General features: G+C 36.7%; 29 protein-coding genes across 45 annotated transcripts; 12 read left to right on the top strand and 17 right to left on the bottom strand.

The window, feature by feature from the left end:
* Window positions 1-5,215: 5,215 nt before the first annotated feature.
* Window positions 5,216-12,202, bottom strand: LOC122398438 (tudor domain-containing protein 7-like). Its single transcript, XM_043398285.1, has 17 exons — window positions 12,032-12,202; window positions 10,545-10,692; window positions 10,020-10,228; window positions 9,836-9,945; window positions 9,647-9,758; window positions 9,180-9,521; window positions 8,874-9,041; window positions 8,138-8,488; window positions 7,665-7,832; window positions 7,339-7,590; window positions 7,011-7,253; window positions 6,589-6,939; window positions 6,290-6,507; window positions 5,996-6,209; window positions 5,789-5,907; window positions 5,556-5,707; window positions 5,216-5,471 (listed from the first exon to the last, which is right to left on the bottom strand). Exons 2-17 carry the CDS (start codon window positions 10,624-10,626, stop codon window positions 5,248-5,250), a joined length of 3,315 nt encoding a protein of 1,104 aa, XP_043254220.1. The 5' UTR covers window positions 10,627-10,692; window positions 12,032-12,202; the 3' UTR covers window positions 5,216-5,247.
* A 3,861-nt stretch (window positions 12,203-16,063) lies between these two features.
* Window positions 16,064-19,951, bottom strand: LOC122401037 (polyadenylate-binding protein 1). Its single transcript, XM_043402922.1, has 4 exons — window positions 19,426-19,951; window positions 18,399-18,709; window positions 17,368-18,313; window positions 16,064-16,746 (listed from the first exon to the last, which is right to left on the bottom strand). The coding sequence occupies exons 1-4, from the start codon at window positions 19,616-19,618 to the stop codon at window positions 16,304-16,306; spliced, it is 1,893 nt and encodes a 630-aa protein (XP_043258857.1). The 5' UTR covers window positions 19,619-19,951; the 3' UTR covers window positions 16,064-16,303.
* A 550-nt stretch (window positions 19,952-20,501) lies between these two features.
* LOC122404423 (cytochrome b-c1 complex subunit 7-like) lies at window positions 20,502-21,402 on the top strand. Its single transcript, XM_043408363.1, has 4 exons — window positions 20,502-20,648; window positions 20,740-20,790; window positions 20,962-21,128; window positions 21,206-21,402. Exons 1-4 carry the CDS (start codon window positions 20,624-20,626, stop codon window positions 21,281-21,283), a joined length of 321 nt encoding a protein of 106 aa, XP_043264298.1. The 5' UTR covers window positions 20,502-20,623; the 3' UTR covers window positions 21,284-21,402.
* Window positions 21,403-22,183: 781 nt separating this feature from the next.
* LOC122404424 (sodium-dependent phosphate transporter 2) lies at window positions 22,184-26,055 on the top strand. 2 transcript variants are annotated; one of them, XM_043408366.1, is made up of 7 exons: window positions 22,184-22,248; window positions 22,642-23,187; window positions 23,308-24,102; window positions 24,177-24,383; window positions 24,458-24,668; window positions 25,012-25,658; window positions 25,723-26,055. In XM_043408366.1, the coding sequence occupies exons 3-7, from the start codon at window positions 23,899-23,901 to the stop codon at window positions 25,951-25,953; spliced, it is 1,500 nt and encodes a 499-aa protein (XP_043264301.1). In that variant the 5' UTR covers window positions 22,184-22,248; window positions 22,642-23,187; window positions 23,308-23,898; the 3' UTR covers window positions 25,954-26,055. The 2 variants fall into 2 exon arrangements, with proteins under 2 accessions (XP_043264301.1, XP_043264300.1); XM_043408365.1 differs by lacking the exon at window positions 22,184-22,248 and having other exon boundaries at window positions 22,322-22,766.
* A 234-nt stretch (window positions 26,056-26,289) lies between these two features.
* LOC122400282 (EF-hand domain-containing protein 1-like) lies at window positions 26,290-29,033 on the top strand. The gene is given in 5 exon segments (XM_043401656.1): window positions 26,290-26,377; window positions 26,380-26,542; window positions 26,615-26,937; window positions 27,121-27,569; window positions 28,098-29,033. Coding segments are annotated over 5 exon segments (1,959 nt in total).
* On the bottom strand, window positions 28,896-34,919 carry LOC122404435 (YTH domain-containing family protein 3-like). Of its 3 annotated transcripts, none has more exons than XM_043408394.1 (5): window positions 34,586-34,919; window positions 34,457-34,484; window positions 31,495-33,347; window positions 31,346-31,412; window positions 28,896-28,990 (listed from the first exon to the last, which is right to left on the bottom strand). In XM_043408394.1, exons 1-4 carry the CDS (start codon window positions 34,619-34,621, stop codon window positions 31,365-31,367), a joined length of 1,965 nt encoding a protein of 654 aa, XP_043264329.1. In that variant the 5' UTR covers window positions 34,622-34,919; the 3' UTR covers window positions 28,896-28,990; window positions 31,346-31,364. The 3 variants fall into 3 exon arrangements, with proteins under 3 accessions (XP_043264329.1, XP_043264330.1, XP_043264328.1); XM_043408395.1 differs by lacking the exon at window positions 28,896-28,990 and having other exon boundaries at window positions 30,735-31,412; window positions 31,495-32,276; window positions 32,394-33,347; XM_043408393.1 differs by lacking the exon at window positions 28,896-28,990 and having other exon boundaries at window positions 30,737-31,412.
* Window positions 34,920-36,266: 1,347 nt separating this feature from the next.
* On the bottom strand, window positions 36,267-40,762 carry LOC122399319 (regulator of nonsense transcripts 3A). Its single transcript, XM_043399929.1, has 6 exons — window positions 40,420-40,762; window positions 39,556-39,970; window positions 39,308-39,459; window positions 37,483-38,155; window positions 37,080-37,375; window positions 36,267-37,000 (listed from the first exon to the last, which is right to left on the bottom strand). The coding sequence occupies exons 1-6, from the start codon at window positions 40,540-40,542 to the stop codon at window positions 36,788-36,790; spliced, it is 1,872 nt and encodes a 623-aa protein (XP_043255864.1). The 5' UTR covers window positions 40,543-40,762; the 3' UTR covers window positions 36,267-36,787.
* Window positions 40,763-41,029: 267 nt separating this feature from the next.
* Window positions 41,030-42,873, top strand: LOC122404270 (NFU1 iron-sulfur cluster scaffold homolog, mitochondrial-like). The gene is made up of 4 exons (XM_043408210.1): window positions 41,030-41,417; window positions 41,505-41,932; window positions 42,114-42,217; window positions 42,595-42,873. The coding sequence occupies exons 1-4, from the start codon at window positions 41,338-41,340 to the stop codon at window positions 42,817-42,819; spliced, it is 837 nt and encodes a 278-aa protein (XP_043264145.1). The 5' UTR covers window positions 41,030-41,337; the 3' UTR covers window positions 42,820-42,873.
* Window positions 42,874-42,890: 17 nt separating this feature from the next.
* Window positions 42,891-44,863, bottom strand: LOC122404262 (guanine nucleotide-binding protein subunit beta-like protein). Its single transcript, XM_043408202.1, has 5 exons — window positions 44,654-44,863; window positions 44,118-44,326; window positions 43,628-43,834; window positions 43,343-43,453; window positions 42,891-43,257 (listed from the first exon to the last, which is right to left on the bottom strand). The coding sequence occupies exons 1-5, from the start codon at window positions 44,760-44,762 to the stop codon at window positions 42,940-42,942; spliced, it is 954 nt and encodes a 317-aa protein (XP_043264137.1). The 5' UTR covers window positions 44,763-44,863; the 3' UTR covers window positions 42,891-42,939.
* Window positions 44,864-51,490: 6,627 nt separating this feature from the next.
* On the bottom strand, window positions 51,491-55,166 carry LOC122399737 (TATA box-binding protein-like 1). The gene is made up of 5 exons (XM_043400653.1): window positions 54,985-55,166; window positions 53,730-54,023; window positions 52,707-52,957; window positions 52,465-52,559; window positions 51,491-52,351 (listed from the first exon to the last, which is right to left on the bottom strand). The coding sequence occupies exons 2-5, from the start codon at window positions 54,012-54,014 to the stop codon at window positions 52,116-52,118; spliced, it is 867 nt and encodes a 288-aa protein (XP_043256588.1). The 5' UTR covers window positions 54,015-54,023; window positions 54,985-55,166; the 3' UTR covers window positions 51,491-52,115.
* A 1,007-nt stretch (window positions 55,167-56,173) lies between these two features.
* Window positions 56,174-58,476, top strand: LOC122399967 (protein phosphatase 1 regulatory subunit 7). Of its 3 annotated transcripts, XM_043401098.1 has the most exons (6): window positions 56,181-56,542; window positions 56,621-56,721; window positions 56,810-57,006; window positions 57,136-57,347; window positions 57,438-57,607; window positions 57,679-58,475. In XM_043401098.1, the coding sequence occupies exons 1-6, from the start codon at window positions 56,530-56,532 to the stop codon at window positions 57,850-57,852; spliced, it is 867 nt and encodes a 288-aa protein (XP_043257033.1). In that variant the 5' UTR covers window positions 56,181-56,529; the 3' UTR covers window positions 57,853-58,475. The 3 variants fall into 3 exon arrangements, with proteins under 3 accessions (XP_043257038.1, XP_043257033.1, XP_043257025.1); XM_043401090.1 differs by having other exon boundaries at window positions 56,183-56,542; window positions 57,136-57,607; XM_043401103.1 differs by lacking the exon at window positions 56,621-56,721 and having other exon boundaries at window positions 56,174-56,542; window positions 57,136-57,607; window positions 57,679-58,476.
* Window positions 58,477-59,259: 783 nt separating this feature from the next.
* On the top strand, window positions 59,260-64,710 carry LOC122404440 (serine/threonine-protein phosphatase 2A catalytic subunit alpha isoform). 2 transcript variants are annotated; one of them, XM_043408402.1, is made up of 7 exons: window positions 59,260-59,549; window positions 61,229-61,438; window positions 61,580-61,843; window positions 61,924-62,096; window positions 62,234-62,341; window positions 62,431-62,533; window positions 64,546-64,710. In XM_043408402.1, the coding sequence occupies exons 1-6, from the start codon at window positions 59,448-59,450 to the stop codon at window positions 62,501-62,503; spliced, it is 930 nt and encodes a 309-aa protein (XP_043264337.1). In that variant the 5' UTR covers window positions 59,260-59,447; the 3' UTR covers window positions 62,504-62,533; window positions 64,546-64,710. The 2 variants fall into 2 exon arrangements, with proteins under 2 accessions (XP_043264337.1, XP_043264336.1); XM_043408401.1 differs by lacking the exon at window positions 64,546-64,710 and adding an exon at window positions 62,688-64,539.
* A 138-nt stretch (window positions 64,711-64,848) lies between these two features.
* Window positions 64,849-68,346, bottom strand: LOC122404439 (graves disease carrier protein homolog). The gene is made up of 7 exons (XM_043408399.1): window positions 67,826-68,346; window positions 67,608-67,700; window positions 67,398-67,531; window positions 66,861-67,046; window positions 66,442-66,598; window positions 66,055-66,196; window positions 64,849-65,961 (listed from the first exon to the last, which is right to left on the bottom strand). The coding sequence occupies exons 1-7, from the start codon at window positions 67,887-67,889 to the stop codon at window positions 65,787-65,789; spliced, it is 951 nt and encodes a 316-aa protein (XP_043264334.1). The 5' UTR covers window positions 67,890-68,346; the 3' UTR covers window positions 64,849-65,786.
* Window positions 68,347-68,710: 364 nt separating this feature from the next.
* Window positions 68,711-70,613, bottom strand: LOC122404441 (39S ribosomal protein L15, mitochondrial). 3 transcript variants are annotated; one of them, XM_043408404.1, is made up of 6 exons: window positions 70,440-70,613; window positions 70,185-70,339; window positions 69,849-70,003; window positions 69,577-69,742; window positions 69,139-69,298; window positions 68,711-69,060 (listed from the first exon to the last, which is right to left on the bottom strand). In XM_043408404.1, the coding sequence occupies exons 2-6, from the start codon at window positions 70,284-70,286 to the stop codon at window positions 68,759-68,761; spliced, it is 885 nt and encodes a 294-aa protein (XP_043264339.1). In that variant the 5' UTR covers window positions 70,287-70,339; window positions 70,440-70,613; the 3' UTR covers window positions 68,711-68,758. The 3 variants fall into 3 exon arrangements, with proteins under 3 accessions (XP_043264339.1, XP_043264338.1, XP_043264340.1); XM_043408403.1 differs by having other exon boundaries at window positions 70,185-70,347; XM_043408405.1 differs by having other exon boundaries at window positions 70,185-70,353; window positions 70,434-70,613.
* Window positions 70,614-72,345: 1,732 nt separating this feature from the next.
* On the bottom strand, window positions 72,346-75,216 carry LOC122401280 (NAD-dependent protein deacetylase sirtuin-7). 2 transcript variants are annotated; one of them, XM_043403333.1, is made up of 4 exons: window positions 75,118-75,216; window positions 74,871-74,968; window positions 74,475-74,690; window positions 72,346-74,384 (listed from the first exon to the last, which is right to left on the bottom strand). In XM_043403333.1, exons 1-4 carry the CDS (start codon window positions 75,214-75,216, stop codon window positions 73,217-73,219), a joined length of 1,581 nt encoding a protein of 526 aa, XP_043259268.1. In that variant the 3' UTR covers window positions 72,346-73,216. The 2 variants fall into 2 exon arrangements, with proteins under 2 accessions (XP_043259268.1, XP_043259276.1); XM_043403341.1 differs by having other exon boundaries at window positions 74,475-74,749; window positions 75,118-75,141.
* Window positions 75,217-75,935: 719 nt separating this feature from the next.
* Window positions 75,936-77,503, top strand: LOC122401289 (methyltransferase-like protein 23). Its single transcript, XM_043403356.1, has 3 exons — window positions 75,936-76,072; window positions 76,150-76,474; window positions 76,773-77,503. Exons 2-3 carry the CDS (start codon window positions 76,310-76,312, stop codon window positions 77,355-77,357), a joined length of 750 nt encoding a protein of 249 aa, XP_043259291.1. The 5' UTR covers window positions 75,936-76,072; window positions 76,150-76,309; the 3' UTR covers window positions 77,358-77,503.
* A 31-nt stretch (window positions 77,504-77,534) lies between these two features.
* LOC122401298 (acyl-CoA-binding domain-containing protein 6-like) lies at window positions 77,535-78,601 on the top strand. Its single transcript, XM_043403366.1, has one exon. It carries the CDS (start codon window positions 77,675-77,677, stop codon window positions 78,365-78,367), a length of 693 nt encoding a protein of 230 aa, XP_043259301.1. The 5' UTR covers window positions 77,535-77,674; the 3' UTR covers window positions 78,368-78,601.
* Window positions 78,602-79,857: 1,256 nt separating this feature from the next.
* LOC122401008 (rho GTPase-activating protein 44-like) lies at window positions 79,858-85,428 on the bottom strand. Its single transcript, XM_043402862.1, has 9 exons — window positions 84,716-85,428; window positions 84,179-84,332; window positions 83,716-84,001; window positions 83,408-83,632; window positions 83,033-83,330; window positions 82,714-82,953; window positions 81,808-82,595; window positions 81,561-81,736; window positions 79,858-81,301 (listed from the first exon to the last, which is right to left on the bottom strand). Exons 1-9 carry the CDS (start codon window positions 84,766-84,768, stop codon window positions 80,876-80,878), a joined length of 2,646 nt encoding a protein of 881 aa, XP_043258797.1. The 5' UTR covers window positions 84,769-85,428; the 3' UTR covers window positions 79,858-80,875.
* A 200-nt stretch (window positions 85,429-85,628) lies between these two features.
* Window positions 85,629-89,284, top strand: LOC122401017 (UNC93-like protein MFSD11). 2 transcript variants are annotated; one of them, XM_043402882.1, is made up of 3 exons: window positions 85,629-85,866; window positions 86,970-87,814; window positions 87,900-88,051. In XM_043402882.1, exons 1-3 carry the CDS (start codon window positions 85,774-85,776, stop codon window positions 87,913-87,915), a joined length of 954 nt encoding a protein of 317 aa, XP_043258817.1. In that variant the 5' UTR covers window positions 85,629-85,773; the 3' UTR covers window positions 87,916-88,051. The 2 variants fall into 2 exon arrangements, with proteins under 2 accessions (XP_043258817.1, XP_043258808.1); XM_043402873.1 differs by having other exon boundaries at window positions 86,970-89,284.
* A 278-nt stretch (window positions 89,285-89,562) lies between these two features.
* LOC122400166 (dynein axonemal heavy chain 3) lies at window positions 89,563-104,497 on the bottom strand. Its single transcript, XM_043401483.1, has 11 exons — window positions 104,174-104,497; window positions 103,823-104,092; window positions 102,887-103,249; window positions 102,612-102,822; window positions 102,270-102,497; window positions 98,377-102,201; window positions 97,981-98,286; window positions 92,871-97,910; window positions 91,258-91,415; window positions 89,965-90,733; window positions 89,563-89,859 (listed from the first exon to the last, which is right to left on the bottom strand). Exons 1-11 carry the CDS (start codon window positions 104,473-104,475, stop codon window positions 89,563-89,565), a joined length of 11,769 nt encoding a protein of 3,922 aa, XP_043257418.1. The 5' UTR covers window positions 104,476-104,497.
* A 5,135-nt stretch (window positions 104,498-109,632) lies between these two features.
* LOC122398249 (trafficking kinesin-binding protein milt) lies at window positions 109,633-134,488 on the top strand. Of its 2 annotated transcripts, XM_043397962.1 has the most exons (13): window positions 109,633-109,830; window positions 111,053-111,275; window positions 113,655-113,759; window positions 114,064-114,168; window positions 128,642-128,718; window positions 128,809-129,184; window positions 129,290-129,525; window positions 129,661-129,851; window positions 130,070-130,312; window positions 130,406-130,743; window positions 130,855-131,202; window positions 131,308-131,510; window positions 131,578-134,488. In XM_043397962.1, exons 1-13 carry the CDS (start codon window positions 109,633-109,635, stop codon window positions 132,037-132,039), a joined length of 3,105 nt encoding a protein of 1,034 aa, XP_043253897.1. In that variant the 3' UTR covers window positions 132,040-134,488. The 2 variants fall into 2 exon arrangements, with proteins under 2 accessions (XP_043253897.1, XP_043253905.1); XM_043397970.1 differs by lacking the exons at window positions 109,633-109,830; window positions 111,053-111,275; window positions 113,655-113,759; window positions 114,064-114,168 and adding exons at window positions 116,423-116,749; window positions 118,726-119,175; window positions 119,234-119,655.
* Window positions 134,489-134,811: 323 nt separating this feature from the next.
* Window positions 134,812-136,470, bottom strand: LOC122398266 (guanine nucleotide-binding protein subunit beta-like protein 1). 2 transcript variants are annotated; one of them, XM_043397982.1, is made up of 5 exons: window positions 136,368-136,470; window positions 136,046-136,289; window positions 135,735-135,913; window positions 135,257-135,575; window positions 134,812-135,131 (listed from the first exon to the last, which is right to left on the bottom strand). In XM_043397982.1, exons 2-5 carry the CDS (start codon window positions 136,187-136,189, stop codon window positions 134,829-134,831), a joined length of 945 nt encoding a protein of 314 aa, XP_043253917.1. In that variant the 5' UTR covers window positions 136,190-136,289; window positions 136,368-136,470; the 3' UTR covers window positions 134,812-134,828. The 2 variants fall into 2 exon arrangements, with proteins under 2 accessions (XP_043253917.1, XP_043253925.1); XM_043397990.1 differs by having other exon boundaries at window positions 136,046-136,202; window positions 136,368-136,462.
* A 20,218-nt stretch (window positions 136,471-156,688) lies between these two features.
* Window positions 156,689-182,544, bottom strand: LOC122400294 (ras-interacting protein RIP3). The gene is made up of 2 exons (XM_043401682.1): window positions 182,298-182,544; window positions 156,689-159,186 (listed from the first exon to the last, which is right to left on the bottom strand). Exons 1-2 carry the CDS (start codon window positions 182,542-182,544, stop codon window positions 156,689-156,691), a joined length of 2,745 nt encoding a protein of 914 aa, XP_043257617.1.
* A 7,723-nt stretch (window positions 182,545-190,267) lies between these two features.
* Window positions 190,268-193,026, bottom strand: LOC122400513 (beta carbonic anhydrase 1). Its single transcript, XM_043402035.1, has 5 exons — window positions 192,887-193,026; window positions 192,186-192,270; window positions 191,301-191,488; window positions 191,031-191,222; window positions 190,268-190,901 (listed from the first exon to the last, which is right to left on the bottom strand). The coding sequence occupies exons 1-5, from the start codon at window positions 192,977-192,979 to the stop codon at window positions 190,692-190,694; spliced, it is 768 nt and encodes a 255-aa protein (XP_043257970.1). The 5' UTR covers window positions 192,980-193,026; the 3' UTR covers window positions 190,268-190,691.
* A 213-nt stretch (window positions 193,027-193,239) lies between these two features.
* On the bottom strand, window positions 193,240-195,719 carry LOC122398993 (ras-related GTP-binding protein A). The gene is made up of 7 exons (XM_043399285.1): window positions 195,439-195,719; window positions 195,265-195,354; window positions 195,026-195,125; window positions 194,568-194,952; window positions 194,280-194,495; window positions 194,089-194,204; window positions 193,240-194,022 (listed from the first exon to the last, which is right to left on the bottom strand). Exons 2-7 carry the CDS (start codon window positions 195,274-195,276, stop codon window positions 193,931-193,933), a joined length of 921 nt encoding a protein of 306 aa, XP_043255220.1. The 5' UTR covers window positions 195,277-195,354; window positions 195,439-195,719; the 3' UTR covers window positions 193,240-193,930.
* A 1,289-nt stretch (window positions 195,720-197,008) lies between these two features.
* Window positions 197,009-202,534, top strand: LOC122399667 (serine/threonine-protein kinase Pak). 4 transcript variants are annotated; one of them, XM_043400509.1, is made up of 10 exons: window positions 197,009-197,413; window positions 197,604-198,346; window positions 198,983-199,178; window positions 200,317-200,485; window positions 200,581-200,707; window positions 200,785-200,902; window positions 200,990-201,273; window positions 201,356-201,851; window positions 201,928-202,146; window positions 202,270-202,534. In XM_043400509.1, exons 2-10 carry the CDS (start codon window positions 198,291-198,293, stop codon window positions 202,351-202,353), a joined length of 1,749 nt encoding a protein of 582 aa, XP_043256444.1. In that variant the 5' UTR covers window positions 197,009-197,413; window positions 197,604-198,290; the 3' UTR covers window positions 202,354-202,534. The 4 variants fall into 4 exon arrangements, with proteins under 4 accessions (XP_043256444.1, XP_043256456.1, XP_043256462.1 ...); XM_043400521.1 differs by having other exon boundaries at window positions 200,794-200,902; XM_043400527.1 differs by having other exon boundaries at window positions 200,797-200,902.
* Window positions 202,535-204,017: 1,483 nt separating this feature from the next.
* LOC122399680 (methionine-R-sulfoxide reductase B1) lies at window positions 204,018-210,723 on the bottom strand. Of its 2 annotated transcripts, none has more exons than XM_043400551.1 (4): window positions 210,566-210,723; window positions 209,021-209,120; window positions 208,201-208,373; window positions 204,018-206,313 (listed from the first exon to the last, which is right to left on the bottom strand). In XM_043400551.1, exons 1-4 carry the CDS (start codon window positions 210,642-210,644, stop codon window positions 206,159-206,161), a joined length of 507 nt encoding a protein of 168 aa, XP_043256486.1. In that variant the 5' UTR covers window positions 210,645-210,723; the 3' UTR covers window positions 204,018-206,158. The 2 variants fall into 2 exon arrangements, with proteins under 2 accessions (XP_043256486.1, XP_043256476.1); XM_043400541.1 differs by having other exon boundaries at window positions 204,018-206,349; window positions 210,566-210,719.
* A 257-nt stretch (window positions 210,724-210,980) lies between these two features.
* On the top strand, window positions 210,981-214,494 carry LOC122399797 (F-box-like/WD repeat-containing protein TBL1X). The gene is made up of 6 exons (XM_043400765.1): window positions 210,981-211,146; window positions 211,454-211,741; window positions 212,134-212,480; window positions 212,990-213,334; window positions 213,412-213,780; window positions 213,860-214,494. The coding sequence occupies exons 1-6, from the start codon at window positions 211,089-211,091 to the stop codon at window positions 213,989-213,991; spliced, it is 1,539 nt and encodes a 512-aa protein (XP_043256700.1). The 5' UTR covers window positions 210,981-211,088; the 3' UTR covers window positions 213,992-214,494.
* Window positions 214,495-216,310: 1,816 nt separating this feature from the next.
* On the bottom strand, window positions 216,311-243,479 carry LOC122401412 (diuretic hormone 44). Its single transcript, XM_043403520.1, has 4 exons — window positions 243,408-243,479; window positions 220,525-220,692; window positions 217,049-217,441; window positions 216,311-216,441 (listed from the first exon to the last, which is right to left on the bottom strand). Exons 2-4 carry the CDS (start codon window positions 220,672-220,674, stop codon window positions 216,412-216,414), a joined length of 573 nt encoding a protein of 190 aa, XP_043259455.1. The 5' UTR covers window positions 220,675-220,692; window positions 243,408-243,479; the 3' UTR covers window positions 216,311-216,411.
* Between the last annotated feature and the right edge of the window lie 41,728 nt (window positions 243,480-285,207).

A 285,207-nucleotide genomic window follows, 5' to 3' on the forward strand; every position in this document is an offset into this window, starting at 1 on the left:
AATCGAAAAAGGGACAATCGTCTTCCCCCCCGGAAAGTTGTGAAATCTTTAAAAAATATATGGATTAATAATTTTATATTAGATTCGATAAAAATATTAATAAATAAATGTTAAATTATGTAAGAGTGAAGGTTCAAATATACAGGGTGTTCGGCCAACCCTAGGAAAAATTTTAATGGGGGATTCTAGAGGCCAAAATAGGACGAAAATCAAGAATATCGATTTGTTGATCGAGGCTTCGTTAAAAAGTCATTAAAAAATTTCAAATCGTTTAAAAAAAATTATTTTCGGTTGCAGGGGTCAATTACAATCACTTTTGGTGAATAGACATACCCCCAAATTCCTACGCGTTTTCGAGAAAAAAATTCGAGTAGGTGCCTTGATTTTTTGGCGAAAATAAAAAATTTCAAATCGTTCTAAAAAAATTATTTTTAGCTAGGGGAGTTAGTTACAATCATTTTTAGTGAATACACATACCCTCGAATTCCTACGCGTTTTCGAGAAAAAAATTCGAGTAGGTGCCTTGATTTTTTGGCGAAAATAAAAAATTTCAAATCGTTCTAAAAAAATTATTTTTAGCTAGGGGAGTTAGTTACAATCATTTTTAGTGAATACACATACCCTCGAATTCCTACGCGTTTTCGAGAAAAAAATTCGAGTAGATGCCTTGATTTTTTGACGAAAATAAAAAATTTCAAATCGTTCTAAAAAAATTATTTCCGATTGCGGGGATCAATTATAATCATTTTTGGTGAATGGACATACCCCCGAATTCCTAACCATTTTCGAGAAAAAAATTCCTAACCGAAAATATAATTTCGGACTAGAAATATTCCCTAAAATCTCATGCGTATCTTTAAAACGTCATTACTTCCGAACGGATTGGACGATTTTAAAGTTTAAAAATGCAAACAACGCGTATTTTGATGAAGAATATGTAGAAATTTTGAAAAATTCCGATAAGTTGTTCCTTGACCCCGCAAAATGAGGAAAACCCCATAACAATGGTTCAATTTTCAAACAGCGATAACTCCTACATCAGTGAACATATTACAATGAAACTTTTTTCTGAGGTAGAGCTAATGGATACCTACAAAAAAGTACTAAACAACTTTTCCGTAGGACGTCGAACAAATTTATTAAAAATTAAAAACGAAGTTTTAAGAAAAATCAACATGTCTAAATTTTTTGGCTAAAATAAGAAATTTCCAATCGTTCTGAAAAAAATATTTTCTGTTGCGGGAGTCAATTACAATCATTTTTTATGGAGACACATACCCCCGAAATTCTACGCACTTTCGAGAAAAAAATTCTTTACCGAAAATATACTGTGTGGTCGGAAATGTTTCTATAACTTTTTAACGATGCCTCAATCAAGAAATCGATATTCTTGATTTTCGTCTTATTTTGGCCTCTAGAATCTCCCATTAAAATTTTTCCAGAGGTGACCGAACACCCTGTATATTTTCACGTATTTTGCTCTGCTAATTCCGTTTGTTGAATCAAATAATACAGCCTGAGATCGATATAGTTAGTCGAGCGTGTGGGTCGATTACCTGAAGTTTATTATAATGTCAATTATAAAACATATATACGCAAGTAACCATATTCAACAAAAGAAGCTTCAAGGAATATACTCATAATTTTCCAGATTTTTAATCGTCAGCGTTTCGACTTGAAATATTCAAAATCAGAATCTGAAAAAAAGAAAATTGAACACCGTTAATAATTTCGAAAACAAAAATTATTTTATCATCACTTGTACGACCTGTTTTTATTCAAATATAGGCAAAAGTCGTAATGTTCAACGTCGTTAAAACAAATTCAAACCACCAACGAAACAATAACCTAAACCCCTCCGGTTCCTCTAATTTTACGCAGTCTATGGCGTATTTCACGAAAATCCCTGACATCGAGCGCAACCGGTGGTCGATTCGTCACGGAACGGCCCTTCGACAATTTTCGTCTTCCATCGGAATTCAATCACCATCCGTCGGGTTCCTTTTTGTTCTATCGCTTACGAAAATTTGAATCGTTCGCAACAGTCAACTGCCTCCCCCTTCTCTTTCACTGTATACAATACTGTTCTGTTTACGTTTATCTCTTTTACAGACATGATCACTTATGCACAAACATTCGTCGATCGCAACGAGGAAACCGCGGTGACATGCTCTCCGCGTAAAAAAAGTATCGTTCGCGCGTGAAAACGAATCGTAGTCCCCCTCGATATTCGCAAAAAAATGCGTGTCCAACGACACATTGTCGACACGTACTCCCAGAGACTCTTATTTTTATGTAACCTGAACGCGAACGTGCTCACGATCACCGAGAAATGCATCTTTGATTTTCGGTTTAAATTCGCGATCAACGGTTCTCGATAGTTTCCGGAGGATTTGAAAATGTCCGTTACGAAACGTTCGCGGATACCGGGCACGAGCAACCGAGAGGAAAGATAAACACTGAATTACTCGACGATCCAAGGAAAGAATAGATTTACGCGTCGAGCGAAGTCACCGCGTTTCGTTTTTGCCTTACCTGTCGACTTCCGTCTACAGTTGGCAAGGATGAGCGAGCAACTCCGCGCGATTTGTTCGTTCCAGCATCAAGACCGCCTGCGGCGAACGAATATGGCGAGTGTTCCCGAAAATCGCGAGGGGGCATCAAACGCCAACGGTATAAAAAAAAAGAAATACAAACCGCGCGCCTTCTCTCGAGCGTGATCGGTTACCGTGTCGGTACCTGATCTTCGTACGAGTGAGTGTGATGTACTTGTCGCCGCGCGATGGCTCTCTTGACGTCAGACACCTTGGCTCCATCCCCTCTTTAACGCAACGGAAAAAGAAGGGATGATCGAGGAAACACGGAAAGCGATCGCGGACGCGTTACACGCCCGATATCGATACGCGATTGTTTTTGTGCGAACAATGGCAGCCGCGATCAAAGGGGATCCCCCTAAGTCCGTGATTTTGTCATTTCTGCGATCGATGTGTACAAACGAGACGTAACGTGTTTGCTGTGCCAATGTCCCTTTTAAAATACTTAACCTTCATCCGATACGCTTCTTGATATCATTGGTAATTTCGACGATGTATTCGAGGATCGATTATGTCGGAACAATATATCGAGATCGAATACAATCATTTCACCGATGAATATTTCTAATCTTATATTAATAAGTATTCATATATACACACATATTTGATATAGAATATTGTATACATGTGTACGTCACGTTACAGTTAAGATGTATTAATATAGCAATACATATATTGTATATTAATTATGATGTACAAAATTACTACGATACTCCATTTCTCTCTTATATTAATAAATATTCATATATACACACATATTTGATATAGAATATTGAATACATGTGTACGTCACGTTACAGTTAAGATGTATTAATATAGCAATACATATATTGCATATTAATTATGATTTACGTACAACATTACTACGATACTCCATTTTGTTATAACTTCGACAGGTACATTATTATCGAAAACATTTCGAATGATAGATATTTGAATTAATAAAACTATTAAGTACGTATTGTGCCCCATTTAAAATTTTCTATTGTCTTCCTTTTTATCAAGCTTACACCATATTGTTCTTTGCAACAGTTCAAATTGATTACCCTGTACTATTTAAGTTGATACATGCCAAAATATTATTTTATTTCTCAATTAATACAAATGTTATTGCAAACACAAGTACATAATATATCAACTTTCATGTTATATATAAAGTATTTCGAATTGTAATCCAAAATTGTATCGTCGTAATTATGTTTCAATAAACGTTTTTCTTTTTGACGATATCGATTGAATTAAATATAACCTATAAGGAATTAAAACTAACCAAATTTTTAATATATTCTGATACAAGTTTTAAAAATATACTTTTGATAAATGTAGATTAGATCAGTCCAGATCTTTAGAAGGGGAACATTCAATTTGTAAAATAATGGATATAACATATTTATGTAAACATTAGTATTTATTGGCACCTTTTATCAAGTTATCATTATCAAAAATAATATTTTACTGCAACATAACATTAAGTTACAATATTATCTTACCAATTTAACAAAATGGAAATACACCTCATCAGAAATTATAGTTCGTTAATGCATGCAATGTTACTTTACTGAAATATCGCATACATACGTGTTCAATCTAATGTAAATATTGAAAAAATAAAGTCACCTTCCTCGAATAAAAATGAACTTGTAGTACGAGAATTATAATGATTTTCGCACTACTTTAAAAATAAACTGTAAATTTTTAAAACGTACAACATACTGGATATAATGTCGCTAATTAAATATGATAAATTACTTCATCGATATGATAATAATAATAACGGTATAAATAGAGGATAAATTGCAATAAGAAGGAGATTCATATGAACTAACAAAACACTGTTTATCACATACAGAACGGATAGTTCTATGATCATTGGAATCTAGGATACGTACTACTTCTTAATATGATAACTTAGGAGAAGTATAGGTAGAAAACAAATAATAGTCGATAAACGTACATCGGATTAAACTAAAAATGGAATGCTCTCAATTTTCATCAAATCGTCTCCGTGATTTTCCATATACCACAGCCAGATCGTGTACAACCATACTGTTGTCTAATGGGTGACAAAATAATGTTATTAAATAACTAAATTCATACGAAAAAATAAAATACGTTAACAAAAATATATGAAAACCATAGATGCAGATACTCTATACCGCATAAGAAATTACTCTAAAAAATATATATGCTTATTAGATATATTTATGTATTTCTTAGAGTATGGATGAATAAATTATTATTCGAAGAAAAATAAAAAAGGAAGAAAACGATATCTAAAGGGCGTTGTAAATCTAGAAATTAAACAAATGTAAACAAGCACTCACGCACACTCACACATTCATGCACTTATTATGTGTATATGTACATCTTTACAGCTTTCCTCTAATCTTGTTTCGATTTCCAGTCATTGAAATGTGTGTTTTGCGAATACTAATGAGTAGAAAGGGTACTTTTTATATACAAGCTATTCTGATTAAGCATGGATCGCTAAAACCGTACAAAGTCCTTTTAGCACACGTATAAGAAAGAATTAAAGATAGCACGCGCGCCTCGTATCAACAATCAGAAATTCATTAAGCTGACTCTCGTGTTGCTCGTTATTTTTTCAAACACCGCGTATCCAAATATGCATTAGTATGTATATGCGGATAATTTAGTCAACGAATGTAGCTCGACCTTCTTCCACTAAAAGTCGATCGATATAAATGTCTTCGGTTGTATTTACATCTATCAACTTTAAGCCCAATATAGTATCAGCGGGAGAAAGTCCGTCAGAATTTGATTCAACGACTATCGATACAAAATTTTTCTCCACGACCAATTCTTGAAACCTTAAACTATCTTCGACGGACCAGTCAACGTGAGTTGGTTGAATGCCTGTTCAAATTGTTAATAAAACGTACAAAGTATTTGTCACGAGTTCAAGTTGAATTTAAATTAAAGAAGAAATCAATTACATACCAGCTAGCCTTGCTTTAATAGCTTGATACGGTAGTTCTAGGAACTGACTTTTCAAAGGTTGTAATTTACTTAACGGTAGTACCGACACGTCTCCAAAATCGCAAAAGTAAACGCTGACCGTGTCTTCTTTGATTATGCTTGAAATGCACACCCTTAAAAGTGATTAAAAATAGGTAAGAATTATCCATAATGTTCAATATATTAATAAGTTCATAAATTGTTTTTATGTATACCTGTACCAATGACCATCAATGTGTTTAGCCGCGTAAAGCGTTCCTTCTCTTACTGATTCTAAAGTTGGAGTAACACCTTTATACGATTGGCAAGCCTCTTGCAACTGAATCATCATTACCTAAACAACGAATAAATAAAAAATGAAATGTTTAACCACTGATAATTTTTTCTAACGTGGTACGTATCAAACTTGAAATAATAATTACCTCTAAAGAGCGCTTATCGTCGAATGGTTGAACGGTAAAGTTTCCGGGATGCGCCGCCATTGTCACATGCACGTCAAAATATTCGCCGATACCCGAGATTTTCGGTGGTTTTAAAGATTTTACAACTTCGCCTGCTTCAATTCCTGTGAATTTAAAATTCACGCGTTCTATGCGTTTCCTTGGTTTTATATTATTATTTCCATCACCCTGCGATCTGAAAATAATATGATTATTAATTAATTAAATATTATTAACACTGGTGTTTATATTCTGTTTATCTGTACATTTACATACTTCATAAGTTCGTCTTCAAGAGCCAAAGTATTATTGATAGAAACGAGCATATTACTTGGTTGAATTCGCTTAAACAATTCAACGACCTGTAAACCATTTTTAGAGGATACAAGTTTCATAAGAAGTGGCTCACCCTTCGGAGCGATTTCTGCAAGTTTGGTAACCATCTTTTCATTGAACATTGATTTATCAATGTTATGAAGAAGTACCTTTAATGCCTATTACACAAAAACCACACGTATTAATTTAAAATAAATTATACAAGAATTCCAAATGTCGTGAAATAGCTCTCCATTTACCTGAGCTGGATATTTTGCCAATACTTCGGATAACCTTTCCAAAGAAAGAAGATTACTCGTCGCCGTGATAACAGTCTTACCAAAATCAATTAAAAATGCCTTTAACTGATTGAAAGAGTTGCTAATTATTTTTCCTCTGTACCAGTTATTATTTACCGACACAAAGTACGTTTTATTAAAGTCAATTGTAGTCACGGTACAATTTTCCAGCTCCTCCGCGTTTAATCCAGTACATATTAGTCTATTCAATAGACAGACTAAGATCTTCATACTCCTGGATTGTACTTGCACAAAAATATCACCATTTTGATTTACGTGAGAAATAAATACTTCATATACATGTTGCTCCTCCTATAAACGACAAAAATTCCTTTTTATTAAATTCCTTCTTTGCATAGATCAACCGTTAAGCAAATACTTACACCGTCCAACTTAGGGGCAGTCACCGTATGCAAAATTTGTTTAGACAATTCTAAATTTACATTAATATCTTCTGGTCCGTGAGTATCATAAAATGTAACTGTCAAAAATGGTCCACTCTCATCTTTATCGCGATTGATTATTTCAACGAATAATGCACGATCGAGTAGAACCTTTTCAATTTGGCTCAGAATGCTGTCGCATTCGCTGAACTCTTCCAATCCGGATAGACACAATCTTAATGCCTGATATATTATTTAATAAAATATTTAGAATTTTCTACAATACACAAAAAGTTGATTCTTGATAAAAAAAATAACCTCATTATACCTGAGCAGGAAGCACACAGAACTTTCTGTCTAATACGTGTAATTTACTGTAATGGATACTATCTTCATCGCCATGGTCGATGAACAAAACTGTAGCAAGTCCGGTCACAGAATCATACTCCAGACAGCGAACTCTGTGCCACGAGTCGTCCTCAGAAACAGCATAGTAACTGCCAATTTCGATTGGTTTAACAGACTTGTGTATTCCATTATAGTGTTGAGCCATTTCAGTTGTCATTGCGTCAAATTGATCCTGCACATGAACCATAAAATAAATTTAAAGAGAAGGGAAAAAAGCATAAACATCATAGAAGGTATTTCACATACGCTGTACGAATCTCCTACAAGTCTTCCCCACACTTCGACAGTGCTTATAACACATGTAACAGACACAAGCAAGAAATCTTCCTCTGGTAATTGCAATTGTCCAGGTACAGATGGGCCAATTGGATGCAATTGTATTTTATCTGTTTTTAACGGACTGATATTTCGTATCTGAAAGAAAAATTTCTGGAGTGTGCTGAAATTGATAGTCTGAACCAGAGCTTTTTAAACTGTAGCTTGCGACTTGGACTAGGATCCAATCCTAGGGTCACAGAAAATTTTCTTTTGCAAGAGGAGGTTATGGATGAAAAAGTTGAAAAATCAGTAGCTCGAAAAAATTCCTCTTAAAAAACTATCTTTTGCTTTTATTAATAAGTAGTATACATATGCTTGTGTCGAGGCGTGTATAAAAATAGAAGTGTAATTCTCTGTATATTCATAATGTAATGTAAAATTTATGGAATGTATTGCTTTACCTTCTCTGGGGATGATACATATCGACGCAGAATTACTGAATTATCAGCACCTTTTTCTAAAACTATTGCTGGATACTCTTCGACAATTTTTTCCCAATCTCCTGGTAAAATTTCTTTGTATTGCTGTTTATAATATATAGGTACCTGATGCATGAAGATACCGTTAGGATGAGCGTCTACTATAAACAATATTCGAGATTTAATTACATCTCTGTTTTTAGTTTCGTTAAGTTTAAAGAATGATCCATATTTTTCAGTAAGATCAAGCAAGGCAAATGTTGCTGCAAGTTTCTGCGCTTCATCTTCAGAACGTGCTTCTTTCGGATAGCTTGAATATCCATGTGGACCAATCTAAAAGTACATTTTCATATCTACATCCGTTGTTAAATATTATCAATTTATACTGAAATACTGTATACAAAATTGCAGAAAAACGACAGAGCAAATGTTCATAATGGATCCAACAAATAAAAAGAACCGAGAAGTAGAGCGGAATATAACGGGAACGGTAAATATACTGAAATACAGAAAATACACAGTAACTGAAAAGTAGAATAGTTAAAACAGGGACTTGTCATCTGTTAGTGCGAGTGTAAACATTTGGTCCGCACCAAACAATATGGAGACAACATACAATTAAATCATTTTCAAGTAACGACCATATTCACCAATATTTCAATAAATATAATATTATCTATAAAATTCCAATACCAAATAGTATAATGTTATCGCTAACCTTAACTTGTGCGAACACAACTGGCTCTTTCATATTTATTATCGTTGTAGGACAAATTTGATACACTGGTGTTGGAAGATTTAATATACTAGATTTCCTTCTCAACTCCTCCCTTGGATCAAGAGATGGTAATTTTGGCACAATCTTGCTGGCATTATTTAATGGAATCTGAAACAAAATCATTTCTGTATATATACTATGTTCAACGAGTCGAGTCAGTGTAGATGAACAGAATTTTTAGTCAGGAATTGGACTGTATTAAAAGATGAGAGAAAATCTAACATAGATAAATTATATAATATTTACCAAATGATTCCTTGGAGGCTGTTGAAAATGTAATTGATTATCATCTGCTAAAACTTGTCCGGGCGAAAGGGGTGATAACACTTTTACATGTTGCGAAGGTGGCGAAATACTGGAGGGTAAATTAAGCAATGGAGGTATGTTAGAATTAACTTTGAGTCTTTCGCTAATATTTGAAGATTTTCCTTTAGGAAGAATTTCCATATTGTTGTTAACAGTCTTTGGTTTATGACTTATCACAGGCATCACCGCCTTTCCATTGTTCTTTACGTAAGAATCATCTCTAGGCTTATTAAAACTTTGGTTCGGTGGTAAAACGGAAGTTCTTTGTCTATCGTTCAGTCTCTGAAATAAATAATTTATACATATATCAGGAAAGCAATAGATTTCACTCAAGCAGCCTGAATTTCACGGTATACACGCATATATATATAACACAATTAAAATATATAAAATTTATGTCAACTTACTTTACTTGGGGAGCTTGGCGGTACTCCAAAATCAGATTGTATAAATCTTGGTTTATCGCTGTTCTGATAAATAGTAATTTTTGTTCCCATCGAGGGGACCGATGAATTTTGTCTAAATAAATACAAATTAATCTTTTATCACTTTTGTTATTTTATTTATAGTATTCTTATTTTGTAACTTGCATTTACCTTCCAATTACTTGCGAACACGAATTGTCGTTACCACTTCTTGCATTGCGTGGAGGATTTCTTCTAACCGCCATAGGTTGGCGATATGGAGTTGGCCTTCGAGCATTAACCTACAGTAATGTTTAAACGATTTAATTCCAAACAAATATAAAAAAAGAAGTAACAAAGTTGGACGATTATTTACCAATTTTTTCGATTTCTTAGAACCTGTTTTTTGTCGTGCAATTAATTTAGAAATATGTGCGGATTCTTCTGTGGCTATAGCTTCTACGTAACAATCTGCTCCTTTATTGGTAATTTTAATACCGGGAACAGTGTGCAAAAAAGCAACCAGACTTTGATGTCCAAACTTTCGAAACGGTATATTTTCATCGATAAGCAATTTATAATCTCCTGCAAAATAGTTAATGTAAATGTAAAAATAGTCATGCCGGAAGAATAAATAAATTTTCTATATTAGTTATATGTACAACAAAAACTATTAATTAAAATGATATTTGAAAAGAAGTTTTCTTTATGGTAAATTTATTATAACCATGATAGTTTGTTGGAAATTTAAAAAAATGTAATTTTTATTATTAGTATTTTAGTATTATATAAATACGGTATGAAATTAAAGTAAAATCTATATCAAAATAGAGATATTATAAATACTTTTTCAAATTATTTCATTTCAATGTATTAATTTATTATCAATTTAACTACTTACTACTTAAGTGGTCTATCTTGACACCGCCCTTTGAAGAAATGAGACATGCTCGTAAATTTTTTATTACTTCGTCTCTGTCCATCACCACTCTTTAGTGTGTTCGAAGAAAAGAATGTATGTATAAGTTGTAAATACAATAATTAAAAATCTGAAAATATTTATAACAAAAATAATTACAATTATAAGTAATAAATTTATATAATTCTTTCTATACAATAGACGCGTAAAACAGCATTTTACAAAACATTTTTCAAAACATACTCACGACTCTTAAACACGGTTGTATTATAATATCGAAGGTTATATTTTCACAAGAAAAAAAGGTCAAAATTTGGTTCCTTATAGCGCGTTAGAAAAATAATTGTTTTTTATAAATAAAAATATATTTAATTTCACGTATTACATCGAGCGACTTCGTGTGAAGTTTTGACAAAAGAGTATGATTCTTTGAAACATCGCTTCTGTATCTTACATTAGTATTCTAGCAATACCGGATGTGATCAAAAAAATAGAACGTGTATCAATAAACTAGTATTTGTCAACCGATTAATACATGTATATATATATTAACAACAATATAAGAAACGATAGTATCAGATTCGTATCCGAGAAAAATAGTAATTGGAACAATGCCGGCAAATGGCGATGAGATCGGTACTATAGGAATTGATAAAAAAAAATAAATGTCAAATAGTATTTCAATACGAAATTCCTTATCAAATGTCCTACAACATAAAAGCAACAGAATTTTTTATTTCGTTAAACTTTATGGAAAGAATATTTCAAGACTTCTATATTCACATTAGTTTTATAATCATTCAATACGTATAATTTAATATCTAGATTGTCATTTGCATGACAATTGCTAATGAACGCAATTCGGCAATATGAATGTTGCACATCGAAGGAACAAAGAGGAAATATTTCTTATAAAACACTAAACGTATTTAAACTTGAACATCCTTGTAATTTAAAATAGCATACACTTGTAAATATATTATTCATTGCTGCATTAATACCAGTTACAAGATGAAACGCGACGATTTAAACTACATATAATTGCTTGGTAGCGACATCGTTCAATTGCGTATTTTCATAGGAAAGGAAAAAATACCGAATTTAACAAATGATGCGAATATTATGAATTTTATTCCGCTAAAAGGGATACGCTGTTACTTTGACGTCATAAAAATTAATAAAACCAATTACAGTTCCCAATGACATGCAACGAGTACACAAACTCGAATTAAAAAAACCACTGGCAACAGCTGCATACCGAATTACGAGAAAGTAATGTACATTCTGCAGCAGATGATATCACGTATAGACGAACGAACAAATTCGAATTTATATTAAATATCTTTCGACGAGAGCCACAGAATAATTTTAAGGACGACGAAATTCTTCACAAAAAATTTAGGCCACAGTTATACGTGAACATATATACATATATATATATATATATATGTACGTTGAACCGAACATACCTTCTTTGTTAATAGTCGCGCACGTTAAATAAGTCACGATACTTTTGTTGTAACTTGATCACACTTTGCCACTTCATGCGAAATCTGACTCTTATTTGATAACAACTCGACTGATTCTAACATTCCCTCCAGTTTATCGTTCTCGAAGCCCTACTTCTCACTCCATAACACCTCTGCAGACCAACTGACGAACCTATCATCACTCGGACCGAACCCGAAGTAATATGGAATACCTCGCTCGTCCAATTAGATTCGTTCACCCTACTTTACTCTGCCATTGCAACGGACCAATCACCAGTCAGGGCTGAAAGCGCGGTATATTCAACGAACGTCAAGCATTTTACTAACAAGATCAGTTTGGTTCAAATATTTAAATTTGATAATTATGAAATTAGCGTCGATTGCTTGAATATTAAAACGCTTGTAATTCTAATTGAAAATATATGATACTAGACTAGTAATTAATTAAATTATAATTATTTTCGAAGCTATTATTAAAATTTATTAAGTAAAAATACTGATCACGTTCTTAATCTAATTGTTATTCAATAAACAATTATACACAAAAAAAATAATAAAATTAACAATAAGAACTAATAGAAATGTAATAATAGAAGTAAATAGTTGTTAATATATTTATATAATTTATCAAAATTGTATGTCTAAAATCGCGAAAATTGTTAATAATATTAATTATATTACATGTAATGCGAAATTTCCTATTAACCTATTAAACAAAAGATTATATCGTTGATAGATTTGTATTTACGCTTTATAAAGAACTACAGCTTGTACCGGTTTCTAGAATAAGCCTGTAAACGTATAAAGAACAATAATCGTAAAAGCAATAAATCGAGGCTTTCTTCTAAACTCTAACCTGGGATTTCATGTTTTCCCTGACACGTGTCGACCAGATGTGGACTTTTACAATGCACTTTAAAGCGAAGAAAAGAGCGTGCCGCTTGGAAAGGGTCCGCAAATCGCGACAAGACCGAGCAAGCTTAAAGCAAAACAGACACCGTCTGGTTTTTGTAACGTTGACCTGAAAACGGAGAAAGGATACTTTCCCCGTTGTCTGTTCGGAACGGCAAGTTATAAAAGTCAATCGACGTGTGGATTTGAAGGAGTTTCGATACTAGCGATATTTATTATTATAACATGTCGGTGCAAAATTGTTTAAAAAAATTTTTAATTTGAAAATCAGAAAAAATTTGGAATATAGTTCTATGTGTCTAGTACTATTACTTTTAAATTAAACGAATTAAAATTATTCGAAGTCAACGTTGCATCGTCTCGTCGTATTTAGGGCGAGGTAGCTATCTATAGCTTCTGCTGTACAGCCATCTTTAAATAGCAGTGCAAAATTTAAAAATCTGAGAACAGTTTAGAATGTAATCCTGTTTGTCATTTTTAATTAGTTAAATTAAGCTAAAATTAAGTCTTCGAAGATGATAATAATAACATGTATCGACAGATGAAAAATTATTTTGTAAAATGAAATGTATTGTCAGAAGTGTACGTGTTTGGACCGTGGGACCGTTGGCGCCGATAATGCTAGAGACTAAGCTAGAGTAGATATCGAGTGAGGTGTTTAGGTTTAAGCCGAGATACGTTCGTTGGGCTGCGACTCGAACGTGCCTTTTGTTTAGATCATTATGCAGATAGGAATAAGGAAGGTTCGTCGACTTTGATTGCAGGAACTGCACTCTGTATATTCTTTATGTTAAATAGTATAGTTTATATAGTTGCTCTGATCATCCTCGACAATCCTTACGGTATGAACAGCAAAAAATATTTAGTTCAGATCGTAATTATTCGTGGTTATAAAGTCTACCTGCAAAGGATAAGACGCGCCATATTTTGAAATTAATTTTACCGAATAGAAGCATAAACATCTTTAGAAAAGGCAATTATGGTCGAACAGATGCGGACTTTCGTCGACGCGGCCCTTAGAGGGGTAATAAACCTAAAAATGTAACAAAGGACGCTGTCTCTGAAATACAAAGGATGAAATTTTACTGCGGCCATGGGTACCAGCTTTTTCGACCATGTGAATGCCAGAATGTACCACCGAACTAGTTTCAACGAATTGAAGGCGAAATGAATGTAATAATTTTAAAAAATCTTGATTCAAAACTCGTTATATGTATGTATTCATTAATATCTGTATTTTAACGGTAATTATACTAATTCAATGTAAATTGAAAACTGGTCGTTTGCATTTTAAAACTTTAAAATCCTTCAATCCGTTCAGGAGTTATGATTTTTTATGTATACGCATGAAATTTCGGGGAAACATTTTTGGCCACACGTTATACCTTCGGTAAAGAATTTTTTTTCTCGAAAACGCGTAGGAATTTGGGGATATGTCTATTCACCAAAAATGATTGTAATTGATCCCCGCAACTGAAAATATTTTTTTTAATACGATTTGAAATTTTTTATTTTCGCCAAAAAATTAAGGCATCTACTCGAATTTTTTTCTCGAAAACGCGTGGGAATTCGGGGGTATGTCTATTCGCCAATAATGATTGTAATTGATCCCTACAACCGAAAATATTTTTTCCAGAACGATTTGAAATTTTTTATTTTCGCCAAAAAATTAGACATGTTGATTTTTCTTAAAACTTCGTTTTTAATTTTTAATAAATTTGTTTGACGTCCTACGGAAAAGTTGTTTAGTACTTTTTTGTAGGTACCCATGAGCTCTACTTCAGAAAAAAGTTTCATTGAAATATGTTCACTATTGTAGGAGTTATCGCTGTTTGAAAATTGAACCATTGTTATGGGGTTTCCCTCATTTTACGGGATCAAGGAACAACTTTTCGGAATTTTTCAAAATTTGTACATATTCTTCATCAAAATACGCGTTATTTGCATTTTGAAACATTAAAATCGTCCAATCCGTTCGGAAGTTATGACGTTTTAAAGATACGCATGAGATTTTAGGGAATATTTCTACCTGAAATTATATTTTCGGTAAGGAATTTTTTTCTCGGAAATGGTTAGGAATTCGGGGGTATGTCTATTCACCAAAAATGATTGTAACTAATTCCCCTAGCTAAAAATAATTTTTTTAGAACGACTTGAAATTTTTTATTTTCACCGAAAAATTTATACACTAACCCTGTTGATGTTTCTTAAAACTTCGTTTTTAATTTTTAATAAATTTGTTTGACGTCCTACGGAAAAGTTGTTTAGTACTTTTTTGTAGGTACCCATGAGCTCTACTTCAGAAAAAAGTTTCATTGTAATATGTTCACTAATGTAGGAGTTATCGCTGTTTGAAAATTGAACCATTGTTATGGGGTTTTTCTCATTTTGCGGGGTCAAGGAACAACTTATCGGAATTTTTCAAAATTTCTACATATTCTTCATCAAAATACGCGTTGTTTGCATTTTTAAACTTTAAAATCGTCCAATCCGTTCGGAAGTTATGACGTTTTAAAGATACGCATGAGATTTTAGGGAATATTCCTAGCCTGAAATTATATTTTCGGTAAGGAATTTTTTTCTCGGAAATGGTTAGGAATTCGTGGGTATGTCTATTCACCAAAAATGATTGCAATTGACTCCCGCAGTCAAAAATAATTTTTTTTAAACGATTTGAAATTTTTTATTTTCGCCAAAAAATTATGGCATCTACTCGAATTTTTTTCTCGAAAACGCGCAGGAATTCGGGGGTATGTCTATTCACCAATAATGATTGTAATTGACCCCCGCAAGCGAAAATAATTTTTTTAACACGAATTCCATTCAGCAATTATTCAATTAAAATTTATCCGTTTAACGTGAAATGTATAATGATTTTATTACTCAGATTGTGATTTTCATTGAACAAACAACGAATCAAACATTGTTTATTTTTCTATCAATTACTTAAAATTTATATCGAGACAAGAATTTTGTCAAATTCAATATAAGACACTTCCAGTAATTTATTTTACATATTTTAATTTCAGTCCAAAAATCCACAATATTAACATTCAGATTTCCGAATGTAACGATTAAGGTAGGAATAAAATCATTCAATACTTTTAAAGGAAAATTTATTATCATAAAACTTGATGAAAAACCCTTTCATGATCAATTATTAGTTTTCGAACAACAGTTGTTTCTGTCATTCTTGCACGTAGTAATCGCTTAAGCCATTGTAAAGCTTCAGAAGAAATTTCTTTAAATCAAGGATAATCGCAGAATGAAGAAGACAAAAAAATTAACATCATTAAGAACAATTAAGGAAGAATAAAATAATAGCCTAATATAAGATGTTTACTCTTTTTTAGAAGCCACAGCCTGTTTGGCCTGATGAGCCTGCAATACAGCTACGGCCTCCTCAACCTTGGCTTTCAGCGATTCGTTATGCTCCAACATGTGCAGGAGCTCCGAGTTGTCGATCTCCAACAACATTCCAGTTATTTTTCCAGTAAGTGCCGGATACATACACTGAATCAGTGGGAACAGACGCTCTCCCAACATTTGTTTCTGCTCTTGAGGCGGAGCAGCTGCCAGCATCGAGGCAGTTAATGGTTCCTGGCCTTGAATATGAACAGCTTGCTGAACAGGAGTAGGAGCAGGGATTGCCATTGCTTGTGGTGGATTACGCATGTTCGAAGTGTATTTGTAATTTGACGGACGGCTTTGAGCTGAAACTCCCACTGCTGGACCAGCCATGGAACGACTTTGCATATTTGCACCGCCCACCGCTTGTTGACCTGCAAATACAAATATAATTAACAAAAATTATTATCATTATCTTCAAACGGTTACATAACAATAAAAGTGATTGCAGTCGATGCTCGTGTTAAGAAATATCTTAATCGCTTTAGTCAAATCTAGTATTTTGCAGTTTAAATAAAACAGATGTTCTCTTCTTTCCCGAGGTGGACTGTTAGATGCGTAAGCTCAAGATTAAATTAAAACAATATTTATACAACTTTAAAACTACGTATAAGGTTCTGTAAGTATAGTTTTAATTTGATCTTAAGTTTACGTACGCATTTAATAGAGAGGTCGGCCTCACCATTTGGTTTTCGATTAACCTTGAAACGTTTTTAGTTTTTGGACATCAAGAACTTACTCTTGCGATCAACTTCTCGTCGTATAAAACATTTATACGAACAATAACATAAATATACAGTGGTTCCGCGTTAAATGTGCGTTACTCGAGACCAAAGAATCGCTTGAATTTTCACATTTAAGGCGGAAAAACTGTACGTTTTCAAACGTACTAAAGCAAGCTAGAATTAAAGAATGAAAAATGTCCCGCGTCAACGATAAGAAGAAGTTTGATTCAACCAAAGCGATCAAGGTATCGACGATTAAGTTATCATTACCAGTGATAGGTCTCGCGGATAAGGTATTTCGCATAGCACTAGCTTGAGCAGTAGGAGCACGTGGAGCTGCTCTAAATGGACCCTGCATCGTAGCGAAACCAGAACTTCCAGTTTGCGCATTGGGTCGTACTTGATTCGGTTGCGCCGGCCAGCGTGGTGTTGCACGTATCTGTGTCATCTGAGCAGGTCCGTAAAATCTTTGCGGCTGCGGTATAGTGGGAACGAAATAATTTCCAGCAGCACCAGGCTGGAAGATTTGGCCCATTTGTTGCATTCGCATGTTCGCCAAACGTTGCATGTATTGAGAAGCAAGATGCGCTTTACGATCTTCTTTACGCTGAGCTAGGGCGACATATAACGGTTTGGTAGCTATTATACGACCGTTCATCTCCGTAACAGCTTTGGTAGCTTCCTCGGGTGCCGAGAAACAGACGAATCCAAAACCTTTGCTACGCCCTTCCTCCATCATAACTTTAGCCGAGGTAATTGTCCCGAATTGTGAAAATTCTTTGCGCAATCGCTCGTCGTCTATGCTATCATCCAAGTTCTTTACATAAAGATTTACACCCTGATAACGATTTAATCGCTCTATCTTTAATTGCTCGAACTTTCTCTTCAATTCTTGTTGACGCTCCGCTTTCTTCTGCGCCCGTCCGACGTACATACACTTTCCTTCGGCAACCTCTTTTCCATTTAATTCGAACACTGCTTGTTCAGCAGCATCAGGATCTTCAAAAGCTACGAAACCAAAACCTCGTGATTTTCCGTCATCTTTAATCATTACTTTATGACTGGTGATGGTCCCATATTTTTCAAACATTTCTTTAAGTTTATCATCCGTCATATCTTCCCCAAAGTTCTTTACGTAAACATTGGTGAAAAGCTTGGCTTTTTCTCCCAATTCCTTTTCACGTTCTTTTCGAGGTATGAATTTACCAACGTATACCTTAAATATCAAATACATCTATATGAATATCATCGTAACGATAAAAAGAGAATTTTATATTTTTTACAACGATAAATAACATTACCTTTTTTCCATTTAGCAACATGCCATTGACTTTATCAATAGATTTATTTGCTGCTTCTTCGGTTTCAAAATGAACAAAACCATAACCTTTGGAAACACCAGATTCGTCTTGAGCCACTTTGCAACTAAGGATATTACCAAAAGCAGAGAATGTGTCGTACATTGCTTTATTGTCTATGTTTTTATCTAAATTTTTTATGAATACATTTCCAACGCCAGATTTTCGAAGAGAAGGATCACGTTGAGACCACATTATACGAATAGGCCGCCCCCTTATCATGTCAAAGTTCATGGTGTCCAGTGCACGTTCGGCTAAAATAAACCACAATACAAATTAGATTTAATTTTATAATTATCTTAATTAAATATTACTTTAAAATACGCCACCTGTAATTTATTCTATTATTGCGTTCCAAGTTGTACTAAAAGTTCCGCTACCCAGGCAAAATTTTAAATTTACACAAAGTAAAAGTGGAATAATTACCATAATTATTTTACATTTTTAAGATGCCCCTAATTTAAATATATCCTTCATAATCAATAATCTCAAGTTCATGGTATTAATACATACTTTAATCGACTGTAAATATCTTTGAAATATGCAAATAGAATAACAATAAGTTTTAGTTTCTCTCGCCTTTATTATCATTGCACCGGGCATTGTACATAATACGCGATAAACACGATTCATATTGAAAATCTATAAAATAATTGTTCAATTGTTTTCTATATATTATCGATACGCATCTGATATTACACGACACGATTTATCTTAAACGTCGATTATCAAATACAACCGGCACTGTCCAGATAACGAAATAAGAAACGATGGAAAAATACAAGGTATGACTCAACCAACCGTCACCACGATATTCTACTTTGTTCAAAGTAAAATTCAATATGGTGGCATCGTGCAATACGAAACACGTGTCACGCGCAGACAAACGATATGGCTAAGGATAAGATTTTCGAATAGTCCGCGGTATGTAGGTCAGAGAAATATTGAAATAAATAAGCGATATACTCACCATCAGCCGGTTGCTGAAAGTTGACATAAGCATAACCGAGCGAACGTCGTGTAATCATATCACGGCAGACGCGTATCGAGAGTACGGGCCCAGCCGATGAAAACTTCTCGAACAGCATCGCCTCGGTGATTTCAGAATGCAGGTCCCCCACGTAAAGCGAGACCATATGATAATTCGGAGCTCCCGGATTCATTTTTTTTAGTATTTCCACGTCGTGCAGCTTTCTATAGATCAAAATTCTCTGGTTTTTGGTTTCTCCCGTTTCTTCAATATGGCTTGCACTCTTCCGACCACGTTGCTTCTTCGTAACGCGATGATTACTATTTTTTTCCACACTTTACTTATGTTTCACGGTTTTCAGCTACGGTTTTACGATTTTTTTGTTTGTATTTTTTGGAATTTTTATATTTTTTTTGTTTTTTTTTATAGAAGAGTTATTTCACGAATGGAGGTGGGTTGTGTGACCTATTTTGTGGAAAAAGGAGACACAACCACACGTGAACACAACTCTACTCTTAATGAGGAAGAGGCATTGAAAGTAGTTCCCTCTGTGCTTATATACCAACCACTGAACGCATCCAACGCCAGAAAAATAGTTCCTATTGTAAAGCACAACGCCATCTATAAATGGATCTAGGGTATTCTTAACAGTCCTATGATGAAATATAATTCTTTATGTTCGTACATGTTATATCGTTACTCAAATTGTACTTTTAAAATTAATATAATCTATTTTTTTACATTGAACGTTGATGAATTTTAAATCATCGTAACAAATGTTGCCTTTAGTTTCTTAGGAATATTTCGTAATATTGCAACATGACGAACGTTCTGCGTTGCAGTTTAAATGTACACCGCATCAACTTGCGAATGCATCAAATAATAATAAATGTATCTTTACACATATAATACAGGTTTAAGTTACAGACCATAGCTAAGTAATCATGATATTAACATTTTTGTATATTCGCGAATTACAAATATAGTTCTTTACATATAAACTGATTCGTTTTACCATACAAAAATTATTATCTATAAAATGTATGTCTAGGGAATTCAACGAATTCGTATATGGACTCTAGCGGCTATATCTCAACTAACCAAGGTTAGAAAAAGTTACTATGATCGTACTGGTATAACGTGTAAGACTAAGTTTTATATAAATCCGTGTTAAATAAAGAAAAAGTGTAATATAGAAATGGCATTATTACGACGTTTAATTTGTAAGTAAATGATTAATAAATTTTTATTCGATTGTATATTCTAATGTATAATAGACTTTATTCTTATGTAATGGTATTATCTACTTTGCAGCAAGGGAGATGCAGGAAATGGCCTATAATTTGTCTGGATTTAATAAGTATGGTAAAGAAAGTTGACATGCCATGATATAAGCACTGTTAAAAATTAATAGAAATTAATTAAAAATTATATAATTATCAAAAGTTTTTTTTTTTAATTTGTAATGTAATACAGCTTTTGAAATTTGTAAGCTAGCATAGAATTATTAAAATCTTCAATTTTATGTGAATTTAGGTTTATTTAGAGATGATTTATTGCATGAAACGCCAGTGGTAATAGAAGCATTAAGACGTCTACCTGAACATTTAGTAGACGAACGTAATTTCCGTTTAATCAGATCCATGCAGTTGTGTTGTCAAAAGGTAGTTTTACCGCGAGAACAATGGACTAAATTGGACGAGGTAATTCAATAAAATTTACTAACAATACTCATTTAATATATTTATAATTTAAACATGGAATTTCTATTATTAAATAGGATATAATGTACCTTCAGCCATATATACAAGAAGTATTAAGGGAAAAGGAAGAGCAAGAAAGATGGAATGCGGAATAAAGTACAACTGTTTGGTAGTGAATTTATCTTATTTATAGTTTATAATCTAAAAATATTGATTTATATATATATACGTATACATAGATAAAGATGAAAATAAATTATACTTCTCGCTCGTACAAACTTTGTTGCTATCAAATGTATTACATGTAACTGTTGTAGTCAAATGTTTTACCTTAAAGTAAAAGATTCCTGTATGTTTAAATTACATTAATCGAGTTAAATATAAAATGATTCTATATATTTGATTATTACTTGCTAGCAATGTACAGTTATCTCGGAATGTAGTGATTATTTTTTAAAAAAATTCTAAACCGATGTTAATTTGTTTTAAGGGGGCTATATTTCGATCGATATAACTTTGTTTCAAGCGATGTTGCTTCTAAGATTCGAAAGTGACTTTCATCTTTTTTAAATGGAAGGATACATTTTTCATTGCCTTTTACAAATGATGATCATGCATTCTTAAAACACTAAACTGCAACAGAGTATTCCAGAAAATACTTATTAAAATTCGACCTTGAACAACTAAATTTATAAGCGTTGATATTATCTGTATAGTGACTAAAAACAGATGACAAAAGCTATATCGTTTCGTTGAGAAAAAAAACGAGCATCAAATTTGAAAAACAATTGCATATGAAACAAAATAATAAAACTATCTTCCTTGAAACGAACTAATTTTGATCCGAGGACACCCTATATATGCTTTCTTTATAATTTCGATTATACTATATATTTAATTTATTTATATAAATTATTATATAACAAACAGATCTGATTGTTTAATCATATAAATACGTACGAATTAATTGCTAAAAACTTTAGTTTCGTAAATTAAGTTATTGTAATCATTTAAGAGTATAATAAATGAGTGTTGCAGTTGAAGGCTTAAAACTGATGAAGATTCGTCTGGATGACCTTTTTGTTTAACGATATATGTAAGAGGAGGCATATGATTATTGGTAATTATGTTCGCATCAATTCGTAGCTCATTTAACACCCTTTATGCAATGACTTATTCATCAATCCCCCCACAAAGATCCGGCGCACAGTTGATGCGTAATACATTCTGCATAAACGCAATGACATTTAAAGGGAAATCCGCGTAGATACCGAAACGCTAGGGTAGCCGATCGATTGTTTATCGATTTGTAAATAAAACACGTCAGATTTATGCCGCAGTAAACCATTTTTGTATTATACGTATAAGATAGTTTCGCGGGCAAATGGCGGATCAATATCTCACCCCCACGCGGATCTGAGCGGCATCCCCCGGTTACAAAGATTTACGCAAATTAATTTCAGTTTCGTGAGTGAAAAACTAAATCACCATCTTTACCGTTATTTTCTCTCAGTGATCGTTGGATTGTTTTCTTGTATCATCGAGTCATCCAATGCGTATCTTACGTACAATTCTCAAAAGAAGAATCTTAATGCGTGACCTACACGGAAGATCGTGCGAAGAATGATGCAAAAAGTGGTAATGGGAGATTCGAATTAACAAAAATTTTTCTATAGAAATTTGATCGAATATGCTTGAAAGCTTTCTCCATTCTAGTAATATATTATTGCTTTGTATATAGTTCGCAATAGTGGTTCAGAATCGTTCCTAGTAAATTGTTGTGTCTCATAAGTACTTACAACTTATATCTTCGCAACGGGTTTCATTATTATTTCGTATTGCACAAGTAAAAATGTCTTAATGGTAAATCTGTTCAGGAATGTGAATTTTTACTGTGATTCGAACTGTCTCTGCGTAAAACGTGAAAGGGTAACACCATCCCTTCGGAATCGAGCGTGAGAAAATTGGTAAAATGGTTCGGTCTGATAATTAAATTTCGATCGTGGGTACCTCGTTTCTTAATTTCGATTCTAAAGACAATTATGATGTGCGTGCGAAGGTAATTGTTGAATCAAGTAGTCGCGTTGCTTTCGAGAAATTTTTTACTTTTTTATACGTCGACTACATCTGAAAGACATGTACGCTAAAATGTCAATGCACAAGTTTTGGTTAATTACAGATGCCGGAAAAACAGCGATCAGCGTGTTTCCAAACACGGAAAACGAGAAACAGCGATCAGCGTGTTTCTAAACACGGAAAACGCTGATAATCAGTCATTATAGAATCGAACATCATACTTTACACTTGACAAAAAATAATAAAATATTTAAAGAAAAAGTGTGTACAAAGTGACACTTTCGATGCTGACGAGCATATTGGTAACTGTATGTTGTTGTTAGAAAAAGATATAATGCTAAATATATCAGGTGCTGCGCCAAAATACTACCTCTGCTACATGTACAAAGTTACAAAATTGATTGTACTAGAAGTAAAATAAAGAAATAAATTACATATGTATACAAATTTACACAACACGTATATGAATTGAAACGTAAACAAAGAAATATATTCTGATGTATTGATATTTACATGTAAATGTATAACGGATTAAACCGGAAGTTCTTCCTAGATACATGTCGTCTGATTTAACAATGTATTACTCTTAAACGATATGGCGAGAGGATATTTTATAACATTGGTCATTTGACAAATGCATAAAAACAAAAGATATCTTAACAGCTCAAAAGGAACAAGTATTAACTGAATAAAAATGAGTGTACCGTACGATGAAAACTTGGTATGGATAGTAGTAGTCGGGTTTTTAGTGGCCTTTGTTTTGGCGTTTGGAATCGGAGCTAACGATGTCGCCAATAGTTTTGGAACAAGCGTCGGTGCTGGAGTACTTACAATATTTCAAGCTTGTATTTTAGCAACTATATTTGAAATTGCTGGAGCTGTACTCATTGGCTATAAGGTATCGCAAGAATGAATTTAATTGCATTTTATCTATCAAGATGTTCAAAGTAAATTAATCAATGACCCTTTTAGGTCTCCGACACGATGAGAAAAGGTATATTAGACGTTACGTTGTACGAAGGCTACGAAAAAGAATTAATGGTCGGAGCGTTGTCTAGTTTAGCTGGATCTGGTATCTGGCTTATACTAGCAACAGCGTTACGGTTACCTATTTCTGGAACACATTCCATTGTTGGTGCTACAGTTGGGTTTTCGCTTGTCTGTAAAGGTACTGCAGGGGTTAGTAGAAATCATTATCCTAATAACTTAAAAATAAATAAATACCGTTTCGCGATACAATGATACCGTTATAGGTGAAATGGATAGCTCTTGCAAATATAGCAGCATCTTGGTTCGCCAGTCCTGTACTTAGTGGAATTGTATCAGGTGCTATATTTTGGCTTCTAAGAAAATCTGTACTGCAATCTAGTAAGCCTTTAGAACAAGGTCTTCATATTCTCCCATTAGCGTATGGTCTCACTGTTGCCATTAATATTATATCAGTTGCACACGACGGACCTAAACGTAAATAAATTTCATAATTGTATCTTCTGGAGGAATGCCATCTTTATGGTCGAAAAAGATGCTGGTTACAGAATTACGGTACATATGTATAATAGAAGTACATAAATTTATTTATAAGAAGTACATAATAGAAATTTCTCTAATTCTAATAATGAATATTAGAATTGGAAACCAGCACGTTTAAAGCTTAAAGAGAACTATTTGAAATTAGACAGTATTCTTAAAATGTTATAAAAATATTGATCTTTTTTGCGAAACGATAAAGATGGTGTTCCTTTTAATGTATTTTTTGTATCAATTGCATTATTAAACTTAATGCTATGTATCTTGTATCTGTTTTCAGTTCTGAAGTTGGACAAAGTGCCATGGTGGGGCAGTTTACTAGCTGCGATAGGTTTTGGTTTGTTTTCAGCAACCGTTGTTTATTTATTTGTTGTGCCATGGCAAAGGAAAAGGATATTACTTTCACTTAATAGCAACGAAAAAGCAACAACAAAGTTTGGTACCTGTGATAAAAAAGAAACCACAGCATTATCTGTTATCTCAGAGGCCCCACATAGTAGTAGTAGCAGTAGTAGTAATGGTAATGCAAAAGAAGCGGCGCCAAAATTGCGCGGTAATAGCAGTGCTAGTCCTCTCTTAATAGTGGCAGGTTCGGACACAGAGGGTGTTCCGATTGAAACTGACCGGAAAAACGAAGAACCGCCAGAAATGTCTCAACTGTTCGCTTTCTTGCAAGTACTGACCGCTGCGTTTGGTAGTTTTGCGCATGGTGGTAATGATGTTAGTAACGCAATTGGACCACTTATTGCACTTTGGGCTGTATATGCAGATGGATCGGCCAGACAAGAAACAGAAACTCCATTGCTGATATTATTGTACGGTGGTCTAGGTATATCGACTGGTCTTTGGGTGTGGGGGCGTAGAGTTATACAGACTTTAGGACAAGACTTAGCACGTATTACACCAACAACTGGATTTACTATAGAGGTACACATATTTTACAAATATATAAAATATAAATAATGGAGGGTAATATTCTTGTTGATTGTAGGTAGGAGCAGCAGTGACAGTTTTGTTGGCAAGTAAGGCTGGTTTACCTGTGTCAACAACACATTGTAAAGTGGGATCAGTCGTCTGTGTGGGGTGGGCTTCGCGGGGTGGTGAGGGAGTTTCATGGAAATTATTTCGTAACATTGCGTTCGCATGGTTGATCACTGTACCAGTGGCTGGCTGCTTGTCTGCGGGATGTATGGCTGTTTTCAAAGAAATAATTAGTTTGTGATTTCACTGTCAGGGCAACTAAGAGTTCTAGTAAAAAACCATCCAATGTCGTCAATCGTTGTCAATAATTTATGCAGAAATAAATGATTAAATATTATTTCAATTAGTTCTTCTTTACCTGGTAATGATATAATTATTAAATTCTATTGTTCTTTTATAAATTAATGATAATAACCACTATAAAATTACAAAGTTACTGTTACATCAATACGTATGTACCGGTGTTGTTATAGAAACTGATTCAAACAGATTCTTTGACAGTTAGATGACTTGGGGTATCGTTCTATGAAAATGTCTTCTAAAACTACATAATTGTTCGATACTTTTATAATTTAGTATGGAAAATTTACCACTTATACCAGGCTATACATTTCGCGATCAAAGTGTAAGTTAAAGACTGAAACAAATTTATTATTTAAACGAATACAACTAAAGATTAATTTCTTTTTAAAGATCGACGATTATAGATTATTGCAAAAATTTAATTTCTTGAATGGTTATCGAGTGGTACGTGACAGTAATTTTGGTATTGGAGGGAGGCCAATAGATGCGGCATCTACCGCATACATAAAAGATGTACCTATTGCACAGTAAGTAATAATAATTAATATAATACTCGCATTAAAAGTTTCTAATATGAAAATATTAATGTTTAAAATCAGCTACGATCCATCGTTAACGTACGGCCGTACGAAAAGATACGCACATCGTCAAGTGATCCCACACTATGCGCTATTTGCACAGAAATGCCTTTGCTTCAAAGCATTTTTTCGCCAAGGGGTGTTCAATTCTCCGGACGAACACTTCCGGATACGTCACGTGAATATAATATATTTTTTGGAGAATGACACTGTTAGCGTAATAGAGCCCGCGGTCGACAATGCCGGCTTTCAACAAGGAAAGCTCGTTAAACGTGACAAAATTGTAAAAAATGTAGCGGGTGATACGCTTCGTTGGAAGGATTTTAACGTTGGGATTGACGTATGTACGTTTAATGAATATCTCTTGTAAATAATCTTATTATAAAATTCTTTCACGCGAAATTTGCATGTTACATATTATATAAAATATATATTCATTCGAACAAAGGTACGTTTGATTATTTTTTTTTTTTTAATAATTTTATTTAATTTGCTTTGGTAATATATTACCATTGAATTAATTGCAGGTATTTATGGCGTAGTTTATCATATTATCGATTGCGATCTATTTACCAGAGAGTTTTTAAACAGTCAAGGCATAGATGTCGGGGACAAGGAGGAACCTCCTATAGATCCTTACACGTCGCTTCGTGCGTCCAAGCATAAGGTACCGGCGCGTATCACGCCGATCCCGGACGATGCTAGACGTCGGTTTTTAGAATACGATACGATGATATTATCGTTCACCGCTACTTGGAACGACGATGTTTACCGGATAATGTATTTCTTAACGGACGACACGATATCCGTGCGCGAGATACAAAAGCCTAACAGCGGCAAGGATCCAGCGGCGACGTTATTAAAACGAATGAAAGTACCGAAAGATTGGAAAAATCTACCGTCGTCTTATCCGGCTGTGTACTTGGAATACGGCGATCCAGAAATCGTCGAATACTGTACGCCAAAGGATTTCGTGGTCAGTGATCGGTTTGGTTCTGTTTTTTAAACGCGAACAACAATTATTTTGTTATCCCACGACACTTTGAAAGTGTAAGGTTCATTTTCTAATATGAACAATTGCCCTTGAATTTTCACGAACAAATTTTTTTTAAACTATTTACATGTAAAATTACGTCACGGGTCACGGTTTTCTGAACAGGACGTATAGTACAACTTAATGAAATGATTGACTTGATTCTTACGTCTAAAAACACCTACTACAACGACAAACGTGACGCATAATGATTACACAATGAACGAACAACAATGTATGCTTTAAGTGTGCAACTGTAAAATAACTATACGATAAATAATTTTCTTTTCGAACGTTGAACAATCATCAATAATTTAATGTTTTCGTTTAACTTTTTGTCCGCCTCTTGAGCTTTTCCAAAACCGCCATTGCATTAATCAGATTACATTTTATCTGACTATATCTAGGATTGATCTTTTTTTATCGTTGTTTACGTTCGTACGTGCATTATATTTTTGTCTCTCGTTGCAGATAGGCGGCACGATTTTTATATTCAGTCGAGGTTTTCTTTTGCACGATTGCGATTCTTTCACGAGGAAATATTACTCGGATATGCTGGGGATAACGCAACCGGAAAGAATTCCTCTACCGGCGGAGAAAACGAGACCGACGCCGGAATACGTAGCTCCGGCGCACATAAAATTCGGCACAACCGAGGATACTTACATGAGTTGTCTGTCGTTCGTGCCTAAACCGCCGAGAAAGAACGTCGTGCAGCAGCTGATCAATTTCCCGAAGAAGCTACGTTACTCCATGAGAATGGACGCGGTACATCCCGAGGACAAGAATCGCGATTTCATTTTGGAGTATAGTTTGAGCAATGGCACGATACTGGTGCACGAGCTCGAGAAACGTAATTCGGGACGTCGCGAAGGTTGCTTCCTGAAAGCTACATTGGTCCCGAAACCGAACACCGGAAGAGACAATCCGGATTACTACACGCCTCAAGACTTTTACATAGGCGCGACGATTAATATTTATAATCATTATTTTACGATAGATGGGGCCGATCTTTACGTGTATCGTTACATGGAGGCGAATCCCGAGAAGTTTTCGGGGGAAGTACGGGACAATGTTCGCGATTATTTCGTTAAACGGAATTTACTCGGCGACGATATCGCGGCCGAGGCGAAAAAAAAACAGAACGCGGAAGAGGCGGCAATTTATACGGTCGAGCCAGCCGAAGCAACTATTGAACGCGATCTTGATACGATCAATTGTTTAAATGATCTCAAGGCTCAAGCTGAACGTAAGTATGAAGGAGAACACGGGGAGCTGAGGCCACGTACACCGCCGCCGGAAGAATTGTGTCCAGGTTTAGCGACAGCGAACGATTCTGTGGATCCTCAAAACGTAGAGAAACCCTTGAAAAGAGATACAAAAAAAGAAGTAAGATGGAATGATTAAAAAGAGTACGAACAAAGGTCTGTGATTTACGATTGATAATCACGATTAACACAATTGTCCTACGCCTTTCTCAAACAAGTTGTTTCGGTACATTTTTGCGCAAGGTCCATAAAGCTTACATGGGAGTTATGTTGAACGCAATCACCATTCGATTATCAATCGAAATTGAATCTGATATTAAAAATTCTCCAAAAAAAATTCATTTCCTAACAAGTGTGTAATTTTTTTTTTAATAGTTAAATTTTTAGTTTGATTCAACATTTAGTCAAACATGATTATACAATATAAATATTAAACGGTGTAAATACATTATGAGTATACTAATCGCATGTCTGCATATTATAATACAATGATAATATACAGATATCAGTCTGTATACTAATAGTACGTACTTGTATCAACCATAAAATAAAGTTCAAATAAATCTTTGGAATCCGAACAGTTTAAATAGAAAACTTTAAACTTTGACTGAGGAAATAGTAATTATTTTCTCACCGAATAATCGTTTGTTATGAAATTGTTATTAATAAATTATTCAGGAAAGTTTTCAAACTTTAATCAACTGAAAGACGGAAATTTAATAGAGCTTATATGATCAATTATTTTAATTATTTGGGCACTGCTGGATGCCCAGTTCTTGAACAACTTAATTCATCTTAAACTACAAATACGATGTAGTGATTCAAAAACATTAGTCATAAATTTTTAACGTTGATATATTACTTTAATAAGATGCATTCGTTTTTGCAACATTCACAATACAGAAACGAGGAAAGAGACTTCTTCTACTGCACGTCGCTTAGATACTCTTTCTTGTAATCCATAAATCATGTATGCAGAAATAATTAGCATAATTAGCATGCCTTGATTAAAAAGTTTGCATCACATCACGTTCATTCGTTAATTTTTGTACAATTTTTAATAAACTCAAAGTCTCTCACTATTATTTCACGATTATCTTGTATGAAATCTGAATCAATTTCTAAAATACTGCTAATCCACAGTAAAGTATAATTTCATTTTTATAAAACTTAAGAAACAAAGGTTCATTGTTTTGTTATTTGCATTATAATTTTCTAAAAATTAACCTCTATATGTAACTATCTGTATATATAATAACTACCAGAAAAGTAATCAAATCTATGATAAAATCTATTATTTTGCATATTTTAGTTGACTAAATCCGCGATAGATAAGCAATTTTTTTTTTTTTATTATATTAATATTCAATTTCCTACGTATAATTTGTGAAAAATTGTTTAAATTTAGTGATATTACTGGTAAAGGAATTTTTCAAAGGAGCGTAAAACTTTATACTTATACAGTTTTAGAAAAATTCTATGAAAAAATAGATAAATTTCTATTCGACTCGGATATTCGTAAAATAAAAAATCCGTGACAAAAAGAATATGTATCGAACATTAAAAGAGAAAGAAAATAACAGATAGCTTTAACAATAAGAATCATACCTTATGAAATTTTCATCGAACAGTACAATAATAATCATCACCACAGACGTTACAATAGAGTAACTGTAGTTATTATATTCTTTTTTGTTATATAATATTTTAGATCGTTTTTGCAGTCCATGAATAATATAATAATAGGTAATATGTATATAATATATATATACATATATTATATATAATTTGCAATAGATATAGAATATGCATAAAATAATCGGTTGACAATAATTTCTATTATTATCCAATGATCAAGCATAATTGTTACAAATAAACTTAAAATGTCGTAATAAGCCCTTGCACCTTTTTAACAAAGAAAGGTGAGTCCTTTCAGCCACAGGCACCAGGTTATATGTCCATCAAAGTTTAAATTGGTAATTGATTTAAATGACACTTGCTTAGAATATTGTTCTCGCATAGATTTTTTTCATTATCAACAAAAGTTTAAGCATTTTACAAGGGTTAGTCCACATATTACAGTTTTTCTTCTTCCGTATCTCGTTTTTTTCTTTCATTTTTAATTTGTACGTTTAAGAAACACCTTTCGACGAATAGCACGCAACACCACACTATATGCTTTAACTGTCAGCAAGTTTACTCAAAATCCCGTGAAATTGAATTATGTTCCTCTTCATAGTAGTTATGAGTAGATAATATTTATGATGTCGACGCGACGCTAATTATCATACAAGTTGATTATTTAACAGAAGGAGATAGTCTCAATGATGAGAGTTCTGTCACAGGAATTAGAAGCCCTTTGTGTATCCAAGAAAGCAAAGGTAAGTAGTAAGACGATAATTAGTCGCAGCGTGCTTTCTTTACGATGATTACTATCATGAATAGTATTACATTTTTGTTGTATCCATCGCTACTGCCGTGAACCTCCTCTGCCTTTGCTACGACCACCATCACGATCCTACAGACAAATTACAATAACAAATATAATATTTATGCAAGCAGTGCTTTATTTATTAAAATGTCTTTAAATTATTACTTACTTTGCGTTGGTGATGCAAATGCGGTTGATGAAGATGATGTTCCCTCGGCAAATCTGCGTGTCCTCTATTTCTGTGATTGGAAGAATGATGATGTTGTATAACATTTAACGGAGCTTTACGCTGATCTTCTTCTGCTTGCTTACGTTCATAATGTCCAAAGTCATCAAAGATACTGGTCGAATGCCGATAAGTATGCAATATCTGCAATACTGCTACTCCTTTTGCATGAGGGACTTCTTGCGCATCCCTTGAATTAGTTACTGGTTTATTCTCATTGTTTTCTAATTTAATGTGACGAAGTTGCATATTAGGAACATCCTTTACATAAATCCAACGTACACGGAATTGACCTTTCCATTTATCTTGAGACCAAACGGAGCTATTACTTTGATAATCAACAGAAGACACCATTTGGGCCATGCCACAAAAGTGGCCGGATCCATTCACAGAAAAGAACAAGTATAACGGCGCTGCTTCACGACTAGCTTCTCTATATGCTTGATCCAATCGCTTGTTACCATGTTCGGTACTACACCAAATTTCATACTTGATGGACCTATGAATGTCATCTTCGGAATAAGATTTGATTACAAAAAACCTAGCCCCGGGAGCCGTTTGATCAAATTCTACAGGATTATAATCATTCTTCACTTTCAGCTCGTCCAAAACAGGATGTGATTGAGTTTGTGGAATCTGTTGTTGCTGTTGTAACTGCTGCTGTTGCTGCTGCTGCTGCTGATGATGATGCTGCTGCTGCTGGTGTTGTTGTTGCTGCTGCTGCTGTTGCTGCTGCTGCTGTGGATGTTGATGCTGATGTTGATGCGGATGTTGATGCTGATGCGGGTGTTGATGCTGGTGAGGATTATGATGTTGATGGGGATGGGGATGCTGAAGTTGATGCTGCTGCTGTTGGTGTTGGTGTTGGTGTTGGTGTTGCTGCTGTTGGTGTTGATGCTGCTGTTGCGGAGGCATATGAATTTGCGACTGTGGAGGCGACGGAGGCGTTGTAGGCTGTCTATTCCAACATGGAGGTGGAGGAGGAGGTCTCTGTCTTTGAACCAACGGTGGAGGTGGCGGAACAGGTGGTTGCACCTGTGGCGGCGGCGGTGCTGTCGGAGGTGGCGCAGAAGATTTACCTTCACCCCATGTTCCAATGTCCATATTATGCTTTCCTGGCACAATAGGTGGTGGTGGCATTCCAGCCTTCTTTTTCATTCCTTGGGAAGATGAAAGCGGAGGAACTGGTTTGGCTGGTTGACTCGCAACGCTGGCCCATGTTATTTTCCTAGGTTCCTTTGCTTCTGGTTTTATAGATTGATTAGATGTTGTTTGTTGATCTTGTCGCGGGACTTCCCCGCTTCCTAGAGACAAGCCTTGTACACTCTGTTCGATAGTCTTAATTTCGGTGTTACTAGGTGTTGGATAATTTTCATTTCCACGCGGAGCCTGATAATAATCTTCATAGCGCGTCTTCCTTGGAGTGCCCCAAGCACTAAAATCACCATTTCCATGAAAGTAATTAAACGCAGGCTGACCAAACGTACTAAAACCACCTCCTGCGCTGGCAGAAAACATTCCATCCATGCCATACGCATCGTGACCTATTTGACCTCCGTATCCAGAAAGAAATGCAACGGGATCTGTTCCATTTGACCAAGTACCATCCCCAGCACCGAATGTTTGATAAGGGAATGAAGTACCTGCATAGTAAGGACTATACGGGTCACCAGTACCGATCGGATAGCTTGAGTGGTGTGTATTATTGCCTCCTCTCCATGAATCAAATCCAGTATCTTCTCCGCCAGCATGTTCTGTCTGTGGTTGCTGCTGGTGTTCTTTAGGACCATTGCTCACTATCAGAGATGGAATTTTCTCTTATTAATGTACTAAATGCACTACATAATTTCTTTATAAAATAATCTTTAGTTACTTTCTTCGATAACTTAAATTTAACAGAAGTCTTTAAACAAAACAAAGCATTGTCAAATTACAGTATACGTAAAATATAAACTTAATCTCCATACGGTAATAAAATTATATTTATATAAATTATTTGAATTACATCGCATAATAATAATATAATAGTACAAAAATAAGTAATAAACTGTATCTTATAAAAATAGAGATAATAAATACTTTTCTCAAATCACTAACATAAACAACATGCGTTGATGATTTAATAAAATAATATTTATTGTATTGTTATCTATTAAATATTTAAAAATTTCTACAAATTGTGTGAAATACATGCAAAATAGCTTTCTAAAATAAATCTCTTGGTTCATTTCTACTTTGTGACAGAATTGAAACTTCTAAAGGATTCTTAAACTAACATAAAGTGATATTCTATATTATAGAATATTAATTGTTAATTATATAGATATATTAACTACAGCAACAAATTTAATGTTTTCTTTAACCGATTAAAGCTCATCTATTGTGTAAGTATGTGTACATTCTTATTTTGATAATTCAATGCCTTCTGCAAAATTAGTAATTAATTCTGTTACCAATATATTTGTTTATTAATAAAGATTTCTTGAAACGTATAACAACATTCATAAGATGTAGAAAGAAAACAGTTCTAAATTAATTATACAAAATATACAATAAGTTCATAATTCTATTATAATTTAAAATACCCGAAATGTAATAAAGCATGTCGATAGGTTAATGTACCACGTATATCTATATATATGTATGCATAAAGATATCCATCAAGGATATACATAACAACTATTCGCGTCATTTAAAAAATTGTCCATGTTAACCGATTGCGGTATTGAGACACTTTGACCGAAATTATATATAGCATGCCCAGATTCGAAATAATTCTATCTCAGCCGATAAAAAAATATACGTACACGTATAGCGATTTTTGCAAGGAAAATTTCCCAGTCTTATAAATCATATTATTAGGAAACACGTAAAAAAATGTTGCACAGAGGTACGATGTACTCACCTTGATTGTTGGTTTGTCCTTTCATCCGCTGCATTCCGTTGCATGGAAAAATATACAAAATTTAGAATGGCTGTCTTCAGTGAAAGGTATCTGCAGAATAGCGGTGTGGTAGCAAGTCAACACACTGACCTGATTTGAAACAGCACCTGCCAATCCAGTTGACATAACCTGTCACACACTCTGTCTGCCCTTCACAGACGCCAAATAGACGCCTGTGCCTTAATAAAATAAAGTTTTCAAAGTTCCCAATACCACGGTTACATACAACAGCGTTATACCACTCGAGTACGCGAAACACTTCTCCCGCGGATAAGTCTTTAACTTCAAATCCACAAAACCTGAGACCTCCGCGTATTTTCTCGCAATGTCTTACCGCGAGAGAGTCTCAGGATATCTTTCTCGTTACACTACGAGATTGATAAATTCGCACAAAATTCTCAACTCCGAATAATAACTACGTGACGTGCACTGACCTCTCGTATGTATTAACAGATTGTCTAACCTTCACAGCGATAAGGTCCCTATATGACGAATCCATCAGAAACGTTACTCTTCCCATGATTTACTAAAATCAATGTATAAAGACAAATTACCAAAATTTTATCGTTACGTTCCTTTAGCGGATAACTTCAAAATTATGCCAAACTTCTTTATTGATGGAGAACACTACGATTTTATTACGCGAATAATCTCTAGTTTCTTACTATCTCTCGGACAAAGCTACAGAATCGATGTTGAGTATGGTCGTGTTCAATGGATGTAGTTAGAGGGCCTGCCTCTATGAGGCCCTTTATTTACATCCGTTCGTTTTTATTTTGAATGAATGATAGGTCGTAACTTGTAAGTAAACTAAATAGTTACTTAATTCAAACGGAACGAAGATTGCTTGATGGCCAATATTTAGAATACTAGCCAATTAATGTTTGGTACAATTTTAACGACCTTTCGATTCAAGGTTATCTATTCTGACTTGTCCATGAAAAGAGCATTTGACATGTATCGAATTTATTCAAAGTAGTATCTGAAAAATATTTATGATTAACACTGGTACAACATTTACCTACTACTAAAAAATATACAAATAAAAGAGATTAAACTACGTGAAGCTTCAGAAAATAAAGGGAAATCTCTATACACTTCCGTCCAGTAAAAAGTCTGTAAATAAAATCGCGTGATTTACGATAGAAACTCGTTGGTATCGTAGATCATTGTTATTTTATATTTTTTAAACATATTTTAATTTATATAATTAAGTAACTATTTTACTGTAAAACTATAATGATTGATAAATAGTAACTTAATAAAGTACAATTCATTCAACTGGAACTAATATAGGACTTCGTGTAAACAAATTCACGCGACGTTGAAAGAATCTCATTTGTCTGCTGTTCTAGTCAGGAATCTAAGCATAGATCCTTTATAAACTAACAATATTTGTTAAATATATTAATTAACGGAACCTTCAGACCATACCCGTCATAAAATCTCTTATTCAAATTAAAAATTACGTAGCTTCGTATAATACAACTTTTAAATTTAGCAATATGTAATATTTATTTATGAATGCAATGAATTTGATAAATGTAGAAAAGTGAAGTGAAATTTCGACGAATAGAAGAGAAGGTTGAAAAGATGTGAAAAATGGGCAATATTATAGAAAACGTATGTACCTAACCCCGTAAATACTAATTCGAATAAAAACAGTTTTTCGCTGGATTTATTTTGTCACTTATGTAAATTCCTTTTTAAGAATATTGTGCTTATTGAAATATATTTTTATTACTTACACTGTAAAACTGTAAAATGATACATTGTTATTTATATACATAAATAATATCTCGTGCAATCCATTTCAGGGATGACGAACTGGCGGCTATCAAGCCAGTTGTGGTTGTGGCTCTTTCCCCTACTTTTTTGTTCCGCGCAAGCGCAGAAGAACTGCCCCCCACTACACCAATTCTGTAGAGTTGGGACGAAGGCTCGCCGGGCACCTAATTAGAAACTTTATGGTGGGAAAATCGGTTGATCGTTGGTGGAACTTTTGTGAAAAAGTTCGTCATCCCTGAACCAACAGATTTCCTCACCATGAATAATATAAGCGACAAAAATGACAGAGAAGAGTTCGCTACTTCGCGGCTCGCGATTTTTCTTTTCGATATTAACTTTCTGTATTAAGTAGGACACTGTATTTTATTATGCATTTGTGTACAATAGATACACTGTATGATACTGTATATCGTGAGAAAGACTAGTGTAAAAATCTTGTATGTTAACAGAGGCTTGACAAATGTATCACTAATATTTGATCGCATTTGTAGAAATTAGTATCTGCTATACTAAATCACGACTAACGCTACGTTTAAACGTCATAGAACGTACTTCTGTTCCAGGCTTTCCTGATTTACAAAGGTTTGATGTATTGGGATTTGGTGTTGGACTCTGTGAGAGGGATGCTCGCTCGTCGTTACTAGATTTTTCTCGCTCTAATCTTTGTTTACTGAATTTTCCCATTCCAGGACGATAAATTTCCATGGTAGGTCGATCCTGTTAAGGTTTAATAACATATAGAACTTTAACAGCTTCGTAAATCGAGGAATAAGCTATTATTAATATAAATGTGTACCTTATTTCTAATTCGACGTTCTAATCGCGGATCTTTCTTGTCTTTTTCTTTATCTTCGTTTTCAGCCTTTTGTAGATTATTCTGATCTCCTCCATCTAAAGACTTGTGTCGCCTTAAACAACTTCCATCTCCTGTACCTCCATCACCACCACTTTCGAGCGAACTACGCCTTTTAGTGACCTTCGAATCTTTCTTCTCCTCGGAATCATTGCCTTGATTATTTTCCCTGTTGATATGTTCGTTAGATTTCGACTTTTCGGTACCTTTATTACTTACATTGGATGCCATTAAAATTTCTGTAAATAATTCAACATTAATGTATAAAAATATAATATATTTTGCTTATGAAATTGTGTCGGTAAACAATTATTTTCATTAATATTATTAAGTACAAAGTTCTCACCTAAATGTTTCTGTCTTTTTGTTTGTTCCAAATCTTGTACAGATTCTTCTGCTAACATTATTTTCTCGTTGGTTTCTTCTTTCTCCTTACTTGTACTAATTTCTGTGTTATCATTACTTCTTGTAGATTCCTCTCTTTCTTTAATAGTTTCGTACAAATCAGTTTGCGATTCCTTTCTCTGAGAATCCTCTGCTTCGTTTTTTGATTTTGTACTACTTTCAGTGTCAATATTGAACTCGACATTTTGCTTCTTTGTTTCTGCAAGTCTTTTCTTCTCTTGCCTCATTTTCTCATAACTTTTACCACGTTTCTCCTCAATTTTTCGTTCTCTATAATCTTTAATATCGTCTTTAAAATCACATTTTCTATCATCTTTTACGTCATTTCTTCTATCATCTTTTATACTATCCCTTTCATCGCGTCTTCCATACACTTTTTTATCATCGTGACGCCTCTGATGTTTTATTTCCCTATCTTTATTTCTGTCTTCAAGTCTTTCTCTATATCCTTTCGTTATCGGTTTGGAATCTCGATCTCGGGGTATTTTTTCACGCAACTTATCGTCCTTTTTAATACGATTCTTTATATCTTTCGGCGAAAGTTTATCTTTTTCCTCTTTATTTTCTTTATTATCTTTACACATTTCTTTATCAAGTTCTGGATTTTTTAATACCTATAACAAAACAAAATTTATATTGTAAATAATAAATTATTACTGGTAATAAATTTTAATAGAACCTATTACGGTAAACTGTATAATAAATTACAATAAAGCAACACAGAATTTTCACTTTTTTTTCTAAAAACAATTTCTCTTACAAAATTTCATGTATACAGGCTAGGCAATAATAAATTACTTATATATCTTAATAAATGCATACAAATTTGACACACAATATCAAACAGAAAAAATATATAGCGTTCAACTAAATCGCACAAATCGCATAAATAATAAATTCTTTTTCTCCCATAATGTCTTTTAACATTCGATATATGGTCAACATAAATTTCCCTGCTAATCATTTGCAGTTCCTATTTCATGAATTTTTACGACATGCCGGCAGTCCTTTCTCATAAATGGTTTTAAAAGGATAAAGTTTTTGGTAATCAAATACAGCGCTGCAACTTCTTGATTTCGATACTTCCGTCGATATTTCCATTTTCCAACTTTTGTGCAAAGTACTGAATTGAGATTTTGACAAGGCAGAGAAATAATTTTTATTGTTAGCGTACCGAGGCGTGTACTTGGTATTATTATAAATATAATTGTTTTTAATGTTATTCCAACGATCGTAATTATTTTTTCTGCGATCGGTATCTTTTTCTTTGCAGTTTCCTTCGTAAAAGTAAAATAATTTTTGACGTTTATTACTACAATGCCAATGCTCGTTAATACGAGGCATACTTCTAACACAGTTTATGTACACTGCTGTATTTTCGTTTCTATAAGACTGCACGTTTAATGTATTTTTTTTCATTGTCGTTGTGTTTAAAGTTCCAATACTGGAGACTTCTCCTTTAGATTTGTGAGGTATGTTTGGATTTTCAGTAGGATGATCAAGAAATACATCTGCTGGCTTGATAGTTGAGGAAGTAGAAAGGAAGGAATACTTCTGGTTATCTTCAATGTTACATGCAGACTGTAGCATGAAAAGATTAGTATCATAAAATACAGTAGAGAATAATGCTTAAAATTTAAGTATAAAAGTTTCATTATATACTTCGATTTATACCGCTTTTTATTCTTCACCGTATTTCTTATATTTTTAAGCTACGTTAGAGTGCATTTGTACCAATCGAATACAAATAAAAGATATAGTATCACCTTAGATATAATAGGATCTTCCTTTGTCCTTCTCCTTTCCAAATCCCTTCGTCTTCTCTCCTCGCGTTTCTCGTCTCTAAGACGCTGTTTCTCTTGTTTACGTTGTTTTAAATATTCCAGAAGCGGTGTGGTTGTAACTTTTTTTGGCGTATCTGTATCAATAATGTACAAAATATAAACGTATAGATATCAGATAAAAAATTCTAATACAAAACGTATCATATTTAAATAATTAGAAAATAACTTACTATCAGGTGGTTGATAGGAATACTCTGTTTTTGGCTGTGCTACATTGGACTCTGCCTCTTGATTTTTAAGACTTTCTAAGAAACTTACATAGTAAGGATCTGATTCTATAGTGCCACATTTTAAATCCTTTTTCTTCCCTACTCTTTTTTTTGGTAACCTTTGGAAAGGTGCAAACTCAACTACCGCCGGATATTCTGTGCCTTTAGAGTCAACGAATACATAATTATCAAATTTTTCCCTGAACATAAAGATGTCCTGTTGCTCGACAAAATTAATATAAGCACGAGAGAAGGCAAATTGTCCCATTGACATGTCAGCCTTCACGAAATAAAGATAGTCATTTTCTGGTAAAGGGGAAACTTGCTCTAAAAACTGATCTTGAGTCATAGTTGGAGGGAGTCTCCGTATTACTACCTATAAACACATTTTATTTTTCTTATTATTAATTAATATTATAATATACAATAATTATATTTTATAACTATTACAAAAGCATTCTTATTTTATTATTTTAAATATAATTTAAATACGTTTTATTTTTTATTCAAAAAACAAAACGAATTATTGCGTATGACCCAAGGTCAATACATTTTCCAGCTTTGATAGTAATATTGCTTTTACTATCGTACATCGTGTACGGATTGTTATTTTAAATCTGAGACAGTATTTTACTTAAGATGCATCGCACGAATAGTGTTCTTTTATAAAATTTCTGTTATAAACATTTTACGCCGAAAATAGAACTTGCGTCTTCGTTTTTTCAAGTGTATGGAATCTATGTAGATTGCATGTAGCCAAAAAAATACTTTACAGGAACAGTAAATGGTTCATAATACTTTCAGCGTCACTTTAATCGACAATACCTTTGTCATAGGCCGGCATTTTTCTTTTTTATTATCTTTAGCTTTTCCGACATCTGGAGAACTAGTTTGTGCCTCATTTTGTGCGGCTGTCTCAGATAATTGTGTTTCCTCGGTCATTGTCATCTACATGTATTCAATTTCTTGACAATTAAGACTTATTTCGTGCCGATTCGATTCACTCTGATCGAGAATAATAATCGGGGCATACAATTTTCTTCGTGTCATCAAAATAAACGTTTCCGTTTACAAAGTTTTCGCGGCCATTTTGATTCACTCAATTATAAAAAATACTATCGAATGAAGAGTGGACCGTGTAGCGACACTCTAGGGTATTTCATTCGGCTGGGATATTTTTCCAAAAATTGGTAATACGGTTGCAGTTGTAACATTTAAGCAAGAACGAACAGGTAACCAGAAACGTATATTACCCGGTGTTATCAGGACGAGTACTAGGTGCACTGGGAACATGAACTCGTAGAGTTTGGGAGAGTCGACAAAGACAAACTGACACTCGTTCTCCTTCTCGATTCTCCGAAGCTGCCCGAAGTAAGCGCGAATATACTTCGGGCCGCCTCGAGGGAGTCGGGAAATAAGGCAAAATAAACCTTTTTTTCACACACTCGACCATAATGAAAAAAAAATTATAAAAAAGACACCCTGATCATATTTTAACCATTGATCTTAAAAAAAAATCCTATATTTTCGGCGATACTTTGTATATCGATTCGAATTCTTTTTAAATGTTATTTCCGTTGGGAAGTGTGACAAAAATAACAAAACAACGCATATGATAGATATAAGTAAAACGTTGGGAAACTAAAGTAAACAGATAAATGTCAAATGCAATTATAAAACGCAACATAACCGCAAAGACAAAATAATCATTTTTTATAGTAAAACGTAACTGATGAAAGCACAATGGATAAAATTTTAATAAATTCATTGATAATAAGCCGGCGTCTAGTACGTAAACCATTAACAACGTACCGATATCCAAAGTAAGCTAACAAAATACAATATTGATTTATAAGTATAAATAAAAACATAGTGGTAATTCCACTAATATTTCTAATGTCATGTTACAGAATCCTGATAAATTCTACCTTACATACGTATGCACGCAGTAACACTTGTATGCTAAAATCATGCCTGCTTTCTCCTACAAAACAATTTGGTGTTATCGATACGCAGAAACGTAATATGTTCATTCAAACTCAAGACACACCGAATCCTAATAGTTTAAAGTTTCTGCCTGGAGTTAATTTACTCGAACAAGGTCAAACAAAGGATTTCCCTAATGCCACGGAAGCATATTGTTCACCGCTTGCAAAAATGTTGTTCCGAGTCGAAGGAGTAAAATCTGTATTCTTTGGGTTTGATTTTATTACAATTACAAAAGTGGACGAGGACGTTGAATGGAAATTATTAAAGCCAGAAATATTTGCAGTTATTATGGATTTTTTTGCGAGTGGTTTGCCAGTTTTAAACGAAAATCAACCTGCAGCAGATACTCGTAAAGTTTTTTCACATTTATAGAACTTAATATAACACAAATTTATATATTTATTAATGAATACATAGTGTATGTTGTTAATTAAAAGCTTTTAATATCGTAGCTTGTATTATGATAGCTTCATAGGTATTTTGAAAGGATGAACAATACTGTAACATGTTTAACAATTTTTTATTTGCAGAAGTCAGCGAGGATGATGATGAAATAGTGCAAATGATAAAGGAACTGTTAGATACTCGTATACGACCAACAGTTCAAGAAGATGGAGGTGATATTGTATTCGTGGTATGTACTCGGTACAATTTTTCGTTTTTAAACAATGATTGTACTACAAATAATTAGGTGGGTTAGGTTAGGAGTATGCAAGTAGTCGACTCAAATTCAGGCAATCAACAAATCGGCGAGTTTAAATGCAGTTCAAACAATCCCGAAGCAGATTTAACCACCAGTCATGTATTGTCTGAGAAATCAACGTATTTCTCATGATGTGTTATGTCGCCGATTTCTTGGCCCGAATCCAAATAATCTCGAACTATCCGCATACCATTAGTAATTCTACATACATATGTTATCATAAGTTTGGCTTTTTTCACGAGTTGAAAAATCTATGTTTAAACCAAGGTTCAGGCTAAAATATTCGTTACATTTTCATCCAATTACAGGGTTTTGAAGAGGGCATAGTAAAGTTAAAAATGCAAGGTTCTTGCACAAGCTGTCCAAGCTCTGTGGTTACTTTAAGGAACGGAGTTCAAAATATGATGCAGTTTTATATTCCAGAGGTTCTCGGAGTGATTCAAGTAGAAGATGAAACTGATCATATAGCAAAAAGAGAATTTGAAAAGTTTGAAGAAAAAATTGTGAAGTCTGAACACGACAAGAAAGAATAGATCTTTCAATCGTAGTCTAGTGATTGTATAAAAGTTTCATGTAAATAAATAAATTAAATGTTAAAATTTAAAGGCTTTTTTCGTTTTTTTTTTTTATTGTTTTACTTGCACATAGAGTACTTAACGGCTAGATACTGAAACTTGCCATACACGAATAGTGTCATCAGAATATCCAGCAAATAGTGTTTGTCCATCAGTAGACCATGCTAAAGACAAACAATGAGGTGGTTCTGCTTTACTCGTCGCAGATACAACTTCGGGTTTCAGTTCCTCGACCATCTCTTTCGTTTCAAGGTCCCATATCTTGATCCATGGTCCAAACGCAGCACAGAGCCAATAACGATTAGGACTAAAGCACAAAGCTGTTATTATGTCATTATGGTCTAGAGTGTGAAGATGTTTCCCATCGTTCAAATCCCATAGCATAGCCTTACAATCCTACAAGTTTAAAAAAAGTAAATAAATTATTAAGTGTCTAATAAGTCGTTCTTTTAAATAACAAAATTTTAATGTTAATACATACCTTGCCACCAGAAGCACAGAGCGAACCATCAGGAGACACGGTAACTGTGTTAAGGTATCCTGTGTGTCCACTATGGTTGATCTTTAGTTTGCAATTTGTCAAGTTCCAGACCTAAAAACAATTTTCATAGTAAAACTAAAAGCGACTAATAGTTACAGCAAACTGTTCACGATTTGTTGAATCAGTCCCATATCCGCATACACTCATGGATATCATGTTAAAGAAAAGTATGCATCATAATATATAATCGAGAAAAATAATATATTATATAAAATAATAACATACCTTGACCAATTTGTCCCAACCTGCAGAAACGATAATAGGATTCGAATGATTAGGAGAGAAACGCACGCAGCTGACCCAGTCTGTATGTCCGTCGTCTTGTATGGTATATTTGCACTCTGCCAAAGTATTCCACAACTTGATCGTCTTATCTCGGGAGCCAGATACAATTTGACGATTATCCACAGAAAAAGCAACACTTAAAACATCCTGTTAACATATAGTTTTTCGATCCATTTAATTAATTTGCTCTCATACGAATGCACATACCAGATGTAATAAATACTTACAATACCATAGACTTAATTGCCCACCTCTTCTATTTATTAAAGACAAAAAAAAATATATAAAAAAAAGCTTCAGTATATTCCCCATCGCTCACATAGTTTTTATCTTCTGCCCGTGGCATTTAGATAAAAAAAAATTTAAAAAAAAAAGCTTCCATTCGTCTCGTGAAGAATGACGACCGTAGTTCAGAAGAAAAATGTCACACCTTGGTATGGTCTTCGAATCTTCGTGTGGTACGACCTGCAGCCAAGTCCCAAAGGCGCAAAGTTTTGTCCCACGAACCGGATAAAGCATAGTTTCCATCAGAGGATAAAACTACGTCGCTAATATAATGAGCATGACCGTGTAACCGTTTTTGAGGAATACCATAATAGGCTTCGTCGCGTGTTAACTTCCATACTATTAATGTTTTATCTGTAAATCAAATTTTTGTATTTTGCATACCATACGAACGAAAATGCTATATACACACCTAGAAAATAATCAAATTATGTTTGATATTCCAATAAATAATAAACGAGCACACATCGGAAGAGAATTATTAATAAAATAATATACCCGTACCATTATATTACGAAATGTTATTTTATGTATTAATTATAATAGAACTTGTTGTAAAAATAATTATGAAATAAATCTTAATGTTTGATACAGATAATCAATATCGATGCAACAATATTAAACAAATACGTCTACACGAAGATAAATTCATTACAAGATACAGTATGTTTGTAAACTTACCACGTGAAGAAGACAATATCATATCCGGATATTTTGGATTTGTTGCAATTTGTGTGACCCATCCATTATGTCCACGAAGCGTTCCTCTTAATTGAAGAGTTTCAGTCATTTTGTAAACGTTTTATAATATTTTATGTCGTGGATTGAAACGGATCCCGATGAACAGTCCTCATTCAGCAAAGCGTTCAACGAAAAGAGTGATTGAGTCTCGATAGTTGTCAGGTTTGGCGTGTTTCCGGTCATGCGCACTGGAAAACAAGATGTACGCAGTTAAAATGAATGGTTAGCGGGCCCTTAACGTTCCTAGATATTACGAATAGTACATAAAATTTATACTTTTAATAATACATATCCGACAGTTATTATTATTTTTAATAACATAGACTAACACACGTGTAGTTGATTTCTTTCCTGCATGTTGATTATATAAAATTATTAATAATTGTTCATGTTACAGAATACAGATATCATCCATACGTGATAACTATTCGTAAGATAAAAAAAAAGTTGCTTATTTATTATTTATTATTAATTTGTTCTAATAAATAAAATTTTTATTCTCTATTATATTAAACTGACGTCCTGTTTCTACAGTTATTTTAACATGTTCCCTCCACTATTCATTTTTCAACAATTTAAAGAAAAGTATCTAGAACATTCAAACAAAGTCCAGGTAATACTCTTTTTTTTGGATTTTAATTCTATACTGACACGTTTCCAGTAAGTATAACAGAAAAATACCTCTTGTATTAAATATATTCGTGATCGCAAGTCATATAATAACAAATATGTATATACATGATGCAAAGAACTTGTCCATACTGTAAACTGTACTATAAAATGAAAAGCGCTAGACGCAATCCGATTTCTGATTGGTACGGTATATTTATTGTATTCTATTAATTAGAAGTTATCTATTATTGCTCCTAAGTAGTATGAATAAGCTTTTATACCATCTGGTCTAAATAAAATGATTAAAACCCTTTAGACAACATCAAGAATAATAGTTATTAATTATATTAGTAAAAATAATGATACACAACATTATTATTGCACCTGTGTAAAAGCTGGCATAAATTATAGTACTGGTAGACAATTATAATAAAAAATTACAATTCTTATATTTATCATTAAATTTTCATGAGTATTCCTGATGAAAATTAATTCAAATTTGACCTTACTCCAACTATTTTTAATTATACTTAATTGAACGGTTTTAAAACATAATACGAACAATTATTCAATTGTATTGGGAAAATTTAATTATCTGTTATCAATACTTTCAATCTCGAATCTTTTCGGTAGAGTTGGACAAATTTTATTCATGAATAATGTAAACATAAAAATGTTAGATTCATTCATAAACTAGCTTTTGTGTACAGCTTCGTTCTCGTAGATGTCGGTTTAAAATTCTTTTTAACGAATTATAATTTACGAATAAAGCTACGAATGAAACATAAAAAGTTAGTTTACAAATGAATGTAACATTTTAATTTGTTATTCTTAAATGTTACGCAAGTACGTATACATTAAAATAAATATGAGAAATGATGAACCAAATGATTCCTCTTCCGAATAAAATAAGTTTTTTAATAAACAAAAGGGATTGTATTGTTATTTAACAAACTTTTGATTTTGAACGCTATTTTACAGACATCCTTTCCTAATTAGTCAAGAGAAAACAATTAGTGTAATAAGACATACTTGTTAATTGTTTTTATTCGCGAGTACATATGTAATTCTATTTTAACATAGGAGAATATCAACGAACGATAGTTTTAGCCTTGTTACACTGTATAATTTCAGCATTAATTGCCGATATGTTGTTAATAAAATAATAGTATTTATTTGTTCATGTATTATTATAACTTAGGTTGTACAAGTATAATGCTTACAAATTGAAAAAAAGCACGACCTAATATAGATTGTGAAATAATGAATTCAATTTAAATTCATAAAAAATGAAAAATTCTTTTTATGCATTTAAATTTTTATTATATTTTTAACGGAGTACTAAAAAGAAAGTCTAAACAGATAATTAGAAAAATAATTATATTTTATAATTTTGAATGTTGCAAATTTTAAATATAGAACACGTTATACTAATGGAATTTTGTCTAAAATACTATAAATGTGACTTTATAGTATTTTTCAATTGTAAATTAATTTTTTGTTATTGAGATGCAATGGTTCATAAACAGTAAATTGCTTAATTTTTTTATGACTGTTTTATATTTTGTTACATGAAATATAACCATGTATGAAATAAAGAAAATTGTTTAAAAATTTTATTTTCTCTGATTTACATACAAATTTCCATTTACAGTTCATTTAACAGTCTTATGAATACATATTTACCTAATGAAAAGTTACATATAAATTATTATGAATGCCTTGGGCTCATACCTTACAGACTATTTACTTTTTTTTTTTTTACATATTTTTCAGTTCATCTTAATAACGTCATGCATTAGTATTTTAATTTCTTGGACACGTTGCAGCAGTTTGAAAGTGACCAAATTGCTTTTCCATCTTCATTTATGTTTCTTAAAAATAGCAATTCAATAATATATTATAGTGTAAGATTTTTCTTCGATATAGGGAGCGTGAACATCTCTTGAATGTAAAATTTATAATGTTCCATTAAAGGTACCTAAATACACATTGCTTTTAGAAGAGCCACACTATTAATGCAATTTTCACTATATATTAAGTATATCTTAATATTACTGTACTTTACAATAATACAGTGTATATATTGTTATTATTACTAATAATCTATCAAAATAGTAATGATAAATGAATTACTTATAAATAAAACAATTTAATATGTTTTGAAAAGTATACAAACAAAAATATTCAATAACTATAAGTGAACTTCAGTTTGCCAAGAAATTGTCTTTTACAGAATACACGTGTGTGATTAATGTATTCTTTAAAAATAATTACAAATATGATCCCAATAATTCGGACAAATTATAAATCAAATAAATGAGTACATTATCCTCCACAGACACGATTACGTTGAAACAAATTAAAAAACTAGAGCAACAAGGTTTGTTATAAATATTGATGTAAACAATGCATTATTATTATTTAATTGATATAATACCACATTAGTATACTTTTCTATAGTTCCTTTTCTTTACTACAAACTGATGCAGCTACATGATAATATGTATTATTATATTAATAAGAAACAATTTAACATTGAAAACGCCTTTAGGTGGACAACATCAATGTCAAGAAATTAATACTTTCATCAGCGATTCATATTTTTCTTTGTCAAGTAAATCATAACATATAATTTATCTTTAATTTCAATAAACCGTTTCTGCCTATAAACCTCGGCACTACATTCTAATGTTTGTATCGCATAACGAGCTTTTACGTCGTGTTGCAGATTATTTCTTTTTGTACAGATGTATGAATACGCCTAATTACTTAGTTATATAAAAATGTGGCTACCAATTAAGCGTTATGCCAGGAAATCATACTTTATTCTTGATGCATCGTTCGTTTATAGGTATTGCGACTACAGAATATATAGAAGGATTGACAGAGAATGTTCACCTCTACCAAAGCTTCGATTGAATTTATTTGTTATAGTTGCAGACCGATCTAATTTTAATCCCGAACAAGTCTAAATTACATATTTTCATTAATAACTTTACAAGCACTGTACTAGATAGTGTCATAAAATTTAATCAATCTTGAGCAATGTATTCTTGTTATCTATACTATTTTAAATTGTAACATGCTTTTATGAACTGTCTTTGGTGTATGCAAGTTTTCAGACTAGAAAGTAGTAATGTCGAAAGGCCTGGAATGTGAAATTCTATTTAGATACATGAAATTTAATGAATTTGATAAAAGTGTACATTATTTTGTTAACAATCCCGAAACATGTTTCTTTCTTTACTGTAGTAATAATAATATTTTCATTATAGTAATTCATTCAAAGTAGATAGCACGCGCGCAACAAAAAAGTAATTGATTCTACTGATTGAAAACAATTGCAAGCATGTTTAAAGAAACATTAAGAGTACACATAAAGATCAATAGAAACAGAAACATTTCTAGTATTATTATTTAATGTTTACGTTGCACCCATTACTTCAGGTGTAAGAACTAATATTTAATCAATAAGACAATGGATGCGTTATAGATTAGTGTTAAAAAAAAATCCATCTTATAAACATGATATTACATTAATAAACTATAATGGTAATATTTTATTGTCATGAATTCGAATCAAAACTAATAAATTCATCTCAATCAAACTATTGAAAAAAAAAAGAAATATATTACATAGATGTGATCGACAGTCATACAAACATAATAAACAGTGGCTTATTTGGAACTTAATCTAAATTCTGTATAATCCTACTAAGATCACTGCAGTTCCACGTTGACACTAAGTTGGATTTGAATACAAATTTTTCAAATAGTTCACTCCTAGACTTGAAACATGTTATATTCGAATAAAGTATGCTTTGAACAAATTAAAATGTTAACGATGTGCAGTATTACAATAAAAAAGAAACCATAGTATATACTTGGTACAACAATTTCCTTTTTTGCATTAATAATTGCATCGATGGTAAGTAGTAAAACTGGCAGTCATGAGTAAAGGAAAACGTGTAAAAAAATATATATAGAAATAATCTGTGTTTATTTGAAATATACTAAATAAATTTCATTCGAAGATTTCTATCTGTAAATGATATGATTCCTACTCGTGGTTACATTAGCCTTTATTCCATATAAAAGTTAAATGTTTCTGTACTTCATGCATACAATCGTACATCGATGGTACTTAACAAAATAACTCATTGCATTGAATGTTCAAATATTCGTGACACAGTAACGTGATAAAGAAAAATATCTTGCAGTATTTGAAATCAATAATGTGTATTATGATTATAAATAATTTTTTCATTCTAATATAAAATTTCTCAAACAGAACACTCCAGAAACCTTCGTATTTTCTAATAAAAATTATTTAATTCAATTCTTGTGATTTGTCTAACAAGACAATTCATTCTATGAAATGTCATCATCAATTTTAAAAATATATATCCAAGAATACCTGTAGAATTGAAATAGATATAAAAATATAATAAACGACATCAGAATTTGTAGCAGAAGAGAATCTACCATAGTTTTAAATACAAAGGACAAATATTTTTGTATGTTTTATTCATGCGATCTTATGGAAAAAGTTAAAACCAATAATATTTCAACTTAAATTTTAATACGTATGTAAAATAATTACCAAAAATTACGAAAATTATACCCGGATTAAGGAAATCGAGTAAAATTAAAAGCGATTAGACAATAATTCTGACATTATACCAATTTCTAAAATATCATAATTTTAATTTCTATGATTATACATATTTCATGTATACGATGACTGAATAATATAAAATTAACTACTACAGCGCTTTGTTACTTCATGTCACGTTCTTAATTAAGCTCAAGTCTTTTTAATTTCTGCATTGAATACACAAAGGGCAGTGACTATAGCTTTTTTGTAAAAAAAAACTTGTTTAACATACAAAGAATAAATCATAAGAAATTATTACAAAAATTCAATTAAGCTTAGCGTACGAAAAGTATTTTGTATGGCACGAGGTACAGATTAATCTTTTGTGTATGATATCGAAAAGTATTGCCAATATTCCTTTGCACGCGCATACTTGTGACACGTAAGGAATCATAAATAGTGTATACGAATAATAACAATTATAAAGTACGCACTTTACTTAATAATCATTAAGAAGTATATAACTAATTGCGTACCAGTGCATTCGGTGAACTCGTTTTATTTACATGTATGTCTTACGTAAATCCATACTAATGTACTTAAATAATTAAAAAACAGTCGAAAAATGTTTCTTTCTTTACTTTATGCCGCTTGTATAAAATTTTGTTTCATATATACTCGCAATTTTTATTATCGAACAGAACTTAAAAATAGCCATGTGTCAGTCAAGCTTCTCATGTTTAAGACATATTAGATTTTAATCACTAAATATTTTGGTAATTCAGTAACAGCAGAAAACATATATTATAATATTCATTGTTCCTCAAACTATGATATATAACAGTGACGAAGATGACACGATTCAAATGCACTTATCGTCATGAGGATACTGCAAGTGACAAATAAATAATTAAGATCGTATATGTAGATGAGTAATATAAGAAATGGTAAGTAGTATGTTATTGTAATATTGTATTCGCTATGTTTAGGTTGCAACTCCCAGAAAATTATGCGAAATGCATCGTGTAATTGAAATTTATAATTTGTTTGAAAAAGTTCTTATTTCAAGAACAAAAATATTTGATAACAGAAACAGACATGTATCGTTAAACAAACAAAACATTGCATTTTTAATTTCTTATATCATTTCTTGGAAAATGAAATTTTTTCTCGCTCCAAAGTTATTTGATATTAATTTTTTTAACTGATTCGATCGAAGATAGGCTAGCTGTTATTAAGCATACTAGTTTTTTAAATGTATTCTATGAAGTTGCAAATAATTTTGGAATTAACATGTCGAATCATTTATGACTTTTCTGTATTTATATTGAAACCTAAAGAAAAATCATTGTATATTATTTTCACATTATCGTTGTAATAAAAAAGCTAATTATTATAATGAACAAAATTTTCAGCTTCTTAGATGTCACTTTGATCACTTTGCCTCAAATTTTGAACATCCATCTTTGGCACAATATGTTAATTAAGCAAAAATAGATTACATCTACAAGTAGAAACAAATAGAACAAAGGACAGTAAACTATACACGCTTTTGATTACCGCCACAATACTGGAATACATAATCGATCGATTATATATAACCAAAAACTTAAAAAGCATGTATCATTTCATACCTAAATGTAAAGGAGTATACTTACAAGTAAGCTCTTCTTAGAACTTTTTCTAATCATTTAAATACACTCAATCTTTATGTAAAAAAAAAGTAATTGAGAAAAAACAAGAAATTTTAAATGAACATTGAAAATATTGTGTGCTGAAACAAAACAATTCTGCGTGTAAAATTGTTTTTATGTTTAATATTTATATGTACATAGATGCATGCATGCATAGGCGTGTGTGTGTGTGTAGAGAGAGAAAGGGGGCGGGGGAGGGACGTGTGTGTATGAATGTATCTATGTACATACGTATACTATTAATGAAAGTAAATATGACAATATTATTTGATGATGGAATTCAGTTTGATTCGGTATTAATGTAACCATAATTAAAACACACATGCGTGCATATTTGTCTCTGGCGCTCACATATTGTCTTTTCACTAAGAGAAAACGAATACTTCACTTCACTCTTTACGATAACACTTTTGTACACAGAGCAGTGCATATCTATTTTTCAAAGAACAAGATATAACAGTTTCACAATTAACAAAAGAGTAGCAAAGTAAACAGATCAGTCCCAACTGGCATCACTCTCACCCCCTTCACCTTCGTCTTCTTCATCCGAGAACATGGCTTCATATACATAATCTGGGTCATTTAGGAACTCTTCGTGATTTTTCTTACTTATCTTACTACGCTTTTTTGTTGTTAAGGCAAGTTCATCTTCTGCTGTTCTTTCTTTACGAAACTCGTAGACTAGTGGATAAATGTATTCGATTGCTGCTTGGACAGCAGCAACATTAGGAGCTGCAACATTTATTAAAATTTATTTGATCAATCAGAAAATTAATGTATACCAAGGAAAATATTTGTATATCCTTTCGTAGTTATGAAAATTTGAATAAAGTAATAATACGAACCAGTTACAGTAACGCTGCCTGTAGAAAATATCTTCAATGTGGCTTTTGGTTCTTTTAACTTGTATGTAACACCAGGATGCAATTCTGGTTCATAACTAAGCACAATAAATATTATTAATAATTTTTTCTCAAATATAAGCAAACTATTACAAGAAAACATAACTTAAACTCAATTTCTTACACTTTACATATGTACACATTTAGATGCATATGTTTGTGTGTATGTAACTAAACATACTTACTCTGCATCTTCCTTGTGATACAAAGAAAACGATGTTATCTTGATTGCAAATGGCATGCAACATGTACCTAGTACATTAACCACTCTATAATTGTTAAATCGCACTTTGAATCCAAGTTTCTGAAGCGAACGAGCAAATCGACGAGCTGCAATCTTCGCTTGAACTTCACTAGTTGCACCAGTACATGTTACTTTACCAGAAGACCATATAGAAGCGGTAGTATAAGGTCTCCTCAATTTCATTGTTATCATCTACAACATGTGTATATATATGCGAAAAACATTCATAACTACTAATTAATGTTAGTTACAAAAACCAAATTACTTTACCCAATTTAGAAACAAAATAATATTTTATACACAACTATAATAAATAATTTCTACGTAGAAATAACACTTTTTGTGTTGTAAAAGGTTACTTTTATAAAGGGGAAAAAACCATTGAATTGAAACTGTTATTAATCTTAAAATAGGCTATTTCTTAATATTTTTAATTTGATATTTGTTTTGGAATGAAAATAAAGACGAATATTACTTTAAAAGAGGAAACAGAATAAAATATAACTATATTTATTAAAAAAAATCATTATAATTTCTTATAAAGTATAAAGATAAAAAATTGAACGTGATAAGTATTAACACACTTATTGTCTCTTCTTCATTACTATATAAATATTATACTAACAGTAAAAATATTGGCCACACAAGGTTATTTCCCCAAGCTTTTTATACCATGTTAAATTGCACAATTACAAAATAATGTCAACAAATGAGAAATGAAAAGAGAAAAGAAGATAAACAATATGATAAAAATTAAACAACCGATACTTCTTGTAACTTAAGTACCTTATGAACTTGGGTATCATAATTTTGAATTTTTTATAGAAAAAGTTTGAAATTCCAATTAAAAATACATCGAAAGTAAATTGGTAAAACATATAGATATATTTAAGATTGATACATAGCTAAACGCATTACATAAATATAATTTATTACAAGAAAACAAGATTGCTTTGGAACGTACCCCATTCTCCCTCCTATATTCCACATTAGATCCATTAAGCGCAATTTCTCGTAAATTTAAGTGACACCTAACGCTGAAGCTGCAAACTACGTTATTAATGACAATATCCAGCTCGCGAGGTTCCTGTTCAGGAGGATCGACATAAGGTTGGATTTGCCCATCGTACAGTCTTTCATCTTTTCCTTCATTACATATATCCGTACTGTTTAAATTATTTACATTCTCTACATGATTTATTGTGTTTGTTAAAGGTTTCATGCCATTCTTTTGAATAGCAGTTGCCATAATATATACCTGAAAATAATCATCTTTACATAATAATACATGGAAAAATTAAATTTGCATATTAAACTATTAAATCTATAAGGTGCTAAGAATATATTAGATTCTCTTTAAATTTATAAATTGAAAATAATTCTTGAATAAAGAAATTGTATATTTTACATATGATTTCAGCTTTGTCATTATTTATATAGTTTAAATAACACTAGTTTAGTTTATACAAATATTTCCTTTACTTTGGCCTAAATTTAATTTTTAATTTAACTCGAGCATTATATTGATTTTAATAGAAATACTTTATTAATTTTATAAATCTATTCATCTTCGTGTAAGAAATATATTGTAAATAATATTTTTATTTATTTTTTATTTTATACTTACATCTAGTATTTTTTATAGATGTATGCAAAAGTAAAAAATTCAAAAATTTGTACAGAAAATAATGACTGACCCAATGTAATATTCCCAATGAAAAATTATAATCCATACAATTATCAATTCGAACAAATTGCAAAACTTTACATTCTGCCATATAACAATTAAAAATATATTTTATACGAAACCACACATCGTGAAAACGTTATTAATATCATCTGAACATAAATTTTTTATATCGAATACAATAACTACGGATCAAAGAATATCATTTATTTATAAAAATAAAAAATTTTGTAGGTAAATTACAGCATAATTTCCTTTAAAATTTGCGAGACACTACATTGCAAAAATGCATAAACATTTGTAAGATATCGTGATTTAGAAAAACACATGTATATAGAACGAAGATTGTAGGAAGCACTTTTCGAACACGTTAAAATAAGTTCGAAATGTTCTCTCTAATCAGAGTCTAGATGACAGCAGTAAAACACGAAAAGCACGGTCACTATATTGCACAGCGCTAAATGCCAAGGATATTAAATGAGAAGAATAAAATTTTTATCGATAAGAATAAAAGAAGGGAAACCGTACTTACGTGTGACTATGATGTGTGCTTCGGTTACTTTTTAATTAATGATAACTTCTTTGTTGACAAGTATCAGGAGAACGCAAAGTTAGCTCAATAACCAGTGCCATTGTTTTCAGCCATCTTCACTAGACTGGCTACTAATCCAAGTCACGGACGCGACAATGATACATAAACGGTAATACTCATTGATGAAACATGTACGCGAAATTGTTAAATTTCTTTTTCTTTTAAATTTTTATTTTTATCATATTTCGTACACATTTTCTCCTATTAAGATTATAAATTTCATTATCTCTTTCCGATTATTTCTTTCTTCAGAAATACAGCGACAAATATTGCTAATAATTTTAAATATCGTTTCTTAACATTTTCCCCTAGATTAGATGTTATATTATTTAGAAATTTTTGTATTTATTTTCCTAGCTTTTTCATTAAATGTATCCTAAGATTTTGGTACGAGTAATGTTAAAAATAATTTTCACCGAAATTACTGGACTTTGTACCAGTAACATAGTTAACTCTAGTAAGTTCTAGTGAGAGTCTGATTTTACGCTTGATAGAAAGATATGTAATATTTGTGTGTCTCCGTCTATCCAATGAAAAATCGGACACACAACTTTTTCTGTCTCTCGCTCGATATAGTTCGTAGTAGAATTAGCTATGATATTACCTGTACAAAATTCTTAACGTTTAATGAAATTACTTTGCTACGTTATCGAATACATTTATACCTTACAAATGGATGTACTTACTTCGAAGAAGATTAATTCTAGGGAAAAAACACGTTAGCTGGAGTATAAACTAAGACGTCTATCCGAAAGTGAAGATTAATACCAGAGTTAATGATCTTCTCTTAGAGATTAAGAATTAATGTTCCACGTGTACATAAATATTACAACTCTGTAATCCGTACAATGTAAACATACTCTAAGTCAGTTACTGTGAGTACGTTTATGTGGTTCAAATTTACGAATGTGTGTTATAAATGATCAAGTACCTGACTCATATTTTTACCGAATCCAAAGTTCCTAGATGGCAAAAATTAATATTCCTGACGTACATCGATGTTATAACTTTGGCGTAAATGTTGATCGTGTAAACGTAGCCATAAACTTGTTTGTTTTCTATAGAATACAAACGCAAAGATAATAAAATTTTTGTTGAACTACGAACACGATAATGTTATTATTTCATTGCCACAATACCCTAAAGTTTCTAGATGCAAAAATTTCAGAACTACTTTACGTGGACTACCCTTTATTGTAAAACGTGTGAGATCGAGAATAAACGATGTAAAGTTTTAAGAACTATACATCTTAGTTAACATTTACGGGATATAATAATTTATATATGCGGGACATTGTAACACTTGCTGTAGTATAACGCGGTGCAAAGTTTATGAAATTGGGAACTGTTCAAACTACAAGTGCAGTGGCTTCCATAATTTACATTAGATTTCAAAAAGCTACGAAACTAAAAATTTTCTACGCAGTGATTAGTCGAAACGATTAATTAAATTTTCAGAATTATTGTTAATCGTATTGAATAATAATGGCAAATAATGGTACAGTGAATATTTATTGTAATAATTAATAAAAAGACCGATACGTAGTTATATTCGAGACTGTTTTTGTTGTTTTAGAAAATAGTAAACATGAAAGTTCGGCTGAAATTAAAGAGAAAAATGAGAATGACGAAAACGAAGAACCAGAAAAAATTCTTATCATAGATCCCGATAACGAAGTTCGTCTTCGTTATTAATTCTTTTAATTCTAATTGTTTTTCGTTTGTCGAGCATGCTTGTATATAATTATATTTATTTATATTTTAGGAATTAGATTTCAATCATTCAAGATTAACGAAACTAGAAAATTTAGAACCATTGAGGAAAATACGTAGATTGTGTTTTACGTGGAACTTGATCAAGAAAATTGAAAATCTCAGTACCCTCACGACTTTGGTTGAATTAGAATTAAGGGATAATCAGATTGTTACTATAGAAAATTTAAATACCCTTATAAATTTGGAGTATGTAGTTTAAATAATATAAAAGACTTTTACTTTCTTTTTATAACAATTATTTGTTTCTTAACTAATTGTCGTTGTATCCTATTTTTTATATTACCGAACAATAATATAGAATTATTGCATTTTTAGAATTTTAGATGTATCTTTTAATCGTATTAAAAAGATAGAGGGATTAGAGAATTTATTGAACCTACAGAAGTTATTCGTATCGTCGAATAAAATTCAGTGTATCGAGAATGTGTCGCACCTGAAAAAACTTACAACTCTCGAGTTAGGCGACAATAAAATACGAGAAATTACGAATCTTGACGGTCTTGAAAATCTGACAAGTCTGTTCCTTGGTAAAAATAAAATCGCAAAGATTGAAAATTTAGGATACTTACAAAATCTTCAGTTGTTAAGTTTACAAAGTAATCGCATTATAAAAATAGAAAATCTAGAAGAATTACAAAAACTGGATCAATTGTATCTATCCGAAAATGGGATAACATGTATCGAAGGACTATCAAATTGCCCAAGGCTAACAACATTGGATTTGGCAAATAACAAAATAAAAAAGGTTCAAAATATAGACCATCTTGAAAGTTTAGAGGAATTTTGGGTAAGAACGATGTCTTATTTTGCTGTCAAAACTTTTATCCTATTTTTATTTCAATATAATGTATTTTGCAGATAAATAACAATGAAATCGAAGATTGGGCGACCGTAGAGAATTTAACAACCAATAAGAAATTACAGACTGTTTACTTAGAGCATAATCCTATCGCATCGGATCTAAATTATAGAACAAAGATGAAATTGTTGCTCCCATGGCTTATCCAATTAGACGCGACGCTTTGCAGATGAACAATGAAATACTACAAACTAGATCAGTGTGTAACGATAATTATGTAAACTGTATCTATTTACTTCATTATTTATCTCTTAGTATTGTTTTAAAAGATTATTTTTCAGTAACGAAGGAAACGTTAGAAAATATATTTCAGCCTTGTTAATAAAAGGTTTGAAATAATTAGGTTCTTTTCAACAAAAATTCATTCCTTCCGTTTGCATTTTACATTTTATTAATAGTCTTATTAAAATTATTAAATAAAAAAAAGTATCCATTGAAAATTAAAACAAAAATTAAATTAAAAAAAGTATAATTTAGTGTTTTTACATCGAACGATAGAACAGGAATAATAAAACACTGCAAGGACACTAAAATTAAACTATTTCTGATTTAAATATTTGGGTTTCTATACGCCAAGCTGGTTATGGACTACAGATTGCGCCATGTTACAGCGAGACAGCCCCATCGATGACCCAAATGGTCATACGGGTAATAAAATCCCATGTTGCCCATGGTTGCTATACACGATACGCGTTATGAAATATTTATCATAATCTTTTAAATTTTAGCAACACTGTAAAATTAAGTATTATTATATAAGCAAACTATGAATATCATGACTTCATACGATGTTATATTCTCATTAAATAATTTAAAATCTTTGAATGTAATTTTGTTTCATCGATGTATACACAAAATATATTGAAATAATATAAATACATATTCGTTAAGTACTTTACATTCCGAAGTTATATTATTCGACTACTGCAGTAATATTGTTAAATCAATTTCAATGTTATTTTTTATTGTAGGTTTTATATGATTAACATAAGTATTGTATATATTATAATAAATATCAAAATGAAAGATGATATTTGTTTGAAACATACAAATAAGTATCAATTTAAAATGGAAAAAAAGTAATCATCTGGGATCCATTCTCATATACACATATTTATATTTCATTTTAAGAATAATGGAATAGTTTTAGAAGCAACATATACCGTCAACTATTTAGTTTTTTTTTGAATCTTTTGACACTATAAAAAAGTTTCAACTTTCAACATTCGCGCGCGAATGTCATGGCTATGAAGTTTGAAATTTAATGCGTATAATAACTAGCACGTTAAATTCACGTCTGAATTTTAAGGCCTCTAGCATTCTCCGTTTAAACATTTTTCGTATTTTTTCTTATATTTCATTTCGCATTTACTTACACAATACTTGAAAATTCTCATGTTTTCGAGAAAAATATAATCGTCATTATTGAAACGATGCAGTCAGAATCGCACAGTGGAAAGTGGATACACATTGACGACACACGGGCAACAATAAAGTCAGATCGTCATTGGGCAATGTGCAATAAATGCAAGTGATGATTGGTCAGTATGGTAATCCGAGCATAGGTAGAGAAGTACGCATGAATTGAGTATGACGTCACCGTTAGTACTCGCGATCGGCCATTTTGTGAGTGTGTGCTTGATCGAGATATTTGTATTAAGCTTTTCCAGTAAGACCGAATGATTTAGTTTACGAGACAGGCTCGCTTTAATTTTATTACACGTGCTAAGAGCGCGGAATATTCCTGGACTTTACGTAGATTCGTACGATGGAGGAAAAAGCGTCGTTGAAAGAGCTCGACCAGTGGATAGAACAATTAAATGACTGCCAACAACTAACAGAAAGCCAAGTGAAAACTCTGTGTGAGAAGGTACGCGGCGATCCGCCTTTAATTATTTTCTCGTTAATTTCTGTGCGGCTGCTTACTTAACTTGAACATTTTAAACACATTTCGCGATTACGTCCGATTTGTTGTTTTACAATCATTTAGTGGTACTTGACGATAACGCTGAATATCCCTTGACGTGTCATTATAAATTACATTGTGATAAATTTAAATTTACCGATCATCATCTTTTAACCATTAATTTTATACATTTAACAATTTTATCGGACTTCAGGTTTTAATGAATATTCGCGTTTTGATCATGTTCGGACGCTCGAATAATAGTATTCGCTGATATTGGAAGTCCCACTGCAACTTGTTCGGTGCTTGTAAAATTTACTGGTTCGTCGAATTAACCGACAATTCTACTTATCTTATTTTTCGGATAGGATTTATTTCGGCATAGAAATTATACGTTGATCGTTTTTTCGTTTCAATGTTTTCACGTAAAGACTTGGAACTAAAAATTGTTTCGATATTGTCTATTTCTCGGATAAATGATACTGAAACTTTCAATTTCTGTTACAAAATGCGCAAAACCGACGTTTAAACTGCTATTTCTCTGCTTTTCATCTGCCCGATATAACATTTATGTAACTTCTTAAAATGTATTCATAGTATACATAATATAGTTGTAATGGTACAAGTATATGATTATAAATACAATGTACATAAACTTTATAAACACTGGTGACATTAATCATAAATAACAGGAACCTTTGATTTCTAGAACAGAATTCACCTTTGAACAGTTTTGTCAGTTTACAGTTTTTATATATAATACGGACTAACATTTTGTTCAAAGTTATAATAAATTTATCGTACAGATACGGATCATATAAAAGAAATAGATTGTAAATCTGTATTTTTAATACCTTTGTGTCTGTAAGTTATCTAGATGTATTAAGAAAATATCGGTACAGTACTGATATTTTATATTTCAATATAAGTTTCTGCTTCGATGTGTTTTTTTAATTTTATATCAATCGTTGCTTCAAATTGTTTCTTTTTGAATATATAAAATTAATAATTCAAATTAAATAGAGAAGGATTTGTTTGTAAAATGAGAAGGAACCAATTATTACAATCGATACAGATATAAATATTTAAATTATCTACACATTTGTAAATACTTATTGATCCGAACGATCTATTTAAAATTTAGATATCAAACACAGCATTGATAATTATAAGTTTTATTAATATAATCCTGTATTATGCAGATACTATTACTTAACTTAATTATTTTTGTTAACATTACCAATAGCAACAAATTGATTTATATTTAATTAGAAGTTTGCATTATACATGCGTATAATCTATTTTATTAGAAATTTTTTGTAAAAGTATGTAATAAATCATTGAAATAATGATCACTGATATATTGTGGAATATATTATCTGTAAAAAATAATCAAATACTTTTTAGTATTTTTGAAGGTATTTCTGTGAATAGCATAATGCTCAATATTGAAATATGATTGTATATTAGTTTGTTTATTAAATAAATTCTATTTCCTTGTTTAAATAATATCTATTGGTAAATCTGTCGCAGGGGTTTTTTACATTGTTTTACAAATTTTCATAAATATTCTTGTCGAGTTAAGTTAAAGACATGTTATATTTACAACATCAAATATTATGAGATTGAATGTATTTTTGTAGGCGAAAGAAATCTTAACTAAAGAGTCTAACGTACAAGAAGTAAAATGTCCAGTAACAGTATGTGGAGATGTACATGGACAGTTCCATGATTTGATGGAATTGTTCAGAATAGGTGGCAAATCTCCAGATACAAATTATCTTTTTATGGGTGACTATGTAGATCGTGGTTATTATTCGGTTGAAACTGTTACTTTGCTCGTTGCGCTTAAGGTAAGATTATTACATACAAACGAGTATATCGTATAAAATTATAGTAATGTAAACAAAGATAATTGGTCGAATATAATTACGGATATGGATATTTATTATTGTATTCTAATGTTGGTTAACAAAATAACTTCGTCTATATAGGTCAGATATAGAGAAAGAATAACAATTTTACGAGGTAATCATGAATCCAGACAAATCACACAGGTATATGGATTTTACGATGAATGTTTACGTAAATACGGCAATGCCAATGTGTGGAAATTTTTTACGGACCTTTTTGATTATTTACCATTGACTGCGCTTGTGGACGGTCAAATATTTTGTTTACATGGTGGTTTATCTCCATCGATTGATACATTAGATCATATACGTGGCTTAGATCGTCTTCAAGAAGTACCACATGAGGTTGGTGCTTGTGCTTGCGCTCTTAAGTTTTAAATGTAAAGCTAACAAATATAAAATAACGTGTGGCTGCATTTTTTAAGGGTCCAATGTGTGACCTTTTATGGTCAGACCCGGATGATAGAGGAGGGTGGGGTATTTCTCCTCGTGGGGCCGGATATACTTTTGGACAAGATATTTCTGAAACTTTTAATCATTCTAATGGCCTGACATTAGTATCACGAGCACATCAATTAGTTATGGAGGGCTACAATTGGTATATTTATTAAAATTGTCCATTTATAAATTTCCTTTCTATCAGTATTTAATTATTATCTATTATTGTATTGTGTAGTAATATCCATACGTAGTTGTATATAATTTTATCTGAGAAGCGCGTAATTATTGTTACAGGTGTCATGATCGTAACGTTGTAACTATTTTCTCAGCGCCGAATTATTGCTATCGTTGTGGAAATCAGGCTGCTATCATGGAATTAGACGATGCTTTAAAATATTCATTGTATGTTTTAAACAAATTTATGAAACGTAGCACGTCCGAAATAATTAAATGTTATAATCTTAATTCGTTTCCTATTCTTTATTTTTCAGCCTTCAATTTGATCCAGCTCCGAGGCGTGGAGAGCCACATGTTACTAGGCGGACACCAGACTATTTCTTGTAAAGAGTCAAACCCCCAGATTTAACTATTAAGGTAGGGGTATGGAAATGATTCAGGCTTTATAACAATGCCCCTGAATATAATTTATGGATAGAACATCAATAAAAGTGTGAGGTTCCAGCTATCCTTACACAAAATATTATTGTCTCAAGTATTATATCATCATTCACTTTGTGGTGTTTCGCAGAGAGACGAAACACACATCCGCGTATTTGACGTGTGTCCAACACCATACATCTAGACACAACATTAATTGTATACATAAAAAGAAGAAACAAATAATAATGTACACACGTACCGATTAAAAATTCACGTATAACACTGAGTTCTACAACTTTCATTCTACTGCTTGTATTTTTATTATCAAAAGATAAAGAAACGAACATAATACATGGATTGAACGCAATAAGTAGAGCAAATAAAAGTATGCGCATGGTATTTGTTTTGAAACCTTGAACAAATATTAATTGTTTAAATATTAATGTTGTTAATGTTGTCTAAGGTTTCAACGAGTATACCAAAAACGATCATAGTTTATATTTAAGAGAGTGTCACATATAATTATTAATACGAATGGAGCATGAAATGTTCTCTTCTCAAGGAAATATAAAGAGGGTTGATGCAACAGTAAATTTGACACCTAAAAGTTGGTCAATTGTGTTCATTCTGTATTTATTTTACTTTTGAAATTATTTTATTTCCAACCAACTCGAAAAGATGTAGTTTCTAAATCTTTTATACAAATTTAAGCACACAATCATCTTGTGAATTTTAAAGAAAGAGCAAAACTTTTGCATTGATCCTATCAAAACTTTCTAAGCGATACACCCGCGCACGCGCGCATGCCACACACACACACACACACACACACTCTTTATACTGAATGAGAATTCATGCATTCACGATCATTAAATTGAAAATTGATTGCTCATAATCCTACCGATGACCTTTTTACTAATTAATAGATATAAAATGATGCTTTTGATAAATAAACATGTGTAATGCAAGTCAAAGAAACTTAATGTGTTGTGTCAAATCATTCATATTCGTCAGTACACAAACATATTGTATACATGAACATCGGATGAATTCACAGAATACATATGTTCATAGAAATAAGCAAATAATTTGAGCATATGCATAATGAAAGCAAAACGATACAGTAGAATTAATAAGGTGAAAAAATGAAATGTATAGATGCACACTATAGCAATTTACTAAGACTGTAAATCTAAAAGAAAATAGCACAGAACCATATTGTGGATACAGCAACCCCTTCTGCGTCATGCAGGGCCGAGCATTTTTTTGTTTTTTTTATTTTGTATCACGTATCAAGTACATTCAATGGATTATAAAAACTAAAAATAAAATTTCCTACATAGAATGAAAAGAAGATTGTAGTACTACAATATAGAAGCAGATGAGTTAATTAGAAATAAGCCTTACATGAAAATCAGTAATAGATCGTAGAACTTGTATAGCTAATTTTGTATTCACTCTATTTATTCTCTCTTCTTAAAGTATTTCATACGATGAATAAATTTCAATATCGCAGACAAATTTATTGTTAAATTTGCTACAAAACGTTGTAAGCTAATTATTTTTTATTTATCAAATTTTCATCTGTTTTTCTTGTTCCGATCCAGTTTCAGCAATCGACATCAAATTTTTATGTGCCTGCATATGCAGGTTATTATGAAATTATCATACTCTTTGAATTAAAGTAAATCAAATAAAACATGCTTTTATAACGAGCCGATTGATCACCAATGCACATGCATAAACGTAATTCAGAACTTATATATCAATATGTCTCAACATATTTTATGTTGTGTATATAAATTTCTGGAAATACGATCGATTTATACCTGTATATAATTATTCTACACTATATGCTTATTATATTTTGTACACATAAATTTCAGATAACGCTTTACTATATCTTTTACAACGTTTTTATATTAGCCTAAACGAATGCTTTGGGCAACTGTGAATTATGTGTGTGTATTCGGTTTTTAACTTTCAGTATACTTCATTGTTTTTAGACTTTGGATATCTTCAAAATATTAAGTTACAAACACTAAACAGGATTGCAAGATCTATATTTAAACAGATAATGCTGAAGCAAGGAAAACAGTGCGCCATGAACTGATATTATGTCGCTTCGTTATAAACAAAGCTAGAGAAATAAAGAGATGTTATCATATTTAGAAGGTCTTACATCATTTTTACACTGAATTTCGGTAACGCAAGGGATACAATGAGCAAATAATTATTTACATTTATTCTAACATAAAGACTTTAAAAGTAAGTTCTCATAGAAATAGGTCAATTTTTATGTACAAAAATAAACGTTTATTAAGAAATAATTGACAAAAAAACAAAAATCAAATTGGAAATATCAACGAGAAAAATTATTTATTGCAACCTGTTGGTTATTATGCAAGTATTCCACAGATACAGAAATGAGAAACACTTGAGTTTACAAATTTACATACGCTATAGCTTTTATGATTATTAAAATAATTTCCTCGTCTTTTCTTTGGTATTTTTAATCAATAAGAAAATGTTTAATGGATCAAAAATAGGGTACGATAATTGAGAAAAAATATTTTATTTATAAATTTTCTATAATTCTGAAATTACCGCGTTTTAAATACAATTACTGTTACATGCATTCCTCTGGAATATCCGCACCAAGTATATTGTTTCTTATACAATATGATACAGTTTCTATAATAAATTAATTCCTATCTAGAATTTAAATTGTCGGATCGAATCCTACCACGTTATCAATAGAAATATACAAATTATATTACAGTTATTTGTTTTACCCTCCGTTTTTTAGTACAGTAATGTTTGATTGCATTTTCTACGTATTGTTATTAAAAATTTCTTCAGTTACGTATATGCGAATTATTATTAAACGAACTGCCTATTCACAAAAATAATACAACTTTTTACTCGACGTGAACATTAAACCATATGTCAACATCTGAGCTGTATACATAAAAAAATAAATGTCTGCGTACATTGGATATTTATCATTTAATCGTAATTATTCGTTTTAGTTGAAGTCGTCCCTAATAATTTTAGATCAGATTTAAACATTTGTTACAACTTTACTGCATTATAATATAAAACTAATACAATATCACTAGGATTTAGTAGTAATTGTTAAAAAAATATTGGACATTATTTGTATTTGATTAAACTGTATGCGCTTTGTACTTTTTTGTAGGTGAAATTTGAATATCAAAATTACCTATCGCATTATAAAACAAATTTACACTTTCATTCCTGTATCCAAATTAAGTATTTGTTTCATAATTTCATACATTGTAAAACTAACAGACACCATAGGAATAGCTCGTAAATAATTAATGCTCATTCCACGATACAAACCTTTTATAATACCATTCTCTAGATATATTAGTTTTATAGTTTCTAACATACCAGCGCTAGAAAGAAATTATAATGCAGTAATATTACACGATAAATTATTCGATAGGGGTGAATAATCGTTTACGTTTGAAATTTGTAGACATAGTTACCTATATTTTTGTGTAGTCGGATGCATTATAGCTAATTGCATACGTCTTCTAGTAACATCTAACGGATAAGAAAAACTTTGAGCAATAGCACCTGCAATACCTCCGCACAATAATTTTGCTGGTATACTCAAAACTAAACCACCTATAGGGTATACGTATATATATATTCGTTCAGTATTATATGAAGAATATATTTAATAGAATATAATGTCATTATGTATTATAATCTTTTCTTTTTTAATCGACAACCCAAGAATCATAATTATTTGTATAATTATGTGTTCGTTGAAATATTTACTGTTTTATAAAAGAAAGTTTATATAAATTTATATATTTATTACAATGAATATTAATGTTTTTCTCATGAAAATTTAGTGCTTGTCGTACCTGTATTATTGTCGCATTTTTCACAAAAAATATTTGGTCCATATTTCATGCATAAATATTTAAGCTGCTCGAACGAATAAAACGAAAATCCTGCATATGGAATCATACCAAAAATAGTTGGCCAGAATCCTTTGTAGAATCCTCTTACACCACCTTCCTAGAAGAGTAAAAAACAAACTTTTAAAAGGTCTCTTTGAATTGTCCGTTCCATTGTAAATGTATAATAGTAAAACTAAAAAATATCATCAAGTTATTGATATATTTACAATTTATCAAACTTTCCTTATCTTTGACAGGAGACGTTCAAAGTCTAAATTCTGATTGCATTCTGCACTCTATACTTAAATATTAAATTCTGTATTGAATATGAATTACTTTTTTGAATAATGCTTGTTAAAATGTAGATTAATACAAATTACCTCCTTGAAAATTGTGATGCTGGCATGCATAATTCCTTCATAAATATGTTCCCCGGTAACTTGAAAAGCAAGCCTAGCCCTAATTGTGTCTAATGGATATGTTAATGTAACCGCTGTAACACCAGCCGCAGATCCAGCCAAAAATTTATCTATATGTGTGTACTTCCCAAATAAGCCTCCTAGATACTGATAAAAATTAAACATAACTTAATTCTTCGTTCTTTTTATAACGCAAACGTGTTTCGTTTATCTTGTTTAACCATGATCTCTGTACTCTTATACTTCTATATTTAGTATACGTTTTTTTACATTTTTGTAAATATATATGCGTGCGCGTACGTATAAACATATATATATACACACTCGCACATAAATTCACAAGCGAATCTATATGGTTAAGGCTCACCTTTAAATTATGAGCAAGTCTTTATATTAACAACGGTTACTTCACTCTGTGGAACCACTTTACCCAGAAGAAACTCGGTATTACTTTTTAAAGTATTTTATCGTAGGACGGAAAGAGTAATTGATAATTACCTTCTTGTATAATTCGAATGTAGTAAATTGCGTTGCGGCGTATGGAAAGATTCTAATCATTTGGGCAAAGTTTCCCTTGTAGAGGGCAAGAAATCGTTCGTGATGCACAATCTGTCTTAATCCGGAAAGAACACCTTATATAATGAATTAGTGTCAAGAGTTATATTTCATATAGTTTTCAATAATTATGCGCAATAGTAGCATCCTTACCTAAATGTTTATAGTGTCTGTTGTGCGCTTGTAACAATATTTTTATCCTATCTAACGGGGCCACTGTTGTTTTTGAGCACATTCCAGCTACACCTACAAATTATATACAATATTTTATTGAAATATTTAACAATTATTAAACAGTTTTATAGAACATATTATCTTTCCGAAGCTTATTACGCGGTAATTAAATAAAAAGCAATAATATTTTAACTTACCACCAGCAACTAAACTTTTCAATATGAATCCATAATTCTTCTCGGGCTCGACGCGAAATGCCATGTTTAAATCGTTGTCACAAATCGAAAAGCGTTAAAACTATTTAAGTAGACCGACAGACAAATCTGTCACGGAAGAAGAATGAGTTTAGACTACTTCATCGCGTGACTGCCGGTAGCAAGATAACTGGAAAACCGACTGACTCGCGACCATACGTTTCTATTCGCGTCAGAAATGTCAAATGTTTAGGTTGTGTTCACCTTAAACTTGGACTTTCACGTAAGATTGCGAAATGTTGGCCAAAGAATATTTAAAAAAAAAGTTAAACACAAACGGGTATCGAGTTAGATAATCTTTTTTAAACGGGAACGAAAAAAGGTGCGCGATTCAATTTATTCAATACGCATTCATACTTTTTGTTATGTATATTACGTTTATATAACACGAAAACTATCGCGTTGAATCCGAGATGTTTACGTCTGACAAGAGAAGCACCTAACTTATTGAATTTTAATCTACTTTTCTGGGTTGGTAGGTTATGTAGGTCCGTGTTGCTATGTATTATATATGAAGTACCGTATGAATATTAATTCGTTTCATCGAACTAATCGCGGTACAAATGATTAAGGAAAACAATTCATCGTACATTCGAGGTCACGGGATCAAGTCCCGTTGACCATAAATTTTTTTCATTTACAATTGTATTAGCTATATCGACGTAATGTATATCACAAAGATTACATTTTAATCGTCTTTTTTACATATATTAACTCTTGAACCTACATTTTTGTTCCGGTTTGATAAAATTTACCAGTAGTAGTTAGCGTTAAAGTAATATCTATGTCAATATTCTACTGTTCAATTTTATACATTATTTTCTTTCGGTAAATTATTTATTTGTCTATCGAACAAGCACGATACAAAGAAACATTTCAACTTGTGTAATATTCTTTAAGATAATTATCTTTAGGCTTAAGAATTACTTTGTCCTTAAGACTAACGACCCAACCAGGTTCGAGTCCATAAAATAATTGTCTAGGATCTTTACGTTGGGTAAGCATCGCATAATTTGGATCATCCTCGATCTTCGGAAGTACATAACCATATTTTTGAGATAAAACTAGTCGTTCCCGAGAAACCTCCTCAGGATTTGCTAAATATCCTCTTGTTGCTGCGCTCGAATAATATTCTAAGCAATCTGTTGGAGGTAACATTCTGCGTGGTATCGCCACCCCTGAATAATACAAAATGTTTTAAGTACGACATTCTGATATTATTTAACTTTTGTGCAGCAAAAGAGCAAAAGATTCACCTCTGCGAAAGAATTTATCTACATCGTGTAACGCGAATAAGGAGTGAGTGTCGTAATATGCGGTTGTAATAGTACCACCATTTTTTTCAATTGCTGCTATTACAGGCTCGCTGACCCACTGGACTTCTATATTTACTTTAGCTTTGAACAAATCAGCGCCCTTGAAAATGATATCGAACGAGTTAAATTGCTTCTTATGCAAAAAATATTATACAGTGATGCCGCCGTATACGCATGGACTAATAAAAAAGAATTTTATCATTTTTATAATTCCATCATCCCTGAAAACTTTTCACGATAACGTAGCGTACTAAGTATAAGCGACTGAGAGAGTAAACATTTCACGTAATCGCGATAAGATCTTAATAGGTATTACCCACGGATACGGTCGACATTACTGTATATAATTTTTTCATACTATAAAATAAAATCTGATACCGAATCTGTCAGATGAACACCTGCATGCTTGAATTGTATGTTAAAGTTATACAATCCTGTGTTGATTATAGATATAAGATCAATAGGTTTAGTTGGATCTATCCTATTTGTATCAATATACAATTGTAGCGTGTTTAAAGATAATGGTGGATATTCTCTTCTTAAACTGTAATATGCACAAACATATTTTATTAACACTAATATTAAACATAATAACACCGACATCGTATTATTTCTATAGCAAGTAAACCATTAATTTATATAAAACTTACTGATGCCCTTTATAATATGGCTCGCATCCAAATCTGAGATAAAATGGAGTACTTCCAGTTTCGTATCCAGGTCGCATATAATTTTGCCTCTGACCAGACCCTTTATTTCCAGCTCCGTGTTTATCTCCACCGTGTTGTGCCCGACCGCGATGTTTCTGTTAGAAATGTATGATATTAAAAAGTAATTATTACAAACCAATTGAAATCGATTCAAATAATATCATATTATATAATACAAATATAATTTTATCGATACTTGAATTTACTTTTCATTCGTGCGAATCAATTTGTTGTTCGTTCGATCAAAATACATGCTATTGTTAAAGTAAGACTCACAGGTTTTCTTGAACCAGGATTATCTCGAATGTTACTTAAACACACTCTTGGTAATGTTCGTAACATTGACAATGCCAAATCTCTACCATGCTTTCCAGACATTATTTCCAAAATTCAACCACTTTGTTCAAAACTTTATACGCTTCTTTACAATCCTATTAAACTTAAATTCATTTATTAATTTTTATTTACATCGCATTTCGAGAAATCTAACCTAAAAGATAAAATACTTAACCAAGAATATGATATGCATACCTCAAAGCATAATTTTGAGCAAAGAGTAGATATCATAAAAGACGTAACTTTCTGCTTAGAGAAAGATGTAACGATAGTTTAGCATCTAACTTCAATTATGCCAAATCTGGAAGAGAGAACTTGTCGCCGATAACGTGTGAGTGTACTTCGTTAAGGCTTCGGAGAATATCACTAGTACGCTAAGGATCTATTCTCTTAGTCGTCAGGTATTCGACTCACAGGTACCATAATCGTTGCCGAGCTAAATTACAATTATTTTTGGTGAATATACATAGAAAAAAATTCAAGTAGGTGCTGAAATTCTTCGGCAAAATCGAAAAGTTTCAAATCATTCTGGAAAAATTATTTTCAATTGCGGGGGTCAATTGCAATCATTTTTTGTCAATAGACATACCTCCGAATTCCTACTCATTTTCGAGAAAATAATTCCTTACCGAAAATGTAATGCGTGGCCAAAAATGTTTCCCCGAATCTTCATGCGAATATTTCTGGCTATAAATTATATTTTCGGTAAGGAATTTTTTAAAATTTCTGAAATAAATCGTTTGAAAATAGTTTTCATAGTTTTATTTGATAAACCGTGCAATTTTTACAGGATTTATTCAAAAGCAAGCGTATTGCCGGGCTCTGTGCCAATCAGCAGCAGCGAGTGGCTCCCCCTGGCGCATCCCTCAACCATCAACCAAGATAAACCGAGGAAAGAGACGATAAATTTCAGTTGAAGCTGAGCCGAGTTCAGGACAGCTGTTAAAAGAGACCACTCTGATCTCTTTCAACACGAATAAAACCATATTTTTCGTGTTACGAACTGTTGTATTTGTCTACGTACAATGATTACACGTAATAAATTGTTACACGCTATTTCTTGTCGCATGTCCAAACAGCACGCCGGCCATTGCAAGAGAGAGCGAGTTCCCCCGGCCCAACGCGAGTGTCGCACGTTGTATTAGCGGGCGACGTTTAACTATCTCTAACACGAACAACTCTTACTGAACAAGAAAAATAACTCCGAATAATTACTCGTTCCATTCAGGGTCGAGAATTCTGGTTTGCAAAGATCAGTATAAATTTAATCAGCTGTTTATACTCAATGTAATATGTATACATATGCTCGTTCATAGGAATGATAAAAATAATTTCTTTTTTTTCAATAGTTAACACGTGATCAGGGGGTCTTATATAAAAATGCCTGGGCAGTCGAGATTCGAAATTGTATGTAATCGACACGAGGACGGACTTCAGCTGTTCAAGCCCATGAAAGAAAGGCTCCCATTCACGTTCTTTATCGATTTCCCGAAGTTTCGCGAAGTGCTGACCACGCGTAACATGTGGCTCGTGAGGTAGGATATGTCGGCTTCCCTCCACCATTCCGTTAAACGCTAAGGAAATTCGTCGTTACTAGTGTCGCCGTTGATGCACTCAATTATGACAAATCTGGCGACACTGGTAACATAGGCTACGTTTGTACGGAACAAGTTTGTACGGAAAAATTGACGAATAAGCTGCAAATTATAGCCTACTTACTACTACTACTACTACTACTACTACTATCGTGAGTCAAGAACAAGCGGGCTGCGGGCCTATATTTATTACTTGACTTCAGCTGTTCAAGATCGAGAAGGAAAGGCTCATATTTGCGTTCTTTCTTCGCCCCTCAAAGTTGTCCGAAATGCCACGCTCGCTTTGGACATCTTCGGTGAATCGAGAAAGAAAGTAAACGCGAGTCTTTCTCTCTCGACTCCCCTCGTAGATAAATAGAAAATCGATATCAATTTATATATGAAAGTTTTTTACTTTATTCTATGTTACCAACATATAATAATAATTAATATAACCTCGGTTTGAGATCGGTTATAAACAGTCCATCAATGTTCATATAATTAATTTGGTTGTATGTTTACTTACTTCATGTTTACAAAATTGGAATGATAAATTAATACAGTGAAATAATCTGGGAAGCTTTATGCATGCAATACTTATAAAAACAATTTTAAAAGAAAAAAAAAAAGATGTTATACATTCAACTATACAAATATATACAGTGGTGGATCTAGAGAAACTCAAGGGGGGAGACTAATAAAAAAATCACGAAATAATTAAAAAGAAATTATAAATAGAAATATCAAAATTTCGATGATTGTTCAACATTTGTTAACGAACAAAGAAATTGCTTTAAAATTTAGATAGTACATTTGTTTGTTGATCAATAGAAAGGGGGGAGGCACTAGTCTCTCTAGTTTCCCTCCATTTTATCCGCCACTGCGAATATAAAGCAATTAATAAAACAAATAAAACGTATTAAAAAATTATCACTTTGGTCACTAGGAATTTACCGTGATCTGCACAACACTTATCTGCTTAAATAAAACCTTATAATTAAAAATCACAACATAATTGACTTATACGATAACAATACAATAACTTCGAATTAAGCATACTTCATAGAAAATCAATATTAAAATTTATAAATGAACAATTTTTATATAAAACTTATCGGACATAAATATTCATTGAACGAATCGGTTTACTAGAAAATAAACGTTTTGGAAGTTTCATTGATTATAGACTGTCTATACTTTAAAGCTTAACAACTATTGTCATAATTTAATTTGATTATTAAAATTTTGGATACTGGAATTAAGTCGCTATACATTCGCAAATTGTGTACACATATTTCATCATGATATGGAGGCATTTACGTACAATATTATATACTATATGTTATACATTCACATAATAACAGAGAAAGTCATATACCATATATTAGAGAGTAAATGCTACCGCTTCTTTTTCATGCCTTTACGATACCCTTTGCCAAACCACCCAGGATTTTTAGGAGGTGCGATCGGTGTATCCGTATGAATTACTAATGTCTTTGCGTCTTTCATTTGTTTGCTTTCGGCTCCTATTAAGGAAATGTCCGTTTCTCGTTGGTAATACAGACAAGTGAGGGAACCTTCGTTTTCCATACAAAAAGTACAAGTTGGCTTGGGTTTCTGTATGTCCATGGTCATACTTGGTATTTGTATAAACGGATAATAGAAAAATGGTGTTAATTGGGGGCACATATACATTGGTGGAAATGGCAAACCCATGGACAGAAATGGTAATGCTGTAAAAAATGGCGCTGGATAAGCGGACATTGATTCAGTTATTATTTTGGGCGAGATGCAATCTTCTTCCTCTTCCTCTTTTATTTGGGGAGAAATATCTTTGCAAAAATCACCACTGATTTTACTCAACTCCTTGCAATCGATATTACACGGCTCTTCTAAACACGGTTGACTCATCGTATACTGTTCATTATTTCCGAGCTGTATAGCATGAAAAAATATTGGATCCTTGGCACGATTATACAGTGGTATTTCCAACCCGAGATGAGTCATAACCCTTTTCATGACTTCGTCGCATTTTCCATTTACTTTCAAGACCGCGTTCTCATCTTTCGGAGTCCACTGTAAATTTACAATGTATAGTGACGGACGTTTATGAATCGGCCTATCCATTTGCCACAACCACGGATACTTTTTTAAAACTTTCAAACTAGAACCCAAACATAATATAACGTCTGCCTGTTTTGCTGCTCTCGTAGCGCCATTCCAATTTATCGGCCACGGAAGATTGCCTCTTTCACCAAAATGAACAATTGAATCTTGCAAAACAGAATTACATCTGTGACACAATCTACCAGTACCGTGAGAATATCGTGCAGTTTTCTCCGTAACGTCGAACAATCTCCAATATTCTCTAAATGGTTTACACACTCTACAAACTTCCACGTACATATTCCCATGAACCTCGGATAAAAATGTGCGAGGTATCCCACTGCGTAAATGAAGTCCATCGCAATTCTGGGAAACTACGTGTTTTAAAACTCGTGCCTTGTATAAAGCATACAGAGCCATATGAGTCACTGTTGGTTCCGCTTGACTTAGATCATGATTTCTGGAAATACATAGCGAAGGAATTTAGAAATCTAGCGATAATAATAACGACCGATAAGTTATATACGATTGTAAACAATTTTGACATTACCCGATATCTTTTCCTTGTTGTAAACGAGTCCAAACACCGTTAGTTCCTCTATAATCTGGAATAGAAGCAGCTGTACTAATGCCTGCACCAGTATAAACAGCTAGCGATGTCGCTCTGCTAATCGCAGCTGCTAATCGCATACACTTTTCTTCCAAAATTTCTGGCGCATCTTCGACCTCTTCCAATCTTGCTTTTACTCTGTGTCTTTTCTGTTGTCTGATAAATCAATGAACAAAATTTTTCTCATTACTCAATAAGGAATTTATTGCTAAAACCTATATCCAAAACGTGTAATTATTAACGATAGTAATCGACGGTTTATAGTACGGTAGCAATGCTTCAAATAAATTTGTTTGTTCATAAATGTACAATCAATGGTTTTCAAAATGGCTATACCTTAAATTAACCTCTTTCACTACGTCACTGCAGGAAAGAAGAATCCCCGTTTCCTCTGCGGTTCTGTCGGTTTCAGATTTTTGTAAAATCGCTGCTACCTAGAAAAAAACAATGTAGTGCTTCCATACGAGTTGTTTACAACATATCAATTTCAGGAATAATGCCGGGAAATATGCAAAAATTTTGAATAGCGATTGTTATCGAACGATTCCGATTACTTGGAATATATTAAAAACTACGTACGTACTTTTTTAAATGTTGCTACTCGTTCATCTTTCACTTTAAAAGCTTTAAGGGCAGCAGAACGCCTTCTTGATAGGAACTTCTCGTTACCAGCCTCCTCCATGTTTAATCAAGACAACTACCATACAGTATCGTATAAGTGTCACTAAGCAATATAATTGTTACAATAATATTGCATTTTTATTATATATTCTTTTAAATCAAAGCACTTTGAAAATTTATAGATTGATTACTCGGTATAACTTTTTTCGGACTAAATATAAACTTGAAAAATAGTTCCGAATGCCTATTACTATTTTAAACTACGAGTTTAATGCACAAAATAATAATACGAATGCACTAAAAGAACGTTATACGTTGTTAATTTCTCCATCCTATTCATATTTATTAATGGCAACACGGGTATTATAAAAAGAGTAGATTGGATGTTTAAAACCTTATCGATTTGTATAATATAATCTTAATACTTGATTTATGTTGCTATGTTGTACGGAATGTCGATTTAAAATATTCTTTAATTGCAAAATTATGTTAAAGAATCTTGTCTCTCTACCAAAGATTATTATATCGAAACGTCAAATTTCAAGTAATTCCCATAACAAATAATAAAAAAATAAATAATAATTCAATGCTAAGATAAACTCGTTTGAACGTACGTATATGGTAACAATGATACATTTTCTTAATTAAAGTAGTGTCTGAAAATATTTTAATAAACTATGTATTTGATGAGTTATGTTCATTTCATTTTATACAAAATTAACATCGACGATAAAAGATATTTAATTATTTTTCTCTCGCATTAGATACAAAATATACATTTAAAGCTATGGATAATATTATACGATACATACATATTAAAGAGAGAATTATAAGACTGTAAACAAATAAATCAGAAAGCATTACGTTTGTACGTCTAAATATATCAGTACATACATAGGTATATCTCGAATACATAAGTAAGGAAAATATTTCGTAAGTTGGTTCCCGCTATTTAGAAATTTAAATATTGCCTATATGTTTGCATTATCTACAGTGATGTGTACGACGACAACTCTGGACAAAATAGTGATTATATTTGCCTCTTAGATTTGATTTGTTGACGATGAAAATTTAAGTTCATGGTTTCTATTGCATACTTGATAATTCGGGTCAGAGTGAGAAAAGTATTAGGTCAAATGATTTAAAAATTAGTCATGCCAGGTTTAGAAGAAAGTATTTCACACGATACCAGTCCTCCCACAGAGAGCCTAATGTCCGATGGAATTGTTTCCGAGCAAGTGAAAAAGTTTTTGTTCACCTCTCGTAAAACTCAAGATAACGTGCAGTGCAACGACACGTTAGAAATTTATATCCCAGAGGTAATATAATCTTTATTTGTATTTTATATCATAAACAGAATATATATATATATATACATACATATGTATTTGATAGTGGTTGTTAATCTTACTTGCATATGTGTTACCAGTATTACGTAGTGTTTGGTAATATACATGTTTTGAAAATATTTTTTATATCCGCAATTTATATTTTTTCAAGAAAGGAAACAAAATTGGTATTCCTTGACCGTGACTATTTATTCCGACAGTTTTTTAATTTTCTAACCTACAAGAGAGAGCGTAATTATTTTTGGTGATACATTTGTTTTTATTACAGTTACTTCAGGCTAGTTATAGTTTTTATACGTGGCCATCCGCTCCTGTATTAGCTTGGTTTCTTTGGGAGCACAAGGAAGAACTTATTGGAAAGAGAGTTCTAGAACTTGGCTCAGGTACAGCTCTTCCTGGGATCTTAGCTAGTAAATGTGGTGCTATCGTAACTTTAAGTGATTCCGCTAGTCTTCCTAGAAGTCTCCAACACATAAAAAGAAGTTGCGAATTAAATGGTATTCTCTCTCAAGTTCAAATTGTCGGTATTACGTGGGGATTATTTTTATCTAGTTTATTTACCATCGGACCGTTAGACATAATCCTTGGATCTGATTGTTTTTACGAACCGGCAGTATTTGAGGATATAGTTGTTACAATAGCTTTCTTATTGGAAAGAAATCCAAATGCAAAATTTCTTTGTAGCTATCAGGAACGAAGCGCGGATTGGTCCATAGAACATCTGTTAAATAAATGGAATCTTACTTGTACTCATATATCGCTGGCTGAACTTGGCACAGACTCTGATATAAACATATACGACTTAATGCAAGATCATACTATTCACTTATTAAGTATACAACGTGCGACTTGAGTGGCTTTAAATTGTCATGGCTAGTCGGTATGTTGTCCAAGTACATAATATTCCTTGGACAGTTTGTACCTCTGAGCTTAAAGAATACTTTACAAAGTTGGGTAAAGTGAAAAAAGCACAAGTATTATTTGGTAAAGATGGTGTCAGCACAGGTTGTGGAATCGTAGAATTCTATGATAATGTAGTATTAAAAGCTGCGCTTGATCAAAATCACATATTGGAGGATACCAAACTGATTGTTACAGAACATACAAAACATACAAAACATACTTTAAAGTAAAACAATATTGTGAATAAAGATTGAGGAAACTTTCAAAATGTGTCTTGAAGAAACGTTCAATAAAGCTGCAAGTTATTTACAAACATTGGCATCGGAATTAAATTCCAATGAACTTCTTAGATTCTATGCATTATACAAACAAGCTACCGTTGGATCTTGTAATATCCCAAAGCCTAATTGGTATCAAGTACAAGCTAGGCAAAAATGGGAAGCATGGAAGAATCTTAACGATATGAGTCACAATGTTGCTATGAATAATTATATACAAGAATTAACAAACATAAATCCTAACTGGGAAGAAGATATAAAATCTGAATCGCATAGTTGGGTTGCTATTAGTCGTTTAATAAATATGGAAGAAGAGATAAACGATGTAGATAAAACCTTTTTGGATTGGATAAAAGAAGGGCACGAACAAAAAGTGGAAGAACTGTTGGACAAGGAAACAAGACTTGTAAATGTAACGGACGCAGACGGTTTATTACCGATACATTGGGCTGCAGATCGGGGTTACGTGAAGATCATAGAACTCTTAATTAAAAAAGGGGCAAACGTAAATTCGCAAGATGGAGATGGACAAACACCATTGCATTATGCAGCATCGTGCGGGCATCTCGATGTCGTGAAATATTTGCTTTCCGTTGGCGCTCTATCCATGGACGATAATAATGGTATGAAACCCAAAGATGTTGCGGATGTTAGTACAGTAACATATTTAATCAGCATGTAATAATACTAAATTTATTCGTGTACATTAATAAATTGAATTGATGATTTTTTAAACGAAAATTATGGTATATCTCTTACTAACTTAATTGTTTTTCTAAATTCTTTATTTACAAATAGATTTTCTAACAGTTTTCATTACATTCACAGCCTAAGCACTCCTTAGGTAAATGCGCAACTTGTCACAAAGTTTACTTAAACAATTTTTACATATCAGTGTTGTTACTTATTATAAAACAAAAATACTATTTGTTTAACATACCCAAATAAACACGGCAAATGCTGTACTTCTATTACAAATATTTTCAAGTTAACAAATGCAAAATTCAAAGTATCAATAACAAGAAATATTTACGAATGTATTTCGATCTTTTTTCTTTCTCAAAATAAAACACAGAAAATAATAAATATTTCTTGTATTTGTTATTTGCTTATTACAAGAAATTACTTATAAATATATGATGATTGAAACAAATCATGCAGTAATGAAGGGACATCGTAAGAGGCAATTTTTTTCTGGTGTTTTTAAAATGTTTGGTCAGTTTAGATACTTGGTGATATAAATATTACGTAATAAATTTGTTCGACAAAATGAAACAAATATTTTTTTAAATAAGTGCAAATTAATTTATTGCAATGACATTAGAAGCTATAGATTATTTATGAAATTTAACAAGTAAAATATATAAACAAAAGAGCTTTTTTACTTGTTCGATCAAGTTAATAAAATTCAACAAATAAACAGATTTTTTATTTCTCAATTTGTATCACCAAACAGTCAGCCATAAATATCTATTTCGGTTAAGCGATATTTCCCTTAATGAAATCTAATTTATTTGAATTGTTCATATATATGTATATATACATATATAACAATTTCCTTTTACATATACAAATAGAGAAAAAAAACAAAAGATTTATAACGTAAACAAGGATATAAATTTTTTATCTTTATGTAAAATGTTCATTATGCAAATCTAACATCCTCATATTAACACATTATTTACCATCCTATTTAAATTAATTACAGTCGAAACATTTCATTTTTTACGAATTACTTTTATTAAAAATTTTGTAATAGATGTAATACATGAAATAATTGCAAGATCAATAAATAATATGTATTATTTTCATAAATACTAGAACTTTTTAATTAATGTAATTGTATACGAAATATCAAGTATTTTAAAAAATTTATATAATTTATTTAGATGGCGAACAATGTGTTAGAAAAATATAAAATCGCTATATTTGGTTTACTTTTTTTTATAAAGTAAATGTTTCCTCGATTATGTTAATTATTATTTAAAGCAATAACAAATCTCGTATATTTATTATACATCTTTTTAATGGAGGATATAATTACTTAATAACAAAAGTTAGTTATTATTTATGTCAAAATTTTCTATTAAAATAGAACTTTTTTTTTAAGCCTTTTGTTTCATTGATGTTTAATAATGTGTGAAGTTAAATTTTTCTTATATATGAGCTGCCCATTATATTGTAGAGATATCAAACTAACGATCAACTTTAAAAATATTATAAGCGTAGAATAAATTTTATTCATTTTCATCTTCTACAAAATAATTTGCCTCGGTTATTAAAAAAATATTTCACTATCAACTCAAAGAACTGCAATTAAAGCTGAAATAATTTCGAACATGCTACTTACGATTTTGTTTACCGCACAAACAATATTTGCAATAGTTTCTATCAAAAACTGAGCCTGAACTTTTTGTAGGACCTTAATATTGTTATTTTGCAAAATATATATATACAAAAGTTATTTACCTGTATTTGAATAAATTTGTTGTACTAGTCTCATGCACAAAATTATGTCTCGCAAGCTATGAAATCAATGTAAACCTTTATAATACATCTTTTACACGTTCTTTCGTAAAGAGTCACTTTTGTCGGTAGTTATAATTCAGCAAAAAATTTTAAATAATACGAATACATTAAAATTAGTATATGATCATATCGGAAAATTGTAAACTTAAAACATACGTTTAGTTAGAGATCAAATTTCAAATTACTGTCTTTTTTTTGTATAATATTTCTTTTAATTGCAACAACTTCAGTCATACGTAACAGGTATAAAAATTGATAAGTTGGAAAAAAGTATCAAGAGTTAAACATTAAAATTAGATATAACTCTTAAAAGTTATTTTTTAATATATAATTACAAATCGTTAACGTGAAAACTTCAAGTTTATTTGTTATTTTGATCGTTTGTTTACTAATGTCTCTGAAACGTAAAGGAAAATACTGAATTTAAAACTTCGCGTAGTTATGGTATTAGTTTGAATGCAATCCTCTAAACACTGATACTTCAACGTACATAGAACTGAGAAAATTTATAAAACTTACATTGCTTTGTTAGAAGTTCTTTGCAGTCGTTTCCCGTAATGTCAAATTATGTTGTAAGAAATAGTGTCTTCGTTTAAAAAATAGTCGTGATTCTTTAAGAGTTCACTTATAAATATAATAATCACATTTTATACAGTTGTTCTCAGAGATTGGTGCTTTCGTGTTCCGATTTAAGTCGCGTGGTAGGCGGAGGTGGCGGCGGTGGCTGTGGCCTTGGTGGTCTTTGATGAAACCGTGGCGAGGCCGGGACAGGTTGTTGCGGCGATTTAAGAACTACTACTGTTTCAGTCTGTGTTTGAACATCGATAATATTTCCCTCCGATCTGGTTCGCACGTGCGCTTTCGTTTGTTCCGGAGCGTTTAGTTTCGCCGGCTTTTCTGGCCGCTCGCCGTACAAGGACATAGATGAAGGACGACTACCTACACTGGGGCTTCTCTGCAAGTTCGAAGCTGTGTTGCCATTGTTGTCGCCCGATGTGCAGAACACATTCCCATTTCCACGCACTTGTATTATACTGACCTGTTGTTTGTCCACCGAATATACATGAGCTCTTTCCAAAGTTAAAGGCTACAGGAGGTTGTTAAAAGAAAAAAAAAAGTTAACAATACCGAAAACTACTGTGGATCTTCACATTTCGAACAAAAGACTAATTCTCGTCGCGTTTTATTTTACACTTTATTTGTAGCTTACGTTATTGTATTTCAAAATGTAATATCCAGGCAGTGATATTTGGTGAGTCCACTGGCAGTAACTACATTTATTTTAAAGGATTATCTCACATATAAAACTGAAATTTAATAATGCTCGAAAACATTTCGATACTCACCCCTGCTTCGGTGTCTAAGTTTTCGTTACTGTGACGCGGATGTTGTCTAATGAGACTCGAAGGTCGAATCAGTCCGGCAGGTCGTTCCGGTATGGCTGGTTTGCTGCTTCTGTCGAGCGTGTTTGTGGACGTAGAATTATTGCTATCCGGCTTCCTACGTAACTCGATTGTTTCTTCTAACAAGTTAAAGAAATATATAAAGTCTTAACGCTATAACGATTAAAAAAATAACTGCAACAATGTTTACCAGTATTATGCAGTACGTCGACTATGTTTCTCGGCGCACCCACTGGTCTTCGTCTCTCCAACGTGCAAGGATGTGGTTTTTCTGTAAGCATTGGCTTTGATCTGTGCGTGGAAGCTTCCAAATTTTCAGTGTCCGTAATCAATTTGTTGCCTAGTGTATTTTCTACAGCATTTTTTTCAACGCCGATAGAAGTACTTAATTTTGTTTCTTGATTGCTCTTTTCCAGTTCTGTATCCATACTGTGCAATTCATCTTGCGTTTCGTTAATACGTTCTGTGCAACTAAAGGACGGAGTATCGGTAACTGTATTTACTTCACAGTTCTGCTGTTTAATTTCGACTTCTGCGATTTCGTTTTGCTTCTCGATATTATTTTCTTGTTTAATCGGTAATTCGGTATTTACATCGTGTTTCTGAGCCTTGTACGTTGCACGATTAAGAGTCGCAGATATCAAAGGTCTGGGTGGTTTGTCGGGAGTGGGTGGTGGTTTATCGTCGGGTTTTCTATCGTGTTTGTCCGGTGTAGTACTGTTTGGCGGTGTCGGTGCCGGTTTGTTTTTTCTACGCGCTGCTGGTTTAGGGCTACCTTGCGGAGGGCTTTCACCATGATCGCTAAGACTGCTATTAGAAATGCAACGACGCATACCCGCGGTTTGGTTTTCTAAACCGTTTATAATACCGACTTCTAAATCACGATCAAAATCTATTTCACCAGGAAAAAACCAATTTGCATATGTAATCAACTGATCTACTATAAGACTAGAATTATTAGCTGTACTCATATTCATTCTGAAACAATAATAAACGTTATATAGATAGAATATTGTCCTGTCGATCGTTTTATAGTAAAAAAATTTTTAAACTGTGAATTCATTTCTAATAGTTATTCGGTAAAACATGTTCTTACACCATTGTATTTATATCCTCCTGTGGACTCCATATTAAATTAGGCGCAATGACAATTGCAATATTTTGCGGTGACATTTTATTTATGTCCTGATTTTTAGTAAGTACAGCCAAAAATTTGATTAGGAACCGTAAATTTTCTAAATTTGCAGTAGGTAATTTATGTAACACTTCCCAAAGAGCTCTCAATCTTGTTTCATTGTATGTTATCTTTGCAGCTGCCATCCATTCAGAATACAATCTTTAAAATAATACATAGATATGATTTTATCTTTCTCTATTACGTCGGTGATAATGCAAAATATTAAATTTTTGTTTACTTGTGTGTCAGAAGGGGCTCGGGTAGCTCTCGTAAATAAGACTTCAATGCACCGGCAATTACGTGCGGGTCCTTATATTCCAGAGCAGTTGGTAAAGTAAGGCAACAAGCATCTAGACTTAACTTAATTCGTCGTGATTTTGATGCAGCACCGGCTATTCTAAAAAGACCCTCTTCCTCCATACCTAATCGTAATAAGGCCGATACACATAATTGAATTGGTAGTGCTATTTTTCTATTAGTCACTCGGAGATGCTCTTCAAGCGGATAACCATAAACTGGTTTCATTTCATTGTCATCTGGAATTAGAAAATGAACTTAAGTAGAAACGGTACAAAAAATATTTTTAAATATCAAAAATCTATAAAATGCTCACTTATGTAACTTTCTAATCCAGGAATAAGTTCTTCGAGACAATGTAGAGCGCTTTCGTGATAAGCCCTTTGAAGTTTTACGTATTGAATAATGATGTGTGCCAACTCAGTTTCTCGCGACATCAGTTGAAACATTTCTGCAGCCAACTGATCTCTACATTGTTCAACTTTAGCTTCTGCTTCTTCCAATTCTTCCCTTAAATTATCTACTTTTGACGCACCTGCACCTTTTAAATTAACACGTTACGTAATATTAACAAAATTTTTTAAATACATAATTTATACACATAATATTAAATATTTTCATTACTGGCACTATGTTTGCTAGCTTGTTGGTATCGCGTTCTCACGCTATCCATATCCAAAATCAATTTAGCTAAATTCCTTTTATGTTTCAATATATTTGGTACGTCTGTATCTAAAATATGTTGAAGAGGGCTCGCTACATATTGTTCAACTTTTACTTCGTGTTCGATTGTTTCGTTCGCTAAATGAATTTGTGTACGACCGCATTCCAAAAGAGTAAAACTCATAAGACCATCTTCAGGAGCGTTTTCCAACATTGTTTGCCCTAATATATATTCCGGGCATTTTTTCTAAAAATGAAAGTATGCGTTACAGAAGAAACATAAAGAACGAAAAAAATTTCTACTTAATTTGAAATACTACATAGTATACAAAATTTTTATACAATTAATTTCGTATTAAATACTTGTAAATTATACAAGTTATAACGCAAAGTTACTATAAATATGTTTAATATTATACATTACCAGCCGCTTTTCTTTAAACGCGATATCTTGTGTCACAGCTTGGTTTGGTGGATTAGCGAGTCTTTTGCTTAATCCGATGAGAGCCATCCTAATTTGCTCTACATGTTTATCTGCAGCTTGTAAATCATCTGTGAGCACTTCTGTTTTACCAGCTCTATAAAATAATAATGTTTACTAACGTTCTATTAAATAAATCGAAATTAAAATGAAATTCAAAGCTGCATAAAGTCGATCCATTTTAAGATCGTCTGATTCATAAGTTATTTTGGTGTACCGTGTTAGCTCTTATTAGATATGCATTGTTAAAATTTTACAGCAACATAATAGATGACAATCTTTATTATTTCTTTACTATGTGTTAAGATATGCAGTTGATCGTTTCATTTATTTATTTAGTCTCCACGTTATTTGTAAATTACATTTTTATGGATATTTCGGATTCGAAAAAAAAATACAAGAATACATGACTTAACATAAAGTAAATACAACAAAGACTGCAGCTTTTGTAGATATCCGGACGGTATAACAATTAATTACCTAGAAAATGTTTGATCGGCGAGCTGTTTAACTCTGAAGAACTGTTTCTTCATGATTGATAAGCATCTAACGCTTATTATGTAAATAAAATAATATTTTAATTTAGTAGATAACTCATACAAATACTTGTCACTTGTTTACTCTACTGTTCACATGTATGCATTTTTTAACAGGATCGTGAGACACTAAAAATGCACAGAGTTGACAGAAAAAGAAGAGATTGTTCGTATCGCTTCAAAGACGACAATTCGTCATAATGTTTATACAATGATCTCACACCCTCTATGAATTACTACTATGTCCTGAACTGATCTACCTTTGCGTAATGCCAATGAGTTTCCTCTCTCAAAGAACTTTTCACGATTCAGCACTAAAGTTGTTGAGTTTGTAAACGTGTCAAGCCTCGCAGAAAATTTAATCACGGCATTTTACAGCCTTGTACACCATTGGCCATTTGGCGCGCACAAGAAACTTTGTAAAGGACCTCTACACCTAGCATTCTTTTCCACGATTATAATCTTTCACGAGTACACTATATTTTAATAGCATTCAGGCTTTTATCGAAGCATTTGATAACGGGACAATCAACGAGTTTTTACTGGCCACGGTCGGCCATTTTCGTTCCTCCACAAAATTCATTTTAAAATGAGTAATCGCGTCGAGAGCAGATAACTTAATAATCAACGATAACAGCTGTATCAAAGTATTTGAAAATATCAAATTATTTACATTTTATCAGTCGAATTATTTTCGTGTCATTACGCGCGATATTTCTTAAATAAACCAATGTGTGGAGCTGGCTTTAGCTTGTGAAAGTAGAATGAGTAATTTAATAATCTGGCCAATGGCAGCTTGGTACCGGTCTGCTACCTGACATCTATGCTTTTGATAAGTACTCTGTGTCATCGTTTAAGTTTTCTCTTTATCTTGTTTAGTTACCATCTGTTTATCGAAAACACGATTTCGCACAGTGTATTTAAACGCGGGTGTGAATAACAACTTTCTAACATACTTTTCTTTGTTTTTTTCGTTAAAATATTTTATTTAACGCGATCATCATGACGATAGATAGAAATTTTGTAAATGTGTTGATGTTGAGTTTCGGCTTCATGTTGATATTTACAGCATTTCAGACGATGGGCAATATTGAGGTGAGAGCAAGAGCAAATCTATCATATGTTCTTGACAAAGGATTTACGCGAAGCGTTACACACTGATATCGATAATTTCACAGATAAGCAGAAAACCCGAATAATATTCAATTTCATTTTAACGATATTTTAAAAAGTTATCGTACTTTATTATAAATATTTAGAATATAGAGGTTTAACATTTTTTACCGATTTACGAAGTTTTTTACTTATCTATATAATGCCATTGAAATCATTCATAGTAATACTGTGATACAATGTGAGAATATTCCAATATTCGGCGGTATCATTAAATCATTTTTCAGGGGCTCAAATAAAGTTTAGTTAAACATTAAATTCACTCGACCAAATTGTTTTCATAGTAGATAACTTGGAAGTTCAACTTTTCAGAATTGATTCAATCTCCTATTTAAGGCATTTTTAAGTGCACCAACTTATTAGTAGTATTATTAGTAATACTAATATAATAGTATTACAGAGATAGATTAGATATAAACATGTATGTTTAGTCTATCTAAGCTATTGGTATATTCTTACATTGTATTGTGGCATTATTATTTCATATTTCTATTATAACTTACGAATAAGGCCCTAAATGACATGTTTATATAACACAATGATAAAGTTTGGTCATTCAAATCTGGGACCAAAAGGTACCAAAGTTTATTTTTACCTTTGCGTTGAAAAACACGGTATATAAAAATATTTTAAATTAATATTAACTATGACCAAAGTATGTTGTGATATAAAAAAAGTTAATTGTATACGTTTTGGTAATTTCCCTTGCATCGGTTGAATATAAAAGTGATATACAAATATTTCGACAACAGGTGCTATGAGTTAATAGTCGATCGATAAATGAAAAATATTTATAAGCGATCGGTAGAAATGAAACCATAATCATTTTATCTTCTCTACCGAATGAAAAAATAAATGTTCTAAATTGAGTATAATTTACAGGCGTGTTATTATACCCTTTACAAGCGACGGTTAATTTATATAGGATGTAAATACTAGCATTTTTCAGCGAAAGGTTTAAAAACATAAAGTAACGATAAGTTTTGTCCGAACATCATATTACATCGGATTTATTTTCTGTGCAGAAAACCGTGCTGCAAAGTATTAAGACGGAAGATCCAAATTTCACCGTCGAGGCGTACACTAGCTTAGCAATAGTTTATGCCGTCTTTGCCACTTGTAACTGGTTAGCTCCATCGTACATCTCCGTGACAGGGCCACGTGGTGCTATCATTACCGGCGCTTGCTGTTACGTCTTTTTCATAGGATCTTTCCTCTGGCCACAAAATGTCTTACTCTATAGTGCGTCGTGCATTCTGGGTCTTGGAGCCGCATTTATATGGACAGGACACGGCCAATACTTAACAGAGAATAGCAACTCGGAGACAATGTCCAGAAATGCGGGAATATTTTGGGCGATTTTTCAGACCTCGATGTTCTTCGGCAATCTTTTCATCTACTATATGTTTACGGAACCTACAATCAATGCTGCAACGAGAACAATCGTCTTCGGTGTACTTACTGGGTTGGCAGTTGTAGGCACGTGCGTTCTGGCTGGTTTAAGGAGAGTATCTCAGAGGCTGGTGTTGGGCGAGGCTGAAGGTGTTTCCAGTGCCGATAAAGAACTTCGAATGCCGGAATCTACAAGGGAGAAACCATTTTTAGCTGCTTGGCATGCCCTCACTGACGCATTTGATCTATTCCTTACATCGAAAATGCTTTTATTATCTTTGACATTCGTGTACACTGGTCTTGTATTAACATTTTACTCGGGAGTCTACTCGTCGAGTATTGGGTTCACCAAAGCGATTGGTACATCGAGGAAAGGCTTAGTTGGTCTTTCTGGTATTTTTATTGGAATCGGAGAAGTATTCGGCGGAGCTCTCTTTGGTATATTTGCATCCAAGGTGTCCCATTTTTGTGGCGCATGGTCGGTCGTGATCGTAGGATTTTGCACACATTTATTCGCCTTTATTACTATCTTTATAAATTTACCAAACGATTCACCGTTCCAGGACACCAACAGCGTAGGATTTATCGCTCCTTCGCCGGTTTTAGCGATGGCCGGAAGTCTTGCTTTAGGTTTTGGCGATGCATGCTTCAATACTCAAGTTTACACATTGCTAGGATCGCTGTTTGTAAAAAGGAGCGCTTCGGCTTTCGCGTTGTTCAAATTTTGCCAATCGGTCGCAGCCGCCGTAAGTTTTGCTTACAGCAGCAGCGTGAATCTTTACATGCAACTTCTCATATTGACGATAACGATCTGTGTCGGTACGGTTGCGTTTTGTTATGTCGAATACGTGACTAGAAAAGAAAAAACCGATGTACCGTCGGAAGACGATCCAACGCTCGTTACGGAATAAGCAGAGCAAATTTATGATCAGGATTTAAAGATGATACATGAAACATAAGCATAATTACTCGAGAACTGAGAGATATTAAAAGTAATGCTATTTAAAACGATGAAACTGCAATTACTGTACATATGTGTAATTAAATAACAAAAGAAGCAATCGAAACTGAAACATTACCAAATTAATTATATTCACTAAAGCACATATTTGTTTTTGTATTATAATATCGCAATATTACTGAATATTAAGTATGTTTGGCGTGCAACGATTAGGAACTTAAGACGGGAAATTCGCGTAGTTGTAGAAAAGATATCTTTTTATATCTTTTTTAGGGAAAGTTAACACGTTTCTCTAATTTTTCGAAATATGTCACCAAAACGTGATTGCAAACAAGAGTTGACGTATTATATTATAAGTCTATAAGATTGATATTATAGATAAGTGTATAAAAGACACGAATGCAATGCAATGTTGAACAAAATTGTATTATTTAAGAAAAGTGTTACTTTGAATTAATTTTTTAAGAAAAATTTTAATTCATAATATAGAAAACACGAAGAATACTATACGACCGCATTCTCCTTTGTTTAGACAAGCATCTAGTTGTATGTCTGAAATTGTAAATGTATATTATTGTGTTTTGATACGTGTACGACAAACATAACGAAATACTAATTAAATTAATAAATAATTACATCCGTACAACAACTAGAAACTGATCGAAAAAGAGTAGGGAATACGTTCGACGGATAGAACTTTTTTTTTTCGAACAGCAGACATTAATACTGTCCGGTGAACCAAAGAAGAATGCTCAATTCGGTAGTTTAAGCAAGAACAGTTTGAATCGTTTTTGCGTTCGACGTTCCATAGTATTTTTCTAATCACATTGTATATTTTTAACTAAAATACAGAAATGAACAAATAGTGATGGAATGCTCAAGTGCAATAGAATCCTATGTAAAAAAAAAGAGAACGAAGCTAGAATAATTTTCTACGAAAGAAAATTTTCTACAAATGTTGTTTATATTGTAGATTATACATAGAACGCAAGGCATACGCGCGTAAGAGATTAAATACTATGTATGTATCATTTTATAAAGTATTTCGTATTAGTATCATGTATAAATAAAACTTGAACAAGATGAAATTTCATTACTGTATTTCCCATCACTCTGTCGGGAAAATATTCTTTCTCCGATTAGTAAATAGCTTTGCAGGGAAAACCTGAAGACTATTTTTGATTAAAAGACCATGATCGTAATTTGTAACGTAGCTATAATACCTAGTCGACACAGGAAACCTGTCCTTTGCAGGATTTAATCGTTTAATCGTTTAGCTGGCACAAGGATGCTGTTCCTCTTTTTATCCAATGGGATGGATCGATGTGCGTTGGAAGCAATATGTATAAGACGAAGTTGGATGAATGACCAGTGGTTGCCAAAACACCGCGTCTTGCGCTTGTCTTGTACACGGGACAATAGTACACGAGCTTAACAACGAATGTAGCTTTTATACCAGGTTGCAACCATACTACAGGCAGAATATCGAACATTATTTTAGGTTTCGATTCGTCGAGTCGTTTTAGCTCTTTATTCCATCGCGCGCCTTCTAAAAATAGACCCTGAAATTTAAAAAATAATAGACTTGTCGCAAGCAAATTGTATAACGATCATCACTATATAATTATATTTTATTTTATGAAAAGAGATCGTAACATAGAAGTTACCTTCACATAGACTCCATGGGACGGGGCAGTCTCTATGTTGCTTTCGAACGTAGTTATCTCGAATTCGAAATCTAATTTGTCAATCGGAATCCTTTGTTTCCGCGCGTAGTTTTGCAAAACACCCGTAAGAAAAGACTGGGTGAAAAAGAAGCCGGATATCCAAAAGACAGTCGGTGCATCGTTATCGATCCAATCTTGGAAAAACGCTAATCTGTCCAGTAAATCATTAACGTAGCTTCCTAGCGGTTTCAACGACGGATACGAGTTCTTGTGCCACGCTTCCGGTACTTTCCCGATACCGATGCTCGTGGAGACTTCTTCTAATTCGGAAGACATTAGAACCAAACCCTTGATAGCTTTTTGTACATTTGCCAAAGTGTCTTTGATCACGAGAATGAGCTTATTGTATCGAATGATCTCTTGTCGGAGAACCGTGTTCATGCTGTTCATGTACAGTACCGGGTACTTCTTCGATACTTCCAAAACGTTGAATTCTAATCGCATTTTCGATAGGATATCATTGCATAAACTGAAAACTATTTCGTCGGTGTCTCTTTCGACTCCTACTCCGGTGATGTGCGGTTGGGTCAATAGAGCACCTTCGAGCAAGTACGTTGATTCTTGATTATCTTTCGTTATATCTGCGTTCTCGTGTAAACCATAAACTTCTGGTGGCTGGTCCATCGGCAAGCTGCGAATATAGTCCAAGCATCCTTGATAATCTGTAGTCGGTGGCATACGGTACATACAACTTGGCGAAAAACAGTACCTGTATCAAAGAATATAGGATAATTAAATTTTTTGGAAAGTGTTAGGATCATCTAACGCGCCACTTTCCATTCAAAGTACGATAACTCGGCAACAAAGAATCGTACAACAATTTTTAGGAGGTCATTGTAAAGGGGAGGCTTCTCATTTTAACACATTACCGACCGATAGCCTATTAATCGACTTTTTTACCGGCCAACACTTACCGACCGATAGCGTATTAATCAACTTTTTTACCGACCGATAGCCGATTAATCAACCGCTACCGGTCGGTAAAGTGTTAAGCTCACTGTAAAACGAATCGCGAACAAAATGTATTAAACTCCATAGAATCGTTTGAATTCGGAAAATTTTTGGAGGAAAGGACTTCATCAGAGTATAAAAGCGCCTTTGAAAAATTCAATTCAGGATAAAAAAAGTAGAGGTTTTGTCTTAAAATGAGCAAAGGTACTCCTCTGTACCTTGTTTAATTTTGGTACTTGGTGTATGTAATATCTTATGTACTAAGATAATAATGAAACTTACTCTTGGTTAGTGATAATTTCAGGATTATAATATTGCTGAAGCAACGAATTTAACAAACGTCTGTCTTTATCGTCGGTCACACGACCACCATAATTGCATTCGCCCGTTATATAGAGAAGCGCGTCGAAAGGTACTTCGTCATAATCATTTAAGAAAAGCTAAGAAAAATAAAAAGTGAAATAGAAAATATTCATATCATATGTTATAAATATTAAGTCATAAGTTATCATAAATTTGGTCAACCCTGGGAAAAATTTTAATGCGAGATTCTAGAAGCCAAAATAAGACGAAAATGAAGAATATCAATTTATCGATCGAGGCTTCGTTAAAACGTTATTAAAAAATTAAATTACAAATTTCAAATCGTTTTAAAAAAATTATTTTCGGTTGCAGGGGTCAATTATAATAATTTTTGGTGAATAGACATACCCCCGAAATCCTGCGCGTTTTCGAGAAAAAAATTCATTACCGAAAATATGATGTGAGGCCAGAAATGTGTTCCCGAAATCCCTCTGCGTATTTTTGAAACGTCATAACTTCTGAACGGATTGGACGATTTTAATGTTTCAAACGGCAAACAACGCGTTTTTTAGCGTAGAATATGTAGAGATTCTAACAATATTGAAAAAGTTGTTCCTTGACCGCGTAAAGTGAGAAAAACCCTATAAAAATTCTCCAATTTTCAAACAGCTATAACTCCTACAATAGTGAATATAATTCAATGAAACTTTTTTCTGAAGTAGAGCCCATCGATACCTCCAAAAAAGTATTAGGCAACTTTTCTATAGAGCGTCATACAAAATTATTAAAAATGAAAAACGAAGTTTTAAGAAAAATCGACAGGGTGTAGATGCCTAAATTTTTCGGTGAAAAAAAAAATTTCAAATCGTTCTGGAAAAAATATTTTCGGTTGCGGGGGTCAATTACCATCATTTTTGGTCATTACACATACCTCCAAAATCCTATCCATTTTCGAGAAAAAAATTCGAGAAGTTTTGCAATTTTTCGACAAAATTAAAAAATTTCAAATCGTTCTAAAAAAAATATTTTCATTTGCGGGGGTAAATTACAATCATTTTTGGTGAATAGACATACCCCCGAAATACTGCGCGTTTTCGAGAAAAAAATTCGAGGTGTGAAATTTTTCGACAAAATTAGAAAATTTCAAATCGTTATAAAAAAAATATTTTCAGTTGTGGGGGTAAATTACAATAATTTTTGGTGAATAGACATACCCCCGAAATCCTACGCACTTTCGAGAAAAAAATTCAGAACGGCCGGAACTTTGAATGTTAATAACTTTTTAACGAAGCCTCCATCAACAAATTGGTATTCTTGATTTTCGTTCTATTTTGGTCTTTAGAATCTCCCATTACAATTTTTCCCAGGGGTGGTCGAACACCCTGTATATCAATTTCAGAAAATCACTTTTTGTAATGATCTATAACAGAACTTGATAGATTAATACAGGTTTTCCATTTTAAATTAACTCTCTGGCTGATCACATTCATCTTTTTACACTATAAATTAACCCTTTCACAGATTATATTTAATTCGTAGAACAAAACCTGCATAATTTCTATACAAAGAACAAAACTATTACTCAATGTTACCTGTAATTGTAAAATACTAATGCGTAGGTCTGATTCGTTAAATTCATAAGGTATGTTCCATCCTAATGGTCCAAAATTCCGTCTTTCTTGAACGACCGCGTGAAAGAAGCATAAAGCGAAAAGTAGGTTTCTCCATTCAAATATCTTGTTACAGCTGTTATAAAACTTCTTATCCGATATTGGATCGTTGAGATAGCTTCGCAATAAATTATTTTTCAGCCCCTTTGGTGGCTCGTTGGTCATCTTGACTCCGTTTTGCAGAACAGAGATTGGAAAGTCCTGCGACGGGTAACTGGTCAGCCATAATCGAAATTTAGGATGCGTGGTTTCGGGTATAATTATCTCGTCGCAAATTCTGTCCAGTTCATTCATCCACGAGATTGCCAAATGGCAATTCTGAAGTACCACCCACTCGCCGCTTTGCAATCCTAAATTGATCATGTGCGCCGCTATCGGACCTTGTCCTTGTCCAAGCGATATGGTCATCAGATTCTTCTTGGATATACCATAATTCTCTGCGAATCTTATCAATCCTGCCATCGGATCGGATCCAGGGGAAAGAATAAAAATGAGAGGCGTTACGTTACTAGAATCGTTATAAGATGCTTGAAGATCGAACGTTGGAGGTTCGACGAAAAATTTGCCAATGTGATGTATGATAAACATCCGTACAGCGACCACAATTTTATCCGGCCTTATACACCTTAGTATTACCAGTTTCCTTAGACCCTCGGCCTCCTCGTGAAATGGAGACGGGAAAGGGTTGTCTTGAGGGTCTGACAAGTCGTAATAAGTCTTCCACTGCGACGTACGCGTCTGAAAAGACTGCTTCAATTTTTCCAATCCACGCAGGTTCGAAGCTTTAACCACGTCGGACCAGGATCTATCCGTCAACCAGGACGAGTCGGGATTAGGATATGGATTCTCCAAAGCCACGCCACCCGTTAATAAAAACGTCCAAAGATCCTCGTCTACTTTATCGGCGGCGCGCAACAAACCGATGCACAAAATGAAGGAGAATATCAGTTTGTCTTTCTCGAACAGAGAACGGCACACGTTTTTGTAAATACTGGCGGTGAAGTATTCGTTCAAGCTTTTGATCCGATTCGTTAAGTTTTTAGTCTGCTCGCTGTTGGCTATAGCCATTACGTAAAGATGGATGAACCATACCAGAGAATACTGATACATGGGATCGATATTCGTCAGCTCCGAGATGCAAAAGAAGAGAACGGAACCGTGTCCCGAAACAGGCGTGTATCCGTTACGGGCGTGGTCGATCTCTATCGCTGTTTTCGCAGCTATTTTTTGTTTCGCTTGAATATCTTCCGATATTATCTTCGAGGTCGATAGTATCGTTATCGCCGTTTCATCCTCGAGAATATTACCTTCCGACGTAGATAGAATCTCTAAAATTTTGTCCTCGATCTCCTCGAGTGTCTTTCTGTTGTTCGCGCCTTCGACTATCAATTGATTTTTTCGCTCTTCGAGAACAGGCAGCTCTTTGGCGACAACGATACCTAACAGCTGATCCTCGAGCCCTTGGGGAGTGATCATAAAGTTCAACAAACTCACTTTGACCACCACCTCCGGCAAATAATGCGGATTTCTTAAGCGCGTCGTGATATAAAATCGAAAGTCGGGATTGTATTCGATAACGTTCTCTCCAAACTTCATATACAAGATGCCACGTTCTTTATAAACATTTTTAAGAAGCACAGGTTCTAATATCGCGTCTATCTCTTCTAAAATATTTTCCAACAAAACGGGCGTGGCTAGCTGTATAGCAGTCTCCACTATCTTAACGTAATTCGGATCGGATAGCTTAATGACAACCAACTTATTTTCTCTCTCCATATTTTTTACCCACTTGTTCGCCTGGTTTTGGGGATCGATCATCAGCGGCCATCGATCGGAGTTCTTAACGATGATACCATTTTCCACGGAGTAATTGTCAGCTGGTAAACCATGAATAGTCCACGCTCTGATTTCCACTTGTCTTCCTAAAACATCGATCAAGGTGAACTTTGACCCGCAGGGAATCGCGGCCTCCACGCAAGAGGAATGCCATTTCTCGATCAAACTGTTTCTATATTCAATCGTGAAAGCTCCCAAATAAGCAACCACCCCCGAAGACAGTAAAACGTCCCCAATAACATTATAAAGACTCTCTCCTAACGCTACGGCTGTACTGCTCCATCTGTTCTTCTCTCCGCTTAAACCACCTAATAGCTTCTCAGCCCTTTCGAGCTTCTGCATGCAATAGGCAATCTGATCTTCGAGTTTCTTCTTCTCCCTCATGCATTCGGCGAACTCGTCGTTGAGCGTTTGCAATTTCTGCGTGACCTCTTGAAGAAGAGCACGTTTCGCGTTCAACGCTTCCATCTGCGCGGCAAGGGCGGCCTCTGCCTCCGCGAGCATCGCTTGCTTCGGCTTGACAACCTTGATCACACGATCGTAAACTTCTATGGCTCGTACCCACTTGCAGAGACCCTCGCACGCGGTGGAAACTTTCTTGATGGCCTCCGGCTGAAAGCTTCTATCGTTAATAAATTTGTCACGAATTCTTTTTATGTAAGCCGCAGGTATATTGTCTTTGTCGAAGTTCCTCAAGCTGTCGAGAAACTTCATGTCGCCGAGGACCCTTATGGAGGCTGGCCAATAATCCTCCGTGACCTGTCCGGTTGCTGGGTCTTGGACTTTCTCAGGCTTGACACCTTTTAACACGCAAACAGCTTCCATTACCAGTCTCACGCCAGCCGGTGGACTCTTCATAGACCTGACGATAGTGATGTCCGCTGGTTTCAAGGTGTCCAGAGCGGCCAAGGCGGCTTCCAAAGCGGGCGTGGCTTCCGCCAAGTCGCTTTCGCAGTCGTCTTTTATAGCCTGTGCTGCAGCGGCTGCCTCGTTCGCCAGAGCCTCTTCAGCAGCGACAACTTCCTTTCTAGCTTCTATGTTAATCGTGTCTTGTTCTATCTTGATCATCAGTTTGTTGCTCAACTCGGATTGAGCCAACAATTTCGGTTGCAACGCTTGCAACTCTTCTTTCATAACCGCTATCTCTCCAGCAGCGAAATCCAATTTCTCCAGGCCTGTTTCGTATCGATTTTGCTGCAAAGTAATCTCGTCAATTTTCTGATCGTACAATTTGCATAGCAGTTTGATCAGTTGCAGGAAACTGGTTGGCGTGGTGTAATACCTCCTGTTTTGGGTCTTGTAGTAATCTTCGCTGGCGAAAAAGATACTCGTGTGAAATCCTTTGGAGACCTGGACACACTTCTCCCGCAAATTCGGATCGATGTTCAAATTTTGCAACGACGTTCGTGCTACCTTTTCCAAAGCATCTTCCGGCCAAATAGTGTACCAATCGATGGTGCAACAGTTTATCAGAGACGGGAACATTCTTAAGCGATTTCTAAACGCGTTTCCTATCGGCGACATAGTTAAAATCAGGTGTAAATTCTTCACCACCGTTTCGAGGAACAAGCTGTAAAGTATCATCGGTGTGGTTTCGGCCCTTTTTCCAACAGTCTCGCGAATCAGATTAGTCATTTTGTCCAGAATCTCAGCCATCTCTTCGGTGTTGTATAAATTCGGTATGTCAGCAGTGTTCAGAATCATGTTTATATCTTCCACGAAAGTCTCTTGCTTTATCTGATGATCCCCGAAAAGGAAAACGGTGGACTTTCCCTGGCAACCCACGCGCAATAACAAATTCTTCATGTCTTCTCGCCACTCGGTGAATCCATAGGTTCTTGTCATTTCAATCTCGTGAATCATATATTCGCACATGCTAGTTGCTAATCTGGCGCAAGAGGTCCTACCCGAACCGCCCATTCCTACCAAAAGTGCGTGCCCACTCTCTTGCAACAGTATTCTAGAAATACGAGAGATATGCTCGATAGCATATCTGAACAGAACCAAAGACATCGTCGTCCTCGAAAGCATATTATACTCCATCAAATAATAATCCATTTTGTTTCTCAAGTCTTCCAAATTCGTCACCTCGTCGTATATTTTTGGATCAGCATCGGGCTCGATATAGTTGCCGAAGAACAGATCACGAATATGAGAGCTGTTGATTTCTTTCTCATCCTCTTTCAAGAATCTAGCGAGTACTTTTTCCAACGGTTGTCGCAATTGATTGTAACACGTGTACTGGACCATTTTGAACAAAACTTGTTGATCGTCGTCGTTCACCAGTCTGTCGTGGAACACTCTGTACACCTCGTGTATCCAGAGTCTGATTAATTTGTCCGGATCCGGCATTCTGGTGGCCGGTACCAGAAGTATACCTTTGATGACTCGATTAAAATCACGCAAATTAAAGGTGTAATGACTTTTCGCTGGGGTGGGCAGAAAATTTTTTATTGCAGCGAAATATACCTCCATGGTGGCTTGGACGACCATTTTCCCGAGTCTCGATACTTCCGGGATAAATCCTTTCGCGAAGTGCGACTCGAGGATCGCGGAGAAAATTTGCGTCATTGTCGTTTCCTCGAACAGATCGATGCCAATTACGTGCGTGTGTCGAATCAATCTAGGCGTGACCTCGTTCGAACTTCCTCCGGGTGGTAACATAGCGGATATCAAAAACATGTCCACCAAATTTATAATCGAGGTATCGTTTACGTCGAACCAATGCCCATGATCTATCCATTGACGAATCAGTTCTATCGGCGGCTGAGCCCCGTAGATCTCTTTCTGTGGAACGCTTAAATCATCGACAAAGAGTATACATTTCTTCCCCATCGGTGGACCGTAAACACCCTTTCTTCTACGATCTAACTTCGACATGACCATCTCTTGCGTTTGGGAAGCAGTGGTACAAGCACTGAAGTTTATAACATTTTCGATGTATTTCTCTCTGTCCAAGGATTCCAAATAATCCAGAATAATAACAGATTTCCCGGTGCCGGTGGGCCCCACGAATAGAACAGGTATCGTTCTATGAAGCAGACTCGTCAAAAAGAAATGCTGGATCATTACTTCGGTCGTTGGTATAATCAGTCGACTAGATTTCCTGTCGGTTAACAAGCTCGTCTACATAGAAATAAATATCAAACTTTTGTTATGGTATTATTGTGATACTTTTTAAACTGCTAAACGATACCTGTAGCGTAGTATCCATCCATGATATCCAGCAACCATTGTTTCTTTTGTCGTATATCCACTCGAAAACTGTCCCCTTCTCAGGAAAGAGTTGTTGCTTCGTCAATTTAAACGCTTTCGGTTTTGGATGCTCGTCTACGTTACCGAGTAATAATTTTCTTAGATAAACATCGAAAGCCTTTCTGCTCTCGTTCGCTAATGTGGAACACATTCCCCAAACTATACTGAACAACAGAATGCATTGGAGCCAGACTGTACTAACTTGCGTCTCTCCGTCTAACATGGAGGTGAAAAGTCTTGTAAAAGACTGAAACAAGAAGTTTAAAAAAAAAAGAACGATTAATCAACATTTTTAACTGACGCGTCTATTAATTAACATTTGTATACAATTGTTTACCAGGAACATATGAAGGTCCGACATTTCTATAAACGTTTTACAATAGAGTCTCATAAAAAATAAAATTGGCTCTATCAACCAGTCTATCAGTTCTGTGACAAGCTCGTATTGCTCGAAGAGCAACTTGTCTCTGAGATATTTTTTGTACGATTCGAAGAATGGATTCCAGCCTAGCTGGGACGGCTCCATGTAGATCATTCCGCATCTGCTGACAGTGGCCGGCGACGCGTGATCCAAATCAGCCGGCTCGAATATCATGTTCATCTTGTTCGACATCGATATAATTTCTCCCGACATCAGACAAAGTTTCTTATTGTCGTCGAGCACCGTGTTCATGCTCTCGATCCATACGGCGTCGATAGGGCCATCGAATATAATCCATTTACGATCTACGGAGAAAGATTGCGCGAATTCTCGAAAGATATTCGCCAAAACGCCGTCGCTCCATTCGTGAGAGACCGGATTGAAGCTGCCGTAAAGCTGATCCAGAGTAATAGCTTTTGGATTGATTATCTTGTAAACGGTTTGAAACTCCCTCAAAACTGCTCGTCTTTTGCCAGCCAGATCGCCCAGAGCGTCCGCCAGAACTTGATACGCTTTCGTTTTCCCGCTCAGCGTGTGCCCCACGATCATCAATCCGTGTCGCACCAGCAGCATCTCGTATATTTGAACTATTTTCTCCACGTACCAGACCGTGGCTATCAGATTTCGGTCTCCTAAAACGATCTTCAACAGGTCTACCAGTTCGTCGCGGTCCGTCTGCGGCAGATCAACGCCCGGGAAAAGATCCGTGTAGATCCCGGTGAAAAGCGGAACGTCCTGCGACAAGAATTTCGGGAGATTCACGTCGATGATCGCTCGTAGGATCAGCATAGACTCGTCCTGAGTCGGGTATTTCAATTTTAAATTTCCAGCGGCGACGAGCACGGTCTTAACAGCTCGCATACCGTAATCGTAGTGATTCTGCGAGCTCAATTGCTCCGAGCACAATTTGTACGTGTGAACTATTTTCTCCGCCAGGTTCTTCGCGTCTATAAAACCAAGGGAATACAAAGTAATCTCTCCTATCATGGCGTAGTCCGGTACCATCATCGCCACGGAACGGAACAAGACTTTCAGATTGTCGGGAAGCTCTTGGCGACCGGCGTAACCGGGATTCATCGTTATGATAATATAACACGTAGGGTTCAATTTGATCTCCGTGCCTTCGAACAGAAATTTCTCCGACTTCATGCTTATAGCCATTTGTATGGATAGAATTTGCTGTGCAATTACCGAGAGTACCTCCAACTCGATTCTGTTGAACTCGTCGAAACAGGACCAGGCACCGGATTGCGCGAGACCTTTGAAGAATTTACCCATTGCTAGGTAATCGAGACCGTCCGAACAGTTGAAGACCACGCAATGCTTGGCCACGGCTTTCGCGAGATCTTTTGCAGTTTCCGTTTTGCCGGTTCCGGCTGGACCTTCCGGAGAGCCGCCAAAATTTAGCTTCAACGCGCCCATTAGGGTTCTGTAGCAACGATCGGTCAACGGCGTTATTACCAATCTCTGTGTATTCCCAAGGTATTCGAACGCATACGCCACATTGGTTGTAATGATCGACACGGTAATGCTATTATCCAACCAATAATATCTCAATTGCGATATCCAATCAAACTCCATAACGTTGGTCACGTTCTTGTCGATGAGCAATCGCACCACGTCGCGCCCATGCACGTCCATCACGATCAGAGCGTTTATCGTTATTCTTATACCCGAGTCTAATTTACCTCTCACCAGGGCTACAGCGTTCTCTATTTGCGTATTGCATTTCTCCAAATACTCCGCGGTGGAATGATCTTCGAACGACTCGCAAACCTCGCTGGTCCAATGTATCTGACTGCCGCAAATTACTATTTGACTAGGCCAGGAGAATATCCATTCCTCCCTAACGGTGGTGAAATACGCGATTATGCTGTCCTCGGCGATATCGCGAAGAGAAGTCACCATGAGTTTCTCGACTTGACTCAACCATTTCTCGACCATGCCCTTCGCATCGGCTGGATAGATCTTTCCGCTGAGGGGAACGTATTCCTCTTGATCCGATATCATTCCAATGATCTCTTCATCGTTGGTAAACCGTAGCTTGCTTATACCTTCGAAGCATTTCTTCAAGTGTGGCTGCACCCTTTGGGGGTCTTTGGTTTCCGACAGTATTTCCAAGAGCTCGTCGTTCGACAGGAAGAAGAATCTTGGAAAGAACAGGCGTTTCTTCTCCAGATAATCGTTCAAGCCTTTCTGTATTACGTCCAACAACGTGTTACAGAGTTGGAATTCTTGCAGCATCTTTGGCATAGCGGTGGCATCGAGTACTCGTCTGTTGTTAGCAACGTACGTCATGATACCGCGCCAGATCTTGTCCATCCTTCGAAAATTCTGTGCCTCGGTGGGCATTTGACGCATGATATCCTCGCTGCTGAAAATCGGCTCCAAGTACATCCACGTCGACTGGCAGGTCAGCCATTGGTCGATAATGTCCTGCATCAAAAGCAGCTTGTCCTCCCATTCTTGCATCTCCGAATCGAAAGCCTTCACGAAAGGCGAGCTACGCATTGTCTGAGCTTTCAAAGTGTGATCGTCCAGCAACACTTGAATATCATCCACGGCTGTTAATATGAAAACGCCTGTCTCGCGGTACGGCGTTAATTCGAACACGATTTCGGACCATTCCTCCTTCATCTTCAGCAAGTTCTGCTGGAGAGCGTGTTCCTTCACAGCGGCGGACGTCACTTCTTCCAGTTTGCTTACATGAATCGGTAAACCAAACGCTATCATATCAGAAAGGTTGCTGGTGTCCGTGGGTACTATCTCCACGTTAACTATTTTACTGATCTGCTCCCAATGCCGTTTTTGCAATCCGGGCGTGCAAATGATTTGCAATACCGGCACAAGCTGCCTGAATTTCTCTACTTTTCCGCGAACCGTTTCTACGATTCGCCTTGCACCTGGAACATCGGTCAGTACGCGTGAAAATCTGTACAATGTTCGCCAAATGTTTTCCGTTGTCTCGTGAATTGCATCCGCGTCGAGGCCCGCAAACGGACCGTAGTACCATTTTTCGTAATTTATGTGAAAGTCTAACGCCGTGTGCCAAACATCATCCAATGTGTTGACCATAGCGGACATCGTGGGCAACGGTAAATACGGACTTAATTCTATATCCAACAGAGACTCTTCCACGTTTATCTCTTCAGCTTCCTTCCTGATTTCCTCCATTCCTTTAGAAAGATGCTCGACCTCCTTCGTTGCTTCCTGCATCACTTCGATCGTTAATACCGGTGGATCTTTCTTCTTGAATTGATCGATCGCTGACTGCATGTTTTCTATCTTTTGCTCGAAATTGTCTTTCTTTATACGCAGCACTTCCTCGAGGAATTCTTTTCTCATGTTTAATCTGGTATGGGCTAACTCCATGACGGTCTCCATTTCTTTCGGCCACGTGATGGTACGTGAATTCAACTGGATGTCCTCGTTTGTCGGCGGTTCGTAATCGAAAAGGAACAACAATAGCTCTATAGAACGCGCCAATTGTCTTCTCATGTTAAACATGGTCGAGTCTCGGCTTTCGCATAAATAGTTGTACAGTTCGACAACGTCCTCCGTTTTTTCTGGCATCTTTGATATGTTCTCCGCTATCGTGTCGAAGTTCGAGCATAAATCACGATTATTTGACCGTAATTCGTTCGCGAAGAAATCGCAGATTTGGCTGCGAAGTTCGTAAAGGATTTGTCTTATCGTATCGTTTACGAGTGTACAATCGATTTCTATCATATTCAAAGGAACCTAAAATAAATTATTACGAACGATATATTATTGCAATGTACCTAAGCAATTTTTGTTTACGCGATTACCTTATTACGAAATATGGAAATATTTTTTCTAAGACTATCGTAGTCCTTTATTTTTTGTTCAAATTCGTGTAGAAGAGGTATTGGCTCTGACATAAAAAATTTGTCTAAACTTTGTTTAGCTTGTCCGTCTACGATGTATGATAAATTTTCATAACACTTTAAATAAATTTGTGGGCCCATTGTATGAGTATTAATAACGTCTAGAATATCAGTGATTATCTGTGAAATCTGTAACATTTATTAAATAATACATTTATGGTGCAAATAATATTCTTCTGTTGCAAGATTTTCATTTGTTTTTGGGGGATTCCCGATGCAGAAAAAGTTTAATATTGTACTCGCCTCTTCTTCGTCTCGTGACACAGAAAACAAGAAATCCTTCTTGTTCAGTTCAGGGAATAAAATAGTCTCGATTCTCGGAATTATAGTTGCGACTGTAATGATTTTATCGATGCATCGGGAAATTGTTGTACGCATTTCCGAGATACTCGGTTTGCAATGTAAATACGGCGTACCAATCTCTGGTTCGACTATTATTGTTATAAAAGGTAATCTAAAATACACCAGTAGTGAATAATACTAGCAACACTTCCGACCAAATGAGAGAAATAACTTACTTGAAGAACATAAGATCTTTGTAATTACCCACGAAATTATTCCCGCTACTATACTCCATAAAAAAGTCTCTGATATGATTCAGCGTTTTCATTACGATCATTCGTAATTGTCTGGATACAAGAGTATTTACACTTAAAAAGTATCTTTCGATCAGTGTCGTGGATGCGTTATAGTGCTCCTCGACGAGGCAAGACCAAGCGTAATTTTTTTCCAGAAAAATTTCAGCAATATCAGCCAACCATTCGTTGATAAGTTTATTTTTTGCTTTATCGCATAACAAATTTATTTTAGATTCTATTTGGAACGCTGAGATAGGAAGTTCCCCGATATCTTGAATGTTGAGTATCATTGTATCTTGATATCTGAAAAATGAATTGTTTACGAAGGGAAACACTCAAAATTGACGGCCATCTTGTTTGCTGTAAAATGCTAATCCTACGATTAACCCCTAACTGACTTGCTTAAGTGATTAAATAGCAGAATTGGGCAAATTTTATCACTACTTGTGAAACTGTACATATATTTATATTGCAAACTTATGAGTGACGAAGTTGATTTTTTTTTTAACGTTTCAAACATTGAATATAGGCGAACCAATGACAGTCGATCACAGATCACAGATCACAGATCACAGATCACAGATCACAGATTCTCGTTGAACGAACATTTTCATCGTTGCAAAATTGTCTTTTAAATTTGTAAGGTTAATAAGTTTTATTGCAGTTTATTTGAAGGTATGATCTTGGAAATTGAAGGACAAAATATTACCTAAGATTTACTGTGAGCAAATCGTACCATAGTGTCTACAGAACAACAATTGATAGACAAAACAGACTTCGAACGTGGCATTCAAGATTTTGTTAACAGTAGAGCAAGAGAGATAACTTTAATAAATAGTTTCTTAGAAATAATTGGCATAATAGTGTATATCTTACTTGAAGAAATATAAATTTTGAATATCTCTCAAGATCGCGTTGCCAATAAATAGGTTATGTTGCATAAAATTCTGTGACAACAGTTTAGATTGATGCCATGGAAGAGGAGCGCGTATAATTAAAACCGGGTATTCCATAAACGATTTTTCTATAAGCAATCTTTTTCGTTCATCAACATCCAGAAGAATACAGTCGTGTATAGTGAACCGAAGAACTTGTTTATATATCTCAATAATTTCCAACTCCAGGTGTTCTAAATGTTCGTCGAAACTGGAAATATAATTATCTAATAGAATATTAATATGTACTATACGTGTTTTAAAAGTAATATACGATACTTTGCAAACTCACTCTTCTCGTTTTCGTAATTCACCGGTAATACGTTTTTTCGCTTCTTTAAAATGACTGGTATCGTAACTACTTAATTCATATTCTGCAATACCATCACCGCTTAAACAAAGAATCTCATTACTTTCTCTGGTAACGAGTTGGTTTTGCCTTTTATTGATCGCTTTCAAAAGAACATCCCTTTGTTCTTCAATTGACATTGGAATTTCTGCTTCAATTTGCTGGAGTGCCTGTAATTTACATTTCGTATAATAACACGAAGAATTAATTTTAAGAAGCCCAGATGAAATTTTGTTAAAAAACATTAAGGTCCTTATGAATATTAAGATCCAGCACAATGGCCTTCCTGCCTATTTTATTGTTTTGAATATACCAGTTATTATGATCATTCGCTAAACAAGAAATGTGTACAATTTTTTATTAAACTTATACTTTAAAATCATTAAAGTTGTGTATATCTTTGTTACTTTTCTCTGTTTCTGTTACTTCTAATAATAGTTTACGTAGCACATTTTCTTTAGATTCTGTTTCTACGAGTACTAAAAGCGTATTACCTTGCTTTCTTGCAGAGTTTTATTCAATTTCTTAATCTTTCCAACTCTTTTGAACCTTTCATTAACTTGTTTTTGAACTTTTTTCCACAACCATGTACCATCAGCTAAATCTTTCAAACTAACAACGTTGCTTGGTGAAAAATGCGCATTCTCCTTTGTAGCTTTAAGTTGTATATTATCTTTGTAATTTTTATAATATTCCAAAGGTGGATAATCAAGTTTCTGTTTGAAAGTAGAACTCTTTTTCAGACGTATTCTTTGTTTTGTTGAATTTCTTTTGCTAAGTTGGTACATTGTTGATGTAAATATACTTCCAATATCATCCGGCAATTTTGTATATCTGTACGAATATTCCTTTGAGGTCATCTTTGTCCAAGAATGGTCTCTTAAAAATTTTTGTCTTTTTACCATTTGTGGAGATAGTAATAATTCTGATGGTTCCTGTGCCAATTTGACCGATGGTATCCATGGTATTTCAGTAAAATTTTTATCGTACTTCTTTCTATTCATGACTCTACAATTAATTATATTATTTAAAGAGTATTACATGTATATATGTATGATATATGATAAGTAATAACATAGTAATTCAATAAAATATATTGGTTTTGTGAAAGCAGAATGTACTTTGTATAATAAAATGCTAATTTGTTTTGTTTAGTAATAATTATATTAAAGTGAAGATAAAGAGTATATTTATAATACAATCTTTAGGCCGTTTGCACACACACCGACACAATCGAAATCGAATCGTGCACGACAATACATCTGTCGTGTAAAAATGATTTTATATAAAAGATTCCGTTTAATTACATTTTTTACTATTTGGTGTGTGTGTACAAACAGCATTAAATTATATTTAATAAAAACAAACTATTTTCATCGTATCAAATTATGATTAAAATAAAATTACTAAAAATAATGTCATGCATTAATTATTTTGTTTGAGCAAATTTTATTTTGCATTTCTTTGTAAATTTTTTGCTATTTCTTGATATAATAACGTTACCTTTATTTAAAGAAAATTATGTTGAATACGGTTAATGTCTCGAAGAAATGTTATACGTATAAATAAGGCTGTAACGATGGTAATGATATTTGATAATACATAGTAAGATCTTTGTAATTTTTTATTAGAGGGTCATCAATCTCTTTCTTAAATGTGTTTGGCATGAGTCGATAAATACAATTGTCTATAAATATTATAATATTGTATATAAATACAATAACCTCACTTTTTTCGCTACGGTTAGTTGCTAGTAACAAATCTAAGCCACATAATGTTACTAACTATACTGTTATTTGTTTATTGTGTATTATTCTATTTTTCAATTACTTTCTTTATATACAGTTATTTCTAAAATTTAACATAGATTTACGTTAATAATGAAAATTGGCGGGAAATTGGATACAGACGTAGGTATGCCAAAAAGAGAACAATAGATATATGTTTTATTTGTATATTTTAATAGACAATTTGTAACAAAATTTTCAATATTATTATATGTTTATATGTCTCGTATACTAGTATTCTTGTACGAAAGAAATCTTAGGTACGAAGGGGGTACCAAATGTAATTTATGACAGCATAATGCTCAGCTTCTTTATCGACAGACATATGGCGCCACCTAGTTGCTCTTGTAAGATTGAGAAAAAGATTCTAAGAGATAAAGGAAGAAGTCAAAGGTTACCAAACAAAACTGTTTATTTGTATAATATAGTTTTTTTCAATAAAAATTAAGTTCTTTTTATAATCTTATAATTTGATTCTGCTGTTCGAGATATATCGGGTTCCACCTGAATTCGTTGCTTTCTTTAAAAAAAATTTTAAATCATTCGTACAACACTTACGAAAATAATGAAATCCTTATTTAATTCTGTTCCGATACAGACTAGAGCTCAATTGGTGACGATACGTATTGCCTAAACGCTACAAATTTACAGCTATAGAGAAAGTTGGGATATCGAATCGTGCCTCCTGAGAAAATGTCCTGAAAATTTGTCCCAATTCATATAAACGGCAAGACATTCAAGCTTTTAAAAACTCTAACGGTTTTAAAAGACTTAGCCCATCCTTGAACGAAACATGGTTCATGGATGAGAGTGAAAAGGACGCTGAAGGGAGAAGGTGAAGAAGAGCACTATCTTTCAATGGAAATCATAGAGATAATGATCATTCTAGGATGTAGTAAAAATACAAATAGGAAGAGAAAAATATGCGTGATCCAAGCAGGTGAATAGACAAATATATTTAATTAGTAATAAGGGAACCAAGATAAATTTGAATACATTTCTATAAATTGAATGATTTCGTTAGACGAAAGATTTGGTGTCATTCGCGGGCGACAGAGTACCTTCGACTAATGGATCAAGCACAATAGAAAATTAATTATTTGTCGAAATTGTAAACTCTTTTATATTGCTTTAAAAGAAATGCTAAGAAGCATATGTGTAACAAATAATGGAATATAGCGAAGAAAAAAATCTTCTATGAATATAGATTTTCTCAACATCCCGTTATAACGTAAATTCAAATAAATTTCGTCACCCGGTATATGATCGTCTTCGTAGCTTCGGACTGCTTGGGCCGTCATGGTCGCACGAATATTCTTTGTAAAATAATTCCTTTAGAAAAATTTTCTCTTCGATTTGTCGTGACAAGTGTGAGAAATCTTTGACGAAAGCACACGGATAATTCCAGAATATTGACAATTATGTGACACAAACAGAAAATGTCAGAAAGACAGGTGAGTCAGATATTTGTTTTTCATTCGGTTCCTTTGTATTTCCGATATACTTTTTCTTTGTTAATAATTTCTTTGAGAAAGTATGTAAAATGGGTACGAAAATCATTGAAGAATAAAAATCAATGGAAAAATTATGATCGTTGTTTTTAACCTCGATACGAAAGGTTACTGCGGACGACTCAATCGATACATTGTCCTCGAATTTCATTTTCTCGTCTAATCACGAATATCGTAAACTTTTTGTTAATTATGACGCTTTTTCTGGTATTTCAAAAACTCCATTACAATGGAAAGATGTTCTGATTTTTGTGCCCAAATGCTACATGGCAGAATTTGAGAATTAACTATAGTCTTTATTGAGTTAACCTTCCTTTGAAATAACTTTTTAAATTTGATTTGATTCAAATATAATGTAAGGTTTACTGTGCATTGATATTATTTATTCACTGTTTTTTTGTAAAAACAAAAATTGTACGAAGAATAATTTTGGTTATCATGTTCTGTAAGAGCTTATCAAAATTTGTAATGTGTTAAAGATTAAAGTATATACAAAATGATCCCCTTAATATTACTTATCATTTTTGTTCTCGCATACAAAGAATTCTTTTATATAATTTAATTTTTTTAAGACAAATAGAGTCATCTAAATATTGTTGTATGAATTTGTAATATTAATGCAATGCTAAACTATTTGTTACAGCTTAATATTATTAAATTTGAAATTTTCAAATTAAAATGTTGCTAATTTTCTAACTTGAAACTTTATCATTAAGCGAAAAACTAATTGTTTAGATTTAAAGCCTGTTTGTCGGATACTAAAATAGGAATTAATCAGATTTTTTAGTGTACTTTATGTTTGCAATATTTCCATACAGTTTATACTTGATTTAGAATGATATAAATATTCTTTGCCTTTGAAACTGCTTCTCATTCTAATATCAAGTTATTTTTGGTATTATATAATTCATAAGAAATATGAATAAAGATATTAATTCATATATGTATGACTTAGATTTTAATAAATAATCTTATAAAGAGTTGTTACTAAAACATGTGTATAATTTTTCTTATATTTGCAGGATTTGAATAGCGTCATCTTTTGGTGATCATTGTGGTTTCCCGAGTGGAAACCAAAAATTGTATACTACATCACGGTGAGTTTTTAAATAATCTTTATTCTTTAAGTTATCTTAAACAGCTACATGTATTGTATAAATTTTATACAACAAACTTTAGAAAGTAGTAAAAACTATTGAAATTGTGGCGATTAAGTTGCATCATATCACAAAACACTTACTTTAATCTTGATGTAAACACGTACGCTGTAATTACAATAGTACAGTCTATAAAAAGAAAACAGGAAACATATTGAATAATTTTTTATAAATTGCTCATGTACATTTTAATTACTTCTTAAATTCAAACTTTTATTTTTATCATCTTCATTTTATAATTTTTTTGCTGTATTTATAACACGATTAAATGACTTTTCCTTATAATTTCATAAAAGTTTATTTTCAAATTTTGTTATTGCTCTGCTATTTATTTTTGGGGCTTTATATTTAAATCATTATCGTCTTTAATATTTGCGGTGTCTTAAATTTCATCAAATTACAAATTAAATATGCTTACGCATGATTATTTTTAACAAACAAAGCAAAAGGAAATTACAGAATTTTGAATGTGTCTGTACATTTGTTATCTTCATGTATTTAATGATAACACTGGAAAGAAGATAGAGTTCTTTGTAGGAATCAATAAATTGTTCAGAAATCGACCAGTTCGTTCAAAAGTTTTGCAATATCTGTGTCTAGTTTTCCTTGTGATATTTAATTTATACATTACAGTGCAATAATATAATTTTGTAATTTATTCAAAAGTTTTTCAGAATTATAAAAGGACAGCTGTCAGTGTTTAATAATTATTTACAATGATAGAAGGCAGCAAAATAAACGCCTGATATTAGAGAAAAGTAGTAATATTGTACAAAAAGAAATTACTTAAATTGTTAAAGTAATTCGTTAGACTCTTTTTTAAAACCTCTTTGAAAATTGTTATATTTCATTCAATCGTCGAAGAACTTGTTTTTATGTCAGTAGACTAATGGTTGTTTGATAAGAAATATTCCTGGATGTGGTAGCTTGTCATTCTTTTGAATCAAATGTTGCTTAGAGGAATTGCATTTGCGGAGGCAAGGCGAACTTCCGCTAGACGTATTCTGAAACCTCAAAATTCTGCTTGCGAAAGAGACAACACAGATTTGTCATACGACGGAGTGTGTCTGCATAGTTTGGAGTCAAAAACAACTACATTTCTGCGATCAGTCGGAGAACATGACTCAAATTCGTCCCTTAACTTTGTAAGTTTTCTTTGGTTATAACAGTTTTGGAAAGTAATAGGAACTGAACAGTAAAATCAAAGATCTATAATGAAATATCATGAATTATTACAATATCAAGTATACCAAATAGATATTTAAATTTATACATCGAAGTATCTTTTCCTTAATTATTGTAATACATCTATTGCAAGTTAATTAGAGAAATAATTGAAGTTAAATTTATGGAAAGTACCAAACTGAATAGGAAACGAACTTGCATTGCAATTTTACATTCCTTGAAACCTTAATATATATTATTACTAATTGATTCGAACAGTATCACCTGCATAAACATTTGTCTATAGTAAACATTGGAAACTTTATCAGAAGGTACTTGAATATTAGAAAGTATGGAATTAATGAATTTTGTTTGATATACAATGTTGAAAATAACTACATTGGAATATAATTTGAAAGAAACGACTAATATTACTCATTCTGCATAATATGTTATAACTGAGAAATCATACAAGAAGCAGACTTTGCTATTCGACACTTTAATCAACGTTTATCCGAGATTAGTAAGCAAAGATTAATAAAGTAAAATGTAGTATAAATAAACATGCAATATATACCATATATTTCGTAAGCAAAAGTATTATAAATATGAATATTTCACGTTTTTTCATTTCAAACAAACAGTTTGTTTGAAAGTATGCAGTGCCTCCAATTTTAACTTTTTAAAAATTTTTAAATGCCACTGAAACGCATAGAAATAAACATTGTCAATTTGACTGTACAAGGTGTTATAATTTATTCGTAAAAAATTCCCCAAGAAAGTCAAAAAAAATATTTCTTCTGTTGATGTTTCAACGATGACGTTGGAAGCTTTGAATATCGATTGTTATACGCGGTCTTAATTGCCCGCTTGCTTCATTCAATACAATAAACAAAGGAGAAAGCAATTTGTCATCTGTTGCTACTGTTGGTGGAATGATATAACTATGCGTAATTTCCGATGATGGCCGAACCATATTAAGCGTCTCTTTTTCGCTTTTTCACGATAAACATCTTTCAGAGCGTATCTTCGGCTGAAATCCATTTTGGTTTGCGTTAAAAATCTTTTGCTAACCTAAGTTGGGCAAATTTTATTCAGGAACAACGAATAAAAATTTCAAATTATCCATTTACAATTATCGATACTAAATGTTGAAATAAATATATTGTTTCGATTATTTTTTATGTTTGATTGTTTGCGAAGGAAGGTGAGGCGATATCTTTCGTCGCCACAGCGTCCAAACTGGCCGCCGTGGAAGATGCGGCTCCGAAGGGGCCCGAGGCTTCGATTCGATCGAAAGCCACTGCACTCAAAGTCTCGCCTACGACAAGGGCTACCCTTCAGGCCCTTAGATTACCCAGAAACAGAATATCACACCCTCTTGCTTCTCCTCCAATCACCACCAGGGACGCCGGAACCATCACTGGTGAGTTCTAATTGTTGTGATCCTATTTTCTTCGTATATTTAATATTTCAATTACCCGACGATTTGATCTTTCTATTAAATTATTCTGCAAAGTTAATTATAATATGTATTTATATCTATCACCTATACGAATTGAATTTAATTTGTAATGGTACAAAAGTTTTCGAACCATTCTCTCTTAAAAGATGCGTGTTCATCCGAGTCAATAAACTGCGGATCGATTATTTTATTTTAATCGTTTAATAGACAATCAGCTGTTAATGGTATGCGCGATCTAATTGAGTACATCCTGCGGTGCCACGTGGTCTGCTCCCTTGGACGGTAAAGTCACTTCCTTTGGAACATCCTAGGTTACCGACCAAACTTCTTCTGTCGGCAAAATCATTTCCCCTAGCTAATTTATAGAGTTTGAACGAATAAAATTTCAGTTCACGAGGGTACCTAAGAAAAACAAATGTAATTACGACTACAAGTTCATCGGAATTAAAAATTTAACGTGGTTAATTAAAACGTCGTAATATAATGTAATAGAAACAGAAACAAATTACAGTCACAGTTGGAAGTCGACGAAATGTGTGTTTCAAATCGTAGCTTCTATTTATTCTTTCAGTTAGTATAGAGATTTTACAAAAGGAAACAAGTAAAGCTTAGACTAAAGCAGGCTCGAGCTATTGAGGTTTCCACGTACCTCTTGTTTATTTATTTTGATTACACACAGTCTGTTAAACAAGTTGTTGAATTAATTTTACAATTCTGACGATGGTGCAGAAATAACTGACGCACTTTGTTGCGTGACGCCGAAAATAACCGACCTATAAACGGTCGGTCATTACATGCTCTGTGACCATAATATCCGTTTGTCCATTTAATCGCGAATGATAATTTTTAACATTTACTCATTTCTTATTGATATTTATAACTAAGATACTTCCTGGAAAGTATCTTTACAATTATTTGTTGCACTTAGTTATATTTAGTGAATATTTGAAATTTCAATGTTTCGAGCATTATAGGAGAAATTTTAAAACTTTCTTTTAAACGGAATATCTATATTTTTTAGATTCAAGAATAAACCTTAGGAATTATGTTTTTTTTATTTCGTAGATATATATACCTGTTATTTGTGAGCTTGAAAATTGTCATTGTTTAAATACATGCACAACAGTTTATTGTTTTTGATTTTTCGACGATCGTTCGTGTAGGATAAAGTATGACAAATGTTAAGAGAATCATTGATCGAGTCAATTCAAAGAAATTTGATAGAAATCGATCATTTTGCAATCGATCTATTCAGGGTTCTGTAAAGAAACGAAATTGGCGGAAAGCCAATGATTCGTTCTATTTTGTTCTGTTACTCTGTGCACTATGTTCTATCTTGACTTGTGAATCTACACGATCGTTTTCTTCGCTCTCCTGTGTTTTGCCACTCCGCGGCAGTTTAACATCCATTAGGACGATTATTCGTGACATTCGAACTTATTTACAAAGTCAACATTTCGGATAGACTTTACTGTGCACGAATAAGAAAAATGTTTCGTGGCTTTCTAAATTTTTCGTTATTTAAAAGATGTGCAGTTATATCATTCTTTAATTATACGTGAACATTATAATTTAAACCGCTTCAATATTATTCTAATCATAATGAATCAATCAATTCTGTAAACACATCTTTCTATTTTTTTTTTTAAATATAAAGAATCAAAGTTCCATGATCTCTATACATTACACATGTTCCTATTAAATGTATATACAATTTTACATTTTATTCGTGAAATATCGTATAAACATAGTTGACGCACGTTTTATTTTTATAAAAATTATTACATGTATAGGAATGTTTTCATACATAAATATGGTAAACTATAAAAAAGAAATTGACACAAGCATTCAGAATAAATTGTATTGTGATAACTGCCTGTGTGTTAACGCAAACGTAGTAAAACATTTATGTGATCGTGTTCAAAAAGATAATAAATTTATGCAGAGAGATATGTAGGGATTATTAGTGTGGAATAAAGGATTATGTACCTCGGTAATAATGAATCGAGTCGGCCTAGTGGCCATGGAAGGCTGAAGAAGATTCTTGAAAAGAGAGACAGCATTCTTAACAAATGGAAAGATGGTATGACTTCTTTTATTGTATTTATTACAATTGAAGGGCAATTCGAATAAATTAATGAAAACCAAATAAAAATCAAGCACTGTTTGGATAAATCAATAGTATTGTTATCAAATAAAATTAGATCACATAGAGTGGTGAATGATTTCCCTTAGTGCATGATAAATATTTGCCAATTGAAATACAAAAAGTTTAAAGGTTCTGTCAACTGGATAATGCGAGTGGAATAATTATTAATTTAAATATTTTCTTTATTTTAGAGGTCTGCAGCAGAGGTGAACTGCCAGAAGTTGAGATCATCAGTCTGTTAGAAGAACAAATACCTAGGTATCGTCTACGTGCTGATACCCTCACTCAGTTTCAAGGTAAATGTTTGTATACAAAGTTAATATTCATGTTGAAAAGGTCAACATTAGTACCCATATAGCTCGGATAAAGTTTTGTGTAAAGCACATTTGTAAATGGAATTATATTTCAAGGATATTAAAAAGTACATAAATTTAAATAAATTAGCATGCACTTTTCTGATTCAAGCGTGGGGTATCGTTAATTTATAAACTTCGATTTTATTTCTATATCTATTTGTTCATTGCAGCCTTCTGTAACGTTTATTTATATTAAAAAATGAGTATAAATATTTAAATGATTTATTTTGTTTCTTGCATTTAGGATACGAAAACGCTGACTGGTTTATTCCATCGCCGGCGCTAAAATCAGTTGACACTGACTTGAAATTATCTCCGGATCAGATCCGAGAAACACTCAACTACTTTAGTAAGTGATTACGTATAAATTTTTATTATTATTTTTCATTCTGTCCACAAAAGATATTGTCCACGCTGCAATCAATGTCGTATGTTATAAATTATATCTTGTTATTTACAAGATTTACCAAATAACTCGTGAGATACTCCGCCAAATCGATCTTGGAAAATTCGAAGAATTTCATTTTGTAAAAATATACAACAGCCCACTTTATACCAACTTATCTTTCCCCAAATACTTTCAAAATGTCAACAATATCATTACAGATATCTGAGATAAAAAATATCAGTGGCATAATCTATAAAATGTGTCATAGAATTAAATATGATTCAATATACTTTCTTCGTTAATAACGTTTCAACGAACAACGATCAAAAAACGATTTTTCTGTCTAAAAGAAATTTGTTTAGAAATATAGAAAACGTTAATACTTAATACGGATAATATTTTTGTCTAAAAGCAGGCAAAAATTGTAATTTCGTATTTTTTAAACAGATGCAAAATTTGTAAAATGATGATTTAAACGCTCTTCTATTTTTGCAAAGTATTTTATGACCAAATACATTTTCACGGTATGTTTGGCCACCCCTGGGAAAAATTTTAATGGGAGATTATAGAAAAATAAGACGAAAATCAAGAATATTAATTTGTTGATTGAGGCTTCGTTAAAAAATTATTAAAAAAATTTCAAATCGTTCTGGAAAAAATATTTTCAGTTGCAGGGGTCAATTATAATAATTTTTGGTGAATAGACATACCCCCGAAATCCTACCCACTTTCTAGAAAAAAATTCGAGAAGGTGTGAAATTTTTCGATAAAATTAAAAAATTTCAAATCGTACTAAAAAAATTATTTTCAGTTGCGGGGGTAAATTACAATCATTTTTTATGAATACACATACCCCCGAAATCCTACGTACTTTCGAGAAAAAAATTCTTCACCGAAAATATACTGTGTGGCCTGAAATATTTTTATAACTTTTTAACAAAGCCTCAATCGATAAATTAGCATCCTTGATTTTTGTCTTATTTAGGCCTCTAGAATCTCTCATTAAAATGTTTCCCAAAGGTGGCTTAACACCCTGTATAATAATAATATTTTTTCAAATCGTGAACATTGATTCATTTTAAAAATGCTATTCAAATTATTTGTGCACATAATTAGAAACGAATTCTGAGCAGGAAACTTCAGTTTTGTATTTACGTTGTAAATATTTCGTTGTAAAATCTTACAAGAGGCAATTGTAAATTTCATTTATCTTCCTCATAAATCACAATTAGAACTTAGCCAATCTATTATCTTTAACTGACAAGGCGATATATTCGACGATAAAAGTCAATCTTTATCGTTCACTTGTTATCGTAAATTTGTGATAATGTTCTTCAAAGGCTAGCGTTATTTGTTTGATTATTTACTTGAGTACGTTCTTTTTTTTTCTCTAAGAAAGTCTTTTTAAATTTTCATGTGTACAATATATTTCGTACTTACATGCATACATATATTTGTTATATTTTTTTATTAAGTATTATGTATAGTTTCTTATATTGACAAATTTACGAATCTACTTAATACTTTGTACGTGGAAGTAATTTTTTCACATTTTTTAGGCATGGTTATGAAATGATTATCTATATAACAATTATGTTCTATGTATGTATCTATATATGTATATATGTACAAATAATTACTAATCTGAACATCTAGTTTCACAACAAAATTCATGTTTACTGCTTTCTTTTCGGATTGATAAGTAATATTTTATGCAAATTAATTGACAGAGGTTTTGTATAAAATACTTTATAGGTAATTGTTGTCAGAATATTATTTAGGGGTAAATCTACGTGGAAAAATAAATCGAAAATGTAGAGTGACATTTTTTCATACGTAGATTCATTTTCAAATTAATGGATGTGAACTGTAATTTCATTCTAGTAATTAATCGTAATCTTAATTACTGTATGGAGTAGTACATCTAGAGAAACTCAAGATGGAAGGGGGAAAAATGTTCCGTAATTAAGAAAACCACGTTGCTACAAAAGTATTAGAAACTATTCCAGGAATTAGTGTTTATTGATCATTTAAAAAAAATGTTATGCATAATTGATAACAAGTCTTATTTACTTGGGCAGTTTTCTCACTATCTAATTTACAATCGCTCGAAAGAGTCCTCGACCAATCAGAGCGCTCGACCCGGCATTGCTGTGGAACTAGTGAAACTTCCATAGAGCAATTTAGTCGCCGCTCGTCCTCCACGTTGGGAGGTCGGTCTGCGGCTGTATTGTTATAATGTAAAGGAATTCCAATTCTTCTACAAGGAAATCGACAAACATTTTTTTTCCAAGTGCTGTTTCTTACGAAGAATACTGTTTCCATCCATTTTGTGGAACATCCTCTGAAACGACAGTTAAAAGTGAAAAGGCGTTTTAGTGCACTTTTGTTTTAAATGAATATGTTCATGACGTATATTAGCAATTTTTTATTTAAAGTTTAAACTGCTTTTAATATGTTCGTTTAACTTAAAAACATGTCACTGACATTTTTCGTGAATTAATCATTGCAACGGAAATGTCAAATATTCACCAATCTTTAGGTAAAATTTAAAATTAAGAGTTAAAACATTTTTCGATAGACATTCTTTATAAATCAAGTTACAGTGAATGAAATACAATTCATTAGTGTCAAGGAATTGTACCGATCGAATCGAAAATGTAGTTAGAAATTACAAACGATCATTTTCTATTAAATTCAGTTTGAAATAAAGATTTGTATTAAAAAGATCATTTGCTAAAGTGATTAGTATAATATCTGTTTCCGGGTACAGACGAGAACGTGTAACATTTTCTAAATTCATAGTGATTGAGTATATTTGAAAGTCTAGTGACACCTAGGTTAGGTTAAGATGACTTTCGAAAAGTATCTGCTTTTGTTATTCACGAATTAACCGAATTAACTGAATTCATATTTTCTACAGCAATTAATTAAAATTACTACATGAAAATGTATTTATCTCGCAATTTAATTGCACGTAAGATTAAAATGTTTCGAAAATTATAAATTTTAAAGCCATGCGCACATAGGTTAAATCAGATTGTATTCGTAAAGATACGAATATATTATTTCGAGTATTTTATATAATGATTTTCAAATTCTACATATGCGTCGTTATTACACTTTTAATGTTGCTTTCAATAATATTCAATCATGTTAAAGTAAAAATTACCTAATTTCGATTGTTGAAAGTTAAGTAGTTGTTAGGTTAAGTAATTATTCTTTAAACAACTTATTTTACTTTGCAATTGAAGTAATTGCCATTCGATTGGTAAGAAGATTTTGTTTAGCATCTTGAAGTTTAGCATCATTGTTATATAAGTTGTATAGTATCCTTTTATCTTTGTAAACAAATTATTGATAACAGATTGGCAAACCTCAAGGCTTTCCGTTCATTGTGTGACACATAACTGCAAGAAATGCAAACAAATAATTTGCTCGAGAAATTAAATTTTAACTATGGACTATGTATTGAGTAATGTAACGATTGAAATCGGTTATCAACTTTTCAGCAAATTCTCTATTTCCATGCGTGTATATAAAAACATAGCTTGGTCCAATAATATTGTCAAGTTAATTTCAATATTTATTGCCGGAAGATCAATTAATTTCCTCATGCTGGAAAAAAGCATGTAATTCTTGGAATGCACTTTTTCTGGTATGGTTCAATCCTTTCTTATGGAAATAATGAACAATTTAAAAGATGTGTTGGAAGAAATGCGAAATATAATGATTGTTTTTGAAACTTTATTAGGACTCTTTTGCACCAATTTATTTCCTTAGCATAATTACACTATTTAATTAATCAGCATCCTTGGAAATTCTGAATTGTGTTCTCAATTTTCACTCGTTCTAACATTTAAGTTATGTTGATTTAATTTATGGTATTTATTAAAATAGTCGTATTTCTCATGAAAGTACAAATTCCTTACTTTAAATTTAATTTGATATGAATTCTCAGATAACAGTTTTAAGAAAAAATTTGCAGTATCATAAAATTGTAACAAGCATACGTTTGTGCAAATTTTGATTTAGCATAGTAACATGATATTACTTTATACCATAATACTCTAGTTCTCATGAAGTTTTTATTTTAATTCATGAGTTTTGCTCTCTTGGTCGTTTAGTATATATTTTATTGAAAGTTTTGTGTTTAACCATATATAGAAATTGTAATCGCACATTGTCAAGAAGAAAATACATGAGCAGTAATGGCAATAGCTACTTTATCTTTACTCGCGAGGTTCTTATCGATTCATTAATCACACGTATTGGCAGTATTAACCGATTGCTTTGTCGTCGGTATTATTGCGCATTCCTTATACAAGAATTGGTACGATTTTTTTTTTTAATAGTATGCATAAGTTATGGTAAAAAAAAAGAATCGTATGCATGCTTTTCTCGTTTCGATAAACAGGTTTTAAAACACACAAAATTCGTAGTATACTTTGAAAATTACCGTTGCAATTAATTCTCGGAAAATCGTCAGACTGTTTAAAAACGTTTATTGTTTAACAGCAAAGAATAAAGTAACGTAGTGAACGAAGGGAGGGCATGGAGGAAAAACATTTTTTTTATAATAATTTTCACAAAAAATAAGAGACAGAAAAATAGACAAAATAGTGATCCTTACGAAGGTTCTTTATAGTGTTCTAATGAATAAAATTGTTAAAATCTCAATTGCCTGAAGATTGAAAGATTTAGAAACATTAGGTAAGAAGTTACGTGAAAATAGACAAACGAACGGAGATCATTGTTTGAAAACTGTTGACAATATTCGAAATGGGTTTCGATATACTCGATAATTCTCGGGTCGATTTGTGTCGGGAATCGAAGGAACATTTTCAAATGTTAATACCGTAAACCTGGGAGATTCTTTATGGAAAATGAGCTAAAAGTTTGCGGTATGCGGTTTAACGACTGTCTGCATACCGAAGGGAATTTCTTCAGAAACGTGCCAATTGAAATGTATGTTGAAGACTTGCGTTAATAGATCGACGAAAATGAATGAAGATTCACTTGATAGATTGGAAGTTCCAGAGGAACATCCCCGTGAAACCGACGAAGAAAATTGTACGGAAAATCCTCGTCGAAGATTCGAAATTAGTTCCCCGCGAACTCCGACGTTTACGAGTTTAGCTTTGGACGTTTCGTACGCTGCTCTAGGCGCGTCCAGCCTTCTGGATGTTGGATCCTTGATAAAGACTCCGAAACAAGATCCGTCAGGATGTAGGAATGATCGTAGTGTCGCGGGGTGGCTGGATACAAAATTAACGTCAAACGACGAAAGTACGCCGGAAGAAAGGGTGGAGTCTTTGAAGGAAGTTTTAGCGGAAACTAATATTCACGAAGGGGACGGAATCATTTCGGATTTTTTGTTTCATGTCGCCAGAACGAAACATGGCAAGATTTATATCAAGATTATTAGAACGATGCTTCTTAATCGAGGTAGGACATAAATACTGTAGCTTATCGATTAGTTTTGACGTTTGCTCTTACGAAACCCGGTAAAAATAATTTTATTAAAGCAGCACCTTGCCGAGTTAGAAAGTCAACCGGAAGAAAGTGAATATTGGAAACAAATAGGAATTATTCTAACATTCGTTTCACATAGTTATACACGAAATCATACAACAATATAATATTCCCGTCGTGTGATCTTCGATAACAAATCCTATAAAATATCTTCGTTTTAATTGGATGAAATATTGGTTTACTTAACCAATTGTCTGACTAAAAATTTTATGATATTTACAACGATAATATAATAACTTGGATTTATTACAAATACTTTGGTAAATTATTTGATTTTATTTTTAATAAATTACTCGAACGTGCTACGTCGTAGCCAATTGTGTCGAAAGCAGAACATATAACGTAACCAAAAGATGCCAGCTGTTGCTATTTACTAGTTAATCGAGCGTAGATATTACAGCTTTAGTCAACAAAATATTCAATATCGAAAAATGATCAATTGTACCTGTTACGATCTATATTGGCGATCTACGTTGACTTACCGCAACATGGAAAACACACGTTTATTTATTCACGTTCGAAACATGAATTCAAGTTATCTAACTTAAATCCCACAAGAGAAGTCTCTAATTTTTAATTAAATTTGACAACATGATGGATCCATATCTATAATAAGCGTGAACGTAATTATAGCCGTAGATATTGTGAAAGTTCGGAAAACTCGCATAGTTAAAAAGCGCCGTGAATAATTCATACACATGTCAAATTATACAAATATATATTTGCTTCTACTTAACGTTTACTATTTAAAAAAAATATGCATTTTTTTCGAACTTTTATACATACTTTCTTAATAGATTAATTATCTACGGTTATAGTTGTAGTTGTTGTAGATATGGATCTATCACTCTGTTAAATTTCATTAAAATTAGCATAGATCACGTCTGAAAAACTCTGTTACATTTTTATAGTGGAGTTAATCGACTAGACGACTTACAAACGATTTACATATTATATTTCATTGAAAATTATTAACATTGGCACGAAATACGTAATTATATGTAAATTGCAATTTATTTGGTGTTGATATTTATAGTTTTAGTACGTTTGTTTTACGATTATCGTTTGAATTTAACTATTTCACCGTGATGCGCACGTTGCGCGCGCAGCTTGCTTCTGACAGTTATGTGGTATGGCGCCGTAACAATATCATCGTGCGTTTCGTTTCAAGCTTTGTCCATGTTTCTCGACGAAAAAAAAACGCAATTACTTTGTTACCTGGCGGACGTGAAAGATCGATCGGTGAGATAGCTAGTGTTTGTATAAACAATTATCCGTTAAACGTCGAGAACATAAACGCAATCTATGAAATGTGCCCGGTGAATCCTCTGACGTCAGAGGTGTAGAACTAAATAGTGTGTTGAATGGTAAGTACTAACTTTAAAATTAGCTCGATTTTTAAATAAATTTAATAATGCACATCGTTCAATCCGTTTCTCTGTTCATCTTCATCCGACGAAATCATTGTATAATTTTTTTTTAAGCAAGTATCATTTTTATATAAAATATACTTGGACGATGTTTCTTTGAATTCGGTGTTTTAACTTAATAACTTTTGAACGATTGTTTTGATCTATGGATTCACGTCAATTTTTTGATCGAGGTTTTCAGACAAACCGCAACTAGTTGTGCTTCTGTTTAAAGCTATTTCGCTTCGCAACAGGACGCCATTTTTAAAGGTCGTAGTATTCAACCCTTACGTTTATCTTTTATTTTTTGCTACTTTACGGTCGTCCACGTTCTTTGTGCGACACAGGCCCGACATTTTACCGGTTCTAAACAAACGACATAACTATTTAACGACGTATCTGTATTTATCGATTGAAAAACATTTACACTTTATGGTGTAACGTTTTCTAATATTACCTCATCGTTACAGAAAATATTGTTGATAATAAATATAAAAAATTAATTACAGACAGATGTTAAAAATAATTCATTTAATAAAATTACACTTGTTCGTTCCAAATTACTTGAAACATACAAATAGATTCATAAATCGAAAAGTTTGTTAAGAATTATAAAATATATTTATAATTTTGCTGTTCTATAATACGTCTTATTAATACACTTTTATTGTTTGTAATTTGGAAGTACTTTAGCTAAAGTTTTATTCGGCAAATGGTATTTTAAACGTGCAATAGTGAACTTCTGGTTGGAAAGACTGAATCTTGCCAGAGGTTAGAGCAGGTCTTATGTAAAATATGAATTATTAAGAAGCAAGAAAGAAAAGAAGATTTATTCGTAAAACCAAGAGTTACGTGTAACGAATTGTGACAAACGTTGAAAGAGATTATTTGAAGGTCAGGTTACGTAACTTCTCAGATTAATGTTTTCTCCACGTGGTTGTTTTCAGTCACGATGTTATGTTTGTTTCTTGACATTACTCGATAGTGTACATTGTCATCTTGATCTATAAAAATATAAAATATTATAATAATAATAAATATAAAAGTATCAGTAATTTTCTTAATACATTTTTTTAGTTAATTAAGTAATCATAAGAAACGAAGAACATGAATTTGACATGATTAAATATTTATTTGGAATCACGTTTTAATTAATATATTAGTAATATTCTTTTGCTGTTCATATAATATAAAAATTAAATCACAGAAAGTATCTCCAATTTCAAATTAATATTTAAAACTGCGAAGAGCGTTAACGAAGCGTAAAATTAATTACTCGAGTGAATTAGGGTCGTTGCGTAATTATCTTTGTTCCTATAAATAAAAGATTAAACCCTTCCATTACAGAAATTCTCTGTTTTCCGATATTCGACTATTTCTGGTAATGTTACGTCATATGTAAAGTCACGTTAGCTCAATAGAAGTATAAAATTGTAGATTGAATATAATTTATGAGCATACAATATATACGCAGAATCCAGACTGAGGTTTACATGAGTACCTTGTCTGTATTTAACGTTTGAACCACAAATATTAGAATATACTTCATACGACCTTCGCGAATAGGCGTCAATTTATTTTGGATGTATATATTCGCCCTTTTGAGCGAAAGACACGAGCTCGCCTTAACACTCCGATGCATGCTCTTATACAAGCTTCACTTCGTAGAAAAATCAATAATCACCCGCAACGTTTCTGCTTGATACGTAAGGTTAGACTTATTTGCAGTTTTAATTTCAATCGTTAGATTGTAAATTGAAGCCAATCCATACGTCGACTATCTCGTCTATTAGTAAAATATTAATCTCTTATTTATTTAAAATATTGCAAGTAACTTGATTCCACCAAATATAGTGGTGCATCGAATGCACAGAATGTACCATTAAAAATTTTACGGGAAAATTGTGTTCAAAGTTTTGTACAATAAATTTTGTAAAATGGCCCGTAAATACGCAGGTGTTAAATCAGGGCTTGAATGTTCATCCAAGTATATTTTATATTATATTCATTCTATTAGAAAATTCGTCTAGAATTCGATTCTAAAATTTGTGATTATAACTTGGATAAAAGTTTCAATTTTTATGAAACACGATTTATTTTAAAGCAACGCATTCTCTCCCTCCTCACTACCGCTTGCATCGCAGTCTTGCCAGGCTCTGTCATTCATTATCTATTTGTGGAATGAGAAGGAACAGTGTTTCTCTAATTAGCTCGTTTCTTGTTTTATTTTCCTACTCCGCGTCTCTACCTTTTCTTTTCCCCATTGTCTCTCAATTCCCATAAATTTTCATCATTCTTTCTTTCTATCACCCCTTTCTACTAATCTCTATACTTTTTTAAAAACCATACTAAATTTTCCACTCCCCATATTATCCACCTTTCGTCTGCACTTTTTTCTTAAATGTTATTGTCTCTGCTCGTCTCTTTCAGCTTTTGTCAAACGTTCATCGTTATCTACTATTCTGTAGATTGCCATCGTTATCGCAAGCGTTCACTATTTTTGTTTACTATTTCTAGTAAACAGCACCCACGCACTGAAAGTGTGTGTCTCAGCTAAATGAGATCTAAAAGTGTATAATCCTTTTTTAAAAATTATTTTACGAAAATATGATTTAGCAAAAATTTTGATACAATGGTGGCAATCCACTTTTAGATCATAAGTGAGAAACACTGGATCGAAGCACCGTTTATTATTACACACGAATATAAGATTGACGAATGGGATGTCTTGTTGCTTAGACGTAGTAGCATTTTTATGATTTTTTGGTTTCCTACATCAGTTCAGTAGGAACGTATCTATTTTTTGCGCACATTACGTTAAAATATTATTTTATTCTAGCAGGTATTCAAACATTAAGTAAACGTTTTGACCATGTTGCAAAATTAAAGGTACAATGTGAGCACAAACAAAGTGAGTTCAGACTTTAGCGATAAAGCACGTATACAAAGAAAACGAAATTCATCCAGCAGTGAAAATTAAAATATATGCAGCGATGGACATGTATTTATGAATAATATATTTCCAATGTCATAACATTATTTTCAAGGGACAAAATTATATCAAGTATTATTTTAACTTATAATAACTAGTATTTTGTCATTCGTCATTTGCTTTGATAACAGATGTACAATGTCTTTGCATGAACCGTAGTGTTCGTAAGTGTGTGTCCGCCACCGTGTTCGTTGTAACATAAAACTAAAAATTGTATTTATTTTCTATTTTAGCGATTATAGTTTTGTTACGAACAATGGTTTCGTTTTTATGCAGACGATGTCTATGTTATCGACTTCGAGGTGACGCGCCATCTGACGGAATTAATCGTAATCTCCTAGTAGGGTACCGCGTGGCAGTCGAGCGGGTTGCCTCGTTTTAAGGCGCCCAGGAATTCAGATTTCTCTGTCACGACCTCGGTTAATTGTATTATACGATATACCCGTTACTTTGTCGATACATGTCTATTAGCTAGTGGAACACGCTACTCTGATAACCCAGCCCTAACTATGAAAAGTTCAACATAGCATTGTTCTTAGTCACCCGTATTAGTTCGTGCGATTAATCGTATGTAGATAAGATACATGTTTACAATGAGTTGTGAACGCGAACGTGAACGTCTTAAGATCATGAGCTTTGTTCTAATCTCGCGATAAAGAAATGGTCAACACCTCCAATATAATTAACGTTGATGCTCGTATATTATTTTTTATTTAACAATTTACAGTATAATCGTTTTTGTTACAATTAACGCTTTCTATCTTTCCGTGAACACAAATCTTCTTCTCCGTATCTATCTATTATGCTATGCAATTTATCATTTTTTATATGTACTGTCTATCTCACAGTCGCGTCATGCGATCCAATGTAATGGCTCTTTTTTGTTTCGTTCGGTCTTGACGTCTAGACCCCTTGTAAATAAACCTACGAGCGTGAATAATTAGCTTGATTGGCTTACCTCTCGAGACGCTAGACGCTTACAAGTGTACGCACGTTTTACATGTCTTGCATCGATCATGCACCAGGGCCATTGGCACGAGTCATCGATTGTTACTTTTGGTCGACGTTTGCTGCTTTTTTCTACAACACACACGCGAGTTATGTTCGCGGGTGTCCACAGTTTCCGCCACTGGCCCTGTCACGCTGCTCTAACGATCGCCGCCTCTCGAAAACCACCACTTTTAACACGCTTAAAAGGAAAAGAAGGAACATATTAGTAGTAGTATGAGCCATCGCGTAGAGCTATTAAACAGTAGAAAAGAAAGCGCTGGAAATAAGTAGCGGTAATTTATAAATACAGCTAACAAATCAGCCATTGTTCCCGATCCTCCCTGGATTTCCGGTCGATCCTGGCGGAGGAGGAAAGAGCCGCTGCAAATAATACGCTCCTGGAACCGGAAGAATCTTCCGACCAGGAGCAACAGGACGTCCAGGAGGATGATCCTTACGAGTACGATGAAGACATCAGACCCTCGAACGACATTTCGCCGGAAAACGCAGTTTTTCTGGAAAGAAATTGTCCCAGCTCGTCTAGGATACATGCACCTTGTTGGGGATGCAGTGACTATAGACGGTTACACACGCCGATTTTCCTGCTGGCTACTTCTCCAACGGAGCCATCTTGCACGTGTGTCTCCTGTCAGTAATTATTCAATTATCAAAACCAATAGCGAATGGTTTAAACCTTTCTTTTCAGTTTTCGTTTCATTTTTCGCTTCTGCATTTCTTACGAAGTTTCAAAGTTATTGCACGTAACGTATAGTCGTCTAACATTCCGCTCAAAAGCCATTAGACACGTACTGGACAAACATAAAAGATAATTCGACTATTTCTATATTTCGTACATTTAAAAGAAACATATTGTACATTTTACATATACATCTGTACAGGGTGTTTGGCTATCCTTGGGAAAAATTTTAATGGGAGATTCTAGAGGCTAAAATAAGACGAAAATCAAGAATTTCAATTTGTTGATTGGGGCTTTGTTAAAAAGTTATTAAATTAAATTAAAAAATTTCAAATCGTTCTGGAAAAATTATTTTCGGTTGCAGGGGTCAATTATAATAATTTTTGGTAAATAGACATACCCCTGAAATCCTGCGCGTTTTCGAGAAAAAAATTCGAGAAGGTGTGAAATTTTTCGACAAAATTAAAAAATATCAAATCATTGTAAAAAAATTATTTTCAGTTGTGGGAGTAAATTACAATCATTTTTGGTGAATAGACATACCCCCGAAATCCTACCCACTTTCGAGAACAAAATTCGAGAAGGTGTGAAATTTTTCGACAAAATTAGAAAATTTCAAATCGTTATAAAAAAATTATTTTCGGTTGCAGGGGTCAATTATAATAATTTTTGGTGAATAGACATACCCCCGAAATCCTGCGCGTTTTCGAGAAAAAAATTCAGTACGATCGAAACTTTAAACGTTAATAACTTTTTAACGAAGCCTCCATCAACAAATTGGTATTCTTGATTTTCGTCTTATTTTGGCTTCTAAAATTTCCCATTACAATTTTTCCACATATAATATGAATGATAATTATAGAAAATCAACTGTTTTAATGCCATAAGCTGCTAAACCTGTAATAAAAAATGCAGTTTCGGTGTAAAAATGCTTTCGTCAGCCTTATACACATGTTTAATATTTTTCGTAAAATTGATAAATTAATCCACTGTTCGAGGCACAATATTGTAATGTATTTCAAACTTCAAAACTCAATCAAAACTATAATGAGACCTCTGTGTTTGTTTCCAGCACGCATTTTTGCAAATCTGTATCGTGTATTGTAGCATTCGCATTAGCAGCTACGCAGAACCAATTAAAACCATATAGCGTGGTATTTGCAATAGTTTTCCTTTTGATTTTCTCCCTTTTCCAAACATCGCTCGCGCCTGCGTACTTGTCGCCTTTGTTCCTTAAATTAAGAATTTCTATAGAAAATAACAAAAGGCAATCATTCTGTTTATAAATTAAGCAACGTGGAAACATTTTTTTTCCACTTACGTGATAGAGCATAAAAAAAAAAACTGAAACAATGTTTGTGATTACAGCTTTACAAAGTTATGTTGAATAGTTTCTTTCGAATAGTTTAAGTACTGATTTTACCTCCTCAATTATAATAGGGAACGGAAATTATTTCTGGCACACTTCGATGTTTGGGAATGTTCCCTTGTCAGAAGAAAGAAGTTTTCGATAAAAATGAAAGAAAGAATTTGTCAATTATGAAAGAAGAAATTTTGCATTCATGGAATATGTATTTGTCGTCGTCCAATGATGAAGAAACATTTTTGAAAACGTTCTGTAACGCTGGACCACACGAACGTGGAGCAATAATTCGAAGACAATGCCTAACTTTGCAATTGGATTGCGCAAAAAGATAATTTACTTCAAGCAACTACCGCATTGCTGGATAAAACTATTTCTGGGCTTTAAGAAAAGCTGTGTGAAACGTGGAAAAGCTTAAAAGACCTTAAAAAGCCTTGAAATTTAAATATTTCGAGGATTCGCTGCAAATTATTGCAAGGAAAGAAGGAAAACAATGAATCCCTACGAAGATATGGATAATCGAAGCTGATATTCAGAACTTTAAACAAAAACCAAATTAGCTGATTTTATATAAAAAAAACTTCAACGTTTTATTTGCTGAAGCAACGTAATTATCTGGAAAGACTTACCGGAAGTGTTCGATGTTAGAAGAACGGGTTAAAACTGTTGGTTTGCAAGTAGCAGTATGGTTTCAAGAAGATTTAGATTTTCTACCTCGGAAGAAGTGGCGGATCAAGAGTAATTAAATCGTCACGCAATATATATTTATTATTTATTAGATATATTTATACATTGCATTCTATACATTTTTTAAATACGCACTTGTACAACAAAATAACTAAAATAAATTTCAAATCGTGCCAAAGAAAGTTCAAAAACATAGCTTTACATATTTTCTCCCTCGCCCCCCTCATCCTTCAAGCCCTTTGGATTCCATCCCTGTTAGACTTCTAAAAATTGAACGAAGGTCACATAGAAATTGCTAGAAACAGAACTGATTGAAAATATTTATACAATATTTAAAAAAATTAAATTTGCAGTGTAAAATATGCAATTAGTTTCTCTAGCTATTTTCACCCGGCACTATAACAAATAGACACAACCGAATTTTGTTTGTGTAATTTAATGAATTATACGCGACACTCGGCACATTTATCGAAATCGTGTGCAACAAAGGTAGCGATTATACTATTTAGCGATTTAAATAAGTAATATACAGTTAGGATAATACCACAATCATTTATAAACATTCATGCTGATATATCTTTTTCTGTTTGATTTATTATTTGTATACTTTCTTGTACCACCCTCTATTTATTATCAATTCATCGGTTTTCTATTGCGAAACACGAGCTTGTCTCTTGTTATGTACAATACTTTTATTTATTTATTGTAAAACAGTACTCGTGTTATTGTTTGTTGCAAATATTGCTTATTTTGTATTTCAGTTCTTTGTAGCAACCGGGTGAGCCAAATGACCAAGACTTATAATGATATAGAAGCAGTTACAAGGCTTCTAGAGGAGGTAAATGTTGCAACCAATATTTTATATATATCTGCATGTATACAATATACTTTGTAAAATGTTAATTAAATGGTACCTTGTCATTTACAGAAAGAGAAAGATTTAGAACTGACCGCACGCATCGGTAAGGAACTACTATCGCACAATCAAAAACTCGAAGCCACAGTTACCAGTTTAGAGTGCGAGTTAAAGGAGGCTAATGAAAGGATCACTCAACTAACGCACGAACTCGCTAAAAAGACAGAATTGATTCAAATTCTCACCAACGATGCTGAAGAATCGACCTCTGAAGCCAGCACGCCCACCGGACTTCGTTCCATCAGCCTTGATATGATGCAGAAAAAGATCAGCGTCCTCGAAGATGAAAACAAACATCTAAGAGTCGAATTCGCGAAATTGATACACGATGCTGATTACTCCGAAGAACAAGAAGCAAAACTTGTCAAAGATATTGCTGCTCAACTTGGTTAGTCTACGAAAGACTTTTGTTCATACATATAAATGATTATTTTTATTGTTATAGTTTTTAAAAACTGGACTGTTAAGATAGAAAAGTAATTTTGTTATATAGCAAACGCAAACATGGAGGTGGATGGAATTGCAGACGAGCTTGATAGGCAAAAAGAAGAAAATCGGCTGCAACATGAACAAGTTATCAGTTTGACAGCAAAGCTAGCTGAAACGGAGTTGAGATTGGCTCGGTTGATGGCCGAACACGATGAAGTGGGAGCTACTTTGCTCATCACCCGGGACAATCAGAACACTCTTGCGAGTGAACTGGCTGAGTTCAAAGATCGATACGTAGAGGTATGTTCTTGGATTGCAATAAATAGCCATTTTATTTGTTGTTTCAAAATTATTATTCAGGCTGTTAAATATTATGTCAAATTGTTTTAAATGGCGATAAACAAATAGCTATATTGTAATCGTTTATGTTACAAGGTGGTGAATTTGTTAGCGGAAACTCAAGAACAGTTACGGAAACAAAGAAAAAGAGGCATGCCAACGGTCAGAGGAGGATCTCTATTTCCCTCGATGGGCATTGCTCCGCAGCCAGATTCCATTGCTTCAGAATTGGAGTCTTCTCTATATTCTGAACTCAGTTTAGATTCTGGTATCAGCGCAGACAGAATGTGCGTTATTTTGTCATTTTGAATTTAGAAAAAGAAAAAAGAAATCAACGTAACATTTCTAAAGTAGATATTTAGTTGAAAGTTTTGAACGAGCAATATTGAATCTCTAGATATATTGTCCACAAGTGCAAAAGAGCGAAAGAAAGTTTCATTGATGTTTATTAGTTATAATTGTAAATTTAAATATTGTTTTAATTTGATTTTTTAATATTGCACAGACCTACTTACAAAAAAGTTTTCGAAACTGTTCGAAGCGCTTCAAGAAGTTCGTATGGAATTGATGGTGGTAATCAGTTCCCAAGAATAGGTTCGATGACTACGTCAACGTTATCGACTGGTTCTACCGGGCCACGAATGAGCTGCAGACAATTTCGACCTATGACGTCGGTGTTTCCTAGTCTAGATTCCACCGGACATAGCGACTCGGAAGGCTCGCTTATCACAGACTCTGAAGATTATCCGTGAGTTTTTCTTTTGATATTAAAAATATAGAATTTCTTTTAGCTATTCGATCTCGAAATGAATATACAAGATGTGTTTGTACAAACTTTTAGTGGCCCGCAACAAACGGGAGTACCAGGAGCACCTGGAGCAGCAGACCTCGAAGCAGCTCTTCGCAGATTAACACCAGCGGAAGTCCTTGCAAGGCGTGCTTGTCTTAGCACCGGTACAGGATATAGTTACGATTACGATGCTGGAGCTAATTCACCTTCGAATTTCGTACCTATCGGTTGTAGAACACCGGATAGTATAATGTCCACCGGGAGTACTGGGAATTTAAGTGGTTACAGTGGAAATGCGTGGAGAATCCCTGAGAAATTACAAATAGTGAAACCTATCGAAGGATCCCAGACTCTGCATCATTGGACACAATTAGCCACGCCAACGTTAGGTAATGCTACAGTTTTAATTATAAACGTGACGAATAACTATTTTCTTTTACGTACACAATTTATATAAGTTCGATATAAGTCCTTGATTAAGTTAGCGTATTCCGCTTCAGGTGGACTTTTGGAAGAACGACCAGGAGTGAAAACACGAGGAGGTCGTGGCTTGGAAGATTTAGGCCTAGTCACTTTTACTTTAAGCGATCTTGAAGAAGACGAGGAATATACCAATCCCGGGAAACTCTTTCAAGATACAGGCTCTATATATACGTTTACAAATAGCACTGTTTTGCATCCCGATGATCACACGAATGTAACTTCAAGTATTGTGGGCAGTAGAGTTGCAACCGCACCTAGTAGTGCTTTAAATTCCGGGATGAGTACCCCCAGAACATTAAGCAGAAGAAATTCTACTTCAACGTTTTCAACGACACTTGGTCTTGCGAAGATGCTGAACGAAAGAGGTATTTTATTAATTGAATTACGATCGGGAACAGAGACATGCTTTTATGCTTTGTTTAAAGCCTAACCCAGGTCTACGTTATTAAAATAATTTACACGTCAAATAGGTATAAAAGCTGTCACGCCTTCTTGCGTGGGAACTCCAAGTGGCGAGAGAAACTTTACACCTACTGCGACACCTTGCAATAGTCCTGATGCTAGTCCTCCTGAAAGTCGATCTAGTTCACCAATCCCGGAGAGTGGACTTTCTATGGGATTACTATCCAGCGGAGCAGAATTATTAAAGAGAACCTTTGGCGGAGATACAGAAGTACGTAAAAAAAAAAATGATTTACAGAAAATCTAATTGAGTTTGAACGTTACATATTTGTAAATAGGTGAAAAGAAAGCGGCCCGCACTCTCCAGATCCGAGAAGAAGGCTCTTACCGGTATCCGTTTAGTCGAGAAACTCGAAAGGATTGGTATCGATACTATAATGGCTACAACGATAGGTTCGTCGATGTCTCCGCTGGCATTTCAAGGTTCTCTGTATAGCAGACGTCCTACCGAAAGCCCCATGGCTCAGTTAACTTTCCTGAAAAGCTCCATGTCGTCCAGTGGAAGTCGTGATAAACTCTCGCCTTCTTCCAACTCGAGCGATTCCTCGAAAGTGGTTGGAAAGAGGCAAGACGAATCCGCGCCGAGCAGGCAAAGGAGAACCGGTGCTAGAGCTACAAGACCTGACCTCGGACAGGTCACAACCGCAATACCTGTCACGGTAACAAAAGAATCACCGGCGCAGTCCGCTTTAGGAACTATTAGTTCGCTTCTGTTTGGGAGGAAAGGTGGATTACTGTGAAATTATTATTTGTTGCGCGTTAAGTAAATTATTCAGGGGACAAGGATCGATGAGATTTACAAAGAAGATAATTGGAGATTGTCGGAACGATGAGAAAACAAATTACGTACGTAACATATTAATATTTTATGTTCGAATTGATATCTTTTAATTATGCATTTTTTCTGTACTTAAAACGAATATAAATATACATAGTTATCGAGCGACGAAATTGAAACGGATAATCGAGTGGAAAACATATAATTAACTATTTGCTATAGTAATGTTGTAAACATTGTCCGAATCGAGACGATGTTGAAATATTTCGTTTGAGAAATTCATTATCATTATTTATTAAATAATAGCTCGTGCATTTTCGTATATCGAAGGTAAAATTCGATAGCAATTAGAGCGAGTGTTTTTAAATATGTTTTTAATATTTTAATTGATAGTATTGTTTTAAAGATACGGTATTGTCGTGATAGAAATGAAACTCGATATTCTTTTGGCGATGGTTTATTGGATCTTTTCAAATGTAGAGAAGCAATGAGTTTAAGCAAAAAGAAAAAGATCGAAGTAGTAAAAGAAGAACAAATTTCAGCTTCGTTTTTATAATGACAACACTGTACGTAGAAACATTATCTCTGCTTTTAATTACAGAAATTCGGTTTTATATCGAAACTGAATAACTGCCGTGTCGTTGCTTAAGATATTACTTAAAGTTATTTCTATTTAAAAAAAATATAACATTAATATCGATTCCTGGAGAATGTTTCCAGTATTATTTTCAGTAAAATATGGATTTTGAATGTTAAGTAGCATAACAACATTTTCAGTATTATGTTTATATAGAACCACGTATATACAATTATGTAAATGAACAATTTTTCATCGCTTCGACGGTCTTGCTAGTGTTTATTATTTTAATTTCGAAACGTAACTATTTTTTATCAACTAGTTCAGTTTTTAAACGATTCATGATAAGTATCCAATTCGTATTAAAAAAATTAAAAAAAAAAAAAAAACAAAACAAAACAAAAGATGACTATTTCGTAGAATTGCATAGAAGAAAAACCAGAAATAAACTTGTTAATCATTCTTTCTAGTTGCTCATCGATTACAAAAAAAAATCAATCCAGATACATACAAGTAAATAATTTGAAGTTGTTAGTTTATTTTTACACACACAGGATACATATACACACACAACAGAAAACAATGTATTATGTAAATTAATTTACATTGTATAGAGAAAAACACAATACTAGTAATAAATATTTAAAGATCACGTAGAATGCTGCACGGTGCTGCATCATGTAACTATGAAACGCTACCAATTTGTTCAGCGCGATTTTTATGAATAATTAGCGACTTGTTTTTGTTATCACGCAATATAAGTGAATTCCTCCTAAGTGAAAATGTTCAATGTAATTATTATTACACATTATTTTATATTAGAGGCAGTTGTTCAAAAAGTCCAAGGATTAATCATTTTAAAAACGAAATATTGATTAGCATCGCATTAGTGGTATCTTATTCGATACATTTAATTTATTTTATAATTTCATACGCGTCGAAATGTCGTTAAAATAATGAAGAAAGCTACTAAAAAAGAATGCAACGTTAATTGTGCACGTAAAAAGCAGATGAATTGCATCAAACGTACAGTCAACCATAATTAGTATAAATTAATTTGTAAACAAAGTAATAGAAATTGCGAGGGGAAAATATATCTCGAGTAAAAGTCGCAAAGAATTTTGTAAGTCGGAGCACAATTTTTCGAGACAAAAACGTTTAAGTTATTGTTACGTTAAACAATTTTTCTTTAATTGTATTCATGCATTTATCGTGAATTTTTTAATTACTATATTTTAGATGAATTAGTTAATTGAATCGTTGCTATTGTCAGTCTCTCGCTAGAGACTCAACAGTTAGCGCAGATGATTAATTAATCGTCGTTTATTTATCGATCATTTGACTGAAAGGAAATGTTTTCAACGATCGAATCAATTTTTTAGTCGGTAATTTATCTTTTGTAAATAACTTACTAATGAATTGATAATGGTCTAATTTCTAGATCATTTCTAGTGCAATGACTAAAAATTACTTAATCAAAGAACACTTTACCAATGACCTTGAATTTATATAATAAAAAATGTATACGCAGCTATCACGTTAACTTAAAACGGAATCAAATATCTTTAGTTTCGAACGGTATGATATTTATAGGTCAATAACTGATGAATTATTTTTGTAAATAATAACTTGAGGGTATTCCTTTTGTTCCGCTTTCTTTTTTTTTTAATCGGTTGGAATTTAAAGAAATTGATTGTAACGTCGTAGTGAATTTTGTGGTGAAATGTTATTTTATTCGTGAATGGACCTCTGTCTTGTATCATAGGAAGGATTGTTTAACAGGCGCAGCCTTGTACATAGACAGGTACTGATTAATAAATTAAATTGAGAAACTTGAAGGTATTTTCTACTTTTCCAAACCACATTTAATTCGATCAGTTTGTACTTTATCAGATATACGTTAAGTATAATTATTTCAGGACCATTGGTAACATTTCAAATACAATTTCTTCGCGATTCTAACATAAGTGAGTAAAATTTAAAAAATAATTCAATAGTCAAGAACATCAAATAGCAATAGAGAATAGCAAAGGAGGGTGAAAAACGAGATTACAAAAAGAGAGGACAATAGTGTGCGGCAAGGACAAGGAGAATGCAGATTAGAAAGAGAGGGGAATCGTGTGCAACAAAGGCTGGAGTATTAATTAGTTGTTTATACAAAATTTATACAAAATTTAATTATAAATATCCCACAATGCGATATATCCATCTTTTGCAGCTGTTGCCATCAGATATTTATCATTGCATGTATTTACCCTCATTAAGGAAAAAGCAATATCTTGTACAGTGTCTCTGTGTTGGTCTAAAACAGCTAGTGGTTTTAAACTTTTCCAAGAATATAATCTAACTCTACTGTCCCACCCTCCAACTGCTACTATCTTGGCATCTGGTCTTATAGCAATCACAGATGTACCAGAATTTTTCAACGTAACTTTGACTTTATTGCACAGTAAATGACTTTCTGATAAAGCAAATATCTAAAAATTATAAATTAAAAATTTTATTAACAAACGTGATATATTTAAAAAAATATTTTACCAATTCGTTTTCTCGGCTCTTATACTTTTTCGTTGTTGTAAAATTTAATCTGTATTAGTTGTACCTGCAATTGATCGGTGGGACTACCAACAATTCCTTTCATTAAAGCACTATCAAAATCCAAAGCCATGGGGCATGAATCTGTGGTCAAGTAGCTTAAAATACTTCTTTGCCTTACGTCCCATAGAATTACTTTGCCTCCTTCGTACCCAACAAAGACCAACCTTTCATTTTTCAATGGTTTAATCACCATTACATCTCCCAGGTTTTTTAAGTTTGAAGGATTCAATTTCAACTCTATGTTAAATGTATCGGATGACAATATTCCAATGTTGGATTCCTTAAGCGGTACAAATATTTCATTCTGGGAAAATGCTTGAAACCTACCAGACATTTTAAATTTATTATATTCAAACCAATTTATATCGAACGATTATAAATTTTTTTATAATGTCACATGTAAATAGCTATTGTTATTCCCTTTCTTTTACAGTGTTCTATTATATACGTATAGAATAGATTATTTTTATGCCTAAAAGTACCTGCAATAGTGATAAAAGTCTATATCGATAGATTTGTACAAGCTCCATTGGGATTCTGTTTTCTTATACGCTTTTATTACTCCACATTTATGTTGTACGAATAAATCCTTGTCATTTAAACTTTGTAAACTTAAACAAGAATCTTGCCCTGATTCAATCTGGCATAATTCTCGATTTGTCTTCAGCAGAGAGAACAATTTATGTAATAATTTTAGAAATTCGGTAATAATACTTAAGAGATATGTAATATGTTTTAGTTTTTAATTTAGTTTTTATAGTTTATAGACGCGTATTAGTAGTAGTTTATTTACTTTTAAATCCCAAACATGTACTTTGCCTGTTGTAGTACCCACAAAAAGGTGTTCTACATCGAAGTTCGATTGAAGACGAATACAATGAATGCATCCCATATCACCGCGAAAAAGATACACTGGGTCCGGAGAAGGTATAGCCATTGAAACAAAATTTCTGCAATTTATAACTTTAATATTCACACTACAAATCAAGCTTTTATCAATTTTCGAAGAACTGATCTTCCTGAACCAGCTTTACCTGCTGTATCATAAATTTAAATCATTTAAAGTCAAAAGTAAATGCAGTAAGAGAATAATATAAAATCCTCGACGTTCTTACCTGATCTTGTCCCTTTAAATTGGCTATGAAATATGTTAACAGCCATATACTTCTAAATCCATATTTGGATTAGTCAAAACTTAAATTTCATCACACTATTTTGTTTGTCGTAGAATAGTTCGTTTCTTTCAACGCTAGATGGCGGCATTTACCGACCTCAGGCCCTCTGGTGCTAAAACGCCCAAGTTTGTCGTGGAATAGTTCGTATCGTCCGCGCTAGATGGCTTTCTCGACAAGCTTGGGCTTTTTAGCACCAGAGGGCCCGAGGTCGGTAAATAGCGCCATCTATCGTTGAAAATAACGTACTATTCCACGACAAACTTGGACGTTTTAGCACCAGAGGGCCTGAGGTCGGTAAATAGCGCCATCTAGCGTTGAAAATAACGTACTATTCCACGACAAACTTGGGCGTTTTAGCACCAGAGGGCCTGAGGTCGGTAAATAGCGCCATCTAGCGTTGAAAATAACGTACTATTCCACGAGAAACTTGGGCGTTTTAGCACCAGAGGGCCCGAGGTCGGTAAATAGCGCCATCTATCGTTGAAAATAACGTACTATTCCACGACAAACTTGGACGTTTTAGCACCAGAGGGCCTGAGGTCGGTAAATAGCGCCATCTAGCGTTGAAAATAACGTACTATTCCACGAGAAACTTGGACGTTCTATCCTAGAGGGCCATGACATAGAATAAATGGCGGGAATTTTAAATTATATAAATTAGTTTTCGAGTAAGTTTATTAAATAGACCGATATAAACGATCTCAAGTTAATGTATATTACGTTTAACGCGATGTGAAACTATGTTGGGCCGAGTGATGCCGAACAGATACATGTAGTTGAGCACAGCCATGCGGAACGGAAACCGTTGTGCTCAGCCACATGGAACCAATGCATACAGGCGAGTTTAACCATGCTGAATGGAAACCACCAACCACTTCCCCACCCTTTTTATACTCTTCAAGAAGTTATAGATTCGACCATATTTGTCAGAAATGTTCATTCCACGAGCAGCCCTCAAATTGGAAGGTTACCAGGAAGCTGCATCTCTTCCTTGTCCACTAATAGGTATATCCACTGAACCTCCAACCCCTCGCCATTGTTGATTTTCCAGTAAAAGTTGACAACTGACAAGTGATTATCATGGACTACCCATGGAATGATACTTTCTTGCATACGTGGTCATATTTATAACTTGTTAATAAAACTTGTTAAGTAACGATGTTAATAAAGATGCTAACGAGTAGAAACAGAAAGGAAATATCGAAAATTTTTATCCTTTTGTTTCTATTATACAAAAATGAAATTTAAGAAACATAATAGACATAAACGCAGGGTGACGATGGTCTCGACGACACGTACAAACTGTTAAACGTTTAACGTGATTTGTTTTCAAGAATGGTGAAGTTTCTTAGCCCTGCGGCCCCGTGAATCGTTTATTCAAATATTGGCCTTCGCTTGATAGCATCTACACGAATGCAAAAACCGGGCACAAGAAGAGGATCATCGATTACATAGTGATTTATGCAAATACTTGTACCGCGCTCGTAGTTTCCGTAGTTCTCTTCGGTTTTGTTTCAATACAGAACGTTCCTGTCAGATGGCGACACGTATACTTGCCACATTTCACCGACATTTTTATCAATAAACATACTCCCATTTGGCGCTACTATTTTCTCGCACAAATATTGGTTTAAAAAATAACCATTAAATTTCTTTTTAACGCTTCATCGCGAGCAAAGTAGGGCCTGAACTTATTGGGGACGTTTCTATCTCTTTTGCCTTCTATTTCACATTTGATATAAAACCAATCATTATATTATAACTATAGTATAACGATTTTTATATACAGTTAGATTTTGTTTCGAAATATCTCTGTCTACGATTCAAATTTTAATTTTTCTTCGACGAATAATGAAAAACGATTGTTTATTTTTTTATCCGTTGTTTAATGCATTTCCCCGGATAAGAGTATTGCCCGCCTTTGCGCGTAGCTTCCGTTCGACACGTGGCACCGATGCGAACAATGTGAAACCAAAGAGGAGCAGTGCCATATTGGATGCGCGACGACAGCGAAATGGACCTTGCGTCGAGTCAAGATCAAGGTACCTGATGAAGCCTCGTTTGGAGTCACACAGTTCCACCGTGGGTATGATAATACGCGGTCTGTGTGCGAGCGCACACATCCACACACGTCCACACCGGCGCTCGACTCGCGTCTGCGTGACCTACTAACTTATCCAGGCACACGCGCACACGCGCACGCGGATGCACATTCAGCGCACACATCGCATAAGTGCCACATAAGTGCACGAACCAGACTCAGGACCGCGAATCTTTTTTATTTTAATCCTCTCTCAACTTTCGGTTTACGTATTTTTCGCTTTATCGCCCATTTTGGCCAATCTCCATTTTCCTATCGCGTCGCCGGATGTGTACGATCCTTTTCAATGCTATTTAAATTGATGACATATTTTCTATTTCAATCATTCAAACTTGGAACAACTGATGCTCGACGCCATCTTAATTACCTCATTTGATCGCAAGAATTTAGTGTATTTTTTATTGAGGAACCTAGAGACCTGAGATAGAGATTTACATCAATAATAAATAAATACTCATATGATGAAGATGATCGTACGTATAGGGTATTTAAACTTGGAACAATAGAGCTTTGACAAATGACGCCATCTTGGCTAGAATATTTCATCTTAAGCATCGAGTATATTTTTCATTGAAGAAACTAGGTGAGAAGAGACTCGAGGTGAGGATCGACATCCATCTACACTCTGTTCAGCAAGAAATGGCAGGGACAATAACTAAACACTCGAATGATGGAGCTGATCGAGCATATAGTGTATACACAGATGCTGTATAGTATTATAGTAGCAGTCTCTTTGACTCTTGATGTACCTTGATCCACAGAGCTACACTTGGAATGGACAACCTAAAGTGAGTATTCTCCATCCTCTGACTCCACCATTGAACGGGTGTAGGACCAGAAATTAACATCCTCCTCGAAGAAACGGGTCATCACCAAGTCACAACAGAGATACTGAAGGAATCTAATCACAAGCAAATTATTTATTAACCCTCTCGACACAGATGCTGTACAGTATTATAGTATCAGTGTCTCTGACTCTTGATGTACCTTGATCCACAGGGCTACACTTGGAATGTACATACACAGATGCTGTACAGTATTATAGTATCAGTGTCTCTGACTCTTGATGTACCTTGATCCACAGAGCTACACTTGGAATGAACAACCTAAATTTGTCAGCATTCTCTATCCTCTGACTCCACCATTGAATGAGTGTAGGACTCGAAATTAACATCCTTCTCAAAGAAACGGGTCATCACCAAGTCATAACAGGGATGCTGAACAAACCTGATCACAAGCAAATTATTTATCAACCCTCTCGACACTTGGTATCATCGAGAAAAGATCCTCCTAGTCTCAAGTAACAAAAGTCAGCCATCGCAGCACCAATGTATGGATTCCCAGTCGCGAGAAAGCTTTCGTACTTTCAAACGAATCCGACAACGAAAAAGAAAATTCATTTTTTCATGGTCCCCTAATGGGAATCCCCCTCGAATCGCCAGCATCACGCTTCTTCCTACTTCGCTTTCTATCGACCCTCGGATACAATATCTGCATTCAGGACAATTCACAGCGTTTCTCGGCTTTCCTCCCGGCTGGCTGCTAATTAGTACGAATTCCGCGAGTCCGCCCGATGCATAATCCATAGAGAAGTATCAGGGATTATCTTTCTATTTAGGGCGATTTTCATGAAATCTTTCGCGCCCGTTGCATTTGTCTCACGCGGACCTGGAACGCGCCAGTCTTCTCCGTTTCGTCTTACACGCTGCATTAGTGTACGGTGATGTAAAGGTAAGCGTGCAGCTAGCGATGGATCTAATACCGTAACGTTCACTCTTAGTACCAGGTAACAAAGCAGGGGAAAAGGTGGAAACTCAAAATTCAAGAGGTGCATTCGTTGGGGGTGGAAATATGGTAGTTTAGTGATCTAAGACATAGTGTCAATAATTCCTTAGCTTGAAGATTCAACTATTTCGAAGGCAGGTTTTCTAAAGTTTATTAGAAATTCTTAGAAATTGAAGGGGTTGGTAGTATGGACCGAAATGGGAATTTTTCTTACAGATTTTGTATAATATTTTATCGACGATAGAAAGACTGAAACTGAGATAGTCTCCCATTTGCAATCACATTATGCATTTCAATAACAGTTAACGTTCAACTTTCTTTCACGAACTCGACTCAAAACAAAGAAGTTAAATTCAATGATTAAAAAGTTAAAAAGAAATGAGAATTTTTCTTACAGATTTTGCATTTTATCAACAACGATGGAGAGACTGAAACTGAGAGAGTCTCCCATCTGCAATCACATTATCTATTTCAATAACAATTAACGTGCAACTTTCTTTCACAGACTCGACTCAAAACAAAGAGGTTAAATTCATTAAAAATTTAAAAAGTTTATCAAACAACTTTTACATATAAAAGTTTACTCGTTTCATTCGATCTCTGGTTACAACACGTTGTGCAAATATTAAGAACAGAGTCTGATACCTAGACCGCGGATGTATATGCATTTATGGGAAATTTTAATTTTCAAAATCTACAGAATTCAGTTAATATGAAAGAATATAAGAAATACTTAAAATAAGGTACGAATTATTATATCTAGGGATTAAGACAACCCTCTACAAAGCTCCAATTTCATTAATTTTATCAACAAAAATATGAATTTGCATGAAGATCCGCAGTCTACTAATAACAAATGACAATATAGCAAGTTTCTGCATATCCATTTCGAGTGGAATAATTTGGTATCGAATTGCTCGGATATCAGCGACGCGTATCGTATCAGTCCCATCGCTAGGTACAGGTACATGCAGGTAGCGTATCCGCGGAGGAAGAGGTTGGGCCTCCCGATGCTCGATTCGAGGGGGGACGGGGCGGAGAGGGCACGTGGGGTCCCATAGAGCGGCGAGTAGCTCGTAGGGGCCCGCACCCATACGTTCGCGAGCCGTGAGTAGTGTTAACGGCCTTGCTTTATGTGGGTCATGAAACAAGGTCCCACCAGCACGAGGAGCACGAGAAGCACGAGGAACACGAGAGAACATAGCACGCTCGACTCGAACCCCGGTCTTGGTACTTCCATCCCAGTTCACATAAACGCGAGCGCGCCTCACACATACATAGAGCACAATGGCTCGCGATTTGACGAAAACAGAAAGGCAAATGGAGCATCATCGATCATAGCTATTGCGAGCCATTGTAACGACTCACGATTGTCTAAAAAATTGGTAAATAAGGACGATCTGAATCTACGATTCTTTGGGACTTGAGACCCACGGGTGAGCAATTTTTATCATTTGAGAGGCAACTAGACATTTTATATATTTGATAAAAGATTTACAGATCATAAAGGAGCCTCGAATGAAAAGATACTTATGAAAATGTAGTTATTAACAAAAATAAATATTGAGAGTTTGGTGAAACCTCTTCTTCATCCTCGCAAAAATGAATATTTGTTAATTAATTTTCTGATGCACCAAAAATGGCGAAAAAATTGGTGATTCTCGAGGTTGTTGGACCCAGATCGACGAATAATTTTTTCGATAGGGGAGTATGTACTAGATTATCGAGAAGATTGATTATTTGCACCGTTTCTAGAGATCAGCGGAATAAAGCTGGCACGTTACAGATGCTTGGAATGACTTTACCTTATAATAATCGTGCCAACGAGGTTAGGAACATTCCGTGCACCAGTCCGCCGACGCAGTTTTCTACAAAGTGCACCCGACTGCACGCTGCACCTTTCCTTTCCGGGTTCGCGTCGAAACGAACCGATCGGTTCTACATATGGGCGCATCGTTACCGCGGTTTCCAATCGGGCAGATTTATTCGGATGTTGCGCGAACGATAACGAGGTGTCGACAACCGATCCCGCGATTTTGTGGATTGTTCGAATAGCTAGACGTTCGATAATGACGGGGCAACAGACGCGATGGGAAATACCGGACTAGTGGTAACAGTACCCGGAGTACAGTTATTGTACAGATTATAGTAATAACGCGAAACGTGGAGTGGTGTAACAACATTGATTGTGACTAGTATTATGTTAATAGCGAGAAACTTTCACGCTTGGTGCGAAATACTATCACCGTCCGGATTAACGCTTTAAATGCCTCCTAATATGGCGTCGATGCGTCGGGTAGACTTAACCCAGATCGGTAGTTTCTTGAAATAATGAAACTGTTTGCTTTGGAATCGCTCCTCATCGAGCAGGAAGGTCGTTACGATTTATAGATGATCCTCCATTTTAGTTTTACCCTCACCGATGGACGTTTGCAAGATTCTTCATCGGAGTGTTGGAATCTTGTGGATATGTTAATATTTCTAGGGGTGTAATTGAATTTCTTTCACATTTTTAAGAACAGCTAAACACTGTACGTTGTAGCCAAACAAAGAAAAGTGAAATTCATTGGTTATTCGAGCCAGAAAAATGGTGTTCCGTCCTAGATCCGCCGGGAGGACTCATTAGTACAGCTTTTCTAGCGAATCCCGTCTGAAACGCGACTTCCAGATCGAAATTAGACTCGCCTATCAGATCCGTCGTTATTCCTCTTTAGTAAATAAATATTTAAAAACGCCCACGTTACGAAGCGCGGTATCGATCATACTTTCACTGCTGCCAAAGTGGATCGTGTAATTAGTTGCAACTCGATCAAAGTTTGAACGGTTCTCGGATCGAGGAAAGATCGGTTCGAGGCTTGCTCGCTTAAAATTTTAATTGAGACGTCTTTGATGTTGCGTGGCGTGTAATTTCGTGAAAGGACCGTTAGAATTCGGGTGTTGGGTGTCTCGCGTGTCCCACGGTGTCCCCCGAACGGACGATCGAGACTTGAAATTCAACGGGGATCGGTAACTATCGGCGTGGCAGTGTCGTTTGGAAGCTTCTAATCGCGGAAGGTGGTCTGGCCACGTATCAACCTAAACGGCGATACTTTTCGACGGCAACCCCGTACGATTTTCACCGTGTGCGTGCACGCGCGGCAGCCACGATGCCAAGAGAAATCGAACTTGATCGTTAAGCGAGCCGCGACGTGAGCTCGGCCCATTAGCCGCGTTCGAGGCTGTTCCTGCCGTGCACAAGAACGTAAAGACGATGCCAGAGGGAACGTGTGTAGCGACGAAACCCGAAAACGTGCGACACCGGCCACCAAAACATCCACGGACACCGACAGGATCGTTGGCTGATCGATACTCCTCGAACAAAGCATAGAAAACTTCGATCTATTTCCTACAAGATCCTCTGATTAACCAGCATTTGTTAACACATTGACTGCCACGTCATCCATATATGGGTGACAGGATTTTTTACTATGCAACTAAAACAATTCATTCTCAGGTTGAAATGTAAAAGGAAGTAAATTTGAACGGGACTCGTTAATTTTAGCTAGGTTACGAAAATAAACACTGATATCAATTTTAATTTATGTAAATCAATTAATGTTAATCAATTTTAAAAGATGTTTATTTTTACCAGTTTGTGAACCTTGATCCCCGTCAATTTGAAAACGTCATCTACAAGATACACGAACGAGTTTTTCAGAATCTACATCCGTAAAGTGTATAAAAATCATTTTTTGTATCCATTTAGATCCAGGATTGGTTGAGGAAAGCTTTAATGAAAAAATGATTTTTTCTACTAATTTATGAACCCCAATCTCCGTCAATTTGAGAGCATCGTTTACACGAATGAGTTCTTCAGGATCCAAATCGATCGATTAGAGTTTCCACGAGTATCTCTATTCGATGGCCGCCTAATATGTCTAATAAAATAATTTACTAAGTAACGGTAACAGTAAGTGAAACCAAGAGGACTTTCAATAAGCGACGAGTGTAAATTACATCTGCAGTCGTCTAGCTTTCGAAGCTCGATTCAATTAAAAGTTTTTCTGTCGCCCCGTGTGATCGAGAGAGATCCCTTTCTTTGCCTCGTATACGGTTTCGTGCATAAGATATTAGGCTCGATGTAATCGCTACTGAAACACGCATCGTGTTTCCGTAGATTTCACCGTCGATGATATTGTCATTATGGTGCTGCACAGCAGTTTCTATTACGATGCTCGAGACACGCATCAATCAACCGCATCGACGTATTCAATTTTCATTTTGTTAATGAAATATTAGCGTCGATGTTCACGGAATAAAAACAGCGAGTCGAGTATGGTGTCAGGCCTTGCAACGTCTTTTGCATTTCAATTGGGAATCAGAGATCATCGATGAAACGAAATAGCCATCTTGTTTTAAGGAGGAATTAGACTAAAAAATCTGCAGAAATATGCAGATACTAATAGAGACATTATTGCGACGTATAAAATCTACTATCTATAATAAAAATAATAAAAATTTCCATAAAAACATCGAAAATTAATTTGTAGTCCCAATACGTACGTTCTCTATTGTAATAGTATTTTAATTCGATCGGTATCGTTCCGTTTTATCGTTCAATTTTCAATTTTCATTTTGTTAATGAAATATTAGTGTCGATGTTCACGGAATAAAAACAGCGAGTCGAGTATGGTGTCAGGCCTTGCATGTCTTTTGCATTTCAATTGGAAATCAAACATAGCCGCTGAAACGAAATGACCATCTTGTTTTAGGGAGGAATTAGACTAAAAAATCTGCAGAAATATGCCTACAGAGATACTAACAGAGACACTATTGCGACGTATAAAATCTACTATCTATATAAATATGAATAAAAATTACCATAGAAAAATCGAAAATTAATTAGTAGTACTAATACGTTCTCTATTGTAATAGTATTTTAATTAATCCATTTATCGGTGTATAATTCGATCGGTATCGTTCCCATCGCTGAACATAGCATCGAACAATCGTTGTCATTCCGTGTGTACGATCGATCCACGGACAGATAGCGAATCGTGGCTGGAGGAGAGGGGGGCGTACAATGGTAATTAGGAATTCTTATTTAAATGGAGCATCAGATAAGGGCAAGAACGGCTAGATATAGCTATTCCACGTGCGACGAATTCTTAACTGTATTTCTCCTCGTTTCACCCCCCACCCCATCGCAGTCGTTTTTAAAATCGTTTCCACAAAGTAGCCTCGAACGCTCATTCATGAACGTCCGCGTCGTTAATTCGTAAGTAAGATCTAGGTAACCTTTAACGACCCCTTAATTAGAGGCTAGCGTGACTCGAGCGCGGCCTCCGCGTCCACTTTTCGCCGAGCCGCGCCAAAATTAACGACGACGCGATTAGAAACGAACAGGTTCGCCGCGCGGGTCACGGGTCACGGCTGGAAATCACATCTCTTTCGAAGAAACGTCTATGGTCAGCCCCGCGAGTCTACGCTCAAAGTTTATTCGCAAACAACCAATAAACTTTACCAATTATTACCCTTGATATATTTTAATTTATGAATTATAAGAATGAAATGTAAATGGAAACTACGTTAGGAATTAGATGGGAACTACACACGTATTTATAGCTTTTGTATAGTCTCTGTTGATAATTTATGTATGTTGATGTCCTGTTAATCCTTGCAAAGTGCAATTCAGGAACAGGATCTGTAATCGACTGTCAGTTTCTGACACTTCTTCGGAAAACAGTGGACGTCGAAGAAGATGACTTATTCGACATGTATCCAGTTTCTTCCGTTATCGTTTAATATTTCATTCTTAGAACTAAATTCGTTCAACGTGACACGCAATGTCGCCTACTTTCTTGGCGCTTTCCCCAAGTATCTACCAGTGAAACAAAAAGTGTCAATTGCTGCAACTTTCGTCCTTTTTAATGTGCCGTCTAGTGGAACGATTTTTCGGTTCCAGCAGATAAGCTCGATCTAGAAACAAAAGTCTCTCGAGTTTGAATCACGAATACGAGTCTATGTAGTTTATCTTATATATATTTCGAGATGAAAAATCGCAGGAAAGAATATTTTTCCACCGACCGCGACCCGTGTCGCGAATCGTTTGACACAATCTCCGGGCGAAGTTGCGTCGAGAGGACCGAAGAACGATATACCCAGACGATGGGAACTTTACCACGGGAATGGAGAATCCTATTACGGAGTCGGAGGTATGGATGAGAATCTGTGCATGTAACGAGCCATAAAAGTGTGCACGTGCACGCATTTTCTTGTCTAAGAGGCATGCGCGAGCGGCGTCCATTGAGAAGGAGCTCAAAACGCGTAATTGTGTGAACAGTACCACTCACATGATCCGAATCGCCTTTAATTATTCGTCTATTTGCGAAATTTTTTTTTTTTTTCGTACCCCACGGTGCAATCGACGAGCGAAGGATCTTTTTTTTTTTTCTTTAACGTTTACAGCCACGGATTGGCAAACTTTCGGCTTCCAGATTATCTTTCGGGAAGAAACGGTGTTGAGACTCGTATTACACGAAACAGAAAACAGAGACGGGACTCCTAAGAATATTTATATTAAATGATATTGATTGTACCAATATAAAGGTGCAAAGAGAAGATGCGTTGGAATGAATGGAAAATAGATTGCTTTGTTTTTCGCGATTCGTTTCGGTATTTTGGATGTTAGGAATAAGGCAAAGGCGTTCGAGTGTCGGTGTCCCGAAGATTATGCAGGAACTGGGCCAAGTCGAAATTTGACACACTTTAGCAGGCGCGTTCGAATTCGAGCGCTCGGCTTCTTCAGGGTAGACGGTCGGCCAGTCGACGCTCTTGGTCGATTCTGGGCAGCGTTTGACGAACCACCGGGTGTCGCGACGCGATGAAACAGCAAGATATTTCGAATTCCCGCTGAGAAATCGAAATTACGTCGAATCGCTCGTTTCAAGTTCGACACGCTTTCGACCATTTAAAGAAAGTTCCGACGGCGCAAAATTCTGCGCCGTTTCCACGTGATCCTCGAAATTGTTAATCTAGGAACGACGAGAGCCATCGGAACAGGATGCTCCGCATTCAAACGCAAATTCAAACAGATTCGAATCGGCCGCCATTGCTACCGGATTAACCTCCAACCGGGAACCCCATTTTATTATCATCTGAACGTTATAAACGGGGGAAAATAGAATTGAAACTACTCTACAATGTCTTACTTTTGTATATATATATATAAATTGTATATATATTTATATTTATATATATATAATACTGTTTTTATAAATACAGTTCTTGAAGAAAGCTGAAAAATCAAAAGTTGGAAGCTTCAAAGAGAATTATCCACCGTTGTTTTTATCATTATCATAAAATAAAGATCGTTTCTGTAACATTATATTTTCTATTTATAAACGAGTTTAAGTCTATCAAATCTCTAAAATATTTCTATATTTTGTGTAATTATAAATAATTTAACTGTGATTAGCTATGCGTCCGTGTGATTACTTTGTAGTAACAGATTGTCAAAGCAGTTTCGTCCAATAAAACACCCTGTATGCGATGATAAATTGATGTACATACGTCGTTTCGAAAGATGGCGGTACAGAAACGCAACCACTGGAGCAAGAACGCATTGCCGTCATTCTGCGACATGCGATTGTTATGTTAATTACTTCGCGCGTTTCATGTACCGAAACACTCCGGTGCCCTAGAACCTTCAACCTGTGAGAACTGGCTCGTAGATTATGTTTAGCTCGTAACAAAATAATTTCTCTTCGGATACCCGACGCTGTATTTTCCGTTCGAACGTATCAGACGCTTGTAAAACTCGAAAATCGCAAGAAACTTGACGTTACGAGGGTTTATAACGAGCCAAAAATGTATGCATAATGTGTCTATAAAAAATTTGTATAAAATAGAAAAGTTTTTAAATTTCCAGAAAATTATATCACGAATAAGTGCATTGCACAGAGTGTGCATAAACAATAGATACGAGCTTCTGGTACAAGTGCTGGGTTAGGTTAATGACAGCATATACCTGTGCCTCGCCTTTGCACTCTAACTGTATATTTATCTCTGCTTCGAAGTATATTTTACGTTACTTCATTCTTCAATTCGCATTGTGTAACACTGTGGGGAGTACAGTTATATTATTATTATCGCTACTGACGTTTATGTATCGATGGGACTTATTGAATTTAAGTGTTCAGTGAAAATAATTCAAATACTGTTACATAGATCATCCCTACAATCACGTGTATATACAACCAATATATTATAAATAATATCACTGTTATTCTATCTCCTTCATAGTGTATCTTGTTCACTTTCTTCGTCGAACGTTTCACACGTGGCTTAAAGTAAAATTCGCCATCGACCGCAGACTCAGAGCCACTGTCGAGCCCGATTTTTCGCCATGAAACGAGGGAATACTGTATTTGCGTAAATTACAAAAGAAGTCATTAAATTATACAAATTAATCTCTGCTTAGAACTGATTGTGAGTTTCAACTTGGCACAATTACCAGAATCATGATAATTCACGCGAATGGGCAATGGAAAATATAAAATCGGTCGAACAGCGATGGAATATTTTCGCAAAACGAGTTCTAAGTTCACTTGGAAACAGTTTATATCGCATATCTGGGTAACCTACGAATCCAGTGCAACAGAGTATGAATCTTGCCGATAACCATCTATTCAAACGTGTCTGCATGCGAAATCCCATAGCTCCTAACGGCGCGCGGTGGCCATTTTTAAGAAACAAGGCGTACAAAATTTTAAACGGTATACTTATTTCTCTGTTACAGTATGCACACGTGAATCGAAGATTGATCGAAATATCGAAATTAACGTTCGCAAGAAATGCAAATACTGGATAATAAAGATCGCGGTAACGTTCTCACGGATTAACACAGACGCGTGTGCGTATTTAATGGCTGCAAGTAGATAGTTGGAACTATTTGAATAATTTATCGTCTGAATATCTTACAAGTATATATGAAATTCTCGATACGTATTATCTAATATAGTAGGATATATAAAATCTTTTAAATATACAAATATTAAGATGATTGTTTGCTATAGGAGGTACGTAAAACGCGTGATAATATTTTTATTTGTGATTGGTGTAGAAGCTCCGTGGGTCTGTGATTTTCTACGGGAGCATGGCGGTCTATCACGAATTTCACGTCGGAACAGAAGACTCGTACCACGGCTGAGCGGGAAACGACGCGATCGGAGCCGTAGGATACTTAGACCCACTCTTCAGGATCCTGAACCGAGGCGGGTTGCTAAGTGTGCCGTGTAAGTGGAACATCGCTGCCTGGTACCGACGATCAAGTATACCAACGTGGTATAACAGCGTCCTCCTCCTTCGCCGTTCCTCTTTGCCCTTCCACCACCTCTTCCCTCCACCTCTTCCTCCTCGCGGGGCACTCCCCCTCGCCGACACCCGTGTACACGGTGAAAGACTTTCTTTAACCGAGCTCTACAGTAAGTGCCCGCACGCTACCGTCTGCCGCGTTCCACCGGACAGCAGAACCCGTCCACCGAACTACAGGAGGATGTCCATTGTGTCTCACGACAAGGCCACAATCGACTCCGATCTTTCGCACATCCGCCAAAAACCCGGCTAACTCCCCTTCCTTCCTGGCGTCATCCTTTTCGGCGACCTACGCGAAAATGCCATCGTTCGTGACTTCCGCGTGCCGCTGCAAAATGCCCGTAAATTGTCGGTTTCGGGACAGAAGCTACGGAAACGGAAGGATTTAAGTAACAGAGAGCCAGGGGACTCGATTAAACACCTTATTTACACCGTGTGTTCGATTATATTCTCCCCACCACCTCGTCCTCTCACGAAACCCTCGACCAAAGGGATATATTTCTTCGGGCCCCTTTAGAATTTTGAATATTTTGTGTAACGATTAGTTCGTTCAGCATCCTTCAGAATTTAAAAAAAAGTCCAAGTAGATTTTAGTAGAAATGTTGAAGTTTTATTGAAAATCAGTAAACGAAACGATCTTCTTCAGCCAGTGTCTGACTCTAGAATCATAAATTTCAGGAAGAATCGTGATTACCTATGTTTTTTATCCATCTTTAAGAGCAAATGAATTTTCCTTAATCCCAGGAGGACTTGGTATCGCGTTCGTCGGAACACGGATGTTTGAAAATTTTCGAAAAACACTGATAAGACGTAGCAGGAACGCGCGTAACGCACAAATCACGACCGCGAGCACGCAGTCCACTTTCCAGTTAATAAATCAGCTTCTCAACTAATTGCTGGTGTCTTGGAACTTTCATGATTCCGTTTACGCGGAAGAACGCATTTTTTATACCGACGAAAATCCGCGATAATCGTCTCGAAAGCTCATTTCCGAGTCTACCTTGAATTTGTTAAAAATGAACGCCACGGTTGCGAAACAAAATTTTACGAACCAGCTATTATCGACGAGAGAAATTTATTTTACGAACGAAAGTTTGTGGATACAAAGATTGTTTTTTATCTACATTTTATCCAAAGCACTTGCTACTTTTCGTATTTTACATTCCTCGAACCACTCGCTATTTCGTTCGCCGACATTTTGAAAACTAGTGAAATGAATTCAACCATTAAACTGGTGCAAATACTCCAGCTTTCATCTTTCACATTCACTGCGTATGAATCATCCGCGATGCACGTCCAACATGCGATCGAAGGATTTTTGCATTTTTATTTATTTATCTATTTAACAAGTGAACGCCCTTTGGTATATAATATCAGAATAGAGAACGTGGAAGGTATGAATATATTCACGATTGTATTTTTCTTGTTTCTAATATTTGAATACATTCCTCCGCGAGGGCTGAAGTGCTACTCACGCCATTTTGAATACCAGCAAAACGAATTCAACCAATCGAACAAATGCTCCAGCTTACTGTGATCCACGATCCAAAGTTGCCAGAGTCTAAATTCGCCTGAAATCGAAAACGGTTTATCCGATGAAAGGGAAAGAACGGAATTCCTTAATATCGAGTCGTTCGCCATTGATTCCGTGTGTCCGGTTTCCAGGAGCGTCCAGGCATCCTCTTGCGTCAGAAAGGTGCTACAGGAGTCATGGAACCAGTCTCCTAGAAAAGGTGTACGGGCATTATAAACTGACCCAACGATCTCGAGTAGGAAGAAGCCCTGGCTGGTCCAACGGGGCCCGAAAAATGTAGGTCATTGGCCTGGCTGGCTACGTAGGCCCCCGACGGGAATCATGGTACCATGATCCCTTTCTTGCCACGACGGTTTAGCCTCTAACTGTTCGCATCACAAACCTTCTCCGGTTCATCTGATCTTTCTGTCGCCTATCCTCCTCGCTCTGCCTCCACGTTTCCTCCTCCTTCTCGTCCCTACCTTTTATCTTCGTTCCTACGTTCACCATCTTAATTGGGACTTAAGACGGTTTAATGGCCGGCGTTCCTTATTTCCCGATTAATTCGCCCCGATATCCGGACGCTACGTTTATTACGAGCTGTAAATAATTTCCAGCGGGGGCTTACTAGCGTCGCTAATGAATCGTCTTCGAGGCGCTAGCGCGAAAAATTGCGGCTCAAGAACGAGACTTTTTGATCCCTTATCGATTCTGTTGTTAAATCTAGGATTACGAGAGCGTAGAAATTTGTGGATTACCTTTTTCGTGTGGTCTCGAGGCCTCTATGAGCGTGAGGTCCGGAACAAATGGCCTCGATTGGGCCCTCTCCCTGCGATAGGGCCCGCTAAAGATACGCTCTGCCTGAGTGGAACAACGTAGATCATATCGGTGCAGAATTGTAACGAGATACGAGAAATGGGTTGTTGCAAAAATATACCAATGCGAGCAGAGCCTCCGGAAACAGTAGAATTTTTATTCGTAATGAAAAACTGAAGCTGAATTGTGTATCGAACCAATCACTCGTCGACCCTAGTGCCATGATACTTGTGTGTAGAGGATAAACGCGCATCCGCGGTTAATCAGGAAATATTATGTAACGCTAAACAAGTTGCTTTCCCGAAAGAAGTGAAAGGTAAAAAGTATAACTGTAGCAGAAAACGTCCATTTTGGGAGCGGCGGTGTCGCCGGTTTTTGTGCATCTAATGCATGTTTGATGACCGCCGTTTCGATTTCACGCGCGTCGCTAACGCAACTGTAAATGAAAGCAATTAAACAAACAAAAAATCGACCGAATGGGATCCGAACCCGCGACCCCGAGGAAACGTACCGCCCACTTGTATCGCCCGCTCCGCGCCGCGTCAATGACAGAGATTGATATTCGTGATATATATCGCAAACCATGTTACTTTAATTACTTATATGTCTAAAATGATCAAGTTATTACACCTAATATTCCACACGTAGCAACAGGGACCCGTAATCTACCATCCTGCAAAAGGAGGTTAAAATCGAAGGGGGACAGGTTGAGTCATTCCCTTGTGAGTGATGATCACGATGTGAGAGAAATCCGTCTTTTCGTCCATAAAACGCGTTTTCATGACGGTAATGGTATTAATCATTAGTTTACGCGGTACGAAATCGTGACTAACAATAACCTCCTCCAAAAATTCTGGTGACCCAAGTCTGTGGAACATTCAGGGCCAAGATGTGGATAGAAAAACAGCTATCTATAAATTATTTCATTAGGAGATTTTTTAAAATTTAAAAAAAGTCTCTAATATTGAGATGTTCTATGCTACGAATCCCCATATTGTGATCCTGGGGTTTAGTTTGAACCATGTTAACAAAGCATTAACCAGGCACTTTGTAGTAAACAATTTGCTTCGTTACGGTGAAAATTCCATCGCGATAAAGTAGAAATGATACGGGGTCCGAATATTAATTTGACTCGCGTGTAATCTGTATTTGTAGCGTTAACGGGTCTCTGTAATCGTACCGAGATAAGAGGATCGTGCCATCTAGTTTCCTCTTTCGTCTGTCCCGTGTCTCCTCGCGGAGACAACGTCACGAGAGACCGTATAACCTTTGAGACCATAACCCCGTTATATTATTACATTTAACAATGGTCCCGCGGTCCTCGCTCCAACCGATGCACCGTTCGCGCAACCTGTCGCTGTACCTATTCGAGAGCTCTAAGCGTTATCTTTTGTCGACTCTTTCCGGGTAATTTGACACGTTGTCAAGCCTCGAGAACAACGGTCCGACAGAGATGTTGCGGGCACGACAAACGCGATGCTTTCTACAAATTTTAGACAACGACGAGCAGACTAAATCGATTCGTCGACTTTAGTCTGCTCTGAATGATTTGATCGTATATTAAAAATGCACCGTAATATTGAGATTTAATGTATTAATTCATTTCTGGTCCCCCGGTTGTCGCGTGACGTCGAAAGTATTCTGTTTTTCGATAAACCGATACGGACAACGTGACCATCGTGTCAAGTAAACGCAGAATCCGGACGTCGTCGGCCTCTCGGAGTCACTGCCACACTTAAAGCGAAATAAAAGTAAGAAAACGAACGCGTGCACGGGAGAGGTGATCCGGATACGCGGAACACGCAACGAGAAGTCGAGATCTTTTGCAGGATTCCTGATTGGCTATGCCCGTAAATACGCAGAGGGTACGTTTCGTCGTGGCAAGTATCGCGGGCCGATTATTTTGGACGAAATCTTTTGCAACTTTCACCTGGTGAGCGCCGATGCGTTCTGCCTCGAAAAATAGCTACGAAAAACGTTATTCGATTACAGACTACCTAGAAATGCTATTCGATCGACTGAAAAAAGTAATTGCACTTTTTCCCAATACGACTTCATTTTAAATGGTAAATTCAGTATATATTCTATGTTGTGATTGAAGTTTGATTTAGAAGCTGAGTTTTTATACGAGAATGACTTTTGAAAAGGAGGAAACTCCCATTTACGGTTTAATTAAACTGATTGGAATGTGCTATACGCTGTACTGTAATCTCCAGGAAAGTAATAGTTTGGAAGGAAGAGGGTGTAACGCAGAAAAATCGGTACGACAACTTCGTATTACGGTAACAATCGTTTAATCGAACATCAGTTTTTAAATAATCCACATTTTCTGACTTTATACAAATTACAAATTCCGCAGCCACCATTGCAACAGAGGACGCCCAACGTCGACGTGAATCCGTGGATCGAGCGAGGAAGGACGATCGAATAAGTTAATGACAGGATCTCGATCGTCGCGTTAAAAATAAAAAAAATGGTAATTGAATATTTCTCTGAATGGTAACGCGATTGGTTGAGGCGTAAGCGAGGGGGGTTGGGGTGCGATCATCCTTCGTTGATCGATCCGTCGTCAGCTCGTGACGCGTCCTCGACGACGATTCGGTAAAACAAAGATAAATTAGGTACGTAATTCGAGTCTCGTCGTTCGGATGATAGTTTCTTCTCGACGAGAAGAACCCGTGGAACAGGCGTTCGATGGGCGGACGAAAAAAATGATCGTCGTACGTGTCACATACGGTGCGCCAAGATCGAAAAAAGCTAACAGGGACGGATTGTCGGGAGGCTAAAGAGCGTGAAGACGAGAAACTTAAATAAGAAGTGACAGACGATCGACTATCTTACAAAGATTAACCAAAGATGGGGAGAAGGCGGGGGGGGGGTAGGAGGGAACGAAAATAAATAACAAAGAAACAGTAAAGGACTGCAGACAATGAGACCGTGAAAATATATAATATAAAAGCGTTATAAATAAGAGAACAAGCGATAGAATCTACTGAAAATAAAACGTATTTGGAAGAGCTTAGGTACATCCGTAGCGCGGCCATTGCGAGTGGCCGCGCCTCGCGTAGTTTTCGTCACTTCCTTCTACGTATGTATATATGTTACACCTAACTATGTATACATGTAAATGTATATATACTCTCTCTTTCCTTTTAACATCATTTTTTATCTCTTTAAACTTAAACGTTCGCTTCATTCTACGTATATATATGTAGATGTACAGGGTGTATCTTAACTCGTGGGAGCCGACTCGGCTTGTAAATCGACGTTCCTGCAAACGCGTATCTCTCTTTCACCTTGTCCTCGAGTTATAGTCGGTGCTGTACAATTCTTAATTATAAATCGATGTAATTGGATTTGATACGTGTCAATTGTGTTTCAAAGTAACAGTGACTTATAATTTAAAAGTTGCTTGCACTTTGATACTATATCACAGAATAATCATGAGAGGTAAATCATTTCTTATTGGTATGCAAGTTCAACTATACGTAGTTGATTAAATTATTTAACCTTCTGACCACTTTACGTACAATTTAATTAATTTAACACTTAATATCTTTTAACGATCGATCGTTTCGTAACCTAGCGTGACAATTTAAATTAGTAAGCTACTATAGTTTTGTTAATTTTGGTCTTTCAAGTTTCCGTACTATCAGACCTTGGGTTGGAAATTTTGCGAAATTTGAACATATTTTCATACGTGGTATAGATTCCATTACTGTTGTTTAACTCTACCATTAATTACGTATACACGAGTATAAATAGTACATAAATATATAAATAACTAACAATTTACAAGGATTATACGACTATAATAATTTATAAGTAATTCGCGAATATATAAATAATTTCTTTTTCCAAGGAACTTGGGTTCGACATACCTCTTCTAGCGATTTAAGGGATCCAATACGTCCAAGATGCTAAATCATAGTCTGGAAACATAGCCAAGACGCCGATCGAATAATTTAATTTTCCACGTATCTTTGCGATTTTCACTTGTTCTCGCATACCAATAACAAAAGAAGAGTTATCGTTTTTTGCGTTCCCTTCAAAGGGTTAATTTAAATTAATTCATTAAAGGTACTATAACTCGCAACGAAGGCCTAACAGGACACGAATATTTTTTGGTTATTCTCTGGTTCTTGATCCACTGCCGAAACGATCCCCACGCGTTAGGATACACCTTGTACATACGCACGTACCCGCGTACGTGTGCTCTGTTATCGATACGTATATGTACATACACACCGTGCGACAGTGGTTTTCGCTCGCTTCGAGTCGTCGTCGTAACACAGCACGAGAGATCATCCTCACATCACCCGATTGTTTGCGCGCGTCATCCATGGCCCCATAGAAGAACCGCCGATCGAGCCACTATGGAGAAGGTTTCATACCTGTCAACGAAAGTCTCGATCCTCCTATTCACGTATTGCACCTGGTACTATGCGCGGCCGTACGTTCTCGGGACGGTTTAATCTGATTCGCGGATCCGTGTGGGGGGTTGTAGATTCGTCGTCCTCAGCTCCCGTCGCAGAAGCATCAGCGCGTGGAATCGATCGTCGATCCTCGGGTTCGCGGACCATTCTCTCCCGATCGGAGCTTCGCTTCTGATCGACGTCGCCATAGGTACTTACGGTAATATAGGTACATCCAAAACAATCTCCCAGAACAGAGGGAAGGACCGCCGCGTATCTAATCCCTACCGATCCTCTTGTGTATCTGCTGGTGCTTGATCAGATGGGCCTTCTGTCTGAACGCTTTGCCGCACACCTCGCACCTGAACGGTTTCTCGCCGGTGTGGGTCCTCAGGTGCACCTTGATGTTGCTCTTGTTCAGGAACCCTCTGTTGCAGATGGAACACCTGTGCACCGGTTTCTCTTTGCCTCCTATCAGCCCTGACTCCGTTCCGTAGGGTAGCGCGGTCGCGCCTGTGCTCGGGCTCTTCTTCGAGGGATTCTGAGAGCCCGGGGTCGGTCGTGACCTCTTCCTGGGGTGCGAGGGCGCCGCGAACGACGAGTGCAACAGGTGATCGGGGCTGCAGGAGGTGGAGACTCTGCCGGGCGGGCTGACGGGCGGATAGGGGCTCGTCGAGGAGGGTGTCTCGCCGCAGGACGCGTTCTGCAAGCCAGCGTTGGCCGACTGCAACCTGGCGTTCAGCAACGGCGCGTAGCCGTGCGTCAGTAAGCTCTGCAAGGTCGAGCCGTGCTGCTGCGCCTGCGACGACGGCGTCGCCGTCGCGTATATCTGGGAGTAAGGGCTAGGCGAGGTGGTCTCCTGCGCCTTCGGCGAGCACGCGGTGTCTATCCACTCGGCGATGTCGATCCAATCGCGCGACGCGTCGGGATCGTGCTCGGAACCAGCCCCGTTCCCACCCCCGGGCACCGTGGTATCGGCTATCGCCGAGCCGATGATCTCCGCGATGTCCTCGATGTCGTAATCGACCTGCTGCGTCGACTGCGGCAGCTGCTGCTGTTGGTGATGATGATGCTGCTGTTGCTGCTGTTGTTGTTGTTGCTGCTGCTGCTGATGCTGGTGGTGTTGCTGCTGTTGCTGCTGCTGCTGTTGCTGTTGCTTCTGACTGCCCTGCGGGCAAGGCGTGCTCGAGGACACCACCGGCGACTCGTAATACTCTTGATTCGAGGAGGAGGTGGGGGACGAGGAGGGTAGCGAGGGCCTCTGCGCGGAGGAGGCTATCGTGTGATAATGGTGACCGGGTATCCCGTTGATGCTCAGGTGTCCCGTGTACCCCGTGAACGGTGGCAGAGGCTTCAGCTCCGCCAACGACTGGGCGGACGTCACGCCGACCGACGAGCCGAGCAATAGAGTGTCCCACGCATCCTGCAGACCAGCTGCCGTTTGCTTGACGTCGGGTGGCTCGAGGAAGTCGGGTCCCGTGGCGCCCCACGGCGACAGGAGCAAACTGTCCACGCCGACCACCTCGGCCGGCGATCCGCCGACGACGATCCCCGTCCCTTGGCTGCTATGAGGCGGTTCCACCCCGGAAGACGTCAGATGCGGGGGCGCTGTCGGCGGGCCTGACTGGCTTTCGTACTTCATGTCGATCACGATGTCCGAGGTCGGCGACACGACGGTCTGACAGGGTGGCACGACGACGTCCTTCACCAACGAGCCCGTCTGGCTCTTACCGCAACCGGGCTGCTTCTGCAAACACCTGCTGGGAGTCCCGGCGATTATGTCGTATGGCGACGTGGCGGCTAGCTCCTCTTCCTCGTCCAGCACGTCCTGGGACGACTGGCTGAGCGGGTACTCGACCTTGATGCTGCGCACCACGGTCTGCTCGTCCTGTTCCTGCGTCTGGTGCGCGTCCGGCGACGGGTACTCGAGCTTGATGCACGACCGGGCGAGCAGGTCCTCGTCGTTGTCGGGCCTGCAGGGACCCGTCGAGATCCGCGAAGTGGAGAGCAACGAGCTCAGCAGCGACGTGTTGAAGGCGGACGTCGAGGACGAAGATAGCGACGACGACGCTGACGAGAGTGTAGCGTTTGTCGCTCTTCGTTCCTCCGTACGTATTTTCGAGTATTCCTCCGTCTTGATCCGCACGTTTAGAGACGATAGGATTCCGTTTAAGGAATCAGCCGACGTCGCGCAGCTGCCTAGGCCGCGCGCGTGACCTGGTGCCAGGGAGGTCGCGGTGGTCGACCCTAACGCGTTCCCGTGGCTGGTCGTCGGCGGTGCGTTTCGCGTACCCTGACCGTTGCCGTCCGCGGTGGACGTGGTCGTCAGCAACGCGGATAGTATCAGGTTGCTCGGCGAACAGGGCTCCGGCGACGACGAGGCGATGCCGTACGCGCTGGTCGGCGAGCCTACGGCATCAGCGCCTCGCGCTACCGTGTCCGCGTGACCGAGGCTCGACGACGAGCACGAAGAGGACGAGATCGGCCCGATACCGTAGTTCGGACAAACGTATCTGCCCGCGTGCGACTGATTTTGCTGATGGTGCGACTGATGCCGTGGATTCGTGTGGTGGTGTTGCTGATGCGACGGCTGCGACGGGCTATTCAAGCTACGATTCGGTGGACTACAAAACTGAAAACCACCGCTACCGTTATCCGGTGCCCCCTCGTCGATCCTTGGGGGCCCAGGGGTCGAGGGGAAGAGGGAACCAGGATTCCACCAGGGATCCACTCTACTGCCGGGGGTGCTGCAACCGCCAACGGCGCCGCGAGGACCTGCAACAGAAACAATTTACGCTTTGGTCAGCGCTCCTCCATCGAACGTTCCTCGTCTCCTTTTTTTATAAGATACGTGCAGTAATGCCTTGGACATTGGACATTGGCCGAAATTGGTCCAAAGTTGAAGGGAGGAAATACTACGAGTAAGCTAGAGATGCATAGTTCTAAAACTCACGATAGTTTTAAAAACACGATCATACTTGGTCGCTGGGATAGTCAGGAAGCCAGTTCGAAGGAGTAATGGGGATAGCCAATTTCCAAGGTATTACAGTAATTGGGAAATAATAATTTGGATTGTTGCTTGGCGGGAAATTAGTAATCGCAAATGTCGTTCCAATCATTTTCTTTCAAAAAATCTATAACTTTATCACATTCCTCAAAATAATTTTATAACATTACTGATAAAAGTATATACCTTACGTTAAAATTATGGAACAAATATTCTTTACCTTCTTTCTCCCGGAAGCAATACATATACGCTTGCAATTTCTAGTACTTTTGTATCGAACGTCCCTATTGCGCAAGTGTGAGGGCGGATACACGGATAGAGAACGAAAAAAACGAGAATCGCGGTAGGGGGAGGGTGAGGGTAAAAATGGTGTTATTAAAATCTAATATCGACCTAACCTTAATCTACATCGTGCGTGCGCGCGCGCGTGCAACCGAACACGTACAATGCGCACACATATAAATACACTATATCAGCATGTATCATGAAGTTAAGTAGGCAGATACCACTTCTCTCGAGAAGAAAGGGACTTGCTCCCGCTAACTAGGTTAGTGGCACGCTAGCCAGCCACGGTTGGGTACACTCGACCAACCAAATTGACGCGTTTAAAAATACATTTTCGTGTTGCAAATAGCCTAGCCATCATCCTATCCCGTCCGCGGCGAGCGAGAAGGAACAAACGACGAGTCTTTGCGAAAGAAGAGAGAAAAAAAAAGAAAAAAGAAAGAAAGACATTCATTCAGGAACGGACAAGACCGAAGAATGCACGCTCATCTTTCTCGATAGAAAGTTTCCGCGCGAAACGAACGACCACGGGCACGCGCATAGTCGTACGAGTTATCGTCAATCATAACAACTGTTATACTTGTTAACTAACAAGAAAAGAACCACGCTGCGTAATTATTTTATAACTAGGCCAAGCGACTTCCGAACGTACGGTATCCATCGGCGGGGAAGTATAACAACGAGCGTCAGGAACTACAAAGGTGGATTTATCCGAGATAATCGGACAAAAGGACGCGTCTATTCGTATCGAAGCAGAAGACTCCGCCATCTCTGTGGCTTTGCTCTCTTTCTTTCTTTCTCTCTCTCTCTCTCTGTTCCGATTGACACATCCGCGTGGCCGCATGGAGCACATCATGGGAATCATGCAAATGGTCGGCGCATACGTATGGTCCGGCCTGTCCACCACGAGGTTCCTTCTCTTCGCCCTCCTCTCTTCGCGCCCCGCCGTGTTCACTCGAACGCGCCGTGTCCGTCCTTGTCGTCGGTTAGAGCCCGTCCTTGTCGATTGCCAACGGACGGTAGACGCGTTGGTGGTCCCCACCGCGGAGCCCGACGGAGAGGACAGGGGGTCCCGGCGAGCCGTGACGTGTTCACCGGGGTACCGTTATCCAGCGGCGTCGACTCGCTCGCGGAAGCCACGGGACCGCGAGTTTCAACCAGCGGCGAGCACGGGGTCCGACGGTCCCACTTTTTCGGGCCTACGACAATGTCTCGGTGAGCCACTTATCAATGGGATCACCGGGTATCCGCGCGACGCGACCAATTCGGCCGCATCGATTTGCACACGGAGCCATCCAGGTTTACGACATGCTCACCATCGCGGACGTATCTCGCGCGAGCGGTTTTCGAGCCGCCATTAAATTACCGCCTGGACGATCGGCGGCTGCGCTACCAACGTATTTATTGTCTTTTCTTTTTGCAAACACGACGAATACCAAGTTTATTCGATTTTTCGTGTAGATCAGATATTATAGGCGCTGACACGTTGTTCAAAATATATTCGATCGGTTTATTGAATACATGTTACTTGTACATAAGAAAGAGCATACACTTTGTTCGTTAGAATGATTACATCTGATGGTCTCAAACTGAATGATACATTCGTATTTGTAACTTGTAATTTCTCTCTTTTTTTTAAGTATGAATGTATACTATTTATGCTACATCGTTGTCCTCCAAACAGAGTGTCTAATTTTTTGAAATTTCATTGGGAAGTAGACAATCTATGTATATCAGATAACCTATAATGATGGTTTTCTCAACCACTGGGCATTGAAATACCCTCTTTCGAACCTAAAATTTAAGTTCTATTCGATCAGATCATTGCGTAATTTCATACACACAACATAGTCGATCATAGAAATAGCGTTTTCGATTCTGCCATTGTAGGATCCAAAATTACTGACTTTTAAATACGATACGTTACATATAAATATGAGTTAGGTCCGGAAGGGTTAATGCATAGCGAGTAATTAATTCAACGTATCGACGTCGATATGGCCGATAAAAAAAAGAAAAAGATCCGAAACGAAATGGCCCATGCACGCGTGCAAGGAAGACCTGCATCGTTGGTCCGCGTGCACTTGCGCCCGTGACTATACGCCCGAAACTATACCGCGCTCGCGTATAGTGGGGGGCTGAAGTAGGCCGAAGCACCGTTACAGCCCGCTGCACGGTCGAAGCCTACGCAAATCGGCTAGATTTTGCCCACATGGCTTTCCTTTTCGTTGTGAAAAATGGCGCGTGCGAGCCGTGGTTTCCGCGCTGACCCACTTCTGCCCTCTGCCGATACACGAGCGTTAGAACGATTCTCTTGTTCGTTGATAAATTTCCTGTTTCGACCAGGAACTGGAGAAATGCCTGCGAAATTCTCGCGACTCTGGAACTCTTCGAAGACTAATTGTTTTTCAAAGTAATGCATCGAAGCACAATTTACAATTTCTTTTAATGATTTAACGATATAAAGATGAGTTGATTGCGAGAGGATTGGTAGGAATAGATCCACGTTCCTAATTCGAGTTTCACGAGGCCCCAACGAGAGGAACTGTCGTGGATGGACACTTGTTCGTGCCACTATACGCGGTTAAACTATATCCGAGCGCGCGTATAGTGGGGAACGGAAGTAGGTCGAAGCACCGTTACGCGTTGCGCTCGACGGCGAGGAGGCCTACGCAAAACAAGTCGGATTTTGCTAGGCGCGTGAGCCATGGCTTTCCTTTTCGTTGCGAAAAATGGCGCGTGCGAAACGCGGTTCCCCGCGGTTGACCCACATACGAGAAACGAGTCGCGGCGTCGTCTCTCCGGCTGTACCGCGTGGACGCCGGACGGGGACGATCGTCTCCGGGCGTCTCGCGTAAAACCAGATATACGGGTAAACGTGAAATTCACTTACACGCTTCCGCGTCCAAACCGTATGACGAATTCTTCGCGCCTACCGTTCGACCAATTTACGAGCTCGACCTCGTTCTTTCGCTTTTCAAGATCGCGCGAAATGTTATGGTAATCCACCACCAAACCGCCTTTTCGCTCTACCATTCCATTTATTATTTTTAAACAAATTCTATCACGCTCTTGCGAACCTCTCTAGATTCGTAGAAGAGACGTTGCATCTTGAGTCTCGATACGAATGGCAAAGTTTGGAGAATTTCCCAGGGGAACGCGATCGAGAAACTGCTTTCTTGACAGCGGAAGTCGGTTTAGGTCGACCACTGAGATTCCAATGGCGTGGAATGCAGGACAGCAACAGCTATACGCGACGATCAGTCTCGTTGTCGACTTTCGCATTAATACGCTTTAAAGGCGAACGCCTGAAATGTGGGTACTATCTTTTATCTATTATAGCGGTATATTCGAGCGCGGTTATATTTAGCGTTCATTAGTACTCGTCGAGCGATTAACGTCGTTATGTGGGCTCCGGAGACGTATCGGAGTAACGAGCGAGTAAACAAAATATCGACGATCGATCGGGGATGCTTGGAATCGATCCACGGAGCTGTCCGGGTCGTCTAAAAGGGCGGGAACCTCGTTACGCGCGTATGGAAATCGGAGACTCGAACGACCGCGCAAGCGGTATCGTTCCGAGCGCTTCGCATTCCCCGCGTAAATGCATCGTGTTTGAGTCATGGCTACGCGTAACGAGTCATTAATATTCCGTTAAATGGAATTCTGCTACATCAGTGAAACGATTCTCCGATTATACGGGAACCACTGATACGAATCTGTTACGAGATATTTCGTTAAAATCGATCCAGGAAACGTATACACTTATCGGAGATTTTTATATAAAATTATACGTGTTATCCTTTGTATCTGACCGAATGATGAAACGATGGGTATTTAAGAGTTAAATAAATAAAAGACAGAGCACCATTTATGGCGGAACGATCGTCTTCGAGAGGTCTGAAACAGGACTCGCCCGATCGAGTAGAAATTATCAGCGCGCGAGATCCACTCCCGGAGAAATTCGTCCCCTCGGCCTGCTCCGGTATTTGCCTCAATGTCGCCATCAAAATGCGTCGTAGCTCATAGGCGGGCACGGACGTACGCGAGGGAACCTGGCACCGCACCGCCAACGGAGAAAGTGCGCCAATCGTTAAGGTAAAGGTTAAAGAAGACGAGGGCGACCTGGAGGAGGTAGCTTGCAGACTAGAAGTCTGCGAACACCGAGAAAACACGACCAACTATGAAATTCTCTCAAAATCAAGGCCACCGCGGAGGACATTCGACCTCGTCGAGAACGCGGAACAAATATGTCTGCAAATCTTACTCTAAACGAAACTTTCGTAAATCGTTTACTCCTCGTCAAACGTCACTGTCAGATGTTATTTTCTGAATACTTATTTTTTTTTGTAACAAACACTATTGTAGCTGACAGTTTCAATTATATTTTACAGGACTAAGTGTGACATTTGTTATTTTTATATTCAGTGCCATCAAATAAATGGCTACTACTGATTATTTTAATATTTAATACATAATTTAGGTTTGATTATAAGAGTTTGTTGCTTAATTCTTCCATTTGCATCACTTTATGCATGTACAATATTTCAAATATTTCGATCATATCTTGTTTAGGTGTATTTGGACAATTATCATTCCCATAGAAAAAGTATTTGGATCTCGTACTCGTACACACGCTTTTACAGAATGATATATCATCCATTCCGAGTTGATGAGGGCTTTGCAGTCGAAACGTACGCGTAACTAAATGAGGACGTTGTAATTTCATGGGAATGAGAGCCAACCAGGTTCTTCATTATCATAGGTTCCTCATAACTTAACTTCAAGCATATTTTACTTGGTTACAATTTAAAAAAAGAAGAAGGGAATATTCTATATCTACCTTGGAGTACCCACGCGAAATAGAAGGTTCTCTAAGTACAAACTTACAAGAAGAAAAAGAGAAGTTCCCCATTCCTATGTTTTTGCACCTACACGACCTACGTTGAAGTCTCCACGGACCACCATAAGGATGATCATTTCGTACAAAGTGCAAAAACCAATTCATTTTCTCTAATTCGTAACGCTGGTTTATATGGACAAAAATAAAATAAAACGCCCACACGTCAGCATCGAAGTCTCCATGGACAGCTATAATACGATATAGTTTCGATCACCATCTCATACAGCCTAGTTTTCTCTAATTCGTAATGCTAACAATTGTTTTAAAAAATCGCCATCTTTGAATTCGAACGCCCACACCGCGGTTCCAGCGTCGAAGTCCCCCATGGACCGCCATGGGAAGGTCTGGGGACGCGAGCCCGCGGTTAAACGAGTCCGGTGAAGTACCGGTATTCGAACATGCAGCCGAACAAAGCAGTTATGTTCGTCGATCAGAAGCGAGGCGAGCACCGACGCGACCGTGGACGGAGAGCACGGCGTATCTATAGGCGCTTGCGGAACTGACGAGTCGGAAGCCCCCCCTCTCCGCCCTCTCCCTCCCGCCCTCCCTCCCGCCCGCTCTGACTGGAATACCGGTTAATGTGGTACACTGACCTACTCTCCAGCCGCCGCGGTACCACCGCGAACCTCCCCCCCCACCACACTGTTATTCTCTCGTCCTTCTCTCCGCCACTCTTCCGTCACGCTTCTCGTTCCTCTCTCTTTCCTCGTCTCTCCCGCGTTCCCTTTCTGCATCTCCGGAATTCCCCCTCCCTCGCCCTCTCTCTCTCTCTTTACCCCTTTTCTCTTCGCGCCCTGGACACCTCCAGCTCTCGTTCTTCCTCTCGCGGGCGAAACAATCCCGGTATCCCGGTTCTTCGCGAACACGGAGACCGTCACGAGCAGTTCCTTCTCCTCCATCCTTGTCTCGAGACTTCGAGTTCGCGGACACGAGGAATCGAGAGAGCCCGATGATTCAGAAGAAATATTTCGGTCCGTGTTTATCGCGGGTCCGTAGTCCGCGGGGCGATCCACTTCGGACGGTTTCGGGTGGTCTGTTAACCCATTTACGCGACTCGTATTTTACACGTATGGTCACCGTTAAACGACATTCGGCAAATGAGTAATTCCAGGTAGAGTTGTCGATGCCTTAAACCGCATCAAACATCGAAGTTTGTATCTTTCGTAGTCGGTATCAGTTATGCCCTGAAATTGATAGTTTCGTTCTACGACGAGGTCTCTAATTTTTACTTCAGGCAGGGGGGACGAGCAATCGTTGGGTACAAACCGCTAAATAGGTTGTTCTCTGCGTGATAGCGGTTGGCTACAGGGTCGAGGGTACTGCTTTCTATTCGCAAAGTCTCGTTTGCCACGGGACACCCGAGTCCTTAAAGATCTAGCACCCGACAGCGATCCTTTCAGCCCGAAACCTAAATCGATGGCACCCTGCAGTCAAAGGCGCTACCGTCTTGGCCAAACAATTACACCTGGAGAGTATCGCGAACGTTATCGTTCCAAGAAATCGTCGATTTCTCGAAAAGGATCGGCCAGAGCGCAGAAGAAGCTGCTTCCGGTAGCGGTTTCCGCTCAAAAGAGCACGATCACGATCACGCGAACGTAATTGCGAACGATTCCTAGGGAAATTAACCAACCGTCGATCGCGATGGTTCGATCCACCGGAGGAGATTCGTCCACGAGCCGAGTACCATGGGAAATCTGACACTGACACTGGAGCCAATCGCGGATCGTCATAGAGGAGCAACGAACCGCGGCTGCGAGGCGTCTGCAGCCTCCAACGCGTCGGTTCCCCACTCGCGGATGCCCGAGGAAGTCGCTCCGGAGAAATTTCACCGCGAGCAGACTCCGTCATCTCCCATATAGCCGCTGCGTCTTCTTCGTAGGCTTTTTAAATGTCAAACAACTACCGAGCCTTTCGTGGATTCGCCTGCCTCTCGAGTTGCTAAAAAAAAAATGCCGGCAAAAATCGGTACGACGCCCAAGGGCAAGGCTGTACGAAAAAGAACGAACATATGGTTCGGTAGATCGAACGTTTTCACCCAGGACTTATTCACGGATTTATGCTCGACGATCCATGAAATTTACTCCTCGCTAGATGGTCCACATCTCTTTCTCCCCCCTCGTTGGGACAGACGCATGATTTATCTGAAAACTAGAAGTCTAGCCACGCGTTGCGACACCGCCTGGAATAAATTCCTCCTAGTCAACGTACCCAGCTCGTTATTATTCCCTGTATTTGACACCCTTCGTGGATTTCCTAATCGAATATATAGCCCCGTCGCGCGAGCCAAGATTCCTCTGCCTTTTACCCGTCTATGGTATAGAAAGTCGGTTTTTTAGCGAGCACCTTAGCGTTCGGGGCGAGGGACACGATTTTTTCGTCGACCCGGTGACCATTCTGGAGCGGTACAAGTAGATTTTTACGACAGGATTCGCGGTTCGGTCGTTAATACGATGGTGCGCGCGCACGCGGTCCGAAATACCGAAATGCTTTCGTGCCACGGAGGATCCTCCTTTATGACACGGTTACCAGTACCCGTTACTAACTGTTAGGTTTTAGTGCCAGGTCCCACTGACACGTTGCGAGCGGCCTCGAGAGGCCGAAGGATCACGATATTTACAATTATTCGATCGTCCAACAGTCGTTGAACCTCTAACGCCCGTCAATTTTCATTCATCTATTTGAACGAGAAATTACTTGGAGGAATTTGTTTAATTACGAGCAATTTTCAACGTAGACTTTTCTAATAATGATCGTACTTCTCAAGGTTCATTTGTTATTAACGCAAACGAATTTAATTTACACGTTTTATAACATACTTTGTCCATTATGTACAATTAGATTCCTAAGCAAATGACAGACGGGAATCTAATCCTTTGCAATAAAAATTATTTCACGAAATTTCCAGATTGCAAATTTTATGCAGTTACTGCAATTGTATTGTCAAAGACCATGGCACAGTTTTATACCTACGTATATCTATACTTAATACACGTGCTACAACATATATTATACATCACGAATTTATGCACTCGTAAAGAAAATGTGCAATGTAATATATATATTAAAAAAGAAATCATTGCATAGTTGCATATCTATACATATGTACATGTTTGAATATATACGTCACCAAATTATATGGGCTCTTAAAATAGATCTCCAGTGTGAAATACAGTGGGAAACGATATACATGCTCGAAGATATACACAAAAGAACAACGGACTACTAGAAAAGCTGTACAGCATAAGACGTATTGGAAAAGGTAATTGCATAGCTTTATAATTATGCATGCATATATACATGTGCAGGAATATATATACATATACATGTTATACGTCGCGAAGTAGTAGACTCGTAAAACAAATGTATGATCTACATAAAAAAATTGATATAAATAAAATATATGATATGAAGCGTGTTGGAAAAGATCGTAGCACAATTTCATACACGCGTTTGAATAGATAATTAGAGCCTCGATGAAATAGAAACGATGTAAAATATATTCGGGAAAGGTGATTCCACGGTTTACGTATTGTACGCGAGAAAGAAAAGAAACGATGGGATTGGTCCTGTTGGCGGTTCCAAAAGGGTTATCATCGAACGAAGATCGATCGGTGGAACGTTCGCGTCGCGGCGCCGCGATTTCTCAATTTCTAGTGTCTTCGACTTCTTACTGGGTCGCGGCGGTAGCAGCGCTCTCTAAAGAATTTCCTTCTGGTTCCGGAAAAAATTCCAGACCGTTCAAACAAGTAGACCTGACCTTCCCTCACGATATCGTCCGCGGGCGTTACGAAAGGCCAAGGACGGGCCCATGCCGCGACGATTATGATTTCTCGTGGCGACGATCACGCGGTCGGTTCAATTTCGTCGAGAGTTCGCCGGGCAAAAATGAAAAAGAAAAAAAAAGTCGGCCGGAATTCGCAACATCGATCGTGAATACGAGACACGGGTTCTATCGTTAGAAAGCGTGGTAACTCGAGTGACGTATGTGGTACAAGAAATTCTGAGCGGGAATCGATTCATAAAAATGCAACCACGGTTTGCAAAACGTTCGCGAATCGGTCCTCGGCGGCGCGGTTCGAGACTGGCCTCGCGAAAATATCAATCGAACCGCCATATTGTACGGGACACGGTGCTCCGCGAATTTGTTTCTGCGGGAGCAATTATATAATCGAGACCTAGTACAATGTTCGCGACGATCCGCGATCGGGGACGCGAAACGTCGACTCCGTTCACGATCGGGAACGAAAATAAAAAGTTATTTTTCGTAAAAACCGTTTTACGTAACCGCGTTCGCGTTGCAAAAGTAGAACAAAGAAACGTCGGAAAAACGACTCGTACCGGGAAAGGTAAAAGGAAAGGCGTAAAACGTGTCGGGATCGTTAACTTACATATGAGCAGCGTGGTATCCAGAGTGGAATTGTTGATGTACTCGGGGACCTCCTCTTATAAATCTATCCACAGAACGAGACACTGTTCACCCGTGGATCCGCTTCCGTCGACGAACGAATTCAAGATCACTTATCGAAGACGTCACCTCTCGCGGCGCAGCACCGTAGAGCAAAAGGGGCCGAACAGGAGGTCAGCGATTAATCGTATTCCTTCGTACAGGGCACAGGATGTCACCGCGTACAGTCAATCGATCGAATCGTATCAGGGCCAATTAACGACCGCCTCTGAATTACCCGTGAAAACCGGAAGCTAGGACAGGACCACAAAACTTTCACCGCGGTCTTCCCTTTCTTCTCTTTCGTGTGTTCGCGACGAGCATCCGCCAGTGTTCTTCCAGCGATCGTAGACCCGGCGGTCGACGTTACGTAGATCAGGAAGAGGAATTCCCGCGGGACAGGGTCCTTGACCTTGCCCAGAGTCTCCTCCCTTGCCTCCCCGGACACTGTCGATAGCACATCAGCTTCCCCGCGTTCCTCATCGGCCGCCTCCTCTTCCAGTTTCTACCCTCGTTGTCGCTGTCCACGGGGGTCCCCCTTGGCCACGTGCCCGTCTTATCTTTTCACCGTGCACGGCCCGGTCGAACGGTTCTACCCAGAGTCCTTCGACGCGATCACTGTGTTCCTCGGTGACGTTTTCCACCTCGCACCGCAGCCCGAACTTCGAATACGGTCACTGTCGCGCGTAATTCATGAACGGGAACATCGATGGCCCCGGCGGTACGCTCGACACCGTAACACTCTCCCGTCCTCCTGTCCCGTGACTTTTTGATCGATCCCGACGTTGCTCGTGGTCGATAACGCCGAGAGACCGTGCCGATAGAGAGTAAGAGAGCGACAGGTCGACAGAGAAAGAGAGAAAGAGAGAGGAGGGAGGCCCTGTCGATCTGGCACGAGCAGGAGAGAGGCCTCACTCGCCTGGCGCCGGACGAGATGCGACTAATTCCTAAAAGTAGGCGAGGAAGAAACGAACTGGATGGCCTGTGGGCCCTTACTGCGAGGGGCCTTACGCGGTACCGACCGACAGGGGCCCCTACTTCGTGAAGCCTCCTTGCGTATTGGGCTGGGGGGGAACCAGTGGACCCCCCACCCCGAAACCTCAACCTCCTTCCCCCGTTTTGTACTCCTCCTCTTGGCTTGCTCGTCTTCCACCACCTTTGCCGTTTCGTGCATCCTCCACCACCGATGTTAAATCACCATCCACCGGGTCCCTCCGCCGCGGCTCGCCCGTCCTAACGCCGACAGGACGCCGGAAAATCTTTTCCCTACCACTGACGGGAACACGCCGCGGAACGATAACTATGTTTAGGAACAATTTGCTTACGCGCGACGTTACATTTTCATTTCCACGTCTCGCGCTGAAAATCCGCCAGCATTTATGCATCGGAACGAATTAAAATTAACGTTTCCACTAACGCGTAAGAAAGAGTCACTCGCCCATCCGCTTTTATTCGTAAAACGAACGTGCTCCATTTTCTTCGGGCTTCGATCTGTCATACATCGATTTTACGAGATTGTCTGTGACCGAGCAACGTTACAGCGTCGCATTCCAGAAAATCACCGCGAGACCAAATTAGTCAGCTACGTTATTAAAAGCGCGACAAATCGCGCAAGCGTGATAATTGAATATCGAGTGTGCACCGTGAGACGGGACAATTCGAGCGAATCGATGCTTTCGACGGAAATTTCGTGGCCGTAACGACACCACGGTCCAACAGGGATCTTTATTCCAAACTTGTCGATTACGCTTCGTGTATATAATTGCAATGACTGCTGTTGATGCGTCATTAATTCCCAAGGAAAGAGAAAAAGGAATGAAAAATTCTGAATTATTAATGTATGAAATTTGCTCAACCGCGCGTTGGATTTTGCCATAAGCGAACGGGAATGATCGATAAGAGCGGTGCCCGATGTAAATTTAACAACGCACGGGGATAATAACGAGGGTGGGGAGGGGATTTCGCTCGGTCATCGCGCGAATTGGCCAACTAGGAATTTCGTGCTTACTCCGGCACGCGTCTCTGTCCGAGTTTTGAGTTTAATTGGCATAGGCGTGAATTTCGCAATTTTTACCTTCACCAGGCACATCGACGAACACCTACACGCCGCCACCTTGCCAGCGAATGGGCAGGGAAACGCGTAAAACCGTGCATGCACGCGTACATTACCCTTCCTTGCATTCGTCCACTTGGAACAATTTCTTTTCAAAGGCACCAATTCCCTTCAGTCTCAATATTTTCTCGAATAAGCATCAGGCTGAACTTCCACCCACTTTCTGTTTCACCTTCCAACCCATCAGAAAGAAAGGAATATTGAACAATTTTAAACGCTTTTGTTACAGAAAAACGCATTTCAAAATCCTTTCAAAAACCTATTCATGTTTTTATTATTAACCCTTTGCACTCCAAATTATATTTCAATTTTGTTGCTAGTAGCTTCCAACGCATTTAAGTGTTTTATTTGAAATTTACGTCAAGTAAAAAATAGGACAATTGAAAGAAATAGAGGAGCAAGCAAATTCAATTAACAAAGGACAATTTGACAAAGGAGCTCCTGAGATAAAAACTGTTGTCGAGTCACAGTCGACATAGGAGTGCAAAGGGTTAAGCATTCTACTATAAAATTTGTATTTCTAGACTGCTTTCGATCATTTTTTGGCAATTATTCTAATAAACATCAGACAACCCCGAAAAACATTATATTTATTTCAATATATCATAATTTCTTCATGCCGCGCAATGTTATCGTATTTTACAGCCTCCCAGGCTCCCATACTCCCCCCAAGTGTAAATAATACAGCCAACCCTACCCAGTAAGTAAGGAGGGGGAAATTAAAACTAGGAGAGCGAGTCAAACCAGATACGAACCTAGTCTTTTCGCAATAAGTACCCGTGATCGATCGTCGACACATTGGTTCCAAACTTCCCCTCAGGTAGTTGCAAATGGAACATAGTCGCGTACGCGCGTGAATTTTTGTTCGAGGTGGTGATTCGATCGCTTGTTTTCGCGTACGCAGAGTGCAAGCGAGAAGAGAGTGGAAATCGTTGCACGAATTTTCGAGAAACCGCGAGTTCGCCCGGTGACATCGGTTCGGTGAGCTCCAGTCGGATATTTTTCTATGACTCCTGTTATTACTTTCTCCGTTTACTGAATGGATGGGTAATAGGCACCGTCTTCTGTCAAGTTTATCACGAAACCGTTCGTGTTACGTGATCGCTGGCTCGACTACCTTGTGCAATTTTCTTGAAAATTCTTTTTTGTATAACATTCGTTGAAACATACTTCGAAAGAATTGTTTTTGCTTTCTCGTTAAACCACAAGCTTCGTATGGAATTTTATAAAAAAAAAAACCCTGCGATAGATCGAATGCGATGGATCATGGCAGAAGTCGAAGGAACAGAAATAAAGGGATGCTCGTACGCTTTCAGCGCATACCTCGTCATGGCCATTTCTTGCGATCGTTCGAAGCGTTTCTGCACGCTCGCATCGGTTGGCAAGATACGCCGTATTCGATTAATAATGCGATGTATTAATAAACGAAGAAAACATTAATATCGCACGCTACCATATTATATCTATCCAGTGTAACATATTAAATTAATAACGCTATCCCACACGATGAAACGAGATGCTGGATGAGAAATCGACGACTCACGAGAAATTTAATTAAAATTTTTAAATAGAAATTCTGTTATTATCATTTTCGAAGCTTCGGTTCTGTTATTTCCAATGGGAAAAAAAAAAAATATTCTTTCGTAGTGGAACAATTTTGAAACACATAATTTGGTACTCGACGAGTTAATCCATTAATATCAGTAGAATTCAGACCACTTTATTAATTATCTTGGACTCTAATTTGGAATCGTTGCAGGAACGCAACGTTATAAATAAATGGTAAGCAGCAATGCTTAATAACAATAAATTGCTCGTAACTTCTGCGCAGAAACAGTTTTCCGCGCGGTATATTTCACGTTGCCGTGGCAAAGTTTGTTCCTGAAAGCAATAAAATCCACGTTCAGGTACCCGAGTTCTGGTTAACGTCGACAAAAAGAGAAAGAAAAAAAATTGTCAGCAACCCTTCGAACGGGGAAATCCTTTTACAGTTACCCTACAATCCGTGACAAGTCGCGTCCGTTCCGAGGAGATGAAAAACGGGACTTTCGGGGATTTTGGGAACGAAAAAAGAAAAAAAAAAAAACGCAGGTTACCGCTAGTTTGCAAAATACAGTAAATCGACCTATCGACACGGTCCTTGACGAAAGAATCCCAGGTGACGAAAGAAACCTAGGTCAGATTTTTTTTCTGCCCCCCCTGGCCGCGGAGTTACAACCGAAACCGAGGATCCGGAATACCCATTGGCACGATTGTCCTCCGATGTGCGACGGCGCAACTCTTTCCTAAGATACGGGATTATAAGAAATACAACAGCGACACATGCCTCGGACTTTCATACTCTCTTTCGGCTGTTCCGTTCGTTTCATAGCAATTTTTTCCAAGTTTGACTCGACTCTGATTTTTTGTCTACGCGGTAGAACCACGTTCGAAACCGTTATTTCGGTAGTTTGGATCATCCAAAGGGTTGCATGGATCCTCGAGACTCCGTTCGATTGTAAACGCGAACATCGAACCGGGCATGCCTAATTTATACCAACGAGCACCGCCGAGCAAAACTTTAATTACCCTTTGTGATTGCGATATGGGTGAGCCGCGGCATAACCGTCGCACTCGCCACGGATCGCGGCCATTTGCGTCATAATAATCGTTGTATAACTTTCGATTAATTAGGCGTCGAACCCCTCCGCGCCTCCCATCCCTCTGCCCCTCCATACCAACGTCCCCACCCCCCTCCCTCCACCGCGGGGCGTAAGGGGAAGGTTCTATATATTTTTTTTTTTTTCCATTTTACTTTGACGCAACGTAACGACGAGCGCGATCGTCGTCGGGCCCCTCTTTCCGCCGATTCGATGGAACGGGGGCCCCACTTCTGCGCGGAATCGGTTACACTTTCGTTGCTGCGACTAGTGGTACCACTCGACCGCGTTCCTCCTCCGCAGGGATCGCTAACCAGATCGACCTAATTGTTTCCAAGTTTATTTTAGAGTATGTGAACCGTGAGAGACTCTTCGTCGGGTTCGACGACGGTGTCGGAGGATCGAGGAAAGATCGCCCGTTTTGGGTCCCACGATTTTGCAATTGAATCGTGCAGAGACGTTAAACCGTCGCCAATGTCTTCGTTAGGCTGCTTAAAAAGATTCTAATTTACTTTTGCAATTTGTAACTACACAGACTCGTCGCGAGTCTGTCAGTAATTCTGATTAGTTAAGAACGAAGACTCCAAGGTTCTTCTCGAGGATCGAGAAGAAGAATCGTGTCAAAAGGGAACATAAGTAAGGATCACTCGTGATTCCTCACAAAAGTCGGGAAACGGCAGCGCAAGGACGCGTTTATTGGTAGCAATAAACGCCTGCAATCTGCAAATCCTAACGGTCCGAGTGACGTTTAGTCCTTCGAAGGATCTCAGGCGGCCGTAACCCCGGTTGCAGAAGGGACACCATAAATTTTTCTAGCTCCGGGTACCCCGAGGTGGCGCTGTCACAATATTTGGGTACCTTCGCGCCCCTAAGTACAGTCGAGGCATACGCCTACCTCTTCGACGACAATCGGGGGGCCAAAAATGTAGGATCATATTAGGATAATATTCTAAATCAATATTAAATATAAACCGAGCAACAACTTTGGTTCTGCACGATTGATAAGCCAAGCAAACGTAATAAAAAGCTACGCATTATGTTCCATTATTTACATGTTCCTAACTAGAAGACTTGTACAGGGTGTCTCACCCGATTTTGACAAAAAATGTAGCCTTAAGAATTTAAATAATTTAAATTGAAATATCTCCTGAACTACTAATTTTTCGACGTTACATAGTTAGTACTTTTTTATAACGATTGTCCAGCTGAATCGATTGCTGTATTAAAAAATACCTCATTCCATTTAAAAAAACAAAGTTGACCTTTATATGACCTTTACGCGTTCACTCACGAAAAAACTAATAACATCAGAATATGCTCCACTCGATACCATTCAAGCCTCCGCTGAAACATTTTTTGTTACGAGTAACAATAGCGAGAAAATCAAGATGTCAAAATCGGGTGAGACACCCTGTATAAATATTCAAGCAACCGTAAAAGTTTCGATAGTAAATGTTGTTACTTGTTAATAATACACTTAATATTTTCCTTGCTTGTTTACGGTATCTTGGAACAATCGAGCCCTCGTGTTTTAAGCTGTAGAAAGATTTTGTTCGATACCTACCTGTGCTGGAAGATGAATCGCGCGCCATTGTCCATTGCTTAGGTATAAAGTGCCAGCTGATGACACGTGGACCTTCGGGGCACGGGCTCGGGAGCGTGCCCCAGGAAGTAACACGTGTGCCACAGACGCTGACGGTATTTATTGCGAATCTTTCAAAACCGTACAATGGCCACGCGACGAAAGCACGACACGCGTGACGACCTCCTCAAAATATTTACACCCCTCGGGTTTAGGATCGTCCCGAGCAAATCCTTAATATATTGTTCTTCCACGTGTTACAAAATTCCAAAGAGATTCCCCGTATTTCCCCATGGCCATCCGCGCTAAAATGGCACCCTGGCAAGTACCATTCAGTGCTTCCTCGTGCAAGGCTATCGACGTCTTTATTGCATCGATTATATTACACGATAGCTCGAAATAAACAAATAAATTAAATTCTAGTGTGATTAAAAAATATTCAAAATGTCTCCGGTGTGTATACATAAACAATTTGTAAACGTTGTTTTACATATAATCTTGAACAGTTTCAATCTTCAATGGTACACAGCCTTTCACGTCAATTTTATCCTTGAAGATACGTAGGTAATTTTTCTTAAAAGCCAGAGCGTTTCGCAAAAAAAGTTGCACTGGCCTCGTCTCAGTGCGTACACCTTGTTGAACGTTTAACTATACATTAGAACTAGAAATTCCGTGGACGTTGAGAAACTTAATTTTGTTCTCTATTTAATTCCAGAAATATAATTACTTCGTAAGTAATAAATATATCGTTAGTGGACCTCGGAGGATTCGTAATAAAAAATGATGCGATACATGGTCCATGGAAGCAGAATAAATGCAGTGTCAAATGAAAATTTTTAACTGAAAATAGACCACTTCGTTACGAGTAGACTGCGGATCTTTATGCAAATTCATATTTTTATTAATACAACTAATAAAATCGGAGCTTTGTAGAGGGTTGTCTCAACCCCTAAATATAATAATTCGTATCTTACTTTAAATATTTCTTATATTTTTGCATAACAAGTGCATCCTGTAGTTTATTGAGAATTAAAATTTCTCATAAATGCATAGACATCCGCAGTCTAGTTACGAGGAATCAATGAGATGGGCGATGGCCCCCAACTAAGAATTTATAATACATCGTAAAATAATAAGGCGTATTTATGTAACCTAGTTTCCATGGCCGTTGTGTTTAAACTCCTAGCGAAGAGAATTACGTTTAGAACGAATTGTCAATGAAAAACCAACGTTCTAGCGAGGATCGTAACGCAAGAATAAGCCATAGAACGACGCACGTAAAATGGGAAAAAAATGACGAAGGATAAGTTAGCCTCGTGTCATTGTTCGTGGGACGTAACAAGGACCTCATAAGGAAACAATTAAACAAATCGAGGCGACTTGAATAATCGCCGGAGCGATTAAACGACAATTCGCAGGCGCCTCAAGGCGGAGACAGTAAAACTCGGTGAGGCCAAACGAATCAGCGTTTACTCATCAAAACAATCTTCCTGCATTTTTAAATTGTAAAATGCAAACAAAGCAGAGGGCAATATGATATGTAAACTACGGAGATAGCTTGTGACGAAAAAATGTGTAAATGTTCCCTATATTAAATATGTATAATATCAAGTGTCAGATACGATATTAAATATAAATATACTTGAACTTTCTACATTTTTTTTATATAATGTATTCGGTATTAGTGTTTTTACTATCTAATTAATATATACCAATAATGATGGTATGGTTTGGTCTAGTTTTGGAAGATTCGTAGGAAACGTGAGTGGTTGGGGGCAGTGGACCACCCGGAAGTGTCCTGCGTGGCCAGGAAGGGGGGGAAAAGATAGCTACCTGCGAAACGCGCCGAAACTTCCTTATTGTCGGTGCAACGAACCCGAAAGGAATCGTCTTCCGGGTCCATCCCGAAACGTCGCAAGACGAAAATGGCCGTGAATAATCGGCCGTTTCCGAGGAGGCGGCTCACCCGTCCGCGGCAAGTAGTACGAGTCTAAATATTGCGAGACGCGATTTCCTACGGTCGAGCCGACCGAGGGAGTTTCTATGGCTATCGACCCGAAAATATTTTGCCACGCGAGATCCGTCACGCCCCGGTTCGAAAAGGTCGACCCCTTCCGAGCACCGAAAAGATGGTTGCATTTTCCGGGGCACAGGCGGAAATGCTTGGAACGATTTAGAAAGCAAGCCCGAACGGAACCAAATTGGAACGATCTTCGAGTCGAGAGACAAAGGAAAACCAAAAACATAATTCTCGTACGATTATTTGATGTTATCGCATTGTGATTTTAATTCTTTCTTTTCGTTTAGATATCTGAATTAACTTCAGGTTCGTTTATGAAATCTAGGAAATGGACAGGAAAGTCGACTTTGTAAATCCTGTCTCGTTCGATTTACAAAGCCAGATGCTTTCATCGAATGTCATTTTAATCGATGCATTCTTTTCACGGACCGATCGAGGTATTCGTGTGTGGAAGAAAGTCGTCGGCGAAACGATGGACCGTCTATCATTGCGAGGAGATATCAAAAATTTACGACGCCAAGGAAAGTAGGTTCCGCATATATAAAACGAGACGTGTGAAAAAAAATTCAGGTGTGAATCGCGTTTTAAATAATTGTATTCTATAACGCTCGAAGCCTGTGAAAGAAAAACACGCGTGCTTTTAATGTAGTGAAAACCGACCTAGAAATTGTAATAATTTTTTTACCGTTCACGCTAGAAAGCGAGTGAGCTCGTGATTCAGCATTCGCTGCCTTTGTAATCCAATTAATCCGATAATACGTACGTCTTGTCAACTTCCGTGACAATTAAACTGCATCAAAGTTTCGAACAACGATCGAAGTAACATTGTCTGTTATTTATAACCAATGAGAATTGTAATCTGAACTGAACTGAACTGAGTTCCCATGAATATTGATCGCTCATGCTGGCTGTGCTTACGAAACCATATCACGTAAATAAAATAGACCACCTAGGTCTGTTCGGAGGTCGGTTTGGTTCAGGTAGGAAGCTGCCGCTTCGTTTACTTTGAACAGAAGGCCGTAAATAATTCGACAGGTCTCGATGACGCCTAAATTCTGAAAATGCTTCGTGTCCGGGACGACAGGAGCATTTCAGGTTTCAGGAACACCGATGTTCCATCCGCGGGAACAGGTGAAAATTTACGGTGGTCTGGCGACGAAGAACGGTCTTGCGGCCCCCGATGTGGCCACTAAACTCCATTTCATTTTACCATTGTGACTCTGCGCTTCCACCTGACAATACGAATCCCGAGACCTTGACCAGGGGATAACGCCATACTTTCAGCGAATATCATAAAATATCGTAGAAACATCGCTGCCCTGTTGGTTTAACGCACGTATAAATTAAAAAGTTACTGTAGGTTGATAAGGATATGTATACTTATTAGTGAATGTGTACGTAAGCAGTACCAAAATTATCCATGTTTTCACAGATGTCAACAGTTAGGAGTATTCTGTGTATTCTGAGACCTTCTTAAAAGGGGGTATTTTATAAAAATGAATGTGAACGTGTTCCAAAATGGAGTACGTCCAACGACCGTAGGCTCGAAAGTACACAAAATCGGGAGAGCCAATATCTCGCGAGAGCCGCAAATGGCGCGGTTCTGTTGTAAAACTTCACCGTAGTAAATCGACCGAAAACGGTCTGTGGGCCTAGATGTGGCCACCGAGCATCCTTTCATTGCGTTTTACAACACCCAGGAAGCTGTGCACTTAGCCAATTCAATTCCGACGAGTGCCTGCTACGAGCTGGAACCCCGTGGCCCGATGCCATAAATTTCGCAAATCGGAACCCCGCGCATCCATCGACTCCCAGACCCCTCGGAAAACTTTATTGCTCGTTACGATAATCGGTTTGCAAGGTCAGGGAAAATTGCGTAACCTCGTATTCACGGATCACCGTCTACGAGGAAAATTGAATTATTAAACACAAGAATTCGATGGATACCTACAAAACAGTATTAAACAACATTTCCATAGAGCGTCGAATAAATTTTTTGGCAAAAAAAAAATTTCATAACGGTCTGAAAAAATTATTTTCAGTTGCAGGGGTCGGTTACAAGCATTTTTGGTGAATAGACATACCCCCGAAATACTACTCACTTTCTAGAAAAAAATTCGAGAAGGTGTGACATTTTTCGACAAAATTAAAAAATTTCAAATCGTTCTAAAAAAATTATTTTCGGTTGCAGGGGTCAATTATAATAATTTTAGGTGAATAGACATACCCCCGAAATCCTACGCAGTTTCGAGAAAAAAAATTCGTATTTCTATTTTTCGTCTCACTTCCTCTGGTGTTAATTTCTGTAACCTGTTGGTAATGTTGCGAGTGACACGAAAATGATAATGGGGGCTCTAGAGCCCCATAAAAAATGCATTGGATGTAAGGTCTATTCGTGTAGCTTGTCTGTGGGGATACTATGGAGCGCGTATGCCGGTTCGTAGGAAGTCTGTAGCCGATTACCAGAAGTCTGCTAATTGGAAAAAGGTGGCCGGATGATGTCTCGATCGGCCTTGCCAAGGACTCTCCGCGCCGTTCTCCGATTAAGCGCCCGAGCGCACGCATGCGCTCTCCGGGGTGCGCGCGCGTACGTAAATAGGTATCCGCGCGCACCGTGGAAGCCGGGGATAACCGCCGAGTGAAACCTCTTGGCGTATGCGCGCGAGCTACGGGGGATCCCACCACGGTTCGTCGTCGGCTAGAGACAGGCGTTAAGTGTGACGCACACACGTAGTTGACGTACGTGACGTTGTACAGGTGTGCCGGCATAAAGGAACAGGTAGATGGTACTCTGGGTGGCGCGTGCACACAGCCACGGACACGGATGTTACACGAACTTACGAGGAAACTTACTCGCGTTGCCGTTACACGCTCGTGGCCACTGCGCCTGTGAGGTCGTTACATAAATATGCGCGAGGCGTATTGCTTCCTTTTTTAACAATTCGTTTCGTAATTGTTTATCACGGCGAGATCTACCCTGATCGCTCATCAGCCGGGCCAGAATTCATTTGCGGCGCGCCGAAAAAGATGGCTGACTTCCAGCGGTGACCACCATTAGGGAAATGTGCAATAACTAATATTTTATTTTCATTACAGTAATGAATCAACGATTTTACTTTCTTTTTATTGTTGACGATACGAATAAAACTTGTCCAACTCTACGAGACATCATCCAATTGCGACATTACAGTTTACTTAAGCTCTAATTGCACGCGACCTTTGACCCCGCGTTTCGAACACCGACGCTTGTGTAACAAACTTTTCTCAGGCCAGTAAATGGTAGTTCAGGGTTAACGCGTCGGCGCGAAGCGATATAAGAAAAAAAAAAAAAACAGTTGTGCCAGAACACGTACACGGAATTCGAAGAGACGGATTTCGAGCTCACGTGGGGGCTACATCACGGCTCCCGGTTATTACGTTGAGGAAGTCACGCGGTCCCCAAGACCCCGAGGCCCCAAAAAAATGAGGACATTCCGTGGAACGTGGGGGGGATCCCCCCTCGTACACCAAAACGAGGTTCCGGATTTGGGTATATAGTATCACCACGGAGGGAGAAGTTTGGGCAACTGGCTTACGAAGCCGGAGCCACACGGCATCCCAATTCTCGAAAGTGTAACTAGGTAAAGGTCCGTCGTCTACTGCCCTAGCCCGACGAAGGAAATGTGACCCAGTTGGGTTCACGGACGAAAAACCCGTGGACGGCTAGAGCGCGATTCTGGTATGCGGCCATTTCTCGAACGAGATCGTAAAAATAACCCCGGCCGTGGCTTCGCGTAAAATCGTTTTTTATCAAAACAACCGTCGACAAAAAGTGTCCTAAATTCCATCGACGACAAAAGAAGGGACTGTTCGTTTATTAATTATAATCTTAACTCGAAATGGAACGAAAATACACCAGAATCTAGGAATGGGACCGAGACATGTTTAGATACTATCGATACCTTGATGTCACGAATCGATCGTGTCGATCGGTCGAGTAAAACGATTACGGTTGCAGACTTATCGAGACACGGGACTGTCGCGTCGATACTTATCGATTACATCAAGCTTGAAACCTGTTTAGAATTCGCATCAATAATTCTGGAAGCATCTTTATGTTTACAAATAGTAATATTAAAATACAATCTGCCCAGCTATGGTTGAGTAGCCAACCCTCGGGGGTTTTTGGAGCTCAGTTTGAGAAACGCTGGTCGCGGCAGTCCGTGGCTTTTGTTCCCAGTTGTCCCATCGATCGTAGAACGGAACGGGATCGAGAAACTGAGAGAAGAAGAGAGTTTACCGGTACGGAAGATTATTTCCAGTTTGTTTGCCATCAGAAACCAAGAGTGGGTCGCGGCATTCGTGGCCGTTGGCAGCGATAACGAACAGCTCACGATTTTAACGTGGGTTTCCTCTTCCGTCCCGTCGCTTCCTGCCTCCTTCCACGTCTGCGATCCTCTTCTCGGATTCCCGGCGATGGCAAAAAGTCGAGCGGATCGGCCTCGCCTCCTTCCTCGCGCCGCAACGAGCCGCACAGGACCAGCCTTGCTCTTCCAGTTTTGTCCTGTTTAACAAGTGGGCCAATCGAGATGGAGAGTAAAACGCGGGAGTACGTAGACACGGATTACACGCGTACGAGTCTCCGCGGGCACAGTTACGCGGATACCCGCAATTTTCATGGACTCTTGTTTTTCGCGATAATTTCCTTAAGGGACCCGGCACACCACGAACGATACAAGGCGTTCCAAAATCACGGAACGAATCGAAACGATCGAATCCTCCGCGCAAACAGGAATTGGAAAGTCCTTTGTCGCGTGGCTATTAAGAGCTTTGTTGAGCTTGGTGACGCCATTCAAACTTCAATTGGTTATATTTGACAATTAATGCACCGAATCCAGTCTGTGCGATACATACTTGCGTAATGTTCTTCTAAATATTCCATATGTACACCATTGTTCTCAGACATTTCTTCCAAAGACTCTCGTTTCCTCTGCCGCGTAAACTGAGCCATCGAAGGCGTACCTGTTCGTTGTAAAATATTTAATTTTATTCGTTGTTCGTAATTTGTGTTTAAATAAGAGCTTTGCTCGTCTCTGGCGCTCGGAAAGGGAGCATGCGTCACCATCTGTTTCGCGGAGACTTCGATGCCGGCATAGAACATGACTCTCGGGCGATCGACGCTAGGAATAGACGAGTAAAATCAGCGTATAGCGACTTATTCATCTTGTATTACTCGATACAAGCTTATCAGTTCTGTATTTAATCATTTTGAGTACAATGTCACGTGTATTTGAAACATAATATTCCATATTCTAGAGAGATACACGTTTACGAATCAAATAGATTTACTCGGTGACGATATATAAGTCTGTATCGACAAATTACAAATAGATGTGAGACGAAACGTTTATCCGAATAAGAATTTTGCCCGTCGACGCGTAGAACGAGTACTCCGTGCCACATCCGGTAAAATATTGCTCGTTTCGTGGTTCTAATTCTAATCTCCACGGATCGGGTCGTGGCGCGGAGACAGCCCGTAAACGTGATCGTGATCCACTCTCGGGTATTTAGCATACAATTACCAGGCTCCCTTCGGCGAGAAGCTACTTTCAGCCGGTGGTGTGCCGGCGGTACGAGTAAAAAATTCACGAAGCGGCATCGGAAATACGATCACGCCCGCGAGTAAATCTTCCAAGGACGACGTACACACGCACCAAGCCCGCGTGGCGAGCGTACGGTGTGTACGGGCATTAAAGCCACAGCGACAACGGCGTATGTAGCAGCATAGTATAACATAGGTAAGTGTGTTTGTGGGTCAGTGGCACGAGAGCTGCCCGCCGCCACCGCCGCCACAATAAGCCGGCACACCGTCGGCTGGCAAAATCGTACCTACATTATACAGATCGCGAAGAGCCATTGTTCTTGAACTTGCACGCTCACGCACCAACGACCTACGTACCACACGCGTCCGCCGTCCTCGTATCTTTTACAACCTCGACCCACGGAGAAAACCACCGCCGATCCTTGATAAGGAGAAATTGGGGCTGTTGGAAGTCGTCGGTGACCTCTCTTTCCATCGCGTTTGATCGATCGCCATATTGTACCAATGCCTCGCGTCGATCCACGATGCCACATTACGGAGGAAGCGCAACGTATCTGGAACACCCAAGCATCCGAATAAGCATCTACCAACGTCGCGAATAGCAGTGGCCAGTGATCTGCTAAATGACATTTGAAATCGTAATTAATATATGTTAATTTTATTAAAGACGAAAGAGGAGAAACATGGGTGTTTGGAGGCAGAAAATGAACCGATTAACTTTTTGCAAAATACCACCGTCAGTTTTAATCGTTCGCTGCAATATCGTGCAATCGGATATTTGTATAGAACTCGTTGCGCACATGTTCTGTTACCTTAATATCTGATGGTCGAGCAGGTGTTCGAGGAACATTAGGGAAGTTACACGAGGATTATGATTGCAATCATTATCGACATCAAACTTGAAAGTAGTTGAAGTCTCGCTTCGAGGTTGTTTCCTAACGTATTTATTCGTTTCACCGTTGATGAATAACAAATTCGGGTTACCAAAGTCCGATACACAGCTTCACGCTAATAATTGCTCAAGAGTAAAGATTTCGTTCTCGTTTAAAATTGGCAAGAAAGAACGAACGGTACGATACGATAAGAAATATCAGGAAGATACGTACCGGGGGGCAAATGTTGCAACAACGAATTCGCGCCGCGACGCGGAAAAAACGAAGCGGTGGCTCGAGAAGGCACGAACGAACGATCGTGACCAATCGGCCAGGTCGGTGCCCAATTCCTCGGTACCGTAGGCAAGTAGGTATCCTCGGGGTTCTCGAGCAACGCCGGGAACGGCGGTTTTTCTGCCCCGGCCGCGATTTTTGCCACGATTTTACATAACGTCGTTCCCGCGTAGCCACGCGTTGCGCCACTATTCCGTGTAAAATATACTCGGCTCGGTCTACGGCGATACATTTACGGGCGAACGCAAAAGAAAAAAAAAATCCCCGCGAATCTCGCGGATGGCTGTTAATCACCCGGACCGTCGTCCCCTTATGTCGGTTTCGCGTGTTGGACGCGTGCACAAGTGAAAGCACGCCGCTAGAGCAGCGCGGGATCGCATAAAATTGACGAAACCGCGATTAAACCGATTCCCTCGATTGTCAAATTACACGGAACGTAACCCTTATGTCTATAGTACCCTTTATCTAATCATTCTGCAGTACGCAGCCTTTTTCCAATTGCCAATACTTTGCTTCAATCCCTTTAAAAATATAAATAATTGCGCAGAAAAGGGGACACCTGACGATCACGTGGGAATGGGACACTTTCATTTGGTACAAGATAACAGAGGAACAACCTTTTTGAATATTTATTAATGTAGGAGATTTGTATTGAATATTTCTGCCACGCTGTAGTTTTGTTCAATGTTAATTTATGTGAAAAAGGGTTGAAAGTGTTTTGTTGAAGAAAGAACGGGTTACTAGGGACAGCGAGACAACAGGGAGTGAGAAACGAGTGATTGTGAAAGACGGACGTGATTTTAATTTGTGTTGCTAATTATTAATTTGTGTGTTCCAAATTCGTTTATTATAATTATATGATTTGTACATTCGTTCCTTAAATAAATCCTCCTCGTTAAATCCTACATTAAAATTAAAATATTGTCGTTCGATTTGTATAATTCTTACCAATTTTCTGGTAGAAGACGGTATCTGGGGATGCAAAATACTTTGATGGTGCAGCATCCAATGAGTAGGCGAGGAATAACTTCTTATCCTAAAGAGAATAACAAATGAAGAGTGAAATGTTTTTGAGAAATAAATAGAAAAACAGTGATTGTACCTTCTATCCTGTTGCACCCGTTTCCTTGTATTCTCTTTATCGGAATACGATACTTTGGTCTTGGTTACCGTTCGCGATACCTATGGAAAGATGGTTTCATAACAATTGGACTGTTCGCCGGCAGAATCATGGCACATTCGTGAGTTCGTTGCACCGGCTCTGTCGTTGCAACATTTTATAATTACGCCGCCGTTACGTTCCGCGAGTCCCGCGCAAAAATAGACGATATCATTGGGGGACATTCGACACACCGCGCTGGCAAGAATTGGCCAATTGCCGATCCACACGAACACGATCGTTTTGCACGAACGCGAACCGAAGCGAAACGACCAACGAGTCCTTCGACTGCAACGTCCCCGCGCTGCAAGGACTTATCAAGGACGTTCTATATATTTCGAGAGAAAAAAAAAAATATTTATTTAAACCGCCGCGCCGTTCTATTCCTCGGGCGAACCATACCTTATGCGTTGCACTACGAATATTTACGAATAAATAAATATAATGAAGATAAGATTGTACAAAATATCAAGCATCGAGCATCGTTGTGTAATTATTTCGTATTTCGAGCGTGCTATCACTTTGATCCTCTTTTGATAAAAATAAAACATCGACAGGAAGTAAATTAAAACTTCCAAATGCCTTTTAGGCCCGCGGAGCGGTTCGTAAATAAAATTTAGCCAAGCTCGCCGCTGGGCCCGTCCGAACAGCATCCTTGCGCGGTGTGCCCGTTTTCAGGCCTCGTGTTTCGTGCCCGAGTAAAAGTGAGTCCCAGATAAACGGCATGTAACGCTGTAAATACATCCCGGAACACAAGAGCCACGGCACGGTCCCCGTGAACTTGTTCGCGAGCCTCCGACGAAATTAAAAGAGGGGGGGCAGAGAATAAAGGAAGCGGTTCCGCGTACGAACTATTGCCTTTAGGTATTGTCGGTTCCTAGTTCGGGCGTCCGCCAATGCACGACGGCGGATTTAGGTCGAGGAAGTCACGAGTGGTGCGAGTTCGACACAATTTCCTCTATTCGTCCGTCGAATGTCAAGGTGTAGGCCCCGTCATCGGGGTTCGTACGAACACCGCGCGTGACTATTCGGCGACTTCAAATGCCCGAAATTCTGAGCACGACCGTTAGGCTAACGTTTAACTGTACAATCGTGGCGCAACACGTACGAAAAAACCTCTTCCCCTTCCCTACGCCCTTTCTCCGACGTTCCACGAATTAATGCAGGGTTACCCGAACGTAACGTCACCTCGACGCTTACTTACGCCGAATAGAAAGAGTTTCCGAACCAGCGTTTCTTAATTAATTCGTGAACAAACGTCATATTATTTGTCGTCGGGCCGCCCTTAGCTTAAAAGCGAGGGGGACAGTAACGATGTCACGATTTCGCACGATCTCATTTCTTTCTATTTTTTTTCTTTTTTTCTTTTCGTTTTAGACTGGACGAAGAAAAAGAGTGCGTGGCCAGTGGTGTGCGTCCAACCGTAACACGCTACAGCCCCCGGCGGCATTACTACTTCGTTACGCTCGTGTATTTTTCCGAAATCTTATTCTTACACGAACGCCGGTGCCCGGCGAGGAAGGTCCGTCGACCGTAGAAAACTTAACGACGCCTTATCCGCGTAATTAATTAACGCGCCGAGCGGTTTTATACGACGAATGTTATCCAATCCCGTCCACGAAAACGTTACGACCGGTGCATGGTTAGCGGACAAAGCGGCAAAACGCGAACCGCGCTCTGCGGAACTACGATTCTGCAACCGCGAAATTTACCATGGAAGTTTTATTTACGAACGACGGGCACACATTTTGATTCACGAATCGACTTGCAAACGAAACGTAAACGGAAGCAGGTTTACCGATTTATGAAAGTTCTTGTTAAACGTGCTACCGAAAACTAACAACTATTACAATTTTTACACAAATTAAATAATATATTATTTCGAACATCCTCCACTCTGTTTTATTGTTATCTAAGAGACAAATTGAATCGGAGGGTCATGCCTGGTTTTCACGCATTTACGACGGGCGCAATATTTTAGGTGAAACTCGTTCCGTCAGTTAGCGGACAAAAGGCGAGGCAGACGCGGAAGCGGCACGTTAAAGAATTGCGGTAAACAGAGGGTTGAAAGACCTATCGTTCCTCTCTCGACTTCCTGGTTCACCTGAGGAACACCCCCTGTGGCTCTGTCGGGCCTCAGAATCCGACCCCTCGGCCACAAAAGTACGCAAACTTGTCCGCCGATCCCGTTCATGGTAAACAACGCTTACCTGTTGCGAACCGCGCAGTCAGGTAAGCGGAATCGACGACTACCGTGCACCCGAATTTCGCAACCGAATCTAATTTAAAGGTGACACACCGTTCACTGAAGCTTCGTGACGCCTCGACTTGGTCTCTTTGGAACAAGCTGCTACGCGTTTCAAATAACAGAGCTGTTGCCACACAAACCACAGTCCTAAACAGACGAAACATTTTTTAATTCTACTGTATACTACTGTAAATCGTTGAAAAAATCAATTTTGTTTTATATTTACCCGAGGAATATGTCCAAATTCAATTTCAGATCTTGTTTCCTTTGTTAAATTCAATTACCATTCCTTTGATCATTGATTTTTTCTGTCGTTGAAAAAATCAATTTTGTTTTATATTTACGTGAGACATATGTCCAACTTCAATTTGAGATCTTGTTTCTTTTGTAAAATTCAATTACCATTCCTTTGATCATTGATTTTTTTCTGTCCTTTAGTAAATTTTATATTTAAACCGATGCTTTTTCTCGCAATTTTTGGACTTGCCAATCGCAGTTACAGCAGCGACAGTTTCTCCGAATGTTCTCAATTAAGGGATCTCTGTATGACGCATTCGATTTTCCTGGTAAACGTGTAATCGTCCCGACAAAAATTTCTCTCCTTAAATCCCACTTACGTAGCACGATGTAAAAAAAGTTGTCCGATTTTACTTTTTAATGCGAATCCTACGGTGTATTTAAAGCACATACTTGCTTCCACCGTCATAGATACCGCGGAGTGATCCAGGCCAGTGTGCCACCACGATTCGCAGGGTGCGAGATACCAACAGAAAGAGAAGAAAGACTCGCGGTACGTCTCCCGAGAACAAGTACAGTGTGCGACAAAACGATGGTACGCCTTGAAACACCATTCGTTTGAACATTACTAACGAGCTATCGAGTCCACACTTTTTGCCACGCGTCTTATTACTAGTTCCGTCGCGGTTTTATTTTCCACGGAATTATTAAAATTATAACATGTTGGGAATAAATTTCTTTCCACTTCCGGTTCACCGTGGACCGTTTCAGACTTGTATTGGTCGATAGAAACTTATCATGGGTCACTCGAGACTTATTTTGATCGACTGAAACTCGTCGTGGGTCACTTGTAACTTATCATTAGACTGTTTATGCATTTATGGGAAATTTTAATTTTCAAAAAGCTACAGAATTTAGTTAATATGCAAGAATATAAGAAATACTTCACGTAAGGTATAAATTATTATATCTGGAGGTTGAGACAACCCTCTACAAAGCTCAAATTTCATTAATTTTATTAATAAAAATATGAATTTGCATGAAGATCCGCAGTCTACTTATCATACTTTGACTTGTTGCATGTGATATTAGTACGATATCGAATCAAGTAACCACATAGATATAAAAATTCAGAAGCTATTCCGTACATTTGTTTAATGTACAATATTGTAGATAGAACGTGTTTTTTATTTGCAAATTAAAACTGATTTCAGTTAAATGATAGGAAGTACTTGTTCCCGTTTGTATGCTCGCCGCTGTGCATCGGTTTGAATAAATAACTTTTGGAATGTTCATTCTGAAAATAATTCGCAATATATAGGACGGAACGTTAAATAATATAAGCCGTGCTATCGTTTTGTCCCACACTGTAGATCATTTGATCTCGCAGATACTTACTAGTAAGTACGCGGCAACCGTGCCAGCGTTCGTCACAGTTCTTAGACCGGCCTAACCGGCCCAACTCAACGATTCGCCTACACCGAGAAGCGAATCCTCTTCACTTTTACCGTAAAACACGCTGAAAAGCGCGAGCTGCTTGAACCATTTTTCGCGTACAGCCACGAGAACACCAGAACGTGTGAGTGTCTCATAACGTGGCAACGACAGGCGCACGGTTGCTCCTCGATGTTACAAGACACGTTACCGTACGCCATTCAATTATGGAACTGAAAGGAGAAATTCTGAATTTCCATCGTAATTCTCGGAATTTGCAAACAAACTGCATCACCGTTGTTTCCTAATTAAGAGCAATAGCCACCGTATTCTTATTTCACTGTGGAAGATTTGGAAGTAATGGGGCTCTGAATGTCCGTTTTGCTCTTAAAATGAACAGGCAAACGTTAGAAATCTGTTCTACGCGTTGCAATGGTTAGTTAGCGGAGGTGTTAGCTACAAAATAAAATTACGATAATGGAAAAATTATTTCGACGGAATTGGGCCGCGATTAACGATGAATTTAATTTTTGTTACCTTCGAAGTCGTTTTTTCTAAAAGTGTAACTTAAAGGAAATTTAAATTGGAAACGAATAACGTAAAAATACTCGTAACAGGTGCGAATACCTGTTATATGTTGTGTCAATAGGTTGACTCGAACGTCCGATACCATACTTATCATCATCCTAATTCTACACCTTGGTTCGTTGTTTTGCTTTCTCTTTCGGGAGTGGCATGCTCTAGTTCGCCTGGCCACGAAACCGTCCATCCGTCAGTACGGTACGTCCTCCGCCACTTATTCTGAGACTTCAATTTTACGCGATTCACACGCAAAGTATACCGATCGAAATCGCTGGAAAATCCAGCGAATCGTTAAACGAAACAAAGCGAAGAGCCACAAGAAAACGACGAATATATATTTCGTATTATTTCTTACTGCGAGTCATTGTATACTGAATTATGTATGTATTACTAAAAATATACATGTCGAATAAACTTTGCGTACAATATAATAACAATACATAAAATATTCTTCCATTAATATAGTTCCAAAAATAACATTTTCACTTAATGCTACTTAATGTAATAAGAAAGAACTAGTTCCTTCCACGCGTTCTATGTCATGAACACACGCTACGTAACCATTTGTATATAAATAATGATAAATGACTTGCACCGAGACTTCTTATTTTAAATACTTCCGACAGCATCGCGGTGGTTTGTTTTGTGCAAACAAGTTTGTAATACGAATCTTAATAAAAAGGGGGGAAGGGAATTCGCTACTTACTTTCACATCCAGGTACATTATATGGTCTTCAATTGAACGAGTAACTAACCCGCCGGCTATAATACGTTTGAACATTCTTAAAGAATTCATCGTATTCGTGATGCTCAGTCTTAATCCACAAAATTATGAGATTTCTCCGTACGTAGAAATGACACCGTTTCAGAGTAAAGTGACTTAAGAGTAATATTTTTTAATTTCAGTTAGCAAAGGTGTCTCCGTTAATTCGCTTATATCGACGAATCTTTTGTTCGCTCTACTGAAATAATAAATGTCACCTGTATAGATGTCGAACCACAGCGCGTGAATGTGTAGATCATGCCTTTCTAGTCGTTTCTTTAAAAAACCGTACGAAGCTACGTTTTGCAATTGTTGCAACGTGTTTACCTGCAATTAAAACACGTTTTCGCGTGTAAATAATTTCGGTCCGTCTACTGTCATAGTTATTGTAATTATCCTTTCCAAATATTATATTTTTAGATAAGGGTAAGTAGTCGTAGTTTCGTTTCTACTAACTTGAGACAGTTTATCCTCTATAGAGAATTTATCTTCAGGGTCGATGTAAGCTACAAACTTCCTCATCGGTGTCTCGGCTTGGAAGACTATTGGCTGACGGAAACCAGTGACTTCGAGCTGTTGAAACTTGGCTAAACTACTGCTAGCGTGTGCGCATAGCCACGCTCTTAACGGCGATATCCTCCTGTTCGCCTGAAAATCAAGCAAGCGTTTTAAAAACTTAACAACACGAGCCCTTGGCAGTTGATATTATTATTAAAACAATCGAACCTTAGAAGCAAATTCCTCGTCTCGCAGAGCGTACAATAAATTCATTGCTTTGCAGTCGCTGTGTCCGCAAACTATAACGTGCCTTATGCTGTTCACCACGCAGCCAAGCTCTAAAGCTGCAGGCTCGCACATCGTTAGCTCGTCCGGGAAATGTTGAGAATGAGGGACAACGTTACCAGCGTTCCTGACTGAAAAATAAAAAAATAAACAAATCTATGCCATCGTTCGAAAATTGTAATGATTGCGAAAGTGGCGATTGCGTACACAAAAGTTGACTGTATAACATACAGGGTGTCTCGTTGTAAATCGTTACGAAATATTTTTTCGTAAACTATTGTAACAAAAACTTTTTTTTTTAATATTTCAAACTCACAGTCCTTTTTATTAAAGACCTAACGCTCCTTTGTATCTTTAAAAAGTATAATATTTGTATAAAAAATATAATTAAAAAATTATCCTCCGTCGAATGGATCTTCAAGCGGAAAATTTTATTACACGCTTTATTAGATATTTTAAATAATGTTCGTTTATAAATATTTATCAATTTTTTTCTTGATGCTGCGATGCAAATTTGTCTGTTTGGAGAGATGTTTCGTTGAGCGACCAACATGTGCATGAATGATATTATAAGCTGAAATCGAGGGTCTAATAATTTTCGAAAAATCAGCTAATAACACTTTACGTGAGACACCTTGTACATTGTGATATACGACATTGCATGTATCGGTATTCGGTTGTTAAAATTTAATACAACCGAACCACTGATTTGAAAATGGTTATTTTTTTTTAAAGAAAACATCGATGTTTGATGTGATAATGCGACGTAAAAATGCCAAAAGTCAGGCTTCATGTTCGAGTGAATGATGCCATAGAGAAATCTCGTACCGACAAACATGTCCCCAACGTTCGTTTCCGTAAATCTAGTTGGGATCATCCGGGAGTCCATGCAGGTAAAGAATACTGCCTTTGGCTGTGATAAGAGTAACGGCAATAATTATTCATATTGCGCGATTAATATTATCAATGACAATGTTTTAAATCGCACTTCAGTAATATACTTTTCAGATAAAGATTAAAAGAGAAAAATAAAAAATAATCAACAACTATTCCGGATAACAATCGTCATTCGTTTTAAATATAGCAAAATAATTCGTATCGTACTCTTAAAGTACTTAAATATATTAATATAAATTATAATAAAAATAACGTGTGCGTAAATTGCGTTGTTATATTAAATTTTATTAATTCGTTAATTCATTAAAACATCATTGCGGCCACGCATGTTCTTCTATGGGCTTTCAAATGCACGTGCCTTTTTTCTCTCTTATCGACGATACTTTAGTTCAAGGACATATTATAAGGTCATAGTCAGAAAAACTATTTCTTTTCCAAGAATGCTGTGATAAATGATTAAAAAAATATTTATTTTCACGAAATTGTTTTCACGTTCGCATGTTATTGTCAGTAATGATTAAAATTCCTCTTAATAAAAGTAATAATTAAGATCCTTAAAGGGCAATGCTACGAAGAATTAGACACGGTTATGGAATGCTAACAAAAACTTAAACAATATGGTTTCAACATACCTCGGGATGATCTCGTACTTTTTGAAATTGTTTCACCATTCCATCTCTATGGCATTTTCTATATTGCATGATTCCTTTGATTATTCTATCCATGGTAACGTTTGGAAACACTCCAACACTTTGTCAACATGAAATGACGAGAAAACACAAATCCGCCATTACTGGCTAAATGGCGGACAGTTTAAAGTCACTTGGAATCTAATAAAACTGAATCGATTAAAATTTAAATAAATCTTCGAAACTTATTACCCTTTGAATTTATTTCATTAAACACAAATCTATTTTTTCTTTATTTGTACATTTAAAAAATACAGTTTAATGATACATGCTTAAGCATAGTTATTATTCCACGTTTGTATCCCAATATTATTAATAAATACAGCTGTAAATAAATTCATACAAATTTATGGTTTATGGTTTTATGTCAAAAGATATCGTAGAATTAAGATTTCGTACAAAGTATAACGCACGAAATGTTCACTTGATCCATACTACCATTTACATAAATTTAAAGATACAATCACGATCGATTACGTTAATTCTTGCTGTAATAAAGTATAATTGGTTTTGCTTATTATATTAAGTGAATATAACGTAGGAAAATATATATCTTTGAGACAGGCCAGAATAATTGCTGTACAGAAACGAGACATATAATGGCATGGAATCAGGAAAATTCCTTACCCAAGAAACCATGCGTGATTTAAGAGCCAAGAAAGAGAGCATTTCCCACAAGTGAATAATATGAAATGTTCACTTGATATAATGTCAGTAGTTTGTTTTATATTAACGAATTAAATGCTTTGAAGATCCTGAGTTTAGAAATAACGTAAGTTTCTTTGAAAACTTAATTGTTACACCGTTATGAGTTGCGTGTTGCTGTTATTAGTTCATTAGCAAATTTATTAATACAGTTTGGTCAATAAGAGTGTTCTCGTGCAATTGTACTCTCATTCTAGTGACTCCGTTTCAAAGTGACTCTTAGATTCAACAATGATTAACAGCTTGGACCCGGGTGACAACGCGCCTGGGCCGAATTGATTTCTATCTACTTAAGGCTGAGCTTTGACTAGCACGCTCTAGCTTTTCAAAATGTTTTCGCGCATTACGAATATTGATTAACGTTGCTGCCGACGCTGAAACAACACGAGCAAGTGTTTTAGTACTTATTAGAGAAATATGTTTACATGACAAATACTTACGGATAGCGGGATCCGACATAATAACCATTACATATGTATTCGACGTAAATACATCGATAAACGCTGCAAAATTCGTATTCCTAACTTCCATACTTTGAAATTGTGCTGCCAGTTTACTAAAAATATGATTTTGTACAGACATTCCCACATTAATGTTCTTACAATTTGAATTCTTCTACAGGTATAATTACCTGCAACTCAGCTTGAACTGTTTTATTATATTGGAAACTTTTTCGAATCTATGTACATCTCTGTGATGTTGCCTTTGACAATAACTAATTACTAAAAACGTTGCTCTTTCAAACAAAAGTACTTCATCTGCATCGATAATGTTTGTAAATTGTTTTAAACTCTGTTCGAGTTCTTTCACATTAGGAATTAACATGTACACAATTGAAGACCATGCCCTAAATGTAACAATGTACATAAAATCCTAAAATATTATAAATTAAAACTACTATACAATTATGAAAGAATACCTATATAATGTCTCGTCCCATATACTAGTTCTAAAACAAGTACACTCAAGGGGCAAACTAAGTCTTTTTAGGTCCTCTTCTCTCTCCCTGAATATTAAATCTCGTTGATCTTCTTGCACCAGATCCATCTTATGTACTAAACAGAATATTTTTGCTTCTGGACTATTTTGCAATATGGCTTCTAGACAGCTTTGATAGTAATGCATGTCTTTATCTAATTCTCTAGATTCTACATCGAAAACATAGATCAATACTTCTACATTTCTAAATATATTATCACGCTGTGATGCAAAATAATTTTCCATAAATGCTTCTTGGCCACCGCAATCCCAAAGGTTTAGTACCAAATTGCCAAGAAATCGAACATGACTATGTTCTACATCAACTGTAATAAGTACAAAGAAATGAGCATTTACTTGTTCAAACGATTAAAACAACAAAATGCTACTATTACTCACTTGTTGCTCCAAGACGTCTAGTATCACGAGCAATATAATTGGCAAAAATAATGCTACGCATACTTGTTTTCCCCGAACCACTTTTACCCATTAACAGTACCTAAAAAATTTAATAAAATATTAATTATAAACAAAAATGATGTATTTTTTGTAGAAGTAGAAACCACATAATTTAATCGTCTTTAAATGTAAGGAAGTATGATATATTATAATTTTATATAAATAATAAATTTACATACCTTTTTCTTCATCTTGAATTGATAATACTAAACCTAAAATTTATTTAAATAATCGCTCCCTTGTAACAAATACGTAAATAATCCTACAGTCTGTAACAAATCATTTAATAGTATAATATAATCGTACAGTTCAACACCAATTACTTTCACGATGATAGTATATCATGTACATACGTCAAATGAGTGGTCAAATGTCAAATTTCATATCGAGGTTAATCAAAACTATTCAATGAATCACGACTATAGGTGCGACTTGGTAACTTGTAACTTACAATTGCAACACAGTGGTATTTTCATTCAGAAATAAACAATAATAAATACAATTAGAAAATTGCGAATTGTATAAAAAAACATTGGTCGTTTCGAACGTAGGCGACGACTTTGGTGGTAAACAGTCTTACGATATAGAAATTACAATTACTCTCTACTTTTTACTATGTATGTAATATAAACTGCTAGTAGCTAACTTCACACATATTGTCACTACTTCAGCGCCATTGAATGATAAGATAACAAAGAGGAATGTTGATTGCACGAATTTTACTAAATGATAACTGAATTTCAACTAAATACGTTTTTATTATCAAGTTGGTGTATACAAAATATAGTTTCTCTGAGGTATTAAATTTTAGATATGATAGAACAATACACTGTATTAAAGAGGTAGGATTTTCTGGGCAATGTAATACCATCCACCAAGGATGACAATAAAAAAGTTTGGAAAATTAAAATATGAAATTTTATATATAAATTAAGTAATATAATCTTAAAATAAGTAGTTAAAGACTTTTTAGCTTCCAAAACTTCTTATGATTATTCAATTGAAACAGTAAACGTATTGCATCGTTGATTAAACTTAAAAAGATCTTTTGGAAATTATTATAAGCACGGTGCATGTCATTTTTATATCCACTATATTTATATGCGAAGAGAAAGTACATAGTGGGTTTATTCATCTGGCACAAGTTGATTTATATATGGATTTATTTGAAAAATAGTTCCAAAGAGGCTGATTTATATTGATGTTAAATAAAATGTTGAAACAACAAAAGCAAGAAACAATGTTACTTTGATTAAATATTTATGTATTACTTGCACATGTAAAATAACAAATAATAGATGTAATTTCTTTTATAAAGAAAATTCGAAATATCATAGAGTTATGGTCAAGATAATGCGAACAGATTGTTTAGCAAAGTAATGTACCTAAATTGTAATGTAATGCATTTAAACAGAATTATATGAAAAAATGGATTTATTTATTAATACATTAGATATAATTGTCCTCGTCTATATTTTAATTGTATTTATAATTATAGTTTACTACTAATATAGTGTTAAAATGTGTATTACAATTATGATGTGAATCGAAATTTATCTAAAAGAAATCATATAGCTATTCAAATAAAGAATAATTTATATATTTACAAATATATCGTGACACTCGGTTTTAAAAACATACTACACTACTATATACGTATATGAATATACATATGTAAATAAAAATCTCAGCGAATGTCTACATGGAAATACTACCTGATCAAAGGTACGTAATTACAGTATAAATGCATATAAAATTTTAAACAAAAAACTAATCATATATTCCAACTACAAATATATTTGTATTTATTCCTGAAAAGAATGACACAATTTAATTGACATTTTAATTTTGATCGGTAAAACCGTCGTGAAGTTCATACAGTCTTCGTTTTTAATATGTTGGCTGACCTGTAATTGATTCGGTGCAGTATTACCACCGTTTCAACCTATATTATTCTAAATTTTTTTTTAAATCATGTATACACCACACACGCATGTTCGTTCGTGTCCGACAGACAATAATTCGTGTAGGTGGGAATAAGTACATGTGTACGCACTAATGATCGGGCCTTGTAAGTATACGAAGTGAAAGATAAAGTAGAAAAGAGGGAAAGAAATAGAACGAACCAAGTGAAAAAGTGGAAAAGAGAGAAGGAAAGGAAGAGGGAGGGGGGGAGTGAACGGTGTTCCAGTGGAAGTACTGTGCAGTGGCAGAGGACCGCGGTGGCGGCGGTGGTGATTCAGACCTCCTTATCAATCTTGAAAAGTCTTGGTGAAGTACAGGGAATGATTCGTCGACATCGGGCGTCGATTATATGTTCGAAATGAGGTGTCATTGATAAAAGTTCGAGCGCCGCGTGGTTCCGCCTCCGCCGTGCCCGAACGCGGCACATCACGGACGTGTGGATAAAGCGGCGCCATATATATATATATATATGTATATATATCTATATATATATATATAGATATATATATATATATATGTAGACGATATATAATCGTATTTTTTCTTTCGGGAGTGCGAGAAGACAAGAAAAAGGGAGGAGTGGAAACGCCGTGAGAACGAAAGAGAAATCTCGACACTAAGGGAGGTCGAGACAGCGAGCCAAAAGTGAGAAAGAGAGGTAGGGATTCGCGGATGCGGCGCGGTGTCTCTGCACCCGTGCGTGAATCACGCTTTGGAGGCGCTCGTCTGCCCTCCGTTTTCGAGTACACCCTATACTCACGACATTGACCCAATCGAGGACGCCTGCGAGTATTTGCAATTGAACAAGACCTTAAGCGAGTAGTACCGATTAACTTCTCGAAACTGTCACCCACGAGGAGGGGCATTTTTGCTCCGTTTCGTTTTCATGTTCCCTACCGGGCGTCGAAAGTCTTTCTATCCGTGCTCGTGATACAGAGCCGGTATTAGAAACATCGGTCAGACAACGTCCACTAGACTGAAAAAAAGTCACCTCCTCTCTTGATAACAGAAGTGAATGGATCTTAGGATCTCATGTTTTCAAGAGAGAACTTGGTGGTCTTATCAACATAAAGGATTCTGTATATACTGTGATTTAAGAAACCCTTAGTATTTTGAAATTTGCTTAACGTCACGACAATCGTGGCAGGAAGCAGTAGAGTTAAGCAAATTTTTGAGTAAAAGTATAGAAACACAGCAACGTAGAATAGACTGGCAACAAAGAGACAAGAGAAAAGACAACATGTCAGATGAAGAAGACAAACCTCCCGCACCTCCTGTGCGACTTACTTCAAACAGGTAATTTAACTATATATATTTTACTCCTTGGATACATGTAATTTGTTAGTAATAATAATTTTGAAAGGAAAATAGTTCATTCATTGATATCTGAAACATGTACAGTATTTAACTTGTTTTTATATTATATAAGTGTCCAAAATACAAATATGACATTAGAGTAATGTTGCATTGTGTTTCATATAATATCAAGAATCAATATGAATTTATTGTGCTCTGCATTCTTATTATTTTCTTTGTAATATGCAGACGCGTTCCCCCTAAAATAGAGGAACAGACACTAATTTAGTAGTTGCTAAAAATAAAATCCTACAGTTCAGATGCGATGACATTCTGTTGTGGGAGACCATCCTTTTAAGTCTGTGTATACAACCAAACTATATACCTTAAAAGAAAAATATACGATATGACATTTATACGCTAATAATTTGTAAATATGTATTAAATAATAATATGATCAAAATTATAGAAAATAATCCTATATTTTATTTAAAATAAGGTTTTTTATCTAAATCAGTCACAACTAAAGGAAAATTAATAGAAATAATGTAGAGATCAGTCTATAATTGTAACAAAAATAAAATTATTTTATCACAATCGATCGATATTTATTTAATGATAAATTTAATATTTCAGAGGCGAATCGGCACCTAATCTGCCAGTGGACATGCGTCCATTGCCCAAAGAACCTGATTCTGATGAACGTAAGAAAAAAACATTAAAAAGCAAAATGAAGGTAAAAGAGAACAAAGATAAACCCAACATCAGTTACCCCACCAATTTTGAACATACGGTACATGTTGGATTTGATGCAGTTACCGGTGAATTTACGGTAAGTTTTTTTACTGTTTGCAATTTGTTACTATTGTTCAAAATGCACTTGCTTCCTGCTTTGCTATTATACAATGGTACGGAGTATCCAATCGAGCATTGTAGAAATTAACACTTGTTTGTGCCAATATGTTACTGGTTAGATAAATTTTTCTAATTTTCACAGAAGACAGTGGTTCTCAAACATATAATATCTTTGATTAAAATTTTAATAGTCTTCGCTCTTCAAAGTATAACACTGAATTAGTATTTACAAATGTGCAATAGTGGACATTTATTTTACAATTTAGCAAAAATGAAACACATTGCATTATTAAAAATTGACAAAATATATTTATACATATTAAAATTTGTATATTTTAATGGATTCATTTTTTATTTATGCATACAAATACGAACATGTATATCTCTATACAAAATATTCATAATGATTTACTTGAAAAATGCATAAAATTATGCAGACAGCTAGTAATGTATTTGTAAATACAAGTGTAAAGAACTTCTTTTTTTTAAAAGATAAAAAATTTAGATGGATTTTCCGTACCTGAAAGAAATTAAATTTTCATCACCTGATCGATCACATGTGTATGGACATTGTGGAAAAGTAATTTGGTAATTTGTCTGATGCTTTTTATACCTATTATTTTTTCACATGAGAAACTAACTAGACACGTATTTCTTTCAAGCTGCCATTAAAAGTAAGTAACTTCAAATGACCACAGAAATAGTTTGCCTGCATTTTTTTTATTATACATACACATGATTTAACTGTATGTTTTTGTTGCGGTTAACAGAATTAAGTTAATTTTTTTTTATTCGAAATTTAGGATTTATCATAGACTACAGGCATAGCTGCTTCAATAGACTGATATATGCTTTAGTCAACGTTGCATTCAATATTATTGCTTTCTTGCGAAATAAAACCAATAACATTGGTTTGAGTGCTTAAAATCTTAATATTTATTCCCCACGTCGATTGGATTCTCAAGTATTTTATATTTGCACGATGTTCTCTTAGTTTCAAAAACTTTGAGAATTACATACCTATGAATCATATATCCTGTATCACTTATTTCTCCCCTAAACATGTACATGTAACATTAACAATGATCATTTTGAAACATAATTTTTTATCCTAGGGAATGCCAGAGGCTTGGGCAAGGTTGCTTATGTCTAGTAACATCAGTAAACAAGAACAGAAGAAGAATCCACAAGCTGTATTAGATGTTTTGAACTGGTATGACAGTAGTAGTAAGGAAACGAAAGGTTCTAAATATATGACAACAACAAAAATGGTTGGAGTAGTTGGTAAGTTTGTAAATACTTCTGTAAAGATAAATTTGTATTACTAACATTATAATTCATTATGTATCAATTTGAAAGCATGAATTTTTTATTTTTAGCTCCCATTGAAAGAGCAAGTAGTCCCAGAAGCATGGGTATAAGCATTGGAACAGGAGTAGGAAATATTCGTGGTCAAGCAATGTCACAAACTTCTGGAAGTTCCCATTCTCAACATTCACTTAGCAGGTGAGTCTTTTACATTTTTCAACCTGTAGCTGTGCCACTTGCATTTAAATATCTGCTGAGAAACAATAAAATTACAGAGTAAGTAGCAGTAGTCCAAGTAGTACGCCAACAGACGCTTGTGCAACTAGTTCCGAACAAGAGGATGAACCTCCACCGCCACCAATTTCTGCTAGACCAGAACGTACAAAATCAATTGTAAGTAATATACCTTGTGTACAAAATATCAAAAATTCATATGTGCACTCTATTAATATATTTAAAACATGCAATTCTTTGCAACAGTATACTAAGCCCATAGAAGAAGAACCGCCTCCACCATTAACTACTACGTTAGGTTCGCCTCAACGAAATGGCACACCACAGCAACCACATCAATCGCAACTGGACAGAAACAAAAATCAAGCAACTCCTACGTCAACGACAACCGATCAAACGAGACCAGCACAAAGCGATAAAGCTAGAAAGAAAAAGATGTCGGACGACGAAATATTAGAAAAACTAAGAACAATTGTAAGCGTTGGAGATCCTAATAGAAAGTATACAAAAATGGAAAAAATAGGACAAGGGTAAGGGAGAAGTTAAAATGAAAAACTTTGTTTAGACAAATGCCCTTGAAATATATAAAAATTTTCTGCGTTTACGTTTTAGTGCCTCGGGAACAGTATACACGGCGATCGAGACATCAACAGGGATGGAAGTTGCAATAAAACAAATGAATCTTTCATTGCAGCCGAAGAAAGAGTTAATAATAAACGAAATATTAGTTATGCGGGAGAACAAACATCCAAACGTTGTAAATTATTTGGATAGTTACCTTGTAGGAGAAGAACTGTGGGTAGTTATGGAATATTTACCTGGTGGTAGTTTGACAGATGTTGTGACTGAAACTTGTATGGACGAGGGTCAAATAGCGGCAGTGTGTAGAGAAGTCCTACAAGCTTTGGAGTTCCTTCATTGTAATCAAGTTATACACAGAGATATTAAATCTGATAATATCCTGCTCGGATTAGACGGTGGAGTAAAATTAACAGATTTTGGATTTTGTGCACAAATTTCACCGGAACAAAGTAAACGAACTACTATGGTTGGTACACCATACTGGATGGCACCAGAAGTAGTTACAAGAAAACAATATGGTCCAAAGGTAAATTTATTTGATGAACGAAAAACAAGGTGAATTAATTGCATCGTAATATTTATGAATAAATTTAAATTTCTAGGTTGACATCTGGTCGTTGGGTATAATGGCTATTGAAATGATAGAGGGGGAACCACCATACTTGAACGAAAATCCATTACGAGCGTTATACTTAATTGCAACAAATGGAAAACCCGAAATTAAAGAGAAGGATAAGCTATCAGCAATTTTTCAAGATTTTCTAGATCAATGTTTAGAAGTTGAAGTGGAGAAACGATCGGCAGCTTCAGAATTACTCAAGGTAATTTTAATAATATATACATAACACGAGCGTACAAAATAGGGGTTTCTTTTTTACACGTCAGATCTGAGTTGGAGAATGAAATAAATTTGATTAAATGTTTACTTTTATGGTAAATTGCAGCATCCTTTTCTGAAACTAGCAAGGCCACTTGCTTCTTTAACGCCTTTAATAATGGCAGCAAAGGAAGCTGCTAAAGGTCATTAGCGGCAGAATTCTTATTGGCGTTTCTGGCCGTGCATTATGACCAGAAAAATAAGTTTGCAAATAAAAAAAATGAATCACCCTCCCAGACGGAACGGCACAATAATTTAATAATATATAATAAATAATGAATAAACATATATAAACATATATATATATAAATATATAAATATGTATATATACACACATACACACACACATATATAGATATATACATATATACATATTTATATATATAGATCATAGATAGATAGAACTTATCCGATACCTTGAGAAGTATCGAGAAATGGTTTCAAAGTTTTTAAATTGCTCGATTCTCGCATGTTGCGAGGAAACAAAGTTAATCAGAAGAACTGTGAACGATCTGACGGCAGAAGTCTTGCGTTCCTCGACGAGTTTTAATTGGTTGTAAAGAGCTCGCCATGTCTTATTTAAATAGTCTTCAAAGAAGAGAGTAAATTGTAGGAGTGGGTTGTTGCCTGAAGAGCTCTTGCATACCAATATCGAACTGTCATCGAGGATTTTCAAGCGACTGTCAGTTATTTTCTAAAGATATAAAACTAGTATTACTGACTCTAAAATTGAAGATCAGAGTTAGCTACAAACACACATTATTTATAGCGAAAACCTTATTAGATAATACCATAAACAAATGTGAACAAGTACATAGGACCTATTCTAATACATTATTATGGTTTAACAAGAAATCGTAGAAAAAGAAAATTGGTCTTCGTGTCAGACTTATATTTTTCGAACGAAGTTACGGAGAGCAGAGCAATATGTTTTCAGTCTTTGGTCTGTCAGTATGACATAGATATATAAGCGATAGCCTAACTTGTTTTAAACGTTCTCAAGAATCGCGTTCTTGTCATTGAATGTTAGAAAAACTTCATTATGTTACATTAAGTTAATGTTTCAACAGATATTTTTAGTAATCGGATATTGCAATTTTTGCATTACGTTAATATGTATATAATACAGAAATTGATTTCACACGTAGTAAAGTTTATGATAAATTTAATACACGCGAGTCTTATTTAATGACATTCATTTGTAACTGTAAGATAAAAGATAAGTACTTTTTCTCATTTGCATAGCTGATGAGGCACGTTAAGACATTGACCCTGTTACTAAAATATATTAGTCATAAAAACATCTTTCTATGGACGAATGTCCAGTTACGTGTGTTCTCCGATACAGGTCAAACGATTAAATGTCTGACGTGTCTTGCAGAAAGTGAACGGATAAGCGACGAAATTTTAAAACAAGGTTCAGATATAGGAGCATTTTGTGACACTATAAAGTGCCTGTCTTGTCATGTTTAGAGACGTGAAAAAACTCGCGCTAGATTCCTTATAATCTTGAACCATCAATGGAATAATTTAATATTTTGTTTAAAACTAACAGAAACAGTATAAAATACATAAAAATCGACAGAAAAGTATACATAAATTTACGTTAACGATTGTATAAGACAAGATTTCTATATGGTTGTACTACATTAAACCTAATAATTAATGTCTTTCCTAATTGTATTATACCTTAAACATATTATATTACTGAAACGAAAACCTTGGACGTTTTAGTTTAAGGAACGCAGACATTCAGATTTGTCATTTCTATTCTTTTCATCTTCATTATATATAGAACTTTATTGTAAAGTACTGCTAAAGGACGCCATGTGAGAGTATACTAGATATTGAAGAAGTTAACGATATATTGCATATGAAAAAAAAAAAAAAAAAAAGGAAAAGCATACATTATTTGGTAATAAAAAGTCATATATATAATAATGTATTCATTATTTACTGAATTTATTGTTTTCGTAATACTATTATTAAAAAGCCTGATTAGTTTTTTTTATAATAATTATAATGTCTAATTATACTTGACAGACGAAGCAGCTCAGTTTGTATTGCGCCTACGACCGAATTTGGAATTGCATGCTGAAGGGTAAATGTATTTACCTGTAAAAGATCAGGGATTACAACATACATATAATCGTATCAAACGTGTCTCGGTATTGAGAATGAGCTCTTGCATTATCCCATTTCAGCATGCGGTCTAAATTATTCGGGAATTGTAAGCAACGTTAGGAGGTATAAAAGAACAAAAATAACTGCACGTCTAGTATTAATAAAAATACGTTTGTATAAAAAGAATGTGCGATCCAGGGTCAAAATTGACGTTAACTCGATCAGAAATGCTGAACGAGGTCCTGCATTTTCACAAATATCTTTAGAAAAAAAAGTAACGTCCATTTTATGTCATTGTATTACTGCGGCGGTAATTAAGCATATTTCAACTACAGCAGTTATCTATAAGATTTACTTTTATTCGCAAATCGAGACAAATTGGGTGCAACTATACTTGTCCATATTTTTAAATATTATGCAGATATGTGCAGATGAATATTAGGCATATAAATATTCTGAACGAGATTCGTTAATTGTTTGTTAAAATAAAGAGAAGTACAACATTGTATCAGTATGCCTTACTGTAATAAACTAAGCGCTATTCGCAAAATTAATGTAATTGTTATTATTTTAATATCGAAACGTTCATAGAAGAGTCGAAGAAAATGTGGACAAGCGTAAATATTTTTGCACCTACGTTTCGATTACTGTTCCAAGTGCATTTATGTATTCCCGTAAGAAACGTATTATTGTCGGTTTAAAAGTATAAAATAGGTTCCTACATAAATCAGGTTAAGCGTGTATACCCGTTTTCACAATTGTTTTTACGATGTTTTTGAAAATGCTTTGAGATCTCAATATAAAAACATCAGGCCTAGTGATGAAGCCGTTGTATTATTTATGCATTTTATTCAAGTTTTCAGCTTCCACGTTTTAATAAAAATTACATTTTAACTGTACCCTTTTGTATGAAATTGGCATTTATTGTCGCAGGAGACTATTTGGTAAAAATCTGGTTTCTCAGGAAAGCTAATATTTAACTCAACAGTGTCGAATTTAAAAATGAAGGAAAGCAGGAAATGGATAATGAATTATTGTAAAAATAATGCCTAGAATTTGCATATATATTGTACTGTAACACCTTTTAGTTTGTTTTGAAACGTTACAATATAAGGAAACATTTTATAACAAAAAAACTGTTTCTTTCAATGTGATTCTTCCCTCCACTGTAGTATTAATTAGTTAAATACTATTTTATATGTAAACAGTAATACACTAATAAATTTCCTACATAACTTCTTCCTGTATCGAGACAAATAAATAGTAATCGTTATTTACATAATATATCCATTACATATAATATGCAAAAATAACTGAATTATTTTATAAATTATTTCTTGTACATTTCATATTAATTTATCAGATTTTATATTTTATACACGCTAAATGTAGTATTTTCTATTCATTTAGGGTGTATTTACAGAATTGGACCTACCCTAAAATGATAATATTGCAAAAATTAATATAATATGATTTATCACTGTATTATGTGCAAATACACATATTTTTTCTTATATAGGGAGTCTTGCTCTCTAACAAATGGAAATAAGTTTAGCCATTTATGGAGTGTAGATAGGAGAGTTATTCACAATAAATACAGAGTACATATTACAATATTGATATAATAGTATTTAACATAAATGTATCTCTTATTATTCTTGACGTTTGCACTTCTCTTTAAAGAGCAATAAAACTTCTAAACGGTAGTAGCAAAATGTAATTTAAAATATCATATAGAGAGAGAGTATTTGTTAAGAAATATAAATTTTTTCCATTCCATGTTAAACTCGACTTCTCAAAGTTCTTATTTAATTTTTTTTCTTTTATTAGTTTTATGATGTTGTCTTCTTTTCTTCTCCCGCCGCGTGGAAGCTTATGGATGCAGAATTGATGCAAAACCGCTTCCTTGTAGGCTTTGGGCCATCATTAAACACGTGCCCCAAATGTGAACCGCACTTTGAACAGGTCACTTCGGTCCGCACCATATCTGGGTTTGCGATCAGCAGTAGTAGATTTCCACCAACTGTGCGTCAATTGTCGACGCAGTTTTCGTGTGTCAATGGTGAGAGTGAAGTGGTGGTAGCGGAGCAATAGGAAGACAAAGGAAATAGAATAATAGAGTGTGATTAAACGCAGACCAACACCTTTCTGTGTGCACTTTAAATGCTTTCCAGTAATAGCAGCACCAAAAAAAGTAAATCAATATTATTAAAAGCAATAGGTTGTTACGATCAATATCAAAACCTCCAACCTACATAATTCTATTAAAGTAATAAAGGGTTTAAATACAAGTAAAAGAGTTTTTACTTTTAGAGAATTTCTCTAATCAATACCCATAATTTTACTCCTTGCTTTATCCATTTATCAAAGACCTCCCCAAATCCTTTTCTCTATCCAATTAAATCTATTTAGTTGAGCATTTTTATAGTATTGTTTCAAAAAACATTATTAAAGAATTAACATTCATGAAGTACGTAAAGCACTAAAAAACAGTTACTTTAAACAAATTATCTTTTTATAACAGCAATTTGCACAGTACTGTATACATTATATCTTTATTTACCCATACCAGAATGAAGTCACTTCACAGATGTTCCTTATCAGTAACCAATGTAAAAAATGATCAAAAGACATCTTCAAGAATTTTGTCATATTACGATTAAAAAATTTGTATAATAAAATGATTTACAATACTACATAAAATATCACTTAAGCTTGAAACTATAATAGTAGGAGTTTTATGAAAACCATAATATTACATAAAGCAAAAGTTATATGTTAAGAACTATAATATGATGAAACAGCAAGATTGTTAATTTTCTTTGCTTTCATTCATAATAGAGATAAAATTGTTTTTTAATGTAGAGCTATGACCTTACTTTCACACAATAGACGATGTGAGTCTAACACAATCACACTCTAAGCATTAACATGCATAGGTGAGGGATACAAGGAATATTGCCTTTCTTATATAATAGTACAAATATGATAAAATTATAATATAAATGTCATATACTTGTGTTAATTATTTTATTTATATATACTTAGATAATTTACAATCAGTCCTCGATAAGTCAAAGTTAAAGTGCAAAGATTTCTTCTTATCAAAATTTAATAAGTTTATTAAGGTTAACGGTTTAATACTTTTTTTTATTCTCCTTAAGTCTAAAGTCATTACAACTGTATGGAGATAATTATTACCAAAGATTGTTAATTAAAGCAATATACTGCAATTAATAGTTAAACAATTTTAACTCTTTATATAAATTCAAGTTACACAGGCGAAATGAATGTTCTGTACAATTTGGAGTAAACTTCTGTTTCTTTTTTGACCAACATAAAATTTCGATTTACAGAAGCTTTTAACTTAAAGAGGTTTGAGTTATCGAGGTACAACATGTGTAGCATTTACAAAAATTTGAAAATGCATTTAAATTTTCAGGCGGCAACAAAATGTATTACAATGAAGTATTTTATAATAGTTGAAAACATAACAGTTTAATCGTATATTTTTGTGCTATTTATAAACTACAATAAACATTGATTGAAATTAAAGAACATATCAGCTATGGAAGGCTTAGGAACAGCAGAAATAAAAATTCAGGAAAGGTTTTGTGACAGTATGAATGTAAGAAAAAATAAAGAATATTTAAAAATGGTAAATAAATAAAACTCTGAATTCCATGATATTATTCATTATTATCACATATGAATTAAACTTTACAATAAAGAGTTTATTTATGTACCATTTAAGCAGATACTTTTAACAAATGTAAAATTATAGATGTAATAAGTACTGTGTTATTGTACTAAGAATACGAGCATAATTCTAAAAAAATTTGTCAGTTAAAGTAAAATTCATACATGTGCTTACCATGCGAGGTATCTTTGGTTAACTTGACTCGTCCCTGATCCAATACTTCATTGAATGCAGGCCAACCACAGCCACTGTCATATTTTGTATCAGAAGAAAATAATTCTTGATCACAGATTACGCAGGTATATGTGCCTTTGTCGTAGAACTTGTTGTAACAACCACTGAAGGGCCTGTGCAAGAAAAGAAAAATGGTCAGATGTGTCAGGAAGCATGTACAGTAGGAAGTTAAATATGAACGCCTATGTTTTATTTTTAAACCACTCGGTCATGACGCAAAGTCAAGCCAACATATGCTCTTGAAAAAGTTATTTTGGTCTTGCATCGCCTAAAAGTGTATCAGTTTCCATCACACAGACAATATTTTTGGAAAGTTATATTACGAGTGTTGTAATTCGTTTTAATTTACGCAGTTAACATTTTAATACCACGATACTAGGATTCGAAAACGATAAAAAACGAAACTCAAAAAATCAAATCAGTCAGTTGATTATAATTGAATGCAGTCTCGATCGTTAATACATGATTACAAGATACAAAAATAAATTATTAATAAGTTATGCATTACGCATTAAGAGAAGCAAGCAATTAACAGTTCATTTACTATTAAAAATACTAAGCTTTGAAAACAACTGCAAAGCGTTGTTTATACGTATAAAATCGTGTACAGTGGATACAAGAAAGTTTTTTATATTTCTCTTAATTTACTATAAATATTTTATCATGAAAGGAAAACTCGCATCACCTTATGAAATAAGTAAGCGTAGTTCAACATATATCGTGATCCATATTAAGAGAATTAAATTCACGTCACACGTACCTTTCCGTGCCCTTTTCTTGAGTTACGTGCCACTGTAACGGCGTCAAACGTTTTTTTAACTCTTCCTTATCGATTTCCACAGTCATTCTTCTAATGAAATCTTATAACAAGTGAAAAATAATATGGAATCAAATAACGATTCCAACAACACAAAAAACAACACGATCCGTCTTGCCGCGCTTTCCTCACAACTATGCAACTATACAGCAAAGAGAACAGAAGCGGCACTCCGCTTGTTCCTTTGAGACATGGACGATCAGATTTCGTGACCTTGGGGTTAACCAATCAGATACTCCGGCGAATAGATTTGATAATTATGCTATTATAATAACACGAAGCTTCTACTCTATGGAGTAAAACTAGGTAACACGCGATCAATTACAGCATTTACATGAAACGTTGTTTAAAGTATAAATATAGAAGCGATATCAGTATTGAAATTAAAACCAATTTAAAAATTATTCGATCGATAATAAACCTACGTTAACCGTTCGATGCTTCTACATATATTTAATGTAATAAGAAAAATAGGAAATATTGTGAACCGACAATTGATGATAACTAATTAAACAACATTACAATGTGTAAACGTGAATGACAAGCACAGATTTTATATTTGAAACAAAATATTGTGAATGGATAAAAATGTTCCTGTTATTGAATTGGCCCTGTAATTTCTAATTTATTAAGTACTCTAAACATCAATAAATTGGTATTCAACACGATCTACATAATTACATTTTTGATCAAATTTTTCAAATTGGCATTTACGAAATATAAAAAAGTTACTCATTTTCTAAAGATTCAATATTATTTTGTTAGTGTTCGTCCACTTTATTATACGAAAAAAGTATTTTAATCGTTTGCACGAGTAAGGCTTTAACAAATTTTGTATAAAGGAAGTAAAAACTAAAATCATAAAATCGCGAATCTAGAAGTTATGCTACATTTTCATCATTATTTACGATTTATTGTACATATATGTATATTGATAAAGATTCGTAAGAGTATGCAATCCATGTAGGTAAAGTTAAATATTTATGTTACACTTTAAACAATATTAATAATTAAATAATTTGATAAAGCGTCGATCATAAAGTATCTGTGTATCGTTCATACGATGTACATATGTATCAAACGAAAATCGAATAAATTTGTTCAACTTATACAACATTTATAATTACTGTAATACTAAGAATGATAAGAAATGTGTTTTTAACTACTTTCAGAAAGTGGAAATATTACTGGTTGTATAATTAGTTGTAAGCTATTAAGAAACTGTGATAACGCTACCACAGAAGCAAATGAAGTATGATAAGGTAAGTAGAAAGATAATTTCGGAACGCAAATGTTAAAAATTGATTAAATGAATGAAAATCAACATTAAAGTTTCGTCACATAATGTAATATGTCGAAATTACAAATGGACACTTTTATTAATTTTTTTTCCAAACAGAGATTAACCTCGTTAATAACGTATTCAACCTAACCGTGTTTTAGAAAGATTTAGGGGTGTATTTGAATTTGCTAGCACTACACACAAACCTTTTTGAAGTAACGAATTCCTTGCAAGTACAGTTAAATGTCGTAGACGTAATGACATATTTCTATAAACGATGGACATTATTGTAATATTTGACACTTAAAAGTAATCGTGCAATGATCGTTGTCGTTGTGCTCGTATTCTATTCGGTCAAAGCATCGTATATAATTTCATACTTCGATGCTAGGTCATTATTACATTGTTGCACAAGTGCGTGTATATTGTTTACATAATTAGTACGTACGAAAACAGTTCATGAATTAATTCGATTAGTTTGCCCTTTTTTTTTTTCATTGTTCTAAAATAAGATAGAATCATGTTGAAGTCTGTAAACGTATCTTTTAAGAACACACCACTGTTCGCATTTCATGGCCAATGATAATGCGTTGTGTGTAATGCGTGTGCTGTGTTCTTTTTCTGCGGCGCCCTCGACGCGGCAAATCTCAGCGTCCGACGTGAATTAACACGATTTTTCGGCGCAACTTCCCATAAATATGTTGTGCTAGTGTGTGAAGGCTAAGAACGATGAGCTTCTCTAGCGATGAAGTCAATTTCTTGGTTTACCGATACCTTCAAGAATCCGGTATGTGTTCCGAGCATTTCATAACCTCTTCCGGATTAATTTCAGCAATGTTTGAATTTCCATTGTTTATACGCCTTTATTTCTTACATAATAAATATATTCTTGTTATAACAATAATCAGGGTTACTAAAACTACTATTAACTTATGATTTATTAAAAAGTATAGGTTAAATACAATAGAAATAGATAGTTATTCGAGTGCAAACTAAGGTTTATTCGCGATATTATTCACTTAAATGAACTGTACTATAAAATTCTGTCATGTATTTATCGAAATACTTGTTTAAAGTAATATTAATGTTTTCAGGATTTCAACATTCTGCATATACGTTTGGTATAGAATCACATATATCGCAAAGTAACATAAATGGAGCATTAGTACCACCAGCAGCACTTTTATCAATTCTGCAAAAAGGATTACAATATACAGAAGCAGAGATATCGATAGGTGAAGATGGCACTGAGCAAAGAATGGTGGAATCCTTGTCTCTTATCGATGCTGTTATGCCAGATGTTGTTGCATCTAGACAGAATCAAATTAATCAACAGAAACAACAGGTGAAAACAGAAGTGCAAGATACAAATGGAGAAGAAGGTAATTTTACTTCCAATGTTAATTTCTTTATTTTAAATATAGCATGCTATAAAATTACAAACTATTTTGGTATCCTGGTACACCCTGGTCTATGAAAGTACTCAAATTTGATAGACCTCCTTATCATACCAGGTAAATTAAAGGACTGCTTTGGTTCATGGATTTGTTATGAGCTAATCTTCTGTATCATACCAGTTGTGTTAAAGTATTATAAAGTTTGTTATATTTTATTAATGTTAAAATGTGCACTGGTATAGCAGAATATACCTCAATATTAAAGGTATAATGCATCTGTGGTCTAGAAGCGAACAGTTTTATTTGTATATATACAAATATATTATTCAAAGGAGAAGAGGACATTTAATTTAATTTATTAATCTATCTATTTGTAGTTGTTACCTCCAATGAAGGTGTAGGTACAAATGAAAGAGCAGGAGATAGAACAGAAATGGAAGTAGATGAACAACAACAAGGTTCAAGTGGAGGGACTAATGCTGGTTTGGTTGAAATACCAGCGAGTAAAGCTACAAAATTACGTGGTCACGAATCAGAAGTTTTTATATGCGCATGGAATCCAACGACCGATCTTTTGGCATCCGGATCGGGAGATAGTACAGCTCGTATTTGGGATATGTCTGATAACTCCCAAGCACCAAATCAGTTGGTTCTTCGACATTGCATACAGAAAGGTGGTACAGAAGTACCAAGCAACAAAGATGTTACTTCATTAGATTGGAAGGTAACTGTCTACCTTTATGTATATAGGATATTTCACTATAAACGGACCATCTAATATCTTTGCTGTTCTAATAGAAATTAGTTTCTTTGACAATGAGACATGTTGTAGTCTGCAAGCTCAACAAAATTACATTTTTTCGTATTTTATCATACAAAATAATGAATTGTTAAAAATAGGGGTATCGGATAATTCTAATCTAAAACTAAAGTTGGAAATACACCGGAGAGAACAGTTGGCGAGCACAGCCGCGAGCTGTTTACGAACAGCAATGTATTCCCGGCATTAGATCAATGAGAATGTAGTGTCATACGTAAATTGGATTGTGAACAGTCTTAAGTAATTTTTGCTTAGTCATAGACTTTTTGAAGGCTAATTAAAACATCCGACACAGTATGACTTGCAGTCTCTTTTAAAACTGTTCTTTCTTCAAAGATACAAGTAACTTGTTTCTAGTGGGATACCATTACAATTTTTGTAAAAGATATTCTAAATTTGATTATTGTTTTTAGTGTGATGGTACTTTACTAGCAACTGGCAGTTACGATGGTTATGCGCGAATTTGGACAACAGATGGAAGATTAGCTTCGACTTTAGGTCAGCACAAAGGTCCGATTTTTGCGTTGAAATGGAACAAACGCGGCAACTATATTTTAAGCGCTGGCGTTGATAAAACAACAATCATATGGGATGCAGAAAGTGGGCAGTGTACCCAACAGTTTAGTTTTCATTGTGCGCCAGCTTTGGATGTCGATTGGCAAACTAATACGTCGTTTGCAAGTTGTTCCACGGATCAGTGTATCCATGTATGCAAACTGAATGTTGACAAACCGATCAAGAGCTTCCAAGGACACACAGTATGTAAATTAAAATACTCGAGTAAATATTCATTTATATATAAAGGCAATAGTTTGACTTCCTTCGTCAATCGTAGAATGAAGTTAATGCTATTAAATGGGATCCTCAAGGCAATTTGCTAGCCAGTTGTTCGGACGATATGAGTCTTAAAATTTGGTCTATGAAACAAGATACTTGGGTACATGATCTCCAAGCTCATAGCAAAGAAATATATACAATTAAATGGTCACCAACTGGGCCTGGAACTCATAATCCAAACATGAACCTAACTTTAGCTAGTGCCTCATTTGATTCGACTGTAAGGTTATGGGATGTAGAAAGAGGCGCATGCATACACACACTTACGAAACATACAGAGCCAGTGTATAGCGTAGCGTTTAGCCCGGACGGCAAATTTCTTGCTAGTGGAAGTTTTGATAAATGTGTTCATATTTGGTCCACACAGGTAAGAAAGTCATACGTATATTTCTTTTTTGTTTTTAAAATAACTTCACAGGTATTTTACCTTACATTTAAATGCGCAGAGTGGTCAGTTGGTGCACAGTTACAAAGGTACAGGGGGAATTTTCGAAGTATGTTGGAACAGTCGTGGGGATAAAGTTGGTGCTTCTGCATCCGATGGCAGCGTGTTCGTTCTTGACCTACGTAAACTGTGATCGCAATCGTGTAGTAGATTATATTTTGTTTCAAGAACTTACTACGGTTCTAAGTTACCTTCAGTACTTCTTTTACTATGGTTCAATTTTTTACTTCCCAAAATACTAGCCACGTTATACAATTCTTTCAGCAATTTCTGCTTGCTGGACATAGTTTAAAAGAGTATTAATTATTTATGTACAGGACTGAAATACAAGTCAAAAGAATTTCAATACAATATGTAAACGGAAAATGAATGTGGCGCTTTATTAAATATTTTTTTCGACATTACGTTAAAAAGATCAGAAAAAGAATTGTACATTAATATTTTTAATTTTGACACTCTGTACAGTGAAACAGTTCGACAGACATTATATTTCCAGAGAAAAACAAAGTACGATCTTCATTCACTGGAAGTGGATGGGGTATATGTTGTAATTGTAATAATAATAATAATAATACTAAGTATTATATAAATATCGGTAATAAGTAAGAAGAAAATAAACTTTTTTAAAGAACAGTACCTCAATATGACTTATTATTATTATATTTTGTTATATTTTAATGAGAAAACTAAAACTAGAATGTACAACAAATCTGTCTTAAATGAAATTTATTTCATTTCAACTACATATCGTGCAATTTAAGTCATTAAAATTATAAAAAAAAAAATTGAATTAAGAATACATAAATAACAATATTGTACAATTTCTTTAAATAAATAACTTACAAAAAATACCTACATTATTGACAGTATTCTGAGGATTCATAAATATTTTTTTCTAACGAGAAGTTGTATAATACAAGTAAATATATCATGTAAATAATAATAATATATAGTTGTATCTATTTTCTAATAGTAACATAAATATCGGAAGCGTTAACATGTGTTTCATTGCTACATCGTTATGTTTTCAACGTGTTTCTAAGATAATTGTAGAGATCATTTGTAAATGAGTGTTTAGTGTACAGATAGAAAGATAATTGGAAAAATTGAATGAAATGGATAATTTAAATGTTATAATTAATCAGTGTTTAAAATAAAATAGACAAACTTCGATTCTGATAATTGCGGAGTTTTCATTCTAATATTACGTCTGAAGGTATTTATTTGTCCTTACATTTTTAACATGGCATAAAAACACTTACTTAAGACTAAAATTGGAATAATTAGGAAACGAGTCACGCTTCGATGTGTATTACCGCAGACATAAACGTAATTCTTAGAAAACAGCGTTTTAAACACAGCATGTATATTAATTTATAATGCATAGAAAAGGAACCATTGACTGACTATTTTGAGTACTTGCTCATAATACAATATTTCTTTGGTACACTGACTGATCGAAATTACAGTCAATTCCATTATCACGTGTCTTTAAAGGTATTATCATAAAATCAAGAAATGCATTTGTAAGAGTATTAACAAAAATGAAAATAATGTCCAACAAAGAAAACAGAAAATGATTCGTTGAAAAGAAGCTCAAGTATAGACATTTCCTTGAAACATTTATTCCTAATTACATTTATTGTTTTCACGGGTAAGGTATGTTTAATTCAAAATTATTGATCTATATATCGAAATAGTTACATAGCATAAAATTATAGTTTTCAAGTGGGTATTTTGCAAATAACATTTAAGCTCTTCTAAAAATAACGAATAAAATGTTTCACAAATACATAGTTGTTTCAGAAATGTTATTGTACAATCGGTAGGTACAATATTATACTATTATTTCATGTTTCTATGCTTGATTTTGAAGTTGGGACATTTTCATCTTTAAATAATTACAATAACATGCCTTGCATTATTGTGTTCTTAAAACTTAACATTAATACGATAAGAAATACACGTACGTTAAATTATACGTCTAAAGTTGGGTGTCAGTTGTTTTGCACAGTGGTTACTGATTAAACAGACTTGAAAAAAGATCACAACACATAATACTGTTCTGTTTCATGAGTTTGCGCAATTGAAAAGGAAAACATGAAAATAAATAGGATGCGCACAGTTTCGATTAATTAGCATTGCGTATTTCTTTGCCCACTAAGTTCTGAGCAACGAGGTTCACGCGTTATTTCCATTGTATTTCTATTTCCTTCCTTTTCTGGATATCGTAAGATTAAACTAGTTAAAACGATTCAAACTTAAACGGGAATACTGAAAACATTCTGTTTCTTAAATTTATTGATCTACTGGAAACTTCATGCGCGCACGTTAATATTTGCTTTATACTTGACACGTGAGTAATTTGCAGGTAACAGTTAATGGATGAAACGATATTAAATTGTAGACTCTGCACACCATAAAATGTATACATGGGTATATGGTAAAACCTGAGGAATATGACGAATAAATAGGTAAACTATATCGTAATTGGCTCGTTAGATAAAAAACCGTAACAGCGATAGTTGTGATTCGATCTTCTGGTCGAGTCGATTAGAGTAAACGCAGCTCGTTTGCCTGCACCTGGAAACAAATTCAATAAACGTATTCTTTTCAAAATAAAAAAAAAAAAAACTTTGTGGCGAAAATTTCATTATACAGTAGGACCTCAATTATCCGGTGTGCTCAGAATATTAATTTTTTGGGACTCTGTCTTGGAAACATTGTTGTTCGAAGAAATCGAAATTAAAATGATCACTTAAATCCACTCTAATTTTACGTGGGCCTGATTTTGCGTCGAATGACCCTTATTAATACAGGTAATAGAGGCTCTACTGCATATCTTAAGACTACTAAAAAAAGCGAAAAAAATAAAAAATTAATATTCTTATTTTTTGTTGAAATTTCTTAAAATCAAATAGTATACTCTTCGTAATTATTCTGAGTTTAGAATAAGTTTCCTTAGAAGCGTCTTCTTGCAAAATCTCCAAGGCTATAATATAAAGCCTAAAAGATAAAAAGATATCTTGTTTTCACAATTTTCTTTAAACAAACTATTGTTCTTACGTACTTACGTTCTTGCTCCTACAAACACTTCGATCATTCACTTATATTTTTGTTTTTAAATGACACAAAATTTTGTAAAATTCTGTCGCGTATTATGTGCGATCTATCGTTTCAAAATAATTACCCTTCGCGGTTGGTCGTCTTGTCTTTCTCGAAAAGTGGCGTCGTCCGTTTGTAGCCAATCCTCCACTTTTGCGGGCATTCTCTCCGACGCTAAGCTTGGATCGTGGCTCTTTTCATCCCGATCGACCGTGTATTCGATTCCGTTTCTCGTTCTGGAGTCGATCGACTTTGACATGCCACCGGTGTAAAGTGGCAACGATCTCTTCCCGATATTTTCCATTAAACGTCGGTTGGCGTCGACCTGTCTCTGAGCCTGCATCGCTCTGCGTCGAGCAAGTTCAAGAAGAACTCTTTGTCGGAGTACGTCCAGCGAATTCACGATCGACAGAGATCCGATGCGCTTGGTTCGGACCACCGTTGATCCAGGATCGTTGCCCGAGTCAAACATTTCATTCTACAAATTGCAGAATTATATTAGTTTGCTGGAACGCGGAACACGCGATCGTCACACTAGATTTATGGAACTCGTCGACCATCTATTAGCAATTTATATCGAATTTGATTGAAAATACAAGGTAATTAAAATCTGTTCAAGCAATTTTCTATATAAACGAACAGTATGAACAAATTTTTTAAGTTCCAATTTATTCGTTCAGACTTTCAGTAATAACGTTATTCCGAAACGCGTTCATTCGGGTAATGGAATAACTTTGCCCCGTGTTAAAGCGAGCGTATTCTTATACGATCTTTGTGTCCACTTTTACGAGGTACTTAATTTTTGCTTTGCCGCGAGATAAAGGCCTAATTTCTCGGGAAAGGGAGCTTAGAACGAGGGTCATTTTCGTGCTTGGCTTAACCTTTTTTGACCCTTTTGATAACGTACCGCTAACCAGCAAGAAAATCGACGCGACTCGAAAATGGTCAATTTGCGGAATATTTGGGTAGACCTATCAACAGGAAAAGTGTCACAAAAGCTATCATAAATCGCTTATTTCACAAGAAAAGTGCTACAACTAAAAATGGGGTGACTTCGATGAGAATATTGAAATGATACGATATTTAAATATTCTCGTAAACTTCTTCCCGAGGATTGTCCGAGTATAATGAAAGAGAAACGTTATAATAAATGCAGTTTCGCGTCACACGTACAGAGCGCGATATTAAAATAATTGTTAGGGGAATTGTGCGAATGTATAAAAAGACAACGCGGCGCACAGCATCGAACTTAAGTATCGCTATAGAGAATTTCTCGAAATAAAACTAGTTTTAGAGGCGAAACTAATTATTATCTCACAGTCATATAACTTTATTATCTAATATTTAAGTATATGTAATGAGAAAAATTAACTTTGTCGTACTCGAGCGTTCGATTACTCCCTATATACGTACGACGATTTTTTCCACAATTTATATAAATTTGCAAATGATACCCGCATTTTTCGCAAAAGAGGAATATATCAGAGAATTGAACGTTCTATTATATTTACGGTTAAAACGCTTCGGGAAGCTGGAAATGCAGATTCGCGAAGTGAAAAAATAAAAAAGAAGAAAGAAGAGAAGAACGAAACGGAAACGATCCTCATATGTGGGACGCGTACAGTTCGCCAGTCTATCCTCCACGCGATATTTCCCTCATTTTATTGCCACTTTTACGGAATAGGCGCTCAAGAATACGAATAAAAAGTCTGAAGGCTCGTTCCGAAAGAGGTACACGCACCTGCGGTGGAAATTCTTTGTGTTCAGCCGTGCTTCAAATTTCACACGCGTTTTTCGCCCGTAATTTATGCCCTGGATTATAAAAATGACTTACAAGTCATTGAGATACGCGTTGCGTACGAACGTTAATTAAGAATATTTAACGAGAGTGGGTAACCGTCTTGTAGGTAGCACTCGTCGCTTCTGAGATCGTTTTAATTATTCGCACAGAGGAGGGAATAGGAAGAATGGTGCTTCGAGGAATGGTAACGCGACATTTATACGCGCCACTGGAATCGTTCAGTTGTCGCCATTAATTTCCCTGTATTGTTCCAGGCTATGCATGTATATCAGCCGGTCGTGCTTGATTAAAATACAAGAAATCGTTGTTAAACGGCGTTCCAATTATAATTTCAATTACTCGCCCTTTCGGTACATTCACGAGCGTGCACCAGGATGGTTCTTATTTATAGATTCCAGATATTTTGATCGCGACCACGACATTACGATATTTGGCGAACAAAATGATTCCTACGATACTTCAGAATGATTGGACGAAGACTATTACCGTGTGTGTTCAATTACGTTTTGTCAATACACGATACAAGTTAAAAGTTAATTCTGTTCGTCTTTCTAATTGCTTTTTTCAAATTCATGTTCTGTTTTAGGGAGAGGGAGGGGGGTCAAAATAAGGTGAATTTGGTGCGACATAATTTACAAATTGTTCTAAAAGAGCTGAAGAACTTACGAAACGATCCGATATTGTAATATTTATCACAAGACAACGATGTAATTACTTTTGGTGAGGGTGATAGCTTTCCAATAATCTGTTTATACGGTGGTAAATAAAACGGAAGTCGGATCTTGCGTTGACATTTGATTGTCTGCGTGACTCAGGTGAGATGGAACGAACCGTTCTCGATTCACGGTCTGCATTCAATTCTATCCATGATGGAATATCTGTAGTCGTTTCACATCGTGCCAATACTTGATCGACACGTGGTGGATCTTCGTCCATGTAATAGCATTATACTTCGCGCATGCATCCGTGTTGGTGTGCGAAGGATTCTAGTCGATTCAGGATACGAAGTATGTATATTGTGAGTCGCGTAACCTGTTACAAGCAAATATTCCAGGAACCAGCGAAGATATTGCACAAAGACTCGTAGGCGGTTTAACAGGGAGAAGAAATCTTTCATTTGTGGCACGTAACTTTTTTAACGCGACGATCAGTATTTCAGATATTAAACTTGCGACCGGTGACGGAAAATTCTGGCTTCCTTACATCGTTTCTCTTTCTTATGGATCGTAAGACCAGTTTAGCGAAGTTGTGAAATGTCGAGAAAACGAAACTTAATGGAAACCTAATCGATCGAAAGACCAAATTTAAAAAACAGCGAATCAAGTTTAAAAACGTATAACGAAAGAAAGTTAATTAATTTTTGTATGGTAAAGCGATTTATGGGCCTTAAATTTCCCATTCAAACGAGTTACGAGTTTTTCTGTCTTTCGGAGCTACTTTTTTACTCCGCTAATCCGGATTATCGCTTAATCCTGGCAGATCTGTCCTTCCAATTAATCCGGATTAACCGTAATCCAACCGGGATGTGACTTGGGTCACACAACAAATTTGAGTAACCATAAAGTTTGTAAATAAATTTATTTTGTAATGACATCTCGTGTATTATCGAGATATAAAATATCAAATGTTTTGAAAATATAAATTTACCTACGGAGCCTACAGTTACTTAAACTTGGCAAGTAATCTAAAGTGTTGTGCAACAAGTGATCCTCTAATTACTTCGTGCATCGGAGTAGAGAATTTTCTTAAAATTATCGTACCTCCAATTCCGGAACGTGACGATCGACCAGCAATAAAAATGGCGGATGTTCCCGCGACAGTTCCCTTTCATCGTAAGCACTGTACGATATTGGCTGCCCAGACACGATAGTAATTAATAGAATTGATACCAAGACTTTGATAAATGTCATTGTGGGATGCGAATGTATCTGAAATACGGTAAAAACAATTTCTTAGTACATGCATACCATGCGTTTAAATTCTTTTCAAAATAATGTGGTTATGCCATTTTTTCCACATTTGATTAAGAATGTCAAAATTTATTCTTTAAATATATTATGTAAAACACACTTGGTTCGCTACTAAGATATTAGAATTTTATTTTAATCTATGCAATATGAGATGACATTATCACAAGAATGAAACTCTTTTTACATGACAATGTGACTCGCGAACTATATGTTTTTTTAAATATTTTACAAGTTTCCCTTAAAAAATATTCAGGTATCCAGTTTCACCGAACGAAACTACAAACTCATTTTGGAATTTTTGGTTCGATCAATCGGTGCCAAGTATCCAGGTTTGGTCTGGCAACGTGATTCGTGAAAAGCTAAATTTCAGGTGAAGAAGCTATTTGGGACCACGCCTGTTTGCACAGTTAACATCCGGTCTAAGGGTGTCTGGCCGTTTGATACTCTTCGCTGATGGAAGTGCCATTATAACTCCATCCCGTTACAAGGTATCCTAACTACACTATTCCACCTTCGCGTCTGGGTCCAAGAAGCCGATTCAACTAATGTCCAATAGACGTTAGACATTAGACGGTAATACGTGGCAACGAAATGCAATTGTACATCGTGGTTATAAGTCACGAAGCATAAGTTAACAGATCCAAAGAAATCATAATGATGATTTCGATATATTGAATTTGACTCGCAAATGTTAGACATAAACGCGTAATTAGAATTCCAGTAAAACGTAATTCTAATACTCCACGTTAACTTTAGAAGAAGAATAACGTCAAACACGAACAACGAACGAGAAGGTCAAGTTCGGCAGTGAACGAATGTGGGTCGATGTGCCGATATAGACGTCGACGATCGCTGTTGATGTCGTCAGTGACGTTGTCATCAGCGAGTTCATTAACACTACGGGTTTAATTTGCGCATGGTAATTTAGGGTTGCCATCGCCAGCTTTCCAATTACGCTTCGTCGTCTGCACGAACCTAGCGGTCGATCGTGGCCTCTCCTTCTTTATCACTGTAATTTCTTTTCCGTGGGTGCTTTGTAATCGACGAACATTAAAAAAATTATTTTAATCAATGGCAAAATGAGCAGCAACCGGATCACCCATTATAGCGAATGCAGAAGAAAGAAAATTACGAAGCCGGCGGTACGCTGCGTCGAACAAACGAAAGGTTCTTCGTTAAAACGGTTAGTGCAATTTACTCTCAATTTTAATCATGACGTATGTATAGTACATTCCTCTTTGCAGAATATTCAGGGAAACGTTAGTTTCTTTCAAACTTTATTTTCATGTAAATCAAGAGACATCAATAGAGTTCAAGAATACATTGATAGGATGATCTTACGTTTCAACCGAGCATAGTGGTTATTTCCCTTAATAGGATTAGCCATTACGGATATAATATGCATGCATGAAAACGATAGCGTTAGAACGAACTCAATCGTAAGTTTGTCCTCTTGCACTAGCCCATGCACTAGCCCTGTCACTGAAATGGGCTTTGTTATTGTCTTGCGGCTACAACCAACAACACTATCGTTTTCATTGTCCTGTTAAAGGATCGTAATTCTATCGATAATGTCGATACTCCTACTGTTCCAAGAATAACATCGGGCTTTAGCGTCCGAGACGATTCTAACGCGACAAACGTGTCCGGACTTAAGGGTGGCTTTGCGTTTGGACGTTCTGAAACAAGGGACGTGCCAGAGATTTCGTAATATTCGAACTAAAAATCCGTCATCGTTTTTCTGTTTCGACGGAGTGGTTTATAAGGGCTGATCTCTCGATTGATAGAAAAAAAATGGAGTAAATATATTTATAACGTAAGATAATCTCAAGACAAGAAAAAAAGGACAGAAACTTTTCCCAAAGTTTCTCCACGTGAAATCTGACGTTCCTGATCCGGTTGCAAGAAGAGAGTACCATACATTTGCGTCCCACGGCGCGTTAGCAAAATGCCAATTGGCACTCAGGCAAAAATGAGTTTCGCGCGCCTGTGCAACGTCCCCTTCCGAGATTACCAATGCCCTTCGTTCGTTTCGAACACTCTAAGCGAAGTTACAGACATTACGCGCGTTTGCAACAGCCCGAAGAATTACGTTCGAAGTTCCTTTGTAACGTTTCGATTAATTACCAATAGAACCTCACCGTTTTCTGGTTAATGTCGCGAAGCGTCTTTCTATTTCCCGTCTGTCCGCCCGCAAATAATTTCACGCCTATTGCCCCGCGAAATATTTTCTCCTATTCCCCGACCGTTCTTCCACTCTCGCTGTCGTCACCGTCGACGCAATTAAGGTCTTGGCTCGCAGACGAGTTTAAGGTTTACTTTAAAACGGGAACGAGTAGGGTCATGCCGCCGCGGTGATATATATCGAGCTTTAAAAATGAACGGCTCGACGTTTAAGGGGGTTGTTTCATGTTCTACGCGAACGGAAAATTGATTTTCTTTTATTTGCATTCCCTTACCGTCGGAGAAAGTGAACGGGGTGAACGGGATGTGGAGGAATGTGGATTAAAACAACTACTAGTACAGTCGAAACTTTGTGTTTACTGAAATTTGCAATTGAAAAATAATTACCCCGTTCAAATTTACTTCCACGTCTGGTACAAAAACGACGAAGGCTCCGCCGTAATTCGAGCATAATTGCAGATCAAATCTAGGGAGTTTCGAAACGTACAGTTAAACGAATTGAAATAGAATCAGGCTACAAAAATAACTTGAGCCTATAGAATGAACTAACACGATGTTAAAACTTAACCTCAATGTGGAAACTTGATTACCGAGAAGGGAACAACGACAGTTACGTCCGCCATCACGACCGCGACAATATTTCGCAGCAAGGGTACGCGTAAAAGTTGCTTTATCGTTGATTACTTGCTCGATGTGAACGATAAGTTACACAAGCCGCGACTAACCCGAAATGTACAGTTTTGCTTAACTTTAAAGCAAACTTCGCTTCGCGAACGCTTCTTGTCCGCTTCGTTAACACCAATTCGAACCTTCAAACATTGACTTTGTTTGTTAAAACTTCTTCGAAGTTTCGCGTCAGCTCAAATATCTGATCATTCCGCGCTCCTAACGAAATTAATAACCGTTTATCGACGAAAGTACGTCGATTTCGTTTTCGTCCGTTAAATCCGACACCGGGGCTCCCGTTACCAGAAAAGATAAAATAAATTATCGACGCGCCGTCGAGACGTACACACGCGCGCAATTGTACGAATTGGCACTTCCGGTGAAATCCCGTTATCCCGAAAAATGCAAATTCGCGCTATCTACCGCTAAACGTTAATAGCATTTCGTGTTTTACGACCGTTTTTTCCAGCCAGATTAAAGTCTTGTCGCTCGAAGCCAAAGATTCGGCGCGTTGATCGCCGCCATCATTAACCGTCGATGTTGGAAATAAGCGTTCGACGAATTTTATAGCGCGATAAAAAGAAACGTTTAGCCTATTGTTTTATTGCTACTAAAAGCATCCGCATGGTAATCTGTAAATAGAAAAGTTTTATCGCCACTAATTTGTATATGACAATTAAATAGGATGTCTCGTCAGTTTTCACAGCAGTTTTTCTGTTTGCGATTCTCTGTACAAATTTCCAATAACGAGATTTCGCGTAGGTCGTACGTATCGAACAGCGGCCGATGAAAATTGATTTGCTCCGGTTAGAATTTGTATTCGAGGCGTACTATTAACGAAACCGTGCAAGCTAACGGTCAATTCGCATTTATTGCAATCTACATATAATATATGACTTCAATTGAAAAAGGACAACAGTAGCACAGAATTCGCTTTCTATGCAAATTACTTTCCTACGCGCATCGGGCAATTTTTTTGCGGTTGACGGAACTACGGTCATCGTGGAATACAATGGCGTTACGAAAGTTAACTTCGAGAGATTATCGAAGCCTCTCGATTTCGGGGGAATTTTGAACTTTAGTAATTTTATTTTTGCACGATAATCGAATCGAGCAAATCGATTGACGCCGTGGCCGTTTAAGCACGTTTTCGTGCAATGCAAACTGTATCTTCGAACGCGTCGAACATTGCCAGAATAGCAAGCCGCGGTCAACACGTCGATTATTGTAAGGTTTGGTTAGGGCCACCGGAAATCTATGGACGATGGAAGGGCCAAAAGGATTAATTCCCCGTATTGATTTATCGATAATGTCCTCCGACCCTGAACAATAATTATTCCATACTATAGAGAAACACTAAAAGTTATTCACCAAATATATCAACAACTTTTTAAAGACCTACGACTAAGATATAGTTTAAATTAGATCAATACATTATTTTTCGAAATGATCCTTGTGTCTATATGCGAAACGCGCGAGTAGAGGCATTCTATGAAAATTTGCATTCGCAATTTGCAAGGTGAGAGTAAAATGGCGCCGTAATATATTTTTTCGACGACGTATCATTTTTGCCTCGTAATTTTTTAACTCTCAAAATCTCATTTCGATCACTTGGTGTCGTTTCGAGCGTTGGATAGACTTTACCAACGAAGACGCGCAGTTATGATCGAAGTATCAATGCAGATTAATAGGCGTCGGAGGTGCAACGTCGTCAGGCTGATATTTCCGAAAGGTATAAAAATGGTAATTACTAACATGAATAATGCCAGGATATTGATTGATCGATCGACATCATTGGCAATGCCACAAATCTAAAACGTTGCACCAGAATAATCTTCCCTAAAATACCTTTTACGGCTTTATTCCTCTACAATTAATATTTTATTAACACCAAGTTAAATAGTTTTAAACATTCACAGCGAGTAAATCTTACCAACGATCGTATAATAGATGTTGTAATAATTGAATGCAGCGATTTCAATTCGAACGAACAGAACATCGTTTTTTAAATGTTATTAGAACGAATGCCTGTTATAAATTTAAAAAATCGTATTCGAATTGGGTGCCTTCAGCTTCGTTGCGTCGAGCAAGTTTTCCAATTTTTCATGTTTACGACATTAAGATGCATTATGATCGTTGACGTAAATACCGTCTATAGTTGAAATTCATCGCAGGAAGTAGTATGAGTACGTTCATTGTCAGACGCCGCGGTGCTTCCAGCTATCTTTCGTGCCACGCGAGGAGCGATGAATGGATCTCACGTATATTTTAAACACCTTCAACGGAACAGAAGTTGCCTAATTCAATACGACAACCCTCGGATCGAATCCGTGAAATCTTCTACGATATTGTCCACCAATATCGTCACTGTAATTGTTTTCAACGTCTACTAGTACCACAATTGACATAAATCGAAAAAAAAATAACGTTATACTAATTTTGTCCGACATGTGAAACAATAAAGTCTGTAAAAGTCTGTCAATAAAATCTTTATCGTCCAAGTGTTAAATAATTCGAATTCAATTCACGAATATCCTTTATTCAGAATATTTTGCATTTACTCTCCGCGAAACAGAAATATTTATTGCTTGGAGAATTAAACATTTTAATAAATCAATTTCAATCATCAAATGCATCGAACGAAAAAGATACAAATACATTTCCATCGATGAAAATGAAATTTAATATTTGTTAATGTGCAAGATAAATGAAATAAAAAAAAAGAAAACATGGCAACTCATAACATTTTCATCCCTGAATGGGCCGCAAGAGTTAATTGCGAGCGACGCGTATGAACATACCGATAAAGCAGAACCCGTTTCATCAAACATCGATGAATTTATCTTTCTCGCGTCAACTTCGGCGAGATTGCATTTAACAAGGAAACAGCGATACTACGCGGCAATAGTAATTAATTATTAAGAGCAAACGTAATTAAATGTTACTGTTATTGCGAAGAGCGAGATTCAGGAATAAGTTATTATTAAATCTAACCCAATATTCATTGAGTTTTGGCTACGTGGAATAATTTTGTTGCACTGTTTATTATGTCGGTCATTCGGTGCTGATATATCCGTCTCGTGGGAGCATGCGACGCGAGATCCGTTTAAGAATTCAGAAAAGAGAAGCAGAAGCGTCCGTTTCAAGTAGTTAAGGATTCCCGACCGAGGATGAGACAGAAATATGACCAAGGATAAAGAAACTACAAAGTCATAACATCGGTTGACGGATAGAACGAAACATAATCCTTTGTGCAAACTGTGAAATATTATGATAATCGTTATATTTTTCTACGAGACGTTTCGGCCCCATATTTTTCCGGTGAAAAGTTTCAGTAGTGAGTTATTGCTCCGAAATGTCTTTTAACCGAAAGAGCGGACGATTCGTAGTATATCATTTTGACAGAGCAATTTCCCTGCTTATTGTATAAATAAGGAACTTGGATTTAGTCGAAACAACCAAGGTATTAATTAAAAGTTTCCATCGGTGCTAGGATTATTTGAATAATTTGTTATTCAAATGTCACATTCTACATATACTTTCGTTTGAATATTTAAGTAACATTCGCAAAAATTCCGCGCGTCGCTATTCCCGAGTTTCTGGTATACAATGGGTGACTGCTTATTCTTATTTAACATTTTTTCGAAGCTTGAAAATGATAATTTATTTATTATAATTTGTAATATTCAAGAATTTCTCTTTTAACGGATAAAGTAATGAATACTAATATTTTGCCAAGTAAAAATTGTCTCTATCAAGTTCCAAATCCGTCACTTTATGCAAGACAGGTCGTTAATTGCGTCGATTTAATATATGCCGGATGCAACGCGACCAGATTGCTGGGGCGTTAAATTAAAAACAAAAAGTTAGGATTCGCGACAGAGCGTCGTGTCTACGGATCACCGACGAATTTAAACAAGTTGCGCGTTTAATCTATTCTACTAAGTGACACGGGACTGTTGAAGTAGGCGATGTTTCGTTCTTTACCATAGGAACTAATAACGGCATCCGAGAAAACGTATTTTCCCCGACGGAGTTGCAACGATTAAACGTTACGGCGTTGACGGAACGAGAGACAGAGAGAAAAAGATGAAGAAGGAAAACGAACAAAATTAATTCTCATTTAGCAACTGAGACCCATTTTGCAGAGAGAAATTAAATATTTGCTGAAACTTCACGGAAAACTGTTTTCCCTTCCTGGGGAACTTTTAGCGAAATTCGCGCCCGAAGCTGCGTTCGCCATATTCGTCACTTCCGGTACAGGGTCGGATAATCAAAGAGTTAACCGACCTAATAATTCGCGCCCTTATCAGAAAACCGTTGAAGTATCTGAAATATTAATTATTATCCGTCCAAATTTGTACAGTCGATGAGAATGATGAAAATAAAAAAAGAAATTTATATGTGTATTATAACAGTGTGGAATTATCATTTAGAAATTATGTCCATTCAAGAATCATAATTAATAATTGCATGTCTCTTGTTGTTCGTGTAATAACAGAAGCATCGCGTTTCGCGCGAGGATTCGTTACGAGTAATTATTCCAATGAATCGTATTCATGTAATTAAACAGATTCGATTGATCCCATTTTCAATAAGTGCGGCATCACGTATTAGGCGAAAGGAACACCAAAAAAGATGTTAAAATAAAACAATTCAAATATTCTGCTGCAAGAGAATATAAAAATATTCTTGTTTCGAGGATACTAAGATATTTTCTAGTCGTATTAACATTTATTTCGAATTCATATTAAATAATACTCTGTGCTCGTTACTGTAACGAACTTAATTAATACCGGTGAAATTCTACTTGCAATTGTTAGCGGCTGTTGAGAAACAAACACGAATACATGTTCATTAAAAGGTATACCTAGTTTGGAACACCGAAAATTGGGAAATGTTTGAGATTTTATTATGACAAAATTATTGAACGTATCAATTTCAAATTTTCTATGGATATTTTTAAGCTATACATATTTCTCGAGTGCAAATTTCAAGACTATCGATCTATTCGAAAACAAAGTTGTTTTCTATTTGAATAGACGTTGAACGTAGCTAACGATATTCTTAGCCAGAGGTTCTGCGTATGTGGAAATGCAAATTGTAGGGGAAAAAATTGAACAAATTGCTCGGTGCAGTGTACCGTTGAAAAAAAACGATACGGTTATTCAAATGTTGTCCTTTTAAAGCGTAATCAGGCCGTGGATACTTGCTGAATCGTCGTTCACTCTGATACATAATGGGCGCGATATTGTACCGTTTGGTACCTAATGTTGTACACGTACTTATTATCTTTTTTCCCCAGTATCCATAATTTTCGTTTACCAGGTAATAAACGACATTATCGCTCCCGGGATCAACGCACGCATTAGTATGCAATTTGGACACTTGTTGAGTCATTCGACCTTGATAAATGGTACCAAGAAGCTCCCTACAGTACGGAGTCATAAGTCATTCGTTTCCCACGGTAGACATACACAATCTGCAATCAGAAGTGCAAGATAAACGTGTTTGGACTTTTAAAACTTTCCGTAGAACAACAATTGGAATATACATCGTTTGTATTTTCTATCTAAATCATTTGAAAAGTTTCTCCTGGCAGAACCGATCTCTTATAACAAATTCAAACGTTTAAACTTGAAATATTAGTATCTCTAATTCCAAGAGATTAAATCGGTCTCTGCGCGTAACTGATTTGTACGTTGTATGCTCAGTGCGTAAGAAATTGATAAAACAAAATAAATATTAGTCAGAAAATTTTGGAAATTCTCGAGCAGAGTCAGCAGAGATCCGGAAGTCCGTATCGGCAATCCAGTCTCGTGCACGTTTACGCGGGGGATTCATTGAAGCGAGTACGTGCGCGGGCACGTTGTGCCGAAAAGATCCCATTCATAATCCATCCTCTGGACATGCAATCTCGCGATTTAATTTCGTAGTGGTAGTTTACGGGGCGACTGGCCGTTACCAGCCCTCGCACGTGACTGAATTTAATTTACCGAGAGAAACGACACGGATACCGCCGTTCGCGACACTACGGGACATTAAACAGTTTCCGCATCTTCCGGCCGTTTCCTTTTTTCCACGCTCGCTCCAATTTTGCTTACGCCGCTCCTCGTTCTTCGTTATTTTCTTTCTCGTCCAACCAATCCAATAACATGCTCGTTAACGCGTTGACACTTTGTACTGGAATCTCTTATTCATTATGTTTTGTTTAAAAGCTGCGAATATTATTGTGTCACTTCTTTCGACGATACATTTATTTATAAGTAAAGGAACAGACCTTGCAAGAGCTCGATGAGCAGCGAACGCGGAATCTACAGGGAGAAGGGTGAAATTGCGATACTGCATATAAAATACAATTTGGAAGGTTGATTTATCGCGACGCCCAGTAAACTCAGTTTAGTCACGTTCGTAAATGTTATTCGCGTGGCACGCGACGGGCGCTTGAAATATTCGTTTCGTCTCCGACTACGGTGCTGCTTCGAACATAATCCAGCTCGTTTCGCTGACATTTTTGCACCTACAACGATACGTATACCCTCGACGCGCGCTATGCTCGCGAACAGAGCTAGATCGCGTTTTATTGCCGCACGTCCCGATGACCCAATTAAACGCGACTCTGACTCTCGTATTGTACGGAAATGCGCGACGACATACGGTAAATCTCCGTTATAAGATCACCAGATTCTGTTCGTTGTAAGGTTGTATCTAACGTCAGGTTAACGGACGAGTTTCTATCAAAATTTCAATTATAAAAACTAAGCTTTTTACCATACGTGTACTCGAGATCGTCGAGCAGTCAAGACTTGCTGGTAAGACTAAAAATGAACTCGAGATTCACCGATTATGTATATCCGAACAACTCGAGAAACCCGAGAGGCTTTCAGGGTGCAAGATCCCCTCTTTACATTCGGAATTCTCTGCTTTATATTCCGATCTCGTCGCGTATTATGCGGGATCGCAAACAGCTCTGACTTGCACAAGACGTTTTCCTACAGGTGGGTAATTTTTTACGAGGCGCTAAAGTAAGACGAAAATCGAGAGCGACGACATTTCGTTCGAGGCTTTGCGTACGAGTTATCAATTGTCGAAAACGCGCGGAAAAACTAAGATTTCGTTTAATTTTTTCTTCGTTAAAAAAGGAAAAGAGCTATAAAAAGTATAATACATTCGAGAAAATTGAGATTGGACGTTCGCGAGGTTTGCGTTGCACTTGACTTATCGTGGGAAATAAAATGTAGAGAGAAAAAGCGTGCGAAGAAAGCGAGGGTGCAGCTGAATCGCCGTTTATGGAATTGTATCGATGCGTCAAGCCAACAAAAGTGAAAACGACAGACGGAATCGTGGATCGCCAAAATTGAAACCGAAGTTTGCGGAGACTCGCGTTTCTGTATCTGATCCATTTCTGTTTCCGCAAGATTATCGCCGACGGGGAATATAAATACGATACACGGTGAATGGATTACGTTTATATGCATATTCAACGGGCGAAAACTAACCGGGTTATTGATGAAATATTGATTCGGTCGAACGTCTAAAAAATTGATGGGAACGAAACAAAATTATGAATATGAACAACGTTTGGTTCTTAACGAACAATCACAAGGTTCGATGGAAAATTTTTGCCAAGTCGTAGATGACGTCAACGTAACTAATCACATAACTTTATGTATAAATGTCTGATAGCTTGGTGAAACTTTTAATCAGACCTTCTGATTGCTCGCCAAAAAATAAAACTTTTTTCCTATCTCCATTAATTTTCGAGATTTTTAACCAAATTAGTATTTCAACAGCAAGTTTCAAAGGTAGTTTTTTTATCTCTTGAATATGAATATTGGTAAAGTTAAATTTCAATCATGAACGAATAAGATTATTGTAGATGCGATTTTAATTCAAATTTTCCAGTGTGTTAAGTGGAAATGTGAGTTGGGGCAGTATTTTGTTTACCAAACGATGCCATTTAGTAAGCATGGTGCAGTGACATGGTATGCAACGCATTTTTGCAGTGAAAGCGTATTATAAAAATGGCGATTCTGCAGCGGCTACGAAACGTTTATTTACTACTAGCTGTCACCTGTGGCTTAGCCCACGTTAAAACTCGTTTTTAGTTCTTTTTAGTTTTGTTTTTTAATTGTGTCTGCGTATCGAAAATTTGTACAGAACAAAAGAGTTTTTAAATTAAATTTCCAACAAATTATATCACAAATCCTTTGACTATAGAAGGAAGTATGAGCGAGGTATCGCACACTGGGAAAATATTTCGAGTAAAGTTGTTCGTTTGTGCATTAACGCGATATTCGAGTCGAAAGGTAAACATAGATCGTACGCGAAAGAATAAAAGACTTTGCAAACAGTAGAACCGATCGAGCACATATTAGACTGTCAATTTCGTGCTGATTGTAAACGAATTTTGCAATCTGCTGCAAACGTATCAGCGCGCCAGAATTATTAACCTTGTATAGCTCTGGGCGGCATTCGAATTTATCACAAACGGCGTCAAAATCCAACGCTTTCAACGAGTCGACGCGGTATCGAGCTGTACAATTACGAGAATTTGGGTAACGATGTGTAAACGACGAACGAAAACACTCGAAACAATCGCGCCGGTTCTCGGGGGAGTTTTCCAACAACGATCTTCGCAAGACGTTACCACCTTGTGTTTAATGCAAATTGTCAGGCTTATGAAAATTCATTCAAAGCGATTTCTCCCCCATTTCGACGAATCCCTCGCCCACGAGTGTTGAAAATTTTTAATCCTATTTAAAGGACATTACGCGTCTCGCAGAAAATCCATTCAGACACCGAACACGTGGGCGGTATAACTTCGTTACTTTTTTAAAATACCGAAATAATAGACAAATAGAAAAATTATATCGATGCTTTTGATTGCGTGTACGTTATGCAGAATATTCGGTACGCGTTGCAAGCTTTGAATAACGAAAGGTATTCGAGGATTCCTTGGCACATCAAAGTTACCTTAAAAATTTTAGGAACCTTGTCACAAACTATCCTACACAAAGTTACACAGGAACATCCTGAAGCCAAACACTCGTGAAGCAAAATTCCATAGGAAATTCGTGCAACATTTTGAGTGTGGTTCGTTTCCCTGTACCGTACTTGTGATTCGCGTTGAAGCGATCAGTCATATCGCTAACTTAGATAATGCTATAACGTACAATTTTAGAAGGAAATTCTAGAGGCCAAAATAAGACGAAAATCAAGAATATAAATTTCTTGATTGAGGCTTCGTTAAAAATTTCAAATCATTCTGAAAAAATTATTTTCGTTTGCAGGGGTCACTTACAATCATTTTTGGCCAATACACATACCCTCGAAATCCTACGCACTTTCGAGAAAAAAATTCTTTACCGAAAATATACTGTGTGGCCGGAAATGTTTCTATAACTTTTTAACGAAGCCTCAATCAACAAATTAGTATCCTTGATTTTCGTCTCATTTTGGCCTCTAGAGCACCCTGTATAGTTTACGTATTACGTATATCTATAAAGTATCTAATACGAACTAATCGTTGAAAGCATTTGTTTACATCGAAAAATATAGCACCGGAAATCGGAGGGTTCGGATAGATTCATTGCGCACTCCGTAATTGAATTCGGTTGATCCAGTTGCCTCTGGTAAAGTTCAACGAATAAAGAAACCGGAAGAAATTGCTGCTGCTCGGTACAACGTACGACTTCAGTTTCCATTAGTGTTATCTAATTCCGTAAAATAACGCGGTTCCGAGTGCCCTATAATTGGCGTAGGGAGCGTGCTCATCAGCTTTTCCCTTTACACCAGGTGCTCTTGTGACACGTGCATCAAAGAAATTCTTTCATCGTCCCTTTGAAAATTGTTGTTCTGTGGCCCGCATGCTTTCGCGTCACGTTCACCTACGCGCGCGCACACACGTACATGCTAAGTCACGTGTGCGACGGTTTCGAAATTCCACGGCAACATAATAAATTTTTCTCTAGCGCGAATAGAGAAATCAATATCCCCGGCTTCCGGAATATTATCTGCTATTTCCTTCGACTCTGTTCTTATTTTCTTCGCCGTGCGCGCGCGCACTTTGAGGAAACCTTAGAGAGAAAACGATAGCGACGCAGTAAACTGAATACGTTCCCCTGATATGCACGAAACCGTTATCACCTGTCGCTCACGTACAGCGAGCGAATGTTCAATGAAAAATACATTTCTCGAAAAATGAAATTTGTAACGCGAACGAATGACGCGCGAAAGGCATTCATATCCTTGCGAGGAAAGGGATCGAGGAAAACTTGCACGCCTTCGAATTTCATCTATATAGAAAAATGGGGCAACGTTAATTTTCACGAATTTCGAGTTTAATATATTTTTATTTATGCTTAGTTTATGGTTTAAACTAAGCATTCTAATGATCAAGTATCCGAATAGTGTGCGAATCACGGGATTATTCGAATACAGAAATTCAACAAGTAGTCTCTGTTCGAATTTATCGAACGCGCACAGTTGGTATTTGAAAGTTCGAAGTGCTTTGTTCCTGGCAGCTTAAACGAAGAAAAATTTTCTATAAAACGGGTTCGTGCCACGGATAGGTAGCCATTGTAACGTCAGAAAACGCGCTGCCAACGAATTCCCACCCTGTTGCTACAATTTTTTCGCATTACACCATAACGACCGATAAACCTTTACCTTCTTACTTAACACGTCCAGATCCCATTTCGATCCTCCTGTCGGTGGGGAGGAAAAAAATTTTATGGCGTGTACTCGGAAGACACGGTGTTCCCTGATATTTTGAAATACACCTTCGGTTACGTGTTGCGCGAAGCTACGAGGGCAGGTAAAAGCGCCGAGATGTACAGATCTCGCATAGAAAATTTATAAACGCGTACACAGCGAATCGCGAAAGTAATCGTTACGCATAAAATTTTTATTTTAACGGTAAACTGAAAAATGTAAGGGAAATATTGCTACGAAGAGAAGATACTTCGTTATCTGAGCTTTTAATCGTAATTGGAACATTAAACGCGGAGAACGACGTCGGGGGGAAAAAGTATTCGTAATTCGTGAGCTTATGTCAAGAGAGAGTAATAAATTGTTGGCAATAACAGCTTCGAAATTCGTAGATAAAGGTTCGACGTTGCAGGCTCCGTTTCCGGATGAAAACGGGTTCAATATACTATTCAATTCAGACGATCGTATTGTGACTCGGAGAATGGAGAAACCCAAAGCTTTGCTTGAAAAATTAAACTCACTCGTGAAATACGGCGCTCGGCTATAGAAGGAGTTGCAAATTCAATATTTATCGATTCTGTATCGGGCAAAATAAAATATTTAAACGCCTCAGACGTTTCCGGCATTGAGTGCAACGAGATTAGAATTACAAAATTATTACTATTTCCGGCTGGGTAACAATAATAATAGTTGTTACGTGTAGTATAAATTCGATACAGATTTTCTAATAAATTTTATTTGCTTTGCTCCATATTCGTGAAATAATAATAGCGTTATGTACATTCGTGAACATGCTTATGTTCGTGTGAAAGGCGTATGTTCGGCGTCAAATAGGCGAGGACTTTGACGAAAAGTGCCTGAAACCAACCGTTAATGGAGTTGGTGGTTCTATGATGGTCCGGGCTGAAATGATTATAAATGATTCTGGTCCGATTTGTTAGATAAAGGCCATCGAGGGACGTGGTAACGTACTTTGATAAGAAATTTCTAAATGAGCTGTAACTTCATTATTTTCAGGAGTAAACTCTTGCAAACATATTTTAAAATGTTCTTTAAGAAAATTTTTTCGAAGGTTGATAGTACGTAGAAGATGCCCTTAATCCATACCTAGCGAGATCACGGACGGTTGATTTTAAAAACGAATATTTCCCTATTTACGTATTCTCGCCGCTTTACGAAGTAACCGACTGTTGCATCACGCAATATTAGCATACGGAATATCTGCACAGGAATCGGGAGCGTTGCTGATAAGCCAATAAAAAGAACTTGCAGAGTCTAAATAACGGAGCCCCGCCGCGTCTAGCACTGCTCGCGTACAAGGATACAACTTTACAACGTTCTGGCAAGAAACACCGAAAGCAAATCGGCTGACAGTTACGCTCGTATTCAGGTGACCGGACACAAAAGAAATTCCTCGCGTTTCAGAAGCATTCCAATGTAATCGGAAATGGGGTTTGCATGGTAATCGCGCGGCGACTCTACTTGCCCCGCGATCATTAAATAACTTTTAGCCACCCGGAAGATTATACTTGAATCATTATCCTAGACGACGCGGCGCCTTCTGCCAGTTTTTTTCATCATTACCGCCGGAAGAGGAATTTACAGGCCAAGAGGGGATTTTTTAAGAAAATTAATCGCGCTCTTTAGAGTTTATGGGATTAATCCTGCTCAGCCTTGACTCTGGACGACGCACGTTCTTTTTTTTTTTCTGTGACCTAACTCGTAAAGCACTGAACGCTTGGCGTTGTCCTTCGCCACTGAAACGAATGGGATCCTGGACTTGCTATACGACCAACAGTTGTAACACTTATCTGCAGAGTGGAACGCATCAAAATTTTCTTTAATTGGATACCACGTTTAATTCAAATTCAAGTTTCATAATTGATTATATATATTAATACGATACGTGGGTGTCGTTTCCTCTTATCGTATTATCTAATAATTGCGTCAACCAGAATTGGAGTAAAGTCACCTTTTTTTATTTATGACGTCTTTGACACAGCCGAGCACGAGCTCTTAGTAACAGAGCATAACTTCATGCTCACGGTCAGAGGTGTCGTGCTGACAGAAAGAGGAAAATGAGTCACGAATGCCATTGTGTACAAAGATTTGCTCAAAGTTGTCGCATCAGGTAGATACGATCGCCCGTTTTAAGTTCCGTAGGACTTCGTTTGTCGGAATTAATGTCGTCGCAGTGTCTGGTTTACCGAACGCGTTGCTTAGTTGCTGCCAAGTACATAAACCAATAAACAATAATAGACTCTAATTGTCTGAACTGTCTTGTCTCCCGATCTGTTTGGATAAATCGAGTTTCGTTGCAGTTCGCGTGGAAATAATAGGATTTTGGGACCAAGAGAAGCGATTAGATACGTCCGAGTTAAATATAACTATTGCGGTAATTTAAAAAAATAAAATCCCGTTTCTTTCCCGAATACTTTCCGGACACTGGCAATCGGAAATTACAACAGATCAACGGAGACGAAGTGCGTTTCCACAATGAACTCGCGATAACGATTTCAGCTCTTTGGCGCCGGCCACGGCGATAATTCGATGCCATTTTAACCGAGAGTCGCGTAATTGCTTCTAATTTTACGCATTTTTATCGGTTATCGCTCGCGCGCCGATTCTTTTTCTATTCTGCGAAGGCGAATCATGTCGCATGGGATGCACGCATGTAGCGACGGGCGTTTGAACTGTGCCTTTTGTATTCACAATTTCTGTTTCTTTTCCCTCGTTCATTTTTCCTGTACGGGTATTAAGATTCAATGTTATTTGTTATATTCTTTGATTTCACCCGATAACGATAATTTATTACCGTCCGATACTGTGCTGCACTTTGTACATACTGTTCCGTTAATATTGGAAAATTTTACATATTTAAATAAATCATATCGAACCAAATTCAAATTTTAGATTTATTCGTAAACTAACTTCCGTTTACGTTTTGTTTCTACACTGGTTGGTTAATTAAAATGTACATCGTTTTGCTTTTTTGGAAAATTATTATATAGTGATCGGTGTTGATGCGATAGCTTTCAAAATATTTTTTGCTATTGTTGGATAATTGTGTATAAAAGTGTAAATTGGCCCTCGTGTAAAAATGAGTTTGACGTTTCTGATTTATGCGATTGACTTTCTCGTCACTGACACTCGAGTCACATACACACGTAAGATTAATTACCGGTCTATCACGAAAACCACAGTAACTCGATCGTTGGACTAATCTATTCGATTATTAGGGATAATAACCGGCAGTTCGATATAGCTTCGATTCTGACTCTAGTGGCAGTTAGGTGCGAGCAACACCGTCCGAATTATTAATCGGTTTGCGTTCCATTTACTGCGTCGAATTCAGGGATAGGTGTACGCCTATTTAATTTCTATCAGATGTAAGCAATTTACACTTTGCACCCTATAATTTCTACGTAATTGATGCAAATTTCATAGCGTATCATATAAAACATAGTATAGTTATTGAAGAAGCAGATCACAGCAATATAGATATCGTCTATCATACTCTTTGCCCTATATACTATCTTTATACAATAGTCTAAAATTATCACCACTTAACCTATAAATAAGAGGGAATATACTATTTAAGTAGATGCTTAAAGGGTTTGTCTAAATTAGAGATAAATACAAATTTATTATTCTTTTACCCTTTCTTAAAGGACTCAAGCCTCGAAAACATTATTCTTAGATGTTCAATTGAAATCTCTAAATACTCTACAATATATTTTAATATTGTATACTAAACTTTAAAGCTGTATTTGTTGAACTGAAAGTTTTTCATTTGGTTGATGTAATCCCTCGAGGACCAACATCGAGAACCAAACGATTGATTTCAGGTATAAAATAAATAAAAAAAATCAAAAAAAATAGAACAAAACTCGACTCAATATCTTTAAAAGGTTCCTCTTTTACAATTTGGGAAAGTTGACAAATTTGATAAAAAGATAAAAGTATGACTAAACTCTCAGTTATTTCTGGTCTTTCTCGTGACTTTCTGTTATCGAGCAAGATAATTACCTCGTGTTAATTTAATTAATTACTTTTTTATTTGTATTTTTCTGCTCAATTTCACACTGGTGACTTAGATAAACTATCGCTCGTGTTTTTTTCCTTTAACCCGACAAAATTCACTGATAAGTAAACATTTAAAAATTTCAAAATTATAACGATTCGAAGGCGTGGGCTCGAAGTCGCGTCGCGACATAAAGTTGGTTTAAATTCACGTTTGTGAATAGCAGCGGAACATTAAACAAAGTCACTTCTTTACGATCCTCGACGTAAAGGATAGGCGAAAAATGTTCCGTGCAATCCCTACGTATCGAATCCCATCGGAATCGTGGAAACACGCGCGGCAACAGCCACGCACATCAAACAGAACTGCGCTACGGTATTAATCTTCGCGTTCGTGAGTTATGTATGAGTTTCCACAGGATGTACTTTTCACCGATCGATCCAAGGATCCGGGCGAATTTTACGATGGCGCGTCGACCCGATGCGTAACATTATCGAGCCCGAGTTAATTCAATTTACAGCAAGGGATATCGCGATAATTTTGTTAAAGCAAGCCGTCAACGGGCGCCATTGTCGGTGATGGAACAATTGGCCGTACAGGAGGAGGCGTTTAAAACCGATCACCCGACCATGCACAGAGCTGGGCAAAATTTTATTCGAACAATAGGTGCCCGAATAATATTATTTGCTAAAGGATTCCTTCGACAAACATTATTTTTGAAATAAATATATGTCGAAGAAAACCTATCGTTTTTGGTTAATAAAGAAACAGATGATCTATTACTACAATTTAAATGTTCGTCAAACCGTGTTGGTTTATAGTTTCAATCGATACAAATTGAATCCAATTCTCTAACAATACGAACGCCAAGAAGACTAATTTGATAATTACATTCCATCTCCGATGTGAATTTTTATCTGCCGTATCTAGTATTAAAAATATCGAAAGTATGATTGACATATTTCTTGTTTAAGTAAATTAAAATATCATCCGAGCGATGGAAATAGAAACAGGTTGTTTATGTAACTCTTGAAAATTCTGAGAAGATTGGAAAGAGGAAGTTGGAGGAGCTAAAATAAACGGCCTTAAAGGAAAAAGAAATTAAATTATCTTCTAATTTAGTTCTAATGTCGTTTGTAGTTTTATTCATCGAAATAAACTGCTTCGAACCTAATTAATACACGATACAAAGGACAATTTTCTTTTATTTAATAAAAAAATGTACTTTTTCATGCTTTCCACGTTGATTCTTTTATATCCTTCTCCCAAGAGTGCAAGAGATCGAATACTAAATCAAAAGGGGGTCAAGTAGATGCAAGAATTTTCAATATCGACAGATGATATATGAGAAAATTTATTTATAACTATGACTACTTTGATTCAGTTAAAATGCAGGGGTCGTTCACCGCGATGCTACAAGTGACAGCCCTTTTTGACGAGACAATAAACAGATTTGATATTTTACAGCTGCTTTTTATTTTCTACATTGGGATATCGGATCTTCGGAAGGCAACAAAACCGTTACTTTTTATGTTATCTCAAAGGAGGCATATCAAAGACGTTTCAAGAACTCCTGCCAGACCAATCGTGTATGTCTTCAAGAGGGCTGTATTCCGGACAATTGATAATAAAATTTATTATTTTAGGAAAACGTATTGAAAAATGAAATTGATCTTCGTACGTCTTACTACCTTTTTTTTTTTAAATGAGATTCACACCTGCTTCGACAAAAACAAAAAATGCCGACGCGTTGGATCCCCCTTGAAATTCGAGCGTATTTTTTTTTCTCTATCTATGAGAAGTAAACGAATTATTCAGTTAGTCGGTTTTAAACGCCTCACCCTGTATTCCGTGCTCGATCTCGCGGAGCGTTTCCCGCGCAACGGCCCAACGGGAAATCGATCGCGCCGCGCTCTCGAAACTTTCGACGGGTTCTCGATTGTCGGCGATCAGTGCGATTGAAATTCGAAAGAAATCGAATTAACTACTGCCGGCGCTCACGCTTCCGGAAACGCTTGCAGGTTATAGCGAACACAGGAATTAGAAACGACCGTTTCCTGAACGTTGAAAACTTTGAATCAAGTTGGATAGAAAACGAGAGGGAGATGGAAACGGTATAGTAATTCACGGGGGAACTGAGATTGTACCGGAGCCCTGTTTCTAAAGTCATATCCCTTTCAACCGGAGAAGCACCCAAAGGGAGCTCTAGTATTCCAGACGTCTTTATCGCGCGCCCGTAGGATTCTCGAACTACAAAAGAGTCCGTGTGCAGGTGTTAGAAAATAAGAATCGTATTTCCAATTATCGTCCGACTTGCACGAACTTACAGAAAACGGGACAACATTTTTATACGACAGGTCTTGTTCGCGGCTAATAAACAAATAGCTTTGATTCTATTCTTTTTTTTAAGCTTCAAATATAAATAGGTGACTGTCCAGTTTGCGAGTCGGTAGTAACGGAAAAAGTTTGAACAGGTACAAACTTCTTTTCGTAAATTTGGCGAAAGTTTTCGAATCAGTAGCGAATAACTCTCTCGTTATGACTTATATTGAGACCTTCGTAAGATCCATATATCCCTCGAAGAATCTCGCGCGCGATAAGTTTTTCTTTGGTGACGGAATGGGGGGATATGGACGAGCGAATACCTAATCCTTCCAAATCCTTTAACGCCTTTTTCTTCCAACTTTAGGTTTATGAACATCAGAGAAAGCACAAAATAACCGTCTCTGTGTAAATACAAAAGCTTTCCATTTAAAGAGTAAGGTACAACTCCATTATATTTAATTCCTAGTTATTTATTTTGTTACTTTACCGAAATAAAATATTCTTTGAAAAAAAGTAAGCACTGTAACTACTTTTTATTTTTAAAAACTAGCTAAAATTCTCGTATTTTATACGCGATTATAATCTGCAACCATTTGCGGAAGCACATTTGTCAAGCTGAAACATCTTTTTGTAGGCCAGAAATTATCTTTGCTCGTTTATTACAGACTAAAATTGTAATAATTAATTAAAGTCGAGCTGAGGATTCATCGTATGTTACATATTCTTTTGCACACTTTAACCAATTACTCAGAAGGTGCTTACGATTCCGAAATACGACCTACAGTAAAAAATTCAATTTACTAGTTTAATCCTTTCTGTTGTTTAGTAACTTCATCGTTGGCAGAGTGGCCCTTGCCGTTCGAGCCTCGTAGAGAACTATTCGGAAAATTAAATCGTGTAACGTTGAGTCGTACATCGTAGAGCCACTTATGGGACAAAAAAGAATCGAACGCGTCTGTTTGGACGTTTAAATTTCACCCATCGATCGGAAGGATCTCAAAATGACATTTGAATGCGAATCGAAATCGCGAACATAAAATAACCAATTCTCGATACGCGTCAACCAACGCGTATGGAATCAGACGTATGAACGCCATACGTTTTGTGGTGCAATATAGAAGAATCCAATATTCCCAATAGCCATAAGGGTCATACCGAGGTCTACAGTCCCTTTGGGTCTGGATCCAATCGCAGAAAAGAACAAAAAGGAAAACAAAGATCGCAACTATTAACGATAAATTCAGTTTGCACAACAAAAATAAGGAATCGTCTTTAGTTTCTATTAGACTGATTCTTTCTATTTTCCTCTTTTCTCGAATCCTTCTTTTACAGGTGAATCGATGAGAATCACCGAGGATATTCTTTTGTTAGTAATACTATAAAATACACAGTATCGATGTGCCCCATAGAAAATGTATCAACTTGCCCCTTAAGCAGTGTTTATATGAACATGTTATTATACAAAAAATTAATACATGGAAACATAAACAGCTTTATAAGGGTTAAATAATTATTACTTTCTATTAAAATAGGATGTGTCAAAACGTGCCGTGACCTACTCGTATCTGTTAATTTCTTGTCCAGACCGGAGAAGAGAAAAGAACGCGACCAAGTCGAGTTCGCATAGCTGTTACACAGCCTCGACGACGTGTAATGGGTTTCTTTTTTCAAATTACAGCCCGTTGTAAACACCCGGGTTGGCATGATAAACCCGCGTCGTCTTAATGTATTATTCACATCGAGGCAAGATTTCTTTCCCCCGAGCACGCGACGCGACGCGACATCACGCGAAGACTCTGCACGTCTGATCATTAACCTCTCGCGTTAATTAGCAGGTATACGTACAGCGAAAACTATGCCAAAGTGTGATCGTAAAACGGGAAATCGGGGAAGAGTTTCGGATCCACGTGATCTATCTATCGAGAATTCGTACGTTGTAAACTCTAACGACAACGCTCGTCGAAGCTGTCAGTTATCTACGAACGGAGACAATTAATTAATGTGTTTTAGTCTCATAATTTTTAAACGACATTTACTTAGAAAATTGTTCAGAAAGTCTACGAAGATCGTGTATAAAAATGACTCTTCTTCCAACGATTGCCAAAAACAGCCATTTTTCAACATTGTCCGTCGTTCGCCAACAATTAATTCTCTGGAAACAAGTCCAAGGATAAAATATATTTTCTATCTTGTTGCATTTTGTTTGTACCGTGATAAATGCATGCAACAGATGTTTCGCGAACGTCGATATGAAACTTGTTTCTATTCGTATAATTGATTGCTATTCCTGGCAAAAGCCCACGAAGGATGAGGTTCGATTATTCGTGGACTACAATTTTTCTTGCCTTTCGAGCGTCACTTTACAATTCTCTCTTACCCTATCTTACCTTTCTCGCGTACACCATGAACTAGGTACATCGTAGTATGAAATATTAAAAACAGCGAATATCAATCGACCGCACTAACAAGAAACACGACGAGTTTTTCGGCTAATCCACAGTCCGTGACAGACGTTGAAATTATACTGGCACCGCGAAGCGCGCCGCGGCGAACTTTCCAGATAAATCGTCCACGATATTTCGATTAATTACTCAATAACGGTTCGTCAAAACGAAAAAGAAGATAAGACAGAAACGTCGATAACCGGAACTGGCGAGAATTAATATAATCGTTTGCCGCGACCCCGACGCGATCTCTCTCGTCTCGTAGCACCGAAATGTCGACGGAAACGACGCGACGCGGGGAAAAAAACGACACGTACCTTAGAAATTACGAGGTTGTGGTCGGCGATCGGTTCGTTTCACCCCTCCGGTCTTCGTCACGGATGGAAAATCTTCCTTTTCGATCGCGGTCGAAAAATAACTCGAAAGATTACGTGCGAATTCGTCGGGGACGCGATTGCGAGGTATCCTCGAACGAACCTTTCGGCTTATCGAGCCGCGATTCTAACTAAGTAACTTCCGGTCCTCTCGAGCTCAGTCGCTGCCTGTACCGTATCCGTTTGGGAAATTCTTCGATTATGATTCTCGTCGGTCGCAGATAACCGAGCCAGCTTCGTCCTGGGATAACAGGTGGTACGCCGGAGTTCCTCACCGTTCAGAGTACTAACGACGTGTGACGTCGACGGTTCGGTGCGAGGGGGCTTTTATAGCGACCGTGCCGGCTCGGCTCGACTACGCTCGACACTGCTTGCCGTCAAGGAGCTCTTGGCCCTACAAACCGATTCCTTCCTTCGACCTATTGTTCCACTCCGACGACCTACGAATCGTCGATTGCCTCGAGCAGAATTAACGGAATGAACGTTTCTATAAAATTTTTTTTTTTACAAACAAACCACCAGCGCGAATGATATGAAATTTTAATATCAAATCGTAGACTATATTTTTAATGTTCGCGATACGAACACCGTCCGTTTGCAAAATTGACGCCAAGCAAAGGGAGAAAAGAAGGTATTGTTTAGAGAATTTATAGCAAGGAAACTGTAAGCTCGAATAATTTGGAATTTTAACAGGAAGTTATACAATGTATCTATGATATTTTTTAACGATCACAGTGTTATCTATAGACATTTTGAGTCTCTTGCTTCTCGCAATTTTTGCCAGCAACAACATCGTCCATATTTGAAATAGATCATTACCGAAGACGAAGAATGGTGTTTGTACACGATTACGAAGAAACGATAAGAGTCGTGGCGAACAAGCAGCGCATCGAGCAAAGACCTATTTCCACCCTCCGAAGACGATGTAACGCATTTGGTGGAATAGGGAAGGTATAATTCACTACGAATTGCTCGAGAACTATCGAACAATTAATGTAGAAATGTATAGCCAATATCTTCGATCGAATAACGTTATTAATCGTAAACTTGGGGTGATCCACGATACGATAACGCCCCGACCGCATGTTGCAGCGACAAAAATGGTTACAGAGGAACTTGGTCGGGAGTTCCTTCCACGTTCGTTTTACGTCTCCTCTGATTTCCATCTATTTCGCTCGCTTCAGAATAATCTGAATGGAGTTTTCTTAGGAATAAACAAACATTCCTTTTTAACACGTAATTGCAAATTTGATCAAAACCATTTATTATTCAGACCAAAGTAATCAACTTCCCATCTGAGTATTCCTATAATAAAAAGAAGTTTCGTATTCACTGTTTTTCCATTTAAATAACTCCAAGTCTATCGAGCACTAGTGATTTCATCGATTTCGGTTCGATTTTCCTTTACATCGTAGCATTCCTTCAATAGCAGTCGTTGGTATGTAAAAATTTTTGAGGTCTGCAAACAAAGCGAATGTTTTTCTAAAAAATCCTGTGCATGTATGTAACCGAATTATTTTCTTTTTGTAGCTATTCCATTGTAATCATCCATTGAGTTTTATTGGAAACCCGAAGACAAACTTCAATTAAGTTTGTTTGCTGTCCCATATTTCCGTTTATTCTGTTTTCCGCGGACATACCAGCTTTCGGCCTCCATGGCCTATATAACCATTATTTAACCTTCGAACATTTTACTGCGTATCACACTGTCAAATAAACACATCCAAGAACTTGAAATTCTCATCTTAATCATCGAACAATATCTCTTCGATTCTTTGAAAAGTAGTTATATTTCTCATTACGTTCGTAAACAAAAAATAATACCCAGAATGGTCAAGTATCAACTCCAGCGACGATTATCAAAAAATTGCATTTTAGAAACAATGATTTTGAAAGGTTACGAACTGTTCGTTGCCTAATCAAATACAACTTATCGCCGTAATGGTATTTATTATCGACATTTTGATAACAACAGCTCGTCTAATTTCAATATTACATAGTTTCTGAATCACGTTACGCATGATGAATCCATAATTAGAGTATTTGCATTTTGCACGCGTTTGCCGGGTGTGTTTATTATGAAAATACAGCATCTGCGTCGGAATTAAATTTTCGGTAATGAAGTTAATCGAGAACTATTACCTATTACAACGTACCGTAGTCGACAATAGTATTAATTATATTTGAATACAGATCCATGTTGCATTATCTCGAATCGTAAACTCTGGGACAATTCGACCTGTAATCTTTGAACTCGCACGTTGCTGTTCTAATAAAAGTATTTCGAAAATCTTAATATAACTTTGCTTTCTCAATGACTAAAGATTTGGTTCGAACATGTTTTTAAAAGTTTCAAATGTATTATTTTCGAATACCGTGTATTATTTTCACGAGCGCAACTGATGAAGCAAGAGAAGGACCGTAATAAACGCAAACATCGAAGCAGATTAAATATTCGAGGCTATTACAATGTTGATATATTTCAATCCGTGGAAGAGTATTGGAAATTAAAAATTTGAATTGTTACGCTCTTTGTATACAGTCGATTACGAAAATATTCGGGTAAAAATATAATATTGGTATTTATGCTCAAAAATCGAAGTAAATATAAAACTTAAATTACAGTTATTATCAACGGAATCATATTATATTCTTGTACAAAGATATCCAAAAATTATACCGACACCCGAATATATTTTTACCGACTGTACAAACGATTCGGTAGAATTTTTAGAATAGATTAATAAAATTCGCGAATGAATCAATATCGCGTTCTCGGGCGTTAACAGTTAGACAAATATTCACGAATGATAAATAAAAATGTTTTATTCATTCGCGGACTAACTTCTTCCGTGTACGTTTCGTTCGTAACTTCGTTTGTAAATTCGAATCATTTTTCGAAAATATGCATTTGTTATTCGTGAATAAAATTTACACAACATTGACGGCCGTGAACGTGAACCTTTCGGTCATTCTGCAATCGTGTTCCCGGTGTCTCGAAGTTTTCTATTTACGTACGTGGCAAAGCAGACTCGCGAGACACGTGTGTTTCCTTAAAGTTTCAAGTCGTAAAAACGTAATTCTAAAGTATTACGGTGTAATTTGAAAAATTGATAAAGTAATGAAACTATAAACTCGGTTCCTCGTGTACTCTAACGCTGTACGATAACTTTAAAGCAGTTTCTCTCGAAACAACATTCTTCAAGTTTGTTGACGTAACATCGCCGGAGAAAATGGTCCGATTGACTTGAAATTTTGCACACGTATAAAGTAAATATCGTTCTATCGTTCGTACCAAAATTAATTCGAGGAGCTGCGAGGCTAAGTAGGAAACCATTCTTGTTTCTAGAGCAAAGGATCAGTACGGAACATTTTCTTAAATAAAGGAAGCCAGCCCTCCGACCAGAGGTAAGCAAGCAGATCGCGACTAACTTCAACTTGCGGAAATACGCGTCTGATGGCCGATCTACGCGATAATTCGACATTAATCCGATGAAAAGGCGATAAAATCCATTTAATACCGCCGTGTCGTTCGAGAAAATTCCACTCCGAAGCAATTAAAGTTCGTCATCGAAGTGCGACTTTGTCGTCGTGACAGCATTGTATTCTCGACCGTCGCTCTGCTAATAGTGCTCTTAATGTCTGGACCCCGACTAATTCCCGTAGTAGAGTAACTATCCGATTTAACCGATGGAATCGCCTGTTGCCCTTCCGCGCGTTTCTATCGTTGAATGAATCCTGATAAGAGAGGAATTTTCCCGGAAGGAACAGTAAAAGAAATCTCGATCCTTCGCGGGGGACGCAGCTATACGTCGCGTTAAATCCCAATTAAGAAAATGGAAAATAACGATTCTACGCGGACATTACAATAGGTAGACTGTACTTGGTCAATGGTATTAGAAACTTAGGTATTTGGTAAATTGGACAATGGAATATTAGAAACTCAGAGAAGATATTTACACGACATTTCGTAAACGTAAAGCAAAGGTAACCAAAGACAACTTCCATCAGACCAGCTTAGTTTAGCTGTTGTACGTTTCGCCGACACTGGATTAATCGACGCTGTGTCCAAGTACCTTATAAACAGAAATTGTGATCCGTACTTATTTCTATCAATGGCTCTTTTTCTCAATCTCGGTCGGGTTAATCAAGCGTAATCAATCGAGGGATTCGTTTGTCGAACTACCCATGTAACATGGATGTTCGAATGTACCCGAGGTTATTGGATCATTCTGTATGGCCATCGATTTCATCTTCGACATCGAAGGGTCACGTGTCGCGCGAAGGTGCCAGAGACCGATTATCCGCCATTAAACGCCTTCAAGGATACTGACAAATTATGCGTTCAGTTACAAAGTTATTTTAAATATCGTGACATGACGATAGTCGTTAGAATTGTGACTAAAATATTGACGATTAAATTTTTATCTTATGTACTTATTACACATATATTTTAATATATCGAAAGGAGCTCCATCGATTTTAACGCAATTTTGAAAAAAATTCAGTATTCTTGAATTATTAAAATTCTCACACAGTAGATTTATAAAATATTCAACGATTAAATTTGATAACGACCGAATCGACGCGACGGATGGAGAGATTTCCTCGGCAGCGTATTAAGGCGTTCGAGTTGGAAAAATGTGATGAAAATGGAAGCTGGAATGCAGATCCGGAAACTATAAAAGGATGTCTGGAATTTGCGCGCAAGTTTTGATCGAATCACACGAAATTGTTCAAGCATACGAAGGAAATAGGCAATTCGGCGATATATGGTCTGCATATTGGAGTTAGTTGTTCGTTGTAATCGGTAACTGACAGCACGTTCGACGCGTAAACGACAAAACTACATTCGATTAGTTTTCTTCGAACCGAACGACCAAATTTGCTGAATTTAAAGACAAATTAATTAACTACCGAAGTACGGAATGGAGGCGCGAGCGCACGCATGCCGAGCGCTTTATTTGCACTCTTCCATCGAACTTTATCGAGAGAACCTCGTAACAAAAGGGATCAATCATTTGCCTCGTTCGATTTCGAGGCGGAGCGAGAGAATTTCTTCTTCGCCATTGCCTATGACAGAAAGTGTCACGCGTTTCCGTCGACGTTTTCGAAAGACCGATCGCGCGGGCACAATTTACATCGTTTTGCCCAATATTTAACATTTTAAGCGCAGCGACTACAATCCATTGTGTTCTAAACAATAGTAAAACGCGCGCGTTCCTGTTCTTTTGTTACGTTTTATTAGTTTGATAAATCAAGGTAAAAGTTGTTTAATCGTTGGTCAGGGATGCGATCCATTGGTTTATTTATTAATAATAAATGGACGTTTTGGCCTTGTGAATGAAACCCTCTTCAGGCTATTGGAATTCTATACGCGTTCCAATTGTTTTAACAGCCATAAAGCCGTAACAACGATTTATTATAGATGAATAATGGATGGCACTCGCAAAAGATTAACAATGTTTAACCTTATTGTGTTTTAACAGGAATGCATACAATTTTATTCGAATAATAGATATTTCATAAAACTAATTCGTGACGATTCTTGAATTAAAATTTTCATTTAAAGGAAGAATTTGTTAATATAAAGAGTGGTAAAAAAGAGTAGAATATTTCGTACATACAACGTACGATAGTCGATTAAGGGTAAGAAGGCACCTAAAGCACGAATGGTAAGGAATTAGTGAACAGAGATAAGGAAAATCAAGAACAAGTGCAATTAAACCAAATAGGAAAAGTTAATTGCAATAGGAGATATAGGTATCTGATAACCGAATGGAAATTAGAATACTTGGAAAAAATTGAACTTCTGATAGCCAGACAAGTTAATAGTTAAGACAAGGTGTAGGATCTTAGGCGCCCAAATACCTACGCACAGCTCTGTACAAAAGTTTTTAAATTTGATAATGGACGGGAAATTTGCTCTCCGAGGCATGAAAGCTAAGGGTCCACCGAAATTCACGCTGTTGTTGATGGTGCGTGCTGCGATGTAATGTGAACGGTAGGAATCACGATTGTGGGGTCGGCGACCAAGAGGTTTGCGTAACTGCGAAAAGATCTGCCTACGAAACGCGTGTTCCAATGCGTAACAAATACCTAACGCGCGTGGGACACGTTCCCCGGTCCATGTTATTAGCATACTAATGTCTAATTTTTGCAGGGAAGTGCGATGTATTTTTAAAGTAATATCGCTACAAACACTGACAGAGGCACAGTCGAATCTCCATTATTCGAAAGTTATACATAGTCAATATTTTCCACACGAATAGTTTCCACATAGAAACTAATGTTTGTTCTATCGTGTGCTATCCGTTTTAATGCTTCAGTGATATTTTTAGAACGTTAGAACGTAACTGACAACGATATTTTAAATTATTACATGTTCCAAATGAAATTGATAACATCGTTTAAAACGCAGTGACCAAGTACTTCATGAAAAAAAGTACACGAGTCATTACGATTCCTTACGAACTTTTTCTGTCTCATTAACATCGGACCGAATAATTAAGTAATTTTATTCTTACAGCAGAATACAGCACAGAGAAGTGATTCAAGAATAATTCGATTAATTGTCTCGGCTAAAGAAGTTCTAAATTAAAAGGAAACAGGGATACCGTCCCACTTCGTTTCTTTCTGAGCGACCTACGGCACGCAACCTACGTTTTTCTTATCGACTAATTATTCAAAACCGAATGTAATAATTGAAGCGTACCGTTTCATCAAACGTCAATACAAGATTGCTTTCAGAGACGAAGAGATTCTTAATTAAAAAACGAGTACAAAGAAAGGTGATTTATAAATTACATCCTTTGCTACGTTTGTAGAAATAGATTTAGATTTAAACTAGGAACGCCTATCGTCGCTATTCTAATCAAGACTCCTGCTTTTTATACGTTCGTTCATACATTGGATACTCTCTATCCATAACCAATGGTTAATGCAATATTTTGACAAATTTTTGTCCCTGTCGATTTTTCTTTAAAAGTCTACGAAAATGTGGTTTGATACTATTTTCTAGGTATCCATGAGCTCTATTATACAAATAAATTTCAATGAAATACATTCACTATTACAGAAAACCATTGGAATCATCTATTTCTTCCTCAAGTTCTCGAAGCTATACAAAGCACCAGAACCATATACAATGTGGCGATGCATTAATGTGTTTAAGTGGAGGGGCAGTTTCTTTCGGACACCGATCTGCCGTCTGATAATACTAGTTTGTCCTTTCCAATCCCTTCCAAAGTTACCTCACGCATTACAGCTGCTGCCCATCGCACTAATTCAGTGAATAGTTTCTCAACTGACCGCCATCCATGAGAAGAGGACGTTAAAATCACCTCTGAATTATCGGGTCGGTATGGCAGTCAGATTGGCCCACGAAAATCCATAAAGTGTAAGAAGAGACGAGGTATACGAGCGGACCTTTTCACCTGATGGAGTTTCGCGACCCAATCTGACTGCCATACCGACCTGAAAATTCGGAGGTGATTTTAGCGGCCTCCTCTCATGGATGGCGGTCAGTTGAGAAACTATTCACTGAATTAGTATTGATAGGCAGCCAGCTCTAGTGTGTGCGTAAATACGTGTGAGTTGACTATGGAACGGATTAAAATTCATTTCTGAATCTGTTGGTAACGTTGCGAATGACACGAAAATGGTAATGGGGATTCGAGACCCCATAAAAATGGGTCAAAAAATACATTGGGTGAAAGATCCACTCGTATACCTCGTCTTTCGACTATACTTTAGAATCTTTGATGAATCAATGAGAATCAAAACTAACCTAGCGAAGAAACACTATGTTTATGATGATCTATGCAAAGCGGATCGCAGCCAATTTGCTAATATTATTTAGATTTTAATTAATAATTGCATTACCCAGCTAAGAGTGATAGGATTATTAATTAAACGCTAAATAATATTACCCAGGTCTCACCACGTGGAGGTTGCTGCGGATGGAGACCCAAAGGGAGATAGATGGAATCAAGGTTCCATCGATCTCCCTTTTACATTCTTACAAGCTAGATTACTAAACCAGAGAGATAGAAGGAAGTAATGTTCCTTCGATCTTCTGGTTTAGTTGTACCAAGTAATTATTTCGTTTAAAAAGGGATGAAGCTATATTGCGGAATACGCGACGCGACGCGATACGACGCGAAGTCGATCAGCAGTGATCGACGCAAGGAACGAGATACGCGACACGCGAACCGAGTACCTGTTCAAAAAGCTCAGCTCCGTTGCCTCTTGGCAAGTCCGATCGAAGGGGAAGAGAACCGACGCACCTGACCCAGAGGTTCCCCATTTCTCCCACGCATCCTGTTGGGAGCCAGATGGACCCAACTCGAGATGGCTGACTGAGAGAGGGAGCGTGTGTCGGGGCTACCACAGACAGGAACAGTCCCTGATCCCCTCTGTGGCCGAAATACCCTTTCCTTTGGATCGTCTCGCCAGAGGACGGCAACTGACCCTTCGGACCAGCTAAACGGCCGATCGCTTGCTTTCTACATCAAAGCAGTGGTGACCGGAACGAGAAACGGGAGAACGGGTGAACGAGAAGCTAGTTGGTAAACAATTACTTGGCACATACGCAGACGCATACAAGGGAGTCGTCGATGCTTATATCTAATTTTACCAAGCAATTATTTTGTTCAAAAAGGTGTGAAGCTAAATTATGGGACACGCGACGCGACGCGACGCGATGCTGAACCGTGCAGCAAATCTTCGGATCGAAGCAAGAAACGTGAGAACGAATGAACGGGAAGCTAAGTTAATAATTGCTTGGTATCGCGGTCTTAAAAATAAATTTAACCTGGAAATAAAAGTCCCTCGATGTCCTTGCGTTGTCGTCCCACGATGTCCCACGATAATAGAGGCCTGTAAGTAATCTGAAACGAACTAAAAAAGGCGTTAGTTAAACAATTAAATATAATGAATTGGTAAACACAAAGCCCCGAAATAAAATAAATGGACTCAGAGAAACCAGTGACGTAAAATAGACAAGGACGAAAGCACAATATACATATACAATAAGCAACATTTAAGACAAGAATGAAGTATGGGAAGAAACAAGGAGCCAGAAGTAAAATATGTGAGGAATCCAGAGAAATGAAAACGAGGCGAAACGATAGATTCAAGCCCAGCTGGTATTTGAATGTCGAAAGAGAAGTGAGAAATTGGAGATTGAGATATCACTCACCACTGTGTCGATAGTGGTCAATGAAACAGATTTGTACATGCAATGTAGAATGTGCATCGGACAAACCAAACAAGGAACAAGTATTGAAATATGGAAGGAGACCAAAGAAGTAAAAGCGAGATGAAACCCCACGTTCAAGCCCAACAGATGCTCGAAGGTCGAAAAAGAAATTAGAAAGTGGAGTGGTGGAACTCGCTCAGTACTGGTCACTAATGGTCAATATAGGTCAAGAAAGTTGACCAGTGCTCGACCAGTGGTCAGTAATGGTGAGTAAAGGTGGAGCGCGGACCCACGAGGGTCCGTCACGTCCGCCAGCCCAGAGAAAGAGTGAGAGAGTGCTCGCCGCCGGCAGGTAGCCTCAGGCAGAACAGTTAGAGGGGTGGGGATGACCGACCTTGGCGAGTTCACCAACCCATGAACGGTTAACCGTGCCTTTGACCGAAAAATGAATATTCTACGCAAAATGGTATTAAAATAATTATTTATACAACCCACGGTATCGAGCATTATTTTAACTATTGCCTGATGTTAATTAATAATTATTGCAAACAATAGGTACGAAAATATGGACAAATTCGAGGAGACTGAAAGTTTCTTTGAATTTCTGTCGAGAACCAAGGTCGTACATCACGTATTCATTTCTTCGATCTTCTGTCCTTGACACGATACTTTCTTTTGTACAAGTTTTCATCTTTCATTTCTTATCAGTAAATTATACAGGATTCCAACGAAGATACGTAAACTGCATCACTGAAATCGCAAAACAATATGTTGCAACACCCAAGAAAACACACATTAATGCACACGAAGAGAAGTTGTGTATTTTGGATCGTAAATTTGGAAAATATTTAAGCATCTATGTTTCTAATGAACCCTCGCAACCAAAAATAATTTTTCCAGAACGATTAATATTAATTTAATATTTTTAAAACATTCCAATTGGCCGACACAACAATTGTTCTGGCATGTTTCGAAATTAAACCCCTAGAAGCTTGAATATTTTCCAAATTTTAGATCCAAAATATACAACTTCTCTTCGTGTGCATTAATGTGTGTTTTGTTGGCTGTTGCAACATATTCTTTTGCGATTTTAGTGATGCAGTTTACGTATCTTCGTTGGAATCCTGTATAATTTACTGATAAGAAATGAAAGATGAAAACTAGTACAAAAGAAAGTATCGTGTCAAGGACAGAAGATCGAAGAAATGAATACGTGATGTACGACCTTGGTTCTCGACAGAAATTCAAAGAAACTTTCAGTCTCCTCGAATTTGTCCATATTTTCGTACCTATTGTTTGCAATAATTATTAATTAACATCAGGCAATAGTTAAAATAATGCTCGATACCGTGGGTTGTATAAATAATTATTTTAATATCATTTTGCGTAGAATATTCATTTTTCGGTCAAAGGCACGGTTAACCGTTCATGGGTTGGTGAACTCGCCAAGGTCGGTCATCCCCACCCCTCTAACTGTTCTGCCTGAGGCTACCTGCCGGCGGCGAGCACTCTCTCACTCTTTCTCTGGGCTGGCGGACGTGACGGACCCTCGTGGGTCCGCGCTCCACCTTTACTCACCATTACTGACCACTGGTCGAGCACTGGTCAACTTTCTTGACCTATATTGACCATTAGTGACCAGTACTGAGCGAGTTCCACCACTCCACTTTCTAATTTCTTTTTCGACCTTCGAGCATCTGTTGGGCTTGAACGTGGGGTTTCATCTCGCTTTTACTTCTTTGGTCTCCTTCCATATTTCAATACTTGTTCCTTGTTTGGTTTGTCCGATGCACATTCTACATTGCATGTACAAATCTGTTTCATTGACCACTATCGACACAGTGGTGAGTGATATCTCAATCTCCAATTTCTCACTTCTCTTTCGACATTCAAATACCAGCTGGGCTTGAATCTATCGTTTCGCCTCGTTTTCATTTCTCTGGATTCCTCACATATTTTACTTCTGGCTCCTTGTTTCTTCCCATACTTCATTCTTGTCTTAAATGTTGCTTATTGTATATGTATATTGTGCTTTCGTCCTTGTCTATTTTACGTCACTGGTTTCTCTGAGTCCATTTATTTTATTTCGGGGCTTTGTGTTTACCAATTCATTATATTTAATTGTTTAACTAACGCCTTTTTTAGTTCGTTTCAGATTACTTACAGGCCTCTATTATCGTGGGACATCGTGGGACGACAACGCAAAGACATCGAGGGACTTTTATTTCCAGGTTAAATTTATTTTTAAGACCGCGATACCAAGCAATTATTAACTTAGCTTCCCGTTCATTCGTTCTCTCGTTTCTTGCTTCGAGCCGAAGATTTGCTGCACGGTTCAGCATCGCGTCGCGTCGCGTCGCGTGTCCCATAATTTAGCTTCACACCTTTTTGAACAAAATAATTGCTTGGTAAAATTAGATATAAGCATCGACGACTCCCTTGTATGCGTCTGCGTATGTGCCAAGTAATTGTTTACCAACTAGCTTCTCGTTCACCCGTTCTCCCGTTTCTCGTTCCGGTCACCACTGCTTTGATGTAGAAAGCAAGCGATCGGCCGTTTAGCTGGTCCGAAGGGTCAGTTGCCGTCCTCTGGCGAGACGATCCAAAGGAAAGGGTATTTCGGCCACAGAGGGGATCAGGGACTGTTCCTGTCTGTGGTAGCCCCGACACACGCTCCCTCTCTCAGTCAGCCGTCTCGAGTTGGGTCCATCTGGCTCCCAACAGGATGCGTGGGAGAAATGGGGAACCTCTGGGTCGGGTGCGTCGGTTCTCTTCCCCTTCGATTGGACTTGCCAAGAGGCAACGGAGCTGAGCTTTTTGAACAGGTACTCGGTTCGCGTGTCGCGTATCTCGTTCCTTGCGTCGATCACTGCTGATCGACTTCGCGTCGTATCGCGTCGCGTCGCGTATTCCGCAATATAGCTTCATCCCTTTTTAAACGAAATAATTACTTGGTACAACTAAACCAGAAGATCGAAGGAACATTACTTCCTTCTATCTCTCTGGTTTAGTAATCTAGCTTGTAAGAATGTAAAAGGGAGATCGATGGAACCTTGATTCCATCTATCTCCCTTCGGGTCTCCATTCGCAGCAACCTCCACGTGGTGAGACCTGGGTAATATTATTTAGCGTTTAATTAATAATCCTATCACTCTTAGCTGGGTAATGCAATTATTAATTAAAAACTAAATAATATTAGCAAATTGGCTGCGATCCGCTTTGCATAGATCATCATAAACATAGTGTTTCTTCGCTAGGTTAGTTTTGATTCTCATTGATTCATCAAAGATTCTAAAGTATAGTCGAAAGACGAGGTATACGAGTGGATCTTTCACCCAATGTATTTTTTGACCCATTTTTATGGGGTCTCGAAACCCCATTACCATTTTCGTGTCATTCGCAACGTTACCAACAGATTCAATAATGAATTTTAATCCGTTCCATAGTCAACTCACATGTATTTACGCACGCCCTAGAGCTGGCTGCCTATCAATCCTAATTCAGTGAATAGTTTCTCAACTGACCGCCATCCATGAGTGGAGGCCGCTAAAATCACCTCCGAATTTTTAGGTCGGTATGGCAGTCAGGTAGGGCCGCGAAAGTCCATGAGATGAAAAGTCTACTCGTATACCTCGTCTGTGGTAATAGTACTGACGAGGCATACAATTAAACGATACATCCAATGTACTTTTTAGGCCAATTTCTCTGAGGCACTAGAGTCCCAGTATCATCTCGAAGTCGCTCACAACATTACCAACAGGCCATAGAAAACGACCATGGCGCTTCTTATGGTAAGAAATGAAATTACAAAAATTCTTTCACTTGCCAACGGAATGAAAGAAGACAGGCTGCGGAGAATCACAGCTGATTCCTGGACCCTACCCTGAAAATCGAACGCGAAAAAATAATCGCAACACTAAAGACAATCGCTATCAAATTTATATTATTTACAACTTGCAACGCGGTTAATATTCGTATTTCGCAACGCTACAGCAAACCGAGATTAATGTTTACACGCAACTCTACCCTGGAAAAACAAACGCGAAAATTGTCATTATTCGCAACTCTAAAATTTACTATAAAATTAATTATAACACGAATGCAAACCGCGATTTACTCCAAGATACTGATTGTTGTGATATAAGTACCATCTGAAAAACAAACTACAACTAACTACTACAACTACAGACAAATACAGTGACAAAGTAGTAACAGAGAATGACTTTCCATCCTCATCCGAAGATGAAGATGAAGAGTCATTTGTTGTAGCCCACTCTTGAAACAATTTGTCAGGGCCTCTTCGACTCCGCAGAGCCTTTTCTCTCTTCGGCGGTCCTGCCGAAGCCTGAAACTTAATACTAGGCTCGAGATTCCGTGCAACATACAGTTCTTCGTCGATTCTAAGAATCGTTATCGGTACAGATGTAATGAAACTCGAGCGGGACGAGCGTTTCGGGGAACCTACCGCGACAGAGAACGCGATCGCGAAGAGCGACTGTAAAAGCCGCGCGATTCCAAGACTCGAAACTAAAACCAAAACAAACGGAACAATCCGTTTGGATCGGCTAACGTTTCGACTCCTCAAATCGAACTACAGGCACAGGACCTGTACAGTCCTGCCCTGACCCTACCTACTTACAACTAATACACATACCAGAAACCAAGTTACCTACCTACCTAACCCTGTATTTAAAAAATTGCAAAACTCATTCTCGCAACCAAACACTCCACGGTTCTCACACATAATGTCCGGGTGCAAAAGCCTACACTAGAGAGGATTCCCCGGGGTTCCTCCGACACCCGAACATTGTAACACATTCATACTCTAAGGTACGTACCAATTTCCTGAAATCAACTGACAAAGCCAAGTGGCCATTGCGTATTTATATTATACGTATTACGTTATTTTCATCTAGCAGAATTTTTGATAAAATATGTTATTGTATAAATGATCGCAATCGACTTTCATTCTGTTATTCAAGATTAAGAATGTAAATGCCGTATTTCGATTTGATTAAATATTTCATACTATTATCTTTGTCTATGTAAAAAATATGTAAACAGTGAAATAGAATTTTTATTGTCAATTATTATGAATTTTTAAAACGACGCAATTACACAGCCTAACCACAAACACACACATGTGTAAACTGCGTCGTGCACGACACACTAGCGCAATGTCAGTCGCACATATATGTACATTATTAGAAATTTTTATGAACTAAATCATCGTGCCCATTACCTTCGCTCACGCAAGTAGCACCTGGGCACTTGGGAGAGTTTAGGCAATGAACACGGAAAGATAACCTGAAAATCCTCAACTAAAAAAATAATTATAGTGAATACTAACGAATAACGAAATAGTATTTATTTATTTCTATTTCTGATAAATGAGGAACAAACGTTTAATATACATTAATAATGAAAAATATTATTACTAATGAAAATTATTCTGATTAAAACTGAATTATTTAAGAGAAAATACTTTGATCAAGACTTTACGATAAAATAATTTACTTTGAAAATTGACGATAAATTATTGAAGCAAATTAATTAAAATATTCAACCCTCGGGCAATTCTGTCATCAAAGCATATTTTTTAAAGATGAGAATAGTACATAATGCCTGACTCAAGAATTTATCCGTCGCGAAATGTTTTCTTGTGCATAAATTGAAACATATTTTTCAATATGTAAGGAAAGGCTTTGACACAAAGTTATTAAATTATATTTACATGCAAGACACGAGCAATATAAAAAAATACAACCAATATTCAAAATTATATATTCAATAATCATTCTATAGTAAATGAAATTAATTTAATACAATAATTTATCATACTATGGAACATCCATTTGTCCAATTAAAAATCGCGGAGCACAAGAAAACGCTAGCCTACACTAAAAAAAATATAACAGTACATGTTACTACTCACGGGTATGATTCATACCCGTGGTCACTGTATTTGTCAAAGATTGCACGTATACAACTCGTCATCCGCGTCGATTCGGACCTTTTTGTCCTACGACGTGATTGGGGACCAGAGGAATAAAAATTGGCATGCGACTCACCAATTGTAGAATGCAACCACCAGCACGACGACGTTGGCTAGTAGGAGTCATCAGCGAAGTCATCACCGAAATCAGCAACGTAGTCAGCAGCGAAGTCATCCAAGAGGTTCCTGGATTCTTAAGTAGGTCTATGTATATGTTGATGGGATGTTAGGATCCTGTAAAAAGAAACAGCAAATATAACACTCCATTTCTTAACTTGTAGAGATTTTAATTTTAATAAAAAAATGTCTACTAATATTGACAATTTAATGTAGCAACATTTCAAAGAACGAATTTTTTTCTAAACGTACTCGGAACAAAGTACAAAGATACTTACATTTTTTGCTCGTGGGCATCGCCAAATACTCCTGTTCAGTGACGCACTGACTCGAACTTCGCGTGTTCCTTAAATCGAAACGATAATTTACTGGAAGCCAATGTGCTTCGAAAAACAAGAAACTCTAAACGACGCAAGCACTGAATTTACTGACCGCATTGCGCGCGGTCATCAAAATTTCTAAAAGAAAAAATTAAAATTTGGTATTAGAAATAAAAAATAATTTAGTAAACGCACAGATCTGTCTATTTATCGATTTAGTATTAAATTTCATCTTTAAAAACACAGAAACTGATAAATATATAGGTACATACTCACTTGTGATAATGAAGTTGAGTTTACCAATATTGAAATTCGTATTGTCTCCATTTGCGATTTCCAAGCATCAATGGCGTCCGTCCATGGCATGGCGGTAGCGTTCCCTCCAGTCGAATTGCAGCAAAGTCTGTAACAGAAATAAAACAAAAATTACGATCCGATTCGTTAAAATAAATTCATCCAGACCTCAATTAAAGATCGACTGTACCCGAAATATGGTCTATGAATAGATAATTACGTTTGCAGATATCATAATTGACGTCGATTAGACATGTAAGAAAATGCACGAAACTGACTCGACTTTTTTCGCGATTCCGGCAGAATTTCTAGTTGATACGTGTTAATATTGCATGAAAACACCAACAAAGATTAACGGGGAGTACATACTACGAACGATTCGGGACATTCAAATGACAATAATTAAAAATTACGTACCTAATTAGACGCGATACTGTCCACTGGCACTTATCACCCCACTTTCAGGCCGAAGAATGACGAACAGGATCGGACATGCCCACCGCGTCAGGAGTGGGGGGTGGGGTGAGAGAGTCACGTACTCCATCTCGATTCTCGATGTACTTCGAAGGAAAGATTAAGCCTTATATTTCGAATAACATTGATGATATACATATTTAGGATTTGTGGCTGTAAAATAAATACAAAAAGATATCAGAGAAACAATTAATTACTTAATTGACGTGATATTCTTGTGACGTCATAATGCAAGCTGCTCATTGGCTCTGCTTGAACATCGATACATTCGATAAATTCGATAGTGTCTCTTAAAAATGACATATCGATGTATTATTATATTCATGGGTAGTTAAATTGATCGAAATGTCTACTTAATAACATGTAAATATGTTAATGTTTGATCTAAAAATTAATCAATGCTTTTCATGAAAATTTTGTAGTTTATGTATGGAATACACGAAGCATTAATATTCACAATGGTTGACTAGATGACTATTCTAATCTATTACTCGTCTGTACCTACTTCTTGTCTATTCTAAAATATTTCTTAAAAGTAATTTTATTCCTACCATTGCTAGCATTTGCTAACCAGGGTCAGTGTTTGGAGACGCTTGTGCTTTGGAAACTCGATCTGTCCGTGTTTATATCTTTGGTCGCCGGCCTCTCGACTTCACCTTCAAGCAGCTGGGCTCGTGACTCTCTGGTCGCGTGGCACGGGAAACTGTGTTTTTACACGTCTACACGATCCATTGTCTGTGTCGTCAATCCGTGAGTCACGAAAAAATTATTGCTGCTGACATCTGCCCGCACAACAGATTACCCAATGGTATCGTTACAGAATCACGATAGGCTTTTAAGTAGATCTAGTGAAAATTGAGACAAATAACTTTAGAACATAGTATACCATACACAAAAGGAACATTTATATAAGAAACTGATTGAAATTTAGGTTGAAATCTAGTATTAACACATATGTTTCTATGATTAGAATTAATATACACGTATTTGAATCGATCTAGTAACTTGTGCATCCAATAACAGGTCGATATTCAATGTTCAAGTACAGCCAATGAGCGGCTTGCATTCTGACGTCACAAGAGTATAAAGTCAATTAAGTAATTAATTGTTTGTTTCGTATCTTTTTGTATTTATTTTATTTATATTTATATTTATATTTATATCTATTTTATTTATTTTCAGTTATTCAGAATATAAGGCTTAATCTTTCCTTCGAAGTACATCGAGAATCGAGACGGAGTACGTGACACCCTCATCCCTCAACCCACTCCCCACTCCCCACTCCTCGCGCGCCAGACGTGTCCGATCCTGTTCGTCATTCATCGCCTGGAAAGTGGGGTGATAAGTGCGTCGACAGTTTCGCGTCTAATTAGGTACGTACATTTTAATTATTGTCATCTGAATGTCCCAAATCGTTCGTAGTACTCTTCGTTAATCTTTGTTGGTGTTTTCATGCAATATTAACACGTATCAACTAGAAATTCTGCCGGAATCGCGAAAAAAGTCGAGTCAGTTTCGTGCATTTTCTTACATGTCTAATCGACGTCAATTATGATATCTGCAAACGTAATTACCGATTCATAGACCATATTTCGGGTTCAGTCGATCTTTAATTAAGTTCTGGATGCATTTATTTTAACGCATCGGATCGTAATTTTTGTTTTATTTCTGTTACAGACTTTGCTGCAATTCGGCTGGAGGGAACGCTACCGCCATGCCATGGACGGACGCCATTGATGCTTGGAAATCGGAAATCTGGACAATACGAAATTCAATATTGGTAAACTCAACTTCATTATCACAAGTGAGTATGTACCTATATATATTTATCAATTTTTGTGTTTTTATCGATGAAATTTAATACTAAATCGATAGACAGACAGATCTGTGCGTTTACTAAATTATTTTTTATTTCTAATCCCAAATTTTAATTTTTTCTTTCAGAAATTTTGATGACCGCGCGCAATGCGGTCAGTAAATTCAGTGCTTGCGTCGTTTAGAGTTTCTTGTTTTTCGAAGCACATTGGCTTCCAGTAAATTATCGTTTCGATTTAAGGAACACGCGAAGTTCGAGTCAGTGCGTCACTGAACAGGAGTATTTGGCGATGCCCACGAGCAAAAAATGTAAGTATCTTTGTACTTTGTTCCGAGTACGTTTAGAAAAAAATTCTCTCTTTGAAATGTTGCTACATTAAATTGTCAATATTAGTAGACATTTTTTTATTAAAATTAAAATCTCTACAAGTTAAGAAATGCAGTGTTATATTTGCTGTTTCTTTTTACAGGATCCTAACATCCCATCAACATATACATAGACCTACTTATGGATCCAGGAACCTCTTGAATGACTTCGCTGCTGACTACGTTGCTGATTTCGGTGATGACTTCGCTGATGACTTCGCTGATGACTCCTACTAGCCAACATCGTCGTGCTGGTACATACTTGCATTCTACAATTGGTGAGTTGCATGCCAATTTTTATTCCTCTGGTCCCCAATCACGTCGTAGGACAAAAAGGTCCGAATCGACGCGGATGACGAGTTGTATACGTGCAATCTTTGACAAATACAGTGACCACGGGTATGAATCATACCCGTGAGTAGTAACATGTACTGTTATATTTTTTTTAGTGTAGGCTAGCGTTTTCTTGTGCTCCGCGATTTTTAATTGGACAAATGGATGTTCCATAGTATGATAAATTATTGTATTAAATTAATTTCATATACTATAGAATGATTATTGAATATATAATTTTGAATATTGATTGTTTTTTTATATTGCTCGTGTCTTGCATGTAAATATAATTTAATAACTTTGTGTCAAAGCCTTTCCTTACATATTGAAAAATATGTTTCAATTTATGCACAAGAAAACATTTCGCGACGGATAAATTCTTGAGTCAGGCATTATGTACTATTCTCATCTTTAAAAAATATGCTTTGATGACAGAATTGCCCGAGGGTTGAATATTTTAATTAATTTGCTTCAATAATTTATCGTCAATTTTCAAAGTAAATTATTTTATCGTAAAGTCTTGATCAAAGTATTTTCTCTTAAATAATTCAGTTTTAATCAGAATAATTTTCATTAGTAATAATATTTTTCATTATTAATGTATATTAAACGTTTGTTCCTCATTTATCAGAAATAGAAATAAATAAATACTATTTCGTTATTCGTTAGTATTCACTATAATTATTTTTTTAGTTGAGGATTTTCAGGTTATCTTTCCGTGTTCATTGCCTAAACTCTCCCAAGTGCCCAGGTGCTACTTGCGTGAGCGAAGGTAATGGGCACGATGATTTAGTTCATAAAAATTTCTAATAATGTACATATATGTGCGACTGACATTGCGCTAGTGTGTCGTGCACGACGCAGTTTACACATGTGTGTGTTTGTGGTTAGGCTGTGTAATTGCGTCGTTTTAAAAATTCATAATAATTGACAATAAAAATTCTATTTCACTGTTTACATATTTTTTACATAGACAAAGATAATAGTATGAAATATTTAATCAAATCGAAATACGGCATTTACATTCTTAATCTTGAATAACAGAATGAAAGTCGATTGCGATCATTTATACAATAACATATTTTATCAAAAATTCTGCTAGATGAAAATAACGTAATACGTATAATATAAATACGCAATGGCCACTTGGCTTTGTCAGTTGATTTCAGGAAATTGGTACGTACCTTAGAGTATGAATGTGTTACAATGTTCGGGTGTCGGAGGAACCCCGGGGAATCCTCTCTAGTGTAGGCTTTTGCACCCGGACATTATGTGTGAGAACCGTGGAGTGTTTGGTTGCGAGAATGAGTTTTGCAATTTTTTAAATACAGGGTTAGGTAGGTAGGTAACTTGGTTTCTGGTATGTGTATTAGTTGTAAGTAGGTAGGGTCAGGGCAGGACTGTACAGGTCCTGTGCCTGTAGTTCGATTTGAGGAGTCGAAACGTTAGCCGATCCAAACGGATTGTTCCGTTTGTTTTGGTTTTAGTTTCGAGTCTTGGAATCGCGCGGCTTTTACAGTCGCTCTTCGCGATCGCGTTCTCTGTCGCGGTAGGTTCCCCGAAACGCTCGTCCCGCTCGAGTTTCATTACATCTGTACCGATAACGATTCTTAGAATCGACGAAGAACTGTATGTTGCACGGAATCTCGAGCCTAGTATTAAGTTTCAGGCTTCGGCAGGACCGCCGAAGAGAGAAAAGGCTCTGCGGAGTCGAAGAGGCCCTGACAAATTGTTTCAAGAGTGGGCTACAACAAATGACTCTTCATCTTCATCTTCGGATGAGGATGGAAAGTCATTCTCTGTTACTACTTTGTCACTGTATTTGTCTGTAGTTGTAGTAGTTAGTTGTAGTTTGTTTTTCAGATGGTACTTATATCACAACAATCAGTATCTTGGAGTAAATCGCGATTTGCATTAGTGTTCGAATTAATTTTCTAGTTAACTTTAGAGTTGCGAATAATGACAATTTTCGCGTTTGTTTTTCCAGGGTAGAGTTGCGTGTAAACATTAATCGCGGTTTGCAGTAGCGTTGCGAAATACGAATATTGATCGCGTTGCAAGTTGTAAATAATATAAATTTGATCGCGATTGTCTTTAGTGTTGCGATTATTTTTTTTGCGTTCGATTTTCAGGGTAGGGTCCAGGAATCAGCTGTGATTCTCCACAGCCTGTCTTGTTTCATTCCGTTGAGAAGCGAAAGAATTCTTGTAATTTCATTTCTTACCATAAGAAGCGCCATGGTCGTTTTCTATGGCTTGTTGGTAATGTTACGGGCGACGTCGAAATGATAATAGGGCTGCAGAATCTCAGAGCACAGACGAGGTATATGAATAGACCTTTCACCTAATGTAATTTTTCGGCCGGAGTTTCTGGGGTCCCGGGACCCCATTACCATTTTCGTATCACTCGCAACGTTATCAACAGATTTAGAAATTAACACAAGAGGAAGTGTATGGTCCAGAATTGAGCATCGATCGATTAATTTCATTGGGGTAACCAATCGATCGAGATTATTTAAAGATTTCAAAATTATTAAAATACGTAAGGATCTCATTGATAAATACACCGCAAATCCTTTATTTTTTATTGTAAATTGTAATATATTATTTATTTAAAAACTAACTCGGCAAAAACGTATTTGCGACTCGAAATCAGTGTTATTAGACCGCACACCAGGACGAACAAGGTATGTGGAACTATAAGAAGAACGCAGCCATTAGCTCATATTATTTCCTATGTAATTAATAATTGTATTAATTACATACTAAATAATATGACCCAGGTCTCACCACGTGGAGGTTGCTGCGAGTGGAGACCCGAAGGGAGATAGATGGAATCAAAGTTCCATCGATCTCCCTTTTAGCTAAGCTTAGCTGGATTACTAAACTAGAGAGATAGAAGGAAGCAATGTTCCTTCGATCTTCTAGTTTAGTTGTACCAAGTAATTATTTCGTTTGAAAAGGGGTGAAGCTAAATTATGGGATACGCGACGCGACGCGACGCGATGCTGAACCGTGCAGCAGATCTTCGGATCGAATCAACACTGCCCTTGGTAGATTGATTCCTATTTCTAGCAATCGATCTATCATGGGTAGGCGACTAGATCTTTCGGACAAACTGGACGGCCGATCACATGTTTCGATCGATGAAACAGCGGTGATCGAAGCTAGGAACCAGAGAACGAGTCGAGAGAAGCTACTTGTTAAATAATTACTTGGAAATATTGGGAGACGCGTACGATAGGGACTTAAAATTAACGTCGAAGCTCAAGTCTGGTCAAGTTGAAACTAAAATTCGGACGATAGAAGGAAACAAAGTTCCTTGGATGTACCAAGCAATTATTTGGTTAAAAAGAGGGACGAAGTTAATTTGAGGGACACGCGACGCGACACGACGCGACGCGAAGCTGAACCGTGCAGCGGATCCGAGGATCGAACCTACTGCCCTTGCTAACTAGATCTCTACAGGATAACGGACGGCTGCGACTCCGAATCTAAGGTCTCCATTGCTCCAACGCAACCCGCCGGGAGCCCGAAGGACCCGACTCAAGTTGTCTGACAAAGAGAGAGTACCTCTGTTTCAGTGTCGACTTCCGCTGGAAGGTATGCGTTTCCGCAGGATACGGATACTCCACACCTTCCAGCAGAGTACCATTTTCCCTGGATCGAGCTACCAAGGGAAGGCGGTTAGATCTGTCGGGCCAGCTACACGGCCGATCACATGTTTCGATCGATGAAACAGCGGTGACCGAAGCTAGGAACGAGGGAACGAGCGAGAGACACAATCTACTTATTGAATAATTGCTTGGTAGGACACGGAGACACGTATAATAAAGAAGGCTTCGACTTTAATTTTAATACTCGCGACGAAGCTTAAGACTAATCAACTCGGAATTAAAAGTCCCTCGGCGGGCGCGGCGTTCTCCCTCGGTGTCCTTGCGATCAATCCAAATTTAAACTGAAATCAAAACTAATATTTATATTAGTGAGACATGGTAGGAAATTTAATAAACACTTAAAAATAATCTATCACCTAGCTAAAGGGGCTAAACGTACAAATAGAAATCTTATATTAATCAGTGCCATCGAAACAAATATGGCATATCCATCGACACCATGTTTTACGTATCAAAACGAACATTCTTCTAATGATCGGTATCATCGAAACGAATACAGTATATACATCGACGCAATGTGGTACAACTCGAAACGACCATTCGTAACAACGATAGGAACTTGGATCGAGACACCAAATTGAATCAACACCAAACGATCAAACGAAATGGAAGAATCAAAGAAAGTACCTCCGCAGAATATTACGAGAATTCGAGCAAGAACGTAAAAATAGAAATTCAGGAAATCGTATAGAAACAAATATAGTATACGATTGAAAACAATGACCTCGCAGTCGACGCGGCGTAAAAAACACAAAGAAGAAGAAGAAGAAGAATATTACATTATTATATCCTGGAATATTACACGTATCAAAGCAGTAACATAAATTCGACAGACAATGTCAAAATCGAAACAGAGGAAAGGAACATCCATAATAACCGAATTCACATCAAACAAATAAAAATAATAAAATATAAATAAATGGAGTGGACTTACTACTTGTTGTCAGTACATAGGCTAGTTACCATAAGGGCCAGCTGTAAAGTAAGAAAACATTCATATTATAGCAACATCGGTTAGATAAACAAGGCAAAATCAGTTCATTGAAGCAAAATTGGCATCAAATGATAGAATAGAAGAGGGGAGAGAATTTTTAAACAGTTCTTACCGTTGGTCATCACCGTCCGGCACTGGTCAGTAGTGGTCAGTAGTGGCAGGAACGCGAATCAGCACTGGTCAGTAGTGGTCGGTATTGGTCAGCCATGGTCAGCTGTGGTCAGCGCTGGCCAGTAGTGGTCAGCAACGGCCAGCAAGGGTCAGCAGCGGTCCCCGGTTCGCTTTTGGCTATTTGCCCACTCCCGAATTCGCGACGCGACTGAAGAAATCTTCGCAGTGACCCTGCTTATATGACTAAGGTGATGAAAGGGTGGGGAGACCAGTCAGAGCCAAAGTTGAAGATAACAGGTAAGACTGTCTCGTCTACAAAGAAACTATTTCGATCGGTCCCACCTCTTGACCATTTCTGGATCTTCACTGGACCGCTGACCTTGATGCCCACCTCACTGTTGACCACCAGTGACCATAAACTAGTCATTGTTGATCATCGACCCATTAAAACCATTACGAAGATTAAAGCCTTCTTACGAGGATTCCCTTACAATTTGATGCATGATCTTTTTAACATTTTGTTCCATTTTGGAAGAGTGTATCTCGTTAATTTTTGTCTTTTTGTACGTCAGTTCGAACAATTGTCATACCGAGCGAAAAATTCGGAGGTGATTTCAGCGTCCTCTTCTCATGGATGGCGGTCAGTTGAGAAATTATTCACTGAATTAGTATTGATAGGCAAACAGCTGTAGTTTTGCGTAAATCCATGTGAGTTGGCTATGAAAGGGATTAAAATTCATTTCTGAATCTGTTGGTAACGTTGCGAGTGACACAAAAATGGTAATGGGGTCCCGGGACCCCAGAAACTCGGGCCGTAAAATTACATTAGGTGAAAGGTCTATTCATATACCTCGTCTGTGGTGATACACCTTTCACCTTATGGACTTTCGTGGCCAAATCTGACTGCCATACCGACCTGAAAATTCGGAGGTGATTTTAGCGGCCTCTTCTTATGGATAACGGTCAGTTGAGAAACTAACTGAATTAGTGTGATAGGCAGCAGCTAGTGCGTGTAAATGCATACCAATTGAAAAGTACGAATTGTTCGCGATTCCTTGACTAGTTAAAGTTGTAAATAATTTACTAAAAATCAGTCTATCCGCGGTTTCTATCCGAGGTATCCCTCGGGTTCGTAAACAAGCTTCGCGAGACATCGGAGCTTCCCCCTTCCCGCCACCTAATTCGCGAGCGTTGCCGAGCACAGAGGACGGCCATCATTCGTACTTTGAAAATAAACATAGCAAGACGTGTCGAGACGTATCGGCGTTTCGCGACCGAGGTGCGTATTTCTAACCTGTTTATCCTTCCACGATCTCTTGCAATACTTTAATGCATCGTTATTTCGTTTCTGTTGCAGTCTCTGATTGAAATTCGACGCCATGGAGTTTCATTGGTGCGTAAGCGACACCATAACAGATGGCAGACGAGTCGAAAAATTTTGGAGGGAGTATTGGTAACTTCTAAACAATTGTAACCAAAATTAACATCCATATCGATATTTATATACTTGTATCTCTTTATTGTGTCATTCGTTGCGAGCATGATCATAATTTTATAATCGGCCATTGTTAAGGTAAATTATGAAAATCTTTGACAAACCTTTTATCCACTTCGATATAATATCGAAGTACACAAAAATGGCGTCGGTAGATATCAACGATAAATTGCAATAGTTTATATTAGACTGTATTCTGATCGCGATTAAATATTTCCGACTATTATTTATTCAATTGATCGTTTATATCTCTTTATGAATTGTTGTAATTGCAATTTGCATACATATTTCGATGCAAGTTTAAGAAAATGTAGTAACTTCGGCGTTGAAATATGCTATTCGAGCACAAATAACCAACGAACTTTAATTCTTGCAAATTTCGGAATATTTATAAAAATTACGGGATATTCTAACGTTCGAGAAAGTAAACATAATCATGCTTACAACTCTAACTATGAAACTTGGTGATATAATATTTATAAATTGAATAATTACTTGTACGTAATTATTTTCGTAGATAATATTTTATCGTTGAAATTCTCATTGATTGAGAATAGTTCGCCTTCGTGGCATTGATCTTGTACAGGACAAACTATGTATACAACAGTACTAAGTAAAGCAGTATTTTCGTTGAGGACTCTAGTTAGAAGAAAAACAAAAATCGATAGGCAAAGCACAGATGTGCTTGTTGTGTTTCTTGTATCCTGTCCTTTTCTTTCCAGGAAATTTGTTGGCCGCGCGCAATGCGGCCGGTAGATTCAGTGATCGTACGTAGCAACAAGTTTGTTTCTCGGGGCAAAGTGACCCCGAGTACGTTATCGTTAACGATGTTAGGCAAACGCGAGAATAGAAGCAGTGTTTCTTACGCGGTATTAAATTATTTACAGAGCATCGTGGGCTCTTTCTGTTTTCTGAATCGCGATAATAGAGTCATTTGTTCGCCGATTTCAATCCTCGGTCGCGGTAATCTAATTTAATACTTTCCAATCATATTAATTATTTTTTCAATTTGACATTTAAACTCCTCGTTACCGGAATTAGAATCAGTGCATCACGGAAGAGGATTATTTGGCGATGCTCCACGAGCAAACAATGTAAGTATAAATTTATACTTATAAATTTTTAATTAAGAATCTCTACAGTTTTGACAATAGATTCTAATTGTTTTCTTACAGTTTTCTTACAGTTTCTGAACATGATCCTGGTAACCAGCAGCAGTACCCGGGGGGTATCGGGCGGTGGACCACGAGCGAACAACGTAAGTATAAATTTATACTTTGAAATTTATTAATTAAAAATTTCTATAATTTTAACAATAGATTATAATTGCTTTCTTATTCTTTATAGCAGGAGCATGCAGGGGGCTTTGATGACTTCCACCGGGCAGCAGCAGCATCATTATGCAGTCATCCCAAAGGCACAAGTTCATCATTGGTGAGTCGCATGCTATTTGTGTTCCTCTGGTCCCCAACCATGTTGTAGGATGAAAGATCCGAATCAACACGGGTGACCAGTTGTATACTTGGTATTTTTGACGAGTTAAGTGACCGCGGGTATGAAAAATACCCATGAGTTATATTTTTTTAGTGCAGGCTAGGGTCTTCTTGCACTCGCGTTTTTTAATGTTACCAATAAATGTTACACAACTTCATATGAATTATATAATTGAGTAGAATACGAATTAATATAATGCGAAAACATTATATCGATCATATGATCCAGTAGAATATCTTACAACATTAACATAATTATTAAATATTCGTTTCATCGATTAATACATCATATGATGTATTTCACGTGCAAGAAGGCGTTTCGCGACTGGTCGTTTCTCAACTCAAAGGAACATGCATGTTAGTTTCATCTTTTAAAAAATTTACTTTGACGACAGAATCGACCAGAGATAATTGAATATTTTGAATAATAATTTAACAAACTTATTTCAATTTGCAATGTAAATTATTTTATTACGATATCTTTATTAAAGTCTTCCATTTTGAACAATTAAATTTCAGTTACAAATTTGTCTTGAATAATAATATCTTTCGATATTAACGTACTCTGTTGTTGATATATTACATATAACAAGTCGAGTCATTTTAATTGAGAATAGATACCGTTTAGTTAATTACTAATAACCAGTTTTTCTAGTCAGGATTTTCAGGATACTTTTCCGTGTTCGTTGCCTACGTTCGTGCACATGCCCAAGTGTTATTTGCACGAGCAAAGGCAACGGGGCACGATGACTTAGTTTGTAACATTTATAATAAGAATTTATCCGTGCGACTGACAATGCTAGTGTATCTTGCACGATGTACTGTCCACATATGTGTGTTTGTGGTTAGGATGTGGAAGTGCATCGTTTCAAAAGTTTATTACAATTGAGATACAGAATTTTTTTATATTAGATTTATAACAATCGTAATAATAATATTAAACTTATAGTTATTATTTACTTGGCAATTGCTCGTATTGCATATACGTCAATGATATTGTAAAATGCATAATGAATTAACTTTTCAATCTTATATAATCATATATGTATAGAGTATATTTTAATAAAGACTATATCAGATATATTAAAATGTTTTACATAAATAATAAAAGTACGCAATGGGCACTAGCTTTGTCAGTCCACTACAAAAACTGGTACGTACACAATTAGAGTATGAATGAGGTCGTGTCCGGGTGTCGGAGGAACCCCGGGGAGTCCTCTCTAGTTTAGGTCGCGCCCGGACATTCAGAATGAGAACCGTGGAGTGTTTGTGTTTGTTTGATTGAGTTTTGCATTTTTTTAAATATAGGGTTAGGTAGGTAGGTAACTTATTCTCTGGTGTGTGTGTTTAAACCTAAGTAGGTAGGGTCAGGGCAGGACTGTCCACATTAGTAATTCGGGTAGGCGCGTTTTCGCGTGGCAGTTCTGTTCCTGTAGTTACGATTTCGAGAGTAGAAATGTTGCTGATTCAAACGGTGCACTTGTGCTGTTTGTTTCGGCTTTATTTTCGACTCCTCGAATCGCGCGACTCTTAAAGTCGCTCTCTCGCGCTCGCGGTCGTGATCAGGTCCCTTTCGAAACGTTCGTCCCGCTCGAGATGACCACGTATGCTCTTGCAACAATTCGTATATTGTTGGAAGACTACGTATTGCACGAAATCTCGAGCCCGGTCTTTCGTAAGTTTCAGGCATCGGCAGGACCGCCGAAGAAAGAAAAGGCTCTATATGAGCCGAAGAGGCCCTGACAAACTGTCTCAAGAGTGGGCTACAACAAATGGCTTTTCATTTTCATCCTCGGATGAGAATGGAAAGTCATTCCTCTTACTACTTTGTCACTTAACTCGTCCGTAGTTGTAGTTAGTTTATTTTTCTGACTGGCTCACGTATGCATGTACCTGATGGTACATGATTGCACCATACATGCCAGCCATCCCTCCCCATAACTCGCGGTTATGATATACATAGAGTTGCGAATATCCAATAATCGCGTTTGCTTGTAGAGTTGCGAATCACTGTTTTTCGCGTTTCCTTTTCAGGGTAGTGTTGCGCCTTGACACGATACGCGATTGCTTTTTTGCAAACTTAGGTACCGAATGTTTGCTTAAAAATAGCGTTGCGAATTATTGATAAACGCGATTGCTCGTAGAGTTGCGAATTACCATTTTTCGCGTTTGCTTTTCAGGGTAGTGTTGCGAACAATCACGATTCGCGTTGCTTTTTTACTCTTTTATATATATAATAATGGATGTCAACCGCGTTTGTAATTTTCACGTTATAAATTAGCGTTGCGATCTTGATCAATCGTGCGATTTTTTATTTAGCGTTGCGATATTTTCAATGCCCAAATTCTACCCCAATTGTAGTACTAGTAGTAGTTAGTTTATTTTGTGGCCAGTACATGTCTATGCACATGTACCAATAGCCCCTGATTAAAGTTAGAGTTGCGAATAATATACAATGTTCGCGTTTGCTCGTAGAGTTGCGAACAAATATTTATCGCGTTGATATATCAGTGTTGCGAATAAATACGATTCGCGATTGTCTTTACGCAAACCTAGGAACCGGGCGTTTGCTTTAAAAATAGCGTTGCGAATTTTTAGTAAACGCGATTGCTCGTAGAGTTACGAATCACTATTTTTCGCGTTTGCTTTTCAGGGTAGTGTTGCGAATAATTACCATTCGCGGGTTGCTTTTATTCTTTCAAGTCGCGTTTGGAATTTTTTCTATTATAAATTAGCGTTGCGATTGTTGATTTATCGCGTTGTTGCCCCGTAGTGTTGCGATATTTAAAACGTCTAACTTCATCCCCATATGTGCCACTCTATCGTAGTTTGAAGTAGCTTGATGTAGTTAGATTATTTTGTGCATGTATGTTTCTAGTTACAACCAAAGTCGCCAGCACCTGATCCAGCGTTTTTGGGCAACGCGATTTGCATTAGCGTTGCGAAACATAAATGTATTTCCATTAAAGATAGAGTCGCGAATATACAATAATCGCGTTTGCTCGTAGAGTTGCGAATTCCTATTTTTCGCGTTTCCTTTTCAGGGTAGCGTGGCGAATTCCATACGCGATTGCTTTTATCGTTATTTAAGAATAGCGTTGCGAACGTACCGATCGGTTTGCTGTTAGCGTTGCGAATTACTATTTTTCGCGTTTACTTTTCAGGGTAGCGTTGCGAATAATCATCATTCGCGGTTGCTTTTATTGTTAGAAATCGCGTTTGGAATTTTTCTATTATAAATTAGCGTTGCGATCTTGACTTGTCGCGTTTTTTATTAATTAGAGTTGCGATTCAATGCCCAAAAGCTGGCCAAAACGCTGCTCACTGCACCAGGATCATCTAGAAGCAAGCTGAGATACTGCAAAGCCTCGAATGGCTCAACGTCGTTATTAAAATTAGTGTTGCGCATGATTGAATATAGGTGCACGCGATTTAATTAATAAAGGAACCCTGCGTGGTTCATTTTACGAATAACAAGCACCATTCGCGTATAGTTTTTTATTTTATAAATTAGCGTTGCGAAAGAAAGAGTGGTCCACTCACGGGTTGTTTGAATTTAACACGAGTGGACGTTTATTCCAATTATGAATTCATTCTCAAAAGAAATACTGCTTGAAAGTACTGCTGTGAATAGACCAATTGTTTTATTCTTCGTAACGTGTTAAAATCTGTAATATATGGGAATGTATTTTAATCACAGATTTCTGATGCATTTAAAAATTCTATATTATGATTAATTTTATTGTAGATTGAATTTATGATTGCTATATAGATATGTATATCACTAATTATTCATTCTTAGAGTTGGTAATTTTTACGGGATATAATAACGTTTGCGATCCAATTGTTATTTATAAATAGCGAATTTTTTATAAATATTCTGTATTCTTTGCATAAATCAAAGTTTGTTCGCGATCATTGTTTTAATCGATGGAAAATAGAATGCTTGCATAAAAAGGGTATGCAAATTGCAATTCGATATTTCATATTGAGAATTAATTACCGCGTAGAATCGACATTTTCGTTGGTTATTGCTAATTTCTGTATGAACGTAATTTAGTTTTGAATACAGTAAAATATAATTATTGCAATGTATACGTCTTGAAAATTTTTTTCTTGAAAAATAAAATCTACGGTAACAAATGAATAAAATTTTCAATCTATTTCTTATTTATCTTAACACTGGGACGAATTTAACTTTTCATTCAATTTCACGTAATATTTATGTTTTTAAACTTTTAATATAAATTTTTACTCGTGAAAGCTTTAGTTAAAATATTAATTTCATTCATTTTTACTATGATCGATTACTATGAGTCTATCTTGACGGTACATAATTATTTTTTTCTGTGTTCATTAATACACTTTCATTTCAGCTTTTAATCCTTTGAACAAGTTTTTGTTACAGAATATACATATAATCATCGAAGAATGGAATTGGAAATGGTACACGGATTCCATCTTGATCGCTCTTAGAGATATATTTCATACAATTTTATTTATTGTCTGATTTATGTTTCAGGGAAACAACGTGGGATTAATCAAGACACCAAGAAGAAAATATCTTGTCGTATTTCTTTGTTTCATGTCGGTTATAATTTATTGTATATTAGTGTATGTTTTAGAAAAACATCGTGGGATTGATGAAGACACCAAGAAGAAAATATTTCCTCATATTTCTTCATGTTTCTACAGATTGCGTTAGAATATAAGTACAAATGTATATAGATTATAAGATAAAAAAGCGTTCTCCTGCCGTTTCTGAAATATTACCGAAAAGTGTGCGTAAATTTAAGTGGGAATGATTAATATTAAGATACATATTGGTATTCGAATATGCAAGGTCCGTACGTGCAGTTGCACATTTCTGGTTGGATCTTCAGGATCCTTTCTTCGTTTTGTACGAGTGTCTTGTTAGGCACTCTCATAATGCAAGTATTTATTTAAGAAGGAACAATTAATAATAAAGTACATATTGATAATTTAGTAATCAGGATTCATACGTGCAGTTGCACATTCCAATTTCGTTTCTAGAAAACATGTGATGGATTATTTCACATGTATCAACATTTTGTTAGGTTTTTGATCTATTCATCGGTCAGAGTTCGTGCGTGCAGTTGCACATTTAAATTTCGTTTTTAGAAAACATGTGTATCATCTCACATATATTGACATTTTGTTAGGTTCTTCATCTATTGATTGGGCAGTTCTTTTAAGAACTCGACCTTTGTAGTTCGTTTCTAACTTTTCGATAGCTTCTCTCTTGGATAGGTATTGGAATTCCTCGCCAAAGGAAGGGTGGTTGGGGCGAGGCTAGGGTGGGTCTCCAGTCGCAGCAACCTCCACGAGGTGAGACCTGGGGATTATTATTTACTATGTAATTAATAGAATTATTAATTACATAGGAAATAATATGAGCTAATGGCTGCGTTCTTCTTATAGTTCCACATACCTTGTTCGTCCTGGTGTGCGGTCTAATAACACTGATTTCGAGTCGCAAATACGTTTTTGCCGAGTTAGTTTTTAAATAAATAATATATTACAATTTACAATAAAAAATAGAGGATTTGCGGTGTATTTATCAATGAGATCCTTATGTATTTTAATAATTTTAAAATCTTTAAATAATCTCGATCGATTGGTTATTCCAATGAAATTAATCGATCGATGCTCAATTCTGGACCATACAGCTTTCATTCCGTTAAAAAATAATAAAATTTATGTTATTCTTATTTTTTGTCTCACTTCTTCTTGTGTTAATTTCTAAATCTATTGATAACGTTGCGAGTGACACGAAAATGGTAATGGGGTCCCGGGACCCCAGAGAAACGGGCCGAAAAAATACATTAGGTGAAAGGTCTACTCGTATACCTCGTCTGTGATATTACGAACCCGAGGGATGCCTCAGGTAAAAACCGCGGTTAGACTGATTTTAGCAAATTATTTACAACTTTAACTAGTCAAGGAATGGCGAATAATTCGTACTTTTCAGTGAGTTTCTCAACTGACCGCCATCCAAGAGAAGAGGCCGCTAAAATCACCTCCGAATTTTCAGGTCGGTATGGCAGTCAGATTCGGCCGCGAAAGTCCATAAGGTGAAAGGTCTATTCATATATCTCGTCTGTGCTCAGAGCAGTTGATCGAAAGATCCATTGGTTGGTAACGTCGTCTTGTGTATGTCGTCTGTGCTTTAGTAATTCCACAGACGAGATATATCCTATACCTCGTCTGTGGTAATTCTAAAGATACGTTCAGCAGTCGGATATTCATCGTACGTCGGTATGTTGCGTTGAATTTGTAAATATTTCTTTAACCAAAATCAGAGTAGTTCTCCTTCGATCGATGGAGGTGCTTTGGTCGCCAAGTTTATAGATGGCGTGATATTGTACTTTTCCGAGTTCTCAAGGGACAGCATAGGGATCTTCTGCATCGAGCTTTAATCGTAGAGAAATCTTTATCGAAATCCCGACTGTATATCAATATCCGATGAACGGAAGTCGAAGTAGTAATAACGATTAGCGAAGAGGCGGGGAATAATGAAATGTCGCTATCCGATGGGAATAGTGATCATGCAAATGATCGTGCAGATTCAAAGGAGTGCTTACCGTCCCGATAATTTCATACTGGTTTGTACAATACCGTTCCGCTGTAAATGGAAAATTAAACGATTTAATCAACCAAACTGATTCGACGTTGATAGGGTATATGACTGCAATCGGCAAATTACACGAATGTATCCACGACAGCGGAGATTGATCCTAAAAGCATAATGAATATCGGATACGTGTTTCGGGCGATCCCTCCAATATTCCACACTACGATCTACGCGTTCTAATTGCGATAAAAACACCCGGGCAAAATGAAATGTATCAATTTTGATTTTCGTTTCCCGTTGCTAGCGCACGATTCGATTAACGCGATCGCGTGTACTTTATCGAACCACGGACCGTTACGGGTGCGATGATTTTACTCAGTTATTTCGACGCCGAGTCAAACTATTCCAAAATCGGGAAAATTTTATTCGCGATCAACGAACAAAGATTTTCAATTTCTTCGTAAACTATCTTTTGTCTGGGCTTTCGTTCCTCGATACTTAACATTTCTAATTTCTTTCGTTTCTCGGGGCCTATGTCTTCGACACTATTGCATACTTTTACGTGAAAAAAATTCGTCGAACCGTGATCAGAAATAGTTTCTCTTTCATAAAATTCGAAACGCGTGGTCGTTTTTCCGTGCTCGGACCTGGAACGCTTCCTTAAAGCGTAGAGACGAAATGGTCGTAGCCAGGGGCATGCAGTCTGGATGAAAGAAGTGGAAATTGGCAAATTGCCTATCAACACGAATCACCGGGCTATTCAATATCCGCGCGAAATATTGCGGCGAGAGGATCGTTGGGACGCGAAGGGGTTGCGAGCCGAGGGCAGACCAATCCCCCGCGCGTTTCAAGAAATCGCGTTGTTCCAACGATTTCCTTTCTATTCGTTCGTTGCGTCGTCCAGCTTCCACTTCATCCACGGTGTTCCTGATTGTGCGTCCCGCGGGACAACCCCGGCGACTTCTTTCGGTTCTATTTACGTTATTTGTTCTTGGACTTCCGTGCCACGAGATTCCTCTCTCCCCGTTCTCGATCCAACGTTCGCGAAACTTGGAGCTAATTCTTCCAGAACGTTACGGGGGTCCTCGAAATAGATTCGTAATTGAATTTCATCTCGTCGCGTGTCATCAAAGTTTGAGACGATGTCGTTTCTCAATCTACATACATGGAGGGTCTGGATGCCAAGTGGTTGCGCAGCCTATTTCCAAGTTTCGAGCGTTTTGGAATCTACATGATCCTTGTTAACCCTGGCTCGATCTCATTTTGAATGCATCGTATTTCTAGTCGCGATATAATTACAGTACCCTAGTTGGTATCGCCTGGACCTTTCGACCGAATCTTGGACTTGAACGTCTTTCTTTATTTCCCTTAGATATGGATTATTCTTGAGTTTAATTATTATTCATTTATTAACGGGGTTAAACCCTTTAGGATAAAGAAGTAATATGTAAGGAACTACAGATGTGGATTTTACGTAGTCAAATATTTCCGCTTAGTGAATTTAGAATATGTTGGAAGGATCATTTTAGACTTTCTAATGATTGTTCGATCAAATCTGTTTTAGCGCGTACAAAAGTTTCATTACTAGTCATTTTATTTACACAATTCTGAGATCCAAACGTTGTAACGTTGTTCGTAACTTTCCAAGTAAAATAGAAAGGGATTTCTTAAATATCTAGATGGTACATATGTACAAAGGAAAGAATTGAGTAATCGTTGAACACGAAACATGGCCTTTGATTAGCTTACTTACACACATAATATCTGTGATTCTTCTTCTACTATACAGTGTTTGAAGATTAGTGTTAATAAGTAAGTGATCGTAATTATGTGATTCAAGAGGCATGAGACAATTTAATTTAACGAGCACCGATTCTGAAGCTTATAAAGGTTGAAATTATACAACTTGTCGGCGATCGAAGGTTATTTCACGATAACCGGAAGTCGCTGGGGGGTTGCAGGGGATCGGATCGAATTCAGAGGACGATCTCGTGGAAGACGGTCGCGCGGCAGGCAAGGGGCTCGCTGATTTAGTTACAAAGGCGCTTTTCACGGATTTGGTCGGCACGTACGACAGCCTTCCGGACGTGCCGGACTTGATTACGTCCCTTTCAAAGCGAAGCGATACGTCCGACAAAGCGTCTTTGTGCGCTCGTGGGGATTTGCGACATTTGTAATCCCCTGGAAGCAGGTGAGAGCATTACGAGTCTCCGTATCTCGCGTTAATGTTAGATGACGAGCGTGTAATGCGCGCGTGCGCGTTGTTCGACCCCTGTGCGTACGCACACCGCGTCCCGATACCGATAACGCCATTAATAACTAGCCCGTGTCGCGCTCGGTCTGGCTCGTGCGTTTCGCTGGCTTCCGGTACATCCGGCGAGCTCGCCTCGAGTAATCGTAAACGTGGCCCGTTCCTGGAAGCCTTCGTAGCGAAACGTTTCGGGGTTAATGGAAGAGACTGCTCTCGGCATCCCCGATGCCGGGATTTCGGGGAATATGGCAGATGTCACCGTGGATAGGACTCCCGCGTTTTGAATGCTGTAACGAAACCGCAAATCCGTGCCCGGCATAATGCCGTCTACTTTATCGTCCCCGTGTATCCCGTTGGCAGTTTAAGACGGAAGATGGAGAAAATGGGAACCGAGACGGGGAAATCACCGAGAATAGAGTAACGCGTTTGCTGACCCGAATTATTGACCCGACGAATAGAGTTACGATTATCCGCCGATCGAGGGGAACGCGATCCGTCAATCTCTGTCCTCGTAACGTCGCGCAGATCGAACGCTAGATGGCGGATTATGGAACGTTATTCTTATTTTATGGTTAGAATAATTCGCGATACGGAATTCTACATATGTCAGCCAGAATGATTCATGAGATCATTTAGAGATCTCTTCCAACTTGACCGTTCGACGTATCTGGGTTGCAAGCATCGTGACTTATTCTCGAAATTATAGATTATTTAATAAACACGGCGATTCCTGCTCCCAATTATTACTCCTCGGAAGGTTTTAAAGCTAATTGTAAAATGGTAGCGTAATCGATGAATGTTCGTTGACGGGATTTTCCGAGGTCCGGATGAGTCCCAAGGACCGCCGCGGTTGTATTCGTCCTGACTTCTCCTTTTCCGCGAGGCATCTGCGCGCGGTTGCAAATGCATCCGCCACCGGCGTGGACGTAAAAAGAACGATTCGTCAAAAAGATAGCGAGCGAGCCCCCCGTACATACTACGTCAGGACTTATGAGCACAAGCGTACACGTGGCGTCCGTGGCGTCCGTGGCGTCCGTGGCGTCCGTGGCTCCCGTCGCGGGCCATTTACAGCCAGCCTTGTCTTGGACCGTTTATGGTCGATCGCTTGAAAAACCGCCTCTTCTCCTCTCTTTCTCTCGTTCGTGGATGCTCGCGGGCCGTGTTTCCCGCTCCTCGCCGAACATCCCGTGTCCCCGGCGATTCGATATCGTTATCGGATCAGCGCCGGTGATTCGGCCGGGATCGATCGGGAAGATTGAATTTTTTTACCGGTTCCACCGTCGGAGAAGTTGCCTCGCTTGCGTTCCACCCTATTGTCCGACGCGATCCCCCCCCCCTCCTTGCCCCGCGTGGCAAACCGAGAAGAAGGATTTTTAATCTGTCGCGAAAGTAGCCTCCTTCCACGCGATCCTAGAATCCTTCCGGACTCAAGTTTGTCGGGATTTCTATCGTCCCTTTTGGTCCCCGTTTCGATCGATCCCGACCGGCAACTTCTTTCCTCGGTTAGCTTCGTTATCGAAAATTTCTTCGGGTCCATCGCGAGGAGACAATCTCATTTAGGAATCGACCAACTTAACGCAGACGGCAGCCGTTTCGACGTCGGAATCCGATTTGGCGGTTCGATTGGATAGACCGATCGTTCGACCAACGAACGATCTTTTCCTCTGTTGTAACGTCGGGTCGAATTGATTCCGTGGCCTTCTAAGATAAAGTTACCGACTCTGACACCGACGGGGACGGTATTTGCTGTTGTAGGAATGATCGAGTACTTGCGAGAGACGCGTAGGTTGAGCGTAGCCCTCTGTTTCGCCTCGAAAACCTTGGAACGATCGGGTTAGTCAGCGTTTGCTATCGCAGAGTCCGCGGATGTCCGAAATCGACGTCGTTCGGGGAAAAAGTGACGCGCAAGAGGATTCGGCGGGCGCGCCTAAATCCTTAAAAGGGACACGGACAAGAAGAGGAGGAAGAAGGAGTCGAAGAAGTCCCAGGTGCCCGGTACCTCCGTTTCTGGCGCGCACACGGTACACCTTAGAAGGCGTCAGGTCGCGAGTCTTTGTCCGCGATCCCCTGAGCTCTGCTTTTCTTCGACGTTTCTCGAGAAAAAGCTCCGGGACGGTACGGTTCCGAACTTGCGCCTCGACGAAACGCGGTGACCAAAAGAGTCTCGAGATCGTTTGAATTTTCTCTACGGTTCGGATTTTCTCTGGCTGTCATCGTTCCACGGAAATAGATTTCCCATTCGGCTAGGATTTTCGGACGACGGACGGTTTATCGAGGTTACGAAAATTTACGAAAATTCAACGTTTCGAATTTTTTATTCGTCGCGAGGTTTCGAGGCTTTTTTCGAGACGAGAACCGGGAAACGCAATGCAAAGACACTCTGTGCGAAAGATCGATGTCCTCGAAGACAGGAGATAACCGTCGTCTTGGTTCGAATCGGTTCTTTCTTAAAAGTACATACTGTACGTCGAATGGATCACGAATACGTTCGTCTCCCTGTTTCCCTTTACTTTCTGCCCCCCTCTTTCCCCATCCCCATCCCCGTACTCCGTCCGACCGGTAATAAAACGGGGCTTCTCTTATTTCCACGATATCGTTCTTCTTTTTTACGAGGTTCTCCGGTACGATATTATGGATCAGCCCCGTTGTCGTAGGTTCTCCTATGAAAATGGAAATCAGCCATCGCGTCGGGAGATACGTATGAAAATACACCGGCTCGGTTAATATTTCACTCTCCATTATCCTCTATTTGGAGAGGACGACGAGAGGAAGAAGAATCACCGGCACGGCGATTCCTTTCCCGGAGCTTCGAATTTCCCTTCGATCAACCCGGAACGTTTCCCCGTCGACGAAACTTCGATGCTACTCCAAGGACTACTCGATCCCTCCTTGCTCGTGGTTCGAGTCCTCACCCCTCGTCGATTCGGGGGTGGGGCCGAAGTACCCTCGTTTCGTGCACCATTTTCCGAGAAATTGTTCGCGGTAGAACCTACAAATTGTTATACATTGTAAGGGTGCCGGAGAAAAACTTGATCTTCCTGTTTTTCCATTTGCTCGCCAGACTCTTTATCGAAACTATTACTTTTTTAACGCGTCCGGAACAAACTCTTCTCTTTCCGAAATATCTATATCGCTTCATTCGTGATTCAACTTGATATTAGTACAAAATGTCGGTCAACTAGAAGGTAATTAGGTATCAAAAAAATTCTTAAATTGTTCAAAGTATATTCTTGTACCTATTTCGTAGTTGCTTTAGTTTATGGTTGTCTACATTTCACTTCTCTTAGAGCGGATTAAAAATTTTGCTTGCTAGATCATGCAACGGAGCCATTGATCCATGAAATACAAAAAGAAATTGATAACGATATCTTCGATAATAATGTCGATTTTATTACGGTATATTAACGAGCAAGGTACCGTATTGGTTCCTGCTGCGATAATTTTACCTTGAAGGTACGATACTTCGTGTAATATACAGTGACTTGACACGAAATAAATTGGCGAACAAAGTTACTCGAAAGCTCAATTGATAGTAAAATGTAAAGTAACTAATAAAATAATCGATTCCTCTTCGGGACGAATAGATATACTGCTCGGAGTAACTCGATAAAACGAAATTTAATTTAGTTTTATAGAAAATTTTGCGTACAATTTATTGAGAGTTAAATTGAAACTCGTAGTTTGCGGTTAAGGGAACTCTATAAATTGTTTCAGTTAATTTTCCTACAATGAAATTAAAATTAACTGGAAAGCTTAGCCACCTGAGTAACGCTTCGCGCTTACGCCAACCCTCGTCGCATCATCCACCCTCACCCTCGGCACCATCTTCGTGCAATTTACCTTCTCTCTTCTTTTTTTATTCTCTGGCATAGTAAATATGTTATGACTCCCGCCTTTTCGCCTCCTATTCGATTTCGTTCCACTTATTTTATTTACAACATAAATATTCAGATTCGACGACTTCGACTTCCCAGATATTTCCCAGAAAACTTTTTAACCTCGTGGCTTCGAAAACTAATAACATCGTCGAGAGTTTTAGGCATTCATGTGACAGATTAGAAGCTATTCGAAATCCTATCGGTGGCTTTAATGGCGTCACTGGTCCGTAGATCATAGTCTCGTAAATTTTTCCGGCTCGCGGGGTCGAAATTGCTCGACTGTCGCGGAAGTAGATTCCGATCGATTCGCGGGAGAGACTGCCGGGGGAGAAAGAAAATTTCCCGGTCGACAGGATTAAAGGAAATCCCGCGGAAAGCCGCGGTCCTAATGGAAAACGCAAACAGGCCGTGGTAGGTGGGAGGGGGGAGGAGGCGGTGGGGTGTGTGTGTGTGTGTGTGTGGTCGTGGTGGGCGTCGGAACGGGGAATTCGAGGTAGATCGAAGGTTCGTGGCACCTACGATTTCCCTGAGAATTCGGAAGCCTCGTGAACGACGAACCGCGGCTTGGATTTCCCACGTTCCACGAACGAGCCGACAATCGTGGAACGGAACGCTGTTTGCCCAAATAATTCCCGAATTAGTGGGTGGCTGTTTGGATGGCGGTGGCTCGCCGAACGCCGTGTCTCTTTGCCCCGACGATTTTACCATTTTTCTTCCCGTTCACGTTTACGTGTTTTCCCGGTGCTCGCGGCAATTAACGTCGACCTGTCCGTCGTGTTTCGGTGAATCTTTTATGAAAAGGGGATTACGCGGTCAGAATCGTGCAAGTTCCTCGCTATCGGTGAATAATGTAGAATGGAGGCAAAAGAGGCACGGAACTGGGTCGACTAATTAAGAAAGTTAATTTTATCTTTATTTGCCTCGATAAGTATACCCGTATAATGCGATAGGAAGTGTGTCGACTTTTTGCCCGCGTCGAGCAACTTGGGACAAGTTTCGACATTTTTTACAATGTTTCGATCAATAATTTGTGGGATGCTCTTCGGGTAAATCCGTAATAATATACATCGTACGTTGGAATAATTGAAGAGAGTATAACGGTTAAGAAGACCCAGGCGGATAATTACGAAATTTAATAATTAAGTCTTGATAACCTGCGTCGTGCAGTAAGATCAAGTAAGTCATAAATAGAAAGTTTTACTTAAATTACGCTCTTCTAAATTACACGGTTGGGGACAGATATTGGTTCTGAATCTGAAACGTTGGCCCAGCTGGATGGTACGAATTTATTTTCGGCCACCGAAACGTCCGTATTTAATTAAGTTCTTTGTTTGGCTCATAATGTGTCTAATGTGATGGTTTCAAATTAGAATTACATCACGGTTTATAATTGTTTAACGATGCGACTTTTATTCTATCAAATTATTGCAAAACGTGCAACGAAACATCGTGGGAAAATGTTATACTTGACTCGTTTAACGATGGAACTTTGAAGGAAAGAAAGGTAGGAACGAAGTAGGCGTTGATCCAACAGAAAGAATGGAACGTAATTCGTAGTTTCGTTAACGATCGCGCGGAAACGAGGCACGATTTTTCGCGAGTCAGCCCAGCGGAGATAGATATTTACGAAGAATAATGCATACAAAACGAGTCGGATAGGGGATGAGGGTCGAAGTAATACAGTGCCGCGGCGTAATGGGAAAAGTGCAAAGAGGGAAGAAAAAAGGGACGGACATTGCAGGTACGTGTGCTCCGACTTTCATTTCTCAGTTGAATTCCACCCCGAAACTGGGAAACCGATGTATCCGGCGTAAAGAAGGTCGTACCGTTGTTTCGCAGACTGAATTCTCGGCCAGCGAATGGGAAAATACAGATTCGTTCGAGAATTAGGAACAGTTTCGTGTTCGTTGATCGTGAAACGCGCTCGAGATTTCCAGCCCGACGACAAGACTGGCGTCAGTCTCGCGTAAACAGTTCCGCTCGATGGTAATAATCGTGCAAACTGTCTCTGTTCTCTCTGTATCAGAATTTTCCATTTTACGTACTCCTCGAATCGCGATCGATAATATTAAATTTTTTAAATGTCTTACAAATGTTCCGTTCGAATCGTAAGCAATCGTCGGTCCGGTTAGGACATTGTTTGTCCTACCTGTTCTCGATTCACCGATCTGTTATTCATAGTGCAATCAGGCCGAAGTGCACGGAAGAATGCGTCCTTACGAGTTCCCTAATGAGACGCTTACGGACCGTTTGAAAGAATAAGTTCCATTGGAGGTTCGCCGGCCGATTTTCCGCGGCCATTTCACGGACGAAATAACGTCTCGTTTGCCTAAT

Source organism: Colletes gigas, unplaced genomic scaffold, assembly GCF_013123115.1.
Source record: "Colletes gigas isolate AHSC1104 unplaced genomic scaffold, ASM1312311v1 Colletes_gigas_Sc00002, whole genome shotgun sequence".
In the NCBI taxonomy this organism is placed as follows: Eukaryota; Metazoa; Arthropoda; class Insecta; order Hymenoptera; family Colletidae; genus Colletes; species Colletes gigas.

Excerpts from the sequence above, each read along its gene's own strand:
- LOC122401298 (XM_043403366.1), top strand. The coding sequence starts at position 77,675 with ATGTGTCTTGAAGAAACGTTCAATAAAGCTGCAAGTTATTTACAAACA.
- LOC122398993 (XM_043399285.1), bottom strand. Across the intron at positions 194,953-195,025 it reads TAGACGTCTTGGAGCAACAA|TTGATGTAGAACATAGTCAT; the intron begins GTGAGTAATAGT and ends TACTTATTACAG. Across the intron at positions 194,496-194,567 it reads TGGGACGAGACATTATATAG|GGCATGGTCTTCAATTGTGT; the intron begins GTATTCTTTCAT and ends TGTTACATTTAG.
- LOC122401017 (XM_043402873.1), top strand. The coding sequence starts at position 85,774 with ATGACGATAGATAGAAATTTTGTAAATGTGTTGATGTTGAGTTTCGGC. Across the intron at positions 85,867-86,969 it reads AGACGATGGGCAATATTGAG|AAAACCGTGCTGCAAAGTAT; the intron begins GTGAGAGCAAGA and ends TTTTCTGTGCAG.
- LOC122401412 (XM_043403520.1), bottom strand. The coding sequence starts at position 220,674 with ATGACATTTATCAAAGTCTTGGTATCAATTCTATTAATTACTATCGTG. Across the intron at positions 217,442-220,524 it reads GTCACGTTCCGGAATTGGAG|AATGAAATGTTTGACTCGGG; the intron begins GTACGATAATTT and ends TGCAATTTGTAG. Across the intron at positions 216,442-217,048 it reads AAGACGACCAACCGCGAAGG|GTGCAGGCAAACGAGCTGCG; the intron begins GTAATTATTTTG and ends ATTTGTTTCCAG.
- LOC122404424 (XM_043408366.1), top strand. The coding sequence starts at position 23,899 with ATGAGTGTACCGTACGATGAAAACTTGGTATGGATAGTAGTAGTCGGG. Across the intron at positions 24,669-25,011 it reads TGCACACGACGGACCTAAAC|TTCTGAAGTTGGACAAAGTG; the intron begins GTAAATAAATTT and ends ATCTGTTTTCAG. Across the intron at positions 25,659-25,722 it reads CAACTGGATTTACTATAGAG|GTAGGAGCAGCAGTGACAGT; the intron begins GTACACATATTT and ends TGTTGATTGTAG.
- LOC122399967 (XM_043401090.1), top strand. Across the intron at positions 57,007-57,135 it reads AATACCCTTATAAATTTGGA|AATTTTAGATGTATCTTTTA; the intron begins GTATGTAGTTTA and ends TTGCATTTTTAG. Across the intron at positions 57,608-57,678 it reads AAAGTTTAGAGGAATTTTGG|ATAAATAACAATGAAATCGA; the intron begins GTAAGAACGATG and ends TGTATTTTGCAG.
- LOC122399797 (XM_043400765.1), top strand. The coding sequence starts at position 211,089 with ATGAGCTTCTCTAGCGATGAAGTCAATTTCTTGGTTTACCGATACCTT. Across the intron at positions 212,481-212,989 it reads TTACTTCATTAGATTGGAAG|TGTGATGGTACTTTACTAGC; the intron begins GTAACTGTCTAC and ends TATTGTTTTTAG. Across the intron at positions 213,335-213,411 it reads AGAGCTTCCAAGGACACACA|AATGAAGTTAATGCTATTAA; the intron begins GTATGTAAATTA and ends CGTCAATCGTAG.
- LOC122401289 (XM_043403356.1), top strand. The coding sequence starts at position 76,310 with ATGCCAGGTTTAGAAGAAAGTATTTCACACGATACCAGTCCTCCCACA. Across the intron at positions 76,475-76,772 it reads TAGAAATTTATATCCCAGAG|TTACTTCAGGCTAGTTATAG; the intron begins GTAATATAATCT and ends TTTTTATTACAG.
- LOC122398249 (XM_043397962.1), top strand. The coding sequence starts at position 109,633 with ATGTTGCTTAGAGGAATTGCATTTGCGGAGGCAAGGCGAACTTCCGCT. Across the intron at positions 109,831-111,052 it reads CAAATTCGTCCCTTAACTTT|GAAGGTGAGGCGATATCTTT; the intron begins GTAAGTTTTCTT and ends TTGTTTGCGAAG. Across the intron at positions 130,744-130,854 it reads ATTAGCCACGCCAACGTTAG|GTGGACTTTTGGAAGAACGA; the intron begins GTAATGCTACAG and ends ATTCCGCTTCAG.
- LOC122401008 (XM_043402862.1), bottom strand. The coding sequence starts at position 84,768 with ATGAAGAAACAGTTCTTCAGAGTTAAACAGCTCGCCGATCAAACATTT. Across the intron at positions 84,002-84,178 it reads CGTTTAAAGAAAAGCGGCTG|AAAAAATGCCCGGAATATAT; the intron begins GTAATGTATAAT and ends TTTCATTTTTAG. Across the intron at positions 83,331-83,407 it reads TGGATTAGAAAGTTACATAA|ATGACAATGAAATGAAACCA; the intron begins GTGAGCATTTTA and ends TTCTAATTCCAG.
- LOC122400294 (XM_043401682.1), bottom strand. The coding sequence starts at position 182,544 with ATGTTCTATGCCGGCATCGAAGTCTCCGCGAAACAGATGGTGACGCAT. Across the intron at positions 159,187-182,297 it reads TTTAGAAGAACATTACGCAA|GTCCTCGCGGCGCCGTTGGC; the intron begins GTATGTATCGCA and ends TTTCTGTTGCAG.
- LOC122404441 (XM_043408404.1), bottom strand. The coding sequence starts at position 70,286 with ATGTCTGGAAAGCATGGTAGAGATTTGGCATTGTCAATGTTACGAACA. Across the intron at positions 70,004-70,184 it reads ATCCTGGTTCAAGAAAACCT|AAACATCGCGGTCGGGCACA; the intron begins GTGAGTCTTACT and ends CATTTCTAACAG. Across the intron at positions 69,061-69,138 it reads AGATAAATTCTTTCGCAGAG|GGGTGGCGATACCACGCAGA; the intron begins GTGAATCTTTTG and ends TGTATTATTCAG.
- LOC122404423 (XM_043408363.1), top strand. The coding sequence starts at position 20,624 with ATGGCATTATTACGACGTTTAATTT. Across the intron at positions 20,649-20,739 it reads ATTATTACGACGTTTAATTT|CAAGGGAGATGCAGGAAATG; the intron begins GTAAGTAAATGA and ends TCTACTTTGCAG. Across the intron at positions 21,129-21,205 it reads AATGGACTAAATTGGACGAG|GATATAATGTACCTTCAGCC; the intron begins GTAATTCAATAA and ends ATTATTAAATAG.
- LOC122398266 (XM_043397982.1), bottom strand. The coding sequence starts at position 136,189 with ATGGCTATACCTTCTCCGGACCCAGTGTATCTTTTTCGCGGTGATATG. Across the intron at positions 135,914-136,045 it reads TACATGTTTGGGATTTAAAA|ACAAATCGAGAATTATGCCA; the intron begins GTAAATAAACTA and ends TCTCTGCTGAAG. Across the intron at positions 135,132-135,256 it reads GTCCCACCGATCAATTGCAG|ATATTTGCTTTATCAGAAAG; the intron begins GTACAACTAATA and ends TATAATTTTTAG.
- LOC122401280 (XM_043403333.1), bottom strand. The coding sequence starts at position 75,216 with ATGGAGGAGGCTGGTAACGAGAAGTTCCTATCAAGAAGGCGTTCTGCT. Across the intron at positions 74,969-75,117 it reads GAGTAGCAACATTTAAAAAA|GTAGCAGCGATTTTACAAAA; the intron begins GTACGTACGTAG and ends GTTTTTTTCTAG. Across the intron at positions 74,385-74,474 it reads CAACAAGGAAAAGATATCGG|AAATCATGATCTAAGTCAAG; the intron begins GTAATGTCAAAA and ends ATGTATTTCCAG.
- LOC122399680 (XM_043400541.1), bottom strand. The coding sequence starts at position 210,644 with ATGTCCATCGTTTATAGAAATATGTCATTACGTCTACGACATTTAACT. Across the intron at positions 209,121-210,565 it reads GAATTCGTTACTTCAAAAAG|ATTTCATTAGAAGAATGACT; the intron begins GTTTGTGTGTAG and ends ACTTGTTATAAG. Across the intron at positions 206,350-208,200 it reads AACCAAAGATACCTCGCATG|TTGGTGGAAATCTACTACTG; the intron begins GTAAGCACATGT and ends ATTGACGCACAG.
- LOC122404435 (XM_043408394.1), bottom strand. The coding sequence starts at position 34,621 with ATGTCAACTGGATTGGCAGGTGCTGTTTCAAATCAG. Across the intron at positions 34,485-34,585 it reads CAGGTGCTGTTTCAAATCAG|CGGATGAAAGGACAAACCAA; the intron begins GTCAGTGTGTTG and ends AACGGAATGCAG. Across the intron at positions 31,413-31,494 it reads ATTTGCATCACCAACGCAAA|GATCGTGATGGTGGTCGTAG; the intron begins GTAAGTAATAAT and ends ATTTGTCTGTAG.
- LOC122404440 (XM_043408402.1), top strand. The coding sequence starts at position 59,448 with ATGGAGGAAAAAGCGTCGTTGAAAGAGCTCGACCAGTGGATAGAACAA. Across the intron at positions 61,439-61,579 it reads CTTTGCTCGTTGCGCTTAAG|GTCAGATATAGAGAAAGAAT; the intron begins GTAAGATTATTA and ends TCGTCTATATAG. Across the intron at positions 62,342-62,430 it reads GATGCTTTAAAATATTCATT|CCTTCAATTTGATCCAGCTC; the intron begins GTATGTTTTAAA and ends TTTATTTTTCAG.
- LOC122399319 (XM_043399929.1), bottom strand. The coding sequence starts at position 40,542 with ATGACAATGACCGAGGAAACACAATTATCTGAGACAGCCGCACAAAAT. Across the intron at positions 39,460-39,555 it reads TTCCTATCAACCACCTGATA|ATACGCCAAAAAAAGTTACA; the intron begins GTAAGTTATTTT and ends TTATTGATACAG. Across the intron at positions 38,156-39,307 it reads AAGATCCTATTATATCTAAG|GTATTAAAAAATCCAGAACT; the intron begins GTGATACTATAT and ends GTTTTGTTATAG.
- LOC122404270 (XM_043408210.1), top strand. The coding sequence starts at position 41,338 with ATGGATAAAATTTTAATAAATTCATTGATAATAAGCCGGCGTCTAGTA. Across the intron at positions 41,933-42,113 it reads TCAACCTGCAGCAGATACTC|AAGTCAGCGAGGATGATGAT; the intron begins GTAAAGTTTTTT and ends TTTTATTTGCAG. Across the intron at positions 42,218-42,594 it reads GAGGTGATATTGTATTCGTG|GGTTTTGAAGAGGGCATAGT; the intron begins GTATGTACTCGG and ends ATCCAATTACAG.
- LOC122398438 (XM_043398285.1), bottom strand. The coding sequence starts at position 10,626 with ATGGACAGAGACGAAGTAATAAAAAATTTACGAGCATGTCTCATTTCT. Across the intron at positions 6,940-7,010 it reads CTGCCCCTAAGTTGGACGGT|GAGGAGCAACATGTATATGA; the intron begins GTAAGTATTTGC and ends TGTCGTTTATAG. Across the intron at positions 6,210-6,289 it reads CTTGAAGACGAACTTATGAA|ATCGCAGGGTGATGGAAATA; the intron begins GTATGTAAATGT and ends TATTATTTTCAG.
- LOC122399737 (XM_043400653.1), bottom strand. The coding sequence starts at position 54,014 with ATGGCAACTGCTATTCAAAAGAATGGCATGAAACCTTTAACAAACACA. Across the intron at positions 52,560-52,706 it reads TATCACAAGGAAGATGCAGA|TTATGAACCAGAATTGCATC; the intron begins GTAAGTATGTTT and ends TATTGTGCTTAG. Across the intron at positions 52,352-52,464 it reads AGGCAGCGTTACTGTAACTG|CTCCTAATGTTGCTGCTGTC; the intron begins GTTCGTATTATT and ends TAAATGTTGCAG.
- LOC122401037 (XM_043402922.1), bottom strand. The coding sequence starts at position 19,618 with ATGAATCCGGGAGCTCCGAATTATCATATGGTCTCGCTTTACGTGGGG. Across the intron at positions 18,710-19,425 it reads CTTTCAGCAACCGGCTGATG|CCGAACGTGCACTGGACACC; the intron begins GTGAGTATATCG and ends GGTTTATTTTAG. Across the intron at positions 16,747-17,367 it reads ATCCGCGAGACCTATCACTG|GTCAACAAGCGGTGGGCGGT; the intron begins GTAATGATAACT and ends TTGTATTTGCAG.
- LOC122399667 (XM_043400509.1), top strand. The coding sequence starts at position 198,291 with ATGTCAGATGAAGAAGACAAACCTCCCGCACCTCCTGTGCGACTTACT. Across the intron at positions 198,347-198,982 it reads GTGCGACTTACTTCAAACAG|AGGCGAATCGGCACCTAATC; the intron begins GTAATTTAACTA and ends TTAATATTTCAG. Across the intron at positions 200,903-200,989 it reads CAGAACGTACAAAATCAATT|TATACTAAGCCCATAGAAGA; the intron begins GTAAGTAATATA and ends TCTTTGCAACAG.
- LOC122404439 (XM_043408399.1), bottom strand. The coding sequence starts at position 67,889 with ATGGCATTTCGCGTCGAGCCCGAGAAGAATTATGGATTCATATTGAAA. Across the intron at positions 66,599-66,860 it reads GCATCACAATTTTCAAGGAG|GAAGGTGGTGTAAGAGGATT; the intron begins GTAATTTGTATT and ends TTACTCTTCTAG. Across the intron at positions 66,197-66,441 it reads AAAATGCGACAATAATACAG|GTGGTTTAGTTTTGAGTATA; the intron begins GTACGACAAGCA and ends TATACCCTATAG.
- LOC122404262 (XM_043408202.1), bottom strand. The coding sequence starts at position 44,762 with ATGACTGAAACTCTTCAATTAAGAGGAACGCTTCGTGGACATAATGGA. Across the intron at positions 43,454-43,627 it reads GTTGGGACAAATTGGTCAAG|GTCTGGAACTTGACAAATTG; the intron begins GTATGTTATTAT and ends AATTGTTTTTAG. Across the intron at positions 43,258-43,342 it reads TCTGTGCTTCTGGTGGCAAG|GATTGTAAGGCTATGCTATG; the intron begins GTATGTATTAAC and ends TTAAACTTGTAG.
- LOC122400166 (XM_043401483.1), bottom strand. The coding sequence starts at position 104,475 with ATGTTTTTTAACAAAATTTCATCTGGGCTTCTTAAAATTAATTCTTCG. Across the intron at positions 102,823-102,886 it reads AAAGATCTTATGTTCTTCAA|ATTACCTTTTATAACAATAA; the intron begins GTAAGTTATTTC and ends GGTGTATTTTAG. Across the intron at positions 91,416-92,870 it reads TTAGTATTTTACAATTACAG|CTTTTCTTAAATGATTATGA; the intron begins GTAACATTGAGT and ends TATTTTTCTTAG.
- LOC122400513 (XM_043402035.1), bottom strand. The coding sequence starts at position 192,979 with ATGGATAGAATAATCAAAGGAATCATGCAATATAGAAAATGCCATAGA. Across the intron at positions 192,271-192,886 it reads AAGTACGAGATCATCCCGAG|CCAAAGGCAGTATTCTTTAC; the intron begins GTATGTTGAAAC and ends CTCTTATCACAG. Across the intron at positions 191,489-192,185 it reads CGTTGGGGACATGTTTGTCG|TCAGGAACGCTGGTAACGTT; the intron begins GTACGAGATTTC and ends TTTATTTTTCAG.